Below are 250,776 nucleotides of genomic sequence, written 5' to 3' on the forward strand. Positions count from 1 at the left end.
CCTAAAGAATAAAGTACACCATTAGCATGCTTTTCTACAAAAGTGAGAATACACATAACATGAAATTTGAATATCATGGATGCATGCAAAATTAGAATCAAATCCGAACACAAAAAGTGAGGTTGTGCTTACAAATTGACAAACGAAATAAGACGAAAAGTGAATAATGTCCAAAAAATAAAAATATGAAAATGACTTGGTTATTAAAGAAAGTTGTCAATTCAAAGAAAAGAGTCTCGGAAACCATTTCCGAGCACTCAAGACGACACTAAGTGATGAGTAACCGAACTCAGAAAAGAAATTTCAACAAAAAAAAATTCCCCTGTAAAATCTGAGGAAAAATGAAAGGAATGAAATGACTGGGTCATTATAATCTACCATCCTTAAAGAGATTTCGTCCCCGAAATCAGGAACATTCCCAGAAAAACCAAATAAGAACCGTACATAAAGTCACACCAAGGAATGGATTAGAAGTACCGAAGGACAACTCCAAAGGTCTCAAGATTATTCGAAGGAATGCGAAAACTAAGAACTGAGTGACATCTCCCAAACGAATCGGCATATTAACCCAATGTTAATCACCGAGAGAATCCAAAGACAACAACAAGTCGAATCAAGACAGATGAGTAAGAACGACATGGCAGTACGAACAACGATTAAAACCGCCCACACTTACTCATCAGTAAGGTAGCATAATAGTATAAGGCACTAGTTCATAACATACCCCCAACAGTTGAACCCAGAAATAAATTTTTTTCTATACAAATGACATCAATGTCGAAAATGATCATTACCAACAGCACTACAGACACCAGACATCTGCGAGAGTTGGGGTAACTAATCCCAAAACTCTAACAACAATGTCATTGGTACCGTTACGCTTAAGACCTTAAATCCACAGTGCAAGTAGAGTCAGCAACTCCTACATTGCAAAACACCCTTTTTAACAACCTCAGTCACGAATCCAAAGCCTGACAAGTCTGTGCCCTCAAGCCAATGGATTGGACCCATAAAACCGAAAACCTAAGCACAAATCTAAAATAGACCTACCGTAAGGCTACATACAGAAAACAAAATGCTGGGTCAAAATCCCTATAGTGGACAACTAAAATCTCATAACACAAGTTTACTACGTAGCTCACTCATGATAATCCCGACAACTAAGGTCACAAAACCCCAACATAAGTGCAGGAAAAACGAAACAGTATAAACCAGATACTTGCATAGTGTATACTCACAAAATTAAATGACATAAACCAAAGAATACTTTAGTACTAAATACACAGTACACATAAAGTAAACCAAATAAACCACCTATCACATAAGGGTAAAACAAATAGCGACGCGTTATACACCACCAACGGCACAAACATGGTAAGCAGATACTGCATAAGCAAATGTATCATCCACATCCTCATATAACTACCACATAACCATATATCTTAAGCATGTTTCTAAGGCACGCCCAAAAACAATGGGGCTCATAAACATATAAAAGTGATCTTACAAATGAAATTTTTACAAAATAAGAAGAAATGAATCGAATGCCTCTCAAAAGGACAACATCTTAGAAAACGTAACACAAAACCTGGATGAGTCCAATCTCTCACAACGAGGAAATGAATCATCCCCCCAATTACCACTAAAGTCCTTGAGACTTAGGGTCAGCAAGTCTTTCCCAAGACTAGCTCACACCTTAATGGAGTCCCCACACCACATGAAACAAGACAGCAACGAAATAGATTGCCCCAATGTTAACCGTTACGAGACATCAACAAGAAAACCCCCAAATCTAAGATGCCAACGAGTTCGATAGGAACTCTACAGGATCCTACCAGAACCCTAACACAACGCCTCAAGTCCCCAATGACAAGGGAGAGTGTCTTGTTTTTTTTAGGATGATGTTTTCGGGATTTGGATAGGCGTGTCGACCTAATATCCTTCTTGTGTTGCCTTTGACAGCTTTTACGAGCTACTGTTGGGATGTGAGCGGTTTCGTGTAATTAATTGCGCCAGCGCAATTAATTACACGAAACCGCTCACATCCCAACAGTAGCTCGTAAAAGCTGTCAAAGGCAACACAAGAAGGATATTAGGTCGACACGCCTATCCAAATCCCGAAAACATCATCCTAAAAAAAACAAGACACGAGAACCTCGCCCAGAGGCTCACAAGGTAACTCTCAACTCCCCAAGGAAGAACTCGAGTCAGTCCTAACTCATCGTCCCATGACGTTAAAAACGAGGACTTCAATGACATCATGACGTCAAGACCACTACGAAGTCCTAAGAGATGATACCGACACTTCTAATATTACCATGACTACATCACGAAAAGACAAACAAAGGAAAATGAGACGAAACGGTGCCTCCGTGGCCTATGTCTCATCTCGCCAGACGGAAATTACAACACTACGCTCACCTGAGCCCTAACAAGAAAACTCTCCGTGAGTCAAGACTGTGACGCTATATACGTGAAAAGGAAACAAGATCAATAATAACATGAGTTATTATGATCGAATGCAACTCACTCAGTGAATGCATCAAATAAGTATGCAGCATACGGTCATGTTAAAACAATCAAAGAAAGCTGTTTAAAAGGCTAATTGCATAAGCAAATAAGCATACATGTCAAATAAGGATGCTTTTAAACACATAAGCATATAAGCATAGAGACATGTCATAACGCCAAGAGTGTTATCAAGAAACACCTAAACATGATACAACGCCGAAACATGTTATCAAGGGCATGTGAATATATCAAAGTATATCAACAAAAGTATGATATGCACCCACTACCTGTCGTCCTAAAGTATTCAAACCTAGGAGCTCTAATACCACCTGTGACGACCCTGGATTTTTTACAAATCCAATGTGTTCTGTGATGACCTAAAACGGATCCAAAAATGCGGAAGTAAGAAACAAGACAACAGTCTCCCAAGGCACAACACACCTCTAAAACCCTAAGGCAATAATGCAAAAAGGAAGGGTGAGGATAATTTGACCTATTTAAAAGGGTGATTTGGTTCAAGAAAAATAAATTTTAAAGATTAAAAAAATAATTAATTCCATATTTCAAATACTCAAGGGTAGCAAAGTCAATTCACCATGTGTAGTGACTATTAGGGGTATCTTTGTTAATTTTATTAAACCTGATGGGGTGTCATTGTTCAAAAATGGATGAACTTGTTTACGACTATAAATAAGGTAAACCTTAAGGGGTGTCGTTGTAATTAACCCTTATTATTATTATTTATTTAACTGAGCTTGTATTGATTTTTATTATTATTTATTTAACTGAGCTTGTATTGATTTTTCGGAAAAGTATTATGAGAAGTAACAACTTTAATTCACGAGGAAGTTCAGAAGTAAAAAATAATTTTGAAAGAAACTAATTAAGATATGATTGAATAAGAAAATTTTGATTTTTTTAAAAAGAACAATTAAGACACATGACAAAGATATTATGGACTCATTATAAATAAAATTAAAAAAATAAATAAAAAAATGAGAGAAATACTTGAATTCATTAAAACAAAATACAATTTAAACGGGAAAAAGAACCTACTCATTTTTTTCCCTCGGGACGTCTTACTTCTCAAGTAAGGGATCCACTTGCAACAAATCGGACATGTCACATCAAGGCGTTTTAGAATGGTTGCAGGAAAATTTGCATAATGTATGGTCATCTTCGAAATCCTCCAAGCGTCTGCTACACTCGGTGTTAAAGTACTTCCAATTATTTATGCAGGAAGGAGTTGTTTCAGCAACAGCTCCATTTGAATTACTCCGGCCAGTTGTTTCAATCACCACTTGCGGCGGCGGCCCACGTATAATTATTTCAGACACTTGTTGCGGCGGATTAGGTTCCACAGTCCAAAAATACACTAAACACATAAAAGCGATGACAAGTGCAGTAAGTAAAACATATTCTACCTCTTCCATTATACTACGTGACCACGAATTAGAAGAACCACGAACAATTTTGAATCTATAAAATAAAAAATTCAAAGTTAAAAAGAAAGAAAAGAAAATTGCAGAGAACTCACAATTGAATGAATAATAAATAAATAAACCCTAAAGAAACCTCCTACAAAAGGAAACTACAATTAAGAACATTAGGAAACTAACAATAAGGTAAGAAATTTGATTACTAAACATTACTAAATACCAAAAATATGTGGTTGAAAAGTAGCTTAGCCTTCCGGGTTAAAATGGACCAATCCAAACTATCTTGAAAAGTTAAACTTTTTTACATCACTGTACTCAAGGGGCAGTGTCAGAATTTTAGTTTACAGGGGACACAATGTTAAGAAGAAAAAATAAATAAATAAATAAAAATAAAAATTATTTAAAGGATTAGAAGAGAAAAAAAAATAAGAAAATAATAAAAAAAAATAAGTAAGAAAAATGACAACTTAAAAAGGAAACAATTAAAATTTAATTTAACAAGAAAATTTAAAGAAATTTGAAGAGTCAATTAGAAAAAAAAAATTATAAAAATTAATAATTTTAGGGGGGCTTTATATAAAAAATTGCATATATACCCATATAAAATATAAAAAAAATTATATAGGTACAGTGGGTAGGGCCAGGCAGAGGGCAAGTGCCCCTGGGCATCTACTCAGCCCCTGACCATATGCATATTCTGTAATTCTTCTACTCTTTAAAAGAAAAATAAGCTCTGTTATAATAAATTGTGATATACATATGCACTATTATTGCTCAACCAGTTTCTATATATATAAAGAAAGAGGTTGAACCTAAATAGAAAGTGAAAGAAAATATATATATATATATTGAAACTATCTCGTTTGGTAAATAATTTTCTATTTTTATTTTTTAGTTTTTTATTTATTTATTTTTTCTTTGGTAGTTTTTTAAAAACAATTAAGTGTTTGGTAACATTTATTTATTTCTTAAATTTTATAAACGATAAACCAAAAACATGTTTGGTAAGCTTTTAGCAAAAAAATAAAAATAAAAATTATTCATATAAAAATATATTAATCCCATTAAGTACTATATTCATCACATATAATAATAATAATTGAGTTTTCTACTCAGGGTTTCTTGAATTGACAATTGGTTAATTGAATTAGAGTAATGAATGATGAAAATAAGACAATGATGAAAACATGACAAATTAATACCAATTCAAAGAGAAACCCATATTCACATGCCTTTAAGAAAGGTAACCATCAATCCCTCTACATATGTGTACCTACCTATGTGTGTGTGTATATACACATCAAGATTGATTACAATTCTTGAGGATCGAAGCGGATTGGGGCTTTTTTGTTTTTTTGGATTGTTAAGCAATTGTATATATGCAAACATAAATTACAAAGGACTCCAGCTTGTGCTGGATCAAAAGGCCGTGGCCCAAAAGAAACATCAAGGTCAATGACCCAACCCAAGGATTGGGGCTTTGTTGTTTTTATAAGTTTTTGCAATTTCAATTTGCAGGATATATAGTATTCTATCATGTATCAGTTGTCCTTTGTTACAAAGATGATGGATCTTATAAAAGAATATGTCTATGGATGCGCATAAATTAGAAATAAGTTAAATAATATGTCCTTGCGTTTTGGTTGGAAACAAGTGAAAACAACTTCTTCTTTTTTTCCTTAAAAATTGGACTCTTTTGAGAACATGTTTCCAAAATTAAAAAATAGAAATAAGGTTATCAAACATATTTATCTTACCTATTTCTATTTTTTGGCTTTTTAAAAATAAGAAACATTAAACAAAACATTATCAAACGAAGCCCTAATTTACATTGATCTAGTAACTCTATTCCTGAAATTTTTACATGGAAAAATCATAACTTCTTTAACTCTGGCAACTTAAAATATTAAAAGATGAAGTAGTTCAATCTAAATATATATGTAGGAATATATAGAAATAACCCTTTTCTTTCATGTTACAATTGCCAATTTAAAGGATTTAATTTCCTTCCAAATCACCATGATCAAGCTACCTTCAATTTTAATTTCGATCTTTTGTGCATAATAAGTGCATTATTACTTGTTGAATTTACTAAAGTATATAACTATTGCTTCGTAAAAATGAACTAAAAAGTAACAATCAGCAATTAAGTCATGCTAGGACGGAGCCAGAAATTTAAGTTGGGGTCGGTTTTGAAAAAGAAAAAAAAAAAATTATAAGTAGTAGATCAATTGTAATTAAATTTTTTTGTTAAATACTAGTAATAGTATATATATCTTGAGAAAATTCAAAAATAAGAAAAATACAAATTGGCCAAAAAAAAAAAAGGATGTTAGAAAGAAAATTATGGAGAATAAGCGTAAAAAAACAAAAGCATTGTCAGAAAATCAATTTTGCTTAATCAATTGTTTTTCAAAAATTAATCTTTGAAAGAAGAAAATTAAGTACTTAGATTCCATTTGGGAAAGATATACCTAGTCCAATGAAAGATTAGAAAAACAAAATAAATTTTAACTAAAATATTTTTAAAAAAAAAAATTCAACAAGATTATTATTGAGTTATTGAACAAGATACAAATAGTTATAAAATTTGTTATTTAAAAAGTGATAACTAAAAATATTAGCATATATATATATATATATATATATATATATATTACTATTGTTATTGAGAGTCTCGCAATATTTTAGTTTATCTTCTTTTCGACTATAATAATTATTTACCAAAAAAAAAAATGACTAAAATGATAATGAGTTAAAATTTTTGTTTTATAATATTTGACCTTTTAGAAGTATAATTAAAAGAGTGCTAAGTTTTAAATTTCAAGGGGATAAACTAAATTTATTTTCAAACTCTTTATTTTGAGTCAATAAATGTGTTTTGAAAAAAATTGGAGGGCCAATTAAAATTTTTAATAAATTTTAAGGACAAAATCTATAAATTAACTAATATTTAGTGGTTATATATTAATAGAATTTTCAAAAAAACTTGACTGGTCAATATATCTGTTGGATTGACTCAAATTAAGTAACCTCTAAATATTAGTTAATTTTAGGGATGACAATTTGACCCGCTACTGCAGTTACCCGTCCTATCCCGCCCCTTTTTTGGCGGTTTTGGGGAACTGTTTTGCTTATTTGGGCGAGAATAGTTTGATGTAATAAAAACCCGCGCGAATTTGGTGTGGGGGTGGGGGTGGGGGGAGGTCGCCCCGCCTCGTTTAGATAACATATTACTTAAGTATTCTTATTTTATTAATATATATATTTCCCACTATATATTAAGTATTCTATATAACAATATTAAAGTAACAAATGAATTTAATTAAAAGGAAAGTTGCAATGGCGAAGAATTGAAGATGAGGGGAAAAAAAAAGAAAAGCAAATCTATTTCAACAATAAATAAATTGTGATCTCAAACGGGGCGGGACGAATACCCGCGGAGGTGAAAATGTTAAACGGTTACGGAAATGGGATAAAAAGTTCTCAGTTTTTGCGATTTTGGGTGAGGACAGGGTGAAGTTTTTAAACGGTTGCGGAGGAGGATACACCCGCCCAAATCCGTCCCCGTTGCTATCCCTACTCCTAGGACATGATATTGAAATTGATATCAATTATCAAACTTAAGAGGAGATCATTCTAGTTTACCCCAAAAAAATAAAAAATAAAAAATTGCAAAAAAAATATATTAACAGAGTAACTGATTGCATCACTTATTGCCTGCGTGCGGTGGGCTTATTTCCTATATAGGCCCATCTCTTTGTATTCTCCTTTTTATTAGTATTATTAATATATTAATTTTGCCTTCCAAAAAATGCAATTTAGTTTTTTTTTTTTTTTTTCTTTCAATAATTAATTTAGTGTTACTGGATAGAAGGACTGGAGTCCACCCATTGATGCCTCTGTAAATCAGTTTGCCTTTTCAATATTTTGTTTCTCAATTATGTAATCCAATAGTTAGCAAAATAAGTAATATATATATATATAGTTTTGTCTTACCAACTTAGGTACCAAAGATCTTGTGATTTAGTGGTATCTTCTCTACCTTTCAAAATGAATGGTGAGAATTCGAATTTTCAAATGTGAGGGTGAGGGGTTGAGTTAATTTGTTGCCAATGACAAAATAAATAAATAAATAAAATTGAAGTTAGGTGAACCATTGACCGACTCATCATAATGAAAAATGAGCTATTGACCACTATTTTTGTCACCAAATAACTCCCTTGTTCTTTCAAAACTTATAAAAATTACTACACCATTTCATATTTGCAATTAAATAATAAAATGAGAATAACCATTTTATTTCATTCAATTTTGATTCTCATTATATTTCCACTTACATCCCCAACCATTAGGAAAAGAATAAACTTGAGGCACAGCTGATTCTTGTAACAGCTCTAATTTAAAATATAAAAATAAACAAGTTTAATTAATTATGCAGGTGAAGTTGCCTTATACTGTCAAATTTTATTTTTTATTTTTTATTTTATTTATTTATTTATTTATTTTTTACCATCAAGTTGAAGTAATTCAATCTTGCTGTGTCAAAAAATAGAAATAAAAATATATAAAAATTTTAGCGCTTTTGCTAACAATCAACAATTAATTAAGACATATGACAGAGGCATTAAAAGTGCTTAAAACAAAATACAACACTAGAGCAAAACGCATTAATTATATTTTTTTAACCAAAAAAACAAAACACACCCACCTTTTTCTTCCTACTTGAACTTCTCTCTTTATCGAAACTTGAACCCTACATATCTTACTGTTCAATCAGAAGATGAGCTTTCGACAAGTGGGACATGTATCAACATTAGTTTTGGGTTGTAGAATCCATTGAGAAATGCAAGAAAAATGAAATGCGTGGTTGCAGGGAAGAAGTTGGCATGTCTGGTAATCTTTGAAATCGTCCAAGCATATGCTACACTCTGTATTAAAGTTCCACGTTGTTGAATTGAAAATAATATCTGCAGGAAGGACTTCTTTCAGAAACTGCTCCATATGAATAACCTTACTATCTTCATCTTCTTCAGTCACCGCTTGCGGCCGATTTCTTTCCGACACTTCTTGCGGCCGATTAGGTTTACACAGGTACAAAGCGCAAAAATAGACCAACCAGAATAAACCCATTCCAACTGAAGTACTAACAAAAAAAATTTCTGCCGCATCCATACTACTATGCGACGAATTACAATTTTACAAGAAGGAGAACAATTTTCAATCTAAAGAAAATTGCAGAGAATTTAACTGAATAAATAAACTACATATATTTGGTGAAAAAAAAAAAACTACATATATTTATAATGGTAATAAACAATAAAAAATAAACCCTAAAGAAACATCTAACAAAAGGAAACTACAATTTAGAACATAAGGAAACTAACATGGTAAGAAATTTATTTACTAAAAACTACTAAATATAAAAAATAAAAGGAAACCAGTGTGGTTGAAAATTAGCTTACAGTGCTGAGTTTTGCCATTTCCAATCTAGGTCATGTCGGGTTAAACCGGACTCTTCAAAACTATTCTGAAGAATTGTGTCAATCCGCTTGTTTGACATTTTAGCGGTACGTGCTCTAAAATCGTCAGCAAACTTTTTTACATCACTATATATATGTATATATAATATATATTATATATATATATATGTGCTTGGATTGTCACTGTACATTATTATTCTGTAATATTTCTACTCTTTTAACAGAAAAGTAAGTTCTGTTATATAGGCAATAGACGAAGACAGAGAGGGGGGAAGGGGACTGTACGTAATTAATTGTGATATACAACATATGCACTATTATTGCTCAACAAGTTTCTATATATATATAAAGAAAGAGGTTGAACCTAATTAGAAAGTGAAAAGAAAAAAAAAATCGAAACTAATAATTTACATTGATCTAGTAATTAATTCTATTCCTGAAATTATTACATATATGGAAATATCATAACTTCTTTAACGTAAAATATTAAAAGATAAAGTTGAAGTACTTCAATCTAATTTAGTGGGTTGAGACGGCTATTTTTTTTTTTTTTTTTTTTTTTGGGTAAGTCAATTTATTCAAACAATATTAAAAAACAATACAAAGGCTACCAAAAGGCAGCCCAAAACAAAAACCAACAGCAAAGGCCCAAAAACAAGCCCGAAGGCACAACCCTTTTCTTTCATGTTACAATTGCCAATTTAAAGGACTTCCCCACAAGTATTGTACTGATTTAATTCCCTTCCATCAACGTGATAGATATATAAAAAAATATATAATTCTTTTAGAAGACTAGTAGTATTCATAAAATTATATCTTATAAGTTAACACGATTACTTATCACTCAAATAATCCTTTTTTAAAAAGGAGAGAAACATACAACTTCAAATTAAAGTAGAAATCCTTGAATTGAATAAAACAAAATACAATTATAAAGTTAATGGAACTTCAACCTCATGAAGATTCTTTTAGTGAAACTTGAACTCTCGACATTCTATATTGAAATGGAGTTACGACAAACTGGACATGTAGTAGCGCTTTTTTGAATCCATTGAGAAATGCAATGGGAATGGAATGCATGGCTGCAGGGAAGAAGTTTGCATGTGTTGCCATCTTCAAACTCGTCCAAACATATGGGACACTCGGCATTGAAGTTGGGATCGGTTGAATAGGTTTTTTTGTAAATCATATCAAACTGCAGCAGTTGAAATTCCATCGTAATTCTTCCTAATATTTCATTAATCTCCACAACCACATCTCTGGGATCTCTGTTTCTTTCTGCAGCTTCCGGAACTCGTGCTTGTGGCGGCTGACTACTTCTTTCAGAATCTGGTTGGCGCCTGCAACAGTACATGAGGATAAGAAAGGCCAAAAAGCCCACAACCATCTCTGTAAGAAACCAAGCTAACCCAATTAAGTTATTCTTATTCATATTACTATATATATGTACGTAATAGACGAAGAGACGGGAAGGAGAGAGGCCGTGACTGTTTTTAATTGTGTGTGTATATATATATATATATCGACTAGTATTGCTCGACTAGTTTCCATAATTGTATCAAAAAAAATTTAAGTAGTTTTTCTCAACCAATTTTATCCTACCTATTTTGTGTATGTGCTTTGTACGTAGTAATATTGGATTGTGATTGTTAATAGAAACTGCGATTAAATGTTTTACATATATGTATTGATCAATTCATGAGAAGATTTGAGGTGGTACTATTTGGGTTAATTTATGTACAAGATAGGTATTCATGTGCTAGCAAAATAAATCAAGTTTATAAGAAGTGGGGATTTGATTTGTTGTGTTTGTTTTGATGGAGAAATTTCAAAACTTTTAGGCCTGGGTTATAATTGTGAAAATAGTCATAAAATTAAAAATAAAAAAATTATACAAAGATTATGTTTGGTCCAGTTTTATGAAAATTATTTTGTTAAAACTCATTTAATACCTGTTTTCCTATAATTATCTTTTATAATTCTCTGGAAACAATTTTCTATTTTCTGAATTCTTAATAACTATATTTAGAGTTACAAACCAAATAACCACTTAATTTCTAGTTTCAAAAAAGGAGTGTGTGGAGGGAAAAATCTCCCTCCAATAAGAGCAGTCCACGTCATCATAAATATAACTTTATCTTTGATAAAGTTCAAAGCCTATCTCGTTAAAAGTTCAAGTTGAGTTAGTCATTAGCCCAAGACTACTGTTATCTAACTACCAGCTTTACTAAAGCCCGAATCAAGATGCCAGCAGCCCAATGTCACTAATGTCAAACTTCTAGCCCATGAATAGAGTCATGTGGACCAAGTTAAATGCGGCCCAAATCCATTTAAAGAAGGAGCTGGTCCTGCAAGGAAAATGATTCACCAAAGGAAGCAAGTTCTGTGTAAAGAAAATCTGGTAAGGGAAGAATTATAAAGAGGAAAGAATTTTATTTGTAAAGAAATTTGTATATGGAAAGAATTAAAAGGACAAGTAACGCGAGTCCTACCGTAATTCTTCTAACTTTTGTATATAAATAGAGGCATAGACCTCTAATAAAGGGATCAAGCAATTCTACGCTTCTCTATATACTGTCCTTGTTTATTTTTTATTGAGTGAGTTATGTTATTTCTCCTAATCATTATTGGTTGGGCGAAATTTTGCACCTACACTTTGGCGCCGTCTGTGGGAAACGTGTGCAAATATATTTCCACTCTTGTTTTTTGTTTCACAAGTGAATCCTGCAGCTACCATCTAGAATGTCGAACGAAAGATCTTCAACGGATCAACAGACAGAGTTGATGCAGAAGATGCGTGAAGAGTTTCTACACCAGTTTGACGTACTTCGTCAGGCAAACGAAACAAGCGTGGCTCAGATCGCCTTGCTTCAACAGCAGAATAACACTCTGCAAACGGCGCTGGCTCAGTTGACACCACCACCACCAGTGGGTGACATAGCAGCACCCCCTAGTCAGAATATTCCTCCGATTACTGGACTTCCGCCTGATGGGGCTCCACCTAATGGGGCACGACCCAATGAGGCTCAGCCGAATGAGGTTCAGCAACAACGGAGGGCAAGATCCGAGGCTACGGCTTCAGATAACATCCCTCGTCGCACACAGGATGAGCAAGTCGAATCCAGCCATAAGCTTAAGGTGTGGTCCAATAGAATCCCAGATGGTGCAGGTGTCCAGGATGCCTTTGACGAGAAGAGACTCCTGAAGATTCAGAGACCTGCCGAGATGGCTAGAGAACACAAAAATTCCTTGGTCAAAACTCCTTTCACTGACGATATGTATCTGGTTGAGAGGCCCAAGAAATTTACCATGCCTTCTTTCACTCAGCTTGATGGAGCAGGGGATCCTTCTCGGCACCTAGATCATTACACTCAAAAGATGGCTTTGGATGATCGTAATGACCCTTGGATATGCAGAGTTTTTCCTACCAGTTTGACAGGAGCAGCACTAGAGTGGTTTAGGAATAGACTGCATAAGTCCATCCCGGATTACGTAACTCTATACACCATGTTCCTGGCACAGTATTACGGAAATAAGAAGCAAAAGAAGAGCATTGCCAGCCTCTTTACCGTAAGGCAAAAAAGGGGGGAAACATTGCAGGATTTCTTGTCAAGATTCAACATGGAAGCCTCATAAATAGCGGATTGTCATCCCGCAACTGCTATAGAGACATTTAAACTCGCGATGATTCAGGGGACGAAGTTTCACACTTCCTTAGTCAAGTATTCTCCTCCCGACATACAGACTCTCAATGCCAGGGCCCAGATCTACATTCGGCTTGAGGAGAATATAGCCCACCGAGCGCAGCACGCCACCCTCGTGACAGTGGAAAACAAGCCTCGAGAAAGAGTTCCAACTCTAAAGATTCAAAAAGCCAACGTTCCTCAACGCCAATCACCCAAGCACCTGAAAAAAGGCAAAGGGTAGAGGAAGGATTTACACCTCTCCGAACTACTTTGGCTCGGCTCTTCCAAGAGAATAAGATGAAGTTCATAACTCCGCAGCCAATAAAGCAACCCCTGGAGCAAAGGGACAAAAGTAAGCATTGCGTTTATCATCAAGATTATGGGCATTCAATCAATGATTGCAGATCCCTCAGGCGACAGGTGGAGAATATGACCGCCAGAGGTGAGTTGACGGATTACCTCATGACAAAGGAGTATGAAAAACCCAGCGAGGTCTATCCCCGCAAGGTGGAAGGTACGGAAGTAAAAGTCATCCATGCAATACATGGCAGGTCTGAAGATGATCAAGAGTCCGAGGAGGTATACAGATCCAGACTGAGGGCAGCCCACAAGCTCAGGAGGATATCCTCGGTCAGTGCTATCGCTTCGGGTAGCATCAGTATTGGATTCGGAGATGGCGACCTATCAAGAGTTCAACTCCCCCACGAGGATCTATTGGTCATCAGTCTTTTAGTGGCCAATTGTATGATCCGGAGGGTTTTGATAGATCCAGGAAGTAGCGCCAACATAATCACAAAGATGGTCTTTGAGCAGCTAGAGATCCCGTCATCATCTATTCGACCTACCTCCAGCCCATTGATAGGGTTCGATGGCATAAGAATAGATCCCCTTGGAGTAATAGACTTGTCCGTAACCGCGGCAAAAAGGACTCTGAAGGAGAACTTTGTTTTAACAAATATCCATCCTTCTTACAATCTCATCATGGGAAGAGACTGGATACATCGGATGAGAGAAGTTCCGTCCACCCTTCACCAGGTGATGCGGTGTTTATCTCCGGACAAGAAAGAAGTAATTAATCTGTGGGGCAATCAAGTCGCAGCGAATGAATGCTATATGTTGACACAAGTTGAAGCAAAGAGGGTGTCGACTCAACAGTAACCAGGTGTGGCTTCCAAAACTGGACCCAAATAGCAATTACAGAGCCCTCTGCCCAAGTATCTTAAGGTAGAGGAGGAAGAGGAAATTGCGAAGCCCACCGAGGAGACCCTTGAAGCCGTGGAAGTTTTCCTCGGCGACCTTCAGAAGGTTACCTATCTAGGCTCTTCCTCCACATCCGAAGAAAATAAGGCTTTGATTTATGTTATCCGGAGCAATGTAAATGCCTTTGCGTAGGATCACTCGGACATAGTAGGGATCAATCCCTTAGTTTCCTGCCATAGTCTGAAGGTGGATCCGGAGTTCAAACCGGTTAAGCAAAAACACCGAAGGTTTGCCCCCGAACGCAATCACATTATAGCTGAAGAAGTGAGCAAATTGTTGCAAGCAGGTTTCATTCGAGAAGTGCAATATCCACAGTGGCTGTCAAACGTGGTAGTCGTACAAAAGAAGAATGGAAAATGGAGGGTTTGTGTAGACTATACCAACCTTAACAAAGCCTGCCCTAAAGATAGCTTCCCTCTGTCTAAGATAGATCAGATGGTTGATGCTACCACCGGCTACGAGGGGTTGACATTCCTAAATGCATACTCGGGATACAATCAAATTCCTATGAATCCCGAAGATGAAGAAAAAACGGCTTTTATTACAGAAAAGGGGACTTATTGTTACAGGGTCATGCTCTTCGGACTGAAGAATACTGGAGCTATTTATCAACGCCTTATCAACAAGATATTCGATAATCTGCTGGGAAAGACAGTTGAAGCATATATAGATGATATGGTGGTTAAAGTGTGAAGAAAGAAGATCATCCGAAGCATTTACAGGAAGTTTTTAATACCTTGAAGAAGTACAACATGAAGCTGAATCCATCCAAGTGCTCCTTCGCGGTATCATCAGGTCAATTCCTCGGCCACATAGTGAATAAAAGAGGGATAGAGGTAAGTCCGGCTCAGGCTAAAGCCCTCATCCAGAATCAGGAACCAAAAAATCGCAGGAAGGTGCAGGTTCTTACCGGTCGGATCGTAGCCCTCAGCCGGTTTATATCCCGATTGTCAGATAAGTGTAAACCATTCTTTGATGCTATACGATCTAAGAATAAAGATATATGGGGACCTTAGCAGTAGGAGGCCCTTAGTCGGTTGAAAGGTTACATGGCCGAACTACCAATTCTATCCACTCTAAAACCTGGGGAGGTTCTTATTATGTATTTGGCAATTTCTAATATAGCGACAAGTGCAGCATTGATTAGAAAGGAAAGAAAGAGGTAATATCCAATCTTCTACACAAGTAAGACCATGACAAATGCGGAGACGCGATATAGTAAAACAGAAAAAGTCATCTTAGCCTTGATCTATGCCAAGAGGAAGTTTCGGCATTATTTTGAATCTCATAGCAGTGTGGTACTCACCAACTAACCTATACGGGGTATACTCTCTAAGCCCGATTTATCTGAGAGAATTACCAAGTGGGCTATCAAGCTTAGTTCCTTCGACATAACTTATGAGCCACAGGTGTCGCACAAAGGACAAGCCGTAACAGACTTTCTTCTCGAATATGAAGACACTCCTGAAGAGCTGGTACACCCTGAACCACAGTGGGAACTTTGAGTCGATGGCTCCTCGAGTCAAGCAAGTACAGGGGTAGGCGTTGTAATGTCAACACCCGAAGGCACCAAGCTGCAGCAATCTATCTGTTTGAAATTCCCGGCTACGAACAATGAGGCCGAGTACGAGGTGTTACTTTCTGGTCTTCGATTGGCTAGCAGCCTCCAGGTACGTTGCTTAAAGGTTTTTAGTGACTCACAGCTTGTTATAAATCAAGTGACAGGTAAGTACCATCCCAAAGAGGAAAGAATAAAAGCATATAAAGAAGCTGTAGAAAACGTTGCATAGGGATTCGATCAAATCAAATTCTATTAGGTACCTCGTGTTGAGAATGCCGAAGCAGATCAATTGGCCACATCAACGTCATCCTTAAATGAAGATCTAACTCGGATTGTGCCGATTGACGTCCTGGACGAGCCCAGCATTAATCCTCCGCAGGAAGTAATGGTGATTCCAGTTATTCCTCAAAAACCATGCTAGATTGATCCATTGGAAGCCTACCTCAAGCATGGAGTTCTTCCAAACCAGAAGTCCGAAGCACGGAAGCTCCGTCTCACCGCAGCTAAATATGCCATCATTAACAACCAGTTATATCGAAAGTCATTTTCAGGTCCTTACCTAAAATGTTTAAGCCCTACTGAGGCTCTAGTGGTGTTGAAACAAATCCATGACGGAGATTGTGGCAACCATTCTCCATGACGGAGATTGTGGCAACCATTCTCCATGACGAAGATTGTGGCAACCATTCTGGGGGTAGATCTGTAATACCCCTAATTTTAAAAGGATAGTCCTGGTATTTATTTTATTGTTTCTAATGCATTTTTACTTGTTGACGTGCATATGTGTTAATTTTATTGCTTTAATTGTGGTTTATTATTTACTTGTTTTCTTTGTTGGGGTTTTTGTTGTGAGTTTAATTGAATTTACTTATTTAAATTGTTCTATTTTAGTTAGTGTAATTATAGTAATTATTTGGTTGTTTTAATTAACTTAATTAGAGGGTTGTTTTAATTGATTTAAGTTTAACTGATGAATTGTTTAGATGTATTTATTTTATTAAATATAATTGTTTTCTAAACTTCACGTGACTATAGGGTTGGTTGCATGTATGGTATATACATAAGTAGCCGACATTGATATTATAAACTAGTTGGGTTTTACGGGCCGAGTTTTAGTTTAGGGTTTAGGTGGACTTAGATTTAAGGTGGCCTATAAATACATGTAGGGTTTCAGTTTAGGGTTTGAGAACCCAATTCACGGCATACAGAAAACAGAGAGATGTGTAGAGGAATCTAGGAGAGAACAGAGAGGGGAAAACAAAAAGGGGTTACCGGAAAAGTTTAGAAGGAGGACGTTGAGATTTTTGGAACCGAATCTCACAGGCAAGTTCTAATACTAACTCTACCTCTTTGGCCTGTGTTCTTTGCATCCCTAATTAAATTCCAGGATGAAATAAATTTAATTTAATTTGTTTTAACTTGGTTTGCACGGTTATTTGGTTTTTAAAACAGTATGTGTTTTCTGTGTCTGTAACTTGTTCGTTTTTAAACGGTTTTGCATAACTCTTATTCTAGTGATAATTGATTAATGTCTAATGAGTTTAAATAGTTCTAGAAGATGTTTCTGTGCATCGTTAATACAATCCCAGGTGAAAGTAAACCGTTAAATTAATTTTTGGTTGCATAGAAATTGTTCAACATCGTGTGTGTTACCGATTGGGTTTTTGGCTTGTTTTAAATCTATTTGAAAATTCTTGTTCCGATTAGTTTTGATTAATGAACAATGAATTTAATTACCTTAGGTAGAGCTGGCTCTATGGGAGTCTAGAGGCGGCTCCATCACGGGGGAGCCGCCTCTACCTTGTTGTGGAGGCGGCTCCACCTTTTGTGGAGCCGGCTCTTTTGATTTTTGCTTCCAGTTTTAAGTTTCTGCGAGACCTGGGCTACGGGGATTGAATTCTTGACATTTTAAGATGAAAATAGAGTGTTTCGAAAGGTATTTAGAAGGGTCTAAACTTGTGTTAAATTTTCAGAAGGCCTTGTAATTCATAATCTTCCATAAGAAGCTAAAAGAAGGAACAACCAGAAACTCTTAGGAAAGAGATCAATATTACTGTGATGCGGATAATTCAAGTTGCTTGTTTTAAAATTAGCATTTGAACTAGGAATTTTAAATTTAAATCATATGACAGTGGTATAGGATTAAGCATCACAATTAATATAATGTCGGTTATACTTAACAAGAAATTAGTTGATGTTTACAAGTTATTATGTATAATCAACTAACCGGATGATATGGAGTAGTTTAAACGAGCATGTTAATTTTGATATTGATATTAGTATGCTGATAGGGGATTAAAGAATGGATTACACTTATTATCTGCGTTCTTAAACTATTAGAGAATCAAGTGTTGTTCATATATGACAAGCTTGCAATTTATATATTCTTGTTGTACTTGTTATAGATGTGTGGATATTGATATTTATAATATCATCTGTATTATTAACAGTTGGATGAATGGTGTTATACTTGTTATGGATTGGTTGATATTGATTTTATTTCATTATTTGTATTATCAACATTGGATGGATGGTTTGTATGCACCGGTATGGAACGGTGACATACTAGGGAGATTAGCTCAAAAACGTTAAGTCCTACCTACTCTGGATTAAGGGATGGATTAACTACAAAAATTAAGTCCTACTTGTATTTTGTGTCAGATCACTAAATAGTTGAGTGACACTTTTAGTTTGGAATGGATTTTAAATATATTTTTATGGTGCCACGATATGAGCCTGAGTCTCAGAGTCGTTGGCTAGGGAGCGTATATGCATTGGGATGCATAGCTAGCTATGATTGTTAGATGTGTACCCTACTAGGTCTAGGCAGTCATGCCCACCTCAAGTGCGTTTTGCATGGAACCTACTAGTCAGGTTGAGACGGGCCTGTAGTTCAGTGAGAGTCCTGTAGTGTGATAATATATATATATGTATCTGCAGACTATTTAGTAATTGTTGGATTGGTTAGGATGTACATGTGTATCGGGTCTCTGCTTGGGTAGTAGTAGTATAGAACTTGCTAGTGGGCCTGACCCACTTATTATTTTTCAGGTATTGGATGTTTGAGGTCTTAGAGCTTGTTTGAGCTGAGCAGAGACGATCTTTCATTCTACCGACGATGTAGGACTTCTTTCCAGATATTCGATTTGGGCTTTTATTGTGATACCCCCGAATTTCTGGATGCGGGTTGGCCAGGCCCACGCCCGATAACCTGAGGATATCAAATCAATTAGCAATAGTCGAACACAGAATACAATTAAGGAAACAGGAATAAATAAAAATTTGCTGAAAAAAAACTAGACTGATAAACCAAAAACTGAAACCTCAGAATAAAATTAAATTAATAAAGAATTATTCTGATACATCCAAATTCTCCATTTCTAATACAACTTGGGAATCCATCTGGTGGACCCCTAATAAAATCATCATTGAGAAATGAACCACCGAAAAAAAATCCAATGCTAAACCATACAGGAACCGCTTACGTCGTCGGAAGAATGAGAAGTCGTCTCTACTCAGCACGAACAAGATCTAAGACCTGGAATCGTCCGTTACCTGAAAAATAATAGTGGGTCAGGCCCACGAACAAGTTCTATCCTAACTACAATCCAAACAGAGACCCGATACGCAGATACATCCTAGATATCTCAACCATATCTATATAGTCCGTAAATAGATATATACATATCCACACTACAGGACTCTCACTAACTATGCTGAGGGTTTCAACCTGAATAAAAGGTAACATGCAATACGCACCTGAGTGGGCATGACTACCTAAGCCTAACAGGGTATACCTCAACCAACATAGCTAGCTACGCATCCTACTGTATATACGCACCCTAACCGTCGACTATGAAACTCAAGCTCAAATCGCGGTACCATAATTTATACATATAAATTCCCATCCAAACCAATGTAATGCCGCTCAACTGATTCGTTGCCATGACACGACATAAAATTAGGATTTAAATGTTTTAATTAAATCCCTACTCCAATTATATATATAAGTTCCTTCCAAATACAATGTTGTGCCGGTCAATGGTTCATTGGTCAATACACAATATATAATCAGGATTTAAACGTTTTAGTTAAAACCCTATCCATCCTAACGCAGAAATATAAACAACCATCCAGTATGTCGTTCAACTGTTTTAGTTGACAGGACATGAAACCATGTAGGATTTAACTGTTTTAATTAATCCATTCCGTATGTATGAATGGGTTGGAATTAATGTTTTGATCTAATCCGTCCCTCCGTATGTCACCATCCCATACCGGTACATACCATGTATATGATCCGTAAATGATGCATCATTATAAGCAGTACATCAAATAAAGTCCATATTATCCATATAGTTGACAAACACAGAATTTAAACAAGTCATCAACTAAATATCCAGAATTCATCCGTGTAATTAAACGAGACAAAGTTTACTAATTCGTCATGTTATAATCCAGCATCCATCCAAGTAATTGACAGAAAATATATTTAATTCTTCAATTAATTCCAGGCCAACATCCAATTAGATTGACAGAACCTAAGTACTAGTTCAGCAATTTAAGTCCAAACCCTAATCCAAATAATTGCAGTGAAATGTTTAATGTGACCGCAATTAAGATTACAAGCTTAAGTCCATGCATTCCAGAAAAGTATTTAGTATTTCAACAATTAACATCCAGGATATGCCTAGATCAAACTTGTTAATTAAATGATCCTAGCATGCCACCCCAACAAGATTTATAAATATATACATATTCCGTTAAATTGCTAAAACTAATTTAGGCAATTAAACCCCCTTCATCCGTTAGTAGCCTACACCGTTGTATACTTCTCTACGGTTAAATCCATGAGCACAAGGACACCAATTATGCATATTAGGCTCTAAAACAACCCATTATAATGTTTGGAGTCTACACTACAATCCGTTAAATTTTTAAAACAAGATTTAGCAAATTAGTCCTTCCTATCGTTTGCAGCGTGCAAAGTTGCTTATTTTTACACTGTTTATTCTAATTGCTCTATAAACCAAATTTCCCAATTAAAGAGTTTGAAACCCCTCGAAATTACTCTTAAAAATTTTATTTCAGTCCTTGTGACAATTTAAAGTTCAAAACAGTGCCCAAACCATCAGATTTCACGCATAAAAGGGGAGCCTGCTCTTAAACTAGTTGAGCAGGCTCCAAAAAATGATGGAGCAGGCTCCAAAATTTATTGGAGCCGGCTCTAGAAGGGTGGAGCCTGCTCCACTTTTCCTAGAGGCGGCTCCACTCTTGGGGGGAGCCGGCTCCCTCTTCCATGGAGCCGGCTCTCTCCCTCTCTGAGAACCGTCTGCGTTTCTGCCGCTTCTACGGCCTTCTACATCGTCTCCGGCCGCTTCCACCTCCTCTGTTCTTTATTAAAACTGAACCTAAGGGTCTAAATTTTGACTTACATCATTCCAGTTATTTAGTTAAAACAATTTGCATTAAAAAGAACCATATAAACTATTACCGATTCAAACATGCTTACAAATCAACCACTGACCCAAACTTTCCAGAATGATTTCAGTTTAATTTCAACACATATAGCTATTTAATTTAACCTATATAAAGCATGTAAGATCCCTTTAATATCTGATTAAAATCCTAAAGATATCTAGGATGCACAGAACACAGGCCAACGGGAGAGAGAAATGAGAGAACTTGCCTTAACCGTCTCTGAATTTTCCGATGAAATCTCCGACGACCGTTCCACCTCTGTTGCTCTTGGTTTTATCCATGAGCCAACCACTGCTCCTCCTCCTCCTTGGTTCAACCCTAGCCTAAGGCAAAACCCTAGACTTCCTCCCTTTATCTCTCTCTGTAATTCTCCCTGTAACTCTCTGTTACTCTCTCTGTTTTTCTCTCTATCAACACTGTACGTATATAGGGTTCTCAACCCTTTTTGAAGACATACTACAGTATATATATAGGCACTAATCAAAACCCTAAGCCTAATCTTAATCCACCGTAGAAAACCTAATTGAGGCCCAGTTTAGTCGGCGTGAGATAGTAAGAGACTAAACCCTATTTTTCATTACAACTAGGAATATTCCATTAATCCAATTAATTCCATTCAAAAACCAATAAAACATTTACACAATTAAAAACTATGTAATTTAATTAAAGAAAACAAAAATATAAAGAAATAATTAAACAAGTCAATTAAATAACAATTTATCAATTAAATCAATTAAAAATACAAGTAAAGAAAATAATCTATTTAAACCCACAAAATAAAACAAACACTTAATTTAAAATAAAATCAAACACATAAACAATTTGACATATAAGCACCTAGCCACAAAATCAAAAGAAAATTGCACATAGAACAAAATTTAAATTTCATCCTTTTGAAAATTAGGGGTATTACATTCTTCCCCCCTAACAAAAGGAATTCCGTTCTCGGAATTCACAAAACTCTGAATTATTTTCATGAAAATTCATTTCCGTTCTCGTGTGGACTTAGATTTATCAATCCGAATAGATTGAATTAGAAGTTGGCAATTAACCCATGCCTTCCTAAGTATAGTTATTTATTCCTTGGCAAATAAACCATGCCCCCTTGTTGTATATTGTAATAACCATTGCAAATCAACCATACAGACAATTCAACCATGTCGGTGGCAAATCACCCATGCCACCTTAAGTATATTTAGTTATACTTGACAAATCAACCATACCGACCATTCAACCATGCCTTTGGAACCATATACCGATTTTAAACTTAACAAAGAACTAAATCTCACCTAATCCGAGCATGCATATCAAACGTATGAATTTAAAACAACCAATCCTGTTAGACAAATGAACATGTCTTACATCATCCGGTTCACATGACCCGACAGTCGAAGTCCTGTTGTACCGTATAATTATCCTAGTACATGAAGAAGAAATGCCGATTTTAAATCGCAATTCATTCCGACAACCCTAACAGAAACCACTAAATCTCCGTCAGTACCTTAAGCTCTAGTTAAGTAAAGTAACACCTCCACAAAGATCAACCTTAATATTTGCAGTTGTCTTCCTTAATTTCCATGATAATAGCCTGTGTCATTATTATACAGGCGAAACTACAACTACGAACTCAACAATGAGTCGCAAGATATGAAATATAAGATCGGTTGTTGAGAGCGTCCACCTCCCTATTCCTTTCCCCCCGAACAGAACTTAATGCAAAGTGTGAATCACCAACTTGATGCATCTAAGTCGTCTTGTATTCCCCTCTATTCAGATGAACTGATGACCCACCAGTTCGAAATAAACCAGAATTTAGTTGATTTAATAAAGAAACTAACCAACATCCCAACCAAGATCCTGACCCTTTGTAAAAATTAGTAACCCCTCATCCAAATCTATGAAAAGGTTCTATCATTTCCTCGTGAACATAGAAAATGTCTACAAGGATCTAGGAATCTTGAATGGTCCATCTCGATCATATTAGAAATGATGTCAAAAATCACTACATCCCTCTGCTTGCCAATTCCCCAAACCTCGGCTTCATACCGTGAAACGTTTTGTTTTCACCAGGATAAATAAAGAACTAAGAGGTGTGAACCTCAGTCCTTACGTCATTCCTTCCCGTTTGTCTACAGAAAGTAGTCCAGTGAGAGTCCTGTAGTGTGATTATATATATATGTATCTGCAGACTATTTAGTTATTGTTGGATTGGTTAGGATGTACATGCGTATCGGGTCTCTGCTTGGGTAGTAGTAGTATAGAACTTGCCAGTGGGCCTGACCCACTTATTATTTTTCAGGTATTGGATGTTTGAGGTCTTAGAGCTTGTTCGAGCTGAGCAGAGACGATCTTTCATTCTACCGACGATGTAGGACTTCTTTCCAGATATTCGATTTGGGCTTTTATCTTCAGTTATTTATTTTCGTTAGATTTAGATTTTTTATTAGGGGTCCACTGGAGATGGATTCCCGAGTTGTACACTTATGAAGTTTGGATTGTCAGAGTTTAAATATTTATATTTGAGGATTTTTAATTTAGTATTCCTTCAGTTTATTATTATTTCTTAAATTCATTTTGTATTCTGTGTTCGATTAAATATTAATTGTTTGATATTTTTTGGATCTGTGCTCGAACTTGATCACCCGTGGCTCTAGAATCGAGGGGTATCATAGTTGGTATCAGAGCACTCCAGGTTCAAGTGTCTCTAGGATTCTATTGAATAAGTCTTCCGCGTAGCGTTCTCTCTTGTTTAGAGCTTTAAGATTAGGATTCGTTGAATTCCTTTACGGTCCGTTTACAATCGTATTGATGTTTGTCTTTCTATGTTAACAGTATGGTTAACGCTAGAAGAAGACAAAACATGAACAGTCGACAGAGGAGACTGGCACGTAGGCAGCAAGAACGCCTGCGACGTCGGCAAATGGGGGAAGAGCAGCAAATGCCTAGGTTTCAGGAGGAAGATGGTCAGTTGCAGATAGAGCGTGAGGAAATTCAGCATACTCAGGAGTCTCAGTAACAGGCCTACAATCAGGGCAGGGATCCAGAGGATTCTCCTCAGTTAGTTTACATCATTGCTCAGGCTGTAGCTGCAGGCGTAGCAGCGGCACATCAGAGTCAGCTACATGTGCAACAAACACTTGAAGTAGTACCAGTGGTGCAGAATGTGGTTAAAGTTCATTGTCTTGGCTGTGGAGAAGATGGGCATACATCCAACCAATGTCCTGAGTTAGCCCAGAGACAGCAGAATGGGGTACCACAGGCAGAACGGGATCAACTACGGTCTAACCAGCAGAGGAGGCCGTTTGGTACTTTTAGGGGTACTTGCTATACTTGTGGAGAATACGGTCACACTGCTAGGCAGTGTCCTAGACGAGGAGGTATCGGGCCATCCCAGCAGGAAGGTACTAAACCGCAAGGAGGATGGCTCTTTTAAGAGTGATTTTTGGTTATTGATAGTAGAGGAGATTTTAATAAAAGTGTGGTATGGATTTAAACACATACACTAGTTGTATGTTAAAGATTATTTACGATTATTCGTTTGACAGTTTATGATTTGGAAAAGTTCTTAATAAAGTAAACTAGCGGTTTTAGCTATTTTTGAATTATGCTGTGTGATAGTATGTTTTGTGGTATATATGGTTTTTATTAAACTATAGTGGGATGATTATGTTGTATTAATAGATGATTATCCCAGTGGAGTGATTGGGGTTTGTGGAATAGGCAAGCAAATAGTTGCTTGTAAATACATGGTGTGGAGACAGGTTGATTACCAAGAAGTTTATAAGAGAACTTGTGTAAATCAATATGGTAGGTTTGGTTTAGAAGGAGGAATTCCCAGGATAGAATAATAATCTAAATTGGGATAATTATGGGGCATTTCGTTTTACCTTATGTGTTTTGCTCTATGAAGTATTTAGAAACATGGGATTTTCATGGATTGGTTGGTGACACGCGTATGCAGTAGACCTCAGGATATTTCTACATGGTTGGGCAATACTGCCATTTTTCATGAGAGTGATGTCCCTGTGACACTAGATATTGGTAGACTCGAATTTCTAGCCAATCTTTTATCCTAGACATGTACACTTAGGACGGGATACTTATGATGGATCGGTTACCACTGCCATGCTCAAGTTCTTTATTTTGGATGGGTCTATTATGGTTACCATACCTAGTCAGGATGTTTACGTCGTTGTTAGGCCACGTTTAAACAGGGACACTAGCACTTATTTGTTTTAAATAGAGTAAGAAATGGAAGAAGGGATTGCTGTATCATTGGCTAGCATACCGATTGTACAGGATTTCCCAGATTTATTTTAGGAGATTCCAGGGTTGCCGCCTAGCCGCGAAATAGACTTTGTGATAGACTTAGCTCCAAGCATTATACCACTTGCGAGGGTACCATACAGGATGGCCCCAGTGGAGATGAGAGAGCTGAGGGATCCCATTCAGCAATTACTCAGCCAGGGTTTCATTCGTAGGAGTACTTCACCCTGGAAAGCACCGGTTTTATTTATGAAGAAGAATAATGGTTCGCTCCGCTTATGTATAGACTACAGGGAGTTGAACAAGGTTACAATTCGTAACAAGTATCCTTTACCTAAGATTGATGATTTTTTTTTTTATCAATTAAGGGGAGCCACGTATTTCTACAAGATTGATCTGCGTTCTGGTTATCATCAGCTGCGAGTTAGGGAGCAGGATGTCCCTAAGACCGTGTTTCTCATGAGATATGGTTATTATGAGCTCCGTGTCATGCCATTTGGGACGATTAATGCACCCACAGTGTTCATGGACTTAATGAACAGAGTCTTCCAGGTTTATTTGGATCAGTTTGTTATTATCTTTATTGATAATATCTTGATCTATTCTCGGTCGGAGGATGATCATGCTAGGCATCTACGGTTAATGTTGCAGACACTTCGTGAGCACCAACTGTATGCCAAATTTAAGAAGTGTGAATTTTGGCAGCGGGAATTGAAGTTTCTTGGTTACGCGATGTCAGAAAAGGGGATAGCAGTAGATCCAGCCAAGGTTTCGGCTGTGGTTGAGTGGGGACAGCCTATTTCACCTACCGAGATTCAGAGTTTCCTCAGTTTGGTGGGATATTATCGGAGGTTCATCTAGGGGTTTCTCTAAGATAGCTGGACCACTCACGTACCTAACTAAAAAGGGTGTACCGTTCGTGTAAGATGAACACTGTTAGTGAGCTTTTGATGAGCTGAAGACTAAGTTGACTTCTGCACCGATTCTGGCTACGACACAGAGCGGGATAGAGTATCTAGTCTATACAGATGCTTCTTTGCAGGGTCTTGGATGTGTTTTGATGTAGGAGGAGCGACCGATTTTATATAGATCTCGGAAGCTTAAGCCTCATGAGCTTAATTATCCAACACATAATTTGGAATTGGCAGTTGTGGTCTTTGCCTTGCACATATGGAGGCATTATTTGTTGGGTGAGTTATTCAGATTATTCAGTGATCGTCAGAGGCCGCCAGGAGCTTTACAGCCACTACCGATACCGGAGTGGAAATAGGAGAGCCTTTCTATGGATTTTGTGGAAGGATTGCCAAATTCCTTCAAGGATCACAATTCCATTTTGGTTATCGTGGACAGATTAACGAAATCAGCTCATTTCTTGCCTATTCGCACTGATTACACTTCGGAGCAGTTGGTGAGTTGCGTGGCATTCCTTTGTCTATTATATCGGACAAGGATTCAAGCTTTGTGTTAGGGTTCTGGAAGGGTTTTCAGTAGGCTTTGGGAACAGAATTACACCATAATACTGCTTATCATCCTCAGACTGATGGACAGACTGAGCGGGTGATTCAGATCATGGAGGATATGCCTCGGTCGTGTGTTCTTGATTTCAAGGGCTACTGGGAGGATTACTTACCGCTTGTGGAGTTACTTATAACAAGAGTTTCTAGAAGACTATTGGAATGGCACAATTTAAGGCGTTATACGGCCGACCGTGTCGATCGCCTGTTTGTTGTATGGAGGTTGAAGGAAAGCAGATTCTTAGGTCCTGAGTTTATCAGGGATACTTTTGAGAAGATAGCTCTTATTAGGGATCGCATGCGTATTGCCCAGAGTCGGCGAAAGAGTTATGCGGATCGTCGCACTCGTGCTTTGGAGTTTCAGGTTGGGGATCAGGTTCTTCTTAACGTATCTCCTATAAAGGGTGTTACGCGCTTTGGGAAAAAATGGAAGTTGTCTCCACGGTTTGTCGGTCCATTCATGATTAAGGGTTGAGTTGGAGCTGTCGCTTATTGGTTGGCATTTTTGAAAAATTTGGATCGCGTCCATAATGTGTTCCATGTATCTATGTTGCGGAAATTTTCTGCGAGGTGAGGATCGATATCAGCATATCGATGTTGGGGAGATTGCGTTGCAGCCGGATGCAACTTATTTGGCGCCACCGTGTCGTATTATAGCTCGTCGGGATCAAATCCTTCGTAACAAGGTTATCCCTTTAGTGCGTGTTCAGTGGAGTCATCACAATGAGGCTGAGTCCATTTGTGAACGGGATGAGGTCATTCGCTCGCAGTTTCCTGAACTATTGGAAGAAGGTAAGAGCGAATTCCGAGGACGGAATTCCTTTTGTTAGGGGGGAAGAATGTAATACCCCTAATTTTAAAAGGATAGTCCTGGTATTTATTTTATTATTTCTAATGTATTTTTACTTGTTGACGTGCATATGTGTTAATTTTATTGCTTTAATTGTGGTTTATTATTTACTTGTTTTCTTTGTTGGGGTTTTTGTCGTGAGTTTAATTAAATTTACTTATTTAAATTGTTCTATTTTAGTTAGTGTAATTAAAGTAATTATTTGGTTGTTTTAATTAACTTAATTAGAGGGTTGTTTTAATTGATTTAAGTTTAACTGATGAATTGTTTAAATGTATTTATTTTATTAAATATAATTGCTTTCTAAACTTAACGTGACTGTAGGGTTGGTTGCATGTATGGTATATACATAAGTAGCCGACATTGATATTATAAACTAGTTGGGTTTTACGGGCCGAGTTTCAGTTTAGATTTAAGGTGGCCTATAAATACATGTAGGGTTTCAGTTTAGGGTTTAAGAACCCAATTCACGGCATACAGAAAACAGAGAGACGTGTAGAGGAATCTAGGAGAGAACAGAGAGGGGAAAACAAAAAGAGGTTACCGGAAAAGTTTAGAAAGAAGACGTTGAGATTTTTGGAACCGAATCTCACAGGCAAGTTCTAATACTAACTCTACCTCTTTGGCCTGTGTTCTTTGTATCCCTAATTAAATTCCAGGATGAAATAAATTTAATTTAATTTGTTTTAACTTGGTTTGCACGGTTATTTGGTTTTTAAAACAGTATGTGTTTTCTGTATCTGTAACTTGTTCGTTTTTAAACGGTTTTGCATAACTCTTATTCTAATAATAATTGATTAATGTCTAATGAGTTTAAATAGTTCTGGAAGATGTTTCTGTGCATCGTTAATACAATCCCAGGTGAAAGTAAACCATTAAATTAATTTTTGGTTGCATAGAAATTGTTCAACATCGTGTGTGTTACCGATTGGGTTTTTGGCTTGTTTTAAATCTGTTTGGAAATTCTAGTTCTGATTAGTTTTGATTAATGAACAATGAATTTAATTAACTTTGGAACACTCTAGGACTGATTTTTAATCAATAATAAACTTGGGTTGAGGAATACAGTTGCCGGACATCACCAGAATTGGAAACGAAGACGCACAGGGGAAGAGCATGCTCTAATTAGAGTAGAGCAGGCTCAACAAAAGGGTAGAGCAGGCTCTACCTTAGGTAGAGCCGGCTCTATGGGAGTCTAGAGGCGGCTCCATCATGGGGGAGCCGGCTCTACCTTGTTGTGGAGGCGGCTCCACCTTTTGTGGAGCCGGCTCTCAGATTTTTGCTTCCAGTTTTAAGTTTCTGTGAGACCTGGGCTACGGGGATTGAATTCTTGACATTCTAAGATGAAAATAAAGTGTTTCGAAAGGTATTCAGAAGGGTCTAAACTTGTGTTAAATTTTCAGAAGGCCTGGTAATTCATAATCTTCCATAAGAAGCTAAAAGAAGGAACAACCAGAAACTCTTAGGAAAGAGATCAATATTACTGTGATGCGGATAATTCAAGTTGCTTGTTTTAAAATTAGCATTTGAACTAGGAATTTTAAGTTTAAATCATATGACAGTGGTATAGGATTAAGCATCACAATTAATATAATGTCGGTTCTGCTTAACAGGAAATTAGTTGATGTTTACAAGTCATTATGTATAATCAACTAACCGGATGATATGGAGTAGTTTAAACGAGCATGTTAATTTTGATATTGATATTAGTATGCTGATAGGGGATTAAAGAATGGATTACACTTATTATCTGCGTTCTTAAACTGTTAGAGAATCATGTGTTGTTCATATATGACAAGCTTGCAATTTATATATTCTTGTTGTACTTGTTATAGATGTGTGGATATTGATATTTATAATATCATCTGTATTATTAACGGTTGGATAGATGGTGTTATACTTGTTATGGATTGGTTGATATTGATTTTATTTCATTATTTGTATTATCAACATTGGATGAATGGTTTGTATGCACCGGTATGGGACGGTGACATACTAGGGGGATTAGCTCAAAAACGCTAAGTCCTACCTACTCTGGATTAAGGGATGGATTAACTACAAAAGTTAAGTCCTACCTGTATTTTGTGTCAGATCACTAAATAGTTGAGTGACACTTTTAGTTTGGAACGGATTTTAAATATATTTTTATAGTGCCACGATATGAGCCTGAGTCTCAGAGTCGTTGGCTAGGGAGCATATATGCATTGGGATGCATAGCTGGCTATGATGGTTGGATGTGTACCCTGCTAGGTCTAGGTAGTCATGCCCACCTCAGGTGCGTTTTGCATGGTGTCTACTAGTCAGGTTGAGACGGGTCTGTAGTCCAGTGAGAGTCCTGTAGTGTGATTATATATATATGTATCTGCAGACTATATAGTTATTGTTGGATTAGTTAGGATGTACATGCGTATCGGGTCTCTGCTTGGGTAGTAGTAGTATAGAACTTGCTAGTGGGCCTGACCCACTTATTATTTTTCAGGTATTGGATGTTTGAGGTCTTAGAGCTTGTTCGAGCTGAGCAGAAACGATCTTTCATTCTACCGACGATGTAGGACTTCTTTCCATATATTCGATTTGGGCTTTTATCTTCAGTTATTTATTTTCGTTCGGTTCGGATTTTTTATTAGGGGTTCACTGGAGATGGATTCCTGAGTTGTAAACTTATGAAGTTTGGATTGTCAGAGTTTAAATATTTATATTTGAGGATTTTTAATTTAGTATTCCTTCAGCTTATTATTATTTCTTAAATTCATTTTGTATTCTGTTTTCGATTAAATATTAATTGTTTGATATTCTTCGGATCTGTGCTCGGACTTAATCACCCGTGGCTTTAGAATCGAGGGGTATCACAAGATCCCTCGCGCATAAAGTCCTGACTCAAGGTTACTTCTGGCCGTACTTGGCCCGAAATGCAGAAAAGTATACTCGGAGGTGTGACAAATGTCAACGTCACGGTCCCATGAAGCATCAACTTGTCGAAGATTTGCATGCAATGGCAAATCCATGGCCATTCGCACAATGGGGGATTGATATGGTGGGCCCGTTACCCAAGACTGTGGAACAAAAGGAGTACGTGCTACTGGCTACAGATTATTTCACTAAATGGGTAGAAGCTGAGGCCTACTCAAGCCCATGAGCAGGTAAAAACTTTCCTTTGGAACAACATCATTTGCCGGTTTGGGGTCCCAAAAGTCATTATGATGGACAATGGTAAGAACTTTGACAATAGAAGTACAAGAAAATTCTTTGCTGAGCATGGAATTATACAAAAGTTAGCTACAGTTAGTCATCCACAAGGGAATGGACAAGCTGAAATAACTAATCGGACCATTTTCAGTTGTTTAAAGAATAAATTGGAGAAACTCAAAACGAAATGGTACGAGAATCTCCCTCAGGTGCTTTGGGCGTACCGAACCACACCACGGCGGCCCACGGGGGAGAGTCCCTTTGCCATGGCTTATGAATCCGAAGTAGTGATTCCAACCGAAGCGGCGATTCCAACCCTTCGGTTATCTTTGTTGCTTGAAGAAAACAATAGTCAGCAGCTCAAACATAGTCTCGACCTCCTCGATGAAAAAAGGGATGCTACAGCAATTAGGCTTGCTTTATATCAGCAGTAGATGCGCAACAATTATAACAAACATGTCAGATTCCGGAGCTTTGTGGTAGGCGATTGGGTTCTGAAGCAAGAGACAGCTCATGTAAAGAAACTGGAACCTAATTGGACTGGACCCTACAGGATTACCGAAGTATTGAGGAAGGGAGCATATCGTTTGGCCGAAGCTAACGGACGTCCCATTGCGCGTCCTTGGAATGCAATATACCTTAAACGGTATTTTTATTAGTTAAGTTTGTCAATTTTATTAAGAATTCTTCACAAATAAGGCTGCGTAAGCTCACAGTCAGCCATGCTTTACTTTATTTTGCTTCTATTTGTTTCTTTCCATAAAAATGGGGGCCATACCATCATTCTATAATTATGCAATTTTGCGTCACAGTATGCATTAGCAATGTTTATGCAAAGAAAGCGCAATTTTTATGCAAAGAAAAAAATTTGAAAATTTTTATGCAAAGAAAGAAATTTGAAATTTTCAAATTTTATGCAAAGAAATTTTCATACTACACTATGATTATGCAATTTTATGCATTTATGCAAAGCAATGTTGGAAGCAAGTTATTAAAAAACATGCGTTTTGACCTATAGTTAAAACTCTTTGTCCCACATCGGATAAAAATAGAAAGGAAATGTGGTTAATATATGCATAGTCCATGACGTATGGTTGCCAAAAAGGGAGTATCAATGGAGGAAAGTCTCCAAAGTAAACAAATAGGAAACTTCGCAGCCATTGTTACTCGCTTTCTTGGCCTCCTATCATTTTTGAGTCCTCGGCAAGTTGTTTATATATATATATATATAAAATAAACGATGAAGAGAAGAATATATGTATGAAAACCTCCTTCAGGCTCAGCGTCGGGGAGTAATTCATTTGCCTCGGACCCTAAGTGTCCGGCTCGGCAAAATCTCGCCTCGGACCCTAAGTGTCTGGCTCAGCAAAATCTCGCCTCTAACCCTAAGTGTCCGGCTCAGCAAAATCTCGCCTTGGACCCTACGTGTCTGGCTCGGCAAAAAACTCGCCTCGGACCCTAAGTGTCCGGCTCGGCAAAAACTCGCCTCGGACCCTAAGTGTCCGACTCGGCAAAATCTTGCCTCGAACCCTAAGTGTCCGGCTAGGCAAAAACCTTGCCTTGGACCCTAAGTGTCCGGCTCGGCAAAATCTCGCCTCGGACCCTAAGTGTTAGGCTCGGCATAGGCAAAAACCTCACCTCGGACTCTAAGTGTCAGCCTCGGAAAAAACCTCGCCTCGAACCCTAAGTGTCCGACTCAGCAAAAACCTCGCATCGGACCCTAAGTGTCCGGCTCGGCAAAAACCTCGCCTTAGACACTGAGTGTCCGGCTTGGAAAACCTCTTATTTATTTTGCTTCGGACTAAAACAAATAAGGAACCTTCAGGCAGAGTACCTTCCTTTTAAAAAATAAAAAATCTCTCAACAGAGTGAGTGCAATATCAGAAACATACAAGCATACTCAGTCGAAGTAGAATAAAAGAAACATAGATTAAGAAACAAGGATATATCATTCATTCTCAAAATTGTTTCATTATAAGGGAAAATATATATATATATATATTTGCTTGATCCTACTTCCTCTTTGGATCAAACGGGGCCGATTCGAAAGCATCTACTATAGCTGGACTTGCAGGTGGAGGAATTGAAGGACCAGGAGTTACAGGAGTTGATGAGCTTGGAGGATCTTCCGGGTGAGCCTTCACCATTTCAGCTAAAAACACCTCAGCCTCCTGAGCTTTCGGACCCTCTGTATAAGGGAAGGACACCCCCATGTTCACATCAAAGGCATCAGGATCCATCGATTTGGGGCCTGAGCCTTGATTGAAGCCGGACCGGTAAGCTTTTGCACTTGACAAGCGCACCAGACTGGAGTAACGACCTTGCATCTGCCTCCCGGCAACGATGCAGATGCTAAGGGCATCATTCAAGCGCTGGACTTCAGCCTCCAGCGACTCAACTTTGGCATCAGAAGCAGCCAGACGCTTCTTGTAAACATCCCGAGCCTCATATACAATTTGTGCATTGGCAATGGCATGGGATGCTTTCTTCTCAGAATTACTGAGGTCTTTCTCCAGCTTCTTAAGAGAAAGAGACTGAGTCTCAGCAGTAGCACAGAGGGCCATAGTATGATACATGCCCTGCGTTATAAGATAATAACAATTTAAAAAAGTTTGTAAAATAATTATGAAAATGGAAATAAAGGAAGGAGCAAACCTCTATGGCTCGAACAGGGGCAGATGGGAGTAGCTGTTCCAACCCTATTCTGCTGATAATTTCTTCATCCATGGGGAGCCACATTCCCTGAGCGACAGCCAGTGCTACAGATGGGTCAGGGATCATAGAATCACCAACATGGAGGATGGACTTGTCAGCCCTCGAGAAGGAAGGAGTCCAAGGTGCCCCAGCCTTGGCAAAGACGTAGGCACTGACCTCATCCTCAGGGTTAATCTCCTCGGTTTTCTTCCCTTTGCTTTTTAGGTTGGAAGCACCTTTGGGTTTCGCCGTTGAAGAGGGGTTCAGCCTTGCCCTTTTGTTCAAAGGGACTTCGTCAATCTCCTTCTCCTGCTCATTTGTACGCAATATAGTCAGCGGAGCATTCTCTGCAGCTTTCCTCTTCAAGGCTTCAGCCCTCTGTTTTTCTTCCTCAGTCATGGGGAAGCTGTCAAATGATGGAAGTGAGAAGTCCATGAGATCAACGGTTACAGCTCTGGAAGTAACTGCTTTAAGACTCGCAGAAGTGAGTAAGCTCTCGACCGAGGGAGGGTCGCTCCAAACCTGCCTTTCCAGGAAGGAAAGCCTCTTCTTGGCAGCCGAAGAAGGAAATGTCGCTGAAAAAACACCAAGAAACTCGTAAATATATCGAAAGAATAAGACTCGACATGGGAAACAGCAAGAACAATCTTCATGAAGAAAGGGGGGATATTCTATACCTAACTTCTTGAACTTGCGAGGGATTGGGAGTTTGCTCAATTAGGGCACGGCCCATCTCCCTTTAACAATTATCATTCTCTCTTTTCACTTCTTCTCAGAAGTAGGGAGGTCTGTACATATCCTTTGGTGCAAGGGGGAAGTGACAAAGAAACGACAAGGTTCGGTTCTATGCTTAAAAATAGAATAAGTAATCAGCAAGTCAGCCAGAGTCAGGTCAAGACTCTCTTGCCACCGGCGAATGAGGAATGCTGAGATTACTCAAAGGAAGTTAGGGTTTACTTGCAGGGGTGCAATCCCCAATTTGTTGAAGACTAAGTGATAGAAATGGTGAAGGGGGAACCTAAGAGCGTTGAGGTGCCCAACAGAGAGGAGCAACTCGTCTTCTCCGACGCCCTCGCCGGCGCAAAAATCAACGCCTTTGGGGTATTCTGCAATTTCTACCCCCTCGGGAATCTCGAATTCTTCCATTACGGATTCAATGGAGAACAGGATGCGACGAATAGATAAAATTGCATTCCTTTCTTCCTTAGTGAGGATATTGTCCGACTCAGAGGTGGATGTTTCAGCCTGGATCGGGGAAGCACTCGGCTGATTAGCTGAGTCATTTACAGGTTTAGGGAAGTTTGAAACCCTAGGTGGGGGAACCCTAATGATTAGGGGAAGACGAGGGAGTGGACTCAGAATCTACGATCTCTATACGTTCAGGAGTAATCGAAGTACTCATAATGCAAGATCGAAGAGAAAAAGATGAAGAAATAACCTGATAAGACGACGGAATGAAGAATGCAAGAAACGTAGTGAGAGCAAAAGTAACCCTTATGGAATCTCTTAAGGTAGAATGGCAATGGGCAATCTTCGAACCGTCTTTTTGTAAAATAGATAACCGTGCAACTTCAATTCCCTTTTTAATAGGAGCCGCAATCCAATTAAAGAGGGAATTGGGGGCAAAGTATGGAGGGAAAAATCTCCCTCCAATAAAAGCAGTCCACGTCATCATAAATATAACTTTATCTTTGATAAAATTCAAAGCCCATCTCATTAAAAGCTCAAGTTGAGTTGGTCATTAGCCCAAGACTACTGTTATCTAACTACCAGCTTTACTAAAGCCCGAATCAAGATGCCAGCAGCCCAATGTCACTAATGTCAAACTTCTAGCCCATGAACAGAGTCATGTGGACCAAGTTAAATGCGGCCCAAATCCATTTAAAGAAGGAGCCGGTCCTGCAAGGAAAAGGATTCACCAAAGGAAGCAAGTTCTGTGTAAGGAAAATCTGGTAAGGGAAGAATTATAAAGAGGAAAGAATTCTATTTGTAAAGAAATTTGTATATGGAAAGAATTAGAGGACAAGCAACGCGAGTCCTACCATAATTCTTCTAATTTTTGTATATAAATAGAGGCCTAGACCTCTAATAAAGGGATCAAACAATTATACGCTTCTCTATATACTGTCCTTGTTTATTTTTTATTGAGTGAGTTGTGTTATTTCTCCTAATCATTATTGGTTGGGCGAAATTTTGCACCTACTTATGGGAGAGGTCCGTGCATTAAGCGTACAAGTTTATTGTTGTGTGTAATTAGAACAAATTTTTAAAAATGTCGATGTAATTTATCATTTCACCAGGACTTCTTTTTACCGATAGTTGGGCCGAACTGGACGTCAAAAACTTCACTCGAGGAAAGCCCACCTTGTAACCATCATTGAGTCAGGCCAGTCCGATCTACATGGACCCCAAAGTAACCAGTTAAGACACGACACTGGGAATGATATATATGAATTATCCAATGCAATAATTCTTTTTTTTTTCCACTTTTGCCCCGGAAATATATTCATAAAATTATATCTTTAAGTTAATACAATTATTATTTTTTTTTTTCCTCAATGAAGAAAAATTTTATAGATATAAACATTATATTACAAGCATTAAAGTGAAGGCATACTCTCACTAAACAAAATCCAATTAAAACAATTCTTTGTCACCCAATTAATCCTTTTCTAAAAAGGCCGAAGAGAAATAACTTCAAAAGTAAGAATTAATACTGAAATTGATTAAAACAAAATACAATTCTAAAGTGAAGGTGGAAAGGAACGCAGTCACACTTTTGCTTGCGTAGTCAAAAATTTATTCTTTATGTGAGGGCAATCTTTAATAACAATAATATATATATATATATATATATATATATATATATATATATATATATATAATTTGAACCAAAACAATATATGTAAAAATTAAAATATTGATTCATAATATTTATATTCAGTACATTTACAACGATTTTTTGAATTATTCATTCATGTTTCAAAATTGAGTTCATTCAATTAAATACACTAAAAAAAAAAAAAAAAAATCACAATCAATGAATCAAGAATAAGATATCAAAAATCAAAGATAACCAAATCTAACCTCATAAGTTATAACCGGATAATCCAATCAATCAAAAAATTTGATAGAGTAAATAAATTTGTGATTTCATTAATTTGGGTTGCAAAAAATAAATAAATTCTAAATCTTATTTAGAAAATAATAATTAGTAACACAATTACACAAACAACAAATCCTAAAATAATTTTGATAGTAATAACAAAAAAATTTTCTAATTAAAATTATAATATCAAATAATAATGGTAAATTTATATAATAAAAATATATATCAGATTACCAGTCTCCCACACTTTTGGACCGGAAAATGTTGAAAATTGTGATGGAAACAATCCATTTATTTGTGATAAAAGTCAAAAGTGTGATAAAATATTTTGATGAAATGCTTTTTTTTTTTCTTTTTTTTTTTGGAAAGTGGGAAATAATATAATATTTTAGGAAAGTGAAAAAAATATCATATTTTCAATTGATAGATATTATATATATATATATATATAGATATATATACACATATAATCATATATATACAATTATATCCTGATTATCTTTTTTTCTTTTTTCTTTTTTTTTTTCTGTTTTTGTTTTGTAAAATCGTGAATGGGCTTTTGGTTATATATATATATATATATATATATATATATGTGTGTGTGTGTGTGAAAAGAGATATAAAAATCTTTTCATATAAAATTTAAAAAATATTAAAAGATTAGTGAGCCCCACTTGTGTCCCTATGTGTCCACGCCATTGCTTTTGCGCTGGACCAACCTCGACATTCTCCCTAACGCATTTGAACCCTGACATTCTACCATGGAATGGACTAACGTCAAATCGGACATGTATGAGCACTTTTTGTGTATCCATTGACAAATGCAACGAGAATGGAATGCATGGTCACAGGGAAGAAGTTGACATTTTTTGCCATCTTCAAATTCATCCAAGCACCAAGCATATGACACAGACTATTAAATTTACACGTTGAATGACATCTTTTGTAAATCTTATTAAACTACTGCATGATCAGTTCAATTCTTCTTAGTCTTTCTACACCAGAAACTGCAGCTGCAACCACATCTCTGGGATTTCTTTCGAAAACTACAGCTTGCCGAAGTCGAAGTCATCGTTGCTGCAGAAGAATTCTTTCAGAATCTGGTAGCTCCCTGTAACTCTCGATCAAAAACAACAAAACACACACACTAAAGGATAGAAGAAGTAACCAAATAACTTCGTTAATATTCATATTAATATGCTTTATATATACTATATATATACACACACACATAGATGAAAATTTAATAAGTTTTGTCATGTATATGTGTATGCAGTAGAGGAAGGGGAGAGGAGGTGATGATGTATATATGGACTATTATTAATGCTCCACTAGTTTCAAGAATTAATCCTATGCTTATGATATACCCTTTCGTTCCAATTTAAGTAAGTGTCCCGTTTTTGGAACTTAATTTTTTTAAAGTGATTTTTTATATTTTATTGATATGAAATGAATTATCAATTCTATTCATGATGGTTCAAGTGATGTAATGATATTTTGTTTTTATAAGTTCAATGTATGAATGGTAAACTTGGTATTTTAATTATCAAATCAGAGATAGTAAGGTTAAATTTTTTTTTTTTTTTAACTAAATTAGGTCATACTTTTCTGGATGGATTCGCGTAGACCCGAATCATGGACTGGACCGGATGACCCGATTGCTCAACAACCAAATCTATATATATTCGGGTAAAAATATAGAAAAAAGTAAAAATAAAAATTAATATCATTTTTTAAAAAGATTTGGTGCAAGATTTTGGTGGTGATTGCTTTAAAATAAAAGTGTAATTAATCTTCGTCAAATTAATTACGACCTTCCTCTAAAATTCATGTCCTTAATGTAAAATTGCGGAAGAGACGGCTATTGATAAATAGGAATTTAACCCTTTTCTTTCATGTTAATTACAATTGCCAATTTAAAGGACTTCCCACAAATATTGTACTGATTTAATTTCCTTCCATCACCATGATCCTTTTTTTCATACAATATATACAAAATACATAATTCTTTTAGAAGATTAGTATTCATAAAATTAGATCTTAACACAATTACTTATCACCCGAGTAATCCTTTTTTTAAAAGGAGAGAAACCACCTCAAATTAAAGTAGAAATCCTTGAACTGATTAAAACAATATACAATTCTAAAGGTACTGGACTTCAACATCATCGATATTGTTTTAGTGAAACTTGAACTATGGACATTCTACATTGAAATGAACTTACGACAAACCGGACATGTAGTGGTGCTTTTTTGAATCCATTGAGAAATGCAATGAGAATGGAATGCATGGTTGCAGGCAAGAAGTTTGCATGTGTTGCCATCTTCAAACTCGTCCAAACATATGGAACACTCGGTATTGAAGTTGGGATCAGTTGAATCGGTTTTTTTGTAAATCATATCAAACTGCAGCAGTTGAATTTCAGTCGCAATTCTTGTTAATCTTTCAATCTCCACAACCATATCTCTGTTTCTTTCTGCAGCTTCCGGAACTCGTGCTTGCGGCGGCTGACTACTTCTTTCAGAAACTGGTTGGCGCCTGCAACATATGATGATAAGAAAGGCCAAAAAGCCCACACCCATCTCTGTAAGATACCAACTTAAGGTATTCATATATATATATACGTATATACAGACGCGCACAAGAGAGAGAGCGTTTGCTTGGGTTGTCACTGTGCAGGTTCTGTATGTAATGTCTGTAATGGACGAAGATGAGAAGGGAAGGGGAGAGGCGGTGACTGTTTTTAATTGGGTGTGTTTAGAGACATATATATATATATATATGAACTAGTATAAAAATAATAATAATAATAAAAAAAATTAAAAAAAAAACTAGTTTCTGTAATTAAGAAATACAAAATTATGAGCACTGCTACAAGAATTTATTTCCAGATATACCTCTTGAATCCATATGGATTAGTTACTAATTGACGAAGGAATTCCTTCTTGGAGTACTCTTTCTCAACCAATTATCTCCTACCTCTGTTTGGATTTGTGTATGTCCTTTGTACCTAGTAATATTGAATTGTGTGTTAATAGAATCTGTAATAAAATGTTCTACATGTGTATTTTGAATATGGTGTACTATGGGTATTCATGTGCAGGGGCGGAGTGCGCGTGCCCTCTGGCCCTTACTATAATATATATATAATAAACTTATATATTTTTAGATGTATATATATGAAAAAATTCATATAATACTCCCCTAAAAATTTTTTTTCCTAAAATTATTTCTTAAATTTTGTATTTCTTTTCTTTTTTACTTTTTTAAAATTCGTTTAATTTACTTTAAAAAAAGTCAAATTTTTCTTTTTGAATCGAACACCAATTTTTTTCCCTTTCAAAATTCTCTCATTTTTTTTTTTCTTTTTAAATTGTTTATTAACTATTTATCTTTCTAAAATTATTCATTGATTCTTGATTTTATGTGATCTATATTTATTGTCATGATTATTGTATTTTTTTTTATTTTTACACTGTGCCCCCTTAAATTAATTTCTGACTCCACGCCTGCATGTGCTAGCAAAATAAATCAAGTTTTAGAGACCTACGTCGCGAGAGGTGGGGATTTGACCGGCTTGGTTTATAACTCTGAAAACAATCATAAAATTGAAAATCAAAAAAATTATACAAAGACACTGTTTAACTTAATTTTTTGGAAACTGTTTTTGATATAACTCATTAATACAAATGTATGTTTTCATGTAATTATGTTTTATATAGAGGTGGCAAAAATTCCCAATCCGGTGGGGAACCGCCCCGTCCCCCGCCCCATTTAAAGCTGGTTTGGAGAACCGTTTACTTAAATGGGGTGGGAATGGGGGTTAAAAAAAAAAAAACCGGTCTGTTGCGGGGCGGGGGACTAAGATCCCCGCCCCATAACCGCCCCGTTTAATATTTTAAATTACTAATTTATCCTACCATGTTAATATATTTACCAAATTAACATTCACACTCTCTTTCTCTCTATATATTGGAAATCCTACACTTAACACTTCCATATATGTATATATGTGTATATATATATATGTATATATGTGTATATGTGCTATGATTGTATTTAAATAAAAATATAATCGGTTATGGGGTGGGTGATTGGGCGAGGGCAGGTGCGGGGGCTGTTATGGAGATTAGAGGCAAAAAATTAACCGATTATGGAGCGATTTTGGGGCACCAAAATTAAACGGGGGCGGGGATGGGGAATGGGAAACCGGCCCCAAACCGCCCCATTGTCATCCCTAGAACTTTTATAGTTTGCTCAAAATAATTTTCTATTTTTTACATATAATTATGTTTTATAGTTTCCTTAAAATAATTTTCTATTTTTTTGTTTTTGACAACTGTGTAAGTAATTAACGCCATACAGGGCCATTCTATTCCGGGAGTGGGTGAGGTCAATGCAATAAAGTACAAGTTTATTGTTGTGTGCAATTAGACCAAAATTTAGAAAATGTCAACGTAATTTATTATTTAACTTAGGTTTTTTTGATTTTTTTTGAAAGATAAAGCAATTCACTCTGCGCTCACACTGCTTTTGCTTAGACTATAATTCATGTCCTTCTAGACTACTAACTCTGCTTTTGCTTGGACTAGAATTCATGTCCTTCTAGACTGCTAATTCGTTGGTAATTAAAACTAAAACTTGTTACTTCCTTCCAACAAAATTTTGTGCTTGTTTTAAATCGTGGCATTTTTTAATTTTATTTTTTTCACTTTTGCCCCTTGAAAATATCTTCATAAAATTATATATTAAAGTTAATACAATTCCTTGTCGGCAGGAGAGAAACAACTTAAAAAGTAGGAATTAATACTGAATTTGATTAAAACAAAATACAATTATAAAGTGAAGGTGAAAAACAGCACACCCACTCACGTTTGAACCCTCAACATTCTACTATACGCTCACGTCAAATCAAACATGTTTGAGCACCTTTTTGTATCCATTGACAAATGCAATGAGGATGGAATGCATGGCCACAGGGAAGAAGTTGGCATTTTTTGCCATCTTCAAATTCATCCAAGCATATGAAACAGACTCTATTAAATTTTCACGTTGAATGATATCTTTTGTAAATCTTATTAAACTGATGCATGAGTTCAATTCTTCTAAGTTCTGCATGAGTTCAATTCTTCTTAGTTTTTGTACAGTACCAGCAACTGCAGCTGCATCTTGCGGAATGTCTACAACCACATCTCTGGGATTTCTTTCAGAAACTGCAGCATGCCAAAGTCGAAGTCGTCGCTGCAGAATTCTTTCAGAATCTGGTAGCTCACAACTCTCGATCAAAAACAACAAAACACACAGACTGATAATGAAGGATAGAAGAAGTAACCAAATAACTTCGCTAATATTCATATTAAAATGCTTTATATATACTATATATAGAGAGAGATAGAGAGAGAACGTGTTTGCTTGGTCCTTTAATTCTACTTTTTAACGGAAAAATTATTAAGTTTTGTTTTGTATGCAATAGAAGAAGAGAGAGGAAGGGGAGAAGCGGTGATGATGTATATATGGACTATTACAACTAGTTTCGGGAATTAATCATATACTTATGATATATTCCTTTGTTCCAATTTAAGTGTTCTTTTTTTGGAACTCAGTATTTTAAAAGTGATTTTTATATTTTTTTATTTTATTGATATGAAATGAATTATCAATTTTATTCATGGTGGGTTAAGATTAATGATAAGCAACGCAAAAAAAAAAAAGAAGTACTATCTCGGCCCCAACCTTAAATTTCTAAATCTTTATGTAATTTCTCCTAAATTGATTTTGATAATTAATTGTTATCATATAGGAAGGATAGTTGACCGCAGAAAATAGTTGACGGTGAAAAATATTATTATTATATTATATAATATATTCTAACCATATATATGTTTACCATATATGATTTAGATTTCTTACTCTCTACACATCTCATCTGTGTATCTCATATCTCATATATGAATATGATATACAATTTATCTCTTTTATATTCTTAAAAGAAGATTAGTATTCATAAAATGAGATCTAATAAGTTAAAACAATTACTTGTCACCGGAGTAATCCTTTTTTTAAAAGGAGAGAAACAACTTCAAATTAAATTAAGTAGAAATCCTTAACAAAATACAATTCTAAATTCTAAAGTTAACTGGACTTCAACCTCGACATTGTTTTAGTGAAACATTCTACATTGAAATGAACTTACGACAAATGGGACATGTACTAATGCTTTTCTGAACCCATTGAGAAATGCAATGAGAATGGAATGCGTGGTTGCAGGCAAGAAGTTTGCATGTGTTGCCATCTTCAAAATCGTCCAAACATATGGGACACTCGGTATTGAAGTTGGGATCAGTTGAATCAGTTTTTTGGTAAATCATATCAAACTGCAGCAGTTGAATTTCAGTCGCAGTTCTTGTTAATCTTTCAATCTCCACAACCACATCTGTGGGATCTCTGTTTCTTTCTGCAGCTTCCGGAACTCGTGCTTGCGGCGGCTGACTACTTCTTTCAGAAACTGGTTGGGTCTTGCAACATATGATGACAAGAAAGGCCAAAAAACCCACAACCGTCTCTGCAGTAAGATACCAACTTAAGTCATTCATATATATATATATATATATATATATATACAGACGAGCACAAGAGAGCGTTTGCTTGGGTTGTCACTGTGCAGGTTCTGTAGAAGATGAGACGGGAAGGGGAGAGGCGGTGACTGTTTTTAATTGGGTGTATTTATATATATCAAAAAAAACTAGTTTCTCTATTTATGAGCACTGCGACACGAATTTATTTCCAGATAAACCTCTTGAATCCAGATGTGGATTAGTTACTAATTGACTTGTCAATCTACATGACAATGACGTGGATTAATTATTAATTGAGAAATAAGAATCCCAAAATTTAAGGAATTCCTTTTTAGAGTAGTTTTTCTCAACCAATTATCTCCTACCTCTGTTGGGATTTGTGTGTATCTTTCTACCTAGTAATATTGGATTGTGATTAACATTTTATGTTAATAGAATCTGTGATTAATTGTTTTACATATGTATTTTGAATAGGGAGGCACTCTACTTCTCTATATTTACACTACATTTTTAAAAGAAATGACACTTCTATTCTTAATTTTATAAATAAATAATTTTTTTTTTCAAATATCACAATCACCCTTCTCCCTCTCACTATTATATCTTCAAGGTTTCCAATGGGTATTCCTATTATATATAAGCAAAGGAGAGTACAAAGTTTAATAGAATATGTTATTTATTAGTATATTGAAATAATATTAGAAGCGTAAAAAAAAATACTAGAAACACTATTCTATTATATATATCAAAGCTGCATGGTGAAAGATTTTTCTATCTTCTTCATTCAATTTAGGCGTTCTAAGATTGTAAGAATGTGTGCGTGTGTGGAGATTAAATATCAATTTTAGAGAAAAAAAAAAAAAAAAAAAAAAAAAAAAAAAAAAAAAAAAAACAACAACAACAACCTTATAATAGGAATCTAAATGACATAGAAAAAACAAATTGCTGTTAATAAAGTGCATATGAAGTGTGGAAAAAATAGATATATGTTACAGTCAATGTCATTGAATTTGAGTGTACAACATCTTTTCTTTTCTTTTTTTTCTTTTTCCTCTCTTATTAGTCACACACACGCACACATTCTTACAATCTTTTTTTGTTCAATAACTATTCACCATTTTGTCATTGAGTTTACAAAAAAAAAATTTACCAATAATTCATCTCTTCCTCTTCTTTATTTATTTAATTTTTTTCATATTAGTTTTCATAATTACTTATTTAGGTTCATTTTTCTCATATTTAGAACTGTATTTTTTTTCTCAATAAATAATAATAAGAATAATACAATATAAACAATTGTATTAAAATTGATTTATAAAATTTTTAGTTTTAAATTATATAGTATTAGTTCGACAAGAACTCTATAATGAGAAAGTCTCATGCACCGGATTGAACTTCAATTTTTTATTTTTTGTTTCATTTAGCCCCTAAATTGTGATTCCTGGCTCTGCTACTGATTATATAGAAATAAAGTAGAAAGAATAATATAGAGAGAGCACATGTGCATTCCAGTGAAATAAGGTGTTTCTTAGTTGTGTTTGGATGCCAACCCATCATCAAGATCAGCAACCATACTAAACACATTAGAAACTAGCACTGAAGATACAGAAAGTCTTTGACCTGGACTGAACCGTAGAAGTTGAAACCCTGTCAACAATCAAACCCCTAATATAAAAGAGAGATTTTGTTGCTTGTAAATTGGGTTGAGAGTGGCAAGAGAGAAGCTTGTAATCCATTTTGTTGTCGGTAAATTAGGTTGAGAGTGGCAAGAGAGAAGCTTGTAATGGATTACAATTAGTTTTAGGCTCTTAAAAAAATAAAATAAAAACTAGTCAATTAAGTAAAAAAAAAAAAAAAAAAAATATTTATAGTACAAAGGGTAGTGAGGGTATAATGAAATAAGAGATGATGCTTTAATTAATTTATGAATTTTTTTGTCATTCACTTAAAAACAAAAAAAAAAAAAAAAAGTGTAGTGTAGATGTAGAGAAGTGGAGTGCAAATATCGCCTCTCTTGTGTACTACATGATGGGTATTCCTATATATAAATATATATATACTAGGAAAAGGCACGTGCGATGCATGTGATAAATGTTTTATAACTTATTAAAATTTTCTTTTCATATATTTTTTAATTATTTTATAAAAATTATTTTATTGTATTTAAATATATCCTTCGCTAATTAAATTTTCTTTTATTAAAAAACTCATAATAAATAGATAAATACAGAGGTTATATGCGATAGAGTTCTCTTTTTATATTAATTAATAAATATTTTTTACATTAAAAATTAATTACTAAAATGCTAAAACTCTTTACACTATTATATTTTATTTATATTTATATGTATTATTATATATTTTATTTAAATATATCCTTCTATAATGTGATAGAGTTTTATAGAAAATAAAATAGGTAATTTGTGGGAGAGTTTTATAGAATAATTTGTCACATAATTTTATAGAAAATAAAATAGATAATTTTTGCTAGAGTTTTACAGAAATTATTTTATTTTTTTTAAATATATCCTTATCTAATTCGATTTTCTTTTATTAAAAAACTCATAATAAATAGATAAATATATGTTATATGTGATACAGTTTTAATTAAAATAAATTAGTTAATTTGTGTTAATTTTAGGTAATTTGTGTCAGTATTTTATAGAAACACTTTTAATATATCTCTGTCGAATGTGATATAGTTTGTGGTAAAATTTTATAAAAATTATTTATTTTCTTTAAATTTATATATCCTTGTCTAATTAGATTTTCTTTTACTAAAAAACTAATAATAAAAGGTAATTTGTGTTGCAGTTTTAGAAAAATTATTTTATTTTTTATATCAATTAATAAATATTTTTTATATTAATAATTCTTGCCTAATTATATTTTCTTTTATTAAAAATTCATAATAAATAAATAAATAGGAAATTGTGTTAGAGTTTTATATAAAAACTCATTTCAAAATTCTGTTTTAATCAATTATAAATATTTTTTTATGTTAATAATTCTTGTCTAATTACATTTTCTTTTCTTAAAAAACTCATAATAAATAGATCAATAGGTAAATTGTTTAGATTTTTATAGAAACTCTTTTAAGACCTCTTTTTTATATCAATTAATAAATATTTTTTAAAATTAATAATAGTGTTTAATTACATTTCCTTTTATTAAAAAATATCATAATAAATAGATAAATAGGTAATTTGTGTTAGAATTATATAGAAACTCTTTAAATATATCTTTATCAAATGTGATTGAGTTTTATTGGAAAAAAAAATAGGTAGTGATAGAGTTTTATAGAAATTATTTTATTTTCTTCAAATACATCCTTATCTAATTAGATTTTCTTTTATTAAAAAATTAAAATAAAAGGTAATTTGTATTAGAATTTTAGAAAAATTATTTTCTTTTATATATCAATTAATAAATATTTTTTATATTGATAATTGTTGTCTAATTAAATTTTCTTTTATTAAAAAAAAAACTCAAAATAATAAATAGATAAATAGGTAATTTATGTTAGAGTTTTATAGAAACTCTTTAAATATATCTTTGTCTAATATGATTGAGTTTTCTTAGGAAAAAAAAATAGGTAATTTTTTATAGAGTTTTATAGATATTATTTTATTTTCTTTAAATATATCCTTATCTAATTAGATTTCCTTTTATTAAAAAATCATAATAAAATGTAATTTGTGATAGAATTTTAGAAAAATAATTTTCTTTTATATATCAATTAATAAATATTTTTTATATTAAAAATTCTTGTTTAGTCAAATTAGATTTTCTTTTATTAAAAAACCTATAATAAATAAATAAATAGGTAATTTGTGTTAGAGTTTAATAGAAACTCTTTTTATATCAACTAATAAATATTTTTTATATTAAAATTTCTTGTCTAATTAGATTTCCTTTTATTCACAAACTCATAATAAATAGATAAATAGGTAATTTGTGTTATAGTTTTATAGAAACTCTTTTAAAATATCTTTTTAGATCAATTAATAAATAATTTTTTATATTAATAATAATTGTCTAATTAGATTTTATTTTATTAAAAAACTCTAAATAATTATATAAATAGGAAATTTGTGTTATAATTTTTTAAAACTCTTTAAATATTATATCTTTGCCAACTGCGATAGAGTTTTATTGCAAATAAAATATGTAATTTATGATTGAGTTTTATACAAATTATTTTATTTGCTTTAAATATATCTTTGTCAAATTAGTTTTAATTTTACTAAGAAACTCATAATAAACCTTAATTTCTGGTAAAGTTTTAGAAAAATTATTTTATTTTATATATTAATTAATTAATATTTTTTATATTAATATTGTTGTATAATTAGATTTTCTTTTACTAAAAAATTCATAATAATAAATAGATGATTTGGTTAATTAAAATTAGATAGATTTTAGAGTTTGATAGAGTTTTTTTATTTATTTATAAAAGCTTTTTTCATATCAATTAATAAATATTTTTTTTATATAAAGAGATACTTAAATACGGAAACTCTTTGCACATTTAATAATAGTATAGAAAAAAAATCTTTTAGATCAATTAATAAATATATTTTTATATAAATAAATAAATAATAAAACACTTTGGCAGAGCATCTGTATTTTACTCTAAAATTTATATTTTCTTTTATTAAAAAATACATAATAATAACTAGATAAATAGGTTAATTTCAATTTTATTAGTTAGATTTTAGAGTTTAACAGAGCTTTTTTTTTTATAAAATCTTTTTTCATATCAATTAATAAATATTTGTTTAGATAAATAAATAAATATTGAAACTCTTTGCACATTTAATAAATATTTTTCATATAAATAAATAAATACTGAAACTTTAGATTTTTTAATTAAAAAATTCATAATAATATATAGATAAATAGGTTAATTTGAATTTTATTAGCAAGATTTTAGAATTTTTTATATATTTTTTTTTTATAAAAACTCTTTTCATATCAATTAATAAATATTTTTTATATAAATAAATAAATATTTAAACTCATTGGCGAAACTTCTGTAATTCTGGGTCTATGCCTCTCTGGATTACTTTCTTTATATCAATTAATAAATATTTTATAATAAATAAATAAATAAGTAATTTGTGTTAGAGTTTAATAAAAACTCTTTTAAAAACTCATTTTATATAAATTGATAAATATTTTTTGTACGAATATTTCTTCTCTAATTATATTTCTTTCTATTAAAAAACTTATAATAAATAGATAAATAGGAAATTTGTGTTAGAGTTTTACAAAAACTCTTTGAAAACCTCTTTTTATATTAATTAATAAATAATTTTATATATTCATAATATTTGTCTAATTAGATTTCTTTTTATGAAAAACTCATAATAAAAGTTAATTTGTGATACAGTATAAAAAAAAAAAAAAAAAAAAAAAAAAAAAAAAAAGGTAATTTGTGATAGATTTTTATAGAAATTATTTTTTTTCGCTAAATATATCCTTGTCTAATTTAATTTCATTTTATTAATAAACTCATAATAAAAGCTAATTTGTGATAGAGTTTTAGAAAACTTAATTCATTTTTAATATAAATTAATAATTATTTTTTATATAAATAATTCTTGTCTAATTAGATTTTCTTTTATTAAAAAATTTAATATAATAAATTGAAAAATAAGTTAATTTGAATTTTATTAGGTAAATTTTAGAGTTAGCTAATTTGTGATAGAATTTATAGAAAAATTTTCTTTTCATTAAATATATTTTTTTATTAATAGAGTCAGCTAATTTGTGATAGATTTTATAAAAAAATTTTATTTTCATTAAAAATATATTATTGTTTAATTATATTTTTTTATTAAAAAAACTCATAACAAATAGATAAATAGGTAATACGTGTTAGAGTTTTGTAGAAAATATTTTTAAAACTCTTTTTATATGAATTAATAAATATTTTTAATTTTAATAATTCTTGTCTAATTAGATTAGCCTTTATTAGAAAAACTCATAATAAACGGTAATTTGTGGAAGAGTTTTAGAAAAATGATTTTATTTTTTTATATCAGTTAAATTTTTTTTTATATTAATAATTATCAAATTAGATTTTCTTTTACTAAAAACCTTATAATAAATAAATAAATTGTTAATTTGTTTTAGAGTTTAATATAAACTCTTCTAAAAACTCTATTTATGTCAATTAATAAATATTTTTTATTTTAATAATTCTTGTCCAAGTAGATTTACTTTTATTATAAAAAAAAAACCATTATAAATAGATAAATAGGTAATTTGTGTTGGAGTTTTATAGAAATTTTTTTAAAACCACTTTTTATATCAATTAATAAATATTTTTTTTATTAATAATAGTTGCCTAATTAGATTTTCTTTTGTTAAAAAAATCAAAATAAATAGATAAATAGGTAATTTGTGTTATAGTTTTATAGAAACTCTTTAAATATATATTTGTCTTGTATGATAGAGTTTTATTGGAAATAAAATAGATAATTTGTAATAGAGTTTTATAAAAAGAAATTTATTTTATACATCAATTAATAAATAATTTTTATATTAATAATTCTTGTCGAATTAGTTTTTATTTTATTAAAAAATTCATAATAATAAATAGATAAATAGGTTAACTTATATTTTATTATGTAGATTTTAGTGTTTTTTTTTTTTTTTGTATAAAAACTCTTTTTATATCTGTTACAAAGTATTTTTTATATAAATAAATAAATAATGAAAATCTTTAAACTCTTTTTATATCAATTAATAAATATTTTTTATATAAATAAATAAATAATAAAACTCTTTGGCAGAGTTTGATTTTACTCTGAAATTTTGGATTTCTAGAATTCTCAATTTCTGTACCCCTTCCTTCTTCCTCCATGCCTCTATTTATAGGATTTTTGGATTAATAGGATGATGACATGTGTCATTTTCTGATAATGACATAATCATAACTGGGCCGGACCGGTTATATTTTGATAATTGTCTATAAAAAATAACTATTCTTTTTATATTGAACTAAAAATAAGTGTTTTATGTAAAATGTGATTGATTTTTTTAGGTAATTTTTTAATTAATAAATATTTTTTATTTTAATAATTCTTGTCTAATTAGATTTACTTTTATTAAAAAAACTCATAATAAATAGATAAATAAGTAATTTGTGTTAGAGTTTTATAGAAACTCTTTTAAAACCTATTTTTATATTAATTAATAAATATTTTTTTATATTAATAATATTTGTCTAATTAGATTTCCTTTTATTAAAATAACTCATAATAAATAGATAATAGGTAATTTGTGTTAGAGTTTTATAGAAACTCTTTAAATATATATTTGTCTAGTGTGATAGAGTTTTATTGAAAATAAAATAGGTAATTTGTGATAGAGTTTTACACAAATTATTTTATTTTCTTTAAACATATCCTTATCTAATTAGATTTAATTTTATTAAAAAACTCATACTAAAAGGTAATTTGTGGTAAATTTTTAGAAAAATTATGTTGTTTTGTATATTAATTAATAAATATTTTTGATATTAATAATTCTTGTCTAATTAGATTTTCTTTTATTAAAGAATTCATAATAATAAATAGATAAATAGGTTAATTTAAATTTTATTTTGTAAATTTTAGTGTTTTAAATATTTTTTTATTAAATAAATAAATACTTAACTACTGAAACTCTTTACACATCTAATAATAGTATAGATAAAAACACTTTTTATATCAATTAATAAATATTTTTTATATATAAATAAATACTGAAATACTAAAACTCTTCGGTAAAGTTTTTATATTTTACTCTGGAATTCTGGAAATCTAGAATTCTCAATTTCTGTACCCCTTCCTCTATGCCTCTATTTATAGGTTTCTTGGATTAATAGGATGATAACATGTGTCATTTTCTGATAATGACATAATTATAACTGGGCTGGGCCGGTTATATTGTGATAATTATCTATAAAAAATAACTATTCTTTTTATATTGAACTAAAAATAAGAGTTTTATATAGAATGTAATTAATTTTATTAGGTAATTTTTAGAGTTTTATATAAACTATTTTTACAAAAACTATTTTTATATCAATTAATATATTTTTTTTATATAAATAAATAAATACTGAAATACTTTGCACATTTAATAATAGTATAGATATAGATATATATAGAAAGAATATAGATTTCAAAACCTAATAATTAAAATTCACGGAAGGGCTAGACATAAAATATAAAAATAGTCCATTACTTAATAACATTCAAAAGCTAATAATGAAAATTCTTATATCCTATGTTTTTTTTTTTTTTGTATACATTAAATGTAGCAATATATATAATAAAACAATGCATGATTAAAACATAAGATTAATAATAAAATAATGCATGAGCAAATAATAAAACAATGCATGATGAAAAAAGACTTGTATATATAGAGAGAATATAGATTTAATTAATGAGAGTAGTATAGTATAAATTGAATTGTTAATTAAACTAATTTGAATAGGTTTTGAATTGTGAATAATTAATAAGAGCCCTTTATTGGGAATTAAACTCTTTTTATAATTTGAATAGGTTTTGAATTGTGATTAATTAATAAGAGCTCTGTATTAGTGTTTCTGATTTTGTGTTATTAGTTCGTTGTTCTGGTGAAGGTTTATTTGATTTATTTATTTATTTTAATCATTGGTGATAATTATTGGCCTCTATAGCCTGGGAATGTTTTGCTGCAATAGTGATTGATAATCCATTTTTAATTTAATAATGTGTCTCTGGTTTGGCATTTTTGTATTTTGGGTTGAATTGTGAATAACTAATAAGAGTTCTTTATTGAGAATTAAATTCTTTTTATAATTTGTTAATTAGAATAATGTGGGACTTTGTAATTTGAATTAAACTCTTTTTATATTTTGTTAATTTGAATTAATTTTAATTTTATTAGGTAATTTTGAGTTTTATAAAACTCTTTATCGTGAACTGAACTCTTTTTATATTTTGTTAATTTGAATTTTATTAGGTAATTGTAATTTGAATTAAACTCTTTTTATATTTTGTTAATTTTATTTAATTTTAATTTTATTAGGTAATTTTGAGTTTTATAGAATTTATAATGTGATTAGATGAAGGCAAAAAAAGACTTGTATATATCTATACTATTATTAAAATATAAATTTAATTAATGAGAGCAGTATAGTATAATTTGAATTTTTAATTAAACTAATTTGAATAGGTTTTGAATTGTGAATAATTAATAAGAGCCCTTTATTGAGAATTAAACTCTTTTTATATTTGAGTAGGTTTTGAATTCTGAATAATTAATAAGAGCTTTTTATTGGTTATTTAAGTGTTTCTGATTTTGTGTTATTAGTTCGTTGGCTTCTAGTGAAGGTTTATTTGATTTATTTATTTATTTTAATCATTGGTGATAATTATTGGCTTCTATATAACCTGGGAGTGTTGTGCTGCAATCGTGATTGATAATCCATTTTTAATTTAATAATGTGTCTCTAGTTTGGCATTTTTGTATTTTGGGTTGAATTGTGAATAATTAATAAGAGCTCTTTATTGAGAATTAAATTCTTTTTATAATTTGTTAATTAGAATAATGTGGGACTTTGTAATTTGAATTAAACTTTTTTTATATTTTGTTAATTTGAATTAATCTTAATTTTATTAGGTAATTTTGAGTTTTGAATTTTATTAGGTAATTTTGAGTTTTATAGAATTTATATCATCAATTAATAAATAAATACTGAAACTCTCTGCACAAAGGCCGATAAAGTAGTACTACACTTGATCTTAGCCAAAAGACCAAGAAAGATTAGCCAAAAGGCCAACCCAAAAAAATTTAGTACTATACTTGATCTTAGCCAAAAGGCCGAGAAGATGTGATTATTATTTCTTTAACTCTATAGTTTTATAAGAGTCTTTTATATAATCATTTTTACTTAAAATCAATGTGAGACTTTGTAATTTGAATTAAACTCTTTTTATAAATATTGAAACTCCCTGCTATATAACATAGTTATGGAAAGATGTTCTACCACTCTGCATTGATGTACACACTTTTATAAATTCTAGCGGTGGCACTTCTTAGTTTACTACCATCAGCAATATATATAATAAAACTATAAAATTTATAATTACAAACCAAATATATATATATACTAACGCACACACTTGTATATGATGATTGAGAAAACTGATGCATATATAAAGATAGATATTGTAAATTAAATAGTGCATGGAATTATATTGATAGTAATTTAACTCCTAAAATATAATAATTTGATGGAACATATGTGATATTGGAGATGAAGATGGTGTGGTGGGGTGGCCACCCCTCCATTTGAGGAGAAAGAAGCTTTGCTACCAAAATCACGGTGGTCAGGCCGCGGATATCAATGGGATGATATATATATAATAAAAAATTAATAAATTACTGTACCAACAGGGAGTGGGAAAGAAAAATAAATTTTATTAGGTAATTTGCAATTTGAATTAAACTCTTTAAATTGATTTTATAAATTTTATTAGGCGGAGAAAGGTGTGATTATTATTTTTTTAGAGGCTTCCATGTAATTTTTTTTACTTTAAACCAATGTGGGACAAGAAATATGAATTTTATTAGGTAATTTGTAATTTGAATTAAACTCTTTAAATAATTTTAGGTAATTTTTTGTTTATAAAAACTCTTTTTTATATATTAATTTTTATATTAATAAATAAATACTGAAAGTCAAAAGGTCGAGAAAGTGGTATTACACTTGATCTTAACCAAAAGACCTAGAAAGGTTAGCTAAAAGGCCGACCAAAAAAAATTTAGTACTATACTTGGTCTTAGCCCAAAGGCGGAGAAAGGTGTGATTATTATTTCATTAGGTCTATAATTTTATAAGAGTCTTCCATGTAATTTTTTTTTACTTTAAACCAATGTGGGACAAACTCTTTTTTTATATTAATAAATAAATACTGAAAGCCAAAAGGCCGAGAAAGTAGTACTGCACTTGATCTTAGCCAAAAGACCTAGAAAGGTTAGCCAAAAGCCGGCCAAAAAAAATTTAGTACTACACTTGATCTTAGCCCAAAGGCCGAGAAAGGTGTGATTATTATTTCTTTAGGTCTATAGTTTTATAAGAGGCTTTCATGTAATCTTTTTTACTTTAAATCAATGTGGGACAAGAAATATGAATTTTATTAGGTAATTTGTAATTTGAATTAAACTCTTTAAATTAATTTTATAAATTTTATTAGGTAATTTGTAACTTAAATTAAACTCTTTAAATAATTTTTAGGTAATTTTTTGTTTATAAAAACTCTTTTTTTATATTAAAATAAATAAATACTGAAATACTGAAACACTGAAGCACTTTACACATTTAATAATAGTATAGATATATATATATATATTAAATTTATATATTTTTGCATGTATATATAAAAAAAATTCATATAATGCTTCCCTAATATTTTTATTTTCTAAAATTATCTCTTAAATTTTGTATTTCTTCTCTTTTTTACTCTTTAAATTCGTTTAATTTCCTTTAAAAAAAGTCAAAATTTCCTTTTTAAATCAAACTCCAATTTTTATCCCTTTCAAAATTCTTCAATTTTTATCCCTTTCAAAATTCTTCAATTTTTCTTTCCCTTTTAAATTTTTTATTAACTATTTATCTTTCTTAAATTACTCACATATTATTTTGAATAACTTTTCTTCGTTTCTCTTGATTTATATAATCTATATTTATTGTTGTGATTATTAATTTTTTTATTTTTTTTTTTTACACTGTGCCCCTCCCCCCGAAATTAATTTCTGGCTTCACCCTTGCATATGCTAGCAAAATAAATCAAGTTTTGGAGACATAGGCCGTCAGCGGTGGGGATTTGACCTACTTGATTTATAACTCTAAAAACAATCAAAGAAATTGAAAATCAAAAAACTATACAAAGACTTTATTTAATTTAATTTTTTGACCACTGTGTTAGTAATTAATGTCGTACATGGCCATTATATTCTGGGAGTGGGAGAGGTCAATGCAATAAAGTACAAATTTATTATTGTGTGCAATTAGACCAAACTTTAGAAAATGTCAATGTAATTTATTATTTAACTTAGATTTTTTATTTTTATTTTTTGAAAGATAAAACAATTCACTCTCATATTACTTTTGCTTAGACTCGAATTCATATCCTCCTAAACCACTGACTCATTAGTAATTAAAACTAAAGCTAATTACAACATTCCAACAAAAATTTGTGCTTGTTTAAAATCGTGGTATCCCTTGATGCAAAATTGACTAGCGTGACAAATTTTTTTTTTTTTTTTGAAAGGTATTAAAAAAATAAAACATAAAAAGAGTGGGACTCATTTGTTAACCATTAATCCAAAGCTGTACTACAGTGACATGTTAGGAGTTAGGACTTCTTTTTACCGATAGTTTGGCCGAACTGGACGTCAAAAAATTCACTCTAGGAAAGCCCATCTTGTAACCATCCATGAGTCAGGCCAGTCCGATCTACATGGACTCAAAAGTAACCAGTTAAGACACGACATTGGGATTGATATGAATTATTCAATGTAATAATTCTAATTGAGCATTTTTTTATTTTATTTTTTTCACTTTTGCCCCTTGAAAATATATTCATAAAATTATATCTTAAAGTTAATACAATTCCTTGTCACCAAGTAATCCTTTTCTAAAAAGGCCAGAGAGAAACAACTTAAAAAGTAGTAGAAATTAATACTGAATTTGATTAAAACAAAATACAATTATAAAGTGAAGGTAGAAAACAACACACTCACACGCTTGAATATGAGCACCTTTTTGTATCCATTGACAAATGCAATGAGGATGGAATGCATGGCCACAGGGACGAAGTTGGCATTTTTTGCCATCTTCAAATTCATCCAAGCATATGACACAGACTCTATTAAATTTCCACGTTGAATGACATCCTATTAAACTGCTGCATGAGTTCAAATCTTCTTAGTTTTTGTACAGTACCAGAAACTGCAGCTGCATCTTGCGGAAACTGCAGCTGCATCTTGGTTCTTTAATTCTACTTTTTAACAAAAAAATTAATAAGTTTTGTTATGTATGCAACAGAAGAAGAGAGATGAGGGGGAGAGATGGTGATGATGTATATATGGACTATTATTAATGCTCAACTAGTTTCAGGAATTAATCCTATGCTTATGATATATTCCTTTATCCCAATTTAAGTGTTCTGTTTTTGAAACTTAAATTTTTTAAAAGTGATTTTTCATTTTATTGATATCTGGAATGAATTATCAATTCTATTCATGGTGGGTTTAACTGATGTAATGATGTTTTGTTTTTATAAGTAGGGTAAATTAAGAACAACAATACTTAGGTCCAGTGTTTTAATTAATTATCTTGAGAAAATAACAATAATAATAATAATAATAATAATAATTATTATTATTATTATTATTATTATCAAATCAAAGATGGTGGGAGTGCATGCTCACTTACTAAATATGAGATGTGATTTGATTATCATTTTTAATTTAATAATTAAAATAGGACGCATTTTTTTATATTGTTTTTGTAGGAAAAAAAATATGGTTCATGTGACATTTAAGATATAACAACCCTTATATTAATATGCTATGAGATAATTAACAATATGCTAAGAAATGATTAATTAAATATGCAACTATATATATTTAAATATGCAAAATAAAGCAATAAATTAATAAATAATAAATAAAGAACCTGGACCGAGGCTTGTATTGAATACTATATCCTTAATACAATTTACGCCTCGTATGGTTCTAACGGACTCTATGACTACAACGGTTTACATCCACCAGTAGCAACACTTCAAACTCGTGGATACAGCAAACCTCCTCTGTGTAATACCCACTCTGACTCAAAAATGCATCTATACTATATAAATAATGAATTGGGTGCAATCCGAACCAAATGACTCGGACCAAATTTAATATGCCTCAATGAAATTGGTTTTAGGTCTAAGTGGCTCAAACTACTTGACCATGGCTCGAACCCACACCCACTTGGGTTGGGTTCTTCTTGAAAGAGGGAGAGAATAATGAATTGCGCACTTTAAATGGCAACCGATGATAGGTATTTATAGATAAACTGGTGTCTCTTAGTTATTGGACGTCCATTCTACAAAATTTGGTTTAAACTACCATTCACATACCTATTCACTTTGGATGCAGTTAACATTGAACGGACATAAGTTTTGAATTGTGTCTTTCCAATTCACAATCAGTTAACACATATGTTCAGTCCAATGAACCGCTAAACAATATGGTGAAGGTGTAGCCTGTCGATTACATTCACAATTTTGGTCTCAACAAAATACATGTTTAAAGGACAATGGAAGTTACCTATTAAATGATACATTAACTATGTAGTTATTATTGTTCATTTTACTACGTGTAAGCAACCTTACACAGTTAGTATTATGTTGTTGTCTGTGATATACATAGATACGTTGCAGACAAGTTTCATTCACATATTCCTACAGTATTTGTGCCGAAATGGTTGGACATGATGAAAATGGTTTTAGAAAAACAGTTTTATTTTTATGCTTTTTCTTTTTATTACTTTTTTTTCAATGAGAATTGCTAGAGTGAAAGTTTTTAGGTTTTAAAATTAGGTCATACTTTTCTGGGAGGATTAGGGTCGACCCAAATCATGGGCTGGGCTGGTTGACCCGATTGCTCAACAACCAAATCTATATATATTAGGGTCATAAGTATGATCTATTATTGAAAGAAAAAAATTTGTTACTAATTTTATTAATTTCGATTTTGAGTAGGGGTTTTACGAAATCACATGATATACGGGTAATGATAGGGAACCGAATTGATAGTCCCGAATTCTCCCAGAATCTGACGTGGCTTGCCAAGTCAGTTTCTTTAAACATTAGCAAAATTCTACTTTTTCTCTCACATCGCGTGGGTGGGCCTTCAACACTTCTCTTCAACCTAGGGACATTTTTTACGCCATAAACTAATCCACTGAAGGTGCCATCATCTTCTGAAAACTTGCAATTGATCAGAAAACACGTACCTATCAGAATCAGCAAACAAAGTATATAATAGAAGCATATATATATATATATATATATATATATATAAACATATAGATAAAGGTATGAGTGTATAAAATTTATTTGAGAATGAATTTGTAATATACAACCCCATTGTTTTTTAATTGGATCTGTTAATTTCGTCCAAATGAGTTCCGATTTGGCGGAAGCTAATCCGGTCTGCAGTATCTTCCAATAGAAGCCCAAACTGCACTTCTCAGGGCGACCATTACAGAAGGCAATCGGGACTCGGGAGTTGGTCCAGTCGAATCGCACTCACTTGCAAAGAATTCCAAACTGCCCTTCTCAGGGATCGTTGAGTACTACAATTGAACGTTGGGATCGAAACCCACCCAAGCCAATCTGATACAGTTTGTGAGGTTAAAGAGGAAACCCACCCAAGCCACGGTTGAGAGAAGATGTTGAATTCTCGCTTGTTACAGATGTTTTATTTTTTGCTTTTCTTTTTTATTTTTTGTTTGAAAATTGGTGAGTGAAAAGAGTTTAGATTTAGTTGTCTGCATAAAAATTTAGAGACTTGTTCATTGTAGTTGTAACCCTATGTCAAGTTGAAGAGAAGCGTTGTAGGACTCACCCACGTGATGTGAGAGAAAAAGTTGAATCTAATATTTAAAGAAACTGACATGGCCAATTCGGGATAATTCGGGCTACCAATTCGGTTCCCTATCATTACCCTTAAAATATAGCTATATTTAATCTTCGTCAAATTAATTACGACCTTCCTCTAAAATTCATGTCCTTAATGTAAAATTGCGGAAGAAGGAATTAATCTAAAGTTGTAACAAGTTGGGCTTTCTTTTTACCGCTAGTTGGGCCGTGGACGGAAAAAACTTAACTAAATGAAAGCCCACCTGATTACAAGACATAAGTCAGGTCGTCCGATCAGTGTGGTGGGCCCGCAGCCCCATCTTTTGTTAGACTCTTTGCCTTTTGAATTAAATATCAGAGCTCTATCTAAACTAATATAATAAAAAGGGCAAAATTACATAAAACTCCTCTACTTTTAATTTTTGGCAAGAAACTTCCCAGAAAAAATAAATAAAAAAAATAAATTTAACATAAAACTCCTTAACTATCAATTTGTCACAAAGTGGTGTTATATTATAACTAAATACCCTTTGATAAAGGATATTTAGGGGTGGCACATTGGCGGGTTGGGTCGGGTTTGAGTCGAGTTGGAAATGGTCGGGTTAACATGGGTCAAGACCCATTTTCAACCCATTCAGAACGGGTTGAAAATTGACCGGTTGAAAATGGGCAGGGTCAACCCGTTATAACCCTTTAATAAAAATTTAATTATATGATGCTTCTTAATATTAAATTAAAATTAATAAAAGTAACTCATTTGCCATAGTGTTATTATTATTATTATTATTATTTAAATGATGCTTCTATCAGAAAATGAAAATAAATTGAAACAAATTTTCTTAAATTTTTATTTTTAAAAAATAAAAAAGGAAAAGAAAACCTAAAATGAATATCATTTTAAAGTAAATCTATTTTTTTAAAAAAATTTATATTAAGGGGAATTTTCGTCATTATAACATCACTTTAATGATGTGTTATTTTTCAAAAAAAATTTAATTTCAATTTTATAAATATATAAGGGGAGTAAGAACCTAAAATGAAAATCTTTCTTAAATTTATATTATGGGCCATTTTTGTCATTGTAACATCAGTTTGCAATGAATTTGATAGCTAAGGGAGATTTTATGTCGACCATTCTTTTCAGGGTTCCTTCTCAAAAATTAAAAGTAAAAAGGAATTTTATGCAATTTATCCATAAAAATATATATTTAATTTTGTAAACAAAAAAAATGCTTTATACTTTTATAAAGGTTCATGCGCAAACAATTGAGCAAGCTGTGTTGATTTATGGGTCACGAGTACACAATTAAACCATTTCTGTGTTGAAAATAAAAAGAGCATCTAGAACAATTTGGGTGAGCTGAAATTTGAAGCAACAAGCCTAAATCATTCTGATGGAAATACTAGAAGAGTATATTGTGTTAGATGGATTATTCACTTATTAATTGTAAATATATGGTATAATTTATTATATTTTTCCTCTGCATCTTATTTGCTTTTTATTAGTGAATGATTGGAGTGTAAATATATAGTATAATTTTACTATATTTTTCATAGGCCAAGTGCAAAAAACACCTCTAAAGTATTTTTATAGTGCATATCACACTTCTCCCGTGCAAAAAACACCCCTCAAGTTTCAATTTGGTGCAATCATGTCCCTCTGACACATTTAAATCCAAACTTTACCAAAGTACCCTTAGTCAGCAATTTTATTAAATATAGAAAAATACAAAATTTTGTAAAAAGACCAAAAATGACAATAAACTGTGGCGAGGAGACGGTGGCGGAGGCGACTATGAACTTAGGGTATGTCATAAGTGCAACTGCTACCTTTTTCTTGTTTATGTTTCCGTTTGCTCTTCATGCAATATTAATCTGCTCTCTTTCTTTTTTTTGCTTCTCTAAATAGGGCTAAGGTGAAGGTGAAGGTGAAGGTAACGAGTCCGATAGTGGAACTCTCATCCCCCCACACACTAATGTTGATCTAGCATCATTCAAATTATAGAAGGTTATTTAGTAATTTCGTTGGGTTTGTCTTGTTAATTGTACAAATACAGCTTCATCAGAGTTTCAAATTTCCACCTCCGTGACCGTCCCGATCACCGTTTTCGGCGAGAGCCAGAAACCCCATCATCGAAAACACCGGTGAACAAATACGGTGCAGGGAACTTGTAACGGCGGTGCAGTGGCGATGACGAAATAAACCGGCTCTGACCTTGCATTGCGGCACCTGTGATACCCCCGGATTTCCAGATGCTGGTTGGCCAGGCCCACACCCGATTACCCGAGAATATCAAACCAATTAGCAATAAACGAACACAGAATATAATTAAGAAAACAGGAATAAATAAATTGCTGAAAGAAACTAGAATGATAAACCTCAGAATAAAATTTTTAAATAAATAATTAGTCTGATACATCCAACTTCTCTAATTCTAATACAACTCGGGAATCCATTTCTAATGGGCCCTAATAATAATCCAAACTGAAATGGAAGTTACTTAAAGAACATCCAGAGTAAACCATGGAGAAAAGTCCTACGTCGTCGGAAGAGTGAGTAGTAGTTTCTGCTCAGCACAATTAAGTCAGAGTCTGGAACTGATGAGTACCTGAAAAATAGAGGTGGGTCAGGCCCAGGAACAAGTTCTAACCTACTACAATCCAAGCAGAGACTCGATACGCATATACATTCTAACCAACTCAACAAGAACTAAATAGTCCGTAGATATATATATATATATATATATATATATATATATATATATATATATTCACACTACAGGACTCTCACTGGACTACAGGCCCTTCTCAATCTAACTAGTAGGCACCATGCAAAATGCACCTGAGGTGGGCATGACTACCTAGACCTAGCAGGGTACACATCTAACCATCATAGCCAGCTATGCATCCCAATGCATATACGCGCCCTAACCAACGACTCTGAGACTCAGGCTCATATCGTGGCACCATAACATAAATATATAAAGTCCGTTTCCAAGTGTGTCATTCAAAAAGTTTATTGACCTGACACCTAGTTATAAGTAGGACTTAACTTTTATAATTAATCCATTTTATTTCAATATAGGTGGGACTTAGTGTTTAAACTAATCCATCCCCAATATAGGTTGGTCTCAGTGTTTTGAACTGAGCCGTCCCTAGTATGCCACCGTCCCATACTGGTACATAGACATCCATATAAGTAGGACTTCACTTTTTATAGTTAATCTAACTCATTTCAAAATAGGTAAGATTTAGTGTTTTACTGATCCATCCCTAGTATGCCACCGTCCCATACCGGTGCATACAATCCATCCATCCAGTAAATGATAATACAAATATATATATATGTAAATACCAACTAATCCGTAACAAAAATAACAAGAGTCCATCACTTGTATAACCAGTATATAAGTATAACATGCTTAAACTGTTCTACCAATACATGATTCTCCAATAAGATTAAAACACGGAGAACAGGTATAATCCATTCTGTAATTCACTATGAGCATATTAATAATATTTCCAGAATTTACATGCTCACTTTAAACCATTCCAAGATATTCAGTAAGTTTATAAAACACAATACTGTATTTTAGCAACTAGGTTCCCATTAAGCATAACAGAGTAACTAAGTTCCAGTAATTGATCATACATGTCATACATATAACCATCAATTTGACTCCAAGACAGCACAACAGAGTATATAACTTCACAGGCTTAGATTCCATGACACTGGTATCGAAATAATTACAGAACCATCAGTGAAAATTGCTATACTAAGATTAACCAAGTTCAATTTTCTTCCTCCCAGAAACCAGTAAGCTAATTCATTTAAATTATCTACTGATCAAGTATAGTCATCAAGACAATTAGAACCCTGTACCTTCCATACCTATATGAGATTACTGAAACATATTAACTGTAATCCATCACTGAAAATTATTGTATTAAAATTTCGCAGTTTAAACTCCTTTATATCCATGAACTACGGTCTAGCTTATTTTAAATTTGTCTACGGTTTAAGCAAACACCTCTTTGGTTTAATTTTTCATTAGCCTATTCACTAGAGTTTTAATACAGCTTAGAACCTCTCTGACTACTCCTAACATAGCCTGTACTGACCCTGTTATCTTCAAGATTTAAGCCTCGAAGCAACAGAATTACTGGAACCCAAAAGAAAACCAAATATAATACAAAAAAATAAAGAAAAAATGGATGGAGCCGGCTCCAAAACAAGTGGAGCCGCCTCCATCTTCTTGGAGCCGCCTCCATAAGGGTGTGGAGCAGCCTCCAAGTGCCCTAAAGCCGGCTCCACCCTTGTGGGGAACCGCCTCTTTCCCCCTCTCTTCCGTTTTGCTTGTTTCCTCCATCTATGTCCTCTTCGGCGACGTCCAGCGCATCTGTCTTAAGTTGCTAAGGCTACTACTGGTTAAAGTTATGTTCCAGTGTGATATAGAAATAGTCTATTACCTTAGTCATTCACCGTCAACAATCGGATCAAGAATTATACAACAGGAAGTTAGAACGAGCAGTTTTCCCTTCAAGAACACACACACTATTCTGACTAACTAAACCATGTGAACCAGTGTAATATTAATGTTTCTCTGAGGTTTAAGAACTAATTTAACTTTTAATATACCAGTTTACATGCATTAAACATCTAGTTATGTAAATTAATTTACAAGTTACATACAAAAGATCACAAACAAGCAGTGTAAACCATTGATACGTTCAGTTTAACAAAACAACAGAGACATGCAACCCAATTTACTTTTAATCTTTATAGATTCCTGGAATTGTATTAAAGATGTAAAGAACACGAGCCTAAGGAGTAGAGCTAGGATTAGAACTTGCCTTATACCAACGTCTTCCTCAATTCTCCGGCGAGTCCTACCAAAACCCTCCTCTGTTCTCTCTCTGCCTCACAGTCGTGACTCCTCTGTTCTAAAACCCTAAGCCACTTTATTACTTATATTTATAGGTTTAAGAAACACTAACCCTAATTATAATACAAGATACAGAAGGCCCATTCAATCTTTTAATCAACCCAATTTACTAATTAAATCAAATAAACCAATTGATGCCAATTAAATAAATAAAACACTTAAACAGTTTATTCCAATGAAATAATTAAACCAATTAATGCCAATTAAATAAATAAAACAAATCAACTAACTCAATTAGACTACAACAATGAAAACCAATTAAGCAGATAAGCACGTAAAATCACACATAATTAAATAATTCCATTGACAATTAAAGGAAATAGCACCCAATACTGAAACAATTTAAATAAGGCAAATAAGTCACATAAAACAATTACATCAATTAATAAATGCAAATCAATAATTAATTAATTTAAACAAACATATCAACACATACCCACGTAAGCACCCAAAAAAAAAAAAAAAATAATGACAACAATAAAATAATTAATAAAATTCCGATTATATCCCTTTCAAAACTAGGGGTATTAAACCACCGGCGGGCAAGGAGAAGCTCGACTGTGACTCGGTCGTGGATGACGTAGGTGTGATGAAGAACTACGGCGATGACCCACTCGGAGGATTGATGGCGGCTCAGAGGGCTCGGCTTGGGTGATGTCGGCCGTAATGGAGCGACGGCGAGCTCGGCGTTGATGATGGAGGTGGTGGCGAGCTCGGCTATGATGGATCATGGAGCGACGACAGAGAGGATAGACGGTGGTGAGAAGACGGGCTTGACTGTGGAGAGCTCGGTCGTGGATGACTCGGCGGCGAGCTCGGCTGGTGGAATCGGCGGCCGGCGAGCAAGCATTTCTTTGCTTAAAAGGATCATAATTCTCTCTTATTCCTCACTCTCTAGGTTTATACTTCAGGTACATTTTGCACTTCATTTATTGCACTTTAGCCTGGGTTTGATATTAATTTATAGTATATGTCAGTTTTACTTTGAATTTTATTCGGTTAGTGTTTATAGACCTGAGTGTGTGAGATCTTAATGCTTGTAAAAATTGATTAATTTGAGTGGATCCAATCTCAGCTTTCTTCTTATGTGTGATTTGAATCGTTTGAACTTACTATACTGATTGCAAAGGTGTTTTAATCTAATTTAAACTTAATTAATTGCCTTTTATTTGGAATTGTAGTTTGAAAAAAATTGAGGGATTGAGTTTTACAGAGAGTAGAGAGAGAATGATAGGTATTTTTGGAAGACTAAAAGGGCAAAATGTGTATTACAGTAATAATTTATGTCAGATTTCTAACAAAGGGGTAATTTTGCACAATTTTAAAAGTTAAGGGTGTTTATTGCACACTTTTTTCAAATAGGAAGTAAAAGTGTTACTTCGATTATACTTTAGAAGTGTTTTCTGCACTTACCCCATTTTTCATCGGTATCTTATTTGCTTTTTATTAATGAAAGATGCTGCAAGTGACAAAGATTGGATTGGAACTCGAATTCAGTTTGGTAAGTAAATAAATCGATTTTGAATAATATTTTGAAGCCCCGTTAAATAAAAACATCTTTAATATTACAATCAATAAAATTAAACTTTGCTCGGATCATTAGGTTCCTTAATATTCATTTTCACTAAATAAGGGCCAATTTGGGAACTACCGTTGTTTTATGTTTTTTCTTTGATTCGAAACAGAAGTAATGTTTCTACTTTTAAAGTGTGTTCAATACTATTTAGAAGCTTATTTGATAACGTAAATTTGTTACAAAATTTTTACAAGCAAAAATATAAAAACATGTTTAGTAAAAAGTGTTGCAAATTTGAAAATTTGAATGATTAGTTAAAAATGTTATTTTAAAAAATATATCTATTTTTTATAAATAGTACTTTACTACAGTGCAGAAGCAAACAAAAGCAACATTTTAATGCTTCTAATTTTGGCCTTAATTTTGGAAGTGCTTCAGTACTATTCAAAAGCAAAGCAAATATTTCTCAACATTCTTCGTGCTTTTGCTTCGCTATAGTAGACTAACAAAAGCAAAAAACACGAAACAAAGTACTAGCCAAACATGCCATAAGCTAAGTTCAAATATTAATGTTGTTAATCAATTTGAATCTAAATTATCTCGAACAATCGACTCGACTCGATTGAATTGTAGCCTAATAATATTTGACGAATACATGGATCATCTTTTTTTAGCATATTTAAAACAACTATTTGACTGTGGATATGAAAAGAGAAAATTCCGTACGTAATTCACCTTGCATGCTTAATGAAGAAAAGTTAATAGTTTGTTTACTCGATATCGAAAAATTAATGATTATATTGAAATGCATTTTCGCTTTCAATAACATTAAGCTCCATCTGGATGGATGATCCGGAGGGATTTTTTTTTATAAAAAAAAAAAAAAAAAAAAAAAAAAAGGGGGGGGGGGGGGGGGGGGGAAGGGGGGTGGTATGTTTGGATGATTTTAGTGGAGGGAAAAGAAAAGATAGGGAGTGGTAGCTATCCTCCAAAACCCTTAAATACTATCATTTCAAAAATAAGAAGATACAGAAGGAAATGATAGTGAGTTAAATAGTATTTTTATAATAACAAATTTGTCCTAAACAATTAAAAGGCGAAATTTTTTATTCCACACATGTCCAATCTGATTAAAAGGGTATGATAGTAGTTTAGTTGTTATCATTTCTTTTATCTTCTCTTATCTCTTACTGTGATACCCCTCGGATCCGAGACACGGGTTGATCAGGCCCAGGCCCAAACCTGAGGGAATATCAAACAATTAAAGTATTTTAAAACGAACACAGATGACAAAAAGAACAATAAAGATAGAATAAAACTGCAAGAAATAATAATTATAAAATCCTCCATGTGTAACTGCAAATTGAAACTCCAATCCTTCAAAACTTCAAAGTTACAACTTGGGAATCCGCTGATGGACCCCTAACTAAAAATTCAACTGAGACTGAAACTGAAAATAGGTAATACTAGAAATATCGGGGAAAGTCCTACGTAATCCGGTGAAAGTGAGACTGTCCTCGACAAGCATGATCAAGCTCTAAGGCTGGAACCGTCCTGTACCTGAACAGAATAATAAAGGAGTGGGTCAGACCCATGAGCAAGTTCTAATCTAACTGCAATCCATACAGTGACCCGATACGCAGATATACCGTAGACATCTCACAATATCTATCTAGTCCATACGTATAAATATATCTACACTAAGGGACATTCACTAGTCTATAATAGGGGTCTCAACCTGAATAGAAGGCAACATGCGAATACGCACCCAAAGGTGGGCATGAGTACCTAGACCTAACAGGGTACACCTCAACCTATTATAACCAGCTACGCATCCACTGCATATACGCACCCTAACTAACGAGTCTGAGACTCAAGCTCAACTCGTGGTACCATAAACATATATATAAAGTCCGTCCAAATCCAGGGTAAGCAGTTTAACAATTTATTAAACTGACCTACAATAAACCAACTAGTTAGTCACTCAACTTATTCAGTGGATATGACTTAACTACCATCCGTTAATTCAGGAAGTCATCCAACTTGGTTACAGCTGATCTGACTTAGTCACAATTAGAATTCGATATCTTACAATCCATTCCATTAATCCATTAGGTTAGGTCTTAGCGTTTTGAAGCTAAACCATCCCTAGTATGCCACCGTCCCATACCGGTGCATACAATCCTCCATATCAATACCAATTACAGTATAGAAATCATAATTTAATAACTTACATTCCAAAACATTATCCAAATAATTGCAGGAAGATATTTGATGTTCTAGCAATTAAAAATCCAAACGATAATCCATATCATTGCAGAAAGTATTTACTATTTCAACAATTAGCCTCCAAAGCATGCATAGGTCAACTTCGATACATTAATGACCCTATAATGTATTTAGAACAATTTATAAACATATTAGATCCCACTGGAATGCTCAAAAATAAGCTTGAGCAATTAAGTCTTCTTCCATCCCTTAATCGTGTACAATGTGCATAAATTTTATATAGTTTGTTCCGTTAATTTAGAGGTAAACTTTAATCAATTAAAAGACCTCTTAATACCCAAAGTTAACTTCTTAATCACCATGGCAAGTCCCAATATTTTTTTTTAAACAGTTCCAACACACAACAGTTTCAAACAGTGCATTAAACACCTTCCGGAAGCAAACTGAGCGAGAACAGGTTATGAACAAAGGGGGAGCCGGCTCCAATTTTTATTGGAGCCTGCTCTACTTAGGTAGAGCTGGCTCTTCACCTCCTAGAGCCGGCTCTACACTAGGGGGGAGCCGGCTCCCTCCTCCATGGAGCCGGGTCTCTCCCTCTCTGAGAGCCGTCTGTCCGTCTGTGACTTCTGCGACCTTCTTCTTCAACGCCGGCCGCTTCCCATCCATTTTATTTAGTTTTAGACTGTTCCCAAGGGTCCTAACTATGTCCAGTATAATCCCCATGGAGTGTTTACAACAGTTGAAATCAAAAACAAAAACTACAAGTTCCACAGACAAATCATGCTTAGGAAAACAACTACTGTAATGAATTTTAAAAAACCATCACCGAATTTATTCAAGGCAAAGATAAGGTTAAATTGACATATAAAAACATGCTTAATTCAATTATTGATCCATTAGAACCCTAGAGTATGTCTAGGTGCACAGAACACAGGCCAACGGGAAGGAGGAAGAAAAGAACTTGCCTGAAGTTTTGGACTCAAAACTTGTCGCCGTCTTCCCAACGTCCAGTAACCACTGCAACACTGTCTAGCCTCCTAATACCTCTGCCCTTCCCTTCTCCTAGGTCCAACCCTGAAATCCCCGTCGAATCCCACACCAAACAAAAGCTGTTCTCTCAAAACCTCACTCTGTACCTCTCTGTTTTTATGTTACGCGAGTAGAGTCTTTTTTCTAATCCTTAATACCAAGAAGCATGTATATATATAGGCGTACAAATCCCAAACCCTAATCCTTGTTTAATAGAGACAGAGCCCTCCTTGGCCCATAAACCGACCTATGATATATACATTGCCGGCTGTAACTGAAACCTTAATATAACTATATGTGTCCCATACAGTCCTGTGAAAACCAAATTAAACAAAACAAATAAATTTACCACTTAAATAATTAACTATAATTAAATAAATTAAATCAAAACAATTAACTCAAATAAATTAAAACAATTAACTCAAATAAATTAAAACAATTAAATCAATTTACTAATTAAAACACTTAAACAATTAAATAATCAAATTAATTCAACTAATCACACATAATCAAATAAAATGCAATTAACTACTAAATTAAAATCCCCGGGATATCCTTTTTAAAATTAGGAGTATTACACTTACATGTAGTGGCAATTCATATTTGTGAGTCGTAATTGTGTCGCATCTACTTAGGGTATTCTACTAAATAGTTCAACCCCAATCATTTAATAATCGTCTCAAGAACTTTTAACACTAACCCGATCTATTTATTAAACGGGTTAAACGTGTAATCCGTTTAATATCATATTTAATAAAAGAAAACATTATATTATTAAAATTGGTAATAATACTCGATCAAACAATAAATACAAGAAAAATATAAATTTCAATCTAACCAAAGTATTAAATAATCTCTAATTAATCTACAAAATAATAAATTATAAGATAAATTTAATTTATTTATGATACGTATAGTTAAATGAGTATAAACGGATTAAACCCCTCAACCCAAGTATGATACGATTAACTAAACAGATTAATCGTGTCGATCCGTTTATGACCCGAACTCATTTAACATCAACCTAAACCTATTTAATTCGAATCGTGTTAGCAGATCGTGTCAAACTTTGCCACCCATACCTCTATGTCATTCAAATAAGAATACTATTATTTATTTTTTCTTTTATATTCTATTTATCAAAACATAAATAAAAATTAGTACTATCATTTTCTTTACTTTATATCATTACATTTTTTTTCACGTGTATCCAAACACAAAGCCTAAAAACAAGAAAAAAAATCACATAACCCTCCTCTACTATTTCAAAAAAACCTCCTACTAAATTTATAAATTCTCCTAAACTAAATAAATGTTATTAAGTTATCACATACCCATGACCAACTTGTTTATTGTGTTGTAAAATGACAAAATTAACCTTATGATTTAATATTAAATTAAAACTGATATTTATTATTGTAAAATTACGAAAATACCCTTTATAAGTTGGTTTTCTTCTCAGGTCAAACTCCGGCTGTAGCGGCTGTGGGGTTGTTCATGACCTGACCACCGTCAACGGCCAAACAAGAGGTTTTTCCGTCAATTGACGTGAGGTTGAATGGCTTGAACATGGTGTTGATATACTGTGCGCCGGAGAGCGTTTCATGGAGCATAAGGTGCGTTATCCCAACGGAAAAACTACAGACGCTAAGCTGGAATTTTCTTACAGGTTCGATGAAAAGTTTGTTGCCCCGCCGTCGGAGAAATTTTATGACTTCGCCAAGTATTTGTGTGCGCCGCCACCTCCAGGGGTGGCGCAGCCACATCGTCCACCGCAGTTGTAACAAATCCTTTGGTAACAAAATTCATCTTCTCCGGTGAACAGCCATTTTCGAAGCTGATTAAGTACATTCACTGAAAAATTCCAGGAATTTGCTGATTGCCAAGTGTTCATGATCTTGGCATTGAGAGAGATTCCATTGGCTTCAATTTGTTCTTGTGTGAATATGATCTTCAAACAAGTTGTGGTGCCAGATTGATATTAATATTCCTAATAATGGAGAATAAAAAAGGTCGTCGGAATTTTGCCGGAGAAGACCAACTTATAAAAGGGTATTTTCGTAATTTCATAATAAATATAAGTTTTTATTTAATATTAAGGATTACTAATATGTGATAACTTGATAATATTTTTTTAAGTGAGAATAATAATAGACGAAGGTTCTGTTATTTTTTTCTAAAATAAAAGTTCATACCAAACAAGTGGAATAAATTGCTAGTATTTCATTAATAGTTAAACAAACATAAAATTTTCACGTTAATCGAAAATTTAAGTGGGTGGTTAATAGTGTTTAGTCCCATGTGCGCTCAATAAATGCTCGTGGACCCTTTCAACGCCTGACCCTGTACAATGAATGAACAGTTGTTAGGGGCTAGGGCCATTGCCGGTGAAATGACGTCAACATATATAATAGATACACAATGCCACATTGTAGGGTCGGTCAGCTGAGAGGATGTTCCGAGAACATGTCTGGACAAATTGAGACTCTTGAGAATGTTACAGTCCATCAAATTAAAAAAACTAATTTCAATTTATAGAATTACTCTTTATTTATTAACTTTATTATTATTTTCGAGTAACGAGCAAATTTATTTCTTACCTACCACATCAGTATGAAATAAAACGCACAAAATTTGAAGTATTAAATAGGTAGTATATAAGAAATTTTAAGTCGACTTGTCACTTCTATTAAACAAATCAAGCTCCAATATTTATAAAAATCTTTTCAAATTGTTTGAGATAATAGAAGGTATGGGTCGTAGAATGTCTCCAATTGAGCTTATAAATATATTATTTTGGCCCTATCACTAATGAAATATTAGATTCGCTTGGGACAATATTGTCTTATAATAATAATAAAAAACAAAATAAAATCCATCTCTGTTTTCTTTTTGGTGGGACTTGGACGTAATGTGATATGATGATGTCCAACTTTCATGCGCATGGCATGAAGTTGAAGTTGAAACCTATGCTTTAGGATAAGGTCCTTATTATACCAACCTCAATATCATGATTTGTGCATGCCCTCTGTAATTATTGTGATGACAATCTAAAAAGCTAATTTTGCTTTCATAAACCATTTTTGTTTCTGATCACTATATATATATATATATATATATATATATATATATATATTATACCAACCTCAATATCATGATTTGTGCATGCCCTCTGTAATTATTGCGATGACAATCTAAAAAGCTAATTTTGCTTTCATAAACCATTTTTGTTTCGGATCACTATATATATATATATATATATATATTGGGTAAGTAAAAATGATACATGTGTTTTACCAGTAATTCCGGTTATGATAAATTTTAACAGTAAGCAAAATAGTGAGTTGAATATACACTCTTAGAGTATTTCCAATGTTCTGTTACAATGTCCTTTTGTATAAAATATAAACTGTCACTTATGATGTGTAAATTTTTTACATCTTCAATAGTTTTTTAAGATACATTGTCACATTACCAATGTATAAAAATATTGTATATTTTACACAATCTTTTACACTGCCAGATCAACATATTTCCTTTCTTATCCTTCTTTCCTATTCCATTAAAGAATTAACCATATATTAAGTAGGTTTGTAAAAATTATGTGAGATCCTGACATGACACATGGCTAGCTATTATTGGGAGATATATTTTTATACAAAAGATATAAAACAACCGTTGAAGCTCAAATTAAATAATTTAAAATTTTTATGTAAATTTATTATGACATATCAAATTTACACAAAAAAATAAATAAATATGCACAACAACTAGAGATACTCTTATATAACACTAACTATTCAAAATTGGATAATTTATATATATATATATATACACACCTATATTTATTTATATTTTATAAGGCAAGAAGTGTTAAATTAATAAATGTAAAAGTGCGAAATCTGACAATTTAAAATTTACAAGAATTATTAATTTATTAGACTACTGAGTCAACTGTAAGGTTGGATATATATTAAAGTCAGATTTTTTTCATAAATTTTTATTAAAATTCCCTATCTATATTGAATTAAGGTAAAATGACGAAAATAACGGGTCAAAGACAAATGCGTGATGCTAGCTGTAAAGCAAATTTTCCCGAAAATAAGGAGTTTAAGATGAATTCTAAAAGTTGAAAGAGAGTTGAATATATAGCTAGCTAGGCTAGCTAACCAGAGTTGGGGTCATTAGACATCATCATCTGTCTATGTCACTTTGATTTTGGTTTACCCCTCAGGTCAAATTAGTGAAGCAATGCGACTGGCCCAATCACTAAGCTATTTTCCTTCTCTTTCCCGGAAAATATTTGTTAATTTCCACACAGTTTTTTACATCAACTATAAAAAATCTACTACTAACAACTTTTTACATGACTGATTAAATACGTCTCAAATGATCATAAAATTCTTATATGCTCCTTTTATTTTTTATTTCATCTTTTTTCTCTCTAATAAAATTTTCAAGAAAACAAACAAGATCACCATTTGACACTGTAAAATTCTTATATGCTCTTTTTATTGTTTATTTTGTCTTTCTTTTCTCTAATTAAACTTTCATGAAAACAAATAGGATTGCCTCCAACAACATAATAACTGAAATAATCATTGAATTACAACCAACGAAAATAGCCTTCCAATTTGATTTGAATTTAAGCTTATTTAAAATATTTTATGATTTTTTTGAATGTGTATATATATATATGTATATATATTTTGTTCTACTTTGTTTGATATGTGAAACTGCTCTTATTTTTCTCTCTTTCAAATCGTAATTTTTAAGGTCTTGAATTTTCAATACTAAATTTTATAGTGGAGAATGAAGTGAGATAATGAGGTGAGAGATTAAAGTTAGATTATAAATTTATGCGGAAAAAAAAGTGAGAGAATGAGGTGAATCTGACAGAATACTTCATAGACGGAAGAGTTGAGGGTCCAAATCTATGCGAAAAAAATTGGGGATGCCATGTGAGGGGACGAGAGAGAAGAGGGGCTAGAGAGTTTGAGATATTTAAGGCTAAGGTTAAGAAATAAAGGACACAATTTGAGAGAGAAATTTGGGGGGTGAAAGATTGAACGTGTCCTGTCACGATAATTAGGATGAAGTTTGTAAAAATTATCGTTAAAAATATCATATATATATATATATATATATATCTATCTTTTCATACTCTCAACACATGCATGTGAAAATGTCAATTCTGCATCCAATCAAAGAAAATAAGACTGAAAAGAAAAAAGGAAGAGAAACCCCTGATAAGGGAGTGAATGGTGGGGTATTACTTGTCCTTATTGTGGTTATTCTGCACCCAATCAAAGACAATAAGATTGAAAAGGAAAAAAGGCAAAAAAGGAAAAGAAACCCCTGATAAGGGAGTGAATGGTGGAGTATTACTGTCATGCTAGGTGGAAAAAAAAAAGGGTATATAGTTTTACTTTACTTTTATTAATTAATTAATGTATTAATATAAAATTGAGCCTCTTTTCCATATGTCAGATTCACCTACCATATGATTTTCAGATCTGTTTCATGCGTGTCATTTTCCGTATACTATATTAGACAAATCATATGTCTCATTCTCAATAAATGGAAACTAACGTTACATTTTTTAAGTATTTTCCCTGATTGATATAAAGTTGGTCTTGTTATAATTTATGTTCCTCTATTTTTTATTTATATAAAATAGACAAATTATTTGAAATTTTTGAATACACGCAATTGCTTCCAAAGAGGCGTACATCATTATCTATAACTTCATGTAAACCATATTTATAATATTAGAAATTCTTTATATGAGATTTACATAAAATAAGAAGCAAGGTATATTTTTTTTTCTTTCAATGTAAAGGCAACAAATATTATTAGATAAATGAACAGGATAATATAACGAAATTAACAGTTGTGAACCATAGAATAGAAATTTTCCTCCAATTTACTCTTTAGAGCTATAACAACACCATTGGCATTTCGAGACAAGGAGACAATGGAATTTTTTTTTATTTTCAACCAAACCAAACGACCCTCAATATCTTCAACCATAGATCCCAACATAATAAGAGGGACTGGGGAGTTGTTACAGCATGGACCCACCACTTTAACATCGCCTTCAAAATTTGCGTTGTCAAGATGCCAACCCGAAGGAGTATATATTTTTTTCCCTAGTATAATTTGTGTTGGTAGTAAAGGTGTCTGTCCACTCAATTCTTAAAAAAATATTGGAATTATTTTTAATCTTTTTTCAGTCCAATGGTTAAATCTTGAATTAAATGTAAAAAATTCCTCTAAATTATTGTACTTTTGCAAATAATTTTCTTGAACTAAAAATTGTCTTCATAGACTATTAATTTGTTGTAATTAAGTTGTTACAATTAAGGACAAATTCATCACAAAAGACTATTTTGCCCTTTCTCATTAAATTTTTTATTTTTTATTAAATTATTTTTATTATTTTTTCTCTTATGTAAATATTAATTATAACCTTAATTTTATTTTTAGTATTAATTTATCATAAAAATAAAAAATTAGATAAATAGATTTGTAACTACCATTTTCTAAATTGATTAACTTATTATTAAAACTTTATTATTTATAATAAAACGTATTATAACCAATTTAAACATTTTTATTGTAAAAAAAAATCATTTTTTTCATACAATATATTGATGAAAATTTAATAAAATACTTTTGAAAAAAATTACTTCTTTTCATGTAGTATATTCATTAAAAATTAAAAAAGTAATTCATTTTTTTTAAAAAATTATGCTAATTTTTTATATTTAAATAATTAATTAAAAAAATTAAAGTCAAAATTTTATGCAAATTTAATGAAAAATATATCATTAAATTAGTATGAATTTTTTCATAATTTATTTAGATAAGAAAAATATATTAAATGTAATTCGATAAGAAGGAGGTATTATGGTCATTTAATAAAATATAGTATAGTCAGCGGAATATATTATAATAAAATAAGATAATTTAAGGAGTTTTATGTACAAAATATAATTCAAATGAATTATTTACAAATTTAAATATAGTTTAAGAGTTTTTTTTTTTTTTTTTTTTTTTTTTTCGCACTTTATTCTTAAATCTTTGCCAAGTGCTTGAATTTTTTTATTTTTTTTATTTAACCTGACAAAAAAATCTTAATACGACTTTTATAAAGACAGGACCAAACACCACATACAAAACAAAGAACAAGTGCTTGAATTGACAAGGTCTGGTCTAATTATTTTTGAGTGAAGAAATGGGATACTTTAAAAAAGTTGAAAAGTATTGTAGGTACTCACTGCAATAATAAGTGTTTGAATTGATGATTTGATGGAGAAACTGGTATGATTTAAATATGGGAGAGTTACTCGTCACACTGTCACTCACCAGAATAAAAGCAGAACGCTGTCGTTTACGGAGTTTGAATATAAATGCCAACAGTGAACACTTTTTTTCAATGCCACCCTCTGTATTAAACTGTCTCCAGTCTGGCAATCTCGGTGAAAATACTATCCTCGTAACATACACATTACACGCAGAGATATAGTCATATAGATATATATATTTATGTAGAGAGAGGGAGAAAGACTTGAGATCTCTCCTGGTGAAGGGTTCATTGTTCTGTCACGACTAGCTAGAAAGCGAACCCGCCAATGAGATGGATAGAAAATTAGAAACGCAGAGCTTTTTCTCGGAATAATTAAATAACATTTCTTCAAAGAAATTGCATGTGAAACCTCTCTACCTATAACCCAGAGTCACACGCGATCATATATATTTATATAGATCACTCCGCTATCTCAAGTACTAGATTTAGAGAGAGAAAGAGACTATTTGGAAGAACGAAAGAAAAAAAAGAGGTATACGGAGAGAGAGTACATAAATATATAAAGGAAAAACAGAGTGAACTACTCAGATTTCAGAGGAAGAAGACGCTTATATATATAGAGAAGTCGCTATTTAGGGGGTGAGGATTCAATTTCTTAAGCTACTTTGGGGAACGACTTGTTCCCGAAGGTCTTCTGAGTAATTTTAGGTTTGAAAGATCTTTGAGGAAGCAAAGTTTTGGCATTGTGTAGAGACTGCTAGCAAAGCAAATAGGTTGAGATCGACTTCTGGAAACGCCATTTCGTTCTGGTCGGTTTCGGAAGTCAAGTTTTTTTCCACTTTCCAACGCTGATTGTGGAACGAAGAGTCCATATTGGAGTCAATAGTCATGGTAAAGTCCGTGATTGAATTAGGGTTTTGAATTTGACGACTTTGGGTGGGGAAACATTATTACCAAATAGCAGAAATTTGCTGATTTATTTCTTTAATAGCCCCTCTTGGTCATGTAAATTAGAACCAAGGAGTAAAAGAAAGAGGCGGGGGACATCAGAGCTTGTTTCTCATACCATGTAGTTTTGGGTATTGTTCTGGAAAATGTTGTGAGTTGGATGAAGTTATAAATTTTGGTTGAAAATTAGAGGTTTACGGTTGTCGTAGTTTGGAATGGCAGAAAATTCAATTGGAATGGCGGAAAATTCGAAAGAAATGCGGTCTTTGGCCTTAACACCTACCTGGTCTGTTGCTACTGTGTTGACAATATTTGTTGCTGTTTCCTTGCTTGTGGAGCGGTCAATTCACCGTCTAAGTAATGTAAGTGAAGGTGTCATTTTTCATAAGCCTGTCTTTTATGTTCTGTAGTCTGTGTTATCTTTAATTGTTATGAAGTGGGTTTCTGCAGATAAGAAATCATCTGATTATGATGCTTTTTTAGCATTAACAATTGCTTAGATTGAGGTTTTCTCATATTGCTTTCATACCACTAAATAAGTTCAACGTGCTTACATGTACTACTGCCTAAGCTTTTTGTATTTTGGTTCTGATTTATGAGTCTTTTAATTCGGGTTCTGTCCAATCTCTGCATCTATTCTGGTAACTATTGTAGTTCTTTGTATTGGCCGAGTCTCTGTGACTCGGCTGAGTCACTAGAAAATTGGCCGAGTCCCTACATACCCTGTTGAGTTTGTACATCTGCTGGTGTGGAAGGTCAATAAAATTTCATGATTGCGACAATCAATCCCGATGTGTTATGCCCAATACACCCTTGCAGTCCATTACACTGCGTCTTCGAACCATGGTCACTATACTATACTGTACAATAAATTCAATTTTATGAACTTAAGCCAATGCAATGGGTATTTTTTCCTTTTTAACGTACTTTTTTTTTTGCCTTTTTATACACTACAAAGATGGTTTAGCAATTGAACTGCATTGCCAATGAGGACACTGAATTGAATTGGTACTCTGCTTTTTTGAACTTTTGCCCTTCTATCATTTCAGTGGTTGCGGAAAACTAATCGGAAACCTTTGCTTCAAGCTGTGGAAAAAATGAAAGAAGGTATTTGGCATGACTTCTTCATGCAACCTCTCAAAATATGTGAACTATTTCTTGTGCATTCTTTTCTTCATTCTCATGAAACTCATCTTATAGTTTCATTTTATTTGATTTCTGTCTTCAGAATTGATGCTGCTTGGATTCATCTCTCTCCTCCTTACAGCTACCTCAAGCATTATATCCAATATCTGCATCCCTTCAAAGTTCTATGATAGTGCGTTTGCTCCATGCACAAGGTCTGAGATTGATGCGGAAAAGGAAAATAATGTTTCCCAGGAACGTAAACTTTTGACGGCTTTTGCTCTTCCTCACTCATTTAGGAGAGTGTTGAATACCTTAAATCAGAATACCTGCAAAGAGGCATGTCACTTGATCTCTATAGAATGATAAGTTAGTACCTTGAAGTTCGGTTTAATTTCACCAGATATTTGCATTGGAGGAATAAAAATTGTCATACTCTTTCTATCAATAGTATTTTATTTACCATCTTAGTTGGTATCTCATTTCCCTTCTTATTCTTTTCTAAGTATTTCTTTTTAATATGAATTGTTTCTTCATGCATATGGATTTATTTGGGGTGTTTCCAACTTTTTTGTTCCATAGGGTCATGAACCATTTGTTTCATATGAAGGCCTTGAGCAGTTACACCGATTCATCTTTGTCATGGCCATTACACATGTATCCTACAGCTGCTTAACAATGCTGCTGGCAATTGTAAAGGTTAGGTTCTTTATTGTAGCTACAGTAACCAAGTGAGTTGTTTGGAAATATTATTCCTTTAACTTTATTGAACATTTTGTGGAAAATCTCCACACCCTTAGAAAAAGATATTTGCCTTGTTTTGCTTTAATTTCCATTCTGCCAGTCAACAATGTCAAATCTTGTTGTAACTAGTAGGCTGATTGCTCTCGATCAGTTGTATGAATTTAATTTTCAGAGTATTGATTTATGGAATGAGTTCCAAGCTGTGTTAGTGGGAGATCTGTGATATATATTTCTATATATGTTGCTTCCTGCCAGTAAACAGAATGATCGAGGTAGAATTTTGTGTCCCCTTCAGTAGCTAATTTATGATATCAAGTGAATACTAAATGTTATAGCTTAACATCTCTCATTAGCAGAACAACGTTATGGAAGACAACTTCCACAGTTGTAGTTTAATTTAAAAAATAAAATTCAAATTCGTCATTTTTTTCCCCTTACTCTTTGACATTGTAATTATACTGTCAGATTCACAGTTGGAGGGTATGGGAGGATGAAGCTCATATGGACAGGCATGATTCATTAACGGGTAAGCTCCTCTAAACCTGTGTTTGATAAAATTGAATAATGGTCAGCTTTTCAATGTAAAAGTCGTCTGATAAAAGTAATCTTATTTATTTAGTGACAGCTGTGACGCTTTATTTTTTAGTAAGAAATGAATTTGTAGTGTTAAGAAAAGAGATCTGGGAAAGGCGGAAGAGATCTCTTTAAGAAGAGAAAAGAGGAATGCCTAATGTTCCCACATGGATGGCGGGAATTGCGGAGACACTTTATTTTTTAGTGGAATCTATGATGTTTGTGTAAATTTGATAATTACGAGTCCATTGATTCCTTGAAATTTGTATAGTGTTCAGATCATGTGCTATTCTTATATTCAAATTAATTATTTGGCAGAAGTTAATATGATTAACAATAAACTTTATCTAACAGAAATCACGAGAGAGATGACAATGCGAAGGCAATCAACCTTTGTCAAATTTCATACATCAAACCCTTTGGTCAGGAACAGTGTTCTTATTTGGGTGGTAGGTACACACATACACAACTGTCTGATTCTGCTGCTTTTGTGTTGCCCACTAACTTGTTCTTTGTATGTTATGATTTTCTTTTTATTTATGGATTATTTCAGTTCCTAAATATAAATTTTAGCAAACTATTGTATGGTTTATTATTTGTTTGAGGAAATGCTGAAGAAAAACATTGTACAAATTTGAGGGATTAGATTCTATTAGAATATTTTGGAATTCCTAATTTTTATGTCAAGTCGTGTTACACACCTCTCCATCTTGCTGCTTTCTTATTCATGTTTACTTCACTTTTTCCAATATGTGTTTTTAATTCGACTTTTGTTTTGCACATTTTTGTTCTTTTCTTTTCCCTTTTTTTTTTTTGACCAGTATACTTGCTGCTTGATGCAAAGTTTAGGGAACTGTTAAACAGTATATTATTCAATGTCAATCAAGAACAGTAGAATACAAATTTTGTGCAGCTCTAATAAAATGAGCAAAGCTTAGTATGTTAACCCTGGAGCACACTTATCCTATATTTTGATGGTTCAAAACCTTGTCCTGGGGAAATCAATTTTCCTTCCCAAAATAATGATGGAAGTGTCAATTCAATGTTGCTGTTTCATTTGCATTTGTGTGAGAAACATATATAGGGTTTATATTCAATGTTTTACATGTTCGTTAAAAAAATAGGGGAAAAACACTTAAAATCTTGATATTTAGGAACTGGAATTTCAAAAATATTCTGTATAATAAACTGCATGTGGACAAATTTTGGAAACAACATGACATATAACTAAATCTTTCTTACATATTTCAGATTTTTTCTCTTGAAATTAAAGCATCATACTTTGCTGGATTCTATGATTGTCAGGGTTACTTGAAGTTAGTCATGGTCCAAAACTTGTTCCCAGCCCCTTGATATGTTTTTCCCCTCATCCCTTTTCTTTGTCTTCATATGTGTTATGTTATATATTTATATTTTATAATGATGGTAGAGTTTGATGATTCATTTGGTGACAGTTTAGGTGCAACCATAATGTACTACTCTAACTGGTGTTTCCATGAAAAAGTAACTAGGATATTTACATAAATGGATGTAAACATCCATGGCATTTTTTTTTTTGGTTCTAAAAGTGACAATGGGCTTCACAATACAGGGTCCCGGTATTGAATACACGTAATAGTATTAGCAGAACATTTTCCCTTGAAATAGTGAATCCGGCAGGATGTTTTTGTGCAGAAACAGTGGGTCAACCTTCAAAAACAGTTTTTTGTAAACATGTAATATTGAATATATCAACCATTTCTTGATTTCTTATCACCTGGAAGGGACAAAGAAAAATTCTTTTTTTTTTTTTTTTTTTTTTTTTAAATTTTTTTTTATTGAATATAGTGAAAATATATATTCTACTTGTTAGGGGGCATCTCCGTAGCTAATTACCTGTACTCTAAAATGGCACGAGAGAAGCAAGCACACTAGAAGCAAGACAAGGAAGTGAAGAATGGGAACTAATTATGAGTCTGTGCTAAACTACTGGAGACTTTTACCGATGAACTGTGGCCTATATACTCCCATCAATTTTCACTACGTATTTGTGATTTGAATTTTCTTTTCTGGAGGGATCAAATTTTAACCAAAGCTGAATTGTAACTATATGTTTTTGTTTCAATTTTGTTGCTACATATTTCCGTTGAACCTGCTCTTTCCTTTTAGATTAACTTTGTTATTTTGCAGACCTGTTTCTTCCGGCAATTTGGGCGTTCAGTGGTTCGTGCCGACTACCTTACACTCCGCAAAGGCTTCATCATGGTATGTAATGTCAGACCAATCTTTGAATTTGCCAATTTTTTATTTTTTTACTTTTATTATGGAAGTACATCATGGTTAAATTTAAAGGCGGGCTTTCTATTAAAAAGCTCCAATCAAGTTATCATTTCTCAGTAAATTCTTATATAGTTTTGTATTATTTCGCTTTATTAAACATATCAACACAGAATTATTTTAAAAGATAATACTCGATCCTGTAGGTCTCATCCTAGCATAATACAACGGATCTTATTGAGATATACACAAGAAAGAAAAAATAGAGAGAATTACAGCAACAGCAGAAAATAAAGCTTAGTTTCTAACATTCCTGGCATATACTGCATTGCTATGCAACCACATTCCTGTGAGCTTAATATCTGAAGTTGCTTCCCAAGTTTTCATATTCTGTGACACTTCTCTGTCAAATGGATAATCCATCAGTCAGCAACATAGAATCCTTGCCGCATTTTGACTGCACAGTTTTAGCATATAATGAGCACTTGCATAATGGTTTCCACTGTTGGTGATGCTTCTACTTAAAGTGGAGGATCTCGTGTGCCTCACTGAACCTAAACAGAAATGATGGGACCAACATAGGACCATGATAAGAATCTGTTTCAAAGTATGAAACTGTACAAGCTCTACATCAAAAAGAAATAATAATAAAAATAATAATAATAATAAAGGTGGCAGGGCCAGAAATTGGAGAAAAGTAGTTCAAAGTAGTGATGATAAGTGCTGAATTGGAAGCATAGTAACTAGTGAAGTGATCCTCAACAAATACCAATCTCTTAACAGTTCTTCAAATAATATATTTTTTAATATGCTTTTGGCACTCCCAAGAAAGTAAAGAAGTTAATTAAGAATTAAAAAAAGACTGATTATCTTGAAAAATCACATAATACAGCTAGAAGAATACATAATTAATTATTCTTCTTATGGTTAAGGAAGATGATTTATGTGGTTTCTCCTTAGTTATGAATAGGCTTTTAGGGTATTATTTAAACTTAATATCCAATTTATATATCTTAATCTGAATGATAACAATGCTCATATTCATGTAGTGAGATTTGCTTGCCATTGTTTTAGATGCTGTTCAAGTGAGCCATTTCATTGTATCAGCATCAATCTTTATTAAGTCTGATATTGAGTTTCTTATAAAATTTTCTCACTTTGTATATATGTGTCCTCCAGTATCTTCATCTGATCAAGAGTTGAATCTTTGAACTTTTCTGAGTTTAGATCCCTGCCATGAACACTTACCCAAAAAAAAAAAAAAAAAAAAAAAAAAAAATTGTTCCCTGCCATGAACATGTTGTAAAAAAATCCTTGTGTCGAACTATCCATAGCAGTTAGATTCATGGTATTCTAGAGTTTGGTTTTTTGATGCCTCCATTTCCTGTTTGTATTATTTAGACATATTCCATCATTGATTTTTTTTTTTTTATATTGATAAATAATTGGTGGTATAGTACAAATTTGCTAGTACTAGTTTACTATTTACATTTTCTGTTTTTCTTATTCATGGCAGAACCACAACCTTACATCAAAATATGATTTTCACAGCTATATGATTCGCTCTATGGAAGAAGAATTTCAAAGGATAGTTGGTGTGAGGTAATCAACGAACTAATCTAAAGTTGCTGATGGTTTCCAGAACTAAATTGTGGCCTCATTTGAGTATCGTGTATTTGTTTCTATGTGTTCACCATTTGCGGCCCCCCCACCCCCACCAAAATAATAATACTAATAAAAGTAAAAATTAAAAATAAATAACGGCACATAATGAGATTATTTTGTTAATGAGAAAGCAACTGCTTTTTTCCTTCATTTTTATATTTGTTTATCACTTTCTACTGCGTTTATTAAAAAAAAATGTGAGGAAGGAAGAATTGTAATTGTATTATCCTCACTTTTTAGGTGCCAATGAAGATCTTGTCCAGTGAGATTCTAAATGGATATTTCAAAAGCTTATTAGATATTGGATCATCCTAAAAGTTAAAATGCACTCAGTAATTACTTGCGGACCTCTATGAATTAACTAAGTTATCTTTCCATAGCACTTTGTCTATTGATTTTGGTTTTTGAACTAGCTGCTATAGGTGCCGATATTAAACAATGAACATTAAATTGAAGATTTGAAGCTGACACTAGCTGAATGTACTAATCCTAGGTTTGAATTAATCAATTCCAAGTCTTCCTAATCCTAAAATAACTTTCTATTTTTATAATTCAATTGCATTAACTGTATAAAAAATGTGACGTCCGACGTTGCCTGGGAGAGGTTTGATGACATTTATATGTGTGGACACCCCCTAATTGTGTAGATACGTTTTGAAAACCGTGAGCACAAAAGGTGTGCAAAGCGAACAATACCTATACCAGTTGGGTGGGTCGTGACAAATGGTATCAGTGTCAATCCCTAGCCATAAATGTGTGGAGCGTGCACAAGCCCATGAGAGTCAGGCCAGTGAGGATGCTGCGTCCCAAGAGAAGGTTATTGTGACGTCCCACATCACCTGGGGGAAGAGGTTTGATGACACTTATATGTGTGGAGACCCCCTAATTGTGTAGACGCGTTTTGAAAACCATGAGCATGGAGGGTATGCAAAGCGGACAATATCTACACCGGTTGGGTGGGTCGTGACAAGAAACTAACGAAATAAATAAGATAATGGAACTGCGTATGTTCCATCCACACCTCCTCCTCCAAGAAGGCTTGATTTACTGACTACAGTATGATTATCTTTTGTCTAAATCTAAGTAGAAATCACCAATGCCTTTACTTGAGTGTCATTTTTGTTTGAATATTTTGGATTTTGTATAGAAGCTAGCAGCTGAAAGGCCAGTTTGTTGAATCTTTTGCAGTGGTCCGCTATGGGGATTTGTTGTTGCTTTTATGCTGTTTAATGTAAAAGGTATGGCATGTTATGGAAAACTTGAGGCTAAAATAGTCATTGTTTTATGCTATATGGGCCAATTACCAACATACATGAATGCACTTCTGTTGCTTTTGCGCCCCAACTCCTCCTCCCTTTTGGGGTGGAACTTCATGCAGATCACTTTGAGGCTTTGAGCCTAGTAATGAGATTCACTGATGATACAGCTTGGACTTTCCAAACTTCAGTTCACTAATTGACTGTTGTATAATGAAATTGTACTTGGTTTTTGCAAAGATTATACTTGGTTCTTGTGAACACCTCATGGATTATTGGTTTTTGTACCATAATTTGCAGGGTCTAATCTATATTTCTGGATAGCCATCATTCCTGTCACTGTAAGTTCTTATTCTAATGCATTTTAACAGTTACCTGGATGATGGACATGAATGTGTTCCTGATTTTGCCCATATATATATATATTTTATTTTATAAATCAAATAAAATTTAGAAAACTACTCAGATGTTGAATTTGAGTTTCTTCCAAATCCTCATATATATATTTTATTTTATAAATCAAATAAAATTTAGAAAACTACACAGATGTTGAATTTGAGTTTCTTCCAAATCCTCCCTGTTAGGTCAACAATAGGTTTAGATCACGGACCTTGCACAACTCTATATCAGAGCCTAGGGTTCTGGTTCTTGCGACCGTTACTACCGATTTTCTTTCATTTCTTTTGGCCCGCATGAGGGAGGAAGGTGATTTAAACCTATGCATATTCCTTCTCTTCACAGTCTGAATTCCCTCTTCCAGTGATGCTGCCACCTGAACCAAACGGTAAATGGAATATTCATGTCCTAATTATACTGCAGTGATGCAGGCAGCATTCCTAATTATACTGCAGTGATGCAGGCAGCATTCCAAATTATACTGCAGAAAATTAGGAATGCTGTCTGCATCAGCTTCCCAAATAGAGCATGAAAAAAAAAAAAAAATTACTCCATTCAATTCCAGTTCTGTTTGATGACAAACACATTTCTCTCATATTATGTGTTCTTATGCTGTATTTTTTATGCAGCTTGTTCTACTGGTGGGCGCAAAGCTGCAACATGTTATTGCAACCTTGGCATTGGAGAGTGCTAAAATAAATGGATTCTTTACTGAAACAAAGTTAAAGCCTCGAGATGATCTTTTCTGGTTTAAGAAGCCTGAACTATTGTTGAAGTTGATCCATTTCGTTCTTTTCCAGGTTGGCTAGTCTACTATCATGAATCCATGATGCAATTGCTGAAAGATTTATTTTTTATTTTTTATCGACAATTTCTATTCGTTAGTTTTTGTAGTGATGTATAGTCTAGTTACTTCCAATGCTATGAGTATCTAAACTAACATGCATCTTTGTTTCCACGTTCAACTTTTGTTGCAGAATGCATTTGAACTGGCTTCCTTTTTCTGGTTCTGGGTACTTCTTCTTCCACTATTATATTGGTTATATCATTGGAATGCTGAACTTGGAATTACCTTCTATACTTGATCCTGACCAACCAAAACGTGAATTTTAAATTGGACATAAATACGAATATGACTAGTCTGATGAAAAATCAAGTCAAAGCACCGTGTAAATGAAATTAGATAATAAAACAAATTTTCTTTTTCAGAAGAACTATTTTGTATTCCTTTATATGCTAGGATGTAGGATATGTGATGTAACTGATGCCACGTTGATTTAATTTCAGTGGCAGTTTGGGTATGATTCTTGCTTTATCAGGAACCATTTGCTGGTGTATGTACGGCTGATTTTGGGGTACGCATTGGATTCAACTGGATGTTGATAATATATTCTATATTTATACCCATACAAGACTAATTAAAAATGCATCTAATTCATCTACTTGTATTATTGGTTGTCTCCAGGTTTGCAGGACAGTTCTTATGTAGCTACAGCACCTTGCCCCTATATGCACTGGTTACTCAGGTACATTTTCTAAATGCTTTAGTTTTCCCTAGAAGAGTTGAAATCCATCATGGCCTACATGAAAAATGTCTGCCTCTTGAACTGTGTCCACAAGACATTTTTAACTTTTATTTTGTTGTGAATAACTTTTCTGTGCAATGACCTCATAAATCAGCCAGATTTTGATATGTTATGTGTATTCAAAGGTCTTTTAGACCTATCTTTGCTTCTTTCACTGAATATGCCAACAATGTGCGGTGCTAAGTAATCTGATGGAGAATGCAGATGTTTGTGTTTATACACATCTCAATTGGCTACTGCCAGAGCCTTCAGACCACTTGTTTGCTCCTAGTTTATTAACCAATTATGTTTGGAGTATTACTTAAATCCATGGACATTACTCACTTACAAGCATAACTCCTAGGGACATGACACCTTCAGTGAATCCAGAAATTGTTTGTCTGCGAATAAATAAGTTATTTGTCTTGGAATATCGTTATCAATATCTATGATAAGGTTAATTCAGGAATTGTTTAGAAGCCGAACTCTAAATCTTATCCATTGGTGGAAACATATTAAAAAATCTCTGAAATTCAAAGGAGGGTTCTTTTTCTAATTATGAAATCTACCAGTTGCCTACATTTATCATTCCCTCCCTGAATGATCAGGTAGTTTTTATCCGATGGGCCACCTCATCAGATTTACTTGATCTTTGAAGTTAAATGCCAGACATTAATATTTTCCTAAAATTTATATAACTTGGTTTTTGGGATTACAAGTCAACATTTTGCTAGTTAGTAAATATATAGGAGTCGATCAAGAAATATCCCTGAATTACCACAGCTGCAATTATTTTCCCATAATTTGCCTGACTTTTTAGCTTGGTTCAGTATAACTATTTTCTCCCACTTTTGGATGCCTCCTTTCCTGAAGAAGTTGTGGGATGTTATCTTGAATAGGCTCTTGTGTAGGGCAAGATTGTACATCCTTTAATGCAAGGTCCAGGGAGGGAACATCTCCTGGATTCTAAAGTTTTAGATGGTCATTGATCTATGTATGTTGTCTCCTACCCCTAAAACCATTATGCATAAAGTGAACTAATTTGATTGATGAAGCTCCTCAATAAAAGGTGGTTTGCAGCCTTCAAGTCGTGTACAAAAAATGTTGTAGCATTAGGTAATGTCCTTTTCATTTTCAGATGGGAACAAACTACAAGGCAGCCTTAATACCAGAGAGAATAAGAGAGACAATCCACGGGTGGGGGAAGGCGGCTAGGAGGAAGAGAAGGCATGGCATTTTCACTGACGATTCAACTGTGCACACAGACACGAGCACAGTAGTGTCCGTTGAGGGATACGATCACGAATTGCTCGATAGTCCTCGAGGTGCCCCTGGCGCAAGCATAGAGATTGAGTTACAACCACCCATTGTTACAACTAGCCCTCCCACATTTGCTAACGAGACTTCCAGTCGGGTTGGTACACCTCTGCTTCGACCATCTGCTTCTGTTTCCTCCAGTGTTACACCTAGTTATGAGCCAGAAGGCCTTACTAGATCCACTTCGATGCCTGTTAGAAGACAATGAAGAAAAGAGTGACAATGATAGTGACCACAAAGATGAGAGAAGAGATGAAACTGAAGTTCTGTTAGTATACTTGCAGGTTGTTAGTTGTAACATAATTCATATAAGAACAAAAGAATTAGATATATTTGCTACAGGATAGTTTAATGTTAAAATGTTTACTTGAGATAATGACAGGTATATGAGATTATAGTTTGTTTCCATTTTTCCAATTAATTATCCTAATCACGCACACCAGTTCTATGACATTGAAGAAAGTGGGTAAAAATGAAATGAAAATAAAGTGGTGGATTCTCCGTCTATCTTGTGTATTGTGATGTGCCATTGACTCTTTATTTTGCAATAACTTAATTGTGGAGCCAATCTTTTAACTCTAAAAATTTACCCTCATCTTGATTTTGACGTGGAGAGTCCAAATCAGTGGACTGATTGATACAGAGTAGGACATCTTTTTGGAACAGAGGTAGTATTATATATTTTTGTGTGCGATAGAAAATATTTCTGAATTTTGAATTCATTTCATTGCAAAGTGAGCTTACTCTTCCATCATTTGTAGTTTTATTTGAAGCCTTTTCAATGGGCTAGACCTAAACTTCCTCGTAGGAGGAGTACAGTGGGGTACATCTAGAAATGAAGCTCTGGCTCAATTTCATTTGTTGGCGCAATTGACCCGGGGTAAGGTGGTGTAGGCAAACTATCTGTCTTGGTGGGGTCATGGGTCCCACGAGAAACAAACACACTTTGGGCTTCATGGGCTGCCATATCTTTCTTGGTGGGCTTATCGGACCCGGCCTTCACAGGCCCATTCTGATCACATCCAATTGGGCAGCCATAGGGCTCACAACCGTAGTTACCGCAGTTTCCAGAACCTGGACAAGATCCACTCCCAGCCTCTGGTGGGCATCCATAGGCAGGTCCACAATCCGAGCTACCATGGTCACAGCCACTGCCACCGCCGCCACCGCCATATCCACAGCATCGACCACTACCGTAGCCCCCATCATTGCCTCCGGAACCACCTCCCCCACCACCACCTCCGCCACCACTGCCATCACCAGACGAACCCCAGCCACGACCACTACCATAGCCCCCACTATCGCCTCCGGACCCACCGCCACCACCTCCGCCACCGCCACTACTCCCGTCATTGCCATTGCCATCACCACCGTTACCATAGCCCCCACCGCTTCCGTAGCCACTACCTCTACCATCGCCACTGCCATCACCACAGCCCCCACCGCCACCCCCGGGGCCACTGCCCCTTCCATAGCCACTGCCGCTACCAGAACCAGAACCATAGCCGCTGCCGCCACCTCCACCTCCACCTCCGGCCATTGTTGATACATGCCCTGTGTGGATCACAAAGTGTTCTGGTTTGTGATCCTCCACTTCCTCTAAGAGGACCCTATGAGCAGAGCAAAGACTTAAACATACCAAAACCAAGAACCCAATGGATACACAATTTGGTAAAGCCATTTTAGTTAACGTTTTGCATGGTAATGAACCCCCAAGGCCCTTCTATATATAGTGAGTAACTGCGAGGCCTTAGAGTCACGTAACTATAACTATATATATGTATGCATATAAGTATTTATGTATGGTTAATTGTGCCGTGCAAAGCACAAAAGATCGATCTTGAGTTGGTTTGTTCTGGGATCCCGGAATCATGAACCTTGCATGTCTGGTTAGAGAGTGAGAAATTACAACTCCTTCATACCATATTTCTCTTTCATGGTAAATATTCCAATCTTTTTAATTTTTTTTTTTTTTTTTGCTTCCTAGTTAGTAATCACATACATACCTCTACTAAGATTCGAATCACTAGCCTCCTTTTGGGAAGTAGAGGTCGGAAATGGCTAAGCCATTCACCAATTGGTTTTTTTTTTTTTTAAATCTAAATTTGTAATAAAATTCTTTTTATTTATTTATTATTTTTTATGAGTACTGATATTTACATCGAAACTATTGGGCAGAATGATATGCAGTCCAGCGCGCAGAGAACGTGATTTTTTTGCTAATATGCTTATTTCACTTTTACTGTTCACCGTCCCTAATTTCAGAAACTTCTCTGCCGTCCCCAATTTCTCGGACGTTTTTTCTCTCATCATCCTCAATTTCTCCCTCTTGCACAAATTAGAAACATGTTTCTCTGAGAGAAAAATTGGGGATGGCAGTTTTCGGATTTCTAATTTGTGCAAGAAAGAGAAATTGAGGATAATAAAAGAAACATCATCTGAATCTCTGAGAGAAAAATTGGGGATGGCAGTTTTCGGATTTCTAATTTGTGCAAGAAAGAGAAATTGAGGATAATAAAAGAAACATCATCTGAAAAATTGGGAACGATATAGAGGTTTTTGAAATTATGGATGGTGAACAGTAAAAATGAATAAGTAAAAAATTACGTTTTCTGCCAACTGGACTGTCACATCATTCTGTCCAACAATTTGACTTTGGTGCAAATATCATTTTCCTTTTCATTTTTATTTTTTATAGTATATTAATAGTGAATAAATTGTCAAGTTTATCCCATAGTGATACACGATGGTTTGCTTTTTATAAGTTTAAAGCTTGATTTTTATAAGTTTAAAGCAAGAAAGTTAAATTGATAATATTATAAAAAATAATAATAAAAATAAGCAAGGACACTTATTAAATACTAGTACACAAAATAAAAGGGTGGACACTTATTTTAGATGGAGGGATATTCGGATAGTAAACTATATTCAGCATATCTGTGAGCCTTTTTGTTTATACTTTATAGCTTTATAGGTAATCTTGGAACCTTTTCTTTTTTCATCAATCAATTTGACTATTTTCTGGATATACTCTTGAATTATTTGAATTATTTATGGATTACTTGGATATATAAGAATTTGAATGTCAAATAATTCAAAAGTATATCCAGAAATTCTTATATATCCAAGTAATCCATAAATAATTCGAATATTCAAAAGTATATCCAGAAAATAGTCAAATTGATTGATGAAAAAAGAAAAGGTTCCAAGATTACCTATAAAGCTATAAAGTATAAACAAAAAGGCTCACAGAGTATGCTGAATATAGTTTACTAATTCAAGTAATCCATGATTGTAGTTTCCATTCAATTGTCAGTCAAAAATATAAAACACCTACCAAATCGTTGGTCAAAAATATTTTGTCTATTTTTGGTTTCAGTTTACATTATTGTGGTTTCTTTCACTTCTGTTTTTATCACGGGAGGGGATGGGACATGGAAGTCATCATACCAGTTGTATGAATTTTCAGTGTCCTGGTTTTAGATATATGATTTCATTACTATATATATACATATATATGTGTGAACAGCGTAAAAAATGGAAAGAGCTTGTGCAGTGTTTGCCAAGCATCACCTTCTGAATGATTCATATAGGGAAGAAAATATTATTTGTTGTTGAATGAGATAGATTTCACTTTAACTCGTGTAAAATCTCATCTAGTTGCAGCAGCGGTGTTGTAAATTTTTTCAATACATTTATTTTAATTTTCAACAAATTTATTTTATTTTTAAATATATATATTTTATGTTTTGAAATCTATAATAAATGTGTTAAAATAAAATTTAAAAGTGTTGATATCTCTTCTCAACATTAAAATTTATGTCTATATTTTATGTTTTGAAAAATTTGTGTTACCAGGAGGACTAGTCCACATTAAAATTGGATGAAAAAATTAATAAGTATATATGAATTGGATAATAGTCTCGTTACGTAATAATTTAAAATTTTGGGCCGAATGAATTTCTTTTTCTTTTTACTTGCAGATTCTACAGATTCATTTTTTTTTTATATTTTTTTTCACTTTTGTTTTATTATATGCTTAACTATTTACTGGTGAGTGACGTCACCTTATTCACTCTTTATGTTTTTTAATAAAAAAATAACACATTTATTTTAATAATAAAATTAGTAAAATAATTAGAAAGATAATGAAAGTTAAATTAACCCGTTTTAGTAAGATAAAACTCCTTTCTCTTTTTTTTTTCATTGATTCCCAACTGGACCTATGATTCTTCATTATCGGTCCCTATGCTATTTCCAAAGGCTAACAGGATCTAAATAGCAAAATTCATAGGTCATCTCAATGGGTTCAGAAACCATACGTTTGTCATCATACTTCCGTAATGGATGACTTTTCAAATCGTAATATGTTGATATACGGCGTAGATCCGAATGATTGATGGAAGAAACTCAATCAGTTGAAAACTTCCAGCACGAGCTTCCAAGGCCTAAACTATGATTTATTGACGGCAATTAGGGGTCTCTCTATTCCTAAGAGTGCTACTGATACAGTCTTTACTCTCCTAGGCTAGATGTCTTTAAGAAAACCGTACCAGAATCAAGAATAGCTGGCTAAGTCAAATCAATAGGAAATAGCTATTTGCTTTCTCAGAAAATCTGAATGCACTTCTATGAAAAAAAAAAAAAAAAAAAAGTTTCACGGGAATTGTTGTCTTGATTGTGGGATATCAATGGAAAAAAAATATAAAGAAAAAAAGAGTGAAGAAGAAATAAAATAAAAAGGGTGAAAAAGAAGAACAGTGGAGAGAGAGAGAGGCCTGGGTTTGGGAATCGATAATTAAGAGAGAAAAGAGAAAGGGTTTTTACTTTATTTAAAACGGGTTGGTCCAATTTTTTTAATTATTTTTTTATTAAAATATATAAAGAGTAAGCAGAGTAAATCTATTTACGAGTGAGTAGTTAAACATTGCACTTATTTAGTGCCTCAGTTTTAAAATAGATATACTATGTCTTACATTACTATATATATATATGTGAACAACAGAAAAAATGAAAAGTGAAGCACTTAAGCACACTAACCCAAAAACAGTACTTACAATGGTTAATAATTAATATATATAAGAGAAGTGAGATATTTATGAGATTTTATTTTAAGAGTTCTAGTGTAATCTAATCACGTTGTATTCGGAGAATAAGTAGTAATTAAAATCGGAAGACTTATCATTTCTCTATATATAATTATATATAAAAAAATAATATATGTGGATTAATTTGACTAAACATTATACTCAAATATTTTTCAAAAATTATTATCATTCACGTTATAAACGTTTGTTTCATCTTTCACTCGCACCCCATACTGAACTGTGACATCATATAATGTGACTTAAAAAATCTTTAACTTGATCAAAAGTGCTCTTTAACCTACAAAAATTAAATAAAAAGATTATAATATTCTTAAATACTTTACAAATTTATAATTATAGATATATCATGAAAAAAATACTAGTCCATTGGTAGACTGGCATTTTTTCCACCAATGCATTTGAGATATTAAGTTGTGAGTTATTGTTTTAGTTTTTAAAGTCATACACGTATTTAAGAAGTGGAGAAAAAACTTGAAGTCTTGCTCATGGAGCGTGTGCTCCACGGCCATCAACATCGCGTGTGACTACTGCGCCATCATATCCACAAACGCGAAAGAGCGCGAAAAGCTACATATTTATTTTATATAATTATATTTATTTTATTTCCCACATTATTCCACTAAAAACAAGTCCTATAAATGCCTAAATCCAACTTTTCTCTCACGCTATACTTGTTGGAGGAGAGAGAGCGCTCAGTCCCATTGCTCTTCCTTTCTTCTTCTCTTTATCAGTCTTGAAACCTAGGGTTTAAAGTTAAGATCCAAGGCCAGGAGAAAGGTAGACCAGTGAAGTTTTCATCAATCTTTTTCACTTGCATTGATTAATTGTTAAAATCAATCGATTAATCTTTTTTGTTACGAGACAGAAATCGATTAATTAATGTGGAAACAACGATTAATGTGTGAAATTTCCTTGAATTTCATCACTGATTTTGATCGCATTTCAATTTTAGATATCTTTGAATGGATCGTCTCTCTCTGTGATTTTAAACACTCTTAACATCAAGCTCGTTGTAACTATGATTCTTCCTCTCCCCATATAGATGCATGTGCGTGTATGTGTTTGTGTGTATATCTATATAGACAAGTTCTTGCGCATTTCATTCTCAGGAATAGCTCTATCTCTTAAATTTCGGTGAATTTCATCACGACTTTGATCATTTCAATTATAGGTCTCTCTAATGCATTCATTGGTTGTCTATATCTCTTAAACGTCAAGCTCTTTATGATTAATGGCTTTCTCTTCCATACACAGATACATACATAAACATATACAGGTATATTGACACGTACATGCATTTCTCTTTCTATCTCTTTGATGTATCTCTCTATCTTTACATTTTTTTTCTTTTTAATGCTATAACTCTGTTTTTCTCTCTCCTGCGGTCATGTCTTATGTGTACTAGTACAAGTAGTAGTTAGTGTGAATTATCTTTGGTAATCTGTGAGTTATATAGAACAATGCACCTCAGTTTCCTTTTTTAATTCCAGTTTAATGATCAAGGGCCTGCTATCACTTAGTAAAAGAGTGAACAATGATTGATTATTGCTTTTATTTTAGGTGTCTATAATGATTACACACTCACAGTGTTTTCAATTTTGAACTCCCTGTAATCAAATTGTTTGCTACTCAATTGCTTTCATTTTAGGTGTCTATAAAATGATTATGCACTTGCAGTGTTCTCAATTTTGAACTCCCCGTAATCAAATTGTTTGCTACTCAAAATTGTATTGCATGATGTTTAAGGTGAAGATAGTGAGGCCAGGTTCCTTATGGTTATACTGGAAATGAACATAGAGGTAGTTGAGTAACATGCTCTGTGTTGTATGCTTGTGCTTCTAAAGTTGTCCCATTAAGGGTTTGTCTTATAAAATATTATCTTAAGATCTTTGTTAATATCTAGATGTTTTAGTTTGATAGTTTAATGGTTAATATTTCTTTGTCTTTGAGTTCTTGTGTGCAGCCAATTAGAAAAACCATGGAAGAATATTCCAATTGTTTTGAGAACAGTCATATGTCTTAGGAAGTTGTAATTAGGCTTTGTTTTGTTTAGTAGAGTTTATTTATTTATTATTTATTTTTATATTCGATTCTGAAATAAATAAGATCTAGTACATTTGTTGAGAATACATTTCCTTTGTTGCTTGATGCTGTATATAGAATGATTATATGATTTATTGCAAGAGGTTTCTTGTTATAGGAATGGGGAGATTAACAAATGTTTGCAATCCACTAAAGTTTATAAACATTTTTATGCAATATGCAATGGGGATGACAAGCTTCATTGTAGTTGGAATATTAAAATTTAAGAAACATTTATCAGTGCAGCATGCATCGTTGCCTTCTACTAACACCATTTTCAGGTAATTAAGATAGAAAATGTGTGTAGTTGGGACTTTAAATTCTTTTCAGTCAGCTCTTTGTTTCTTATCGTAAATCAAGATGAATTTAGGATGATGTCTCCTGCATTAATGTCTTTTGTGAGTAGAAATGGATACATTTATTGCCCTTTCTCGAGTATGTGTCAAATTTTGACATTTTGTGCAATTTTGTCATGCAGTGAGTATGCTTGAGAATATTACTTGAATTCTCCTTATTACAACAGTCGAATGACTCCAGCATTGTTTGTTGTCTTTTAATGTTCTCCTATACTACTTGACAATTCTGGATACAAGAGGACCAAGCTGATCTATGATAACTGGGCCAATTTGACAGGCTTGTTAATATATAGTTTCATACTCACCAGATCAACCAAACATTCCATCATTGGAGTTGAATAAGTGTTTCAGCTGTCTAATTAATGTGTTTGGCTTGTACTGCATACTGGGGTTTCTTAATCCCATCTTTGCTTCCATGATACTAGGTTCTTCCAAACGAACTTGACAGAGCCCTATGCCAATTGCTTTTGAATTGGCTGCACTATGTTTTTTTTTGCATAACACAATATTCCTGGTTACCCATACTATCATGTCTCTTCCCAAATTTTCATCATTTTTTATTTATTTATTTTTCTACTGTTTTGCATTTGTTATTCATGCTATATTTGGCTTCTTGTATAAATAGCTTCTCATTTCCAATATTTACTTATAAAGTTACAAGACCTTTTTCTCTATCCACATACCATAGTACTAGATTATCATGATTTATGATTTCTTTGTAAATTATTAATTAAAAAACGGCATACAAGTGTTTGGGTGAGCATCCCTTTGTGCTGCTTGATTCACAAATTTATTAAAGATGTTTCTCTCTTATGTTGTGAAGGATGAAAACGGAAGGACTTCCTTCAAGCACTTCATATTATGATGATGAAAAAAGGGATTTGGAACACTTGCTTGAAGCCTTTGGCTCCATGGTTTCGCTGGAGGACATTGCCTCCGCTTATTGTCAAGCAAGACGCAATGTATACACGGCTGGCGAAATACTTTGTAATATGCAGGAAAGCAATTCTAATTTTCCATCCAAGAATGAATTGGAGGGTTTAAGTGCGTCTTCGGAAGAGTCATCTGACAATATCTTGGACAGGCCAAAATTTGCAGAAAGAAGTTCTATGGAATCAAAGCCAAAAAAATGTTCAGTATCAATGGGTACTGTTGCAAATGTGATTGGAAAGGAGTATGCTATGCCCAAGCCTATGGAAAATGAATCGTATGCAGTGAACAAACCGTTGAAGTTAAATTCAGAGGATTTGCCCATCTCTGAGATTTGGGATGAAAAAATTCCACCATATATTGCAGCTAGGGATGAAACTATGCACAAGGATGTTGAGAAATTTCTGTTTGCAATGCTTGGAGATGGCTTTCAACTTGGCATGGATGTAATTCGAGAAGTCCTTGGTAAACACCCTTAACTCGTGTGTCATCTAAACTTACTAGTCTGCCAGCATTACAATTTAGTTTCAGCTTCTCTGTGGTTGTGCATGTGACTGGTAATTACGAAATAAATTATGACTTGAAATCTATTATCAGAAGTGTCTTTTGGTAGTAGTTAATGCATAACATCTTGTGCTAATATTTACTTCATACTTGAAGAATGCCCCAGAATTCTACTCAATTGAAATGCCGATATCTCCATAAAATTGTGTTCATATGCTCCGTTTTTTTTTTTTTTTTTTGAAGGTTTCATAATTGGGTTCATTTCATCAATACGATTCTGATTCAAGTAGTGTTGAAATTTTCATTTTTCTTACGTTATGATGCAATCATCACCACAAATTTGCAATGCAGATGAGCAATGGCTCCTTTTAATTTCTCTTCGGATTTCATGCTATCAATCAAATTTATCCTCTGTATTCTTGTATGCCCTACATGTTACTTTCTCAATTGTTTGCTTTGGTTATTGTAGTTAAACCTTTACATCACTTGCTTAATATGTGAACATAATCAAACTTAAGATAGTACTTGCCTCTTCCTCTCATTCTTCAGATTATAACTGCAATGTTCTTGTTTTCCATATTAAGTTCACTCGATGAGGTTGATATCATATGTAATCAGGAATTGTCTTTATTGTTTGCAGGGGTATGCGGGTATGATGTAAAAAAGGTAAGTGCACATTCATTTTAAGATTTCAGGTACTCAATTTTCCCTCAACAATTATCTTTTTTTTTTTTTTTTTTTTTTTGGCACTCATGGTATTTGGGCTTTGGTAAGTTAAGTATTTTACTAGTAATTGGCCTTCTGATTCAACTGGTTAAGGTGTATGACATTTCTAGGCTAAGGTGTCTTTTCCATTATGTTGAAATTTTTTTTGTTCGCATACAATGTCTCCTATGTCATCTGTTTTTCAGATTTTTTTTATTTGGTTTAGTAGTTAGTACACATTCTTTTGCTCTTGTATGTATGGGCACATGGGTATGACAAGCCAAAATGCATGCTGTGCACAAGCATGCAAAAGTGTGTGCACTCTGTAGCAGTATCTTATTTTTCACCGTACTTCCATTGTGAATGGTTTTTTTTTTCTTTTTTTTTTTTTTTTTGTAAAAGTGTCATACAGATGAGGTAACCCTAACAGGACTACTCTTAAGTGCTTCTGGAACAAGTGGAAGCTTTAATGTAACATAAGTTACACAATAAACATCTACAGGAAAAGCAGGACTGATATCTTCTACTGCTAGAAAACGAAAAATTGGTCAATTTTGTCATAGGATATTTTGTTTACCTTTAACTGTTGATTTTTTGTTTTTTGGTGTTCATTAGAGCATGGAGAAACTTCTCGATCTAACAGCATCCTCTTTGGAGAAGAGTGAAGATGTTCTAAGCATAGCTGCTCAAAAAGTAAGAGTAGTCCTAAACATTCAAGTACCAATAAATAATTTTTGATCTTTTTGCAGATTAAAAAAGGCTGAATGTAATATCAATCCTTACTTCTGAGTTCTGTGTTGGTCCAGTGACTAGCTCTTATGTTCATGCATTTGCAAAGAAACCTGATGTTCAAGATTGATGTGGAAAATATAAAAATTGAGTCGAACTGCTACGATCATTTATGAATTGGTATATCGAGATATCAGTGTTTAATATGTTTGTTTGTACCTTATGGATATGTCACACTCACATATCCACTTTGTCTGAATTAGGTTTTGGATGCTCCACCTCCTCTTTGGGAGGTGGAGGAGATACACTAAAGTTGATGCTTGATTGTTAATATGAATGTTCTATCAAAAAGAGAGGAAATACCTAGATTGAGTTATATACATAATTTTGTAAGGATAGTTACATTGGATTTGTCGAATTTCTTGAGTTCCATTTACTTTAATATTAATATCTGGAGATTTTTATAGCTTTCAACAATCAAATTATGATAAAAACTGAAAGCTTAATGTGCATAATGTATATGGAGAGGGTGAGAGGCAGACAGAGAGGGAGAGAGAGAGAGAGAGAGTGAAGCCACTGTCATTCCCCTTGTGGGGCACACCCTGGTCTTTCTATTTCCTTTTTATTCTTATGGTGCTAACTTCTCTATCATTGCCATTGTTTAGGGTGGTTGTTTGAGAATTGAGACAATAGGTGCTATGTAATCTGTATCTTGAGAGAATCCAAGGCAATCTAATGTTAATTAGATCAATACTTCGATTGAATTTAATAAGGTCCTCATTCCAGTATTATTTTTCTTCATCCATCTCTCTTCTTCTTCTTTTTTTCCTTTTTTCCCCCTGTAAGGTCTATAAGGTAATACATGCAGTGGAATAATGTCATTAGGTAAATGTTCTTTATTGGAATCGGTGTTTTCCATTATAAATTGTAGGGTTTTGGTTGTAATATCTATATCTGCTATTTTGTATGATGTCAGCTACCATTGAATGGTAATATATGCACTCTGCGGTTGCTGATGTGTATGCAAACAAGTTTAAAGAGAATTTTTTTTAGTTCATATGAATTTTAAATTGATAGTAGTTCAATTGGATAATGCTCTGCTAAAATTTTATGGCGCTGATGGACTTTAAGCTTGCTCACCGATTTTAAAAGCAAGAAACATGAACCAGCATTCACTTGATTCCTCGAACAAATATTTGAAGGCTTTGATTCATGTATTTGAAGGCTTTGAATTTGTAATCTTTTGGTCATATATACTTAACAAAATCTCACAGTATCCTTGCGGTTTCTTGAAAAAGTTGTGTTGATTTTCATTCGTAGAAATTTCCAACTATACAGTTTCATGAACGTTACATTGTAAAAATGGAACATATTAGTAGGTCGAAGTTGAAAAGAAGATGTTGATATGGATGGCTGAAATATAAATAGAATAGGAAATGAGTGCATCTTGAAAAGTTATTGAGTTACCATTGCATGAAGTTAGAAAATCAGCTCAGATGGGAGATACTGTGCAACAACAATGAGAGACAGTTGAGGGTACTACAAGAATAAGAGGTCACAAGGAACATGGGTAAGGCAGTGAAAATGAGTAAGATGGCCTATGGTGCTTAAAATTTGTGGCCCTAGAGTCAGTTGAAGTGAAAGGATCTGTGTAGCCTGTTTGGAAAATATTTATGAATATGCTAAATAAATTTGTTGAATTCAGATAAACAATTAAATGAATCAAGTATTTAGAACAAATGCATTGGATACTATGTGTATGATATAGGCATTGTTTTTTATCTTGATGTTTATACTGTTTTATAGATCTGATTTAAGCTCTCATAACAGCCTATGGAGAAATGTTCAGACCTGGAATCTCCTTTATGTCAAGAAAAATCGGAGCATGTAAATTCGGCTCGAAGGTATGTGTTTCATTTCTAGCATGTACTAGCTCATTTCTGGGATCCAGGTATTGCTAAGGGAAAAAGGTCTCTTGTAAATTACTTGCCTTGAATCCCAGATGTCTTTTCATGTTTGTAAAACATCAAGTTTGTTCTTGTTTCAACTGCAGTGGTAAATCTAGATTTATCACTAGAAATGATTTGGAATCACCTAAAAGAGACAAAAACCGGTATGACCTCCAGAGGGAAATTTTAGAAGCCTTGTTTACTGTTCCTGAAAGAGTTGAAAAAGCACCAAGATTAACTCGCAACGTAAAAGAAGTGAGGAGATCAAGAGCATTCGGTCAAGTTGTAGTTCAACCTTTTAAAGACGATACTACAGAGCATATAATTGCCAATCCAGAACCCCATATTAGTGAGGATGGTAAGCACTTCGACGTTTGTGTTAATAACTATTAGAAAATGTATTTCTCCCTTGAAGATGTGTAGATGTTGCAAAGACTATAGAGAATACGATCACAAGATGCTTGTTCTTTGACTTTTCTGCATGTCTTGGATTTTAACACGGTTTTGTGGGAGTTTCTCTCTCGGTGAAAAAAGGATTAAATTAAAAAATGAAGAGAAGTCTTCCAAGTTTTATTCTCTGGTGTGGGTGAATTTCATAACCTTGGGAAAAAAAGAGTGAATTTTAAAATATTGGCCCTATTCAGACTGATAAAATTATAATAGTACTATTTGCTAATTTCCTCTTTGTGTTTGCCTTTGGAATGAAAAATCTTCTTATATAAGCTAAGAAACATGGATGCTCCTGCAGAGTTGTCTGTGTTGGACACATGTTTGACATTGACACTTCTCAAACATTCCTGAACATGTATCTGGCACATCTTTTGACTTGTTCAAAATTTAAATTTTTAACTAATAATTTTGGACACAGGGACATCATTTCTTTGACACTCTTGTGTAATGAATGAATCTCGTACGTTTGATACAACTTTCTTGTAGTGTGGAAAAAAGTATTATCTTAGAGAAATAAATTTATGTTGCGTTTGGGAGCATCGAATCGGCGGATTGGATTTTGAATTGGAACAAATTTAGTTTAAAGTTTTAACTAAATTTCCTCCAATTCCAATTCAAATTCCAAGCAGCCAATTTGGTGCTCCCAAACATAGTATAAAGGTTTACATAATATGTGTATAACCATACTTGGGAGAAAAAGGTAAGGACACAAGTGTATGAAGGTTTTAAAGAGAGAGTATAGGAATAAGAGAGGAGTCATCATGATCGTGTAAGCTGTATGGAAATATACAAATCTACACACACACATATATGATATCCCTTAGTCCTTTCTATCTCTCAGTTGTCGTTTATAATTATAATTCGTAAGTTATAAATAAATTGTGAACTCAATTGTATTCACATGCTTAAAAGGAATTCAATGAAAGGGAACTGAATGATGTAGGCCAGAAATGTATTATAGATTGTGATTTACTGATAAAGGAATTCATTGATATTCGTATGCTGAAAGTCTTCTTGTAAATATTCAAGAGCTTTAAGACTTGGTTAAACTCTTACTCCACCTCATAGAATGACAAGTTCTACCACCTCTTTTGACTCTATAAAGAAGGAAGTTTGTTGGGTATGTGCTGGTGTGTCTGGTCAAGCTTTGAAGAAAACTTCCTCTTTTCGGAAGAGTCACTGTGACCGGGACTTCAAATCAACTGGACCAGAGCTATACTTTCATCGCTTTCACTAGAATCAGAGTCATAGGTGGGGAAACTATCGCTGATTTTCGGAATTCGACATCAGGGAGCTGAAAACTACTCACTGTGCACCATTCTGTCGTGTCCTATTCCCAGTAGGGGACCGACTGTTGGAATCACATCTGAATTAAGATTTTGATAAGAATATTAGTACAACAGTCATTTTAATTGTATTTACTTTATAATAGATGTATATTAAGACCATTCTGGGATTTTCCATGAGCCATTTGTCTTGACTGAGGCCCAGTTTATTATGGTGCTTGAGTAACAAATACTTGAACAAGGCCTGTCAGATGAACTCCAGAAAGCTGGATGAACCACTGTGACGCTAATACTCATAACTCATTATTAAGTAGATGCCATTTGGTTTATGGCTTAATTTTGCATGAGTAAGTGAAATGTTTATGTACTTCCCTGTTTTTATACTTCTTTTTCCTGCTAATGTGAATGCTTTCTGGTACATATGTATGCGTCTCTGAATATAAAATGAAGATAAAGAGGATGGTTATCAGGCGCTACGCAAAGCTGCTAAAGAGTATTGGATTACAATGAAAGAATACTATAAAGCTGTAAGTCCTTTCAGAAACTTTTTATTGTGGTCATTTATTTCAGATTCAATCTTTTTAGTGTTATTATTCAATCATTTGTATCACCCTACTATAACATGATCAGAATGTAATAGTTCAGCTGCTTCGCAGGCTGTTGACGCATTTGCTGAAGATCATGGACGAGCATACAAACTTCTAGAAGAGGTATAATTTCTATGTTTTTTCTGTAGTGATATTAATGCTTAGATTTGAAAACAATTCCATAGTAATTGTTATTTTTTTAGTATTACACTTTATTAAACTTCCCCCACAAAAAATAATAATATAATAATTATAAATAAATAAGAATCCCTCTGTCTTCTCCTTGGTATTTTTACTCATTTGGAGTGGATATATATCACCTTAACTGGTGAGCTGGAGATATCTTATAAACCGTGTGAATGGAGTTTAGCACCTAGACAGTTTGTAATCAACTACATAGCAATGACAAGTTAACTTTATTTTGTCATGTGTCATCTATAAACAATTTATATTATGAAAACTTCCATGGAGTAATTGAGTTGGCATAAGGTCTCTGAGTATGACCCAGAGGTATTCTGTTTAATTTATGGGGGTGTCAAAAACCTCTGTATTTACCCGATACCTGTGGTTCGGGGGTGATTATGGGTATCTAAAGGAATTAGTCTCGCTTTCCAAAGGGATGGAGGACACTCTCTTTTATAAAAAAATAAAAATAAGAGTTTGTATTAAGCACATAGTGACACTCTTACTTGTACAATTTTAAACTTTCTTGTTATCGGATCTACCATCGGCTGCTGTGTCAACATCTTTGGTTCATCCTTGTAGGGGCGTTGCAACAGTATTTTTACTTAATTTTATTTTACCTTGAAAAGTTCTAACAAGTATTCATTCTTTGGGTAAACAAGAATGAGGTATCAAATGTTAATAGAATATTAAAGTGGTCAACTCCGACATACTTATTATACCTGTTTCATATATAATGTGGTGGGCTTTCAGTAATGCCCAAACTGGCAATTTTTCAGAGATTGGTGTGCCCTTGAATTGAATTTGGTTTTGTTATTGATTTTCTTTCCTTTCCTTTCCTTTCCTTTTATTTTATATTTCTGGGTGGGTGTGGGGGGGTGATTGTCTAGGGAAATTTTTTTAAGGAGAAGGCCCGAGAAGCAAATGAAAATTCTACCCAAAAACTTCTGGAGACCAAGTGAGTGAATTCCTTTTTTCTCCGAGTCATATCTTTCATGTACCATTCATATATTGCTATATCAAATTTGAATTTGATCACAGAGATAATGCGGAGGACATACCTCTAGATCTGCATGACCATGAGCCAAGGGAAGCAATACGTCTTCTAAGGCTTCATCTAACCTCACTTTGCGGCATCCCATGTAGGCGATCATTTCCTAGTATACTTCTTCAATCAAGTTAAACAAAATGACATGGCTTTCTAATTTGCTTTTCACCAGCTTTTCAGCATCTTAGAGTCATTGTTGGGACCAATGCTGAAGATGCCAAAAGACAGGCCCGGAAACGACTGGTATGATGGTTTTTAACTGGAACTTTCTCTTTCCCTATTTTTGGCCACTTGGGGACTATAATTTTCCTTTCAGATAAACTGAAAATTCTTAATTGCTATGCTGAATGGACTCAAGAATAAGTATCCAAGTATTAGATTTATCAAATCCCGACGTCCAAGGACACGGGGACAAGGAACTAACTATTTATAAAATTATAATATTTTACTTTTATTCTTAATGTAAATAGTGTTTTTATATAACATAGAAAATTGCCCCATCTCGGAAGCTAGGGTTCATAACATGGGAATTTTACTCACTTCACTCATTTTGAGGCAATCTATTAACTTCAAAATAAGAGAGGTTTTTCTTTTTTCTTTTTTCTTAATTACATAATAAATTTGAATTATGGAGTATGCTTACGATTGCATGCCTGACCAGATACGCATCCATACTCGTGCACATGTATCTTTTGTCCAACACAGGTAAATAATGCATTTAGAAGAGTTTATGTAATGTATAGTATTGTCAGCAAGTTTGCTGTGATTCCCAATAAATAAAATAAAAAACCATACCTCTTTGAACTGCAAGGATGACAGTCCTACTTATATTAGCATATTTTACAAACACGATACCAACTTGAATATTAATGCTCGTGCCTGCAGTTCTTTTTTTTTTTTTTTTTTGTATCGTTGTTGTAAATATCATTTTGTAGGTGAGTTCTGAATATCCAAAATGGATGTGTTTAAGAAACACGATGAAAATAGAACAAACTTTACAAAAGCTTTGTAATTATTGTGCTAAAACCTACCCGTATTAAATCTATTATTCAACTTAACTCAGCAAAGCATTTTCCCGATATACTTGAGCACTGTTACATGAATTTTACTATACCATTCTACTCTAGCTAAGATCATAGCCTCAGTCAAACAACATGTTATCATATTATTCCTTACTAACTCTACTCGTGTTAATTAAGTATGAAGAAATTGAGCAGATTTTTTGTAAAGTCTGTAAATTTCCCACTGTAAAACTCAACTCAATAAAGCATTTTCTCAACTACTTGAGAGGTTGGCTACATGAATTATGTTTTTCTATTCTGCCCTATTTAAGGACGTAGTCTTGGTCAAACCACATTCTTTTATTTCATCTTAACATCATCTCCAATGTTAATGCTAGTCAAACCACATATTATCATATTTCCGTGACATTTCTTAAATTCTCTGGTACCAGTGGTGGGTGCTGGTGTTTGTCTGGGTTCCTGATCGGCATATTTTACATATAATAGATAGACATTACTGAAGCATCGGAAGCATTTTTCTTTACTCTGTGTTATGGTGGAATAATGTAGCATGTTCATTATGGGTTTTGCACAAACTAAACCATCAATGTAGCAAAGCTGCATATTCAGAAAGTTTCGGCAGGAACCTAAGGTAAACAAGAGACATGTTTTTGTCTTCTCCATTGGGCCAACTATTAAGGTATATGTCTAAAAATTGGTGTCTTGGAACATGTTATGCCCATGCATTTGCCATGGTTATTTCGTTCTCCCCATATTTTGTTCAATGTAGTTTGATGTTACATGTTTGCATCATCCTCACTTGTTCAGCTGATTACTTGAAAAAAGGGGAAAATTGATATAATTCTGACATTCTTTTGCAGGTTTTGAAGCTTCTGGAGAGAGAATCCATTAAATGGACCGAGGAAGAGGCTGGTTGGGTAATTGTGATCCGAATAGATGAAATCAACCCAAAACGTTTGAGCTTTGCTAAAAAGGAGTAACAGATTACCTGGGATGAGGTTATTAAGAATGACTTTAAAAAGTTAAATATAGTAGGTGAAATGGCGTGTAAATAAAAAATCTTGGAGAGAGAATTAAGGCAAGGATGATGATGATCAGTGTTGATTACCTAGTGAGCTGGTAAAAATTGTTTGAAGTTTTTTTGAGTTGTTCGCAGCTTGGGTTGCAATACTTTTGAACCTATATTAATTGTTTTTATTCATGTTGACATACATTCAGAGGAACAAAATCTGCATTTCTTCTTTCAGTGATTGAAGTTTTTACATTAGCAATTGTTTCTACAAACTGGTTAGCGTTGGAATTGGATTAAGGACTCCCACCCAAAAGGGAGCATAAATGAGACATTCTGCAGGTTTCATTCGTTATTGTTATTGTTGACATGTCACCCATGTCTTGGTCCTGTAACTTCTTAGTGTAAGATGTGCTACTTGCTCATTTAAATACATACGTTATAATTCTCCGTTGATTCTTGTTTGAGATTGGATTGAAATTCTGATTTACTGCTCTCAACTATAGCAGTGTACATGAAAAACAGCTTTGGAGGATTGTGATGCTAAAGTTAATAATATTCTCGGAATGTGCACTTTAGTTGCTCACTTTCTTGTTATCCAAAAGTCCTTAGTCTTTCGCTTCAAATGTACACTCCCGTGTTAATAATATATATATATATATCATATGCAGGACTACAGGAATGAAGAGAACGGCTAAATTTCACTAAATCTCTTTGCATTTAAAATGATTTGGAAGAGAAATTTGGTTAATTTTGGAAGGACATTTCAATACGTTGCCAATTAATGTTCTCAGCAGAAGTCACTATTTCCTAAAATTTGCTTAGCAGCATGAATTCTTTCTCCATAATATTGATGATATTATTATTAGTATTACCACACTGTTATTGGTTGCCTGGTGAAGAGGGAAGGTATTACGCTGCAGATGTGTCGGAGATACCATCAGTAACAGTGTAGTGAGATTGTTGTGTCTAAGACCCAGTTGGGAATTTGGCTCTGTACACAACTGCAGGAGTTTCGGAATTTAGATTTACCAAGGCCTTTAACAAAGCACTAATTGCTAAACAGAGTTGATGAATTTCTGGATTCCTTTTTTTTTAAAATATATATTTTCAATAGGCTTTAGCTTTTGGTAAGCAGCTTGCCTGGGGTTTTGATATGGGTACACGTCCTTTCAATCTTGGTTTTCTGTTTCATTGGTGAAACCTTCGAGATAACCTCTACCTGTTACATTATATGATTCTAACATGTTCCCACTCCAAAAAAATATTTTGTGAAAACAAAATGACTGTTTTAGAAGGCATTCATTCAACCCTGTTTATATTTGGCACATCTTCAAATATAGCAACATTCTTGTCTCACAATGGGACCGACTAATTATAGGCCTGACTCTAGAATTTATTCTGATACTTCACTCCCACCATGTTAAGATTTGAAACTGTGTTTCAACCCATATAATAATAAAGTTGCTTCTACTCATTCTGATCTCTTCCAAAGAAAATATATACACATTGGGGGAGTGTAGAACTATTCAGGAATGGGGTGAACAGATCAGCAAAAATTAAGTTGTTAGATAGGAAATGAAGATGAGAAAGGAACGAGACACTATATCATATTACAATATCTGAATTTCCATTAAGCAAGGTGAAAAGAAAAATAGGCACTAAGGTCTTTCAAAGGTTTCACTGAGTGAGTCTTTGCATCTCATTTTGGTCATTGAGGGTCTCAATGAGAAGGGGAGGAGCATATTGGGCTGTCCCTTGGTGCTCTTCAGAATCCTGGCAAAACGAAAGGATGATAGTATCGATTGACATCTCCACAACCGCAAAGAAAAGAGTAGCAACAACATAACCTAGAGCCCAGGACACCTGCAATAAACAAATGAGGATTCACAAGTATTAACTCCGATACAATGTGAATTGTAAGAGTGGAAGTAGTCTCCTTACAAAGAAACATTTCACTATACTTCCAAATGGAAAAGGAAAGCGGGGATTAATGAGAGAAGTATGTAGCGTGTTCTGTTAGCAATGTGAGCATGCTGGTGAGTGTGATGTGCTGTCTACTGTCTTTTTCTTGATAGTTTGTAATGTGTTTTTTCTACCCCCACTGGGGGGGAGGGTGTGTGACAGCCTACTCGCAAGCTTTCTGGTTGACATCAAGACTAAAATATAAATTATCTTGTATACTTTTGAAGGGAAGGAAGAAAAGAAACACAAATGAGAAGAAATGACTAGTGAGAACTTCCAGAATAATATCTTTACTCTCACTTCTTTTTCTATGTACATTCTAATAATTCACTGGCAGAAAAAGAAGAAACAAAAATAAGAAAGCAAAGAAAATTAATCAAACTCGAACTTTGCATATAGGCATACTCTATCAAAATGGCAGGAATTACTCTTCCATTTGCAGGAGATGCCAGTATCCGTCAAATAGACCAAATCTACCAGAACAGTAATTTCACCTTATGCCAATTCTTCAATACCATAGATTATTAATGTTACAATCATCAAGCTACGAACCCTCATCCAATAGCACAGTATAAGGATTTCTTTTCTTGTTTAATCAAAACCTTTGTTTATTCCTTTTACCAAATAAATAAATAAATGAAACCTTTACAATTAATAACTCCTTATTGAGCTATAGAGAACCCTTACACTCTTTCTCTACTCACACTTCCACTTTTTGCCCCTATGGGGACTTGAAACCTCAACCTTCTATTTTAGTAGCTACAACCCATATAAATTACCGAAATATAAAATCTGAACATCACTACAAACCATCCTGTTCAACCCAATCTGATAAGAGTAGTGACTGAGCATCAAATCAAAGAGATTATCCAAAATTGTTTTCCCATGTATCGTATTTTTATTCTTTTTCCGGGTTGCTTCCCTACCTTAACTGTATTCTTTTATTATTTTTAACCAGCTATTTATCAACTAAAGATTTGTTAAACTTTGATTACTGTTCTTCAATAGTTACAGAAAACTATTTAAAGAACCATTCAAAATGCAAGAGTAAATCATGAGAACCATACCAGGACAGGAAACAGTGGGGAAGATATCTTGTTATGGGCAGATCTGTATTTGTGAGTATCCAACATGAGGAAAGCAAAAACTGCACATGAAAGGCTGACACATAACTTCCCAAGAAAGAGAATAACATCTCCAATCACATTAACCTTCCCTATTCGAAGGATGTTACTGATGATTAGTTCTGTAGCGATCTCAGAAGCTCGAAAGAAGCCTTTGCCTGTTATGGCAATCTGCAAGAGTCAGAAGCACAAGTTTAAGAAACAGAGATACATAATCATTAAGACACCAAAATATAGTTCCAACATATATCAAGTATGTACTTGCATTAAGGTATGCATAATATGGGTTTTAAACAGAGAATCTTGGAGGGGAGAGAGAGAGGAGTTCAAATTGTAGTGACTGGAAGTCATATGGCGAAACCTGTAATAACAAAAATATAGAGTCACAGAATGCAAAAATTCAATTCCCTTTGACTCTCCAGTGAATTGGATTTTATGTAGCTAGGTTTCATAAGTATCATGGCTTAGCTTGTCATGTGAAAATCCACCAGACCAGTGGATTTTTTTTCAGAAATAAAAGAAGAGTGACATTTAAAATCCAATGGTAGCATACCTTACATGATGTAACATGTTGAAAACCATTACAAGGTAATTTCTCAAAACTGGCAGTAATCATAACCATATAATATGATCTTTTATGAACATATCTTCCATGTGAGAACTAATGGCTCCTGGCATGCCTACCGTCCAAAGGGAGTTAAGGGGTTCGAACCTCGGTGGAGGCATGTGTGTGTGAGTACCAACTAGGAAAAAAAAAATAATAATATTTGGCTCCTGGCATGCCTACCACATGGAAGGCAGTGCAGTAAATTATTCATGCCTACCACATGAATGTTCCCCTTTTTTTATGCCAAGATAGCATATTCCCCTCTGTGAAAGAAAATTATTACCTAGAATATGAACTTAAAGGAAAGCATTGTGCAAACACCACCAACACATGTCCACACACTTTGCTTGATACCAATTTTTTAGTAATTACCATAATATAGGCATTGCGGTTCACAGATTTGATGGTCCACTCGAAACACTTCCGGCAACATCGAGAAGAATAAAACGCCACCCTTCCAACCAAGGATTCAGGGATGGTATTGGCAACTTTCAGTTTGCGACGAATTGCCTCAAGTATAAATCGGACGGATTCAACAAATGTTACAATTAGAGAGCCAATAGCCACAGACCCTAGGCTGTAACGCATAAGCCGCCTCATTGAAGAGAAAACTGGGAGAAATGGAATCTCAGGCTGCATTTACAACAAATATACACATTTAGTCAGAGGAAAAAAAATGCATAAGGAATTGAAATCCAAATCAACCAAGAAAAATGATCTCAAGTCCCTGCATTTGCTAATTATAGATGTTAAATCACATATATTATCTAGCAATCTGAAGAAACTTTTATTAGTGTATGGAATATAAATGTATGTACAAACCATTCAGAAACAATGTACTGAAACCCAACAAAGCTGAATGATGACATTGGATACATATAAATGACCTAATTAGTTGGAGTATTAGGTTTTCTTGATGATGAAGTTGTTGAACACGGATCCTGAAACTTTTTTTTTTTTATTTATTAAAGGCAACGGATAGGTCTGATGAAGAGTATGGCACAGGCATCATATGAAGGGAAATGACAGATTCTTAACTGTTCCAACAAGAAGATAAAGGTTACTTGGAGTTGAAATTTGGGCAAATAAAATTCACAGGGTCTGAAATTATCGTGTTTACAAATAGTGATGAATATGCAACCATAGTCTGGTTATGGGTCTCAAAATCTAACGCCTGTATCAGTTGTTAGTGAAAACTTAATAAAATGTGATTGAAGAACACGTTTTATTTAGACCAAGGAAAAAAAAAAGAACATGTTTTATTTAGTTTCTAGGTTTTATTTTTTCTTTTTGAAAAAAGTCTTTCTTTAACTGCATGTACATAATGCTAAAAGGATCAGCTAAGAGAGTAATAATTAAAGATAGTTTCATATAATAATAATAATAGCAGGGACGGGCCCATGTGAAGCCCAGTGCAGTGCCCCCACTGGAATTTTAAAATTCCTATTTTTAGCTATAAAATTTTGGATAAATATACCCCAAAACTTTTATCCTTTGCCCCCATTGATTTTTTTCTTCTCTCACTCACGTCTATGCACATTAACAATAGCCAAGAACTAAATCACCTCTTGTCTCCATCAACCTTCCCTCCCTCCATCAACCACGATTCTTTTTGAATAACTAAATAAATAATTTTCTTTCTATTCAGTTGGTTCTTTTGGCTAAGAACCTTTCTTTTTTTTTCGTTGCCAATCTTCTCTTTATGGAAGAAGTGCAAGTACGGAAAGATAAGTCATAATTAATTTATGATTAAGCCAAAAAAAGACAAACTATATCCATTAGTTTATTTTCTTATGACCTTGCCGTTGATCAGTTAGGACGGTCACACAGAGATTAAGAAATATAAATTTAACAGCGTTGGTTTTTCTCCCTGAGAATAAAACACATACACAATTTACCCTTATAAAGATGTGAAACTCAGAACCTTTCACTTTGAGAGGTAGAGGGATACCACTGAGTTACTACCCTTGGTGATATACTTAGTAGTGTTGTAACATTTTAAAATCATGAAACTAGTTGAGGACAATTGTGAATGTAATTTACGAAAATGTTACCAATCTATAATTAAGTTAAATATTATTTTAGTTGATTTTTTTTTTTTTTTTTTTTACCTCATTATTGTTTAAAATCGCCTCCACTGAAACAAATTTCTGGTCCGTCACTGAATAGTAAAGCTTGTTAACAGAAAATTTCTAATTCAAAACATCATTTATTTAGAGGGATAAGGCAATGAAGTTTAGCATTTCAGTGTTGTGGATGAGTTTGACCATGTCCACAAGTATTGACGGGTAAAATGAACATGAATCTAATGTCCATATAATTTGATGTGCACAATTTATAATATTTATGCATATGGATTAATAGATTACCGATGTTTCACCGCGAGCCCAATAGTAGGAAGCAACAGACCCTGCAATCACAGTTGAAGAGCATGCTATGAAAAACTGTGTAGCCCAATAACATCCGAACAAGTGGAAGAGAATTGCAGCTGCAATGTGAGATGTGTAGTGGACTCTAAAACCACAGCAACTATCACATCTCAGCCGTTTTGACCCAAGATCATAAGCACAGCAGTTGGACTTGCAGTCATTCTGGACGACCTGACCAGAACTAAAAAGATGTAGAGCAGCTGAAAACCAGAACATATAAAAAACTGCAAGGATAGTGTATGGTATGACTGGAAAAATTATAAGTGCTTGAACTTCTCCAATGACCTTTGCAGCAACCTGCATGCAGATATTTAACAAATCGTTACAACAAGGAAAATAATCAACTTAATGTATATATACCATCTATGTATTCATGTCACAGAAACCCAATCCAATAATAAAGGCTCTCCATTGCCAGAGTGGCCAACAATCTACAGAAATGGTATAGCAATGCATGTGTGGTAGACGTAGGAAAAACGAGTCTAGATTGATAACATTCTCCTTTTCAGGCTATTTGAGAGGATAAGATCTTCATGAAGATTTAGACACAAACTACTTTTAAGCCCTAAATGAGGACGTGGCATCCAGAAAGAGCAAATCCATCCCCCAGGTGCACTTGCATGTATCAATGCCTTTGTACATATATCTGAACTTCAGAAACCTCCATAAGTGCACATAAAATTTTTTACTTGCATCTTTGACAAGGTTCAATACAACATCAATATTCAAGGCAATTTACAAGTTGAACTGGTACGTTTTCGTTAATTTTCAGCTCCAAATATTTTCAGAGCTTAACTTGAAATTGAAGCTTAAACCTCGTCATAATTAATGCACTAAAAGATTTATGTTAAGGTTTCTTGAGAAATTTGAAAATCATTTTTTTATGTCTATTGTTTGTAAAACCATCATACTTGCCTTCAAGACAGAGGTTGCCATAAGGATTCGTCGAACAATGGCAATTGATGAGAGGATAGCAACAACCATTACAACAGTCATGAGAACAGCAACAGCGCGTAGATGGTTAAGCTCCTAAAAGATGCAAACTCAAATAAATAAATCACAGAATCATATAATAGCTTCATTAAATAAGATTATGGTCAGTGTTGGAAACCCACCCTTGCAGATACGTGATAATATGGATCATGCTCACCAATGATGGGCGAGACAACATCGTTTCCAATCCATCCAGCTAAAAGAAAGAAATAAATAAAACAATTCACAGTTATAGTTCATTTATTGCTATCCAAACATTCAAGCATAAAGCCATAAACAACAGATTGAAGTAAACAACTTCTCTTAGCATTCAAAGGGTTTACCAAAACAGTGACAGATGCACCAGAACTATTCAAGCAAGCCATTAGAATGAAACATTATACTCAAGCAATGGGTATCCTATATGTGGTTGGTGATATAGTTTAGAGTAAGGGCAGTGCAATTTCTACTTCGTAGGCTACTAATTAACAAAGTTGGGGAATCTGGGTTCACTTAAAAAATCTCTTTTATACAAGGCTATGAAGCACCAATGCAGACATGGGACGCTGGGTATGATACGATATGGACAAAGACAAGAAAAATCAAACTATTCAAAAAATTGATTTTTGCTCATTTTATCCTCATTACATGAATATAATCACTGTTTGGGGCTAAGTTGGATGGGGGTTTTGTTTTTTTCCCTAAAACTTTACATTATTTTTCTTTTTTTTCCTAGTTGACATTATTATTTTTCTATTGACCCATAATATGTTTTAAAATTGCATTAGAATCCCTTTTTAAAGAAAATAATTGCGAAACTACCCTACCGTGTCCCAAACATGTCCTTAACGTGTCCCGGCAATATCCCATCCGTGTCCAATCTAGTAAAGTATCCAAACTCCAAGACACTCCTAACCGTGCTGGACACATGATCCGGCTGTGTCCCATGCATGTCCATGTTGGACAAGCCATGGCACCCCCTAGAAGAGCATCCATGTTTCCTAGATACAAGGCCTTTAACAACCGTGGAATCGTGAACAATGCAATGTGTTGTTTATCATGAGAGATAGAGAGAACAGAGAGAACAAATGTATATATATTTTACCGACACTCTACCAAATAAGCCTATATAGGCTTATATAAGGGATACAAGCCTCCTTAATAACACAAGGGCCTTCTAATATAATGTAATTACATAATGGCCCAACATATATATATATATAACATTCTAACACTCCTCCTCAAGCTGGAGAATAAATATCAAATAATCCTAGCTTGGAACAAATAATTCTTAACCGGTTATGACCCAATGCTTTGGTAAACATATCAGCTAATTGATCTTCAGACTTCACGAATGGAGTAGAGATGCTCCCAAGCAATATCTTTTCTCGAATGAAGTGACAATCAACTTCAATATGTTTGGTCCTCTCATGAAACACAGGATTTGAGGCAATGTGAACTGCTGCTTGATTATCACAGAACAATGGAGTAGGAACTTCAACTGTCAACCCAAGTTCTTTTAGAAAATGTTGTATCCAGGTCAACTCACTAGTAGTATGAGCCATTGCCCTATACTCAGCTTCAGCACTAGATCGAGCTACCGCCGTTTGCTTTTTACTTCGCCATGTAACAAGATTGCCTCCTACAAATGTGCAGTAGCCTGTAGTAGATCTCCTATCTGAAGGAGAACCAGCCCAATCGGCATCTGTAAAACCTTCCACCCTGAGATGACCATTTGATTTATATAGTAACCCAACACCTGGAGCTTGCTTGAGATATCGGATAATCCGAAGAACAGCAATCCAATGTGGCATTCTAGGAGCTCCCATAAACTGACTTACAACACTAACTGCATATGAAATATCAGGTCGAGTGATAGTGAGATAAATTAATTTCCCAACTAGACGACGAAATCTGCCCGGATCATTAAATAGATCACCCTCATCAGACACAAGTTTTGTATTCGAATCCATAGGAGCATCAACCGGGCGACCACCCAACATACCTGTTTCTTCTAATAAATCCAACACATATTTTCGTTGTAATAAACTTATACCCTTCTTGGATCTAGCAACTTCAATACCCAAGAAATACCTAAGTTTACCCAAGTCTTTAGTGTGGAATCGATATTGCAGAAACAACTTCAACTTAGCAATGCCTTCAGAATCATCACCTGTGATCACAATATCATCTACATATACAACAAGAAAGATGAAGCCAGCTTTAGTGCGCTGGTGAAATACCGAATGGTCAATCTGACATCTGTTAAGACCAAATTTTAATGCTGCCTCAGAGAATTTTCCAAACCAAGCCCGGGGAGATTGTTTCAATCCATATAGGGCCTTTTTAAGGCGACAAACAGTGTGAAGAGACTCCCCCTGAGCAACAAACCCAGGTGGTTGCTCCATATAAACCTCTTCGACTAAGTCACCATGCAAAAAAGCATTTTTAACGTCTAACTGAAACAGAGGCCAATGTCTATTAGCAGCAAGAGAAATCAAAACACGAATAGAAGAAATCTTAGCAACAGGGGCAAACGTCTCATCATAGTCAATACCATAAGTCTGGGTATAACCTTTGGCAACAAGACGAGCTTTTAACCGCTCAACGGACCCATCTGGAAAATACTTCACAATGTAGACCCAGCGACAACCAACTGGTTTGACACCTGGAGATAAAGGAACAAGATTCCACGTGTCATTCTGATGCAAAGCAGCAATTTCATCTTGCATGGCTTTCCTCCAGCCCGAATCAGACAAAGCATCATGCACAGTCTTAGGAACAAATGTAGTAGACAATTGAGAGGAAAAACATGAGAAAGATGGCGATAAGGAATTATAAGAGACATACTGAGCAATGGGATGTTTAGTAACACAGGAGCGAGGAGCTTTACGTAGTGCAATAGGCAAGGATTCAGACACAGTGGAAGGTGTTGGATCCAAAGACTCTGAAGACGACGGAGGAGGCACGACAGCAGATGGCTTTGGTCTTCGAGTGTACGCCTGTAACGGGGCAGGCAAAGGAGATCTAGGCTGAAGAGAAAGTGAGGGAAGTGGAACCGCAGGAAGAAGCGACTCAGAAGTAATATCAAGAATTGAATCACTATCTGAAAAATATGGGACGGACTCACAAAAGGTCACATCCACGCTAATAAAGTACCGTTGAGAAACAGGACTATAACAACGATAACCTTTATGAGAACGAGAGTATCCAAGAAATACACACTTTGTGGCACGTGGGTCAAGTTTATCAAAACCAGGACCAAGATTGTGGACACAACAGACACAGCCAAAAACTCGAGGAGTAAGAGAAAACAAAGGAGAATCAGGAAATAATATAGAATGTGGAGATTTGCCATCTAATACAGATAACGGCATACGGTTAATAAGATGACAGGCAGTAAGAATAGCATCACCCCAAAACCGTTTAGGCATGCGCATATGAAACAAAAGAGCACGGGTTACTTCTAAGAGGTGTCGATTCTTACGTTCTGCAACTCCATTTTGTTGAGGAGTATAAACACATGAATTTTGATGAATAATTCCTTTATCACTAAGATAGGCATCAAAAGGGGTTGCAGAATATTCCTTAGCATTATCAGAACGTAAAATACGAATTGGACAGCCAAACTGAGTTTTGATTTCTTTTCGAAATTTTTGAAAAATTAAAAATAACTCAGAACGATCTTTCATTAAAAACAACCAAGTCAGGCGAGAATAATCATCCACAAATGTCACAAAATAATGAAATTTATTGATTGAAGAATGCTTTATTGGACCCCATACATCTGAATGAACCAAATGAAAAGGACTAGAGACACGATTATTAACCCTAGACTTGAAAGACACACGATGGTACTTACTAAGTTGACAAACCTCACATGACAAGAATTTCAAATTACTAAGACTAGGAACTTGACGCTGCAAAACTTGAAGTGACGGGTGTCCAAGACGACAGTGCCACTGGAATGGAGACAGAGAAGACTGAAGAGCCACAGGATAAGGTGCCACATCAAAGTAATATAAGCCACCAGCTTCATTCCCCGTACCAATCGTCTTCTTCATCTTGAGATCCTGAAACACACAAAAAGTAGGATAAAAGATAACAGAGCACTGAAGAGATTTACTAAGCTTACTGACAGACATTAAATTAAAGGGAAACTGAGGAACATATAAAACAGATGAGAGAGACAAGAAATCACTAAGTTGAGTTGTCCCCAAACCTGAAACCTTAGCGGAGGAACCGTTAGCAAGGGTAACTCTTTGAGAAGGAGGTACAGAATTAAAATCAGATAGAAGAGAAAAACATCCAGTCATATGATCGGATGCTCCAGTGTCTATGATCCAAGGACTGCGAGTGGAAGACAATAGACATGTGGGTGCAGTACCTGACTGGGCAAAGGTAGCCGTGGAAGATGAATTAGATGCTTGCTTATAAGACAAAAACTGAGTATACTCATCACGTGAGACAAGGACCGTATCTGATTCAGCTACATTATGAGATCCAGAAGCAACATCATTCAGAGAGGAGGAAACTTGATTTGCATAACTAGATGGTTTGCCATGAAGGTCCCAACAAAAATTCACAGTATGATTAGAAAGACCACAATGAGTACATTTTCGTGATTCCCTGCCACAGCCACGGCCACGTCCTCCCCGTGAATCACGAGCGCCACGTGTGGAGTGTCCCCCACGACCTCCACGGAAAACAGTATTTTCACCCTTTGAAACAATCAATGCTGAACGCTCACCACTCTGCCCAGTATTCAAAGTGGAGGTATCACTGACAAGTGTAGCGCACTGAAGTCTAGAAAACACATCAGCAAGAGATGGAAGTGTGGGACTGCCCATAATCTGTGAACGAAAAGACTCATAAACTGAGGACAAACCAGTAAGAAAACGAACAACATTAAAGTCCTCACGTTGTTGTTGCATACTGCGAACATCAGAAGTAATGGGCTGATACATATTCAACTCCTCACAAATGCCCATAACTTTGGAATAATACTCTTCTATACTGTGACTACCTTGTTCAAGATGAAAATACTGCTTACAAAGCTCATAAACACGAGTGATATTACCTATCCCAGAATACAGTTGCTACAATCTGTCCCATATCTCCTTTGCAGTATCCAAATAAAGTAAAGTTGTACTAATTTGGGGTTCAATACTGTTTATCATCACAGAAATGATCTGAGCATCTTCCTTTTCCCATGCATCAAAAGAAGCATCAGTTTCCTTGAGTTTCTCTTTAGTCAGATGATTACCAAGGCCTCTACCTTTGAGAAAAAATTTAACTGATTTAGCCCACAGTATATAGTTCTTCCCATTGAGTTTAACAGAAGTCATGGAAGAATGAAGACCAGAAGTGGGAGAAAACAAATCTGAAGTGGAGGCCATGTCTTACCCAGCAAAACAGAGAAGAAAATATGAAGCAGAATTGGTATTCGGGCCGAACCTGGGCAAACGGGTCGGATCCGAGAACAGTTCGGATCTGGGCAAACGGGTCGGATCCGGATAACGGGTCGGATCCGGATGAGCGGGCCAGGTCTGGACGGACGGGACGGATCGGACCTCGGATTGGATCTGGTCAAACGGGCCGAATCTGGGCTATCCCGGGTTTACGAAACCAGGGTTGGAATAACTATCCCAGGTTTAGTAAACCAGGGTTGGAATAGCCTCACTCCTGCAGCCAAACACCACCCTTCTCCTTCACAATCAGCGCCGGCGAGAACCAGAACTCTGCCACCAACAAGAAATTCCAGCACCCGAGATTCGCAATGGAAAAACAAGGCTAGTACACACCCTAGCCCTTGCAGCGGTGACGACAACCCAACAACAAAAAAAAAAAAAACAGCGATCTAACAACGGAGCGGAGAGGGATCGCGATGATGGAGCTTCTGCAACTTGCGACAGCCAAGGAAGCCTCGACCAGCAAAACAAAAGGCGTCAGATTTGAGAACGACGAACAAATCTTCAGCGAGTCAGATCTGAGAACGACGAACAAATCTTCAGCGAAGAACAGAGTTGGCTTCGATCTTGATTTTGATTTGTAGAAGAACAACCCAACCCAGATGCAATCACAACTACAACCCGCTCTGATACCATGTTGTTTATCATAAGAGATAGAGAGAATAGAGAGAACAAATGTATATATATTTTACCGACACTCTACCAAATAAGCCTATATAGGCTTATATAAGGGATACAAGCCTCCTTAATAACACAAGGGCCTACTAATATAATGTAATTACATAATGGCCCAACATATATATATATATATATAACATTCTAACACAATGCAAACCAAAGTATAGAGGATGTGAATTATTACTGTCAGAAGAATGCTTTCACGTTGAGAGAATAAGAAACGTGAGGGGCCAGTGAATTGACTGTGACAGGCTAACATCAATATGTAGATACATATTATTCACCAACTCTGACCAGAACAAGGGTAAATGTTAGACTAAATCTATAAAGAGATTTAGCCAAAAAAATTCTGGATAACATGACTGTGTCAAGGCATTCACTAACAGTGAAAGTATGATGAGAGATGTAAAAATAAAAATAATGATAATAAAAAAACATGATCGTGTTAAAAACTTCACTTGCAGTGAAACTACGAAAGAAAAAAGGGAGTAGTTAAATAACTAGAGCCACGACTTGGAAAATTACCAAGAGCTACCATTTTGATTATCTTGATTTAACCACTCACAAGAAGTGGATAATCTGGAGATTGGACCAAGTTGCTATGGAGCTATCGAGTAGGTGAAGAGAATAAATTTAACTGGAGTGTTTCGTGGTTAGTGTATAATATATGGCTATCAAATTTAGGAATTTCCCTAGGTGAGTGCTTGGCTGACTGACAACCTTAGTAAAAAAAACACTCTGCATTCGAGAATAATTCTGGGATCCAAGTGTAATTAAGAAGAAAGTGCAAATATTCTGAGCTGCAGGAAATACAGAATTGGAACGGAAAGAAAACAATGAGAAGTTAGAGATGGTATTGGTTGAGGATAAGATGAGAGTAAACCCAATTACCCAATTGAGACTACCATGCAACAAATATTAAGACTACCTACCAAGAAAAGGTGGAGTAATTCAAGTTGAAAGCGTTACAAGGACATGGTATGGCCTAAAAATAGAATGAGAAATATATGATGGAATATAAATTCACTAAATAAATGGGCCAAAATAGAGATAACTGGTGAGAAAATTTTCATGCAGCCATGTGAAATAGTAGGCACATGTAGCCAGGTGAAATGGTTATTGAGGATTTGGCAATGGCAAGCTCCATTGTCTGTTATTATTAAATGAAAATACCAAATAAAAAAAGTGTTGATTTCAAACAAATGCACGAATGTATGTTGCTTTCAGCAGAACATCACTTATGTAAGTTGTAAGTTAACTTCTCGTTGTATTTGGATTAACATTTTATATAATGAGCAATTGTCTTCTTTAATACAAGGATATATCCTGACCTTTTAAGTAGTAGAACATTGTGACTGAAATAATGAGAACATTAAAGAGGATGACTGTTATCCATGGCATTCCAGCAACAAAATGCCGAATCATCAAAAGCCATACCACTGACAGAAACAGTGGCAGGATTCCTCCACAAACAATCAATACTGGCCATGCCTTCCCAATATCAGCCACATATCTCTGCAAATAACAAACAATTAATAATTTTCAACTCTAGTGCACACAATCTGCAATTAACATATCAATGGCAAGTCCTAAATAAGTTCCACAAGGAGTAAGGTATATATGCAATTTTATAACTTGTTATAGCAAATTGAAGGAAGTTCGTAATAGACAGTAAAGAACTCCATCTGCAGACCTCTTGGCAAGAACCAATAACTGATTAGCACCTCAATGCTTGTGAAAATGGGCAAGGGTTAATATAGTATACCTATGACAAACTATGTGGATGTGAAAGATAGTTAAGGCAATTGAAAATACAAGATATAACATAAAATGGGAGCAGAATCAAAGTTGACAAGAATATAAAAGTTGTTGTAATTGTGACTAGAAAATGGGAAAGGAGAACATCAATAGAACTCATTGGGAGAAAATAGAGTTTATATAATTGGCACTTGAGCATCCCATTTAAGACTAAACGCAAAAGCATAACTTCCAAAAAAGTATGGATATATAAATTCAAGGAATGCGTAAAGGAGAGAAAACTTCAACGGCAATACTGCAAAAGATCGTCGACGGAATGAGACGATACTTGGAAGATACAGATCTTGAGATGAAATGTCGCTAGAGAGGCGACGTTAGACTATGCATAAATATCAACTTATAAAAAGAGTGCTCATTTTAAAAAGAGATGAAAAATTATTGACCTCTAAAACCAGATTAAATAAACAGAAGATTGATTGTTTACTAACTAGAAGAGTAGACCAACTTATATGGAAAGATTGTAAGATTGTTCCAGGAGAGAAGTTAACATGGCAACATCCGCTGATGGCTCTAAATGCATATATTAAAGGATAATAAAGAACAAGAAAATAGATATGAAACAGTAGAAAAATGTAGTAAAATTTAAAAGGATGCAAGTAGATTAATTTAAGAATAAGATGCTAAATATTCAACACAAGTTTAGAAGGAAACTAGAGTATATGGAATAGGATGGTTGGAAGTCTTAAAAGAATTTTAAAGTATGGAACAAAAACAGAATTTAGATATTGAAAATTTGACGTGAACATCGAAAAATAATATATTGCATAATTCATGCACATACAAGATCATTAATGTATTTTGTCTTCTCCAACCATGATTTTAATAATAGGAATTCAGGGGAGCTAAATGAGCAGAGTACTACAACATTGAGACCACTGTAGAGCAGGTCATAGACAAATGATTACTCAACCTTTAAGACCGCAGACCGAGAATTGATGGACCTGTGAATGGATTTATCTACTAGAATGTCCTCAACGACGTTGACTCCACCCATCTGCTGCCAATGCCGTAAAGACGCATTTGATGCACGAGCAATAAATTGGCAGCTCCAATAAACTGAAACAGAACAAGAAACGATTAAGAAGAAAGAATTTACAAAAACTAAGAGTTCGTGATTATTTAAATAAGAGCAATAAACTCATAAACTGGAAAAACGAAAGACAAATAATTATCAATCCATTTAAGTCTACAGCTTCTATCCCACTCTCAGACATCTTGATGTGCAACGTCTCTAATTAACTTACCATTTACACTGGGGAAGATTACAGGGTAACAAGGACCTTGAAGTTGAAGAGAGGTGTTCCTCAGTTCGGGAGTAAGGTCAGCAAAATAATCATAATTCCTATCAATCCAATCATTAGTTGAGAGATGAACATCTCCCTCTGGATAATCACACACCCAAAGTAGGGCATCTTCTGACGGTATAGGGCAATCCATCAAGCAGATACTGCGTGCATTAGAAAGCTTGAAATTGGTTTTCTTTAAACCACTCTGGTAAACCTGGTTAGGATTTAACCAGTAGGTGAGTTCCAATTCATGAAGGTCAGCATGTCTGTCGCCGCACACATTTCCTCTATAGTCCAGCCCATAGTTTAGCCTGGCAATTCAAAACACGTCTTATCATAACAATGGGAAGAAAAGAAGCAAAGGTCATATAATTATACGAAGTAAGCACACAGAAATAAATGGCCAGCCATTAAAACCTTTTGATTCATGCATCGTTAACTTACCATTCTGAATCACCAGAATCTCACGAGGCAAGTTACTCAGACGATTTTAAGATGAAAACTCAAGTGGTCAGACATTGTATCAGCAGTCAAAAACCACAACCAATAACAAGATTAAAACATTTATTGCTACTAATTCTTTCCTTTTTTTCCAGAAGATATGACAATTTATTCATATAATAGAATTCTGGAATCTTCGGCTACAAATCAACGGAATACTAGGGAATTTATTGTCAGCCTTCTTCAGGATTTGGCTTCAACCGTTTGGCAGTCCTGCTATCAAGCTTTTTATTTTATTTGGACAACTCAATCTTTCCATCTTTCTTATTTAATTGACAAAATTGAAATAGCAACATATTAGTTACTGAAAGAACAAATGCAACAAGATCTCTTTGATGAAAGAGTGGGCAATTATGAAATTATGGATAGGTAATTTTCACAAAAAGTTTGTAAAGCATGTTTGAATTCTCTGTCAACAACTGGCAAATATATTACGAACAGTGTTCAACACCTATAAAGAGAAAACTTCCTTCTATTAAAGTGCATATTTATAGTAAACCTGTCAAGATTACTCAAGAATAATTTCTGAGTGACTTCATTGTGTGAATGTTTTTAGTTTCTGTTGCCAAATTCTCACAAAACACTCAAATAAAATCATCTTCATTATCTTTTGGCAAGCCAGATGCAAACGTATCTTAGTTTTGCAAGTTCAATGAATTGTCCTGTTCTGTTGAATTAGCAAACCTTGAGAGACGCTCATCTCTTATGAGTCCGTCTCAAAAATAACCAGTGAGATGCTTCTAATCTCAGCCCAAAGGCCAACACCCTTGCCTGAAGTTTAATGACCAACCAACAGAAATTTTAAAGTAATAAAAGTATTTCAAGATGAAACTGCTGACGCAAGCAGCCTTAATATAATAAATCATCCTCACGACTTAGCCAATTATACTTACTTCTTCCAGGCTCCATAACTATATGTCTAGTAGTGAGTAACCCACAATGCTAAGAAAACCAACTACCACTTTACCTAAGTCCCTTATTTAATTAGTTCTGACTATGAACCCATTGCAGTAAGAAGAGCTACCTGTAGATCTCTGCAAAAAATCAAGTTACTTTTACCTAGGTAAAACCCATGATTTCCTGAACTAGCACAGTATATCCACTCAAAGGACCAAAAGATCAAATAATTTGGAAGAGAAAAATAAAAGGCATTATATAAGGATGAATCCAACGTGGCAATTCATCCAGTCAGTCAAGCATGGTAGGAGATCTTCAAATCAATCACAAATAAATATATCCACCAAGTGTCTGAAATTCGAGTGAACAATCAATATGTTTTGCACTTCAAATGGCAGAGAACTCGGCAGTAGTTTCAGTTGCCAAATTCTCACAAAAGGCAGTATACAAAACATTATCAGCACAGTATCACTGATGAACACTCAAATAAAAATCTTCTTTGTTATCTTTAGACAAGACAGAATGCATACGCATCTTAGTTCTTCACTTTCAATGTTTTGTCCAATCCTGTTAAATTAACAAAAACTTGTGAGATGCTCATTTCATACGAGTCCATTTCCAGAAAAACCAGTAAAATTCTTATCTCCACATAAAGGTCAACACAGTCTAATAGATCTCATAATATTGCTTGATGATTGATAACCAACCCACAAAAAAATTATTGTAATAGAAATACAAATAAGATGAAACTCCTGAAGAAAGAAGCCTTTCTAATAAATTACCATAACGGCTTAGCTAAACTATATTACTTCTTGCAGGCTTCACAACTATATGTCCAGTAATGACCGAGGAACCAACCATGCTAGGGAAACCATTCTACCTCTTATGCAGTTGTATTCAAGTCCCTTTAAATAATTAGTCCTGGATATTAAACCCATTACACTGAGGAGAGCTAACTTTAGATCTCTGCAAAGAACCAAAGTTAGTTTTACCTAGGTTACACCTTTAATTTCCTAAACCACCACCCCGTATCTGCTCAAAGGACCAATTGGGTGGAGAAGAATAAAATGCATTATATGAGGAAGAATCCAATGTAACAATTTATCCAGTCAATCAATGATTACCATAAACTATTCATATCAAGTCACGAAAACAAATATCAACTAATATGCCTGATAATTGAGCAAACAATCAATGAGTTTGAAATCCTCCAAGATGTAACTTTTTAAGCAAAGAATTAAGCACTATTATTTTGATAACAAAATTCTAATCTCCAAGCACATGACTTCAAAGATACAATCAAATACTCCCAGAAAATAAAAATGGAAGATGCTAAGTTGCTAACCACCTACTTGTCATAAGCACACGGGTAGACACACACATAGTGTCCTAGCATAAACCTTGGAGGCTACCCTTATTCAACATCTTACACTACCATGAGGGGGTTACTTCAACAAAATCAACTAAAAAGACATAAAATCACATGAAGCCTCATTACGAGTACACCTGAACATTTTTCACTGGAAAAATAGGTTATTCTAATTAAAGCAGACAGAACCCAATTGACAAAAAGCAAATCTATCTTTCTTAGGATGAGAGTGATCGATTAGAATAAAAAGCAGAAAATCAGATGAGATGATGTGAGGGTACTTTTTGTACTTTTACCTCAATGGGTTTCCTTGGTTGAATCCAAAGCTGGAGTTGACAATCATTGCGACCCAGAAGGCAATGAAGATGACAAGAAAAACAACGTCTCTGCATTTTCTGTTGTGCCTTATGATTCCACCCATTTGAGCATTTCCATCGCTTGAAGGGTACCTCCCTATCACTGCCCCCAAAGGACCCCTCATTTCTCCCCTGTATTTCTTCTACCTCCCGCAGCAAGTGAGAGAAGGGGGAAGTTTTTAGAGAGAGGACCTTTTAGATAGTAGAGAGAGAGTAAAGCAAGGGTGTGTGAACTGTGAAGGAAGGACTGGGGGTTTAGGGAATATTTCTTCTTTAGGATTAGATTAATATTTTGTTAATTCTTTTTTTCCAAAGTTAAATTTTGTATTAAGACAAAGATACAGTTGGATATCAATATCTTTAAGGTGAGAATCTGAAGTCCACATCGCTTTGCTTATGTTGTGTTGGCTCCCCTTAAGCCGTCAGGGCTATGCCAAAAAAAATATGATAAATTTCACAAAGAGCCCTCCACATTTTATAATCCCATTTATCTCTCTTGAATTTTTAATCTTTGTTAGGAATTATTTTCAGTATAATATTTTACCTCTCTTATATATTAAATGACATTATGATAGTAAATATTTTATAAGCAAAATGGTAAAAAAGTAACTAATAGAGAAAGCAAGTGGAATTATAAAACATAAAAGGATTGCGTGCAATGATGATAAATCTAGGAAGATAAGTAAAATTTATCCAATAAAATGAAAAAGATTGACAAGAGTCCACTATTTATTAAAGATACACACACAAAGGAAAAAAATAATAATGGTAAAGTGTATAAAATCCCCTAAACTATATTTAAATTTGCAAATAATCCCCTTAAATTATATTTTGTGCGTAAAACCCCTTAACTATCTCTTTTTGTTGCAGCAACCCAAGGACTATACTATATTTCATTAAATGACCATAATGCCCCTTCTTATTGAATTACATTTAATATATATTTTTTTTTATCTAAATAAATTATGAAAAAATTCATACTAATTTGATGAGATATTTTCCATTAAATTTGCATAAATTTACCTTTAATTTTTTTAATTATTTATTTAAATACAAAAATTAGTATAATTTTTTTAAAAAAATTAATTTTTATTTTTATTTTTAATGAATATATTACATGAAAAGAAGGTATTTTTTTTCAAAAGTATTTTATTAAATTTTCATCAATATATTGTATGAAAAAAATGATATTTTTTTAAGATAAAAAAGTTTAAATTGGTTGTATTACATTTTATTATAAATAATAAAATTTTAATAATAAGTTAATAAAATTAGAAAATGGTAGTTACAAACCTATTTTTCTTTTCTTTTTTTCATTTTTAAGATAAATTGATACTAAAAATATTTCTAAGGTAAATAGTATAATTAATATTTACATAAGAGAAAATATAATAAAGATAATTTAATAAGAATGAAAATTTGAATGAAAAGGGTAAAATAGTCTTTGTGATGGATTTGTCTTTAATTGTAACAATTTCATAGTTTAAGGGGGTCAGGAGTTATTTGTAAAATGGTAATAGTTTAAGGGGTTTTTTTTGTACTTAACCCAAATAATAATAATAATTCTATGTATGCACAAGCTTTTAGTAATTTTTCGTTTTCGGTTTCTAGTTTCTTGTAAATTACTACTACAATTTACCATATAATTTATTTGTCTTTTTCTGTCGGTTGTAGAATGTAGATGGATAGTTAAAATATTAATCTCCAACTACATTGATAACTATAATTAGTAGGGTGACTTATAAATACCATCCAAAATATAAGACAGATGAATTATTTATCACAATCATTAATAAAAGTATCGTGCAAGCAAAGGGAAAATACAGCCATGGTCAATTCCCTAAGTTGTTTTTCACACAATATAATAAATCTATCATGAGAGCTAATTTTTATTAGGAAAAATTGAAATAGGTGAAGAAAAGAAAAGTTGAACACAAGAACCAAATTTTTTTAAGAAAAAAAAACTGAGTGCAATATTGCTCATTCTTGTAGCTAAAATAAATCTCAGGAGAACAAGGTGTAATATTGGTCAATGTAGTTGACCCGTTATTAACTGATAGGATTGAGCTTGCCTTTTTTCTTTTTTCTTTTATATTTTTATAATTAAGTTTGTAAGCTTGATTCTGATTTTATCATCGGGACAATATTTTGACAAGTACGTGGTAATTTAAATATCAAAGGGATACCAGTACCAATACTATATTGTTTAATTAAGTTATTTAGGATCATTTGGCATGAGCTTTGTTTTAGGCGTTTTATTTTTTTGATAAAACAGAAACAGTGTTAGGGATGTCAATTTTACCGCCCGTCGGGGCCCCGCCGCGTCCCGCCCCATTAATAACGGATATGGGAACACTTTTTATACCGTTGACGCGAATACAAATTTTGTACCCGTCGAGAGTCATGGGACGAGTAAAGGTTCAGTATACATATCCTAGGGACCCCGCCCCGCCCCACCCCCGCATATAACTATATATATATATATATATATTAATAAGTTATTTTAGCGGCTTACCCAATTACCCATCTCTTACAATCATAATTTGGGATGTAAACTTGGTATTAAATTTGCTTTTGTTTTAATTATGGTAGAAGTTGGAGCCTAAAACTTCTTGTGATTTGGTTGTATTAAACTTTAATTTTTGTTTATTATGTTCTCTGAATTATGTTATGTGCATGTTATTTTTTTTATTGTTGTTGGGATACATAATTTTATTTATGTTGTGTCATTCCTAGACTTTGCACATTTAAATAGTATGAGTTTAAGTTCCAAAAAGTGGGAGAAAAAAATTTGTTAGTGGGGCAGGCACGGGGGTTCCTAACGAGGCGGGGCTGGACATGAAAATCCAACCTATTGCGGTTCTCGGGGCAGGCATGGACTTGACAAAAATTAAAAGGGGCGGGGTGGGGCGCGATTTAGGGAAGCCCGCTCCAAACCCGCCCCGTTACCATCCCTAAACAGTGTTGTTACTACAGGGGTGTTTTGGAAAAAATTCGAAAACGCGTTTGGGAATGATGTTTTGCCGTGGAAATAGGAAAATGCACAGTTATTATTTTTTGTCATGAACAGTTGTGAAAACAAGAAAAAATATGTTTTTGGTGTTTTGATTTTGGACCACTGTTCAAGAAAACAACAAATAAACACAATAATCCGTTGTTATCATTTAATAAATTTTGATCTTATATTAATAATTATATTATGTTATTATTGTTTTAAAAAGTGTTACATTTTAATGTTCAAAACTTGTTAAAAATGTGTTACAAAATAACTGCATAGTCGAATTATTTAAGAAGTATTAGATACAGTCTTAGAAAATTTAAAATATATTGTAAGATTATGAATACATTTAAGAAGTATCGGACATATATTCAGGAGAATTTAAGGAGTATCAATATTAAACGCTTATTCAGTATGAATACGTCGCTCTCGTAAAAATATTAGTGCTTCCTAAGTCAGAATACATATCAATAGATTAAATTGAATTCAAGTACAATCACTAAGAGGTGTTTTCTTCACTGTTTTAACAACATTCTAGGCTTAATTATAAAAGAAAATGAGATTATTTATATATATATTTTTATTGACAAAAAATACATATAATTCGTACATTCCCCTTGTGACTTTAAAACGCATAATAGATACTACTAAGAAAAAAAATGATGACCACGATGATAAGAGGAGGAGGAGGAGATTTTGGGTTCCAAAATTGTTGACAAATCTATGATTGAATCTCCCTCTAAATACATAAAAGTTGGTGTGTGAGAGTCTTATTTTAAAATGTAATATCTTTCATGTCGTAAAATTCATGTGACATAATGTTATAAATTTAAATTCACGAGTAAGATAACCACTTCAAGTCTCTCATAACACGATGTTATTTTATTATATATGAAGATGCAAGAATTCATTTCTTCTTTCTCTCTCTATAATTCTTACCCTTCAATAGAACGCAGAAAAATTCTCCCTATTTTCCACCTGTAATGGTCTATTTGTAGGCCATTACCATTATTGTTGTTAACTGATTACATTGGGCCTATATTCAAAAGTTTTCTTCCTTCTGGGCTTGATCTTCCTCGGTGGATTCCCCAAGTTCGGCCCATTCCGGGGCACTTTGGCATGGATCCTACTTCAATTGTTCGACCCGATCCCGTTCCAACGAACTGTATCCGGCCAATGCCACTTGCTGCATCCTCAACTGCCACCATAATTACCCCTTATTGATTAGGGGGTAATTATTAGAGGCTGCTAATGATAACCTGACGGCTCGAGAAGATCGTGTGGGAGAATGGACGGTTAGATTTAGGGGTCGGCGTTTCGAGATTCAAAAAAACTCATCGCTTTTCTGACTCCTCGGCCCTTGGGCTCACCTTGTCTTTATAAGCTTCATAGATGTTCCATCAATCCTCTTTACCGTCTCCATCTCACTTTCTGTTGTTCAAATCCTCTCCGGCGATCTCTTGCAAAAGATCCTCCTTCCGGTGACCTTGCAGTACTTTCTGTCGTTTTCACTCTCTAAGGTTAGTTTCATTTGCATTTTTCTTTTGGAAGACTTCTTTCTCCTCCTCGGAATCTTCATTCATTCTCACCATGACAGTAGATCTAGACGTTCTTCGCATGAAACTTCACCTCCCTGACGATGTAGAAATTAAAAACTGCCCCCAAGAGGTGAATATTATAACCGGTGCTGGCCTTCTTTTCGGCAAGGTCCTGTTTTCACTCCTCCATCTTAATCTCCTTAGGTTTCCTTTGCATCATTTCTTTTGCTATGTTTTCAACAAGCTAAATATTTCCCCTTTGCAAGTAAACCCCAATTTCTTTAGGATTTTGTCTGTTATGCTACTCCTGATTCGTGATAGAGGTCTGGATCTGGACCTCGTAGATCTTCTCCTCTGTTACAAGGTCAGCAAGATCAGAACTGATGAACCGTTTTACCACTTTTTCCCCATTGAGAAGAGGTCCATCTGCACGGATAAAATCAAATCCGAGAAGGGCTGGAGGAAAAATATAATTGGGGTTAGGGGAGCCTGGTTCTCTCCAGCTGCGGAGGATTTCCCTATCCCGAGTACTTTTGGAGAGTGCTCTGTCTCTTTTTACAAGAAATATAAAAACCATAAGAGTGACTGTCCTTGCGAGATTTGTATTCCTCGCTTTTGTACTTTCTTGTGCCATTCCTTAGGCATTCCTTGTGATGATTTGAGCTACGGTGTGTGCAGGGATAGGGATAACTACCTGAAGCGGTACGTTCTGACCAACATTCCCTCCTGCTTGGACCTCCTCACCTCAGACAATCTCCTCGATATCTCAGTCCTCGGCAAGACAATGAGCCAACTCCAGATCCCTTCCTTCGGCAGGAAGAAAACTGCCCCCAGGCCTGCTATCACCCCTGCATCAAATTCCTCGCTGGCTTCAGCATCTTCTTCTGCTACCCTTTCTGATACCATTCCTTCCACCGATCCATCCATGACGGCTACTGACCCGGTCGCTAACACAGCAACTGCCAGTCCGAACGTTACCCCTTCTGTCAATAATCCTCCTGGTTATACCACTGCTTCCGCACGGGAAAAGGCCAGAGGAAAGAGGCACCAAGCTGATAGTGCCCTCTGCATCGATGACGTTCCTTTGTCTCAGAGGGTTAGGCCCTCTGGGCCGAATGTGGTACCCCTAGCGAGACCTCCTCAGACTAGGCCCCCTACCCCTTCTAGGCATGCCTTCGCTTCAGGAACGGCACCATGGAACCCTCGCTTCATTCGAACAGACGGATCGTCTGTTAAACCGACCAAGACCATGTTCAAAGATGGTCAGACCGCAATGGCTTACTACAGGAGCATGTGGACTCCCAAGGACATTGAGGTAGCAAAAGGTCTGTCTCAGAGGGAAGTGTTTAGCCGATTTCCCTTATCCGCCATGGAGGTAACTTCTGCCCCTTAGTCAATAAGTCTTTATACACTCTTTACACTGATTTTCTTCTAACCATTTGCTCGGCTTAACCAGTTGTCCTGTATATCTCTACAGACCCTGTACGGGATGATGGCTATGCAGAAACAAGTAGAGCATGTGAATGCCAAGGTCCGCGCGCTTTCTGACAGCCTTAATGCAGTGAACAAGGAGAACGATGATTTGGCTGCTTAGAAGACCGGGTTAATGGTTCAGCTTTGTAAGATTGAATAGGAGAGGGATTCGTTAAGGAAGGATATTGACTCTCTTCAGGATAAGAGGAATGCATTGCAGTTTGAAAAGAATGTCTGGCATATCGAGCGAGAATCCCTTAAGGCTGAAAAGGAAGAACTGCTACGCCTTCTGAGTGGTGAGCAATCCGCTCGAATGGCCTTTGAGAAAAGGGCCTTGGACGAGCGCAACGCTTTACTCGATACCATCAGTAGGGTAAACGGTGGTATGCTAGCTCTGCATGCTCGGTTTTCTAGAGTTGGAGCTCTCAGATATGCTCAGGGGTTCCGAGAGGGTTACGCCGATCGTGTTCCGGATGAGGGTCAGACCAGTTTTACCCCTGATAATGTTGACAAGGAACTGGATATTGACCCTCCTGGTGTTTATACCGATCCAGACTCCTCCGCTGCCGAGGGCATATTTGATGAATGCCAAGAGATTGCCTCTTCTCGGATCACTCCTACTCCTCCTGCTGCTCTGACTTTGGACATTTTTCCCCTATCCACCTTGACTCCATCTGTTATTACTACTGAAGATAACCCTCAGCAGAATGATTCTTCCAACGCTATTGAGGGTAGGACTCAACAGAACGATTCAGTCATTCACCTCGACTCTTCACCTCGTGAGGATGGTGATACCAACAATAATGAGGAGACAGCCCAGCATCATCAAGAGGCTGACGAGGCGAACGCCTCGTAGTTAGAACTCTTTTTTCTCTCTTTTTTTTAAAAAAAAAATGTACTGACTTTGGTATATTCGCCATCTTTACACATCATCTTTTTTTTGTAACTCTCTGAACTTTATTAATGAGATGGCCGACTTCTGATCAAGCTCTTTATGTAAACTTTCTCTCTCTTTTTTTTTTAGCAAGTGTTTGGCGTTCGGCCTATAGTGCCAGCTGCCACTTACTTTGCTCAGGCGCCTGGCGCTCGGCTAGAATTCCACTTGCCACTTGGCCCTTTCTTTTTCTTAGCAAGTGTTTGGCGTTCGGCCTATAGTGCCAGCTGCCACTTACTTTGCTCAGGCGTCTGGCGCTCAGCTAGAATGCCACTTGCCACTTGGCCCTCTCTTTTTCTTAGCAAGTGTTTGGCGTTCGGCCTATAGTGCCAGCTGCTACTTACTTTGCTCAGGCGCCTGACGCTCGGCTAGAATGCCACTTGCCACTTGCCCCTCTCTTTTTTTTTTTCTTAGAAAGTGTTTGTCGTTCGGCTCATAGTGCCAGCTGTCACTTACATTGCTCAGGTGCCTGGCGCTCGGCTAGAATGCCACTTGCCACTTAGCCCCCTCTTAGTGTTTGGCGTTTGGCTCATAGTGCCAGCTGCCACTTACTTTGCTTAACCTTTTAAAGAGGAGTATAATCTTTATAAATCTCAGAAACTTGTACATTCGACTGTATTCAATTAAAAATGAACAAAATTCAGTATTGAATCTCAATTTTTTATTGATAATACCTCTTCAGAGAAGTAGCATTCCAAGGCTTGTTAACCAGCCTTCCGACCATGGTTTCTAAGGTATATGCCCCCTTTCCTATGCCTTCTGCAATTCTATATGGACCTTCCCATGGTGGCATCATCTTTTTGACTATCCCCGCATTCTTTTTCAGAACCAGATCACCTGGTCTAAAGTCTCTGTGCTTTACTTTCTTATTATGGCTGTTCGCAAGTGTCTGCTGGTAGGATGCGAGCCTTACCGTTGCTGCATCTCTTTTTTCTTTTAGCAAATCGAGGTTAAACCTTAACATACTGTCATTATGCTCATGGTTCCATGCCAAGCTTCGAACAGTCGGAACTAAGTGTTCAACTGGTATAACTGCCTCGGTACCATATGCCATGGTGAATGGGCTTTCTCCGGTCGGTCGTCTAGGGGTCGTTCTGTAGGCCCATAGGACGTTTGGCAGTTCATCTAACCACCTTCCTTTCCTTTCTTCTAGCTTCTTCTTGATACAAGTAAAGATTGTTCTATTTGTAATTTCTGCCTGTCCATTAGCCTGTGGGTGACTTACTGCCGCCAGCTTTTGATTAATTTCATATTCCTCCAACTGCTCTCTTACTTGCTTACTGTCAAGGTTGGTCCCATTATTCATGACGATTGACCTCGGAACACCAAACCGGCAAATAATATTACTCCAAATGAATCGTCTCACATGAGTTTGAGTAACGCTCGGATATGGCTCTGCTTCCACCCACTTAGTAAAGTAATCTGTAGCCAGCATCACATACTTGTTCTGAGCTCGGGCAGTTGGTAGAGGACCAACTACATCCATCCCCCACTGTGTGAAAGGCCATGGTGTGGCCATTACGTGCAAGTCTTTAGGTGGTTGATGAATCAGTGGTCCGAACCTTTGGCACTTATCGCACCTTCTGGACAATTCTTCCGAATCTCGCGACATGTTCGGCCAGAAGTACCCTTGCGCCATTGCTTTGTGCGCTAAAGATCTCCCCCCTGAGTGGTTTCCACATACACCTTCATGAATAGCTCGTAGTATTTGCCGAGCCTCTGTGGGGGTAACACACTTTAAGTACAGTCCGGAAAAAGATCTTCTGTATAACTGGTTATGCATTACGGCGTACTTCGCAGCATTCGCTTTGATTTTCCTAGCCTCATCTCTTTGCTCAGGCAGAGTACCATCTTGGATGTAAGTTATGATCAGATCAATCTAACTTGGCTCATATGGAATAACATTCACTTGCCAAGGATCTGAGCCTGAAGGTTCTTCGAAAATGGATGGCTGGTTTAATATTCCCACTGGAATCACCCTTGCCAATGTTTCTCCAGAACCCGAGGCACTACACGCTAGCCGGTCGGCATCTTCGTTATACTCCCTTGGAATTTGAATAAATTCAATTTTTTCAAAGTTCGTCGCCTCCCGCACAACAGCAGAACGATATGCTTCTATCGTTTCATCCTTGGTTTCATACTCACCCCTCACCTGCCGAACAATTAACTGTGAGTCACTAAAAACATTCAAATTCCTGACCTTAAGCTCCTTGGCAAGCTTAATTCCTGCCAGCAACGCTTCATACTCTGCCTCATTGTTCGTGGCTCTGAATTCAAGCCGAAGTGCTTGGCTTAAGGCTGTACCTTCTGGCATCTGTAATTTGATCCCAATGCCTGCACCCATCTGATTGGAGGATCCATCAACGAAGAGTTTCCATAAGCAACCACGAAGATCCTCTTCCACGTCATCTGAATCACATTCAAGTAAAAAATCTGCTACCGCTTGTCCTTTGACTGCTGTTCTAGGTTCGTATGTGATATCAAATGAGCTTAACTCTATGGCCCACTTTGTCATTCTTCCTGAGAGATCTAGTTTGTGCAGGATTATTCTGATAGGGAAAGTGGTTAGAACGATGATAGGATGGGATTCAAAATAATGCCTGAGCTTTCTTTTCGTATGCACTAGCGAGAGTATCACCTGCTCTGCCTTTGAATAACGTCTTTCGGCCTCAGTCATTGTCTTGCTAACATAGAACACTGGATATTGCTTCCCTTTTGCGTAGCGGATCAGAACGCCACTTGTCGCGATGCTGGATACTCCGAGATATAAAAATAACTTTTCGCCCGATTCTGGAGCTGACAGTACCGGAAGGTTCTGCATATATTTTTTCAGATCAGTTAACGCTAGGCGCTGTTCATTCCCCCAAACCTGCCTGCCGTGGCTTTGTATTGTGTCAAAAAATGGTTTGCATCGATCTGACAATTTGGAAATGAACTGGCTCAGTGCAGCAATCCGTCCCGTAAGTGTTTGCACTTCTTTGATTGTCGTCGGCTCGACATTCTTAGTCAGAGCATCTGCTTGGGCAGGGCTTGCCTCGATGCCTCTGAGATTAACCACGTGCCCTAGGAATTGGCCTGAACTTACACCGAATGAGCACTTGGTCGGATTGAGCTTCATTCCATATCGCCTCAACACATCAAACACGTCTCGCAGATGCTTCACATGATCAGCTTTCTTCTTACTTTTTACCACCATGTCATCAATGTAAGCTTCCACTGTCTTCCCTATTTGTTCCTTAAAAATTTTGCTAATAAGTCTTTGGTAAGTTGCTCCGGCATTTTTCAGTCCGAATGGCATAACTTTGTAGCAATACGTCCCGCGTTCGGTAACGAAATAAGTTTTTTCTTCATCAGCAGGGTCCATAGGGATCTGATTATAACCTGAATAAGCATCCAAAAAGGTCAAGCGTTCATATCCAGTAGTTGCATCCACTATCTGATTAATCTTTGGCAGCGGAAGCTATCCTTCGGACAGGCTTTGTTTAAATTAGTAAAATCAATGCATACACGCCATTTCCCATTTTTCTTCTGCACAACGACCACATTCGATAACCAGTCAGGGTAGTACACTTCTCTTACAAACCCCGCATCAAGCAGCTTGTCAACCTCCTCGGCAATAATTCGGTTGCGCTCGGGGGCAAACCGTCGCTGCTTCTGCTTTACAGGTTTTGCATTGGGGTTAACGTTCAAGGAGTGACAAGATACAGAAGGATCGATCCTTGGCATGTCTAGGTGACTCCATGCGAACACGTCTGCATTTTGAGACAAAAAATCAACTAATTCCTGCTTTTCCTCCTCAACGAGTCGTTCCCCCACTCTGGTTGTCCGTTCCGGTCGGAACTGATCAATCTGCACATCAAACAAGGGTGCTTCAGTCAAGCCTACTGACTCCTCCTCCCCACTCTGCTTGGAGGGAGGCTCCTGTAATTGCTATTTCGGACTTGCTGAACGAATGGGAGCTTTCCCCTTTCCGGTATGTTTCAGTGTTACAGAATAACATTCTTTAGCTGCAACCTGGTCTCGATGAATATTAATCACTTTGGTTCCGTCCGGGCCCAGGCATCTCATTACCTGATGTAGAGTGGAAGGAACACCTTGAACTCTGTGGATCCACCCTCTGCACATCAGAAGATTGTAAGAGGGATGAATTTCAACAACCACAAAGGTTTCCATCAAAACCCTTTCGGGAGCATGTACCGCTACCTCCATCGTGCCGACGGGCTCCACTCGCTTTCCATCAAACCCTAGTAGTGGATTCCAGGTGGATTTCAGCCGATCCTGTTTGATCTCAAGCCGATCGAATGTATCTCTTGGCATGATGTTCGCACTACTTCCAGGGTCAATTAGAACTCTGCGCACCAAGCATTTGGCCACTGTCAAACTTACTACCAGCGGGTCCTCGTGAGGGATCTGAACACGTAACAAGTCTGTTACGTCAAACTTTATCTGCGTTAATGTGCTCTGTTGGTGCAGAGTGTTTACACTGCCTATCATTCTCTTCATCCGTGCCTGGCGAAGGCGTGTTCAAAGCAGTTCATCTGACTCCTCGGCAGGTTCTGGCCGACCGTGAATTGCATTGATTACTCGAACTGGTTGAGTGTTATGAGAATTCGACTTCTGATTCTTCTTCACGTGCTCCATTAGTCGGTTTTGCTCCACCGTTGGTCCTTGAATATAACTTGCGAACTCCCCTCTGGCCATCAGCATCTCTACCTGTCTCCTTAGGTTCCTGCATTCGTTAGTCCGGTGGCCAAAATCAGAATGAAATGCACAGTGCTTAGACTGATCCCTCTGTTCGAGAGGTTGTCTGATTGGTAAAGGAGGTCGGAACTTATCTTTATTTTCTTGGTACAGTCTCGCTAGGGTAACTTTCAATGGAGTAACCAGCTCTTCCTCTCTGGGCCTCTTCTCTGATTTCCACGAGGAGCGTTGCGGCTGAACCTGTTTTTGCCTGATCTTTGCTTTGGTCTTTTCTTCCGTGGATATGACGGATGTCTTCCGAGCGTTTGCTGCCTCTTCTTCTTCCAAGTGCACAAATCCATCGGCTCTTTCGTTAAGTTCATCCATAGTCTTCGGCGTGTTCACCACCAAGCTTGTGTGGAATGGGGTGCCACGGTTTATGGCCAGTATGAATGCTTGAACTGCCGTTGAAGGGTGACATTCAATAACCATGCTCTTGGTAAGGTTAAACCTGGTTAGGAAAGCCTGGAGACGTTCATCAGCATGTTGCTTCATTGTGAATAGGCTTGAAATATCATTCGCTGGACGCTTGTTTCCATAGTATTGGCTTATGAATCGATCACATAAGCTTCGGAAACTATCCACCGAACCCCTCGGCAGGTTCTTGAACCAATTCAGAGCTGGTTCGGCCAGACTCGTAGGAAAGCACTTGCACATCAAAGAGTCATTCTCAGTGTTTAGAGCCATTTTCAACTGGATGTGATACACGTGATCGATCGGATCAGTCGTTCCGTCGAACAGAATGAAAACGGGCATAGAAAATTTCCTCGGACTCGGAGCATTCAGAATCTCATCGGTGAACGGTGAATCAACCGTTCGAGCTGTTGAACGGAGTGCTTCATTTTCCTTCTAGAACCCCGCGGTTGCTCTCTGGTCAACTGATCTCCTCTCTGAGCTGTGATAGTCGAACGTCGTCATGGAAGGCCGATAGGTCGGATCGAATGACCTGTCCTCAACAAAGTCTTTGCGCCATGGAGGCATAGTTTTGTGACGATTCAACTTTGTTGCTTCACCTCGGCTGAGCGTTTCTTGATGTGGATCAAAAGCCATTGCTTCGTTTCGCCTGTTCTGGTCACGCCGTGGATCTATGTGAGTTGATCTTTCTCGATCATCAATACGGCGAAGATTTGGCGGCAAACCGTTTCGCTGGATTTCCTCGCGGTGAGGATCTACTAGATTGTTTCCAACCTCCTCACCGTGATGTGCTGCATCGGTACGTGTACCTTCTTCTCCTACCGGGAGTGGTCGTGGAATTACTGGAGCTTATTGACACTACATTTCAGTCCTTAGATCCGCATTTTTCTCTCCGGAGAGCTTCGATCATGTTCATCAACTCATCAAGTTTCACTTGCTGGACGTTCTCAACCGTATTGGAGTTGTCACCCCCTATCATGATTCCGGATCGAAGTAAAGGCATGAATTACGAACTCCGAAACAGATCTAAGCGTCACCGATGCAAACTCCGTTAGATCTGGGCTTAACTTCACCGAATCGTGATTACTGTTTGCTAGATCTGAACTTTTCTAGCTTTGAACTCACCGGATTTGACTGCAATTGAGCAAATCACAATTGCGTCGTTCCGAAGCAAATGCCTCAGAATCCACAATTAGCAAGAATTCTCTCTGAACAGACTACAATCTCACTGATCTGGATTCAACTTCCAGAAATCACACTATGTACTCACAAACTCGATTGAACTAATATGGTACTGATCGGGCTCGAATTGATCTTCGTCCTCGATTCCCACAGAAGGCGCCAATTGAAGATGCAAGAATTCGTTTCTTCTTTCTCTCTCTAAAATTCTTACCCTTCAATAGAATCCAGAAAAATTCTCCCTATTTTCCACCTGTAATGGTCTATTTGTAGGCTATTACCATTATTGTTGTTAACTGATTATATTGGGCCTATATTCAAAAGTTTTCTTCCTTCTGGGCTTGATCTTCCAACGGGCTTGATCTTCCTCGGTGGATTCCCCAGGTTCGGCCCATTCCGGGGCGCTTTGGCATGGATCCTACTTCAATTGTTCGACCCGATTACGTTCCAGCGAACTGTATCCGGCCCATGCCACTTGCTGCATCCTCAATATATATATACGTAATACCTAAAAATAACGAAATAAAAAATTATTATGTACTGAATAGTTATGACTTATGACTCATTCTATTGATCTAATAATAAAATATTAATATGAAAATTTTCTGTTGAAATAAGAATTCAAAGCCTATTATACGGTTCATCACGATTAACAATTGGGAAAATTAGTTTGATTATATGAATTTTAATAGTTAAAAATAAACAAACTACTGGAAGAGGTCATACACAATTATGATTGAGGGAAAGAAAAAAAATAATTAACATTGTAAATCCAGCAATACGATCAGTTACCCTAACGAGACTGAATTAGGTAAAAAATATATATATATATATATTTTACTAATGATTTATTGTCAAGTTTATTAAAGGTTTAAAACCTATTCAGTCCAATTAAGAACAAAATCTTAAGGGATAATAATGATTTGTTGTCACAAGCACCAATCGCACACGAGGGTTCATACTTCTTCATACCTTAGCGTTGCAGGAAAAGCCAAACTTGTGGGCCCATGTCTGCAGGCCCAAATCGAGCACCCCAATGTTGAGTCCAAAACGTGTCTTGGTGTTGGTGGGCAAGTGCAAGTCACGTGAGGCGTGAGCTCACACAACATTTCCTCTCCCCATCCGTCCCACTCTTGTCTTCAACCATTCGTCTAACCAAAAACCAAACAAACATCAGCCAGCCACAGACCTCCCTCCCTCTCTCTGTCTCTCTAGATATATCTGTAAAAATCAAACTTCTCAGATCATCAGTTATCTGATATACATCTCTCTAACACACACTCTTTCTATATATAGCTCAGTGACTACTTCAATGGCTGGTGTACTCGAAACCCTCACTGTCCCTCGTACCTCTGTTATTCCGTCGGCTACTTTGTCTCCGATCGCGAATTTATCTGTTTGTGCACTTTCTGGAAGCCGGAAATCGATCAAGTTGCCGGAATTCAGAGGCCTGAAGATCCAGTCGACTTCTTCAAGTCGCTCTGTGGCATCGTCGAGTTCGAGAGTCGTTCGCCGTGGGGGACGAATCGTTTGCGAGGCTCAAGAGACGGCAGTTGAAGGTTAGTGTCCCTCGCTTTCATTGCTCGGTTGAATCTATTGTTTTCCTTCATACACACATTTAATATATATATATATATATATATATATATGTATTGTATTGTATTGTAAATACCTATTTATATGTACCCTAATGACATTTTGAAATTGTTTTTGAACGCACATTTGATTGAGGAGAGAAATTCTTCCATTTAGGGTTTATTGTTGGTTACTTTGTGCAAATATTGACTGTTACTGCTGGTTTTTTTTTGGTGGGTGGGGGGATTTGTAGTTATGGAAGCAGTGGCTAAGGAATATTTGATGCTCTGCTAATATAATGAATTATTAATAGCTGTGAAATCATGAGGTTTAGCTAACTGTTCAACTCATTATAGTAATTGATAAATACACAGCTACTGCTCTTGCTAGATTGTTAAGTCGAGTATAATACTTTCAAAGCGAAAATGGAATAGACATTGGTAATATTGTTGTAGTTAACCAACCACAGTGCTTTGATTAAGATGGTGTTCTTTATGAAGCGCAAAACAGGAAAGAGATAGACAAGACATCAATACAGTCATAGAAACAACAAATCAACTTTTAGAAGATGATATGACCAATCTCATAGCAAGGAACAAGTAGTGAACAACCATTTGCATACACGAACAGTTGAGAGAGACACTGACAAACTTATTGGTGTATAGAATAATGATGATTCATTCATAATACTTTCTTTCCAGTGCTTTCTGTCACGGACGCAACATGGCAGTCACTCGTCCTCGAGTCTGATTCCCCTGTTCTGGTTGAATTCTGGGCTCCTTGGTGTGGGCCATGCCGTATGATCCACCCTATTATTGATGAATTGGCAAAGCAATATGCTGGGAAGCTCAAATGCTACAAGGTGAACACTGATGAGAGCCCCTCAGTTGCAACCCGATATGGGATCCGAAGTATTCCAACTGTCATTATCTTCAAGAGCGGGGAGAAAAAAGATGCCATTATTGGTGCAGTTCCTAAATCAACACTAACCACGAGCATAGAAAAATTCTTGTAGAGGTGGTAAGTATAAAAATCCATTGTGGGAATTAAGCTTCTCTTATATTTGTCTATTCTCCCTTTGGCTTATGATGTCAATAAGTCCAGTTGCTATGCTGCCTCAATAAACTCAATATGCTCCTGTATAGTTACTGAATCTACTGTATTTCTTGTTTTTCTCTTAAGATGATGTTAGTTGCCTATACCTTTCTTATATTTCTTAATGGCTCTTTTTGATTATTGAATTGCACATTGTTGCCCCCGATTCTATATGTGTGTGTATATATATATATATAATAAAGGTATTAGGTGGTCAGTAGATGTATTGATTTAGTTGGATTGACTATTGGCTTATAATATATGTTAGTTCTAGAGTGCCATTACTGCTTTTGATTGGAGGAAAGGGAAGGGGGAGGGAGGGAATAGACGAGGGATGGAGCAAGCCTACATTGTTTGGTAGGGAAAGATGGAGGAAAGGGAAGAATGGAAGGATGAGGCATCCCTCATGCCCCACCTTATTTATTCCTCTAAAATTGGACAAGATGAGAGGACAAGTATTTTATATTATGTAAAGTGCCATTAGTACCCTTCATCAAATTTTACCAACTTATATAATGAGGTTATAATGGTAAAAATATAAAAAAAGAATGGAAGGTGTCACGTTCTTCCACTCAACCAAAGAAAAAGGGGGAAGGATACCATCCTTTCCATGGATGCTTCATCCTTCATGCTCTCCCTTCCACCCACTTTTCCATATTTTTAACCAAATGAAGCATTAGAGATTCGCCCTAGACTTCTAATCTGTTATCAAGGTCCAACTTCTCCCAATAGGATCATTGTCGTCGTTGTCGTCATCATCATCATCAAAATGTTTCTTCTGAAAGAATTCTGTTATTAGGTTACTGAATGAGTCCTTGGTAAAGATGGAAACTGATGCGCAACTGACTAAAAATTTGACATTAAGGGAAGTATCCCAAAATCATGGAGTATGGAACTATATCCTTATTATATAACCATAAATATGTTTATCTAATTATTTGTATTAAAGATTTTACAGATCAGATGGATTTTTGGAATAGGCAAGAGGGAGATGGAACGCTGATACTTAAAACTTAGGATTTTATTTTACCCTTTTCATTTTTTCAGATAGGGGGAAGAGAGAGGATTGAGTGAGAAGTTGATTAATTTTTCTTTAGATTTCTTTTGTTATTTTTAATGGGTGCTAAAATTTTGAACTCTGCCAGGTGCTTGTTTGCTGATATTATTATTGCTGTTGGAAATCAATGGCAAGTCCTCTTTCCCTTTCAAGAACTGACAAGTCTAACTTCCAAAAAAAAAAAAAAAAAGATTAACAAGTCCTGACAATTTCAATAAGATAACTGAGTCCTACTTTTTGATAGATGTTTCCACATTAGTTCTAAATCTTTTGAATTTCTAGTGTTACTGTTGGTATTTTGTGATTATAAATTATTTTTTTTTTAATTTTCTTTTCAGTTTATTAGTAGTTTTTGTTTAGAAACTAAACTTTTTGTTTCCTTGCTCTTTTAATTTTCAACGAATTAATGAATATTACATTTTGACTCTAAATATTAAACTAATTTAATTGCAATTCAATTTAGAAAATCTGGTGTGTGAATTATGTTTGCCTTTGACAATTTTGCCACAAAAAATACAAATATTATTAAATTGGTCACTACAATATTAAATATATATTTTTTATTTGGAGAAACATTTAAAACATTATTATACTTCAAATAAAATATTCAAATTAAAAAATGTAATTGTTAATAAGAAAATATTAGACATGTTATATAGTCAAACAGAAACATTTGGTCGGATTATATTTATTAATTTAAGGGGCTAATTTCATAAAACCCCCACTACTTTCAATTTTTTATTATAAGCTCCCAATCTATTTTAGGAAACCCCCCTACACTTTAAAAATTGATCAAATTGCCCCCAAACCCGTGTCTGACTTGTTAACCAGGCTATGAAATGACAAATTTGACCTTACTATGTAATGTTAAATTTAAAACTAAAAATAATGTTTTAAAAATTACAAAAAGACCTTTTGTCTTATTCATCACCCCTTTCTCTCTCTAAAACTCTCTCCCCCCTCTCTCTAAAACAGAAAACAGGGCAACGACCATCCATTTTTTACGTTTGGCAAAGAGAAGGCGACCATGGTTTTCGCCGGTGAAGGAGGAAACCAGGTCACCGAGTTTAGCAGCGACTAAGATCGAGCCATTTTTGAAAAAACCTCGGTCGCATAAAGTGCCCAAAGGGCTTGAGAGAGGATGGCGACCTTTGGGTCATTGTCATCTATGGATTGCAGATCCAGCGACTTGGGTGGAGAAGAAGAAAGGCAACAATTAACGTTTGCCGAAGATATGGATCCCTGATGTAACGTTGACGGATCGTTGTTAATAGTCGATGTCCTTCGTGTTCAGCTTGATGAACTCGTTCAGGTCGATGCACCTGTCACTATCGCCGTCCACCTCCCAGATCATCATGTCCAGCTCCTCCACGGTGGTGTTGTTGCCCAGGCTGCCCATTATTGCGTGAGCTTCGACGACGAGATCTTGCAGTTGCCGTTCACGCTGAATTTCTTGAACATTTGGGTCAGGCCTTCCTCGATCTGGGCACGAGAGAAGGAGTTCAACGCCATTGATGGTGAGGCGGTGTCAATGTCACGATTCTGGTGGAGAGGTTGTTGGTTAAGTTTTGTAGATGGGTTATGTTTGGGTGAGATTGGTGCAAAGGTTTTGCAATTTGGTCTTGTGGCAAGCGTCGCCGATGTTCCCCACTTGTCACCTCGCCGCGATCTCCGTCTTCAAGTTCAATTAAGGTGTTGTGGTTGCCTTGGGCCTCATCCTTGTTTTTGGATTTTGCTTAATTTGTTGTTCAAAAGCTGAGGTCGTCGTGAAATTGCCCTTCAAGCTGGCTCTAATCAAGATGAGCCGTAGAGGGTTGCAAGGGCCTCAAGTTCAAATAGCCCTTTGTTCAGGTTCTAATCCCATCAATTTCAGTCACCTGCTTTGGAGAATTTGTAGAATTTGCGGCGATATATATATATATATATATATATAGTATTTGTATCTATTCACTCGTACTTTTGTTTTAGGGTTAGATTTTTTGATTGAACATTTGGGTTTGAATTCAGTTGTTTATTTTGTGCCGATCCTTTGGTTCGTCGACGGCGATGGTGATGAAGAGGAAGAAGACCTTTTAGGGGTATTGATGTAATTCTAAAATAATAAATATTAACTTTTAATTTAAAAATAAATCATAAGGTCAAATTTGTCATTTCACAGCCGGATTAACGGGTCAGACACAGGCTTGGGGGCAATTTGATCAATTTTTAAAATGTAGGGGATTTTTTGAAATAGGTTGGGGGTTTATGATAAAAAATTGAAAGTAGTGGGGTTTTTTTGAAATTAGCCCTTAATTTAAATATTAGCTATACTAGCCAAATTTTAGTTCTTATTTGCAAAGGTTCCAAGTAAAACATCAAGAGATTTACAACTGATGTGAAAAAATGTTTCAAAAGCAGGACTTAGTGGTCTTAGTGAAATTTGGTAGTACTTATTGGTATTTAAAAAGAAAAATAAATCTTATTCTTATTTTTCCTAAAATTATTAGCAAGGACGGTGGTTTGATTGAGAGAAAGTGAGCCAATTTTGATATAGGGCCCCTTAAATTATTGTCTGATTGATGGTGAACATTAATGTTTCTTGGAGCAGTATTTGTAGATGGTGAGAATAAGCTCTTTTCTATAATAGTTAAAATGAGCCATTGCTAGGAAAAGGTCTTGTTTCAGACCATTTGAAATTGAGCTGCTCACTAACAACCTGTCTATTAGGGCCTATAAATTCACCAAATGTGTATAAATTTAGAGGACTGAAACCCTAGGCTGATAGTATGCAAGTCTAGAAACCATAAAAACCCTAATAATAATAATAATCATAAGAACACTCCCACGGAATTACTTGAAACCGGCATCGAGGCTCTGACGCTGTTGGATCATGGACCATTTGAAGGATGAGAGGTCTTCTTGAGCCCATATTGACCTCGCGAATGTTGAATCGGAATCGAGAAGGGTTTCGAGGAGCGATCTCTTGCCATCAAACTGCCCGTCGAGAGCGACAATCTGAGGGATCGGTAACTTATCACCAAAGGCCACAACGGCTGCCTGTAGGTGATTGTAGGCCTTGAATCAGCTCTTGAATTCAGAAGCTGATCGGTGGTGTTTCCGGGATACAGAGGAAGTGGTGGATTTGTTGCTTGGGGTCTTGGTTGGTGTGGTGAGGAAGGAATTGATAGTTGCCGTTGGAAGGAAGAGAACTCAATGCAGGAGAGAGAGAAAGAGATGATAATATTATTGCTATGGGTGCTAAATATTCGGAAAAAAAAAAAGGATTAACAAGCCCTGACAATTCGAGTTTGGATTGCTACGACCCCTCTCTTGCACTGACTTATCTTCCTTCCAATGGTGACTACCAAGATTTATGTATATATAATATATTTCAAAATATGAATATATAAAAGTCGAAGATTTAAAGAAAAAAATTGAAAGAAAAAAGAGTTGATCATGATCACAAGTATATGTAATATATTTCAAAATACGAATATATAAAAGTCGGGTTGAAATTCAAGTTCGGATTCCTAGCTCCTCAACCTAAGTCCAACTCTAATTAAGTTTGGGTTGAAAATTTTCAACCCAAGCCCAACTCTAATTGTAGGAATGAAAAGTCGGTGGGGTTTGGGTTGACCCATCCAAATTGCACCCATAACCACAAGGGGGTGGGTAGATTTAAGGTTCATGTTTAAGTGGTAAATGGAGAACAACCTCTTGCCGCAGAGCAGATTGAATGGCTGGAGTACTCTGAAAGATGATCCCTTACCCTTCAACATCTTGGAGCAGTCCCACTGTGGTCAAACCAGTATCAAGGCATTAACCTCAGGCTAGAGGTTTCAAGGTTCAAGAAAAGATGATTTAAGCTCATGAGAAGGTATGGTTATGCTTATAATTGGTCACCATTCCCTCTCCACAATATGGGTACTTGAATCTACCTTGCCATATGGTATTGTATTACTGCCCCTTTGATCCAAATGAAAATCTTGAAAAAGGAAACATTGATTTAAATGTCTCTTTCTGTGAATATTTATATAGTATTAAATTGACTTCAAGTGTGGTTCCTTATTGAAATGTACAACTTGTGCATTTGAGAACATTTTGTTCAGGGCATATTAAGATGGAGCGACTTTCACTGCTTGTTTTTGGGCTAATGATGGGGTGAATTGAAGAAAATATTTGGGAGGAAGTGGGAGAACCTAGATGTTGCAAATCAGTTCAGTAGCCAAAGCAGTGTTTACTTTGCCAAGTGATTTCTGGTGTCTCTTTGTTTTGATAGTCAGTCTATGTTATGATGGTAGTTTTTGGTGCGTTTTTGATTAATCAGGTACTTGGCTCTCCTTCCCTTCTCAAAATACTTTACGGTGTTGGATTGTCATGGTTTTTCAATTGGTTGAACGGTTTTGTTGAGTAGGTTGGTAGGGCACCTGAAAATGTGTGTCATTCCCTCGCGCCATTCCCTTACATAGGGTGCTTGAAGGGAAAGACCGATATAAACCTAACCATTGTTATTATTTTACATGTGTGTGTTCCGAGTCTTCATGTTTGTCATCGTATCAAGCAATGAACCAACTTCAAAATTGGAAGTGGAGTGATTTCTTTCTCGGTTCTCTAACTATACTTCTTCTAAGGATTGAGAACATAATTGAACTTTACAGGGGGTTTGTCGGTCCTCTTGTACAAATAATGTTGAAGGTTAGATACCTACCCAATCTACTTCCAATACATTCGATTAGTAATCCGTCACCGGAATTATTAGAATTATTTTCAGTTTTGGCTACCGGTTCCAGCACAAGTTGAACAGTTGAACCAAGAAGCTCAATACCGATGGTTATGAGAAGTTTGATGGTTGCCAATGCAGTCAGTGACTACTTGGACTTGTAGAGTTGTAGTAGAGTAATACTTCCTGTCACAGGATGAACTAAAAGTTGAAGCATTCTTCGAGGAAATAAAAATAAAAGGGAACATAAACCAATTTGAATTGTGTGATGGTATGCACTAGTGGACCATACCATACCTTCTAGGCATGTTTTCATATCATCTACAGTTTTGACTTTTGGTTACATTATTGAAATGTCACTTTTCATCATCGTGATACCAACCGGTATGCTATTTTGTTTACTTTATATAAGGGCAAATATAGTATTTTTGAAATTTTTATAAGGTATTCGATTTCAAGAAGATAATCCTTCCTGTATGAATTTATCGAGCCAAACTGAGGTGGTCCAAGAACTCAATCATGGAAAACATGAAGATAGGGATTTAGTTGAACAAAAAAATTGACCAATAATAACCCAAAATTCAACTACTTCATGAATTTTTTCCTGGGCGATTTATTTATTATATGAATTCAGCTAAAATTTGAAAAAGAAAAACACGTGAAAACAAAACTTTATAAATTTGTGGAAATTTAATATTCAACTAGAATTGCTATTGGAATATTTATGACAAAGCTAAGATAATATTCACAGGGAGAGAATATTACAATGTAAATCAAGAGACACTAAAATCATTTTACAAAAAAGTGAAAAATAAAGTGTATTCATCACCTATTCATAAAATTAATAACCACATGTTAATGTGAAACTGGCTAAATCATATTTCAGGATTAAAACTTGCATGGAAAAATTACAGCAAGGACACGCCACGCCATGTGCTTAGCGGCCAAACTCTGTTGCGTACGTGCCATGGCTGATTTGACCATCCACATCACTTCATACGTGGCTGCCTTATCCTTGAAAAAAATTCTTCCGACATATTTGGTCACATCAAAGTTGTGCACAAAAGTACTCCGTATTTATCAATTTTGAGAGCATTCTCACTGAGATTTCATGCACTCATCGCATTTTATTACATCGCTGATTGAAAACTACGGGTGACATACATATTTTCCGGATAGGAGCAAGTCTTCTTGAAATATGACGCTGACCTCACACTATTGCGATCCAACAAGGCAACAATAATAATGAGGTCTCAATCTGAATAAGAATGCCATCATTGTAGTTTCCCCCCTACTGATTTTTTTATTTTACTATTATATACTAATAATTTTTCCTTCTTTTTTTTTTTTTTAATTATATAGTTATGAAATTATAAAAAAAAATCCCACTATACCCTTCCCACACTACAATTTCTTGGGTCCATTCAGGGATGGAACTGAACAAATATGTAAATGGGACAGCCTTTAACAATATTGAGATTAAAAAATATATATGTATATTAAACCTGGGCAATAGTAATTTTTTTATTTTTTATAATTTCAATGAGGATAGTATTAAAATTTTATAGATATATAATTCAAATATAGAAAAAAGTTAAGTATATGATACTAAAAATAAAAATTGAGCTATGCTCGGTCAGAGTATTCAAAATTTTCTTTGGAATAGTTGTTCTTGGATTCATTTTTTGCCCTGTGTATTAAAAACAACGAGCAAAAATTGTGTTTTCGCTAATGTGCATATAGTCATCACCTAATTCTCTTTTATTCTTCTTCTTTTGCTTCAAAATAATAATAATAATTAAGAAAAGAAAAGAAAAGAAAAAAAAAACTATGATTTTAAGATTCTGTTATTCAGTGCATGCACCACATGAGTTGATTAATTTGTTAATATAAGTTGGTTGGATTAATATCAAAGAGTGTTTGGAAAAAAAACAAAAAAAAGAAAAAAAGAAGAAGGTGATAAATGGTATCGATCCAATAAAGTACCCTATAATATTATGGTTTCAATTTCAATTTGTCAAATCTTCTTAGCTGATCCTTGCGAGAGATGTGGAAGCCTTGTGCCGCCATGCTCGTTTTTCAACTGTGACTGAATTTGCAACACAAGATTCGAACAATAATCATCACCCGTCCTATGATCTATATATATAATATACTTATACATATATATAATATACTTGTACATCATCAATCTTCTTCTTGCACAGTCAGATGCCGGTTGATAAACAAAGCAGTCGCATTCTTCTGGACGGTCAATTCCTGGTTTTTATAATTTGATCCATCTGCCCCACGTCAGGGTTATGTGTAAAACTTCTGGATAATGCTACCATGGAATTCGATCAAATAAAGAAAAATTATCACGAGGAAGTTGTCACGCTTACATAAAATTATTCTAGGATTCATCATTCATCACTTGTATTTATGATAAATATTTTTACTATTTGCAGTAAAATTTATTATAACATGCATTAAAAGTTCCACAATTAAATAAATATATGAATAATGAATGACTAGTGAGTAGTGACTAGTTAGTTTATATTGTTATTCAATTAAATAATAAATTTATATATATAAATTTGAGATTATTTTTTCATAAAAGAGATTTTTTTTTTTTTTAACTATCGTCCAAAAAATTTCTTGGGAACAATCCCAAGAAAATTTGAACTCTCCACCTCCAGGCTATTTAATACCTTCATAAATATATTTTAATAAGAAAAATAATTTTAAATATCTCAATGAGAAAAAGAAATACTGAAACAAGTTATTGTTAGTGAATTTATGGATCTAATTAGAAAATTTTATAAAAGGTAAGAGTTTATTATTATTTTATTATTTTTTGGTAAGAGTTTATTGTCCTGCTAATAATTTCATAGGAAATTTAGTTAGTAGTTTATCATATTCCTTGCTGTAGAAAGTCCAACTGTTAATTGATGAGAAGATAACGGTTACACGGGTACACACAATCACATCTCTCTCGGGTCAAACATCTTCGCGCGTCGAAGATTGTACGTATTTACGAGTGTATAAATCCAAGTATGCATAGCATATACGAGGGCCGTTAGGCTCTTTAATTGTATATATAAATATAACGCCCAAAACCGGATCCGATACTCATCTGCTCCGCTATTCACTCTGCACCATTCCCCTCTCTCTCTCTCTAAAAGTTTTCTCTCTCTAATATCGCAGCGGCGATCCCTTATTCGAGACCTTGTAGAAATTCCCTCTCATTAACATTTCTCTCTCTCTACAGCGATTTGTTTGCCATTGAAGTTTACATTTAGAAGCCTGAAGAAATATCAGATCTTGTTTATTTTTCTCTGAGCTGTCTTATATATTGGTATGTACACATTCTATATGTTCTTGAATCTCCCTCTTTTGTGCTTTACTGTTGTTGCTTCTTTTTTATTATGTTAATGTATGAAATATTGGTATATACACATTATATGTTCTTGAATCTCTCACTCTCTCTTGTACTTAACTGTTGTTTTTGTTTTTTTTTTTTTATTATTATTTTGATTATGTTGATCTATGAAATTTATTTGCTTTATTTGTCATTCAGTGAAAGATTGTATATCAAATTTGCATTTTTTTGTTTTTGTTTTGTTGTTAGATCTCTTTTAATGCATGGAAATTAGGTCTTTTTTCCTCGAGAAAATATTGTGAAATTCGTTATATTCTCTTTGGCCTCTCGGAAAATATGTCCCTCTGAGAGGGAAGGAAAAGAAAATGAGATTTTGGCTAATGCTAATCTAGGCATTACATTTTTTGTGCGCTGTTGATTTACAAAACCCTCCTTTTCATGAAAACTGAGAAGATAAAGGAAGGAAGAGGAAAGCAAAGCGATAAATCATCGGAATATATAGTTGCCCAACATTGTACCGAACAGAGAATCGATTTTCCTGTAATTTAAACCAAAGCTAGTCCATCTAATTTTTTTTTTTTTTTTTCTTTTTCTTTCTTTCTTTTAAGAATATTTGCTATAGAAATTTGGCTCAATACATAATTATGAATGATATTGGGTAATTTTGGGACTTGGGACAACTCAAACCTTTTCCCTAGATCTTTTTGAGTTTTTGCTAGATAATTGTTTCGTTAGCTACTTTTGTTTTGTATTATAGTGGGAAAAAGTCTTAACACCTTAAAAGGAATGACAAATTTTACAGTAGAGAGTTTAGGAGAATTCAAAAGAGTGCCAATTTACCTTTTAGTTCATATATTTCACCGATTTCATCAAATTCATAACTCAGTGATTTTCATGTGATTTTCTTACCACCACAATTTACAGAAATTGCGGTGAAGAATATAAATTATGTAAATTATTGTTCATGATCATAGAAAAGCACTATGGATGCTGTTAGGAAGTATTTTACTTATTAAAAAAAAAAAAGGGAAGTATTTTATTCGTTTTGAGTACTTGACTTAAACTTATTGTTTATCTGAAAGTACTCGACTCCAGAACAAAGATTTTACAAAGTACATGCTATAATTTGAAATAGTCCCTCCCTCCCTTGGCTTCACAATCTGACCAAAATTTACCAGCAATTTTTTTATATCTGCTTACTAGATCTGTTATTTGGACCATTCAACAAGTTTTTATCATCCTATAGGGCCATGTTAGAGCATTCACCTCCCAACAATTTTAAACTTTTTATTTGCATGACCAATATTCGGCACTTGACTATGCAACATAAAACAGCCAAGTTTCTTGCATATTTCTAGAAAATAAGAACATTTCAAACTTTTGATGATTTTTTAATGTTGCAGCAATTTAGGAATGCGTTTCTAGAAGGTCAAAGAATTATAAGTAAACCTTAGATGATATTTATTTGTTTATTATTATTATTATTATTATTATTTAAGATGTTATTTATTTCTTTATACCAAAGGTTCTGTATAGATATGTATGCATGAATAAGATATATGTTAGAAATGTATGCATGGATAGGATATGTTAGCAGCAGTTATTTTAAAACAATCTCACCTTGTAAGTATAATTGTGTGTGAGTGTGAGAGAGAGAGTCACAAACCCAATCTAGTACATACTGCTGGTACTCTATTGGTCATCTGTTACCTTTATACATTTGATTGAAATTGGAAATGGTAGGGCCCGCCCTAATGTTCTATTCCATTAGCATCGGTGATTATTCCATTTTATATGCGTTGGTGGATGGGGTACCTTCGCCTTTTTTCTACCTTTAATTTATCCTGAAGCCAGTCTGGCGGATAATATTGCTATCCTTTTGTCACTTCGAATAACCCAATGGTATAATAATTAAAATAAATAAATAATAAGCTCCATTATTTCTTATGTTTGTGTGTATTTATGTGCCCGGGTAATTTTGTGTTGATAACTCTAGTTTATGAGGGTTTGTGGCATCTCTGAACTTGATGTAGGGACACTTCCATGATTCCATCCATTCATACATGTAACACTAGTTATTCTATTTTATTAATACATGTTATCTTGTTATCTAAATAATCTAGCTTCACACTCACGCAGGCATAGAAATAACTATGCTATGTAAATGCTCTTATCGTCTTAGGTTAAAATAAATTTGTCTGTGGGATGATCCATTTTCTATCTTCGGTCCAATTGTCTCGATATTTAGGTCTGTTTTCTGAAAAGTCTCCATTTTTGAAGCAGAGCTCATGGCATTTGAACAAAACTTCCAAGAACCTACAGCGCATCTTGAATCCGATGGAGATGTTTTGCTAAAGCAAAGATGGAAGGCAATTTCAGCTCCAACAACGGTTTCTGAAAATGTGAATGGCTGCTTTGAGTGCAATATCTGCTTAGATTCTGCACAGGACCCTGTGGTCACCCTATGCGGTCATCTTTACTGCTGGCCTTGCATTTACAAGTGGATCCATGTCCAAAGCAGTTCCCCAGAATCACATGAGCAGCCCAAGTGCCCTGTCTGCAAAACTAACATCTCTGATTCTTCCCTAGTGCCACTATATGGCCGTGGGGAGTCCGATGCCAAGAGGCCCCAGTTGGATCTGGTGATACCCCGCAGACCACCTGCTCTTGGGGTGCACACCCTGGTAACTTCCATGGCTTCCCATCCAAATCAACATTTGCATCCCAATCCTTTCCAGTCACAGCCTCAGCCTTTTAATCACCAACAATACTTCCCTCACCCTTATGGGAATCATGCCTCCATGGCATCGTCTAACTTTGGAGGCGCTGCAATGACTAGAGTTTTCAGTCCAACGGTTGGGATGTTTGGTGACATGGTATTTTCTAGGATGTTTGGGAGCTCGGATACAAGTTTATTCACGTATCCTTATCAGAATTCTTACCCTGTCACGGGAGGTGGCAGCCCTAGGATGAGAAGGCAGGAAATGCAGGTTGACAAGTCTCTTAACCGAGTATCCATCTTTCTTTTTTGTTGCTTCGTTTTGTGCCTTCTCTTGTTCTGAGTGACTATTTTCTTCACACTGTATAGCTGTAAAAATTATGGGATAAAACTCCCGAACAGTCACCGATAGATCAGAGTTATATATATATACTATCATGTAATTATTACTAATGTTGTATAATTCATTTTATTCCACACCTACATCACTCTGTAGACATTTTATGTTGAAGAACAAAAGAAGGGATCATTGTGCTGCACCTTCATCACTCTTACGTAGGCATTATTATACATTTTTCGATCTTCCCTTTGACTAATGGACTCGCCATCTAGATGCTATAACATATATAATAATTCTGTGTGAATTTATATGGTTTCCAATTCGATTTTGCACACAGCATTTTTATGATTTCCAATTCGACTATATATATTCAAGATCACTGTAGATAGGAATTAGGATTACATCCAAGATACTGTCATGGCTTTATGTGATGGTAAAGCAAATCGTTCATGGTCTCACATCCTCTTTATTTTTTCCATTGCTTTTTAACTTTTCTTTAAGGTCCTTAATTTTTATTTTATTTTATTTTTTTTTCCCTCCTTTCAAGAATACCAGAGGTTTTCTAATGGATGACCATCATGATCCAGGGGAATAAAGTTAGGCTGATCTTCTACTTTGAAAATGGTCACAACGGACGGTTGAGAGTTCAAAATAGTTATAAATAGAGAGATTTTTCTGATCAGAAGATGATCTATTATATATATATATATATATATATGTATATATTCTCTCATACAATTTGACGAGCACTATTCTTCCACACTAGTGTTTAAAGAACTAATAATATCCTATGGTCCCTAATGATTATGCTTTATTTTTGCACCATTTGATGGCTGATTGGGTAGTTTTTTTATTGTCTGGTAACCTTTAACTTATTCTTCCTCCCACTCTATCACTCTATTAATGGATGATTGTTGTTGAAGGAATGGAATAAAGTTGGAAGTTTCTTTGTAATTTTCATACGATGCTTTTCTTATTATGGCCCATCATTTCATTTTCTTTTTCTCTGTCTTTGCTAGCTTTTATCATGGTGAGAAAAGTTCAAAGAAGATAAAAAAACATGAAGAGGATGGCAATTATGGGTTCAAATTAGGGTGAGCATACTTGTGGCTTTATTAGCCAGAAAGAAACTCGTGGCATCTAGAGTTGGCACAGAGTAAAGAAACAATATTTCATCTTCAATATATATATATATATATATATACACACACTAGTACAATGGTACGTGAGTAAAATGCAATTTAAAATTAATATTTAACAAAATAAAACATAATTAGCAAAATTTTAAAAGGATTGATGAACATAAAATTGACAAGGTAAAAGAGATAAATATAATAATTATTAATTAAACTTTTTAATAGGAATTCAATTATTGATGTGTATTTTCAAACTCCTAAAACAATATCAAAATCAAAGACTATTTTTTTATTATTATTATTATTACAATTCACTTATACATATTTTAGTAATGAATAACATTCAACAAGTCCATGAATATAATTATTGAATATTTTATTTATGTACTAAGACGTATGTATTTCTTTTTTTATATATTTTCTTGTCTAATTAGAGAGACTAAATTATTTATTTTCTTCATATATTTTCTTGTCTAATTAAAATAATTAACAAAATTCTAAAATGATCAATGAACATAAAATTGACACAAGGTAAGAGAGATAAATATAATAATAATTATTTAAACTTTTCAATAGGAATTCAATTATTGATAGGTGTATTTTCAGTTAAAACAATATCAAAATCAAGACTATTATTTTTTATTATTACAATTCACTTATACTTATTTTAATAATGAATAATATTCAACAAGTCAATGAATACAATTATTGAATATTTTATTCATCTACTAAGAAGTATATATTTCTTTTTGGGTAAAGTACATTGACACCCCCTGAGGTTTAGGAAAAGGACAAGCAGAGGAAAGTTAGCCTGTTTTTGGACAATGACACCTCTTCAAGTTTGAAAAATGAACAAAGAAACCCTGAAGATGGTTAATTGACCTTATTACCCTTTCAAATAAAATTAACATTTTAATTGACTTAAATACCCTTTGATTAAACCCAAACCCGAAACCAAACCCGAACCCAAACCCGCCTGTGTATGTTATACAGTTCACCAGAGGAGAGAGAAGGGAGATCAGACGGATGGTGGTTGTGGCCGCGGTGGTGGGGTAGAGAGAAGGGGAAGAGAGGGGGCGGCCATAGTTGAAGAGATGAGGTGAAGAGGAGAGAGAGGAAGAAGATATGAGAGAGATTGTGGTGATGGCTGCGACAGTGGGGGTGGCGGCGATGACTGCGACAGTGGCGTTGAAACCCAGAAGCATCGGGGAAACCCTGAAATTGCCGGCGAGGACTAAGCTCTGATGAAGATGCGGCCACGGACTGAACAGTGTGGCAAAGTTTAGAAACCGAGCAATAAGAGACCGACGAGCAGAAACAATCCGACGAGGACCAAGCTCCAATGACGACAAGGTTCAGATGAGCACAGTCCGGCGACCGTCACCTGCAAGGCCGAGGAGGCTGAAGTGGACATCACCTCTGCCGTCCGTTTTGAGTCCAATTAGAGCCCTTTCCGTGCAAAGATGAGAATTGGGGATGGTAATGTGCACAGATGAGGGAGTGATATATGTGTGTGTGTGTGTGCGCGTGTGTATAGAGAGAGAGGGGAAGAGGGTGGTGGTGGCGGCGGCACCAATCTCATTCTCAAATCTTCCCTGCAAGCTCAAACATCAACTCTCTACCGTTGTCAAGAATCAAAGACACCGGTGTGGGGAACGTCTCTGTCAATCCCGGTCAAACCCCGCTTGTCCGAGGCCGAGTTCGCCGCCCGAACCGAGGCTGAGCTCCGGCGAGGTCGAGGAGGTGGCAGTGGCAAAGCTCCTTTTCGACGTCTTCTTTAGTGGGTGGTGATTATGGAGGTTGGGGGTTGGTGGAGATTAGGGCAGTGGTGACTGGTTGTTAGTGTTTGTATATATATATATATATATATAAGTATATATGAAAAGGGTATTTTGGCCATTTAAGTTTTAAATATTTTATAATTAAATTTAATAAAATAGTGAAGGGTAAAATGGACTTTTCACTTGATTTAAGGCTCTGTTTGGAGGGCAAATTTCACAAGGGGGTGTGTTTGTCCAAAAACAAGCCAACTTTCCTCTGTTTGTCCTTTCCTCAAACCTGAGGGAGTGTCTTTGTACTTTACCCTTTCTTTTTATATATTTTCTTGTCTAATTAGAAAGGCTAAATTATTTATAATAAAAACTCATAATAAATAAATAATTTATGTTAGAGTTTTATAGAAACTCTTTTAAATACTCGTTTTATATTAATTAATAAATATTTTTTATATTAATAAATAAATATTAAACTACTGAAACATTTTATACTTTTAATAATAATATAGATATAGTGTATATATTTTAATTATGAGGAAAAATTTTATAGTATAATTGATTGAGTCCAACAAGATATTTTTTGCAAAAAGTCTAACCAGAATTGAAAAATGTTATATTTGATCGAGTCCGAAGGCTTCTCTTTCAAAAACAGAGGATTTAGATGGGCTTAGGAGACTTGCAGCAGATTGGGGTCTGCCACCTCTGTTTTAGACTTTTAGTGTGGTCCTCGTGGTATTATCTTTGTGAGCAATGAGAAGGTACAAGGGAACCAATCTCCTCGGACCAGAATCCTCTCCTGTGGAACAGGAGAATCTGTTCTTTCCGGTTTCCACTCTTTAAGCACTGTAGCGGTGGTAAAAAAGGCCAAACAGAACTTTAGGTAAAAACAGGTATACACACAGAGACATATACGAAAAATACACACACACATACGTATTGAAACTCAAATTTAAGCAGCAAATTGGAATTTCCAAAACAAATTTAGCGCCTCTTCTTCGAATCTTCGTCCTTCTCCTTTCGACCTAGAAAATGAAGGGTAATTTGGAAAATTTTTTAATGTGAAGGATATTTCAGTAAATTCCTCCAAATATTTAATATATACAAATATATATACAATATAATATATACATACACTAACATATATACTACAAATACAGAAAGTAATCACTAAGGGTAACTTTTTCGGCGCCAAATTTTTTTAGTGACGTGGCGCTATCTGGGCCACAGATCAGAACCGACGGGACAGGAACAGGAGAGGATTCCTGCCCCAATCTCCTTACCCTCATACTGCACGAGTGGGACCCATACATGATATATACATATATATATATATTCCCAAGGGTTGAGCAATGTATTAATGTTAGTAAACTTTACCAGGTCCATAAACAACCTAAAAAGGCCATTGGGCCAGAACCAAAAAAATGGCATTACTCCATTACTCCATTTAGACACAAATTGTCCAACAACTAAACCCACTAACTACCATTAGAGCCAATCCCAATTCAATCCCATTTTAGTAACGTTAATCTCTTCTCCGGTGTCTCAAGCCACTCCATACATGATATTCACTTGAGAAATTGTACAGTTACCCGTAGAATTATTATTATTATTATTATTTTTATTACATACATAAATATTCATTTGCACTTTTCATTTGAGAAGATATTAGACTCACTTTTTTTAGTAAGTGGTTTCCTTTCATTGTAAGTGAGGTGGACAAGGGAGTGTTAATCCATGTGTTGTTTTACCCCATTACATGGTGCATGTCAAAATGGCTCATTAGAAGCAAATATTTCATGTTACAGGTAAAATCTCTTTCTCACAAATAATTGTATAAACTCAAAAAACAGGTATTCAGATTTTTGAACGTTCAGCAGGCTTGTTTCATTATATATTTATTTTATATTTGTATTGTAAATTAAAATAAGCACTAGCGCACAAAAAAAACATGTGCTTAGGTTGTTGTTTTCCTCTCTCCTGTCCTTCGCATCTCAAGTATGGCCCACAACCATTACATAATTGCAAATTCGATCACATTCTACCTTATAATCAAATGGACTCGAATTGGATTGAATCGTCGAATTTATACCTTAAGTAATGTCTGGAACTAATTGAAAACTTAATAGCATTACTTAAATATCTATTATATATACCTAATAAAAATGAATTTGGAATCAAATCATACTTGGCGTTCATTGATCTGGACAGAGAATCACCGACAGGTGACTTCATATGGAAATAGGGCACTATCCATCACATGCCCAGCTCTCATTGTCTCAGGACAAGCATACGTACTATTCCGTACCCTAAGGGACGTGAAAAAACGCGTTTTACAAAAACTGATAACCATTTTATTCTATTCTATTTATATATATATATATAATCACCGTCAACCGCGTATATACAGTCTATATAATGGAAGCATTTCCTTGGAGATTTTGAGTAACTTACAAGTTTGTTTAATTAGTGAGACTATATAGATTGATAAGATATGGAGACTAGTATAATTCTCTTTATATCTTCTGTTTTGTTTATGGGTGTGGTTTTTGAGGGGATTAATGGTCAAGTTAACGGTTGGTTTAACGGTCATGCTACTTTCTATGGAGCCAATCAGAGTCCCTCTTCCCTTGGTACGTACGTAATTAAGTTTTATTATGTGCTAATTAAACTAGCTGGTGCAATCAACTGATCCAACTTACCATATATTCTTGGTTTGAGTCCCTCTTTGATACGTGTTCCATTTCGATCCCCAGTATTTTTTTTTGGTGTATGTTGAAGAATGATCCTACTCTATGTTTGGTTGCGTGACAACTTGAGATCCACTAGAATTTTGAATTATCTAATAATTTCTCATGTACATAGACAATGACTTATATACCAAAATGAAGGTTAAAGATTTTACAAAAAGATATATATATTTTTTAAGTAAATTAATTAGTAGATGTGCACTTAATTATTTTATTAGGTACCCAAGTTTTAGTATTAATATTTGCTACAAGTACAAGAGTCATGGGAATTTCTGTACTTTCTTTGAATCTGTTTTTCTCATGACATACTACAAGAGTCATGGGATATCATGAAAAGGTCGAAGGAGATCCACGGCATAATGACAATTGAGTTTCGTTTTAATTCCCCATTTCAATTTTTTATTCTTCCTCTTGGATATATGTATTAACATGTGTGTGTGTGTGTGTGTATATATATATATATGTTGATGTTATTAATTACAGGAGGAGCTTGTGGTTATGATAACACTTTCCACGCTGGATTTGGAACAAATACAGCAGCGGTGAGTGGTGTGCTCTTCAGAGGTGGAGAGGCATGTGGTGCTTGCTACCAAGTGAGGTGCAACTACAGGCTCGAGCCTAAGTGGTGTCTCCGACGCGCCGTTGTCACTGTTACTGCCACCAACTTCTGCCCGCCCAACAACAATGAAGGGTGGTGCGATCCCCCTCGACAGCACTTCGACATGTCCATGCCCGCATTCCTCCGCATTGCACGACAAGGCAACGAAGGCATAATCCCCGTACTCATCAGAAGGTAATATGATACAAAGAAAGAGATTGTGAACATTGTTTTACATGTTAATTTATAGGGATTATTATGAATACATTGTATTATGGACTCATTTATATTATTTGATGGAGTCACTATATTTGGGCAAAAATGAAATTGACGACATGAAAAAATGATGTTCATTTGTCTAAACTATCCTTAATATTAATTTTATATATCACTTTTTTGCATGCAAGTACTATTTTTGTGTACAGACGTATCACTTTTATACATATGTAGGTAGGTATATACCAATTTTTTATTTTATTTTATTTTTTGTGTAATGGTTTATACAAAAAATGGTATTTTCTTATATAAAAGTGGTACATATGCACATAAGAGTGGTACTTCTTACACAAAAGTGGTACATAAAAATAATAAAAGTAGTTTAGACAATGAATAATGTTTTTCTATATTCATGTTAGTATTTTGATAAACTTCATTTTTTTTCAAAAAATTAGTATTTTTGTCCAACAAGAATAATATATACTTGGACCTATCAAACACAATATTGTAACACAAAACCACCTACTATTGTAGGTATTGGTTATGTCAAATCAGTCGCGATTGCACAATCACAATCCTTAAATCTATGCGCTAATCCAACAAAATTCAAGGGTTATGCTTGCACAGTCGTGATTGTGCGTAGCGCACCTCATATTGTATAATATATAGTACTGATTATGTAAGTATTTGTATGCTTTGAATTGAAGGGTTTCATGTAGAAGGAGAGGTGGAGTTCATTTTACCTTGAAGGGAGAATCAAATTTCAATATGGTGATGATATCTAATGTGGGTGGTAGCGGTGACGTGAAAGCTGCATGGATTAGGGGCTCGAAAACAAGAACATGGGTTCCCATGCACAGAAACTGGGGTGCAAATTGGCAAAGCAGCATCGACCTTCGAAGCCAGAACCTGTCTTTCAAAATCACTTTGGTTGATGGAAAAACCCTAGAATTTTTCAATGTGGTTCCATCATCATGGAATTTCGGACAGACTTTTGCCTCACAAAACCAGTTCTCTTAGTCTTATAGCACCATTATAGAGACACAACCATGTCCGTGAACAAGCATTTTTTGATGGTTCAAGGACATATATATATATATAGCTAGTATGTCATCTAAATTTTACGTATTCTTTAATTATGTAATTTGGGTAATAATGCCATTTATGGGCGTCGTTATACCTTTCTTTTAATTGTGGTTGTTTAACGACACTTTTTGTGATTCATATGGCTCCTAATTACTCTTAATTAGGAGTAAAAAGGAGTAATAATAAGTTAATATCACATTATGAATAAATTAAGTTGATGCTTGATTAAGGATCAAGTTATTTTCTATCTATGTAGATCAACGAATATTTTGAGTGCTAATCACGGGCTGCTGCTAATATATATGGTGTTCGATCAATTTCTTTTATGTTTTAATTGAATAAATTAACCTTCCAAGTTTGACCGGCAAGCTGAATATATATAAAGATATGATGTTAAACCATGGATCAAGCTCTAAATGACCAAATATTTCAACTAAATTAATCCAGTTACAATTTTCTATTTTTTAGAGATAATTAATGAGATTATAACCTTGATGCGTATTCCGCCAGTATACATGTGCTATAATATGTACATAACACATATTTACTTAATTATCAAAATAAATATATTTCGGAGTCTAAGTGGAAGAAAATCTCCTCCTATGAACAATATAATTTGTTTCGTGTAGTTCGGGGTGTACTTTACAAAAAAAAAAATGAAATATTTGCTAAATATTCCAATCTTTTTATAAAGTATATCCTAAACATGTTTTACTATTTCACTGGAGATAATAAGTCTAAGTAGCATATATTTACTTCAGTAGGTACGTTTTGAACATTCTCAAATGAACAATAAATAATTTTGACTCATTAATACTAATATTATTAATCAATGACTATTTTGCTCAGCAATACATGTATTTATAATTAAAAACACTAATAACATAACAAAAATAAAAACAAACCCAAAATTCAACAATCTTCACAAATCAGAATAGTCAGAGTTTTGTTTTGGTCATCAACTAAAATTCAAAATTTTCAATAGGCTTCTAAGATTGAAAAACATAATTTTGAAATGATGAATTTGACCAAAAGACGGTGAACATCGCAAACTAAGGAAATAAATATTGATCATTTGTTCTTAATGGTTCTTTCCCAATTAAAACAGATTAGTTAAAATTAATTTTTTTTTAAAAGAAGGTTGATAGTCTAATTTGTCAATTCTGATTCTCATTTATATATGATGAGTTAAGGACTAAAAGCCTGGAGTTTGTTGCAACTCGATTAATTGATTTGGAGTGTAGTTAACCAAATAGTAATAACACCAATATTTTTGTTTTAAAAATAAAAAAAGTCAAATAGAACTCATGTTTGACAACTGGGTGATTTAGGGGGAACCCAGCCTTATCCCGTGTAGTAGAGCAGGGACGGTTATGAGAGTGGTCGGTCCAAATCAGGGTAGATGATTTCATTTAACCTGTTGATGTAATTTAATAGATTTAAAATAAATGTTCAAAAATAATATTTATGATTTAAAATATATTCAAAAGTAAAAATTAGACAATGTATTTCAATTTTATTGTACTACATTAGATCCAATTTGAGTTGGACTTGACTGGAGTATCGTTCTATTTATAATTGTATTGAGAATTTAATAAAGGCAAGTAATTAAATAAATTTTCTACTATAGAAAAAATTTCTTTTGAGATAAATATAAGATAAAATTCTCTAGAACTTGAGATTTAATATTATCACAAAAATATCATAATACTTAAAGGTTTTTAAATAAAAATAATACAAAAAATATATATATATATGTATATCTAGATCGGGTTTGGTTAGAAAGAAAATTTTATAGAAAGTGAAAGTGAAAGTGAAATAAAGGAAAATTAAGTTTTCATTATGCATTTGGTTAGCAGAATTTTTTTTTTAAACGTTGGGAAAAATAATTATTTTGTTAGTTTTGATAGTATGAAAAGGAAAAGAAAATGATTCTACTTATCGAAAATACCCTTATAATTTTAAATAGTAAAAAAATAAATAAATTTATGTTAGATGAATATTATTTATATTTAATTATTTATTTTAGGAAGGAAACAATGAAATATGGAATAGAATAGTATGTGATATCGTAATATAATTTTTTTGCTTTCTCCTCTTTCTCTCTATATTCACTTGTCAACTTGAATTCTCGATCTTTTATCTTTTAATTAAGGTAAGAAAAATAAACTTTAAGAAGTATTTGTTTTCTCTTTTATGTTAGTTTTATTTTTATTATTTATTATTTATTTATAAATGATGTACTTGGATACTAATTAAAAGTCATGGACAAATTATATAGACTACTTAAGAATCATCAATTATTTATTTTAAGATAATGTTTGATGTTAGATATGGAACAAATTGTGTTAAATAATGTAGACTAGTTTCCACCTAACACTTGTTTTTTTTTTTTTCACCTAAAACTCATGATATCAACAAATAGTTATGTATATATATAATAACTCTTAATCATTATCAATTATATAAAATAAAAAATATCTTACTTATTTTAGACATTCAAAAAAAAAAAAATCAATAATAAAAGAAAAAAATTAATTAATTTTGGATGCACACATACAAAAAATACAAACAATTAAATTAGTAATCTATGATTGTATAAAAAAGTAATTTACAAAAGAAAAAAACTCTCAATTTTCAAGAAAGTCTATGCAATAAAGTAAAGAAAAAGATAGACAACTAATATGGGTATAATAGGAAAGTAAAATACAAAATGCACAACTAATATGGCTTCGTTTGGTTAGATTGAATCAACGGGAAAATAAAGGAAATAGAAAATTTTAAAATCTTTTTATAGTTTGGTTAAATAGAAAAGGAAAAGTTGTCGAAAATTATGATTGTTGTAACCCTTTATTTTCTCCAAAATGTTTCCTTCACAAAAAATGGAGAAATTTTATTTTCCCCTAACAACTTTATCATTGATAAATTTTTAATTGACTTGACTTCCATTTTTAGTTATTTTTCATCATATATGAATAATAGTAATCCAAAAGGTCTAAATTAATTTAAAATTTTATCACTTTTTAAATATATTTTATTACTAATTCTTTATTATTTTATAAAATAAGGGGAATTTAGGTATCCAAACTATAATATGATATTTTCTTACAATTTTCTTTAAAAATTTTCATCCTCACTAAATACATACTAGAAAATCACTTTTCTTTTCATTCACTTCACTTTTCTTTTCATTTTCCATTTCTTTTTCTTTCTTATTATTTACATCTAACCAAACCGAGTGAGAAAGTGAATTTTCGTGTGTTTTTTTGCACAAAAAATTTTGAGGAAAATTTTGGAATCGTACTTTCCTCCAAACTTACACTTTTCTTCTAACCAAACTTCCAAAAGTTTAAATATATATTTTTTTCTTTTCCTTTCTGGTTACTCGACCTAATGCTTAAGCCATACTTAGTATTTTTTTTAATATAAAATAAATTATAAAGGCAGCATTTTAATTTATTATTATAAACTGGATGGATAGCCAAGCCTTATCACTATCATAAAACCATTTCACTGCTCCATAACCACTCTAAAAGTCCATTTGGAATTGCTGTTAGAATGATGAAATCAATTTTAATAGTAGAGCTGTTACAAAATTGTTATCAGTAAAAATCATATTATGCGTTTGGTAATACATTTTGTAAAGCACTTTTATACTTGAAATTCATCTCCAAGCAACCTAAGAAGAAAAGACAAAAAATCAAATTAGGGTTATAACTCGAGTGGATTGGGGGTGTAGTTTGAGCCCAATCCAATATATGAAATGTTTAACCCAATTCTAACCCTAATTTTAATTAAAGTTCGATTGAAAATTTCAACTCAAAGCAACCTAAGAAGAAAAGACAAAAAACCAAAATTGGGCTGTAACTCGAGTGGGTTGGGAGTATAGTTTAAGCGCAATTCTATTTATGAAATTTTCAATCCAATTCCAACCCTAATCCGACCTTCAACTCTAAGTATTCAACTTAAGCCCAACCCATATTTCTACTTTTAAACTCGGATTTGCAACTTGAGTTTAGATTTCTAGTTAGAAAGTCGAGTTAATTCCGATCTGTTTACCCATATGATCAATTTTCACGCTGAAAATTTAATGTGACCTTGAATTAGTTTTAAATTAAATTACTTTTAAACAAAAAAAATTTAAAAACTTTAATAAATAACTAACAAATTCTTAAAAATTTAATTATCCCCAAATATTGACATACAATAAATTAAGATTTAACCAAAATTTTTTTTAATATAATGTATTTAAAATAAATTAAAATTTAAGCTCGGATGGCTATCCTCTCAACCCTAACCCAACTTTAATAACTTTTGCCAACCCTAATTATAAAAATAATTATCCCACCTTGCAAAAAATTAGATGAGTTCGAATTTTCCAACATAAGGTTTTTTTTTTGGATAGTAAAATAAACACAGACTCTCTTTTGCCCACGCCACAACTCTAACCCTTCCCTCCCCTTCGAAGATAAGGAGGTTATACATTGAGACAAAGGCCCATTAGTTGCGCCCGTTAGTTTGATCCCAAATTGCACCTCCCAGGTAATCTCTCTTCCTAATTTTCCCTAGAACCAAAAACTAGCATTGGCGTACCTAGCCCCTACTTAAGACCAACAGTCCCATCGCATTTCCTTACATCCCCGTTCCATCGATCTCGACTCTTCCCTTCGCCACTTCAAAAACCTCCAAAAATGGCGAAACACCGAAACAGAACTCCAGAAGAAGAAAAACAAGCAGCGAATGGAGCTTCATCTAAGGGCAAAAGGAAATTAGTAGAAGAAGAAGATGGTTCCAAATCCCAGTCCGAACCCGAAGATGGCTCGAGAGGATCCGAAGAAGAAGGCGCTCGAAGTAGAAGTAGTAAGAAGAGAAGTAGAAGCTCGAAGAGAAAATCCCGAAGCAAATACAGCGATGATGACAATGATTCGTATTCGTCTTCCTCTGGCGATGATTATTCGGATTCGGATTCAGAGAGTTCGGAGTATTCGTCGGAGGAGAGTGAGAGCGAGGAGGAGAGGAAGCGGAGGAAGAGGAGGGAGAGGAGGAGGAGAGAGGAGAGAGAGAGGGCGAGCCGGCGGAAGCGGAAGAGAGAGAAAGAGAAAGAGAGAGAGAAGAAGAGGAGGAGGAAGAAGGAGGTAGGAGAAGAGAAAAAGAAGAAGAAAAAGAAGGATAAGAAGAGAGAGAAAGATAAGGGCAAGAAGGGCGCCGTCACGGATTCTTGGGGGAAGTACGGGATTATCAGAGAGACTGATATGTGGTAAGGGCTTTTATGAATCTATAGTTCTATTTTATTAAAATTAGGGATTGTGTTTGCTTATTGAGAAAAATGTTGAACGCAAACGAGTAGAATTTAGAACTTCTTTGATTATTTTAGACATGCAAATACAAAAACGTTCCCTCAACTAAGCCCGAGTGGAATTTTTTTCTTATATTGGACAAAATAGATAAATCATACTTCTGGAAGAGCAAGCAGTGTTTTAGGCATTTCATGTGTACTGAAAGTAAATTAAGATGATACGATTGGACATTCATTGTTTTTTCTCCTTCATGATTTACGGTTTGGTTTCGGGTGCTATGTGTTTTCAAAGGTCTAGGAATTATATGAAGGTTCCGTTTATTTGCCAATTTATATTTCTATGTTTCTGATGAAATAATATATTGATTTAGAACTCTTGTAAAAATTTTATTTCAAATGGTGAATATCATGTTGAAATTTTATGTTAAGTGGTGGTTAGAATCTCTCTTTGTCAATCGTTGCTTGAGTACGAATGCTGCGTGAACAAACAATAGCATTTGGCTAAATGGGTAAGAATTGGACTTGAAGTTCCCTTGTAATTTATTATTATTATTTTTTTTACAAGGCAAGAAGGGTAATAGGTGCAAAGAGTCGAAGCCCAACACTCCCAAAATCCACCGGAGGCACTAATCTATCAAGGCATCTGCAAGTTTCCTTGTAAATAGGAAAATGTTAATTTGGTTCTTTAAATTGGTGTGTTGAAAAGATATTTATTAGCTGAATGGGGCAGTGTATGTGCATTAGTCACTTCATGTAAGCTTTCATGCGTCTCAAATACACCAAATGGTTGGTGATAATTATGAGTGAAAAGGTGATATTGTTGGTGTCAAGTTCTCAATATAGAACCTCATAGTTTTGACCAGGATTCAACATTTAGAAGAAACATTTCAGTGTAAAGTATCATATTTCCTGCAAAACAAACTGAATATTTTTAGTGTGTCTCTTTTCAGTAATTTTCTGGCACACGTTAAACAAAGGACTCTTTTGTGAATTAAGGTTGCTCTTACCTTATCAAGAGGTATGTTTAGGGATGTCGAAATGGTCTTTCTCTATTACTAGGGTCTTATCCCTATTGTAATGTTCGTCTCAGTAGCATTGGCCTCCACAAATTCAAGTAGAAAACTATTGGCTAGAGCAGTATGGTGTGTGGTCGATTTCTGTTCTTTGCTTATTGTCACTAAAGATGGACCAAAATGGTGGAACTGTCAACCAGGTTAGTGTACTGGTCCAATTCACATATCACACTGGCCCTTAAGTTAATACTACCTCAATCCCACAAAGTATCACTTTTGGGAACCTAACTTTGTAAGAGTGTATTTTTTAATTTTTTTTATTATAGTGGTAGGGAATGAATTTCTAAATATACCCTTCTATGGTGGGTCCATATAAACTTTATTGCTTTTATAACTTCAAGGCAAGGAGGGTAAATTAGGAATATTAAAAATATAGTACATTGGATTTTGAATTGGGACAACCAAAGATGGAAAGGATCGTTGGTGTGGGGATTTTGTGCTAGCTCGTAGATTCCCGTGGCCCTTCAGGATCTCCTTACATCCTCATGCCCTGGTTTCCAACTGTTATCGTCTCAATAACGGGAGGTTGACTTGGGACGTGCAATTATGTAGAGAGTTCCATGATTGGGAGCTTATGGAGGTGGTTGAATTTTTAGCCTTGCTCTACAGTCAGTTAGTGGAGGGTGTGGGGATGGATGGATGAGATGGTGTGGGTGGGCGTGCCAAGAGGGGTCTTTGAGGTTAGGGATTTCTACCACAGCTTGACGGTGACCTTGGGTCCTCCTTTCTCCTGGAAGGCAATTTGGAGGTTGAATGCTCCTTTGAAGGTGGCTTTCTTTGCTTGGTGTGCTGCCCTCGGTAGCTTCCTCACCCTTGACAACCTTAGGAAGAGAAGGCAAATTGTGGTCAACTGGTGTTGACAGTGTTGTATGTGCAAGAAGACAGAGGAAACAATGAATCACCTTCTTCTTCATTGCCCATTGGCAAGGGATGTTTGGTCTATGCTTTTGGTTGCATTTGCCATGTCTTGGGTGTTCCCAAGAACGACTGTGGATATGATCGAGGCTTGGAAAGGGTGTCTAGTGGAGAGCTGAGCCAAGGCTGTTTGGAGGGTCACTCCCTTTTGTTTATGGTGGGGTTTGTGGTGTGAGAGAAATAGGAGATCATTTGAGGGTGAGGCGACCCCTATTTTGTCTCTAAATAATACAGTATAATACTGCACACTTTATTTTTTTGGGTTAACAGGCGGAATTGTACATCTTTGGGGGATCTTGTAGATTTTGTGGATAGCTTAAAGCTTTAAATGTCGCCTTTGGCGTTTTGTGTATTCTCCGCGCTCCCCTCTTGAGTGTCTTTTATGAAATCTTAAAAAAAAAAAAAAAAAAAAAAAAAGAAGATGGAAAGGTGGACACTTTTTATGGGAAGGAGGGAGTACAAATAAAAAAACACCTTGAGACATGAGGGTGGGGAGAGTTAAACCTTCAATAATGTGTAGTATTCCCTAGCCAAGTGGCCAGCACTTGTTTGAACAACGTTTGATAACTTACATATTTTAATTTGCCTGTGAACTATGGGTGAGCTAGTTGAATTTCTGTCAAACTGGTTGAATTGCAACCTGCGTCAATGTCTGGTTAAGTTCTGATAGCTTTGCTTTTGCATCTAGGATATGGCTGCAACTCTAGTAAGATGGGTGAGGCTAAGGTCAGTGCAGGGCTAAACCAAAATTTTAGGCCTCTGGCATGACTTGCTCAGGCTCAGTAAGCTACTTAAGCCTGATTTTAACTTCATGAGAGCCTTAAGCATGGGCTGAGATGGTTCGGTGTAGCTAGGTTGTAAATTAGTCGTGACATAGACCATTTCTCAAAATCATAAATTATTATACCATATTGTAAAATTAAGCAACATACCTCACTATATGCCTTTTTAATGAAGAACCCTAATTTCTAGGATCATAGTTTGCATGCTTCATCTATAAAATCAAAATGTTAATATATTGATATGCGGGGTGTGTGTGTGTGTAGAGAGAGAGAGAGAGAGAGGAGGCGGTATTTGCATCTTGTGGGAATTCGGCATATGAGACGTTACATGGACTTGGATACTCTTATTAGGTGCTAGTGCGTGTTCAAGTGTCAAACATGTTTTTTTGTTGAAATTATGGCTCTAGTTTACTAGATAGAGGAAGATGGTGAAACATGATTCATATAGCTAATCCCAAATGGTTGGGACATGGCTTATTGAATGAGTTGAGTTGGGTATAGTTGGTGATCCGGAAGTGTTTAGTTATCACTGGTTGTTTGCTTGAGTGGTATTTTTAGCTTCCCCAATAGGAGAGCAGTTGCGGTTTTAGAGCTTCAGATGTTAAACGGGTGCATATCTCAAGTAAGATGGCTTAGAGCCTTTTGTACAGCAGGTTTTGTAGGTTGACTTAGATTAAAATAAAGTTCCAATTCAGTTTTAAATCAAGTATGACTTTGAGATACCCTGTGTGTTTTGTATCTGTTACATTACTTCATAATCTTTATAGTCGATGTATGGCTGTTGCAGATTTGGGTGTGTTGGGTGACCCAATTAGGAGCTGATTTGGAAAGAACAAGAGATATGGTAGACTTGTTGTTCTCTAGTTAAAAATATTATATCTTTTATGGTAAATTTTTTTTTCGAGAATTAGTTATTAATTCTAATTTTTTACAAAAAATAATCATATCTTAGAATCCTGTATTGATGTGGTTGGGATCTAGGAGAAGCAATTGCCTTGAATTTTATTATTTATTTTGTGCGAGTGTCTCCAATTATTCATTCTTTCAACTCCCTTATACGATGATTGATCTTTTTGTAGGAATAAACGACCAGAATTCACTGCATGGCTAGCAGAAGTGAAACAGGTGTTGCATTTTGCTATCTTTTTTACCTGGCACTCTAAACATATTTTGTGGGGATCACAAAAAACATGGACATTTGTCCTCGAATCTATTCTTGTTCCATAAGTTTGCTGATTTTATATATATGACGTTTTTGTTTTTGTTTTTTTTTTTTTTGTTTTTTTTGTTTTTTTTTTTTTTAACCATTTTATAGTTTATAAGCTTTATGTGTTGAATTAGACATAAAAATTTGGTCTCGACAATGTAACAATCTAGATTAACCACATTTTTCCTTGATTATTATATAGTTTGAATCAAATCAGCTTTGTCAATCAATTTTACTGTTGTTATAATGATTTCGAGATTGTTACTCTAACCACAAGTGTTTTGATATTCTTCTATAGGTGAACCTGGAAAGTTTGCGGAACTTGGAAGAGAAGCAGATGTTCAAACAGTAATGCATAAATTTGTATATTGTTTTTAGTTGCTGCGCACAAAGGCCATTCATGGATATTATGAAAATATGCTAACTGTAGACTGGGAATTCCTTTTGTTTTCTCTTTTTCCCCATTAGAGTTAAGATTATCAAAGTAATTTCAGATTCTCTAATACTCATCTCTCTTACAGATTTATGGAGGACCATAACACTGGAACATTCCCTTCTAAAAAGTAAGGTTCTGAACTGTTTTATCATGCTACTTTTTCCATTCATTATGTGTGCATGCTTAGTCATTTATTTATTATTTTTTGTTTGGTAAATTAAACTAGCAGCCCATGAGGTTTGCTCTAATTACACACGGTGGCAAGAATGAGCCTAATTACACCGTCTTCCCCTTAGGTTTGGTGCGTATGCCCAAGACCCGTCAACTTGTTGTTAGATCTGTTAAAATTTATTTGTGTAATGACTGAACTGCCCTATACACATATAAAAACACATTAGTTGCTCTAAAAGATAGTGTAAATTACAAAATACAGAAATGCATTTATTCTCTCTGCAAACCCATTTTGGGTCTATTCATAAGCACCACCACCTACCATTGCCACCTCCCACCACCGTATCTTCCATCTCTCTCTGAAAAGCTACAAATCCTTCTTCATTTCTTCTCCATCATTTCAAAGGACCTAATATATATAAGTATGTATATGTGTGTGTGTGTGCGCGTGCGTGTGTGTGCAGGTGTGTGTATATTTGTGTTTCCATGACCAAGGTAGCTCAAACAATCAAGTGCAGGCAGACCCACATGGGTGGGTTATGTTCTCTCTCTCTCTCTCTCAATTGCGTAGGAGACCCACATGGGTGGGCCATGTTCTCTCTCTCTCTATAAACACCAGTCCTCTCTCTCTCTCTCTCTCTCTCTCTCTCAATTCACTCTGCATTCATCTTATTCTCCCAAAAAAAAAAAAAAATATGAAAAGAAGATTGAAGAACCCCACCCACACACACTCACACGCATATATATACGCATTAAATCAAATCCAATTCGTATCTGTCCTTACAACATTAATAATCTTGAAATATGTAGTCTCTGGGTGATAAATTCCATTGAAGTCGAAGAGGACTAACAGAGCTAAAGGTTCCATATTCAACAGAGGGCTGAAGCTTCAAACCCATCTATCACTAATTCCATGGATTTGCTTCATTGACTAGGAGTATATGCTTTTGGGTTGATTTGATATGTTGTCCCTTAGGTTTTATTAGGCGTGCAACTTGGGCCTGCCCAACTTAGCCCAACCCGAACCCGACCTCAACCTGGCTTCGGGTTGGGCTGGGCTCAGCCTCTGATAACCCAAGTTTGGGCTTGACCCATGAAACCCAACCTGAATAGTTTCGGGTTGAGTGGTTGTCCGGGTCAACCCTGTAAGCCTACAGTTTTTTTCTTTTCCTGTTTGAATTTAATTTCAAGTTAATTTTAAAGATAGCTACAGTTTTTTTTTTTTTTGAATGAGGGCTTGTGTTTTGCTCTTTCGTTTTTGTGTATTAGGGACGCGTTCCCCTTTTGAACGTCTTTCTAATACATTTTTACTTATCAAAAAAAAAATGAGGGCTTGTACCAGCTGGACTATTTCCTACCATTGCCATTTTTTTTCTGTTTTAATTTTTTTGACATCTCTTTTGTATGTATTACTTATGATTGACAAAATTACCGGGAATTTTTTTTTTTTGAAACACTACTAATGAGTAAATTAACAATCTCTGGCATCTTACCAACACTACGACTGAAAGCATGAAAAACAATAAATAAAAGCATTCTCCTACCTAATTAAATGCAGTGAGAAAAAAAAAAAAAAAACCTGATTGACACAATATGTATGTATATGCACATACATATATATATATATATATATAAAGGAAAAGCTATAACAACAAATTATTAATTTTTTTAATACAAGCACTCATGAAAAATCTAATCAATATTCTGTTGAAATTATAATAGAAAAACACATATCCTATGTAATTATCCCTTAATAGTAGAGAGATTTTCATCTATATTTGGGATGGGTGAGAGAGAAATCCTTGAGGTAGAGGAAGAGAGAGAGAACAACTGAGAGAGGGAGACAGATCTGGGTTCAGGCTGTGAAAGACGAGATGTTTGGCTAGAGAGAGAAAGGGTCCAGGCTAAAAATCCACGCCGTTGTAAGAAATCTCATCCTTAGTCTCCACCGTCGTCGGAAGCCTCATCCTCATATTCTCCACTGTTGTACTAGCGGCGGTGATCATTTGCGGGGTGGCGGCTGCCTGCAATGTTTTTTTTTTTTTTCCCCTTTTGTTTTTTTTTTGAAGGTCTCTGAACACAGATCTAGGGTTAAAAAAGAGAAAAAATAAATAAAATAAAATACCCAATTCGGGTTGGGCTCGGATTAGAACTGTTCTAACCAGAGACCAACCCGAATTGGATTTGGCTGAACATTGTTCAGCCTGAACCCATCCCAAAGCTCTAAAATTGGGAGCCCAAACCAAAATATTTTGGGTTTGGTTCAGGTTGGGCTGGGCTAGCCCGCCCAACTTGCACCCTAGGTTTTATGATAGTTAATGGCCATCAATTTTTTTCTGTACATATTGGATTAAAATTAAAAATGTGATGACACTTTTGAACAGTTCTATTTACGGGTTTGTTAGATTAAAATGTAGAATTAGCCATCTTTGCGTTTAGAATCAAGTTCAATGTACCTATTGATTCTAGTTTTGATATTGCACATTCTCATCTGATCATACCCAAATGAGACTGCACTCACTACTCATCAAAAATAAAAAATAAAATGAGACCGCACTCGCTGTCTCATTTGTTTCGCCTGTGTAAAGATGGAAAAATTGCCAGAGCAGTCCAACAATGCAAGAGAGAGAGAGGGAGGGAGGGAGGGAGGGAGAGTTGATAGTATTGCAGGGGTGTTTTAGTCATTTAATTAGTCTCATTTATTTCCCCTGCATAAAGATGGAAAAATTGCTGGAGCAGTCCACCAACAATTGAAGAACCACCAAGACCTATAAGAGCATGTGAGGTGGTGTTCCTTCTCTCTCTCTCTCTCTCTCGATATATATATATATTGCAGGGGCGTTTTAGTCATTTAATTTCTATTTTTATATTTTATATTTTTATATTTTTTTGGGTTTAAATGGAAACATAGGATTCATGTAGTCGACCCCAAATAATTGGGAAAAGGCTTGGTTGTTGTAGAAATTAATTATAAAATATATTTGTTAATTATATTTGTTAACTCACTGATTATGTTATTGTTTGGATGATGTTAGGGGTCATCAAGTCATATTGGGGGTTGTCTTTTATACATATTTCACTGTATGTCAAGACTTTTATGTGGGGATTTAGTTTCTCTCCTTTTTATCTAGGGTTAAATTCTAAAAACCCCCCTCTTGTTTTCAAAAATAATCTACTAACCCCCCCAAGTAGGGAAACTATCATAAAACCCCTCCATGTATTAAAAAGTCTATCATAATGACCCCTCTCGTTAATTTTCCGTCAAAAACTAACAGATTAGATCACATGATTGTCACGTGCATAATATTTCATTTGAATATGACCATACTATCCTTTTAACCACTTAATGACTAAACTGCCCCTACACTCCATGTTTTCCAGCACTCCATGTTTTCCGGTGTGTTTCAGTAGTGGCCAACGCGAGTCCAAACAAACAACCTCAACCAAACTTCAGAGATTGCTTCAGTCCGATGCACCACTCCGTTTCCAGATGAAACAAAGACCCAACAGATTGCTTTATTTCCGCGACGCCTCAAACCGTCCTTGGCAAAACCCAGTTCAGTCCGGCAATGTCTTAAGCAACCTTGACCCACCCCGACGAAACCCAGTTCTATCCCGTAAGCCTTATGGATCTTTGATAGAGAACAGTGGCAACAGCCTTTTAAGGTATATAAAAGGCGTGGCAAGGAGGGTTCTAAGGCTTAAACCTTAATTTGGCACATGCTAGACGATGGGTCCATTTGGAGTCTTGCATAATTAGGGGGATTTGGTCAAATTGCATAATTATGGTAGCTTCCACTTGGAGTCTTGCATAATTAGGGGGATTTGGTCAAATTGCATAATTATGGTAGCTTGCATCAATTTCGATCAAATTACATCCGTCCATAGTAATTACTTTCATTATGCTAGAGTCAAATATTGATTACCTCAATTACGGGGTGATTTTTTTTATTATGCTATAGAGTCAACTTTTGATTACCTCAATCATGGGGTAATCTGAGGGTCATAAGTTGCTATAAGAAGGGTATGATGTAAACTTGCTGAGGGAGTCAAGGAATGAATAAAAATATCTTTGAGATTTCTTTGTGAGTGATTCACAATTTGTGAGGGTGAGGCCTTCTCTAGGTGTGATACCTGGACCTGTTGGTGTGATTCCAGTAGGTTTTTGTTGTTTTCAATCCTTTTTCTCTACTAATATTTTGAACCATAGCTCTGTTTATTTTAATTAACAACCACTTCTCCTTTGGTTTTCTACATTTCTACTATCAAACCTCCAAATTTCTGCCCTAGTTCTTGAACTTTCAGACTCTGAATTCTTTGAGTTCTTAGCTATTTAAGGCTGCTCTCTTGTCCTACATCAGTTTTTATGCATGAAACCACAATGATGACGATGACCAAACCAGGTAGTACTGTGACCTGCATCAAATCTGCCCTTTTACAGCTGTAACTTACCTTACAATTCAATCCATCACACAAAGAAGTTTTCAGACCGGCAGACTGCAAGAGAAGAGAAGTGATTAATTTTGGTGAGGTTTAAATTAATGAAAAGGTAAAATCATATTTGTCATCTCCAATCGTATCCAATCACCTCAGTCCTCATCAAATTAATTAGAAGAGTATAAGTACAAATTAGGGGTTCAACAAACCTTGAACTTTTGTTTCAATAACATACCACTGATTGTCTAGTTTATAATGTTAGTAGTTGTAGCAAACTCAAGTACTCCAATGCATTCCTGGAAAGAGGTTTGAAACACCGGTAAACAAAAATAAGTCAAAATATCGCAAGCTTTACCGGTGAGCTCTCCTTGGCGAAACCTAACAAATTGCTCAGTCCGGCGATGCCTCAAGCTTCCTGGTTGAAATCCATCAGTCCGAGCGACGTCTCAAGGAAACCCAGTTCAATCCCAGTCATGCCGTTGATGTCGCTATTTATTGTCAATTGGCTAGCTTTTTCGTTTGCAGATAATGGAGGATATGTATTATATATATGTGTGTGTATATATGTGTATATGTAATTCCTATATACTAGTAATTACTAATTACAGTAATTATATATAAATATTTATAATTACTATAATTATAATTATAATTATAATTACTCTAATTGTATACTATAATATATAATTACTATATAATTATAATTATATAAATATAATTATAATTATATTTATATAATTATAATTACTATAATTGTATACTATAATATATAGTTACTATAATTATAATTACTATAATTGTATACTATAATATATAGTTACTATAATTATAATTACTATAATTGTATACTATAATATATAGTTACTATAATTATAATTACAATTATAATTATTATATTTAAATAAATATTAATATACTATCAAGGGTATTCTTGTCATTTTGCTGGCATTTAACGGTTCTGTGACGGAATGGGGACAATGTGATAGTTTATGTTATATCAGGGGGTTTTTTAATACTCGAGGGAGTTAGTAGATAATTTCGATAAACAACAGGGGGGGTTTCAGATTTTAGCCCTTTTATCTATTTGTTTCTTTCTTCCAACTGATGCCGCGTTACAGGTGACCAAGGTTACTTTGTTGCTCATGGTTGCAGATATTATGACCTGGATGCTTATCACAGACGTAAAATCGAAAAGAGTATAAAAAAAGGCTTCAAACAGGTTCTGGAGAAGGAACGTACTGTATTTAACGATGAAGAACAGCGTAGGTATGTCTTAATGCATGTAGCACTGCTTTGATTATCATGAAGTTAAAATAAGCTGGCATCATCATAATCATTTTGCCCAGTTTTTATTACTTCCATATCCCCATGCTTTATTGTTTCTGCTCTAGTTCTATACAAGTAGCACTGGCCTTTTGTCTTGTTCAAATGCTAAAAGTTAATATGATAATATATATATTTTAAATCCGATCATAATTTTGAACTGTTAATACTCCGATGGATAATCAGAATTGTGAAATTGATTGGCAATGTGTAGTTCATTCAAGAATATTGTCATTTAGTTGACTGGTGGTCATTTTGTTGTTTATTTTATTAAAACGTGCTCCCCTCTGTCAACTCAATTTTTTTCATTTCTGGGTAAATAGTTAATTTCAAATGTTGATTCTAGAAGTACATGAAGTTACTGATTTGAGTCATTTGACCACCATACTTCTATTCAAAGGAGTCAAGCTCTCCTGTGTAGAGAATTGGAAAATCAAACTTACCCTTTAAAGCACACCCATCTTATGGAATAAAGGGCTATATTTGACTTTCCCATGTTTATTTGAGATGCTGTGTTCTCCTTGTCCGAGTAGCATTATTTAATCAGCTACCTCATCTGAATCTATCATCTATATGAAGAATTCTTGTAATTTTATTTTCAACTACTGATCTTAGAACCTTGTTTATAACTTTTGTGATTTGTATTGCTTATGATTGCAAAGTTCCAAAAATGAAAAAGTTGATGAATAAAGTAAGCCAAAGATGTTTAAAGTGTATAATATTGTCTAAAAGATCAATATAGGCGCTACCAAACCAATTGAAATAATGAGAATTCCACTACTTGAAAACATTGCAAATTTAAAATTGGAAGTTGATTTGAATTTGAATTTTTATTTTTCTTTCAATTAAAGGTATTGTAGATCTGCAAAGATAAATTGAGATTTGAAAACTTCTGTTTACTTTCTCAGAAGAAACAGAAATTTAGAAAGAAAGAACAAATATATATGGTCACCCAGATCTATGAGAAGTATATATACACTTAACTTCCGAAAAAAAAGTACATATACACTTCACCTAGATTATAGAGTATCCATGTTTATACTTAATTAAATTAATAAATATTGAAGAAAAAAAAAATAATACTGACACTGTTTGAAGAAAATTAAGGAATGGCTTGGCTGCTTTGGAGGTTGTGTTTATTGATCTTTATCACTGATGTATCTTATGGGGTAGTTATTAGCTTTAGAGGATTTTCCAGTAAATGAGGCAACTTTGCTCTTAATAGCAGTCTGCCGGCCTGCAGCTGCTACCCAATTCGGGTGAGTGCAAAGTCCGATCATTGGAAGTAAGATTTTGCTTCAAGTTGGCATCTGCTGACGTGATTAATTTCAAACATGTCTGAAAGGTAAATTTGATTGTGAGGTGGATTTAAAGATTAAAATAGAAAGTTGGGCCACAAGAGCTAGGGGAATGTTCACTAGGGTTTGGGTTTTGGAGCTCCTGATTTGCTCTTGCTTTCCAGGTCCTGTTAGGATTCGGAAGTAGGGGCAGAGGTACTTGGTACGGGCTTTTCTGGAGATAGATTCCTGGTAATTAGGGATTTGGAGTTGGAAGGAGAAACTATTTATGGTCAACGGTTTACCTCTCCAATTAAGGTTATTTGATCTGTTTGAGATATTATATATGCATGAAATGGTTTTATGGTGGAGAAAGACGGAAAAGTCAATGCATAATCAATAGAGCTAAAGATATGTGATGAAGGAGATGTGCCTCATTATCTTATTGTTTTGGAAGGAAGTGTGTGCTACAAGGTCCACTATCTGGTCGAAGACCACCCAAAGCTGTTGCTATGTCCATCAGAGTAGTTTGGCGGGGAACAGAGTTGGAGCAATCAGCCAATGAAAGTGATTCCGATGAAATGTTGTCATATTATGGGTTTACAGGCTGAGGATGGTATTGAATCTTAGTCGCTCCTTATGGAGGACAAATAGTTTGCCTCCACTTTTCACCTTTTAAACCCATTGTATATGTCTAATCAACAAAGCTCCTTACTTACTAAACGTACACAGCAAATATATCTTTTTCTACCATCTAGAGGCTTTATATACAATTCAATTTCTAACTTTGTATTCATTGATTGAAAGAACCTCAGTTGGCTAGTATTTCATAAATTCCAATAGTTTTGTTCTAATATTTCAGGCAAGAACTGCTGCAAGAACGTGAAAAACACAAGGAAGAACAGGTGGAAGTATTAAAGCGCTCTATGCAGAGTGGAATGGTATAGTTTTCCTTGATCAATCTTAATTATTACCGTTCATTTTCTTCTGAGCCGTAGTCCATAGCGGCTAATTGTGCTTCTGATATCCATCCTTTCGTTTGAATTCCTAGGCTCAAGCAATGAAAGAGCAAGCTCTGCTCAGGGAAGAGATGGCTTTACAATACAAGCTTGGCAACTTTGAGGTGAGGATAAAGACGATTTGTGATATTTCAATAATTTTCTGTCAAACCATTAATGTATCTTTCTTATATCTATAGGCTGCAGCTGCTATTCAAAGAAGATTGGATCCTGATGTTGCTATGTGAAGAGGATTTGTTGGTTTTTGGGATCAAAACTGGTCAACTTTGATGTATTGTATGTGGAGTAGATAAGGTGCATATGGATCTCAACGCGCTCCCCTCTTCTAGAGTCACTTGTTTCTTCTTTTGTGAGAATGATGTGTCGCATCCTCCGTATGTCTGGTTTAACGTCAATTTGACTCGATTGCTCATGCTCACTTTTGTAGATCTTATAAGGTTTGTATGATGTACTTGCTTCTGCATTCATCATTAATGGGTGTTTGAGCTTATCAGATGAGAAACCAACAGGCATTACATTATTGGGTGTTTTGAGTTATCCTTCCATTTTCTTAAGTGTTGATTGAGAATTTCAAAATAATTTGGGTCATTCTCTGGTGCCAAATGGAAAAAGCTTGTATAATACAAGTGATCTTATGGTTGAATTTGGGAGCAACCACTTCTAATTTAAAGCAAACACAAAACTAGAATCCGTCTAAATTTGGTTTTTGAGCCAATCATGGCCTCTTCTTCCACCTTCCCCTATTTGGTTTCTGAAACTTATTTGACCAAAAGGGAAGGTAATGCGAAAAATGCACAAGTAGGACCAGAACTACTGATTTTCGTAGGCTACTATCCAACGAACAGTGAACGTATGCAAGTTTGGTTGGGTGGGTTTTATCTAACAAGAAAAGATAAAAATATTCAGCAATCTTTTCAAGTATCTGTTGCATTTGTCATTTGAAGAAGATTTTTTTGGATGAAAAAACAAACACACACTTTTTGACCCACGGCGGGATTGGAACCCCTCCCCTCTTCTTTGAAGATGGGGAGGTTATCCTTAAAAGTTGTGACATCATAGGTGTGGAATCTTACGTGTTTAGATGTCATTGCAAGCAAATATTTAGTAAGAGGACAATCAGTAGCAAATATTTAGCAAAAGGACCATCAGTAAATGTCGCGCAAGATTAATAACCAAAAAGCAAATATTAAAATGTTGTATTTGCAACAGATGTGGCAAAATTGGCACCCAATTTAGAACCCTTAATAACCCTTAATTGAAGGTGCAGGTGCAGTTCATAGTAGTAATTGAATGAAAAAATCCCCATGCAACAAAGTTTATGACGACTATATTCGTCCCCTCAAAATTGAAGTCAAAAGCAAGAAAATGTACTTTTTGACTGCTCATTCAAACAAAACTATCAAACAATTCAAACTCGCAAGCTTGAACCAGTCAGGTAAGTGCCAGCATTGCATGGTCCCTATACTTTTTTATTTTGTTGAGTATCCTGATCACCAATAAAATTCTCTTTCCAATGATCATTTACTCCAGCTGGTTCACAATTACATAATACAACAAAAAAGTAAAGATGGGGATGCCAAACATTTTGGACCCAAATGACAAGATGTTACTCAGCAATTCAATTAGTACAAAGTTCTCAGCGGATTGGCAGTCCAATCCCATTACAATTATGTTGCTAGCTTAAAAAATGAACAACAAATACCGAGTAATGCTCTTAAGAGTGCTCCATCGTAAGAAGAGTCACGAGCTCTTCAAATTTATTTAACCACTTTTTTGAGATTTATGAAAATTCAAATGAATCATTTAATGCATCTTTCAATTGATTGGTTAAAATGGAGAGCACATGGTGAGGGGCTCTCTTGAGAGCATTGTTCACTAATAATTTACAATGACCAAATAAACAATTATATATAGGAATTAAACCCATACCAGATACTTGGGTGGAATGTCTGGCATTGTAGCAAATCCACCACATACGTATACCTATGAACATATGCTTAACACGTGTGGCCTGATGAATTTCCAACATGACTGAAACCATTGCTGTGACCTCCATTCTGATTTTGTCTCCGACGTTGTCTCTTCGTCATGCGCTGCTTCTTATTTGATTCACTTTCTTCATGCCTTCCCTCAACTACCTCCTCATTTTCTTGCACCTTAGAAAAATGCTTCTCCGTGTACATTTTCCTCTTGTTTCTAGAGGACTCTGCATTACTATAGTCAGCAATCCCATTTCCTCGGGGCAGTGGTTCTTCTTCATCATTTAATTGCCAGTTGCAATAAATATCCTGCTCATCGTCGTATTGCTGCCGCAATGGCTCTCCTGCTCCAGGGAGCAAGTTACTAAAGGTCATATCCCCATTAGACCCTCCTTTTCGTTTCAATAGTATTGGATCCGGTCTTATTATGGTACCCAGAATGCTCCTGTTGGGGCCTAGGCCCAAGATGGTCTTTGCATTTGTCAATGTTGAGAGAGCCATTGCGAAAGCGGATTTAACCTGCAGCAGCAACCACCAAAAACACAAAAAAAAAAAAAAAAAAAAAAAACAAAACAAAACAAAAAAAAAACAAAAAAAAACAAAAAAAAAAAACACAGTGAGGTCCTCAACAACCCAAAGAAAGAATTGGGCTGTTGATATTTAATGTTGTTTAACATAGGTCCAAAGTACTTTTCCTACAAGACATTGTAGAAACAATAACAGCTCATGTTAATCAAATGAAAAAGGATAAAAAGCATAAACAAATAACAGATAGCAAATGATGCTTCATGCGCTGTGTCTCTCTGTCCAATACATTAAGTAATGATCCCCTCTTTAGAGGATGCCAAGGTGGCATGGAACATGGGTGACAAAGGAAAAAAGCAAAAACAAATACAAAATAGACAACAGCACATGCTAATCAAATAAAAAAGGGAAACAAAAACAAATAACAGATAGCAAATGATGCTTCATGCGCTTTGTCTCTATGTATCGATACATGAAGTAATGATCCCCTCTTTAGAGGATGCCAAGGCCCAAGGTGGCATGGAACATGGGTGAATAATTCGGGCTTTGGGCTGAGAAGAGTTCTCTAATGGCTTGTAAAACTCCTGTGTCCCCCGACTATTCTCTAATTCTACAACCTACTAACCAAAAGGAGGCAAATATGGTTGAGCAAAAAAGACAAAGGAGAGGAGAGCAATTGGGTGAAGAGGAGTAACTCAAGTTCTTATCATCATGTGAAGAGGAGCAACTCAAGTTCTCATCGTCATACTTCCTGTGGCACGGTTTTGGTTACAAATAAGAAGCTACATTCATCAACTTGCAACTCAACTATAGAAAGTCAATAGACAGACACTTCACAAGGACGAACTCCTTCTGCAATCATTTTTCTTATATTATTTGTTTCTTTGTTTCTTTATTTTTTAATTTTTTGTGCTCATAGGTTATTGCAATCATCAGAGTCAATCCTTGATCACTGTATCCCCAAAAAAATAATGCAGTGACAACCACCGTCCGCCGACCAAAAAAGGAGGTGCAATTCAATAATTGACTGTGTGAAAGGTAACACCACCAGATGTTGCTTGAGGAGACATGGCAGGATGGTATCTATGGTAACTGTAGAAGAACCATCAAGCAAATATTTAAAGAATGCCCCTTAATTAACCTCTTTTCTTCTTCTTTTTTGATAAGTAAGAAATGTATAAAAAGCGCTCAAAAGGGGAACGCATCCCAAGAGAACAACACAAGGCCAAAAAGAGCCTCTAAGCCTTCAAAGAGGCCAAAAAATCGACAAAATCCTCTAAAGATCAATAATCTCTCCCTGAAACCCAACAAAAAAGGTGGAAACAATAGAGAATATTAGAGAAGAAATAGGCATATCCTTTCCATCAAAATATCTCCTATTCCTCTCTAGCCAAATACACCACCACACACTTTCTAATTTATTATATTGGTAAATTATTGAATTTTCAGAATATCTAGATCATAACCTTACATATAGAAGAATGCAAAAGAGCACAAAATGTGAAGGCATTCCTGCTCCTTATGTAACCAACATAAATTAGTCATGCACATGAAGCAAGCAAGCAATAGATAGTAGAACAATGAAATAATGGAAAACAAACCTGTAAATAATTGAAGGAGCTCTTCCCAATGTCGTTCTCTGGTGCCTATTACAAGAAATCCCCAGTCAATAAGCTAAAGAGGATTATATTAAAATCTTCTACGGGCCTAGGGTCAATTGGTCATCCAATTCCCCAATTTACATTTTATTCCATTCTGCAAGTCATCCAGTTCCCCGTTATGCAATTCATTCTGTTCTAACCCCAATGTGCTGCCCCAAGGTGCAGAATGCAAGCCCTTCATCTAAAGAAAAGAAATTGTGCTCTTTGAAGGAACTAAATGAATTGTAAAATTGGGGCATACATGACCTCAACCACTTTGGAGCCTGCTTGGGGCTCACCTTCTTCTTCAAGAGAAATAAAAAAAGCACAACCGTATCAAAAATTGCAAGGTAACCTGTGGGTCCTCGATGGAGATAAGAATTTGCCGTCCTTTAGTTGAAAATCTAAAGAGGAAAACCACAGAACAATGATCAAAATTGGAATTAAATAAAATGAGAAGGTAAAACAGGATATATGTTTATTACAAACGATAATTTACCCTTTGCTACTCTTCAAGAAGAAGGTGCCTGATCCTTTGCAAGACACACCGACAGTGGATGTGTTCAATTTGCGTCCATATATATCAAAAAAGTTCACCTAACATCAAAAAGCAAATCACCTTTGAGAAAGTAGAAGTCTATAAATTAATAATTTTTTTCCCATAAACAAATGAAGTCAAACCAATAAAATTGAAAATATAATAATCATGATCATACCAACCAAAAGTCAAACAACGTATACTTTTTATATTTGGATCTATCGAAAGGATTGGATCTTTTGTGCAATTCCATCCCCTCCAAGGAATTGTTTGCACCCAAGAGGAGTCGAACCTTAGATCTGATGCTTCATGAGGCACCAGGGCCATGTGACTTACCCACTTGAGCCAACCCCTTGGGGTTGTGCAAGTCCATTTTCTATTGCATATGAATTATCTCTCTTGCTATATCCAAGCGGATACCGAGCACAGTAGAGTTATAGTTCCCGTCCCCAAAGTACACTTGAACCACACTATTTTAACCCTAGATTGCTTTTAGCTGTATCACTTTTATAGCATTATTTAATCATTCATTTCACTGTAAAAAAAATAAAAAAAAAATCATCCAGTCCCCGTGGCGGCCTGGTAGATAAGATCGAGTTTTATTAACCAAAAAAGATGAGAGTACAGGATAATTTAACAAAGCTCAAGGACGCACTCTGAAGTGAAAACATAACCTCTAACAAGATGAACAAATCTAGCTTAAAAAAAAATAAGTATCACATCCCAAGAAATTAGGCCAAGTGACACATTTCCACAGGTCAATGGTCATGTTGGCCCTATCGAGCTTTGAGACCAGCAAACATGCAGAGTGTCAGCACCAAAGAAAAGCCTTATTTCTCAGCTGCATCATCAGAGAATACAAATGCTAGTCTATGCTCAGAGACTGGCCTGCCCAAATTGAATGCTTGTGAGCTGAAACAAGGGATTATACCAATACACACAACCAATCCAAAGAACAAGAAGAAACACGTGAATAAATCAGAATCATCAGAGACCAAGTGTCTCAATCCTAAAAAGCGAGGACATCCGGCGTCCACACGGTGAAAATCCTCAAGTTTCAGATACATTTATTTTCCAACTTATATAGTTGGGCATATAAAAAATACAATCAGTTTGTTACTGACTGCAGGTATGAGATTTTAGGTGTCCTCTCATATCATAAGGAAAAGACCACGTCAGCGCTGATCTGCGCATCAACGGGGCCTATGATGATGTGGTCCAGATGTCAAATAGAACAAGGAGTTCCTTCCTCAGGATAAACCTCTATCAGGTGAGGAGTTCATCCCTACGGTTAAACCTCTAATTCGCAAGGAGTCCCTATGGATAAACCTTTCACTGGCGAGGAATTCCTCTCTATGAACAAACCTCAGAAAAAGGGGGGACTCCTATGGGACCTTGGGGAGTACTGACTTGGTGGCTGAAGCTCAAGGGACGTCAAAGGGTCGTGCCTCTCCCCCCTCCAACCTTGGCAGAGAAAGGAGCCTCTCTTACACCTGCCATGGATGAAGGAAGAGGTGGGGTCTCCTCCAAGGTAAAGGCAAACTCACATACCTCGCATTTAATGCCTTTCTTCATCCATGGCAGGTGTAAGAGAGGCTCCAAACCCAAACAGGCTTGCAAGGATTGGTCAAAATGCTGTTATTTCTAATTCAATCATTATTCATATCTACACACACACATATATATTTGGTAAATATCTATATGCATATAATCATTCTCATACCATTGAAACCAAAATCAATAATATAAAGGAATCCCTATGATTCAATTAATTTTATCATGACTAACACAAAATCAACTTGGAGATGATTCTCAATTAATAATAGGCTCATATGATGAGTGCCAATCACTGCAAAGAAATAAATGGACAGGAAATGTGAAAGCATACAAAATATAGTCGCCAAAAACGTACCAAAAGGACTCCCAGGTTATATTCTGGAGAAGCTTGGCAGTCATTTAGATTCTGTATAATCAGATGCATCATATCACAAAAGCAGCAAGTCATGGAACGGAAAAAAGGAGACTAAAGAAAGAAAGACAGTTAAACATTATGCTTAATTTTAAGCATTAGACTTCATTTTCCTAGAAGCAGTGCAAAAATTAATTATTCCAGATCATCATAACGTGAAGCTAATTGATCGAATTAAGAACACTTTAGAGTCAACCAGGCTACAGTCTCTACGAGGGTAGTCTCCGCTCTCCATCACTCGCTCCATATATTTGACACAAACAATTTGATCACATTAGATTTTGGTTTAACAGATGAATGTAACTCAAACAGCTGCAAAAATATGAGTCATAGATTCACAGAAGGCTTTTGAAAATTTCATTTTATCATTCAATTATAAAGACACACCCCCCAGAAATCACTTTCACTTGGTTAAACCTTCAAACTAAGACTGATTATTTCTCTACTCTACTGAGCAATGCATCTTTCCCCAAAACACCATAATTCAGGAAGCTCACCCTAAGCATGTCACTGTACATGCTCAACATACCAATAACCATTCAAATGGGTGCAGTTCTTTATAACTATTTGATAGCTTTGGTCCACAGCTCAATCATCATTCATTTGATACAAAGGGGTGCAGTTCTTCAAGGAACCTGTATCGACATGGCGTGGCTATGATATGGGATACTGATATGTACCCGACAAAGGAACCCAAATTGGACACCCTGATCCTCCACACATGATCGTGGAAAAAGAAGAAAAAGCTCAAATTTGATAGTACAGAAGAGTTGCTCACTTTTCACATGAATAGAGAGAGAACTCCTTTTTTCGCCACATCTCACTTAAATTGAATTCTGACCAAGTATATCTTTAAAAACGATACGATCAGAAGTTATTAATATAAAATCAGTAGTATCATTCTTTGAGACTATAAAGTACTTGGGTAAAGTGCATAAAACACCCCTATAGTATGCTTACAGTGCATATCACACCCCCTCATGTGCGAAAAATACCCCTATATTATCAATTTGCAGTTGGTACAAGTGCCCTCTTGAAGCACAGAAAATTAAGTTGATTCTAGAGAATAAATGTAATTAGCTTTTGATCAAAACCAACAAAAATTAATCCATTGTACAAAATAAAAGTACGACATAATGCGGATTTCAGCAAAACGAGTAACAGGGAAGGGAAGAAAACAAGGGGGTGATGAACTGTCATTTTGTGTATGCTTGTGCTTTTGTTATGGAGTCATATACGGAAAATATAAAAGTTGATGAAAATAGACGCAATAAGAACACATAAGAACGGTAAAATGGATGAAATATGCAGTCTACTATGTGCATTAAGGTAAAAAGTTCACCGCATTGGATATAACACAAGTTTATTTCAAGCTCAGATTGAATTTATTATTCTAAAAAAGATTTTCGGTCCAGATACCCTCATCATTGCCATGAGCATTGCAAGGAGTGCGAAAGAACCAATTCCACCGGAATAGACCTACACAATTTAAAGGACCATTGAGTGAGGCAGGATGGAAGAGCAGGTTCTCAGGGAAATTAATTACAATAAAATGTAAATATTCCCACCTCATTCAGCTCCCTTTGTTGTAGAAAAACTTTCAAGATCAAACACAATGGACGTAACGGGGGCCACTTATTTATGGCATCCTGAAAAGAGATGCATGAATCTCCATAAATTAAAAGACCCACTTGGAAAGAACTCATATATATCAAACATGATGGTAATTAGGAGATAATAGTCTAGTTAGCGGGGATATCAAAACAAACCTGTATAAACTCAGCAGCTTTTGGTCCGTTTTCCACATCAAAACTGTGACCAAAGATATGACATGTCAAACAAAAAGGAATTTGAAATTAAGAATAAACATATAACAACACAAATGAGTAAATATTTATTTTCATGCATGTCATCATGGGAAAAATCGTTGGAAAGAATGCTGGGGCCAACGCAGGTAACAACCTCGCAGGTCGCCTGGGCAGCAGGCCCTAGGCAGTTTCCTGAACTACATATCAAACAAGATATCATTTGTTGCAATACTCAAACTGAACCTATAAACATTAATGTGTCTAAAAGATATTCGCTGAGTGCAAAGCATATACTGACAGCAACTTTTTATATAAAATTAATATAAAAAAGAAAGAAAAAACTCAAACTAGAGACAGCTTAAGTGACCACAACATAATCATCTTAAATCTATATTACTAAGTTATTGACAGAACATCTTCCACACAAATTCTGTTTTGTTATCCAACCACACCAATTTTGAGTTTTGAATCTATTGAACTTATGAAGAGAAAAAATTACTAATAGCAAAATACCAAACGAAACGTCCTAAAATACAACAAGGGAAAAAAGAAAAGGAATAACAAACCTAGAATTAGCATACTAACCCTCTAGCTCAAGTGGTATTTCCTCCTCCTTCCAAATGGAAGGCTGAGGGTTTAAATTCCCTAAGGGGTAATAATAGGGGTGTGTGTAACTTACCTACCAAAAAAAACACAACTTAGAGTTATCATTTCTTTTTTCTTATCAAAATAAAAGTTAATAAACAGCAACAATGCAAACATTTTCACATGTAGTCAACTAGGAATAGCTAAATTCCATGGAAATGGTAGATAATTAATCGCCATACCTTATATCAAATGAAAATCCACTTCTCTTCTCTACAAATTTTATGATTGGTATGCGTGCCTTAGCAATCACCTAAAAATTTGGAGAAAAAAAAGAAGATAAATAATGCTCATGATAATAATATCCCGGTTGTGAAGTGAAGCACACCTGTATCTTCTTTGCAATGCCCCTTTGTGATAGAGCTCTAGAAAGGGCTTGTAAGCCCATTTGGGGAGTTCTGATATCTGACCCCAGAATCACTACCTACAATTCAGCAATTGACCAATTACTTAGGTTTAGTGACTAATCAACACACTTCTTTATCTGCAATCATTTCATGCCTCAATGTACCATAATTGACAAAAAGCGGAATCATCCATGAAAAAGGGAATTTTTTTTTTTATTGTTTTTATTAAGTTCCAGTCAAGGAAAATTCATGTTTACAGGAAACTTCCGAAATCCATGCTTTCAACTAATTCTTTGTTCACAAACAAGATTATAAATAAAAAGGCTTGATTGTTTTTGTTATTGCATAAGGTCAGCTTGTAGAACACAACTGAATAAAGCCTTTCCCAAAACTATTTAACATCGGCTACATGATCTGTTTCACCATTCCTCTCTAAAGCCAAAGCCTCAGTCAAACTGTCAAACAAACTTGCCATCATATCTTTCCTAATCATCCAGACCATGTTTGTTACATGGTCAACTAATAAATATATACAATCTTTAACTGTAAATCAACCGCAAGCACAAGTTCATTTTATTTATAAAAAATAATAATAATAATAATAAAAAGAAGCTCCACTGCACCTAAAGATTTTATTAATAGAAGATGTTCCTATTCCTTTTTCTTGCAGAATGAGAAATGGATTCGAGTCCAAAAGCAGAGATGATGGATTTGCATATTGAGAGAATGGTTAAAACTGGTCATGACTGGGGATGTTGTGAGTTGTATAGTTTGGTTGTTGTGGGTCAGCTTCAATGGGAATGGAGCTTGGTTTTTTAACAAGAGCAGCACAGCTGTAACTCAAAGATGTGATAAATCCAGCTTAGTAATGTGTGCAAGTCACTGTTTATTCCAATTTCATTGAACATGACATAGTATTATTAAATCCATTTTATTAAAAAAGTTACTTTCATTAAATCCGCGCAATAATTATTTGTAACGGTAAAGAATGTACAAGTCCAGACTACTGAGTTTGATTACATAAATCTTGATGAAAAGATCAGTCTTCTGTCAGAAATTCAAATTTTCAGATTTTAGGGACAGGGGTCTTGGCCTCAAATCTATGTCCCTTGCACAAAATTTGTATGTACAGCTTTTTCGAGATACACCCTACAATATGGGGTAAAAATCTCCAAACCTAACGTGGTAGTTTCCATCATAGGGATTTCTAGCTATAGATTAAGCCATTACCAAGGAGCTAATTCGTTCAGAACTCTTTCTTCCAAAGTCAGACTCCTCTCCACGGGAATAGATAAGGAGGGAGTTTTTCCCAAGTGAGTTTCGCTTAGCCCACTAGCTCCTACTTTCATACAGTTCACAGGGGTTCAACAAGCAATAAAATATTTCGAGATCAATGGTGTAATATTCATATTGCTCTAGCTCAGTCAAGACAAGTTCATGTGAACAGGTTGCTGACCAATTGCCAACTTGAAAAGGTTAGCTCCAGTACCAAAAACTCAATTTAAGGTCATAATAAAATTTGACAATATCCAAAAGAAATGTGAACACTTGACAGCAATTTGTGGTGTTCCCTTTTATTCAAAGAATCTTTATCTTTGACCATCAATGTGAAAGAGGAAGGTTAAATCACAAACATTTCAGTGAAATATTTACAAGTTAAAATAACTGAGTGTTTTTTTGCTTCATATAACAAAGCAAGAGTATGTAAGTCGTGAGATGAAAAAAAAAAAAAAAAAAAAAAAAGGAAGAAGAAGAAGAAGAAGAAGGTAATCCATGACAGAGAGGAGAAAGCATAGTATAAGTGACTGCATGATCAATCATTATATTAATTCCGGCAGAGGCATAACTTGATAATCCATGGAGTTACTAACAGGAAGCAATAACTTACATCAATATCACTAGTTGGAAGATAAAGCCCTGTCCTGAACGACCCAAAAACCTCTACCTACAAGCAAAATTACTAATATAAGCTTGCCACATTTCCAACCTATGAAATTTCCATATTATATATATATGTATAGAGAGAGAGAATACCTTGCAGTTTGGCCATATATATCTGATGACATCAAAGACACATTCTACTGCTTGATTGCGTGATGCTTGCTCTTCTGGAGTTGGTGAAAGAAATTCACAGAAGTCCAATATCTCTGTAATGCTCACCACCAACCAACAAAGGAAACAACTTCAGTGGAGTCGATGAGAAAAAACTCACATTAATCTATTATCTCCATAATACCCATGATCAACCAACAAAGAAAATAGTTCCACTGTTCTGTAATGAAATTTCTCCTAAATGCTAACAAGTGGTTGCAACCTTTCACGTTCACTAAGTTGCTTAAAAATCACACAAAAACTATCAAACATATATATAATAACTGAAGTTATCAATGAATGTCCACGAGCCTAAACCATTTCCAGAAACCTATCTAAAATCGAATATCTTGTTTTATAACTTCTACTTAAAAATTTAAGTGAAAAAAAAAGACATTCAATATAAATGTAGCATTGGTTGCAATCTCAAGTTAACAAGTCTACTACATATGTTCCATTCGAGCACCAATTTATGTTTAAAAACCAATAAACAAAACACACAAGAATAATATATATAGAATAACAAAACTATAGCTTCACTTTGAATCAAACTAGCAAACAGAAACAGAAAAGATACCTTTATGGAGCTGAAGCATAGGGCTTTTGAACCGACAATTGGCTCGAAACCAACCGCTCTCAAGCGTCGGCTCGAGCTCTCGAGTCGGCGCCGGACTTGCAGCTGGCAACGGAGTCGAAACCAAAAACTCTTTCAGTTCCTCGTGATCGGCACCGACGTCCAGAGAGAAAAAGTCCGGCGCGGCGGTTTCCGGCGATGGAAATTGGTTCGTAGAGAGAGAAATTTGGTGGCGGAACACGACGTAGGGTTCTGAGTCGTCGGAGATTGGTGCCGGTTGTTGGTCGGCGGCAGGGTCGGAGAGCGGGCTTAGGGTTTCGTAGACGAAGCCGTCGATTTCCATGATTAGAAAATAAGGAACCGTACGGTGATTCCACTTTAGTGAGTGTTATTACATATATCGTAATCCCTCCGTCAATAGATGATAGGATTGTGACTCAAAAACAGTTCTCTTTTGGGACAGATGAAATATATACCCCATAATATAATTGATTTTTTATATAAGGAAATATAATATTGATTTCTTAAAAATTGAAATTCCATTATTGCCCGCACTTCTTCCCATAATAAAAAATTATGAGACTTTATAAATATTTGTGATTTAAATAGTTTGTAATTATAAAATTAGAAAAATAATAAATAATAACAATAAATTTAAAAAAAAAAAATTCCTATCTATTTTTTATTTATTTATTAATTTCTTGATTTTGTAATTAGATACTATTTTTTATTTATTTTGTAATTAGATACTATTTGTATATTTGTAAGTTTTGTTCTTTTTTTAAACTTACACTGAAACAGAACCAATCTTAAGAATTCTCTTATTTTTTTAAAATTTTAAATCATATTGTATAACTGAGTGTTTTTTTTAGTATATATCATTGTAACCAATGGCAAATTATGTTCACGACATCAAACAAAGCTGGAAGGATGTTTGGTAGCTCAAAGCTACCAAGGAAAATTTTCCTATGACAATTCCTACAAAGTTTAATTTATAGAATGGGTATTACAGAGGATCATATGTTATGGAATTGCGTTTCGAACAAAAGCTTCGAATTTAGATTGGATATTATATCTTTTGTTATTTATTTTAAGTTAAAATAATTGACTGATGGAGTGGGGATTCCAACTGGAGTCTTTGGCCACAAATAACACATGCCTTACCATTAGACTATTGCACCACATTCAAAATCATATCCTTCTTTTTGTTTGTAATGTCCTAATGAGTTTATGAGTTTTATTTAGTTTGTAATGTCTTATTTTGGTTGTTTTGCAAAAATAAATAAATAAATAATAATAAAGTTTAATAAATAACAAAAAAAAAAAAAAAAAAACTGTTTTTGTAGGAATCTATATTACACACATCCATTTACACACAACTTTATCTTTTGTCTTATTCACAAATAATGGGATTTAATTTAATTTTTCTCAATTAAATAGATGTATAAAGATGAAAACGTATACATTGTAATTAATTTCTACACGGATAGGGTACATTATAAATTTTAAAAAATGATACCCTAAAAGCTTAGGGTTCTTTGTCATTACAATTTACATGACAACAGCTCTCCATTGTTTCGAAATCAGTATTTTGAGCAAGTTGAAGAAAATTAGGGTTTAACATTCACAATGAATCCTAATTGGATTCAAGTTCAACTTTTAATATATATATATATACATGGGTAAAGTACAATAAACTCTCTTTAACTATATCCCAATGAGCAACAACCCCCCTTAAATTTCTAAAGTAGCAGAAAACCTTCCCTAAACTTGAGTGCTTGGTTGCAATTTACCCATTCCGGCCGGTTAATTTCTAACCTGTACCTTGTACGTGAGAGCCCATATTTCTCTGAATGACCATACAACCCTTATAAATTTAAAAAGAGCAGCGTAAATAAATAAAGATAATGGGATTTTAATTAAAATTAATAAAAAAATATAAAGATGAAAACATATCATTGATTTTTATATAAAGAGGATGATTTTTAATTAAAAAATAAAATGACGTGCTTTGCAGATGGTTGCCCTTTATTTGTCCCACATCAAATTCGGATGGAAAAGTGATTGAGTATAAATGGGTGGGTATGTAGCACTACCCAACAGCTTGAACTTTTGGATAAATGGGCAAACGTCCACCTATTACAGTTGGTATCAGAGCCAGACCAGACCCAATTCTTGATCCGGTGCCACGCCAAGCGCCCGACCCGGAAGGCGTTTGGGTGAGCCACCCCAGGTAGGCAGGGTGGCCCGACCGCAATGAAGGCGTTGCGAGTTCCGGTGGGGGCGAATGTTACAAGGGCATATTTGTCCCACATCGGATTTGAATGGGAGAATGATTGTGTATAAATGGGCGGGTATGCAACACTACCCAACAGCTGAAGCTTCTAGCTTCCTCATCACTGATCTGGATACAGGTGCAGGGGTCTTTACGGGTTGGATGTCACCCTAATAGGGCTTCTTGTGTTTTGGGCATTGGTCTGTTTCTTCTGTACATTTTATTTCTTGATTAATAATATAGTTGATTTACCTAAATATAATAATAATAATTCTGGCATTTATTACTACTACAATGTTCATTCTAGTTCAGTGAATTGCTTAACCAAATAATTTTTAATTGGCTATTTATACCATATACAACTAAGTGGAGGGCTCTATTTCCTTATTTGTTGTATAATTGACCAATTAAAAGAGTAAGTCTAACAATTCACTGTAACTATTTGTTACAAGAATTATTTTCCTTTTACTTATCATTTTAGTAAAAACAATCAGTCAAAATGATTAATAAATTTGAGTAAAACTTTACTTTTGAGACATTAGTTCCATTATTACTTTACTTATGTATTATATATACATATTGCTTATATATTATTAGATTATGAGTTTAATCTAATTAATGGATTAGAATTAGTAATCTGAATCAAAAATAAAATTTCCAAAAATAAAAACAATTTAATCCAAAAGGGTAGGCTCGTCCATAATTTAAGACCCAGGCCCAGCCAAGCACTAAGGATTTTCCGGTCAAATAAATTAGCAGTGTTAGAATATTCGGCTTGAATTTCAAGGAAAACTTAATACAACAACTATAAAGCCCTTTTAAAATCATACAGCTATATAGACACGTTACATTTAAAAAATAAATAAATTATAGACACATTTTTTTCATGTTGTTTTTAACAAATAGTGGTTTTTAATTGTTTTATAAATAGCTTGCTTATAAATAAATAATAATGAGATTTTAATTAATAATAATAATAATATATAAAGCTGAAAACATATCCTTAATATTTATATAAAGAAGATGAAAAAAATAAAAAAAAATAAAAATTATAAAGAAGGGGTATATTAGTAATTGAAATATGATGACACCCAAACGTGTGGGGTCCCTTTTGGACATCCGTGTGTTACAATCCTTGGAAAGTTGGGTCTAAACTCTGAGAGCGATTCTTACTAAATCCTAATCATAAACCAACTACATATGCACAGAACTTTATTTGGAAACCCTAGATCCGTCTATATATTGTCATTCTCGTAGAAACTAGTGGAAGCAATAGTAGCCTATAATAACATTCAGTCATTCACAACCACTATCTTTCTCTCTCTTTGCATGCGTGCACACACACATATATTAAAATATGTATGATGACGTATTTTGTTTTTGTAATTGGTCTGCTTGTTACGCTATATTTCTATTTGATCCACGCGTGTTGAAATAGGCAAGCCGAAAACGATGTCGATGGGGAGGAATCTGCTGGGATATGGGAAGAGGATGAGTTAATCCCATAAACCACAGGATTGAGATCATTATTGACCATGTTTATGGTGATGGTGATGGTGATCAAGTGGAGTAAGAGAAGGTTCTGAAAAAGCTGGATGGTCTCCTAGAGATGATTTACAAAAGTTGTTGCTCATAGAAATCTACTAGTGATTGTGCCATATGTTTGGAGAACTTTAAAGATGATGAGACATGTCAAGTTCTTCCGTTGTGCAACCATAATTTCCATTCTCATTGCATTTGTCAATGGTTTCAAACAAGCAAGGCCCTTTTGTGTCCCATTTGTCGTAGGATACTAGGATAATTCATTCAACACTTAATATGTGACTCGAGATGAAATTAATGAAAGTTTTTGTTTTATTGTGTTTTTTATTTTATTTTATATTGTCCTTGGTTCTTTTCCAAATTTTATATTATGAAACTCTAAGCGGTGCGCGAGAAGTTATTCAAGAAAACAAACCAAACCGACACCGCTAATCATACCAACACTTCCACGAAGTCTTCCTCCAACGAAGACGTGAGCCCGTCCTCGCCTTCTGCTTCAATAGCCACGAGCGGAGGCGATTCATGGCTTTGGTTGATCAGGATTTGGATGTTGGGTAGAGATTGGTGAGAAAGTTTTAGAATGATTTTGAATTGGTGTGGCGGAGAAGAGTGGTTTGGCTCCGATAGCCAAGTGTTTATCCGATGAAGACATAAGCTCATTCCCGCTTCATGTTTCGATCATTATGAAGCAGAGATAATTCATGGTTTTGGTTGATGATGAGGATTTGGATCTTGGACAGAGATTGGTGAGGAAACTAGGCGGTGATTTTGAAATTATGGTAGTGGGGGGTGGTTTGGGAAAGTCCATTGAAGGCTCACACTGATGGATCAAATGTAGTGAAGTTGAAGAAGGGTACTGGTCAAGTTTTAGCCCAATGGCATTTTCATAAATATTAGGAACTGTGTTGACAACCTCTGGATAGCCATGGGGTGCTGTCAGCATGCAATTGAAGTGCACATTGGATAAACACTTAGCTATTAAATTGTCTAAGCTCGATAAAATTAGGGATAGGCTTGGGTTAATTCAGTTTGAGCCCGCCCTAGCTGCAGCTTTAGGTACCCTCCAAAAGAATTGGTTTCTTATCTTATATATTTAAGTGGGTCAAAATGGAGAAGATATTGGGTGAGCCAACATGTCATGTCATGTCATTGGTATGTCTTGTCAATAAAAACTCCACATACAGTAGGACTGATCACGCATCGGATCAGTTCGATTTCGGGTAAAATTCAAACTAATCCGGTCACCACGGATTGGCTAAATCTAAAATCGAACTGATTCGTGGGGACTATCAATCCGAACCAAATCAATCCATGAAATAACGGATTGATTCAGTTCAGTTCTCGGGCTTTTTCCAAAAAAGCCTAATGGTGTCTTGAACTTCAAGTTCAGGCCCTGGAACATTATGATCTTTGTCATATGCCAAGAAGAGAAATTCAAAACAAGGTCAATGTAAATCTTTTATCAATGATAAGAACTTTTATAATGTATAATTTTTGTAATTGCAGTAATCAGGATTAATAAATAAAGAAGAAAAAAGATTGTATATATATATATATATATAAACTGGAATAAATCATAACCATGAGAGAGAGATTCACGAAAAACTGTAGTCCTAGACCAACGATAACAAAAACAAAACAAAAATAATAAAACAAAACTGAAACACCCTATAGTTCAAAGTTACGGATAACTAAAAGGCACACAAACACATAAACAGAGAACTAGAAAAAGGAATTTAAAAAAAATGAAGAAGAAACCCAAAATTAAAAAAAAAAAAGAAAAGAAAACCAAAATATAACTAAAATCAGAGGGATGATGAACATATCGCAAAAAGGAAACCCAAAATTGAAAAATATGATCAGTTGAGGGATGAGAAGAAGAAAAATCCATGGAAAAAGCTTATGAACTCACCCTTAAAGGCCCACTGTCGTTTCAATTTTTTGTAGGTTGGACGATTGACTGATGATGAGTAATGGAGATTATAGGATTTGAGATGGTATGGTTTCTGAACTTTCTTCAGTCTTGGAGAAAATGAGGAGAGAGTCGAGAGATTGAGATGAGGCAGTGTATGGGACATTAAGGTTAGATATGTGTAAATTAGAAAATCTTTAAAATCAAATAATGAATAAAAAATAAAAAATAGAAATAATATATTACAGTATACATAGGGTTAATAGTTATATATATATATATATATATATTTACTGATCAGTTCGGTTTTTTCAGGGTCCAATCCGTTAACCGAACCGCTAATTACGGATTAAAATTTTTTAAAACCATCACCGAATCATGAGATCTAAAAACCGAACCGAATCACATGGATCATATTGGTTCGGCTCGGATTGACGGATTAGCTGATTATTTGAACACCCCTAACACACAGTGAAATTGATCCCAACACTTTAATAAAAAAGAGGAAATTAAAATTGGTCCTCAAACTTCAAGAAAAATGAGGAAATTATAGTATGTATACATATAAAGTCAAGATAGTATTTTAGAGCTTCGGATTTTTTTTAAAACTAGTTTATTTATTTGTCTGAGAAAAAATAGATCGGACCGCTAAAATTCAAAATTGGAAACAATCCTAAAGCAATTTTGATACTTTACCTCTAATTTATTGCTCAAATCCTAGCCCCACTCCTCCTTAATTTCCTTCCTAGGTGTGCATATATATATAAACGTGATCCAGACCGAATCTTAAAATCTTTCTCTGTTGGTTGCATATATAACTCTTTTTTTCTCTGTCTATCTAAATCATTCAACAAACTCTCAGTCATGGTTCTAACCCTAGGTTTAGGAAAATTCCATGATGGCAACCTACCAAAGCCTCAAATCTACAATGATTTGATGTTGAATGATGAGCTAGTTGACCCGCTAGTCCCTGTTCCTCACCGGTTAACGTCATGGACCAAATAAGCTCCTTGTTCTATCGGTGGCGTCAGTTTCAAGCGCCACCGCTTCCAAGGGCGGATCGAGTGCAGCATAAGAAAAATTCCGAGCGTAGCGCGAGAAATTACTAAAGAAAATAAACCAAACCGATGACATTGACCAGACCAGCACTTTCACCGAGTCTTTTTCCGACGAAGACGTGAGCCCGTCCCCGTCTCCAGCTTTGATAGCCACGAAGTGAAGGGGATTCATGGCTTTAGTTGATCAGGATTTGGGTGTTGGGTTGAGATTGGTGAGAAAGATTTTGGATGATTTTGAACTGGTGGTAGTGGGGAAGAGTGATTTAGCTCCGGTAGCCAAGGTTTATCCGATGAAGACATGAGCCCATTCCCGCTTCATGTTCCGATCATTGTTTGGTTGATGATCAAAATTAAAGCAGTGGAGAGTGATTTGGGGAAGTCCATTGAAGACTCACACTGATTAATTGAATGTGGTGAAGTTGAAGAAGGGTAGTGGACAAGTGTTTGTCCAATGACATTTTCGTAAATATTGGGAACTTTGTTTACAGTCCTTTAATATTCAAGGGGTGTTGTCAGCGTGCAACACGAGTACATATCAGATAAACGCTTGGCTATCGTATTAAATTCGGGCTCATAAAATCTAGTCCAGGCCCAGACCGAAAATAACAAATCATTGTCCAAGTCCGGTAAAATTCGAGCTATGCTCATGTTAACTAGGGTTGAGCCCACTTAAGTTGCTGCCCTAGGGACCTGTAATACCCCTAGTTTTAAAAAGGATAAAATTGAAATTTAATTATTTTTATTTCATTTTTATGTGACTAGTTGCTTGGGTGTTTAATTGTTTTCTTTCATTATTTGATTTAATTGTGTAATTTAATTAGTTATTTGATTTAATTGAATTGGTTTATTTGGTAAGTTGATTTAAATGATGTAGTTTTAATTCTTTGATTTATTATTTTAATTTAATTATTTGTTTTCATTTCTTTATTTAAGATTAGGGTTTTATTGGGACGTCATATATGTATCTGTTATATATGTATATGATTAGGATTTTATCGGCTGACTCTAGTTTGATTAAGGTTTTTTTTTTTTTTTTTTTTTTTTTTTTTTTTTTTTTTTTTTTGTCTTAGCTCTAGTTTAATTAGGGTTTTCTAAGTTCCTATATATATATGTGTATGAGTTTTTACTGAGGGTTGGGAGAACCTTATTCACGGCACAGTGGAAATAAAACAGAACAAAGAGAGAGTTGAGAGAACAGAGGAAATCATAAGAGCTACCAAGGAGAAGAATAGAGGGGATCAAGGGAGGGTTGTGATGGATTAAGTCAAACCCATAGGAGGCTTGAAGGAAGTTAGCAGTTGCCGGAAACTTAGAGACGACGCCGATATTTCATTACTGAAATCACAGGCAAGTTCTTCTCTTCCTCCTTCCCTCTGGCTTGTGTTCTGTGCACCTAGATAATCTCTAGGGTCTAATTAATTTTTTTTTTAAATCGGAACTTACATGCTTGCTATATAATATATTGATGATCTTTACGTGTTAAATTTGATTATGGAATAATGCGTGCAAGCTTGTTTCAAGCCTTGATCAGTTTTCTGTTTTAAGCATGTTATGTTGTTAAGCAAATTTTAGTCTCTGTAATTGCTTTTAACCTCTATAAATAAATCATGGGGATGTTACTATGATGATATAAGATCTTTAGGTTCAGGGATAAAGAGGAATAGAGGAGTTAGAATGGAATGGACGTTGCAAGTTAGCTTAAGTTTCGTACTGTAAACATGCTAGTTTAATGGCTAAATCTAACCTCTGTAATTGGTCCCAGTTATTGTAAACAACCTTGGGGATGCTTCTAGACTCAATTAAGACTCCTAAGATTAGTTTTAGAACCCAGCAGAGTGGTAAGAATTGATCAGAGAGGGAGCAGACGGACTGAAACGGAGCAGAACGGGGACGAAGGCTCTCAAAGGAGGTGAGAGCCGGCTCCATAGAAGTGGGAGCCGGCTCCCACAACAAGTAGAGCCGGCTCTAAGGAGTCCTAGAGCCGGCTCTAGGCTGGAATTTGGAGCAGGCTCCCTTTTTATTTTGTGATTTGTTTTAATTTTTTTTTAAAATTTTCTACGTACTGTGCTTACTATTGGAGCATGGGTTTTAAATCTGTTGGGTCTGGGGTTCCACAGAGAGTTTAGAAGGCTAAATTTGGGTGTTATTAGGACCTTAAATTGATTAGGGTTTAATTCTAAATTGTCGGGATAAACAGTGTAAAAATTAAGACATTCCCTATGTTGTTAACAAATGGAAGATAAATTAATTGTTGAATTAAATTTCAGCAATTTGATGGAATATAATGTGTTTATAAAACTTGTTTTAGAATGCATTCAAGTGCATGATAAGGTCATTTAATTATTAATTTTGATCTATGCATGCTTAGGAGGCTAGTTGTTGAATTATTAAATCGTTTTCTGCAACTATATGGTTAATGCTTGGATTTAAATTGCTGAAATATTAAACAATCTTCTGAAATTGTTTTAGCAATTTATTGGATAATAATATGATTATTTACCCTATTCTCATGCATGATGGAGTCCCTGACATATTAAATTTGGTTTATGCATGCTCTGGATGTTAGTTGTTGATTTATTAAATCGTCTCCTGCAACTATATGGTTAAATGTTTGGATTTAAATTGTTGAAGCTTTAAATATTTTTTTGCAATTATTTGGATGGTGATTTTTGGGTCTGTAAATTATTGAACTGTTATATATGTTGTAATTTACATGGATATGGAGAATTGTATGTACCGGTATGGGACGGTGACATACTAGGGACGGTTTAGCTCAAAACGCATAAACCTAACCTAATGGATTAATGGAATGGATTGAAAGATATCGAATCCTAATTGTGACTAAGTTAGATCAGCTGTAACCAAGTTAGATGACTTCCTGGATCAACGGATGGTAGTTAAGTTATATCAACTGAATAAGTTGAGTGACTAACTAGTTGGTTTATTGTATGTCAGTTTAATAAATAGTTGAACTGCATACCCTGGATTTGGACGGACTTTATATATATGTTTATGGTACCACAAGTTGAGCTTGAGTCTCAGACTCGTTGGTTAGGGTGCGTATATGCAGTGGATGCGTAACTGGCTATAGTAGGTTGAGGTGTACCCTGTTAGGTCTAGGTACTCATGCCCACCTTTGGGTGCGTTTTCACATGTTGCCTTCTATTCAGGTTGAGACCCCTACTGAAGTCCAGTGAATGTCCCTTAGTGTGGATATATATATACGTATGGACTAGATAGCTATTGTTGAGATATCTAGGGTGTATCTGCGTATCGAGTCATTGTTTGGATTGTAATTAGAGAAGAATTTGCATGTGGGCCTGACCCACTCTTATTTTTACAGGTGTTTGTTAGTTCCAGACTTGGAGCTGGATCGTGCTGAGCAGATACAGTTATTCACTCCACTGATGACCAGGGTTTTATTTCATATTTTAGACTTGGGTTTTGTTTCCAATCTTTTGAGTTCAGTGAGATATATTAGGAGTCCACTAGATGGATTCCCGAGTTGTAGTAGAAATGGAAAAGTAGGATGTATTAGAATCATTCTTTGTTAATTAAAATTTGTTCTGAGGTTTTTTTGGATTGTTATTTTAGTTTCTTTTCAGCAATTTATGTATTCTTGTTTTCTTATTTGTATTATGTGTTCGATTATTGCTAATTGATTTAATATCCTCGGGTTATCGGGCGTGGGCCTGGCCAACCCGCATCCGGAAATTCGGGGGTATCACAGGACCCCTCTAAAAAAGTTAGTTTTTTATCTTATGCATTTAACTAGGTCTAAATGGAGAAGATATTGAGTGAGCCAACCATGTCATGTAATTGGTATGTTTGGTCAATAAAAACTCAACATACAATGAATTCTCCACACTTCAAAAAAAATAGGAAATTAAAATTGGTCCACACACTTTAATAAAAATGAGAAAATTATAGTGTGTATACATATAAATTCAAAATAGCATTTTAGAGCTTCGAATTTTTCTCAAAACTAGTTTATTTATTTGTCTGATAGATCGGACCACTAAAATTCAAAATTGTAAACAACCTAAAACAATTTGGATATTTTCCCTTTTTAATTTATTGCTCAAATCCTAGTTCCACTCTCCTTAATTTTCTTCCTTTGAGTATATAAATATATATATCTTGGGCACCTCGTGCACGTTAAACGAGACCCAAACCAAATCTTAAGATCTCTTTTTGTTAGTTGCATATATAATTATTTTTCTCCCTGTCTGTCTAAATCATTTAACAAACTCTCAATCATGTTTCTAGCCCTAGGTCTGAAAAATTCCACGGTAACAGCCTACCAAAGCCTCAAATCTAGATTTGATGCTAAACGATGAGCTAGTCGACCTGCCAATCCCTGTTCTTCATCGTTTAACGCTATGGACTAAAGAAGTATCTGCTCCATACGTGGCGTCAGTTTCAAACGTCACCATCTCCAAAGGCGAATCAAATGCAGCAAGAAGTTACTGAAGAAAACAAATCAAATAGACAACGCTAATCAAACCAGCATTTCCACCGAGTCTTTCTCTGATGATGAAATGAGCCCATCCCCGCCTCCTACTTCGATAGCCACGAAGCGGAGGAGATTCATGGCTTTAGTTGATCAAGATTTTGATGTTGGTTTAAGATAAGTGAGAGAGATTTCAAATGATTTTGATCTGGTGGTGACGGTGGAGAGTGGTTTGGCTTCGGTAGCCAAGTGTTTATCCAATAAAGATATGAGCCCATTTCCGTTTCATGTTCTGATCATTACAAAGTGGAGGCAATTCATGGCTTTAGTTGATGATGAGGATTTGGATCATGGATAGAGATTGGTGAAGAAACTAGGGAATGATTTCGAATTTGTGGCAATGGAGAATGGTTTGGGGAAGTCCATTGAAGGCTCACACTGATGGATCGATTGTGGTGAAGTTAAAGAAGAGTAGTGGACAAAAGTTAGCCCAATGACATTTTCGTAAATATTAGGAAGTTTGTTGATAACCCCTTGACAGCCATGGGGTATTGTTAACATGCAGCAGGAGCGCATAGTGGATAAACACTTGGATATCGAATTGAATTCGAACTTACAAAATCTAGTCCAGGCCCTGACCGAAAATAACAAATCATTATCCAAGCTAGGTAAAATTTGGCTAGGCTTGGGCTAATTCGAGTTTAGCCCGCCTGAGTTGCTGCCCTAGGCACCCCTCCAAGAAAGTTGGTTTCTTATCTTATATAAGCCAACCATGTCATGTCATTGGTATGTTCGATCAATAAAAACTCAACATACAATAAAACTAGTCCACATACTTCAAAAAAAAAATACAAAATTAAAATTGGTCCCCATACTTTAATACAAATTAGGAAATTATAGTGTGTAAACATATAAAGTAAAGATAGTATTTTAGAGTTTTGGATTTTTCTAAAAAGCAGTTTATTTATTAATCTGAAAATTATATCGTACCGCTAAAATTCAAAATTGGAAACAAACCTAAAATAATTAGGATATTTTTCCTTTCTAATTTATTGCTTAAATCCTAACTCCACTATTCCTTAATTTCCTTCCTATAAGTATATATATCTTGGGCACCTCGTGCACCCAATCTCAATATCTTTCTGTTAGTTGTATATATAACTCTTTTTTTCTCTCTCTCTCTATCTGAATCGTTTAACAAACTCTTAGTCATGGTTCTAGCCTTAGGTCCAACAAAATTCCATGGTAACAGCCTACCAAAGCCTCAAATTTACATTGATTTGATAATGAACGATGAGCTAGTTAACCCGCCAATCCTTGTTTTTCACCCGTTAACATTGTGGACCAAATAAGTTCCATGCTCCATGGGTGGCGTTAGTTTCAAGCGCCACCCCCTCCAAGGGCGGATCGAAGGCAGCCTCAAGAAACTTCTAGTGGAGTGTGAAAATTTACTTAAGAAAATAAATCAAACCGATGTCGCTGATCAGACCAACACTTCCACCAAGTCTTTCTCTGATAAAGACGTGACCCAGTCCCCACCTTCTGTTTCAATAGCCACGAAGCAGAGGTGATTCATGGCTATAATTGATCAGGATTTGGGTGTTGGGTCGAGATTGATGAGAAATATTTTGGATTATTTTGAACTGGTGGTGGTGGTAGAGAATGGTTTGGCTCTGATAGCTAAGTGTTTATCCGATAAAGACAAGAGCTTGTTCCCACCTCATGTTCCGATCATTACAAATTGGAGATGATTAATGGCTTTGGTTAATGATGAGGATTTGGATCTTTGACAGAGATTGGTGACGAAATTAAGGGATGATTTCGAAATTGTGGCATTGAAAAGTGGTTTGGGGAAGTCTATTGAAGGCTCACACTGATTAATCGAATGTGCTGAAGTTGAATAAGGGTAGTGGACAAGTGTTAACCCAATGAAATTTTCATAAATATCTTTGTTTATAACCCATTGACAACCATTGGGCGTTGTCAATGTGCAACATGAGTGCATATCAAATAAACACTTGGCTACCGTATTGAATTCGAGCTCACAAAATCTAGTTCAGGTCCTGACTGAAAATAACAAATCATTGTCTAAGTTCGGTAAAAATTCGAGCTAAACTCAGGTTAAGCCCAATCGAGTTGCTACCCTAGGCCCCATCAAAAAAAGTTAGTTTTTTTTTATCTTATGCATTTAAGTGGATCCAAATGGAGAAGATATTGAATGAGCCAACCGTATCATGTCAATGGTATGCTCGGTCAATAAAAACTCAACATACAATGACATTGGTCCCCACACTAAAAAACAAAAAAAAACAAGAAATTAAAATTGGTCCATACATTTAAATAAAAATGAGGAAATTATAGTGTGTATACATATAAAGTCAAAATAGTATTTTAGATTTTTGGATTTTTCTCAAAACCAGTTTATTTATTTATCTGAGAGATAGATTAGACCGCTAAAATTCAAAATTGGAAACAACCCTAAAGCAATTTGGATACTTTCCCTTTCTAATTTATTACTCAAATCCTAGTTCTACTCTCTTTAATTTCCTTCATATGAGTATATATATATATATATATATATATATATATATATATATATTGGGTACCTCGTGCATGTTAAACGAGACCCAAGCCGAATCCCAAGATCTCTCTTTGTTAGTTGCATATATAACACTCGTTCTCTCTATCTGTCTAAATCGTTCAACAAACTCTCAGTCATGATTTTAGCCCTAGGTCAAAAAAAATTCTACGGTAGCAACTTACCAAAGCCTCAATTCTACACTAATTTGATGCTGAACGATGAGCTAGTCGACCCACCAGTCCGTGATCTTCATCAGTTAACGTCGTAAACCAAAAAAGCACCCTGCTCCATGGATGGCGTCAGTTTCAAACGCCACCACCTCCAAGGGCATATCGAGTGCAGCATCAAGAAATTCTGAGCAAAGTGCGAGAAGTTACTAAAGAAAACAAACCAAATAGACGACGTTGATCAGACCAACACTTCCACTGAGTCTTTCTCTGATAATGACGTGAGCCCGTCTCCGTTTCCTACTTTAATAGCTACGAAGCGGAGGCGATTCATGGCTTTGGTTGATTAGGATTTAGGTGTTGTGTTGAGATTGACGAGAATGATTTCAGATGATTTTGAACTGGTGGTGGCAGTGAAAAGTGGTTTTGCTCCGATAGCCAAGTGTTTATCCGATGAAAACATGAACCCATTCCCGTCAAATGTTCCGATCATTAGAAATGGAAGCGATTCATGGCTTTAGTTGAATATGGGGATTTTGATCTTGGGTAGAGATTGGTGAGGAAACTAGGGGATGATTTTGAATTTGTGGCAATGGTGAGTGGTTTGGGGAAGTCCACTGAAGGTTCACACGGATTGATCTATTGTGGTTAAGTTGAAAAAGGGTAGTTGATAAATGTTACCCCAATGACATTTTCATAAATATTAGGAAGTTTGTTGACAACCCTTGACAGCCTTGGGTGTTGGCAGCGTGCAACAAGAGTGCAAATCGGTTAAACACTTGGTTATTGAATTGAATTCGGGCTCACAAAATCAAGTCCAGATCCTGACCAAAAATAAGAAATCATTGTACAAGTCTTGTAAAATTCAAGCTAGACTCGGGATAATTCGGGTTAAGCCTGCTCGAGTTGTTGCCCTAGCCACCCCTCTAAGAAATTTCGTTTCTTATCTTATGCATTTCAGTGGGTCCAAATGGAAAAAATATTGAGTGATCCAACCATATTATGTCATTGGTATACCCGGCCAATAAAAACTCAATATACAATGAAATTGGTCCATACACTTCAAGAAAAAAATGAGGAAATCAAAATTGTTCCTCACATTTCAATGAAAATGAGGAAATTATAGTGTGTATACATATAAAGTCAAGATAGTATTTTAGAGCATTAGATTTTTCTTAAAACTAGTTTATTTATTTGTCTGAAAAACTGTAATGTCTGTGTTATGTGTATATATATATGTGTGTGTGTAGTTGTGTGTGTGTGGTGTGAATTTAAAGGCAAAACAAAAAAGAGGAAAAAAAAAATTCAAAAGTGGGTGGGACCCACAACTTGTTTAAGTATTATGAGACCACATTTGGTCTCTGTTTTCCTATCATTTCTCTCTCCCGTCTCTGTCTTCCTCACGAGTTTCTTTTTTTTTTTTTTTTTTCACTTCAAGCTTCCATTGTTGATTTCTCTCTTATTTCTTAGTGTTTTTAAGTGCCGTTCGTGGCAAAATGGAAAGCACGGCGAGCTCTACACGTGTGTACCAGCAATTTCAGATTTATGCAACCTAGGGAGTCCGAAAATTTTGACCCATTTTGAGGGTTTGAGGTGAAAATTGGGGCTTTTGGCTTAAATTAAGGTAGGGGTGTTTAATCCACAATCTCTTAGATTTTGGTGAATTATTTTTCATAATTTGTCTTTAATTTGTGTTCTAAATTGTGTTATTTTTCATATTTGTTATGTGTTGTATATGAGATGTGTATATGCACATGTTAGTTGTTATGTGATAAAGAACTATGTTAAATTGATGTTAAATTTCATGCCTATTGTGCTTTAAAATGCTAAATTTTATGATTTTGAAGCATGATATGAATTCCTAGAATATTCCTATGAGGCATGTATATTGTAAATATTTGACTTGTAAGAAATAAAAATTTCTTTATTGGTACGTCATTGAAAGGCATATGACATATATACATTCATTGGGATAAAATGGGAAAAATTGATTTGAAAGAAAGGAAATGGATTTTGGGAAAGAATTTTGAAAAGGGTTTTTGTGAAAAACCTGGCCGCCTAGGAGTTAACTAAGGACCGCGGCGTTAGTAAGGCCTAGAGGGGACTAGGGAGACCGCCCTAATGTGGTTGAGTTACCTGGGCCCCAAATGACGCCATGGAGTTACCACGGGTTAGGGACAGTGGCCAATCATTCTCTCGTGCCGCCATGGAGTTGCCATATATGATACCCCTCGATTCTAGAGCCACGGGTGATCAAGTCCGAGCACAGATCCGAGGGATATCAGACAATTAATATGTAACCAAGTAAGAATAAAACTGAATTAAGAATAAAATAATAATGCGCTGAAAGAAACTAAAATGAAAATCCTCGAATCTTAAATAATAAATTAATATAATTTAAATCCGTACAACTCGGGAATCCACCTAGTGGACCCCTAATTCCAAAACTTTAAATAAATTTACAGAATTAAAATCCAAAACCAAAATAGAAAGGAAATCCTATGTAACCGAAAGAGTGAGTGTCTGTATCTGCATCAACGCGATCAAACTCTAAGCCTGGTACTGGCGAATACCTGAAAAATAGAATTGGGTTAGGCCCACATGCAAGTTCCAATCTACTACAAACCGTACATAAACCCGATACGCAGATACATCCTTGATAACTCGGCAATATCTACAATAGTCCATATATATATACACACTATAGGATCCTCACTAACCTATAACATAGTTCAGCCTGGGTAGAAGGTGACATATAAAACACGCTTTTCAGCGGCCAAGTACCTAAACTTATCAGGGAACATTAGCTATATCTAGCTACCCAACCTTTGCAATATATGCACCCTAACCATGATTAAGAGACTCAAGCTCGTATCACGGTACCATAAATATATATTTAAATTCCTTCCTAATGCAGAAAGATAAAACAAACATCCGTTATGTCGTTCAACTGTTTTAGTTGACAGGACATGCATCCATGTAGGATTTAACTGTTTTAGTTAATCTATTCCATATGTATGAAGGGGTAGGACTTAACTTTTTTATCTAATCCATCCCTGATATGTCATCGTCCCATACAGGTACATATAATGCAAATGATCCACCAGTGATGCACATTCATTAGAACATCAAGTATATCCATGAACCAGCATAATAGAAAACAGGTATTATTAAGATCCTATTATGCATCCAGTATATGATTATAATCATAAAACTACTGTTAAATTGTTATAGTACTATTAAACAATTTAAATTATCCACATCCATCCAATTGACAAAACAGAAACTAAATCAGTTCATCAATTAACAACCATAGAAGGGTATAATGATTATCAGACTTATGAACTGAGCACAATATACCATTCAACCCAAACCATACCCTCATACTAGTTCATTTAAATCATTAAAACAAATACTAGTAATGCAAACCTCCTTAACCCCTTGACGGCATAAAATTTATGTTTGCATCATATGACGTCCTTTTAATCCTCCAACTTAAAACCTGTGCTTGATATAGTATAACACAGAGAAGTCAAACTGTACCTCATATAAGTCCCCAATGGTACAATATATTAGCCCATTTAACTGGTGAAAATAACCTAGTAGTTAGAACTTCCTCCACTCTTTACAGCATGCAACTATATATATTTAAAATTACATGTCAACCACAACCATAACCCAACCAACCCTCTTGAGACTCATATATATCCTAGACATCATTGCTATAAAATCCCAACAATATCTGTTATATCAGTTCATTGAATTTGCGGAAACAACTAGCCTTTCCGTCTCCCTTCCTTTCTTCCGGACAGCATACACATTACTAATGTTTATGTTCATGATGCCCCTTAGAATTAAACTCTAGCATAAACCAACTGTTTAAAGGTTCCAATAGGTAAATTTTTAAGTATTTAGAACCCCCTTTATTTTCCAGAAACTCTGTTTAAGGCCCCAAGGTCAAAGTAAATACCGAAAATACCCCCGAATGGGTATTTGTTCAAGGGAGTCGGCACTTTATCTTCCAGAGCCGGCTCTCCCTCATGGAGAGCCGGCTCTACTTTAATGGGAGCCAGCTCCCTCGCTTAGGGAGACGGCTCTCCCCCCCTGAGAGCCGTCTCTACTCCATGCGTCTTCTCTGCTTCGTCCGGTTGCCTTCTGCGCTTCCGGCGAAGCTTCCAATCCCTGTCCCAACACTTTTAACATCCTTAGGGTCTAATTTAAATCTAAACAGTCCTAGAAACTCCTCACATTCCATTAGGAATTAAATTACAAAAGTTCAATACATAACCAAAATAGTTTATGCGTGAACCGATTTCAGTTATTTAAAACCGGCAAAATTCCAAGTCTCTGTCCGAATTGTTTTAAAACTTCTTAGGATCTACTTTAAATCCAATCAGTCCTAGAAACTCTTTAAAACCCTTATGAATTGATTATCAAAAACTTAACACACTCGGAACAGTTTTAAGACCAAACCAGTTACAGTTTAAACGAAAACAAACAACGGATTACAATTTGATTTAATTATGCATAACACATCCATTTTTAATGTTTAATTAACGTCCTGGAGTCTATTTAGAATTCACAGAACACAAGTTTATAGGAAAGAGATAGACTGAAACTTGCCTTTAGGTTTCGGTTTGAAACCTTTCAACACCGTTGCTAAATTCTCCAATGAACTGTAGGCTACCTGCAATTGCAACTCTCCTATGGTTCCAGTTCTATCTCACCCTCAACCTCTTCCTTCCTCTGTGGTACACCCTCAGTCCATAGTTGAAAGCTTAATTGATTCGCCCAGTTTTCCCTTCCAACCCTCTCTGTTTTCCCTCTCAATACACTTTTACGTGAAAAAAGGATTTGTCTCAACCCTAGCAGACTTATAAGAATATATATATAGCCGTCCCAGGTTTAATTAAAACCTAACCTAAGTCGGCGTCCAAACCATATAAAAATAAAACCTTAATCCTATATTAAATATAAGACCAAATAAAACAATTAATGTAGACAACTAACCAAAATAAGTCATATAAAATGCACGTCATTTATCCTCAAATAATTAAATTAAAACAATCTCAATTCAACAATTAAATTAAATACACACAAATAGTAATAAATCAATTAGGCAAATAAAACAATTAAGCTAAACAAATAACAAATAAGTCTAATTATTAAATTAAAAAAAATGAAATACAAAAGGAAACTAGGGGTATTACATTCTTCCCCCTAACAAAAGGAATTCCGTTTTCGGAATTCACAAAAATCTGAATTAATGTCTTTGCAAAATTCATTTCCGTTTTCGTGTGGCACAACCCCTTTAGATGAGCGCCACCCAAATTCCAACGCATCCAACCATATACAAGATTCCTATGTTTAAGAAATAGCATAAATGTGCAACTCCTAGATTGTATCTAGCAACGATCCAATCTTACCCAATATTTAATGAAGGGTACCATCCCTCGTCCTTCCAATTCCATAGAACTAACACATAAAAGTCCTATGCATCCAGCGCTTAACAAGTTGGTAACGCTAAACAATAGGCTACTGCCGAAACCAATAACCAAAACCCATGAAGAGTCAGTGCGATACATAAAACTGACTTTCCTCCAAAACACATTGCTTCCGATACGGAAAACCGCTCAAACAACCCTTCCCTGATAGAAAACTCCCATGTACGAGTTTAATTAGCTACAAAATCCGACTGTCACCTCCAAACCGTTAGCACTCATTACCAAAAGAGAGCATGGTTCTCCAATGTATCCTTACATAAAGTCAAGGTCTTATTAGATAACCTCGCTTCCATGTCGGACCAACCAGTAAGAGATCGACATAACTCGATTATCTAAAATCCCAAACATTGTCGCACGAACCTCCTTGTGCCAACAATAGCACAGATAATATCTGAAACGGTAAGTAACGCTTTCAATTACCCATGCCAACCTAGGATATATATCCTAAGCATATTTGCCATGATTAAATAGAATATCACGATCCCATTTCCAGTCTAGAGATGCGAAGCATAGTTGTTGCTCCAACACCTTCAGAAAGCTCATTTGACATAGCGCCGGTTATCTTCCATATTGAATAACCACATGTTATAATTCCGTTATCAGCGCAATGTACAACTGATAAGAAATGCCAAAGTAAACTCCACTAAAGTGTAGTCCACAAGCGAACTTGCTCTATCCACTACTCTTAAACCATATGGAATTAAAATTCCAACAAATGTCAGTAATTTCTACCAACCATCCCCTCCTGATTAGTCATACTCCCATTTCGATATAAGAAAGGACTAAAACCTCCAGTGATATCCAAGTATCAATTTTCCACCTTACTAACAGATGATACTCTTGGAGACAGTTATGTACATGTCCCTATCCGTACCGCACCAAAACTAACATTGTATGTCGGGATGCAAACCATAACCAGTTGACTGCACCGTAAAATTTATGAATTTTACAGCTCAGTCACTCCGACCTTCCTAGAAGCAGAAAGATAACTACCAATCTTCCTTCAGTACCTTAAACTCATCTGAGTAAGGTACTACCTCCTGTGGGGTTAGCTCAAATATTCTAAGTTAACCACTTCCATTACCTTGGTAACAGCAGGTGTTATGATTTCCATATGTTAAACCACAACGGATTGTGCAATAACCACCGAAGGTTCAATTACCATACCGGTTGATAAGATCATCCTCTTCCCTATTACTTCCACCAGACGAAGCTTAACGCAAAGTGTGAATCACCACATCTATCCATCTAAGCCGTCTCGTGATCCGCGTTATTCGTAGGAACTGATATTTTACTAGTTCCCAAAATAGACAAAATAAAACTGATTTAATTTTATCAGTCAACGATCTCCCAACCAGAATCCTGACCCTTGTGTAGAATCAGTAATCTCTCATCTAAATCCGTGGAAACTACTCTGTCAGTCCCGCTCTAGCATGAGAAGTGGCCGCAAGGATCTAATGATCTCTGACGGTCCATCTAGATTATTTACCAAACATCAGACTTTGAGACAGATATTAGATGTTCGGTCTCATCTTCAAGTCTGTGACATCTTACTTTTCTAACACAAGTAAGTGTCTATTAGACATCCCGTTTAACTGCAACCGCATATGGAAATCTTTTCATCCTCCAAATAGTCAAAATAATTTCGAGCAACAACTACTTGTTGCGAATGGTAACCTAAAAAAAATTTCCATATTATTTGTGCAAATGAGTGACTCTACCTCCTCATGGATATGCATCGCCAGCACCTCCTCCTAATGACACCCCCTGATGAGAATAAAATTATTGATTAAGAATTGACTGATGACTAGTAAATTCGTCTACTATCCTTAGTCGGTGTCATTCCAACAAGTACTTAAACCAGTACCAAAATCCTCTTACTGACTTAGGAACACCTGTTTAAAATTTTCCTAGAAGATATTCAGCCAAGCCAGTTCCTTTGATAAACCAGCATGACGTTACAACTTATCCAATGAATCTATATCATTTGACTCAAAACTGCTGGTTTTTCTTATCCCATCCTAAACACATACTACAACCACGCATGTCTAGGTTCATTTGATTGACTAAAGTTAGATATACTAACAAAATCCTATGATCACATGCCTACAATCCTAGCGTAATTAACGCTATTCCTCCAAAACGGTAATTAACTGATATTTGACGAAAAAGAAACACATAAAGCACACACAATAAAATACAATAAACTCCTACGTAAAACATCGTTCCTCCTAGCAAAGAAAATCTCTTTTAGAAATCAACTTTACCCGATTGGTTCACAATCTCCTTTCTACAGTTTCGGAGGTAATCACCCAACCTCGAAACATAGCTTAAAACCAACTCCATTTGCCTTAGCAAATGCCAAAGGCTTAACCTTCATCCTCCTTATACACAGGATACAAACCGTCTAATGTAGCTGTATAAAGCAACTTAGATCGTCAAAACCTAATCTCTATACTCCCCGGAACGTGCTATATAATCTTTGCTTCGTTCTGAGAAGAACTTCATCCGATTCCCAAACCCCTGAAGAGTTCCCTTTATCTACCTCATTTAAAGGTAATACACAAGGTTAACTATCCACCTCAACTCTATGAGTATCGTTCACTATACTATTAGCGAACAAGATCACTTTTACGTGATCCTTGATTTTCAACATTTAATACCCTCTTTCTTGGGTTTGTTGAAATCTCCTCCACTAGAATCCTCTTTGGACTCCTATTCCTCGGTTGTCTCCTTTATGAGAATAACTAAAATCGTGTTAGTCCCTTTATACGGGGACCTAAAACACACTCCTATATCCCTCATTGGCTTATACTTCTAAAAGTAGTGCCAACCGGAACTAAACCTTAAATCCCAAATTCTGCTTCTGATAGAGAACTCGATAACGTACTCCTCTACTCCTTCGGTCTGATTTGCTGTCGCCGTAGACCCCATCCTCCTTCTAGTGTCAACCATTCCATAATTATAGAATATAATTGACATCAGGAGCTCCTCCTAATGAACCGTAAAAGAGTACAACGAATCCTAATATGGCTCTAAGTTTTTAAGAGACGCAACGCGGAAGACTTCTAACAAAAGACACTCCTAAGGACACTAGAACCTGGAGTGCTCTGATACCAACTGTGATACCCCTCGATTCTAAAGCCACGGGTGATCAAGTCCGAACACAGATCCGAGGGATATCAGACAATTAATATGTAACCAAGTAAGAATAAAACTGAATTAAGAATAAAATAATAATGCGCTGAAAGAAACTAAAATGAAAATCCTCGAACCTTAAATAATAAATTAATATAATTTAAATCCGTACAACTCGGGAATCCACCTAGTGGACCCCTAATTCCAAAACTTTAAATAAATTTACAGAATTAAAATCCAAAACCAAAATAGAAAGGAAATCCTATGTAACCGGAAGAGTGAGTGTCTGTATCTGCATCAACACGATCAAACTCTAAGCCTGGTACTGGCGAATACCTGAAAAATAAAAGTGGGTCAGGCCCACATGCAAGTTCCAATCTACTACAAACTGTACATAAACCCGATACGCAGATACATCATTGATAGCTCGGCAATATCTACAATAGTCCATATATATATATATACACACTATAGGATGCTCACTAACCTATAACATAATGCAAAAAGATAAAACAAACATCCGTTATGTCGTTCAACTGTTTTAGTTGACAGGACATGCATCCATGTAGGATTTAACTGTTTTAGTTAATCCATTCCATATGTATGAAGGGGTAGGACTTAGTTTTTTGATCTAATCCATCCCTAATATGTCACCGTCCCATACCGGTACATATAATGCAAATGATCCACCAGTGATGCACATTCATTAGAACATCAAGTATATCCATGAACCAGCATAATAGAAAACAGGTATTATTAAGATCCTATTATGCATCCAGTATATGATTATAAGCATAAAACTCATGTTAAATTGTTATAGTACTGTTAAACAATTTAAATTATCCACATCCATCCAATTGACAAAACAGAAACTAAATCAGTTCATCAATTAACAACCATAGCAGGGTATAATGATTATCAGACTTATGAACTGAGCACAATATACCATTCAACCCAAACCATACCCTCATACTAGTTCATTTAAATCATTAAAACAAATACTAGTAATGCAAAACCTCCTTAACCCCCTGACGGCATAAAATTTATGTTTGCATCATATGACGTCCTTTTAATCCTCCAACTTAAAACCTGTGCTTGATATAGTATAACACAGAGAAGTCAAACTGTACCTCATATAAGTCCCCAATGGTACAATATACTAGCCCATTTAACTGGTGAAAATAACCTAGTAGTTAGAACTTCCTCCACTCTTTACAGCATGCAACTATATATATTTAAAATTACATGTCAATCACAACCACAACCCAACCAACCCTCTTGAGACTCATATATATCCTAGACATCATTGCTATAAAATCCCAACAATATCTGTTATATCAGTTCACTGAATTTGCGGAAACAACTTACCTTTCCGTCTCCCTTCCTTTCTTCCGGACAGCATACACATTACTAATGTTTATGTTCATGATGCCCCTTAGAATTAAACCCTAGCATAAACCAACTGTTTAAAGGTTCCAATAGGTAAATTTTTAAGTATTTAGAACCCCGTTTATTTTCCAGAAACTCTGTTTAAGGCCCCAAGGTCAAAATAAATACCAAAAATACCCCCGAAGGGGTATTTGTTCAAGGGAGCCGGCTCTTTATCTTCCAGAGCTGGCTCTCCCCCCCTGAGAGCCGGCTCTACTCCATGCGTCTTCTCTGCTTCGTCCGGTTGCCTTCTGCGCTTCCGGCGAAGCTTCCATTCCCTGTCCCAACACTTTTAACATCCTTAGGGTCTAATTTAAATCTAAACAGTCCTAGAAACTCCTCACATTCCATTAGGAATTAAATTACAGAAGTTCAATACATAACCAAAATAGTTTATGCGTGAACCGATTTCAGTTATTTAAAACCGGCAAAATTCCAAGTCTCTGTCCGAATTGTTTTAAAACTTCTTAGGATCTACTTTAAATCCAATCAGTCCTAGAAACTCTTTAAAACCCTTATGAATTTATTATCAAAAACTTAACACACTCGGAACAGTTTTAAGACCAAACCAGTTACAGTTTAAACGAAAACAAACAACGGATTACAGTTTGATTTAATTATGCATAACACATCCATTTTTAATGTTTAATTAACGTCCTGGAGTCTATTTAGAATGCACAGAACACAAGTTTATAGGAAAGAGATAGACTGAAACTTGCCTTTAGGTTTCGGTTTGAAACCTTTCAACACCGTTGCTAAATTCTCTAATGAACTGTAGGCTACCTGCAACTGCAACTCTCCTACGGTTCCAGTTCTATCTCACCCTCAACCTCTTCCTTCCTCTGTGGTACACCCTCAGTCCATAGTTGAAAGCTTAATTGATTCGCCCAGTTTTCCCTCTGTGTTTTTCCTTCCAACCCTCTCTGTTTTCCCTCTCAATACACTTTTACGTGAAAAGGATTTGTCTCAACCTTAGCAGACTTATAAGAATATATATATAGCCGTCCCAGGTTTAATTAAAACCTAACCTAAGTCGGCGTCCAAACCATATAAAAATAAAATCCTAATCCTATATTAAATACAAGACCAAATAAAACAATTAATGTAGACAACTAACCAAAATAAGTCATATAAAATGCACGTCATTTATCCTCAAATAATTAAATTAAAACAATCTCAATTCAACAATTAAATTAAATACACACAAATAGTAATAAATTAATTAGGCAAATAAAACAATTAAGCTAAACAAATAACAAATAAGTCCAATTATTAAATTTAAAAAAATGAAATACAAATTAAAATTGAAAATTAAATTCCCATTCCCATTTTATCCTTTTGAAAACTAGGGGTATTACACCATGGGACGGGTTCACTAACGGTTTGGAAATAATAATGGAAATAGTTTTGGGAAAATGGGGAGTGACATTGCATGGCACGACATTTCAGTGCATGGTATATTTATTTGTGGTGTTGGATTAATGATGTGGTATTGTAGTTATACTTTTACTCCTGGCATGGTATGATCCCAATTTCCTTATTCCTACTCCTTGTGTGGATTCACGGAGTCTTAAGAGGTGTGCCTTAGGCACTACCTACCAAGCAATTTTGCTCACCCCTATTATTTAACATTTTTCAGGGCTCGAAAAAAAAATGACGGATGACAATCCCCCACAAGCTTGAAGAAGATTAGGAGTTGTATTTTGTTATCTTTTGTATCTTAGCCCATTTTTTTTAGTATTGTCTCAAACTATGTAAAAGAGTATTTATTTTTGCAAATCATAACCCTGTAACATAACTAAGATACTTGATTATTTTTGTTGTAAACTGAGACCATGTAAATGCTTAAGTTGAAGGGGATGACGATGATGGGCTAATTTGGGAAGGTTGTTAATGTTGTAGTATTGGAGAATGCATTATATATCTTTTGTATTGTGTATTGGGGCAAGTTAGATAGGTCTTGAAAGGCCGTTATTATTTTTTCATTTGAACTGGTTGTTGTAGGACCATTTTTAGCGGAGGTCATGCCGAATTTTTTTTTTAATTTTTTATTATTTTCAGTATTCAGTTTAGGGTCGTTACAAAAACAAATCGAACCGCTAAAATTCAAAATTGGAAACAAACCTAAATCAATTTGGATAATTTCCCTCTCTAATTTATTGCTCAAATCCTCGTTCCACTCCTTCTTAATTTACTTCATAGGAGTATTGTAATGACCCAGTCATTTCTCCTTCTTTTTCATTCCCTTAAATTTTACAGATAAATTTTTTCCGTTGATTTCTTTTCTGAGTTTTCTTTTTCCGTCATTTTTCACTATATTTTCATTTTGCGTAACCTTTCAGGTCGTACTCGGATTTGATTCCAGCCTTGCATGCATTCATTATACCTACTCTACATGTATTGCACATTTTTACTTTTGTAGAAAAACATGCTAGATGTTTACTTTTGCCCGTAGGGGTATAAATGCAAAGATTCTTGAAAATTGTTTTCTTTACTTAGGGCATTTTTCGTAATTATCTTTTGATGAAATTTTGTATTTAAGGTTCTTTTAAATGTATCTTTTGAATGGCACTTCATTTTGGGCTTTTTGATAAATTCACTTTTTGAGTTATTCAATGGGGGCATTTGTGTAATTATGAAAAAATTTCAGAAAAGTTTCTCGTTTTGGGTCCAAATTTTCATGAGGGGTTTATGTTCACTTTTTATGGACTCTGGAACTTTCAAAATATTTTTTGGATTTTTATTTCATATATTTTGAATTTTCGAACACCGTTAGTCGTCAATCTTGTCCGAGGCATATCTCCTTGCTTGGGACTCAATTCTTGACCTCGTTTCTTCTGTTGATCTTAGAATTCCATTCCGAAACTTTTTCATTCATTGACCATCAACATTTGAGTGCGTCTTCACTGATTTCACTTTTTGGACCCAGACGGGACCCGTTCGGGACACCTTTTTGACCTATTTAGGGTTAGTGGATGAGAGAGAAGCATCTCTAACTTTTTATTTACTAAAGTAGCAGTAGCAGCCACCATTTCTAGAGCTTGGAGGCTGCCTTCTTCTCTCTTCTCTTTTCATTTATTTCCTTTTTGATTTTCATCTTCGCGGTTTATACTTTTTTTATCTCCTCGATAACGCAATCATTTCTATCCGATCGATTTTCAATTTGCAGCACTTTGATTTTTGGGCTGAGAGTTCAAGCTTGGATTTGGGTCTTGTTTCTTGAAGGTTTCTTGCTCTCCTTGTTGTCCCCGCCAAAATTCCGAAGTTTTATTGCATTTTATGGAGTTTGATTTTTGCGAGATTTGAGATTTTCATCTCAAGTGAGGTAGGGGGTGTTTCATGTTTATAATCCAAGTGTTTTACATGTTTTTGAGGTTTATATAACTTATATGCATGTTTAAAGTTTAGATCTAGAAATGGTTTTTCTTTTAATTAAATGATGATTTAATTTCATAGTTGAAGCATGCTTAGATTTAATTAAGATTATGATTTTTAAAGAGTCCATCACTTGTAGTTCATCATATATTATTTTTGAATGACTTTTGAAATTTAGAGATTTTTAATTAATTAAGTTAATTAAAAATTAATTAAGTGTTTTAGTGACTTAATTAGACTTTTGATTTGATATTTGAATTCTTTATGATATATTACTCATTATGTGTTAAATTCATGTCATTTGGTGATATTTTGCAATCTAGAGGAATTTATTAATTTTTATTTTACTAGCTTTCATTTAATGAAATAATGATTTATTGGCACCTTTGATGTTTTCAAGGCCTATTATGTTACATGCCATGGTAGTTGAGGACCTAGGGCATGTCTTGTGTGTTTTCACAATTTGATTGTGTATGATATTTGATTAAGTACATTTAGTATATGTGTACTTGTTGTGCACTATTTGTTGATTTTGAAAACTTGGGGATGTCGTAAGAATGACTATGGCTTGGGCTCGGCTCTAGTACGGGGGATTTGAGAACTCTTTATTTTTAGTGTGCACATAGGGGCAAGCACCCACGGGCTAGTAACCCAAATAATGCTTGGTGTCAGTTTTATTCCAGCGTGACGTCCAAGATTCCGTTTGTTTGATTTCGCATTTTAAATTCCAAGTTGTTTACTCTGTGAATTTAGATTTCGTTATTTGGCATTTGAGGTTTAAATGTTGTTTAATTGGTTATATATTGTGGTTTATGATGTGGATGTTTTAATATAGCTTAGGATGATCCTTTAGTCTCACCTTGGATATAGACTTTAGGTGGCATGAACCATATGGATTGATTTATATCAACTTATAAAGACTTACAAAACTTTAGGTTATACGCATGTTCGTTTCCTACGAGTAAACTTGTTTACTCACCCTCATTATTTGGGACATTTTTCAGGCAAAGAACCATACTTTAGGGATGCACAACATCCATGAAGCTTGCTTGTGGCTTAATGAGTTGGCATATTTCTATTCATGCACTTATTAACATGATTTTGCTTTATTTTAAGTTTATTGTGATACCCCTCGAATCCGAGATATGGGTCAATCAGGCCCAAGTCCAAACCCAAACCCGAGGGAATATCAAACAATTAATATATAAACGATCAAAGAATATAAAAAATTTAAGAAATAAATATTAAAGCTGAAGGAATTCTAAATATAAAGTCCTCAAATAATAAAGATCAAAATAATCCAACTCTCCAAAACCTCTAAGAGTACAACTCGGGAATCCATCTAGTGGACCGCTAAACAAAAGTCCAACTGAAATTGAAAAACTAAAAATAACATCCCAAACTAAAACATAGATAGAAGTCCTACGTAAACTGATGAATGAGTGACTGTTTCCGATAAGCACGATCAAGCTCTAAGGCTGGAACCGTCGGGTACCTGGAAAGAATATAAGAGTGGGTTAGGCCCACGAACAAGTTCTAATGTAACTCCAATCCATACAGTGACTCGATACGCAGATACATCCCAGATATCTCACAATATCTATCTAGTCCATAAATATATATATATATATATATATATATATATATATATATATATATATATAACCACACTAAGGGACATTCATTGAACTACAAAAGGGTCTCAACCTGAATAGAAGGCAATATACAAAAACGCACCCAAAGGTGGACATGAATACCTAGACCTAACAGGGTACACTTCAACCTATCGTAGCCAACTACGCATCCAATGCATATACGCACCCTAACCAACGACTCTGAGACTCAAGCTCATGTCGTGGTACCATAATCATATATTTAAAATCCGTCCACAACCACAATATGTCATTCAATTATATATTAATCTGACATAAGATTTATATTCCAATTAGTCACTCAACTTATTCAGTTGATTTGACATATCTCCAAACCACAATTAATCCATGTAATCACTCAACTTACTCAGTTGATATGACAAAAATATAAGTAGGATTCAATTTTTACAATCCATTCCCTTATTCCAATAGGGTAGGTCTTAGCGTTCTGAGCTAAACCAACCCTAGTATGCCACCGTCTCATACAAGTGCATACAATCCACAACACCCATGCAAATTACAGAACATAAGTAACCGTTCAGCAGTTAAAGTTGTTGATCAACGATGCCTATCTTGAGGTTTGCTCTTTTAATGACAATATAGTTGTTAGATGGGAGGACAATCCATGCTCGTTGTTTGATGTTCCATACTTTTGAATGCAAGTAGCATATGTCTCTAACCTTGTGGTGTATTTGGCTTATGAGCTTAATGAAAGGATTAATGACTTGATAGATATATTGTGCTTTTTACATGTTACTTAGACAATATATACTTAATTGTTAGACATATTGTGCTTTTTACATGTTGCTTAGACAATATATACTTAATTGGTCATCCTTACTAATTGAACCAGCCAAACACACACACACATCAATATTGCAACACACATTTCCCTCATTAGTCACTTGTTAAGGGTGTAGAAAAGTATTGTTTGGTGGTGACCTCTAAACCCCAAAATCTCTCTCTCTTACTTACTCTTTATTTAATAATTTGCTCTCTAGTTTAATTAACCAACCAATTATTTGTTTAATCACTCGACCTACTAACCCTAATAGTGATTCCACAACCAAATTCGACTCTAATCCCTTGGGACGATCCCTACTCACCCTAACTGTATTTTTAGTGAAGGAATTAGTGGCTTTTATAAATGTAAAACTTGGCCCTCTCCTTAATGTACACTCTTAAGCTTACAATGAAAGTAAAAAAGGTTCAAAGAGAGTTGATAATGTTGATTATGGAGCATTAATTTATTTGGGTTTGATTAAGTGTATTTTGACATATAATGGAGGTTTACACAATGAGTTACAAGTTGATATAAGCTCACAGCTCACTGAATTATCATGGAAGTCACTGCAGCCCTTTTTGTGCTTGAAGATTCTGTGATATTACATGCAATCTGCCTACAGTGCTTGTCAAGGGTATTTTGGTCTTTGTAGACATTTCAATATCCATATTACATATATCTATGAAGCTGCATTGTGTATACGAGCCCAATTATTCAATGTGGCAGGCCTATTCAATTTAACAGCAGTGTGTTTTTAAGTGGACTGTCAAAAGGAAATTGTAGGGGTATTTGTGTAATTCTGTTTGGTTGTAAAATGCTAACACGTGCATAGTGGTCCTGGAGTGAGAGACTATGGCCAGCCTTACATTTCTTAGTGCTCAAGATCAAAAAGGCAATTCTAATATGTATATATATATATATATATATAATCATTCATTGATATGGTGAGCTGATGCATACACTAACAAGTGAGCTGGCAAGGAAGAAAAAGGGCACTGTCACCACTACATGTCAGAATATTCTTCCTTACGGATGAGAGAACCTTGCTCAATCATGTCCATTGGTTTTAGGTCTGCATCATCAAAGGGTTTGAGTATAAAAGCCTAGTTATAGCTGCTACTAGGGTTAAGGGCCTAAAAATATATCTAAAAAGCTATATGTGAGGCTGTTCTTGACCAAAACGTGAAGAGATGTTAAATAAGTGTTTCTGAGTGTTAATTCAAAAAATGTAATCTCATTTTAATCTCAGAAATTACTATATTTAAGCTAAACTCATGAGGACCGGCAACACTGATGCTGCTACTGAAATAAGGCTGTTGTTGAGGCTGATTTGGGGGCTAAGCTTGGTCTTAGAGGCTTGAGGTGCTTAAAGAAGGTTGAAGCTAGTCTAAAATACTTATTTACAACTACATAAATCAGGTATTAGCTCATACACTTGCTACAGCAGATTACATCTATTCAGAGCTTAGTATTTGTGTGTTTTGTGATAAAATAGCTGATGTTCTAAACTTACTTTGATTGATCTTGCTGTGATTCCTGTTAGTAACATCTGAGCATGAATAACTTGATTAATTAAAGTTGTTAAAGTTGGATTCATCTCAGAGAATTGGCCTGGTTCTATAATGACCTTTTGAACCACACTTCACTAAGGTTTTAACCTTGTATGCTGAGATTTGTGAACTGATTGTAGATTACCATGTTCCTATTACTGAGATTTTCATTTAAACATGAGTGTTATGGCTATACAAGATTGTGAGAAACCAGAAAAGTCCTGAGCAAAGTTGAATTTCCAGATTTGTATTTAAAATCAATATGCTATTGTTCTAAGTCCAAATAAGCTTGTTGTGTGTTGTAAGCCTCTGAAATTTACATTGAACCTTTATATCTTACTTAGTTTGTGAATCCAATGTGTTGAGCAAGTATAAAGGAATGTTTGGGAGTTGAGATTGAAGAAGTTTAACTTGAATTGTGGAGTTACATTGTCTGAATACTAATGCTGCAGCTAGCTGAAGTTTGACAGCTGAGATTAAACTATTTTGGGGCTAAATTTGTTTCATCTTGCTTCGATTAATGTTTTCATCATTTGTGCAAGTGTGTTATGATTATGTGAAGCTGTGAGAACTGCATTTGCTCAAGGTTTAGGTATTTTGACTGAATTGCCCTTGAGGGCTTGGAAACTAGGGTTTATTGTTCTCCAAGCCTTTGTGAACTGAAATAGTTATATCCTGCTCTATCCGTTGTTTTATTCCTCTGAGCATGGTTGATTAAAGATGTTAAGGGTGTAGTAATAGATGAAGAGTCTGCATTGAAGCTATTCATTGGATTGACTGATTTACCTTTGAAGAGGGTTTAAAGCCTTGTTAGCAGCAATCTGTTGTATACTTGCTGATTGTTATTCAAGATTAATTCAAACAAGCTTGTTAGGCTGAAGCAAGGCTGTGTGAACCTAGTTTGATACTCAAGTGACGCTGCATTGAGATGAAGGAGAGTTTTCCATTGATTGCAAAGAAGTGAAGACTAAGGTTTTACATTGTTCTACTTGAGGTTGTGTATTGCATTCGTTTATTGTTGTTGCAGCTGAAGTAGTATGTTCTATATGTATTGACATCTTACTCCATTGGTGATTTAGCTACTGAGAGCTTGTAGGTCCAAGCAGGGTTGCTTTGGACTAGGGGAGTGCTCGTGTGCACATTGGTGAGCTAGTGTGTGAGTATTGGTTATGAAAACTAGTGTCTATTCTTGTACAAGGGTATGTGCAGAGAGTGAGACAGTTGAGTGTGTAACAAAGTACTTGTAGCTAGTGGATGATTTATTGGCTAAGGCCAAGAACCAAGGTTTTTCCCTATTGAGAGGGTTTTCCTTGTAAACCTTGTGTTATGTGTTTGATTCATGTTTGTTTGGTTTAGCTTTCATTGAAGAAAAAGTTTAAATTGACCAATTCACCCCCCCTCTTGGTCTAACAAAAGTCCAAAACCATGTAAATTACAGAACATAAATAACAGTTCAGCGATTGAAATCCAAAACCATAATCCAGGAAATTGCAGAATAGTGTTTAATATATCAGCAATTAAAACCCAAGCCTTAATCCAAGTAATTGCAGAAAAGAGATTAATATTTCAACAATTAAAATCCCGAATATGCATAGATAAAGTCTGATAAATAAATGACCCTACTGTGCATCTACAACAAAATTTAACATTATGCTATAATTTGTTAAATCGCTAAATTAAAATTAGGCAATTAAATCATTTCCATCCGTAAACAGCATGCAAAGTTGTTTAAACTTTCATACAGTTAAATCCAACAACATAAAGGTATAAATTAGCATAAAGACTAATTGCTTACTTATTTCAATTCAGTTGATTGATTTAAAACAGTTTAAAACAATATCCCTAAATTAACCATTATGTTAATTTTATTCCAAACCTAGCATATTATTGTATATTATGCATAATTGTCGAGTCCTAAAAATTCATTAAAATCATTTAAACAGACCTAACCATCCCTAGATACAAACCCATGTGCCAAAATCCTACACTGGACAACACAGATGACGGTTACAGGAACCAGTCGACGTGTTTTCTCCAGGTGTCAACCGGTTTACACAAACCGGTTGATGTAAAGTTTGCAAGTGTCAACCGGTTTACACAAACCGGTTGATGTAAAGTTTGCAAGTGTCAACTGGTTTACGTAAACCAACCGATATAAAATTCCAGATGTCAACGTGAAGCCTCGTTGTCTGTCTCTTCTCCGACTCCGGTGACTCCGTTCTCCTCCGTTAAGGTTCCTATTGGTATAGTTTTACATCCCAATCAACCCTAAATATTATTCTAGTCTTTTATGCATAATTTAAACAAGTTAAAATCATAAATCATGCAATATACTTTAAACAGAATTCAAACATATACACCTACAATTAACATACTGTAATTCAAGTTTTAACATGCATACATGGTTGATTTTAATAACTTAAAGTTCCTAGAGTTTTCCTAGGCATGCACAGAACACAGATCAAAGGGAAAGAGATAGAATTATAACTTGCCTGTGCAGTTTTGGAAATCAAAACCTTGTCGTCGTCTTCCTAAGCTTTCAGACGACATCCGTTGTTCTCAAAATCTCTCTCTGTTTTTCTCACAATCTATGGTACGTGAATAGAGTTTATCCAGCCCTAGATACACGTACTGTTGTATTTATAAGCTTAAGTATACATAACCCTAATCCTAATTATGACCGAAAAGGAGCAGAAACCGACTTAATTTACAACTTATGTCGACTACCCAATACGTGACTTCAAAACCCTAACTTAAAATTACAATAAATAACACTAATGTAAGCTAATTAATTCATTTAATTAAAAAATAAAAATCTAACTTAGAAATTACATTTAACCAACCAATTAATCAAACAATTAAAGTAAATAAATCAAACAGTTCAAGTAAATAACAATTAATTAGTTAATTAAAAAAAACAAAGGCACATAAACAAATAAATGCCAGAAAAATAATTATTAAACAAATAAAAAACCAAAAATGTAATAAATATGCCAGAAAATAAGTATTAAAATACCGGGACTATACTTTTAAAATTTGGGGTATTACATTTATTATGTCAAAACTTGTAACATCTATTTGAGATATGTAATAAGTACCAAAATACATCCTTTAAGACCTATTTGACATGTATGTGATGAAGGAAAGGGCCAAGATCCTCATACTTTACCTTTATGCTATTTGATATTATGCTTAAAAATGCGAAGCTTTAGTATGTCCGTTTCATTTTGGTTGGTGGAAATTGCATTTTATCACTTTTCCTAGTACTCTTTTATTATATGTGATGTGTGGCCAATAGTCAAACGATTATTTGAATGCATCTATTATGATTGACTTCAAATTTGCGTAAAAATGCCTTTTTTCATGATTTTTGGGGATTCAAGCATGTCATATTTTGCATATGGTGTATTTTGAGGTCATGGACCATTGGGACGCATTTTATCATGTATATTACATTTGTAAGAATGTTTCCTTTGCACAAAATATCATAATTGTATGTTATGATTGATGGTAAGCTTCAAATTTCCCATTTTAAGGCATTTTTGAGGTTTAATAGGCCAAATTTTGCATTGGGCATTATTGGGGGTCATGGACCATTCCCATACACTTCAAAACACTTATTATATTTGTGTGCACAATCGTTTTAGTCCACAACTTCATATTTAGTCATTTGAACACTTTATTGCTATCATTTTTACATTTATCGCAAAATCTGGTTTAGGGGCATTTTGAAATTTTTTCTTTGAAAATAAAATTCGGTCTTGACATGGACACTTAGAAAATGTGATTTTAGGGGGGGTTTCTTTACAACATTCTCCCAAAAAATGTCGTCTCTGTCTCAAAAACCTCACATCAAATCTAATTTCCTGGCGCGTGCACTCTTTAAAAAAAAAAGTCTGATCTCAAGGGTATTTTGAGAATTTCACATCAAAAATAAAATTTTCTTTCAACATGGTCAATTTGAAAAAATTATTTTAAGGGGAGTTTCTTCTTTGTGTTTTTCCAAAAAACGTCGTTTAGTGCCTCAAAACGGCACAATGTTTTAGCATTTTTTTTACCCAGCACTGTTCATTGCCATCAAAATACTGTTCACGGCCGCAATGACGTCGAAACTTTGTTTCGACTTTTCTCCTTCGTCCAGACTCCGAATTAAGTGATTCTTGAGTCTATCTTCGTTAATTTTTCGTTTTCAATCCAATAGTGTGCTCGGTAGTACCCATAACTTTCTGAAAATTATGATTTTGCCCCTATAGCTAAACTTGTCCTTTTTTTAAAAAAAAAAATTTGCTTCCGTATTTTGTTTCTTTTATGTTCTGTGGCTTCATGGGAAGCCATGTTTGTGATACCCCCGGATTTCCGAATGCGGGTTGGCCAGGCCCACGCCTGAATACCCGAGGATATCAAAACAAATTGATAATAAACGAACACAGAGTACAAAAGAATAAAGAAGAATAAATAAAATGCTGACAAGAAATTAAAATGATAATCTAATAATAAACCTCAGAATATATTTCCATTAATTAATAAACTTTTCTGATACAACTGATCCTCCAAAATACAACTTGGGAATCCATACTGTGTGGACCCCTAGAAAATCCAAACTAAACAAATGACAGCAATAACTGTCTAAATCAGGAAACTGAATCTATGTAACATCGGAAGAATGAAGTAGACTGATACCCGCTCAGCACGAACAACCTTTACTCCTGACGAACACCTGAAAAATAATGGTGGGTCAGGCACACAAACAAGTTCTACTCTACTACAGTCCAAGTAGAGATCCGATACACGTATACATCATAGTCAATCCAACAGTAACTAGTAGTCCGTATATATATATATACACACTAAAGGAACCTCACTAGACTATAGGGTTGTCTCAACCTGAATAGTAGGCAACATGCAAAACGCACATATAGTGGGCATGAGTACTTAGACCTACCAGGGTACACAACTACACTATATCTAGATACACATCCCTGGCAATATACGCACCCTAACCACTGATCCTGAGACTCAAGCTCATATCATGGCACCATACTTATATATATAAAATCTAGTAACCATCCTATTCAGTATAAATTAATCCTCCATAAGTCATTCAACTTGTTCAGCTGACCTGACTTGAATATAAGTAGGACTTAACATTTTAGTTAATCCATTCCCTTATATAATAAATTAATCCTCCATAAGTCATTCAACTTGTTCAGCTGACCTGACTTGAATATAAGTAGGACTTAACATTTTAGTTAATCCATTCCTTTATATAAAATAGGTAGGACTTAACTGATAAGTTAATCCGTTCCTAGAATGCCACCGTCCCATACCGGTGTATTAAATCACACAATTCAACAATTGATGTAACGATTAAGGAAATACATCAAACAATCCAGAAATAACTATGATAATATGATATCAAGTTATCACAAAATATGAATGACTTATTATTTATTTAAGTTTCCTATATCATATATCCTACATAAACTGAATCTTATACATATGATGATATTTTATTATACCGTCAAATAAGCATTCTCCATATCCAATTCATCCTACACATTTAATCTCAATTGTTAAAATATATTAAAAGATTAAATTCATTCGTTTGTTTAAAACATTCAAATAGCAAGCATCATTATGATTGAGTCTGTTTAAATTTATTTAAACCCAAACCTAGTTCCTATTTAATGTTCAGGAATCCTAGGCATGTTTCTACGTTCCATCATTTCACAGATATGAAATATACATAATTTAAACATGTAAAAATTCACACCGGAAATCAAATCAAAATTATGCATTTATCAATTCATAACACAAGAACAGATATGAACCAAATTCATAAAACCTATGTTCTAATCCAATTAAACATGCATAATTATTTAATTTTAAATGTTTAATAAATCCTGAAATTTCCTAGACATGTATAGAAATACGAATCAAAGGGAAAGAAATAGAAGAAGAACTTGCCTTAAACTTTCGGACTGAAAGTTAAACTTCTTCTTCCTTGATCTTCTCTCTAAAGGGTTTTCTCCTCATTCCTTCCTCTTTCTCCTTCTCTCTCTAACTCTCTCTCTAGAATATATTACGTGATATATTTTCACTCCTTTTTCAACCTATAGTTGTGTATTTATAGGTTAAATAATAACCCTATTCCTTTTTCCAATCCAAGTCAACTTAATAAAGAAAAATAAAAATATTAAAAAGGTAACTTAAAATATGTTACGTATATAATTTATGTATATCCTTATTAATTAAATAAAATATATACATTAGATTATTTATTAATACTAAAGTTACCATAATATTAAAAGGTAACTTAAAACATGTTACGTATATAATCTATCTATATCCTCATTAAATAAATAAAATATATACATCAGATTATTTATTTATACTAAAGTTACCATAATATTAAAAAGTAACTTAAAACATGTTACGTATATAATCTATCTGTATCCTCATTAAATAAATAAAATATATACATCAGATTATTTATTTATACTAAAGTTACCATAATATTAAAAAGGTAACTTAAAACATGTTACGTATAAAATATATGTATATCCTTATTATATAAATATATAAAATATGTACATCAGATTATTTATTAATACTACAGTTACTATAATATTAATAAATTACTTTCCTTTTTATATATATGTATATACATATATATCTATATATATATGTATACAACTATCCATGGGTAATTATCCATACCCATCCAACCTCCTATCCAAGTAGTTCATGTGACCTAATTAGTTAGCCCATTACCACTAACCATAACCATAAAATAAAATAAAATAAAACATTTAATCATTTAATTTACAATTAATTACAATTAATCAAATACATCATTTAAGCACACAATCTAATTAAACAAATAATACAAATAATACCTAGACAAAATAAAAATAACACATAGATAAGTAGCCAATTAATCAAGTAACACTTAATTCAATTAAACGCATAAACAATTAGTCAAATAATCAATTAAACAATTAAAAAAATACAATATAAATAAATAAATAAATACCGAGACTATCCTTTTAAAATTAGGGGTATTACAATGTTTGTGTCTTAGGGATGACGTACATCACTTAAGACTTTGTTTGCATGTTAAATGACCATTTTGCCCTCGGGGACATACTTGGTCTATTTTTAACTTTTTGTTTCCGTATTTGTTTTTGTTTTCGCTTTCGCATTCCAGATCCATTGTCGGGTCAACTTACGGGTCACATTGACTATCCGGATTTGTGAAAACTCAAAACGTCACAAGTGTATATATATCTTGGGTGACTCGTGCACACTAAACCAAACTCGAACCACCTCTCAACATCTCTCTTTGTTAGTTGCATATAGAAATCTTTCTTTCTGTCTGTTTAAATCGTTTAACAAACTCTTAGTCATAGTTTTAGCCTAGGTCTAGGAAAATTCCATGATAGTAGCCTACCAAAGCCTCGAATATACATTGATTTGAAGCTGAACAATGAGCGAGTTGTGATACCCCTCGGATCTGAGACACGGGTTAATCAAGCTCAGGCCTAAACCCGAGGGATATCAAACAATTAATATGTAACCGAACACAAAATACAAAAACGAAATAAGAAATAAACTAATAACTGAAAGAATGCTAAATTAAAATCCTCAAAATATAATTACTGTAATATGTTAAATCCAAACTCCAAAACTCCATAAATTACAAGTCGAGAATCAATCTAGTGGAGCCCTTATTAAAAATCCCAAAAGAAACTAAACATCTGAAATAGAAACTAAAGGTAAACATAGAAAAGATTCCTACGTAGTTGGAGGAATGAATGTCTGTATCTGCTCTGCACGTCCAAGCTCTAACCCTGGAACTGACAAACACCTGAAAAATAAGAGAGTGGGTTAGGCCCACATGCAAGTCCTATTGTACTACGATCCAAACAGTAATCCGATACGCAGATACATCCTAGGAAGACTCAATAATATCTAGAGTAGTCCATATGTATTTAAATAGTACATACTATAAGACGCTCACTAGTACAGTAGGTCTGTCTCAGCCTAAATAGAGATACTATACAAATTACACAACAATGTGGTTATGTATATCTAAACCTACCAGGGAACAACACCTATGTCCAGTTATCCATCCTAGGCGATATACGCACCCTAACCATGGTCCTGAGACTCAAACTCATACCATGACATCATATAATATATATATAAAATCCTTGTACTCCTAATACAAAATATCAACCATCTGTATTGTGGTTTGATATATGTATCACCAATCCATCCTAAAACCACCACAGGTCATTCAAGCGTTTTATTGATATGACACAAATATGAGATGGACTTAACCTTTTTGGTTAATCCATCATTAAATCCAGATTAGGTAGAACACCATGTTTGAATTAGTTCATACCTAGTATGCCACCATCCCATACCAGTGCACACAATCCTCCATCCAACACAGTTAACAAAAATAGCATAATATACACTTATTAACTATACTCCAGAACCAACATACAAACAATCTAATATGTGTATGATTCAATTATATACCCAATATCAGATATAGAAATCCTATTCCAGTCCTTCAAATTTACAAAGAAAGACTGTGCATATAACTCCTCCAAAACAGTACATTAACTGATGAAATTTATAGTAGATTTAAACATCAATTATTTCCAACTAAGCATACTTATTTATTATTATTTTTTTCCCAGATAAATAATTATATGCTTACAACATAAGGAAGACACGATTAATAATTTTTAAAACATGCCAAGTATCAAAAATTTCTCAAAGCAGAAAGCCGTTTAAATTAATTAATTAAATAATCTTCCATATACAGATTTCCTGTTTATCATTAGAATATGTCATACTTCAACATAATATCATAAACATGCTTCACAACAGTTTATGCATCTCTGGAAGAATTATACAGAACATCCACATCCCCTGAACCAACCTAGAAACCTTCCTACAGTCCAAACTAAAATCAGAACGTGGAAAAATAAAAAAAAAAACAAAGGAGGAGCCGCCTCCACAAAAGTGGAGCCGCCTCTCCCCTTTATTGGAGCCGGCTCCACCCCCTTGTGGAGCTGCCTCTCCTCCGTTGAGAGCCGTATCCCCTATTCTGTGCATCTTCTTCGCCTCCGGCGAAGTGCAGAGATTTTATACAGTTTTTATAGCTTGTTTAAGGGTTCAATTGAAGTCCTAGAATCAAATAAAATCATGCATTCAAACCCAAATACATAAGGTTCAGCAAAATTAAAACTCACGCAAACAATTTGTTTTTAAACAGATCAACTGCCTACCAAACAGATTAATGCAACGATTTAATAGTCAATTCAAACATGCTTTCAAGATTAATATTAACTTCAATTTAATCTGTTTAATGCTTGATAAAACCCTGGAGTCTATTAGGCATGCACAAAACACGAATTAAAGGGAAATAGAATAACAAAACTTGCCTTTGAATTGCAGGTTTGAAATCCTAATTCACCGTCTCTGTATGATGTGTTTGTGTCCTAAACTGCAAGTCTTCTCCTCCAGTGCCTTGGTTCAACCCAGAAACACCTCTCCTTCCACTTCTTGGTCCAACCTTGGTTTAGACCAAAACTTAGACCTCCTCTCTTTATCTTTCTCTGTGTCCCTCAATACCTCACTGTATCTCTGTTCTACAGAAAACCTACGTTTTGTTTTGTGTTGTTTTAAACCCTAAGCCACCATAACATACATATTTAGAGACCTAACATTAAACCCTAATCCATATACAACTCGGCCCATTGAACAACCTAGGTTTAAAGCAGAGTCAGCTATATGAACTTACGTAAGTTTATATGTACAAGAAATATAATAACAATGAATGAAATAAATAAATAAATAAAAACAACCATTAAAAAATAATTAATAATTAACAATTAATCAAATAATTAAAACAAATAAATAATTAACAATTAAGCAAATAATTAACAATTAAACAAAATACATGCAATTTAATCAACATAACAACCAAGTAAACAATTAATCAAATAAAAAGACAATTAAATTTAATTAAATACCAGAAATATCCTTTTAAAATTAGGGGTATTACACGAGTCGACTCGCCAGTCCCTATTATTCACCCATTACCCCTAGTTTTAAAAGGGTTATAATTGGAATTTTAATATTTCTTTTATTGTTTTCATTATTTATTTTATTTGTTTTTGGTATTTATGTGGCTAGGTTTTTCTGAATTAAATTAAGTGTTGGGTGAATTTAAATGGTTATACATTAAATTGATTTGTTAGTTGTTTTATTTTTCTTTGGTTTAATTGGTAATTGTGATATTTAAATTAATTGGATTTTTATTTTATTATTTGAATTATCGGACCTATTTGTAATTATTTGAATTATTTGCATTAATGATTTTATTATTTGACTGAATGGATTTATTGGTAATTATTGGAATTGGTTGAGTTAATTTCATTATTGGGTTTAAATTATTGTAATTAAGTTAAGTGAGTTTTTAGACGTCACCTAAGTGTAGCCGACATAGATTTTAAACGTAGGCTTTATTTATGGGCCGACTAGTATTTAGATTAGGGCTCTGTTTTTAATCCTACAAGGAATAGGGTTTCAATTAAGTCTATATATATATGGAGCAGTATGTCACCTTAGGGTTTTAGCAATCACAGACCTTATTTACGTTCAGAGTATTGAGAGAAAACAGAGAGGAACAGAGAGGGGTCGTGAGAAACAAACAGAGCCACTTTGGTGAGGGTTTGGCCGTGGCTTACAGGACGGACGTAGGAGAAGGGAAGATGGAGCAATAGGAGATTTAACAGTGAATGAGATCACCTGAAAAACTTAGAACGACGGCAACAGAGTTTTGAGTCCAAAACTATAAAGGCAAGTTCTTTCCTTTCTCTCTCCCATTGCCTGTGTTCTGTGCATCCTTAGAGAGTCTCTAGGGTTTTATTTAGTTATTAAATTGAATCTTAGATGCTTATTAATTATATGCTATATCAATTTTCTGTATGCGTGAATTTACTCTGTTACAGTTCATGCAAGTTTGGTTTGGTTTGGTTTGGTTACAGTGTTTGCTCTTTCTAAGTATGTTTGCTCAGTGAATGTTCTAAGGTTTTATTTAATGCAAACTGACTTAAGTAAGAGTATGGGAGGATTCTGGACACATTTAGGATTCCTAGGAACAGTTTTAAACACACACGAAAGGAGTGGAAGTGGCCGGTGTTGAAGCAGATGGTCGGAGAACGGAGCTGGAGGAGATCAGAGGCTCAGAGGAATGAAGAGCCGACTCTTGGAATTGTAGAGCCTGCTCGCATCATTCAAGAGCCGGCTCCATGCTTGCAAGAGCCTGCTCTTGCATTTTAGAGTAGGCTCTCTCATTTTTTTTTTTTGGTTCTGAGATTTTTAACGGGTATTGTTGGGTGCTTAGTTCTTTTTTAATCAGTTTGGGGCTTTACTAAGAGATTTAATTTGTAATTTCAGAAGCTAGTAAGACCTCTAATTCATAAATTACCTATTAAATTTATAGGATGAACAGTATGAAATATTAACCACTTTGCATACTGTTACCGGTTGAAGGGAAAATTAATAGGTTAATTTAATTCGGCGGTTTAACGGATTATCACATGAGTATAACTCTTGCTTTAAATCACAGTAAAGGCTAATTATATATCAAGTTCAACATATATATGCTTTGGATTTTAATTGCTGAAAGATTTAGCCTTGTTTCTGAAATTTCATGGATTATGGCGAGGATTTTAATTGCGGAATTATTGTACATTAATTTGCAATTAACTGAGTCATGATTTTAGTCTTTACTTGTTAATTTGCCAGTTATAATTCTGCAGTAGATTGGTTTTGGACTTAAGTTGCTGAACTAAAACTTAGGTTCTGTATTTTACCTAGAACTTAACCTAGAATTAATTAAAGAACTAAATATATATTTTCTGTCAATTACCTGGATAGATGCTGGACTTTAACTTGATGAACTATTAAAACTTTGTCTCATTAAGTTACGTGAATGGATTCTGGATTTGTAGTTGATGAACAGTTTAAATTCTGTATTATCAACTATATGGATTATGTGGATTTTATTTGATGAACTGCTCAAAATGTTGCATCATTACGGAACATTTACATGGTATACACCGGTATGGGACGGTGGGATACGGAGGGACGGATTAGATCAAAACGCTAATCCCTACCCATTCATACATACGGAATGGATTAACTAAAAACAGTTAACTCCTATATGGTTTCATGTCCTGTCAACTAAAACAGTTGAACGACATACTGGATGGTTGTTTATATTTCTGCGTTAGGATAAATAGGGTTTTAACTAAAACGTTTAAATCCTGATTATATGTTGTGTCTTGAGCAATGAACTATTGACCGGCACAACATTGTATTTGGAAGGAACTTATATATATAATTGGAATAGGGATTTAATTAAAACATTTAAATCCTAATTTTATGTCGTGTCATGGCAATGAATCAGTTGAGCTAGCCAACTTCTTTCTCAATAAATTGTATAATACAATCAAAGAAAAACTGGGAAAAGAGGGTCGAAGCGAATACATAAGATATGCCGACGATTTACTAATCGCCATTAAAAGAAGAGTCCATTCGAACAGGGAATATCGACGATTTCGGCAAGTTTTCCTGCAGGCGTTAAGGGAACTCAAACTGAAAGAAACGGCGATCAAACTCGTTCGAGGAAGACCAAATAAAACACGTATTTTGGGATTAGTAGTTTCCATAAGAGAAAATGGGATGTTGGAAAAAGGAGCACCACTAGACCGGTGGAAAAAAAAAACTCACTTTGGAGAAAATCATGGCCAATATATATATATATAAATTATGGTACCGCGATTTGAGCTTAAGTCTCATAGTCGACGGTTAGGGTGCGTATATGCAGTAGGATGCGTAGCTAGCTATGTTGGTTGATGTATACCCTGTTAGGCTTAGGTAGTCATGCCACTCAGGTGCGTATTGCATGTTACCTTCTATTCAGGTTGAGACCCTCAGCATAGTTAGTGAGAGTCCTGTAGTGTGGATATATATTTATCTATTACAGACTATATAGATATGTTTGAGACGTCTAGGATGTATCTGCGTATCGGGTCTCTGTTTGGATTGTAGTTAGGATAGAACTTGTTCGTGGGCCTGACCCACTATTATTTTTCAGGTAACGGACGGTTCCAGGTCTTAGAGCTTGTTCGTACTGAGCAGAGACGACTACTCATTCTACTGACGATGTAGGAGGTTTTTCATGGTTTAGCAGTGGACTTTTTTTTTAGTTGTTCGCTTTCCAGTATTGGCTTTTGATTAGGGGTCCACTAGATGGATTCCCGAGTTGTATTATAATTGGAAAAGTTGGATGTAACAGACTAGTTCTTATTTATAAGATTTATTATGAAGTTTTCAATAAAGGATTTTCATTTAGTTTCTTTCCAGCGAATTTTATTTACTCATGTTTATCTTAATTATATTCTGTATTCGATTATTGCTAATTTGTTTGATATCATCGGCTAATCGGGCGTGGGCCTGGCCAACCCGCATTTGGAAATCCAGTGGTATTACATAAATTGCTAAAGAAAACAAACCAAACCAACTATGCTGATCGGACTAGTACTTCTACCAAGTCTTTCTTCGACGAAGACGTGAGCCATTCCTCGCCTTTTGCTTCGATAGCCACGAAACGGAGACGATTAATGAATTTGGTTGATCAGGATTTGGGTGTTGGGTCAAGATTGGTGAGAAAGCTTTCTGATGATTTTGAAATAGTGGTGGTAGTGGAAAGTGGTTTGGTTCCAATAGCCAAATGTTTATCCGATGAATATATGAGCCCATTCCCAACTCTTGTTCCAATCATTACAAAGCGGAAGCAATTCATGGCTTTGGTTGATGATGAGGATTTGAATCTTGGACAGAGATTGGTGAGGAAAGTAGGAGATGATTTCAAAACTGTGGCAGTGGAGAGTGGCTTGGGGAAGTCCATTGAAAGTTCACAATGGTGGATCAAATATGGTGAAGTTGAAGAAGGGTAGTACACTAATGCTGCACGCTGATAGCACCTCATGGCTATTAAGGGGTTGTCAACAAAGTTCACAATGGTGGATCAAATGTGGTGAAGTTGAAGAAGGGTAGTGGACAAGTGTTAACCCAATGGAATTTTTATAAATATTAAGAACTTTGTTGACAACCCCTTAACAGCCATGAGGTGCTATTAGCGTGCAGCAAGAGTGTACAGTGGCATTTTCGTAAATATGTTAAAAAAAATGAAGTTTAAAGTTTGGCCATGGAAAAATTATAAGAGCTTCCTTAAAATCTTAAAAGTCTATTAGTGAAGACGCGCTTCGATTTGGAGGTCAGAGAATTTAAGTTTCCCATCATACCTTTTTAGACACAGGGTATGTAGGGTATGTCTACTCCTGGCAAAGTCATGACTTCTCAGAATGCATATGTAGGGGGTATGAGAGTTGAAGACCCCACAACACCCATGCCAATCAGTAAGGCCTTGACACGTTTTGCATGATACAATATTATGTAAGGCTGCAAATGAACCGAGCTGTTCATGAATAGCTTGGGCTCAGCTCGGACTCGTTCGTTAAACAAACGAGCCGAGCTCAAGCCCAATTTTTATGCTCATTTACTAAACGAACCGAGCCCAAGAGCCCGAACAACATTGGGCTCGGCTCGTATAGGCTCGTGAACATAGGCTCGTTAAGGCTCGCGATCAAGGCTCGTTATGTATGTATATATATATATATATATACACAAATGTTATATATGTAAGATAATCTGGACTTTGATTTTATTATATATATATATACACGCACACATATCTATGTTGAAAAAAAGGTTCCACGCATGTAAAAGATGGGCAGCTTTCAAGAGAAGACCAATGTTTGGTTTTTCTGATGTATGTAATATATATATCTCATATGTATGGACCAAAGACCATGATGACAGCTTGATGAAGAGGTGATTGTTAGATTTAACCACATGTTGACCACACAATATAAGCCCTTGGATTTCCCACTAACATAGATTATACACTTGATTTGCTCTACAAGACTTGCACTACGAAAACATTAAGACTCCTACAACACTATTAGTACAATGGTCAATTATTTATACCCTAAACAAAAATAATAATATATTGCACACATAACTACAAACCTTTTACAGTAATTTTCCCTTTCTCTAGATATTGTTTAATTCATTAACCCATCAACCAATATTCATCTCAACCATTAAATATCTATGTTTTACTAATGTTAAGGGATAAAGAATGAACCCTAGAAGGAGGAGTCAACCGCGGCGGCCTCTTTAGCTCGATCCATAGCATGATATTGCCGGAAAGTCTCTACAACACAACTTTCCCTCTCTCTTTTCTAATGAACCATCTCCACGGCATGAATCCCCAACAACCTTCCACAACACAGCTCTTTCTTGTCTTTCTCCCTCTAATTATTCTTAAAATTTAGTAATGCAAAATATTTGTAGATAACAAAATCAGGTTTAATTTCATATTCAAATTTTGTTCATTATTGAATCGATAAAACCTTGAAGGTGTATGTGTTATGTATTTTTTTCCTTTTTTTGTCAGCGATTTTTTTCCCCTTTTTATCAACGATATTTTTCCCGTCACAGATAGAGATTGGCAGTTATAATTTTTTTTGATTAAGTAATCTGTAACCGAGCCCGAGTTTGTTGAAAATTTAATGAACCAAGCCCAAGCCCGACTAAGCCAAGCTCGCCCGAGCCTGAGCACCTCTGTGAAGATGACGAGCCGAGCCCGAGCAACCCAAAGTTTGGCTCAGCTCGGTTCATTTACAGCCTTAATATTAGGAGCTTGGCTAATATTCTTAGGCATAGATGGCACCACCACAAGGTGATGGTATGAGGAGGCGGCATCAGTGGTATGCCAGACACCAAAGCGGTTAGTGTGCATTATGCACACGCGCGTGCGAGTGCTCGTTGGCTTATGTTGCTAACGTGCGTGGGGGCACTCTCAATGTAGGCATGCGTATGACTCCAGCCTAGTGCATGGCTTGGCAAGCCTTGCCCCCATGGGCCCTTGTGTGTGCTAACTTGCCCTTGGGTAAGGTTGTGGGATCCAAACTAAGATATGGGTTTAGTCATAGGCTTGTTTAGATTTCATCCTCCTGGACCTATGGTGGACATTCACATGGTGTAGTCATGGCTCAGCGTCATAGCCAAGACGTAGGCATGGTTTAACGCAATAACCAAAGAGTGGGCAATATAAAGTTGGCATGGCTCAGCGCTATGTCCTAACAGACTAAGGCATGGTCAACAAAGGTGTGGGTATGGCTCAGTGTTATGCCTTAACAAATCGAGGCACTAGATAACTTATAAGTTTAAGTTGGCTTGGTCAATATCAGTGGGCTTAGCATGGGTTAGGTTCACAAAGTTGGCTCAAATGGTGCTTAAAACATGAACCACAAGTCATGGGCATGTGGCATGGCCAAGTCAGGGACATGGGAATCGGCAGTGGGCGTAAACGAGGCTCAACATACAAGGGTAACTCAAGGGGTTAAGACATTGTTCAGGTTTGCAAACATGGTTTGGTGGGCTCAGTTGGTTAGAGGTGGTTGTTAGCGCCTTTCACATATGTACATTTATTGTGGAGAGTGGGGGTGTGCTTAGTAACCACCCATACATGTAGCACACTTCTGGGTAGACAACACACAGGTGGTTGGGGGTTAGTTTACCCCATTATGCTGACATGAAGGAGGCAAGTGGTGGGACTTGCCAGCAAGTTAAGCAGTTTGGTTTGTCAACTGCAATATATTGCTGCCACTCTCATATTGTGCTAACACGGTCCTAGGTGGATGGGGATGTCATCCACCAACCTTAGTGGCTATTGTGGGCGATTTTTGAGAGTTTGCTTATAAATATGCTATATGGGTTCTATTTGGGGTAGAAAATAATATAGTGGGAGACTTTTGTATGTTTCTGCAGGTTGAGGCATTTTCCTTGTACTATTTGTGATTAATAGTAAATGTTTGAAACCTTGAAACTTCTGTAAATTCATGGGTGTTCATTTCTTTACATTCCTGCAAACTATAAGAGTGTGTGGAAGTGTTTAACTAACTCTGTGTCCTAGACAACTAGTGTGGGTTGGCTAAGCTAAGTCAGACATTAAGAGAAATTGTCTTTATTTTTGGCTTAGTGTCATCACAAGGCCAAGAGATCATTATTTGAACTTCACCCGTGACAACAAGCTAGAAGAATCGGAGAGAAATGTGGCTTTATACCTAGTAATTAAAGGTGTTCAATGAATTGTCTTTGGTTTTATACTCTATATGTGTGTATACATAGGGTTTCTTTGTTTATTTCTTTCTTTCTTTCTTTTCTTCTTTCTTTCCCTTATTTTATTTTATTTTTTATTTTTTTTTATCATGTATTGTGTTTCCGTTTTTATTTGTATGTGTAGATCATGTTTATCCTCTTCTTGAGGAGGAAATTGAAAATCTTTTTTTGAATTTGTATTCTTAGAAGAGGTGGCACGTTCTTGATTTGAGAATGAAAGATTAATTATTTAGGTTCTATTTGGTTTGTAATTGTGAAAACTGATTTTTAAAAGTTAAAAAATATAAAATTATTTTCAATAATTATAAGATTATCTGAAAATAAATTTTTTTATAATTGAATTTTTCGAAAACTGAATCAGAGTTACAAAATAAATAAGCCCAACAGATTAAAGAGTGATGTAACTGAGAGCTTAAAAAAAATAGAAAAAATTAATAAGCATGTCAACTTATTGACTTATCAGTAAGTAAACCGATTCACTGAACTATTTAGTGAAGAAAGCACTACAAGAAAGTGGAGGCGAAAATTTAGTGGCTCTCCACCTAAAACCTTTTCTACACGTCTTTTCTTAGAGCCCCATTTAATTTCCATCCTCTTGTAAAAGTTTAAAAAGTAACACGATTTCAATAGAATTTGAATGGAAGGTTGGTTGAGGCGTATTGTAAGGATGACATTTGAGATAGACCCATAGGCGTTTGAGGTCATTTACAACCATACGGGTTGGCTATTGTTATTATTATTATTTTTTAATTTTTTTTTTCATGAACCAGAACTTTAAAAATTGGGGGGTGACATGTCTATTAATTTTCAATAACCAGCGAAATTTAGAGGGAAGAACTAATGATAATAAACCAAATAAGTTGGTAGAGTTTGATTTTAAGAGTAATTCTTAATTAAAGTATGAATATCACTGCCCAAATCAATAAATAAATAATCAAATGACTACAATTGGCATTGTTGGTCCACTAATAGCAGGCCGTTCTCTTTTCTCTCTCTGTCCTGGTCGCCTCTTCACCCTCTCTCTCTTTGCCCCACATAGGAATGAAATAGGGAAATAGCAATTCCCATTTCTTGTGCTAGAATTGGTAAAAGAAATGGCAAAGTTAAAAGTTAGTAGGCTAAATGACAGCCCATTGGAGAGTCCATTTGAAGCCCATCTGTTATATTTTACAAATAGCAGCCCAAATAGCATTGGATTAGATATGATGCTCTAAGCGGGAAGGAATGAAACAATCTCAAAAATAGAGATACACTTTTAATGTAAGATTATATTGAACAAAAATTATATGTAAAAGGAACTGTCAAATCTTTCAATAATGTGATATAACATTTTACATAAAAATCCGAGATACTGGACACGGAAAAAGATTTGGGAGAGCCTTAAAAGATTTAATTTAATCAAGATGGTGGCCAACCGTTGTATGAAAAACTGTTACATCAAGTTTTAGACGCCAACTAATTCATAAATTCTTTGTTTTTTTAAAAAAAGTTTAGAAACAACTCTTTAAAAATAGGAACTCTTTTTAAAATGGGAAAGTCGCATAATATTTTTAATTTAAATAGTTGTTTAAAATTGTATATAAACACTTTTATAAGGGACTGGTAGAATCAACATGCGTAGCACATGATAAATGCATTTTTTTTATATTTTATATTTTTATATTTATTTTTTTAATAAAGCGAAAGCAGGTCTTTAAAAACATACAGAAAATGGCATATCAATGGATAAAATCACATCAAATGAGAAAACTCTTACTCCGTAATGAATTAAAAAAAAAAAAAAAAAATGCAGCCAAACAAATATATGTTGCCCATAGGAAAATCTGAAATATGAGCAATATTGATACCAAAAATGCAGTGTACGAAAAATAGTTGACCAAATAAATCAAACAAAATTTTGATAATTTTTCTTTCTTATACGTAAACTTTTAGTGATAGTTTTAAAATATCGGAGTTCATCCTTGTATTGAAAATCACGTGGAAAGGAATTTTAGTTTATTGAACTATTTACATAGAGATTATGTTAAACTCTTGATTATGATGAGAAAAATAATAAATAACCAAACGATAAGTATTGTATTAAGACTTCGAAAAAGATAAACTTCATAAGTTTCAAATACCAAATATAAAAATATAAGCAACTCTGGGCATGTGTGCAAAGCAAATTTGGAATTCATAGCTTCCAAAAAAACACATAGGATTTTGATTTTGCAATTTATTTTTTTTATTTTATTTTTTTTGTTATTGGGAAGAAATTCGTATACACCACTTTAGATCTAAGTCACACAATTTTTCTAAACAGATTTCGCTTTCCTACTTCCCGCTCCGCACCCATGCTCTCGCTCGAATTCTCCCCGCTTATGACTTAATTTTGCCACTCTCACGCTCCCGCTTTCGAATTCGTTTTCACTCCCAATTCATGTGACTTAACTTTAGATACCACTTGGACGCAACACCTTTGATGATTTTGATTTGCAATTTGATTGTGTAAGAAATAAATGTGTCTTTCAACCAATTGGCTTCTTTTGAAACTTCTAATATATATATATATATATATATATATATATATATTTCCAGAGAGAGATAGATGGAGAGAGAGAGAGATTGTAAAAATTTGTAATGTCCTCTACTTTTTTATACGTTAGGACAAATCGATAGTGGTGTAGTTTTTTTTCGATAGTGGTGTAAATAAATAAAGATAATGGAATTTTAATTAAAAATAATAATAATATAAAGCTTAAAACACATCCTTAATTTTTATCTAAAGAAGATGATTTTTAATTTTTTTAAAAACGACGTGTTTATTCATGTGCATTTTAAAAAAAACGATGTACATTTTTTCAAAACAAATAAATTATAGATACATTTTTTTTTTCACGTTGTTTTTAACAAATAATGGTTTTTAATTGTTTTATAAATGGCTTATCCGGAACCCGGCCGGCCATCACGCGGATATCAAAAGGAATGAAAGACCCGAGCGAGGGACTGCCTTTGACCTTCAAGGAGGAGACTGGAGCCATACCCTCGTGGTAGTCAACATAGTCAATTCCAGGCTTTCAAAGTCACGCTTACAAACTAATAAAGCAGATCACTCTTTTCAGTCCAACATGGCACTTGAAAGCATCATTTTGAATTGTATCGTTGCTTTGAAACATTGTCAGATAACCGGGGAGACACCCCATCGGTAGACTAACAGATTTCTTGCACCTGCTTTGATAAGCTTCTGAAACAATTAATCAAAAAATTAAATGTAGTTCAGTAAATGTTCCTCATAAGCATGACAAGTAATTAAGTAGATAATTGAAGTTCTTAATTTGATATATAAAACTTATTAAAGTAAATAAGCAAAATTAACTTAATTTCTGAAATCACTCTTGCTAAAATTTGTTTAAAAAGTAGTACTAATAATTTCTAACCTGTATGGTATCCTTCATAAGAAAAACAACCAGGGGTACGTACATATCTGGAAAGCTCCTCTATAGATTTTCCATTCAAGAAAGCATATTTGTAGTCATTCGTTCCTATCCGGTCCACAAAGAAAAGAGCCCTTTGAAGCTTCTGCACACAGTACTCTGGAATGCAAGTGATTATAAGAAAATAAAACCATTAAACATTGTTTGAAACATATCTATAAACACAATATGTTCTGTAGAAATTAACACAAGATCTAATATATATGAAGATCAGTTGTACACATATATATGCGTATCAAAAAGTAAAGAAGAAAACAATATGTATAATAATTCTCTCTTCATCCGCAACCTGGATGAGTTATCGGCTCTCGTAGGTCTAGAAGCACTCACTCTTGTCTGTTCTTTTACTAAATAATTAACACCAACTTCAGTTTGGCAACAAGTTGTGTCATGCTGCTGTGCTTTGCTTTGCTTTGGAGTGTTGGAAGATGACAAGGCCCTCTACAGTCTTTCAGCTTGGTTTCTTTCCTTCGCTAATTTCTGCAAAATAAGAAAATTTTTGGTTTGAGAAAAGGTGGAGAATAAGAAGAAGAAGCAACACTACTGCCGATATTATCAATAAGAAGATATTTGTCAAGAATTTACAGACTCTTTTACCCTATTTTTAATTTGCCTACTTTCTGGTGGGTGCGAAGACTGTAGACCTTAGTTTCATGGATTGTGTAGCCATCTTGAATTGTACCCTTCTGTGGACCTTTCAATTGAACATCTCATGCATTTTTACCAATATAGGCCCTTTCGGAGGGGAAGAAAAGACAACAAAAAGTGTTTGATCACACTCGGCAGCGGCATAGAAAAAGTGGAGAGCATGGTGTATCCTCAACATTGTGACTTGTAATGGGATGACAAGTTGTCTTACAAAAGTAACAAAGCTTTTCTAAACATTACAAATTCTCAGCCTGATACTGCTGTGTCCGATATACTGCTATTCTGATCTGATGTGGCTGTTAATTTATAAACATACTCTGCTCTTGGAAACATTTATGCAGAAACTCGATCAGAAAACAACATACTGCTGAATGGTGACGCAGAAGAAAGCCTTAGGCGCTGGATATATGAGACAGCATCCAAGACTTCAAAGCTAACACCAGCAGTCAGTTGATTAACCTTTTCATTCTTTGTCATCATCAATCTTGTTTTATTTTGGTAACTTCTCTTTTTGTTTTCCTATTACTAAATTAGAGGAGCTTTGGTTTTATTTTTATGTATTTTTGGGTAACTAAGAGAGATTTCTTGTACTCGTTCAGTTAGGGTAACAGCAAAATGAATCACCGTTTCATTTTTCTTTCTTTCTATTTATGGGTAATTGTTCGTTTGCCCTCTTTCTCTCGCGCACGCACACAGAAGACACTTCCCACTTCCTAGCTTACCCTTTTCTTACTAATAAGTTGGAGTGATCTTTCCAGCTTTAACTATAATATTTGGAAGAAATAGTAAAGGTTGTGCATGAATACCCTTATGTTTTAATTATCATATTTGGAAGAAATCATGGACTTTAACTTTTTTGTTTATTAGTTTATCTCCTCGGGAAGTTCCTTCTATGATTCTCTTTGTGAAAAGAATCTCCTCCATTTGTCAAATAGGATGCTAGGTGAACGTACTATGTGAATTGACATTCTGTGAATTTTGAAGAATATGCCTTCTTTTTTCCACAGTGACAGGAAATCAGAAGAAACTTGGACTCCTTTTACAACCACTCCTGCCCATACTGTTTCTAGCTTACAACTTCGTTAATATTATTGCACTCATTGTCCACGGAAAATTCATTGTCCACTGAAAAATACATTTACAGAGAATTAAAAATATCGAGATAAACATTTCTGTACTTTTAACCCACCGGCCAGAGTAACTGTACCTCCATAAGATTCTTTAATTTAGGTCTATTCTGTGTTTTGGTTTTGATGTTGATAGTTAGTTGTATTCTGTCCTAAAATCTGATGACCTAATGAACTAGTTAATTTGCCTTCACTGCAGTACTGCAGATCATTAACCTTGCTTGCGTTGATATTAAATCTTGCTGAAGGTTTCTGATTTTTTCTTATTTTAATTATGTGTTTTTTTATATCTAATGTTTCCTTTTTGTTTTATTATAATTTAACTTTCAACTATGTTGTTATTTTGTCTAAATCAATTTTGTGAATTGTGAAAATTTTTCAGGCAGGGAAGCTAGACATAAATGTTGCCAGGCAATCCGCAAGCCATTTATGTCATCAAGTAAACTAAGCAGTGATCCTGCTCTTGGTGGAAAAGCTGTAAAGGTGTGATTCCAGTAAAATCAAACACTTATGTATAAAATATGATTTGGAGGGATCAAATCATGCGACAATGCTTGAAAACATGTCCACGCAACTTTGTCCGACACCATGTGTTTGAGGGCTCATATATGGCGTAATGCATGGTCACAAGCAACTCTTCCTCCCGTTATTATGGGCTTGTCTGTGATGTCAATCTCTTGACAAAAATTGTGTACAAACAACTACTGATATGTGGGTTTTCTTCTCCCTTGTGTCTGTAGTTGCATGAACCTGTTCAAAGGGGTCCATACCTGGCAGGAAACACACAGATTTTAACTTGTGACTTGACATAAAACTATAGGATTTTAAGATATACAGGCGACAGAATTTTTTAATCTGTACTTCATGTCTGGAATGGAATAGGCTCTCGTAATTCACCGGAACTGAAAACAATTTAAGGGCTTAAATTATGATCTGCATCTGTTAAAATGGGGTTGGGGTTACTTATTGATGCCTAGCCTTAGTCACTGATACAAACTCGGTCTAGAAATTACACCACGGAATCGAAGTTGTAAGCATCGTATGTAAGTCCGCCCATCAAGTACTAGCTAGGTCATGGTTCTGTAACAGTTTACAAAAGCTGCTAGACTCTCCCAAATTCCCAATTGATGAAATTCAAAGAAAAGTACTCTCATTTCACTACTTATTTATACATTTTTTTCAAAATTCAAAATCAACTATTAATACTCCTTTTTATCAGAGGAATGGAAAAATAAATGAAATGGAACAAGTAAATGATAGATGAGACTTCTTTAGGGAAGAGAAGTGTCTCTCTCATTTTTTTGTTTAATTAAATAAAAAGGATGATTAGAGTAACATAAATTTTTATTTTTATTTTTTCCAAGTTTGAATGGTAGGAAAAGAGAGTTTTTATATTCTTCGTCCTCCTCTCAAATTTAGGAATAGAAAAATACAAACAAGGCCAATAATATAGCACCCTTGTTCAATAGGACGCGATTATTTTCTGTAAATAAGGAAAATATTAGGTAATTATTAATATTTTTTTCCAAGATCACAACCCTTTCTTTATATATATATATATATAGTGCTTTTATGCATATTTAAATCAATTATTTTTAAAGTCACATTCAAGCATTTAAACAAAAGGAAAATGATATATATATAAATATTTTTTTGATGTAAATAAGTTACACAAAAAGTTACCTTTCATAATTTTAAAAAAAAAAATTTCCTTAATTTTTTTAATTTTTTACTCACACACGCACCTTCACTGAGGTTTGAATCCCTAGCCTCCCTTTGGGAAGTAGGGGTCTGGTATCGCTAGGTCACGGGCCTGTTGGTACCTTTAAGAAATTATTATTATTATTATTATATTTACATGTAAAATACATTTCAGAAAATATTTTTATATTTAATGGTGTTTGGTTGTTGTAAAATAATTACGAAGAAAAAAGTATTATAAACTAACAAAAATAACTTATCTATCAATTTTCAACAAGTTATTTTATACGTTTCGGTCGACAGACTCGGCCTCAACGGCTCAACTTAGACTTTTTCCAAACACCAAAAAAATTATATATATATACATTACCTTACAAAGGTAAAAAGAGAAAAATCAAAAAAAATATTTTACGCGAAAACAAACCTAGCCTCAATGTCAAATGGATAGATTTGATAATCCATTCACTATCAATATTATAAAAAAATATATTAAAAATCACTTCTTAAAAAGTTAAGTTCTAAAAAAGGGACACTTAATTTAGGATGAATGAAAATCACTTCTTAAAAAGTTAAGTTCTAAAAAAGGGACACTTAATTTGGGATGAATGAAGTAGTATTTAGAATAATTAAAAGAATTTATAGCCAAAAAAAAATGTTTTGATTTTGAAATGCCTTTCTTGTTATTTAGGATTCTTATTAATTTTTCAATATATTTCTATTTTTTTTTTAATTAACCAAATGTTTTTTTTTCTTTTTTCTTAAAAGTCATGTCAACTCTAATGAGTTAAATACTTCACTTTTGGACTCAAAATTTTGAAGTCATTACTCGTTTGGCATAGCTTTTGCTTCCGCTTTTACGCAGAAGAAAAAGAAAAGCAAAAGTTATCCCTTCTATTTAGCTTATTTGTCAGTATTTGGAAAATATATTTTGGAATAGCTTTTAATGGTAGAAGAGTTTTTCGATCTGTTTGGCAAAATATTTACGGAAGCTCTTCTACTACTGAAATAATTATTTTACCCTTAGATAGAGTATTTTTTTAAATTATTGTTTAACATGTTTTTTTTGTAACTCTTTTTGTAAAGACATACAAATAAACCACTCAGTTTAATCAAATTTATCCACAACATGCCATATGCAACATAATAATTAATAATACTAATAATAATAAAAAGAATAACAATTAAGATATTGCAAAAAACTATTTAACCATTTAGAAAATTTTGTAATTGAACATTTTGATTCTACCAAAATATAATAATTAGAATAATAAAATTTGAAGGTTTCTAATTTTTCTTCCAAAAAGAAAATAATTAATCTCATGCTTTATGACTTTCCTAGAATAATATTGTTGTTTCCTTATAATTACAAACTTAATTATATTAACTTAATTATTTTATAAGGAAATTAATGAAAAAGAAGAAAGAAAAATATTGCTACGCTCAACGTTAAATTGCAATGTAGGGAAGATCTATGACGGTGAATTAATCTAATAAAAAAAATGCTATGCGGATGAATTAATCTGATTAAAAAAATAACTTTATTTTTGGGTAAATAACTGGAATTCATTGTTGCAACAAAAGGTAATTCAATTTGAAGGTGAAAAAAATCTAAAGATTTGTGACGGTAGGATGCAGCGTTAAAATATGGTGATTACTCCTATGAAAACCAGTGATTGTTCATCGGGGAGTTTTGAAAATATTTAGAGAAAATAGGGAGAAAAAAAAAAGAAGAAAAAATAGGCAAGAGAAGAAATACCAAGGTCAAATGATAAATTGGAAAATTAAAGGAGCAAAGCCACCAGTTATCTCTCGCAATAATCTTCTTCAATTTTTTTCTCTGGTTGAATGCTTGATGGATCGTTCTTGTGAGTATGAAGGGATATGTTGCCAAAGAACACCGATGTGAGTTTTTTTGAGACTAGGGTTTGGAAATAGAATTAAGGGGTTTTTTTATAGGGATACGATTGGAATTATAATTTGTTATGAGATAATATAAAGGGTACACTTGTCATTTAAAAAGTTTCATTAATCCTCCCAAAACTCTTTCCGTGTATTTTAAAAGAGTGGTTCGGAGAAGTTAGGGCAATATTGACTAAAATTCCCGAAAAATTGGCTTTTTATGATTACATCGGCAATAATCCAGCAAAGGGGGGATTATTCCGGGCAGGCTCAATGGATAACGGGGATGGAATAGCAGTTGGATGGTTAGGACACCCCGTCTTTAGAGATAAAGAAGGACGTGAACTTTTTGCACGCCGTATGCCTACCTTTTTTGAAACATTTCCAGTCGTTTTGGTAGACGGAGACGGAATTGTTAGAGCCGATGTTCCTTTTAGAAGGGCAGAATCGAAGTATAGTGTCGAACAAGTAGGCGTAACTATTGAGTTCTACGGTGGCGAACTCAATGGAGTCAGTTATAGTGATCCTGCTACTGTGAAAAAATATGCTAGACGCGCTCAATTAGGTGAAAATTTTGAATTAGATCGTGCTACTTTGAAATCCGATGGTGTTTTTCGTAGCAGTCCAAGGGGTTGGTTTACTTTTGGGCATGCTTCATTTGCTCTGCTCTTCTTCTTCGGCCACATTTGGCATGGTGCTCGAACCTTGTTCAGGGATGTTTTTGCTGGTATTGATCCAGATTTGGATGCTCAAGTGGAATTTGGAGCATTCCAAAAACTTGGAGATCCAACTACACGAAGACAAGTAGTCTGATACAACATTTCTCTGGTAGTTTTCGCCTCTATTTTCTTTTTGTGATTTGGCATAGGGTCCCAGAGAAAGCTTGATTTGAATCACCGCCTTTCTTTATCCGGTAGATGATCCCCAATAAAATAAAAAGAAACATGTATGGAAGCTATAATTGTAAACCACGATCAAATCTATGGAAGCATTGGTTTATACATTCCTCTTAGTCTCGACTCTAGGGATAATTTTTTTCGCTATCTTTTTTCGAGAACCGCCTAAAGTTCCAACTAAAAAGATGAAATGATTTTTCATTATCTCAATTGAAGTAATGAGCCTTCCCAATATTGGAAGGCTCATTACTTCAACTAGTCCCCATGTTCCTCGAATGGATCTCTTAGTTGTTGAGAAGGCTGCCCAAAAGCGGTATATAAGGCGTACCCAGTAAAACTTACAAGTAAACCAGATATAAAGATGGCGACTAGGGTTGCTGTTTCCATTATTATATAATTTCAAGACCAAAATAGATCTATGATAAGATCGTTTATTTACAACAGAATAGTATACAAAGTCAACAGATCTCAATGAATACAGTAGGATTTATGGCTACACAAACTGTTGAGGGTAGTTCTAGATCTGGTCCAAGACGAACTACTGTGGGGAGTTTATTGAAACCATTGAATTCGGAATATGGTAAAGTAGCTCCTGGATGGGGAACGACTCCTTTGATGGGTGTTGCAATGGCTCTATTTGCGGTATTTCTATCTATTATTTTGGAGATTTATAATTCTTCCGTTTTATTGGATGGAATTTCAATGAATTAGATCCACAAGAACTCCGAAGCCCTGGCTTTTCAATACAAAAGAAATCATTTAGAGCTCGGATTTCTAGTCCATTTTATTTTGGTAGTTCGACCGCGGAATTTCTTTGTTTCTGTATTTCCGGAATATGAGTGTGTGACTTGTTATAATTGATCCTATTGATAGTACAGAGAATGGGTCTGTCATCTTGATAGAGATGGTTCTGCTTCGTCGGATATTTATTATAGTAT

General features: G+C 34.7%; 13 protein-coding genes across 15 annotated transcripts; 8 read left to right on the top strand and 5 right to left on the bottom strand.

Moving 5' to 3' along the window:
• The first annotated feature begins 12,175 nt into the window (after positions 1-12,175).
• LOC132309958 (uncharacterized) lies at positions 12,176-13,069 on the top strand. The gene has a single exon (XM_059808206.1). It carries the CDS (start codon positions 12,176-12,178, stop codon positions 13,067-13,069), a length of 894 nt encoding a protein of 297 aa, XP_059664189.1.
• A 63,385-nt stretch (positions 13,070-76,454) lies between these two features.
• Positions 76,455-88,585, top strand: LOC132308537 (MLO-like protein 11). Its single transcript, XM_059806641.1, has 15 exons — positions 76,455-77,644; positions 78,332-78,389; positions 78,511-78,746; positions 78,990-79,106; positions 79,617-79,677; positions 80,079-80,173; positions 81,894-81,968; positions 83,497-83,582; positions 84,834-84,883; positions 85,202-85,242; positions 85,927-86,097; positions 86,275-86,310; positions 86,585-86,652; positions 86,763-86,823; positions 88,001-88,585. Exons 1-15 carry the CDS (start codon positions 77,498-77,500, stop codon positions 88,385-88,387), a joined length of 1,689 nt encoding a protein of 562 aa, XP_059662624.1. The 5' UTR covers positions 76,455-77,497; the 3' UTR covers positions 88,388-88,585.
• A 423-nt stretch (positions 88,586-89,008) lies between these two features.
• LOC132309959 (glycine-rich cell wall structural protein 2-like) lies at positions 89,009-89,860 on the bottom strand. The gene has a single exon (XM_059808207.1). It carries the CDS (start codon positions 89,858-89,860, stop codon positions 89,009-89,011), a length of 852 nt encoding a protein of 283 aa, XP_059664190.1.
• A 4,089-nt stretch (positions 89,861-93,949) lies between these two features.
• Positions 93,950-106,346, top strand: LOC132308538 (putative nuclear RNA export factor SDE5). Of its 2 annotated transcripts, XM_059806642.1 has the most exons (12): positions 93,950-94,064; positions 96,549-97,120; positions 97,800-97,825; positions 98,480-98,557; positions 100,424-100,497; positions 100,647-100,900; positions 102,729-102,805; positions 102,935-102,988; positions 103,939-104,006; positions 104,090-104,190; positions 104,269-104,339; positions 105,979-106,346. In XM_059806642.1, exons 2-12 carry the CDS (start codon positions 96,550-96,552, stop codon positions 106,096-106,098), a joined length of 1,494 nt encoding a protein of 497 aa, XP_059662625.1. In that variant the 5' UTR covers positions 93,950-94,064; position 96,549; the 3' UTR covers positions 106,099-106,346. The 2 variants fall into 2 exon arrangements, with proteins under 2 accessions (XP_059662625.1, XP_059662626.1); XM_059806643.1 differs by lacking the exon at positions 105,979-106,346 and having other exon boundaries at positions 104,277-104,339.
• A 1,204-nt stretch (positions 106,347-107,550) lies between these two features.
• LOC132308539 (choline transporter protein 1) lies at positions 107,551-125,843 on the bottom strand. The gene is made up of 10 exons (XM_059806644.1): positions 125,541-125,843; positions 122,436-122,788; positions 122,102-122,247; positions 120,705-120,888; positions 113,368-113,441; positions 113,168-113,281; positions 112,193-112,549; positions 110,196-110,456; positions 109,160-109,387; positions 107,551-107,993 (listed from the first exon to the last, which is right to left on the bottom strand). The coding sequence occupies exons 1-10, from the start codon at positions 125,723-125,725 to the stop codon at positions 107,808-107,810; spliced, it is 2,088 nt and encodes a 695-aa protein (XP_059662627.1). The 5' UTR covers positions 125,726-125,843; the 3' UTR covers positions 107,551-107,807.
• A 7,265-nt stretch (positions 125,844-133,108) lies between these two features.
• On the bottom strand, positions 133,109-135,058 carry LOC132309960 (uncharacterized). The gene is made up of 2 exons (XM_059808208.1): positions 134,522-135,058; positions 133,109-133,156 (listed from the first exon to the last, which is right to left on the bottom strand). Exons 1-2 carry the CDS (start codon positions 135,056-135,058, stop codon positions 133,109-133,111), a joined length of 585 nt encoding a protein of 194 aa, XP_059664191.1.
• An 859-nt stretch (positions 135,059-135,917) lies between these two features.
• On the bottom strand, positions 135,918-137,046 carry LOC132309961 (uncharacterized). The gene is made up of 3 exons (XM_059808209.1): positions 136,615-137,046; positions 136,097-136,392; positions 135,918-135,924 (listed from the first exon to the last, which is right to left on the bottom strand). The coding sequence occupies exons 1-3, from the start codon at positions 137,044-137,046 to the stop codon at positions 135,918-135,920; spliced, it is 735 nt and encodes a 244-aa protein (XP_059664192.1).
• Positions 137,047-140,013: 2,967 nt separating this feature from the next.
• LOC132308541 (uncharacterized) lies at positions 140,014-141,692 on the top strand. The gene is made up of 2 exons (XM_059806648.1): positions 140,014-140,435; positions 141,153-141,692. Exons 1-2 carry the CDS (start codon positions 140,189-140,191, stop codon positions 141,464-141,466), a joined length of 561 nt encoding a protein of 186 aa, XP_059662631.1. The 5' UTR covers positions 140,014-140,188; the 3' UTR covers positions 141,467-141,692.
• Positions 141,693-150,400: 8,708 nt separating this feature from the next.
• Positions 150,401-153,865, top strand: LOC132308540 (E3 ubiquitin-protein ligase RMA1H1-like). 2 transcript variants are annotated; one of them, XM_059806646.1, is made up of 2 exons: positions 150,401-150,639; positions 152,947-153,865. In XM_059806646.1, exon 2 carries the CDS (start codon positions 152,952-152,954, stop codon positions 153,723-153,725), a length of 774 nt encoding a protein of 257 aa, XP_059662629.1. In that variant the 5' UTR covers positions 150,401-150,639; positions 152,947-152,951; the 3' UTR covers positions 153,726-153,865. The 2 variants fall into 2 exon arrangements, with proteins under 2 accessions (XP_059662629.1, XP_059662630.1); XM_059806647.1 differs by lacking the exon at positions 150,401-150,639 and adding an exon at positions 152,194-152,728.
• A 5,259-nt stretch (positions 153,866-159,124) lies between these two features.
• LOC132309963 (expansin-A12) lies at positions 159,125-161,214 on the top strand. Its single transcript, XM_059808210.1, has 3 exons — positions 159,125-159,263; positions 159,864-160,173; positions 160,902-161,214. Exons 1-3 carry the CDS (start codon positions 159,125-159,127, stop codon positions 161,212-161,214), a joined length of 762 nt encoding a protein of 253 aa, XP_059664193.1.
• Positions 161,215-165,774: 4,560 nt separating this feature from the next.
• On the top strand, positions 165,775-179,736 carry LOC132308543 (uncharacterized). Its single transcript, XM_059806650.1, has 8 exons — positions 165,775-166,537; positions 170,426-170,471; positions 170,852-170,901; positions 171,075-171,116; positions 176,750-176,863; positions 179,060-179,138; positions 179,249-179,320; positions 179,396-179,736. Exons 1-8 carry the CDS (start codon positions 165,972-165,974, stop codon positions 179,441-179,443), a joined length of 1,017 nt encoding a protein of 338 aa, XP_059662633.1. The 5' UTR covers positions 165,775-165,971; the 3' UTR covers positions 179,444-179,736.
• A 1,275-nt stretch (positions 179,737-181,011) lies between these two features.
• Positions 181,012-191,780, bottom strand: LOC132308542 (uncharacterized). The gene is made up of 13 exons (XM_059806649.1): positions 191,336-191,780; positions 190,702-190,814; positions 190,556-190,612; positions 188,649-188,744; positions 188,503-188,573; positions 187,637-187,679; positions 187,436-187,516; positions 187,287-187,346; positions 185,811-185,861; positions 183,860-183,957; positions 183,716-183,764; positions 183,322-183,366; positions 181,012-181,714 (listed from the first exon to the last, which is right to left on the bottom strand). Exons 1-13 carry the CDS (start codon positions 191,673-191,675, stop codon positions 181,214-181,216), a joined length of 1,605 nt encoding a protein of 534 aa, XP_059662632.1. The 5' UTR covers positions 191,676-191,780; the 3' UTR covers positions 181,012-181,213.
• A 57,360-nt stretch (positions 191,781-249,140) lies between these two features.
• Positions 249,141-249,885, top strand: LOC132308545 (photosystem II CP47 reaction center protein-like). The gene has a single exon (XM_059806652.1). The coding sequence runs from the start codon at positions 249,216-249,218 to the stop codon at positions 249,753-249,755; it is 540 nt and encodes a 179-aa protein (XP_059662635.1). The 5' UTR covers positions 249,141-249,215; the 3' UTR covers positions 249,756-249,885.
• Positions 249,886-250,776: the final 891 nt, after the last annotated feature.

This window comes from Cornus florida, unplaced genomic scaffold, assembly GCF_030987335.1.
Source record: "Cornus florida cultivar Cherokee Brave unplaced genomic scaffold, ASM3098733v1 CherokeeBrave_3.0.0_Hap2_Chr05, whole genome shotgun sequence".
In the NCBI taxonomy this organism is placed as follows: domain Eukaryota; kingdom Viridiplantae; phylum Streptophyta; class Magnoliopsida; order Cornales; family Cornaceae; genus Cornus; species Cornus florida.

Bases quoted from the DNA above. Each gene is read 5' to 3' on its own strand.
- LOC132309958 (XM_059808206.1), top strand. From the start codon at position 12,176: ATGTCGAACGAAAGATCTTCAACGGATCAACAGACAGAGTTGATGCAG.
- LOC132308537 (XM_059806641.1), top strand. From the start codon at position 77,498: ATGGCAGAAAATTCAATTGGAATGGCGGAAAATTCGAAAGAAATGCGG. The intron at 78,747-78,989 runs GCATGTCACTTG...TTTGTTCCATAG, and splicing joins ATCAGAATACCTGCAAAGAG to GGTCATGAACCATTTGTTTC. The intron at 85,243-85,926 runs GTAAGTTCTTAT...TTTTTTATGCAG, and splicing joins TAGCCATCATTCCTGTCACT to CTTGTTCTACTGGTGGGCGC.
- LOC132309959 (XM_059808207.1), bottom strand. From the start codon at position 89,860: ATGGCTTTACCAAATTGTGTATCCATTGGGTTCTTGGTTTTGGTATGT.
- LOC132308538 (XM_059806642.1), top strand. From the start codon at position 96,550: ATGAAAACGGAAGGACTTCCTTCAAGCACTTCATATTATGATGATGAA. The intron at 102,806-102,934 runs GTAAGTCCTTTC...GCTGCTTCGCAG, and splicing joins TGAAAGAATACTATAAAGCT to GCTGTTGACGCATTTGCTGA. The intron at 102,989-103,938 runs GTATAATTTCTA...GTGATTGTCTAG, and splicing joins CATACAAACTTCTAGAAGAG to GGAAATTTTTTTAAGGAGAA.
- LOC132308539 (XM_059806644.1), bottom strand. From the start codon at position 125,725: ATGAGGGGTCCTTTGGGGGCAGTGATAGGGAGGTACCCTTCAAGCGAT. The intron at 122,789-125,540 runs GTAAAAGTACAA...TTGAATTGCCAG, and splicing joins AACCAAGGAAACCCATTGAG to GCTAAACTATGGGCTGGACT. The intron at 113,442-120,704 runs GTCAGGATATAT...TCTTTCTTTTAG, and splicing joins AATGTTCTACTACTTAAAAG to CTGGATGGATTGGAAACGAT.
- LOC132309960 (XM_059808208.1), bottom strand. From the start codon at position 135,058: ATGACAAAGTGGGCCATAGAGTTAAGCTCATTTGATATCACATACGAA. The intron at 133,157-134,521 runs GTGATTCCAGTG...AATTGAATACAG, and splicing joins CTGGAGAAACATTGGCAAGG to TCGAATGTACAAGTTTCTGA.
- LOC132309961 (XM_059808209.1), bottom strand. From the start codon at position 137,046: ATGAAGAGAATGATAGGCAGTGTAAACACTCTGCACCAACAGAGCACA. The intron at 136,393-136,614 runs GTAATGAGATGC...TTTGATGTGCAG, and splicing joins TTCCTTCCACTCTACATCAG to ATTGATCAGTTCCGACCGGA.
- LOC132308541 (XM_059806648.1), top strand. From the start codon at position 140,189: ATGGCTGGTGTACTCGAAACCCTCACTGTCCCTCGTACCTCTGTTATT. The intron at 140,436-141,152 runs GTTAGTGTCCCT...CTTTCTTTCCAG, and splicing joins TCAAGAGACGGCAGTTGAAG to TGCTTTCTGTCACGGACGCA.
- LOC132308540 (XM_059806646.1), top strand. From the start codon at position 152,952: ATGGCATTTGAACAAAACTTCCAAGAACCTACAGCGCATCTTGAATCC.
- LOC132309963 (XM_059808210.1), top strand. From the start codon at position 159,125: ATGGAGACTAGTATAATTCTCTTTATATCTTCTGTTTTGTTTATGGGT. The intron at 159,264-159,863 runs GTACGTACGTAA...TATTAATTACAG, and splicing joins TCAGAGTCCCTCTTCCCTTG to GAGGAGCTTGTGGTTATGAT. The intron at 160,174-160,901 runs GTAATATGATAC...TTTGAATTGAAG, and splicing joins ATCCCCGTACTCATCAGAAG to GGTTTCATGTAGAAGGAGAG.
- LOC132308543 (XM_059806650.1), top strand. From the start codon at position 165,972: ATGGCGAAACACCGAAACAGAACTCCAGAAGAAGAAAAACAAGCAGCG. The intron at 170,902-171,074 runs GTAATGCATAAA...TCTCTCTTACAG, and splicing joins GAGAAGCAGATGTTCAAACA to ATTTATGGAGGACCATAACA. The intron at 179,139-179,248 runs GTATAGTTTTCC...TTGAATTCCTAG, and splicing joins GCTCTATGCAGAGTGGAATG to GCTCAAGCAATGAAAGAGCA.
- LOC132308542 (XM_059806649.1), bottom strand. From the start codon at position 191,675: ATGGAAATCGACGGCTTCGTCTACGAAACCCTAAGCCCGCTCTCCGAC. The intron at 190,613-190,701 runs GTATTCTCTCTC...TTTTGCTTGTAG, and splicing joins ATATATGGCCAAACTGCAAG to GTAGAGGTTTTTGGGTCGTT. The intron at 181,715-183,321 runs GTTTGTTTTCCA...TTGCTGCTGCAG, and splicing joins GCTCCTTCAATTATTTACAG to GTTAAATCCGCTTTCGCAAT.
- LOC132308545 (XM_059806652.1), top strand. From the start codon at position 249,216: ATGGATAACGGGGATGGAATAGCAGTTGGATGGTTAGGACACCCCGTC.